General features: G+C 40.6%; 2 protein-coding genes and 1 non-coding gene across 6 annotated transcripts in view; all 3 read left to right on the top strand.

The window, feature by feature from the left end:
• The window catches only part of NOL8 (nucleolar protein 8), a 79644-nt gene extending 36624 nt beyond the window's left edge, over positions 1–43020 (top strand). Inside the window, exon 17 of the mRNA XM_073352343.1 lies at positions 42931–43020. Within this exon, the coding sequence (XP_073208444.1) occupies positions 42931–42933 (3 nt within the window). The 3' untranslated portion in view covers positions 42934–43020. The remainder of the gene's footprint in view (positions 1–42930) is intronic.
• Positions 43021–63949: 20929 nt separating this feature from the next.
• IARS1 (isoleucyl-tRNA synthetase 1) lies at positions 63950–262257 on the top strand. 4 transcript variants are annotated; one of them, XM_073352336.1, is made up of 36 exons: positions 63950–64247; positions 84333–84427; positions 89606–89708; positions 94977–95103; positions 95814–95970; positions 97873–97992; positions 99396–99478; positions 108988–109105; positions 112639–112786; positions 115696–115783; positions 117503–117563; positions 120183–120278; positions 126401–126523; positions 127993–128084; positions 147011–147109; positions 170012–170138; positions 175333–175406; positions 176175–176369; positions 184289–184375; positions 185161–185244; positions 193959–194106; positions 201701–201821; positions 206149–206240; positions 206643–206720; positions 207211–207332; positions 210940–211042; positions 211251–211334; positions 219666–219840; positions 220805–220917; positions 221416–221511; positions 223446–223622; positions 231439–231550; positions 239692–239817; positions 245759–245902; positions 247448–247600; positions 261661–262257. In XM_073352336.1, the coding sequence occupies exons 4-36, from the start codon at positions 94985–94987 to the stop codon at positions 261741–261743; spliced, it is 3798 nt and encodes a 1265-aa protein (XP_073208437.1). In that variant the 5' UTR covers positions 63950–64247; positions 84333–84427; positions 89606–89708; positions 94977–94984; the 3' UTR covers positions 261744–262257. The 4 variants fall into 4 exon arrangements, with proteins under 4 accessions (XP_073208437.1, XP_073208436.1, XP_073208438.1 ...); XM_073352335.1 differs by lacking the exon at positions 63950–64247 and adding an exon at positions 81284–81364; XM_073352337.1 differs by lacking the exons at positions 63950–64247; positions 84333–84427 and adding an exon at positions 86846–86946.
• Positions 89766–89900, top strand: LOC140915440 (small nucleolar RNA SNORA84). Its single transcript, XR_012160177.1, has one exon. It is a non-coding gene; the product is annotated as a small nucleolar RNA SNORA84 (small nucleolar RNA).
• Positions 262258–288358: the final 26101 nt, after the last annotated feature.

The following is a 288358-nucleotide window of genomic DNA, read 5'->3' as shown; positions in this document are numbered from 1 at the left end:
TTCTACTAGTACCATAAAACTAAGTTACACTTCAGCGCTTTATAGAAGACAAGCAAATTGGGAAATAAGATATTTTGTACCAAAATCTTTGATGCTATCAAATTTAGCTGTATTACTTTCATACTCTTTTTCTGAACATAGGCCTCTCAAACTGAAAGGTGACATCCCTGAGTGTCATATTTCTGTCTGTAGTGACAGTTAGGAGAGTTACAGTAAATCAGCATTCCTCCTGCATAGACTCTGAGCAATTTCTTGCACTCAAAACAAAAGCCTTGGTAACTCTGTTATAGCCACTTAAGACCCTGTTGTCTTTGCTTTTTCAACTGACTGCAGGGTGAACCACCTCCTGTGGTATGGCAGGGATGGGTACAAAGGTGCAAGGGGAGATAATCCAAGGCATAAAAATGGAAGTTAGGCACCTAACTTATTGACATCCAATAGGAATAAGATATCTAACTGCCATTTCTGCCTTTTCACTAATCAGCTTTTATTCTCAGTATTCATGCACTTAAAAGCAATGTTTCAAAATTAATTTCACAATTTAAAACTGCTGCACTGTGTCTTGGAAGAAACAGGCTTCTCTCTTCCCACACATCTGTCATATTCATAGCTTTGGCTGCACAGCATCTACCATGTGCTAAACTCTAGTAAAACTTTCCACTAATCACAGGGGGCTAAATCCTGCATCAGACAGTGACATTTTAAGTGAGAGTTTTACCTGTGTAAGGACTTCAAAATTGGGCCCATTGTTATCAAAGTAAATATTTGTGACCTAATACAACTTAGATTTACCAGGGAAAATCATTTACGTAAAGAACAAAACTTTTTTTGGGGTGGGGGCTAAAATAACAAGATGGAGGAACTATCGGACTGTGGGGAGGCCGCTGTGGCACCAGCACTGAAGGCAGGGAACTTGTTTCTTTTCCTCTACTCTCCATGACCTCTCCCAGGCCCTGAAATGCCCAGCTAGTGTGGACTGACAGAACGGAGGAGGCGAGCAAGTGCAGCTGGCTGCCTCAGGGTCTGGCAGGCATGTGAGAAGGACAGAGTGGGGGAATAGAGACAAGGCCTCAAGGAAGTGCAGGGTGAAAGGCTGAGGAAAATAAAATGGGAGGGAGACAGGGACTCAAAAGAGAAATGGAAGAAGAGACAGAATGGAGGTAGGGAGGGGGGCAGAGGAAGAGGGCTCCCCTTGAGTCCAAGCCCCATTTTGTTCTTGTGCAGTCTCATGGGTCATTCCAGGGTCAATTAGAATCAGGCTTTCCACATCTGGATAACCTACATTCACAAAAAGCATGCTCATCCACTTGAGACATTCCCTATACTTTTGAATTATGTTTATGGTTGTCGATATAGCCAATATTTTCTCTAGCATACATGAAGGTAGGGGCGTAAGCTCACTAGCTTTGAATAACGTGGGGCTTGATGGTAAAGATTCTGAGTCATTGCTCTGAATTATCAGGGCTGGCCTTACCATGAGGCAAACTGAAGCGGCTACCTCAAGTGCCAGACTGTGGGGGGGCACCATTAGGACCCAGAGTGTAGAAAATTGTATCTGCTGCTGGTGCGTATGTATTCTCTCTGCTCTAGATGCACAGAGATGGTGGAGTGCTGTGCTGGAGGAAGGAGGGCACAAGAAACATAACAGGCAGGCAGGAGAAAAGGTGAGAAGAAATAACAGAAAGCAGCAGGAGCTGCAGGGAGAGAGAGAAGGAGGAGCCTCTTATGTACCTCTCTAGCACCCCCAGGAGCTTGGACTGATTAACACCAGGTCCTCAGGGAGCTTCCTGTTTCCTGCTGCTTCCCTGAACCCACTTGAGGAGAACAGGCAGTCAGCTGAAGTAGTAGGAGCCAGTTAGGCCCTTAAGACGCTGATATCTTCCCTCACTCAGGCCCTGCTACCAGCCTGCTTATTTGTCCCCTTCGATTGAGCGTTGAGAGCCATTATAGCTGGCACAGAACAGCAGTCATGAGTGAAAGGAAAATGCCCCTCTGGGGCAGCATTCAGAAAAAGAAAGAAAGCTTGTCTGTCTAAGCAGGAAGGAGCTCTCCCGAGATACATAGACACAAATGTTCACAGTGAGCCTTCCGGCCCCAGTGAGGATGAGAGTGGTGAGGAGATGCCTGATCTTCCAGTTAGTCAGAGTGCAGGTGAACTGGCAGTTCACCATCTCATATCTCCATCTCAAATGGATGTAACCATGCACATTCCTGGAGAAGAGTGTGGTGGAGGCTCAAGAAACAGCTGCTGCTGAGTTTAGTTCCTTAAGTCTAGATGATCCAGGACTGTGGATCCCCTTGAGCAGTAACCTGAGGGACTTCCTTGTACTCCATGGGCCACAGCAAGTAAAAACTTCATGTTCCCCAAAGACAATGAAAATAGAAGTTTCCATCCAACACATTACTGGCGTGAAATCCCCAATGGTGACAAAGGGGAGAGGCCATGGCTTATGTACTTAAAAACCCAGAATGCTGCATACTGTTTTTGTTGCAAACTCTTCCAGTCTAATGTTCCAGCCGCATTGGGTTCTACAGGAACAAAGGATTGGAAAACTCAGGCATGCCACAAGAAGGTAGCAAATCACCAAAGAACATTCCATAGGTGGAAAGAGCTTGAGATGAGACTAAAGTTAAAGGCCACCATAGATGATCAGCATCAAGAGAAGATTGCATCAGTGTCTCTTTATTGGCAAAATATTCTGAAAAGGCTCATTGCCATTGAGAGAATGCTTGCTACCCAAAACCTAGCACTGCGTGGCACTTCAGATCAGCTGTATGTGCCAAACAATGGAAACTTCCTTAAAATTGTGGAGCTGATGGCTGAGTTTGATGCTGTACTCCAGGAGCATCTAAGAAGAGTCACCACCCAAGAAATGTGTACACACACCACTACCTTGGAAAAACCATTCAAAATGAGATCATACAGTTACTGGCAACAAAAGTCAAACAGAAGATTGTGGCAGATCTGAAGTCAGCAAGATATTACTCTGTTATTCTGGACTGCAAACCTGACATCGGCCATATGGAACAAATGACTTTAATGGTGCGTTTTGTAACAACAACAGAACCTCGTGAAAATGTCCCTGAAATAGTGACTGTCAGAGAGCATTTTCTAGAATTTATTGACACTGATGATACTACAGGAGCTGGTATCACAAATGTGCTTCTTAAAAAGCTGGAAAATACGGGAATTGCAATAGCTGACCTCAAAGGTCAGGGCTACGATAATGGTGCCAACATGAGAGGAAAGAACAGAGGAGTGCAGACACGGATCCAAGAGTTAAATCCTCGAGCTTTTTTTGTCCCAGGCAGTTCTCGTTCGTTGAACTTGGTGATCAGTGATGCAGCATCAGCTTCTAGTGAGGCTGCTGAATTTTTTAATATAATTCAAAACATCTATGTATTTTTCTCTGCATCAACTCATCGATGGCAAATTTTGAAGAAACATCTGGGAACATCCTCTCTGATACTGAAACCACGGAGTGCCACACGGTGGGAAAGTCAAGTGGAGGCGATAAAGCCTGTCAAACACCAAATTGGGAAGATAGATGATGCCATAGTTGCCATTATGGAGGATAATGCTATGACAGAAGCTGTTCGTGGGAGAACAGTGGCAGAGGGAAATGGAATCACCAGAAACATACATAACTTCAAATTTCTGTGTGGCTTAGTGTTGTGGCATGACATACTGTTTGAAATAAATGTGGTAAGCAAGAGACTCAAAGGTGTTGGCCTTGATATATCTGGAGCAATGGAACAACTGGACAAAGCAAAGTCGTACCTACAGTCTTACCGGTCAGATGATGGATTTCAAAACGTTCTGAAGTGTGCACAGAAGTTGGCAGAGGAACTTGACACTGAAGCTATTTTCCCACCCATTCAAGAATACAAGAGTCACCGAAGAAGAAGACGACATTTTGATTACAAGGCACGGGATAATCCCATAAGAGACCCCAAACAACAATTCAAAGTTGAATTCTTTAACCAGGTGCTAGATTGTGCAATATAGTCAGTTGAAGATTTCATGCAGCTCAAGGAACACAGCAGTATATTTGGGATGTTGTATGATATTTCAAAACTCCTCACTATACCTGAAGAAGACCTACACCAGCAATGCAGGGCACTAGAGACAGTGTTGACACATGATGACATGCGCGATATTGATGCGAGTGATTTAGGTGATGAACTGAAAGCCCTTTCAAGATACATTTCAACAGGATCAACTCCAAAGGCTGCTCTGGAATATATGTGCACAAATAAGATGACCATTCTTTCTCCAAATGTTTTTGTTGCTCTGTGCATACTTCTAACACTTCCTGTAACAGTTGCCACTGGAGAACGCAGCTTCTGCAAGCTGAAGTTAAAAATACATCTATGCTCCACAATGACACAGGAGAGGCTGGTCGGGCCTTGCAACCATCTCAGTAGAGCATGAGCTGGCCCAGACTGTGGACCTTCAGGAAGCAGTTCAAATCTTTACAACCAAGAAGGCACTGAAAGCACCACTTTGATTATTCAAACAGATAAAAATGCCAGTCTTTACTATGCACACAAGAAAAGTTACATTTGCTGTTCAGGCGTTTGAAAGTTAAGTGTTACTTAAAAATTTTTGAACAAGGCATTTTAAGTTGTTAGTTCTCCTTTACTGGGGTAGGCAGCAGAGCACTACCATGAGAGAAGTAGAACAGGAAAAAGGCAGAATTGAGACCTTTCAAAGTTTTGGCCCAAGTGAGGGGGCATTGGGGCGTCATTTGAGCTCCCTGCCTCAGGTTCCAAAATGTGGGCCAGCCCTGTGAATTACGTTAGTGCCTTCTCCCCAAAAGAGGTTGGCTGAATGGGCAGACCCTTCTTTTCTAATGTTTGTGTAGAGCATGTGTGTGCTTATGGCTAGTCAGATTAAAAACCAGGAGTTGGGCTCCCCCCCTTTGTTGGCAATAAAATCCAGTACTAGGACATCACTGGACTATAAAGTTACTGTACTTTGGGTAAGAATTTATCTAGTAATAATTATATATAAAGGTGTGTGGGAGGGCAGTGACTATGGTCCTTCAAACATTTACTATGACACATAGTGCCATCTAGGACAGGTGAGCCCACTGACTTCAATAGAACTACTCACAATAGTGAGCATTTCAATCCAGAGTATGTGTTTTTATGGTCATGCCCTTATCTTAATACATGTCCGGGCCCTTAAGAACTTTTACTTGAAGGCTGCAATCCAGCAAACAGATCAGGACAGAGGTTACCTGCAAAGAACCCCATTGATGTCAGTGGGGCTGTTTGTAAGTGCAAGCATCTGTACCGTGTGCATGCTGGATAACTGTTGAAGTTAGAAGAGAAATTCTTGGAAGGAGTGAGGGTTAATAGGTTATATGAGAGAGGATTTCATTTTCCGTCAGAGTGTCATATCTACCGGTTTCTGTTGGTTTACAGGAAAGAATGTAAAATCCAGTGGCACTTTGTGAAGAAAGGAGCAGCACTCTCATCCTTTTCCCTGTAAATACAGACGTTTATATACAAATCTACACAAAAGTGATTGCTGAGCACAAAATGGCTGCCTTCTCTGATAACACTGCCCTATCTGAATCTAACATCCAACTCATTAAGTTGTTTAGGTGTTTGAGATACTTCAGGCGTGAAGTGTGCTGTACAGAACCACAAACTACTAAAATCTGGTAACAGGAAAAAAGCCTGACCTAGCAAGTGTTAATGACACATTGGATGTAGGATTTGGCTTATTTTAAAATGAAGAAAAGGGCACAATCCACCATCTTTAAACCATATTTTGTATTTTTCACAAGATAGTTTGTCATACTTGAGCATTACAGACATGGGCCACAGATGTTCAGAGGCTTTATTTGGACACTTTCTCCTTTTTTATAATACTTCTCCCCCTCCTCTTTTCTTTTGATCATGTACTTCCTTTTGCATTATTTTGTAAGTCAAATGTATACTATACTACATGTGTGCATCACATGTCTGATATGGGAACTTCAGATGTTTCATTAGAAACCCCTCTTCTTTGTCAGTATTACAATATCAGTCTTTTGTCTTTCTCCTCCTGCAAAGCTGGAAGCATTTTACGTGGTGGGAAGGAGTTGGTGGGGTGATGTACCAATGTCTCACTCATGATGGCACCACTGAGCAGTTTTCAGCATAGGAACTGTGATGCAGAAGGAAAACATATGTCAAGAAAGCAGCAACCAGACTGGAAAAGCAGGAGGGGGGTGGGAGGTGGCCACCAAACTGCTAGAAATAGTGAGCCTAGTGTGATGCAGTATGCCATCAGCATTTCCAAAGCCATAAATTCCAGCTCCTAAAGCCAATTGTTTTTATTGATTTCTCAATTTTTGCCAGTCCCTACAGGGATCAGACTGGAAATATGGAGGCATTAGCATGAAAAGATTCATCTATGAGTGTTTCAGAGCTGCTATGCATAAGCATCTCTGTGCCTGGAGCTATCTAACACCATCTTAAGGATTTAACATGTTTTCAAGCAGCCTGTTTGATTTTCACTTTTAAATTGGCTTTATTGCATCTGAGCTCTGTGCACAAAGACAAATATGCAATAGGCTAAATTTACAAGATTTCTATATTATTCCCTAAACCTGTCTAGTGACTATGTCAGGCAGTTATTGATAATAAAACTACCAAAACATTAAAATAAAATCCTCCCATTATTCAGTCCACGTGATTTGTTATACAGTCCCTAGGTTTTTAATTGCTGTAGTGGAAGATGGGGAAAGGAGAAAACAAAAAAGGGTAGGAGGTAGCATCTGACAGCTGAAGGGGGAGAGTCCAATTCTTGCTTGGACATAGCTTCTAGCTCCGTGTTATATAATAGTAATCTGAATCCCCCACCTCCCATATTCCCACCACCCCCGTCCCTCACACACCTTCCAAAGGATTTATAAATTAAGTGTCATTGGAAATCAGTTGAAGAGCATACCATCTTAGGAACTGCCTCATTATCTGTATACAGAAGCTGCCAATAATATTCTCCTTTGGAAAGAAAGAACTTTTTAAAAAAAAACTTGGTATTTCAGTACTGCAAATTTATCAACATGCAGTTAAATAACTAGCAAATTATAAAAAATTTTATAAAACTGACACTAGTAAATAAATTATCCTCAGCAAAAATCCTCAGTGTGGTACAGTGCCTTGTATTAAAAAGGAAGATGACAGCTGTAGTTTTGTCATCCTAGAAAGGCTGTTGTTTTACTCTGTGCTAAGAGAGCCTTCTGGAAGTGAGAAAAGTGCGATTAGTCATTGTAAATTTTATCATAAATTGTCATTAGGGGCCTATAGCCGTTCACTATGAAATTGGGTATCTTCACACTCCAACACATCCAGTGTGATGCAATTTACTGATAAGTTCCACCAGGAGACTTCAGCTTTGTCTTTTCTGCGAAAAAAGGTGTTTTTTAATAGGTTAACTAGCATGTTAAAATCTTAACATAGACCAAGGCAGTTCACGTTTTAAATGTGTTAGCTGGTCAGTATAAACCCTGTGCTCATCGTTGGATTTCACCTCAAACAGTTCGTATGTTAGACCTACAACTGCCCCATCCACTCTAGAATTTTAACACATGAGCTAGCCTCTCTTTCTAGTATAGAAATGGTCTTTATGGGCAGTAGAAACACTGAGAGGATGGCAATGTAAAGGAGAGAATGTGGGGAATCTAGTTATCTCTTAAAAGAGACGAGAAGAGAAAAAAATGCATTTGTAGAATTACCCAAAATCTGTTACAGAATTTCTCAAGGGGCTGAACTTAGGTAAGTGGAATGAGTGAGGAAGAGGCCAATTTCTGTTCAAAGGCTGCAGTCACACAAGGGCAGCTATGTTTCATGTTGTTTTCACACAAGTTTTAAAATTTGCTTCCACACAAAACGCTGGCACAGAGACAAAACTGCAGCTCCCAGATTTTCCTACCTCATTTGTAACAGCACCAACTAATTAAACACAAACTGCACTTTGGAGCAAAACAGAATTGATTTGTTGCTTCCCACTGCCAGAATAAAAGTTTGGCTAGAAGTGAGGCTGCTTAAGGGGCTTGTATTTGTTTCCCGAACTTCCTTCCCTTCTCACTGGTGGCCGATGTGTCACTAACTCCCGTCCTTTTTCCATTGGGTTCTGCATTTGCAGATCATGGCCTGGCTTTGTGACAATTCAAGCACTTCCTCTTCCCCACACCCCCTGATCACCCAATCAGGCGTACAGAACTAGCATTTCTCAGCTGCCTTAGAAACCAGTTTTACACATGCAGTGCCCCTGTTTATCTTCAGGACATTGTACTTAAGCAACTCCTCATGCTTGCACCGTAGTTCAGTGAAGGAAGCCAATAGTGTTAAATCTCAGTGTTAAATCAGCTTAAATAATAATGGTGCTAGAGTGAATGCAGAATGGCTTTAAAATTAATAGGGTTGGCAAGTTTTTGAGCATAGCGTGCTAGTGGATAGGTAATACCAAATAATTTATTTGTAAGGACAGGAGCCAAGTGATTTCCACTCCTACCAGCAATTACTTCAATTATTTCTGTTTCCTGGCATGGAATGTTTAGTACCTTCCAGCCATGGCATGTATCTTCTCCTCCTCTATATATATTTGTGGTTTGCATTGTCTGTTACTAGTTATTTTACGACCCAGTATAGCTGAGGCTGCAGCTGCTAAACGTTTTGTGTGTAGCTTCCTACTAGCCCTCCCACCCCCAAAATTCCTCTAGTGAATCACCACTTTGACAAGTTTTGGAATATCTCTGTTCTATAGAAATTCATTTCCCCCCTGGCCACAGTCAGACTGTTTATAACAGTTGTGAGTAGTGGGATAACAAATCAGTATCAATCTCACATGCTGTAGTTTAGCAGAGGATTGGTTGCATTTTATCATTATTATTTCCATTAATGCTGCATGATTTTTAAAGTGCCCTGCTCAATTGCATACATTTTTTACATCTTTTTATTTTTGCTGGAGTCATATTCTTTAGCAAAACGTTTTAAGGTTTGGATAAATAATCTTCCCTCTGGTCTCAAAAGGCTTCCGGCTTCTGCAGGATTTTATCTGTGGACATCAACAGGTCTGACTATCTTTCTATCTTGCAATTAGCAGGCCTTCCTAGTGGTTAGGAAGGTAACAGTGCAGCTGTAGACTCTTCTGATCTGCTGAACCCTAATAGGGTTGCCAGGTGTCCAGTTTTTGACCAGAACACAAGGTTGAAAAGGGACACTGACGGCACCAGTCAGCAACGCAGTGGGGCTAAGGCAGGCTCCCTGCCTGCTGTGGCTCTTCACGGCTCTCGGAAGCAGCAGCATGTCCCCCCTCTGGCAGCCAGAGGTCTCTACACACTGTCCCCGCCCCAAGCACTGGCTCTGCAATTCCCATTGGCCAAGGGCTGTGGCCAGTAAGGGCTGTGGGGGCTGTGCCTGCAGATGGGGCAGCGCGCAGAGCCGCCTGGCCATGACTCCATGTCGGAGCCGGAGGGGGGACATGCTGTGCTTCCGGGAGCCGCCTGAGGTAAGTGCTGTCTGCACCCCTGATGCCCTCCCACGCCCCAACCCCCTGTCCCAGCCCTGATCTCCCTCCCTCCTGCCCTTGGTTCCAGCCTGGAGCACCCTCCTACACCTCAAACCCCGCATCCCCAACCACCCTAGAGTCTGCAACCAGGACCAGCTCTAGGCACCAGCAAAGCAAGATGTGCTTGGGGTGGCACAATTCCAGGGGCGGCATTCCGGCCATCTTTTTTTTTTTTTTTTTGCTTGGGCATTTGCGCCCTCGGAGTTTGGGGCAGCAAAAAACCTAGAGCTAGCCCTGTCTGCAGCCCCAGCCAGAGCCCTCACCCACGCATGCCAGCCTCCATTCAGACTGGAAATACGGAGGCACTAGCATGAAAAGATTCAGCCCCCTCCCGCACGCTGAAATCCCTCATTTCTGACCCCACCCTGGAGCCTGCACCCCCAGCCCAGAGCCCATACCCCCTCCCACATCCCAACCCCTGTCGCAGCCCAGAGCCCACTCCCATACTCCGAACCCCTCAGCTCCACCCTCCAGCGTGGGAATATTGAAGTTGCTTTCCACCATTATAGCCTCTCTAGGATACATCTTCCACAGATGTTTCTCCCCTCATCTGGTCCAGTATCTGTAAAGTACCATCACAGTGACAACTATATTACTATGAAAGAAGCAAGATGAAGCCACTCCTAGACAAATAGCTTAGGGAGAAATATGTATTGTCAGAGGGGCTGGAACAAGACTATGGAGAGAGGGTTTTTGTTTTTAGTAGTAAAGAAAATCCTTTCATACCACTGAGGGCTTGTTAAGGTTCTAGAAGAGGGAATAAGATAGACTCATAGACCTTAAGGCCAGAAGGAACCATTATGATCATCTAGTCTGACTTCCTGCACATTGCAGGCCACAGAACCTCACCGCTTTGATTAAACCACTGCTTTAATCAACCCGTAACCTCTGGCTGAGTTACTGAAGTCCTCAAATCATGATTTAAAGACTTCAAGTTCCTGACAATCCACTCTACTCTAGTTTAAATCTGTGCGTGATCTGTTCTCCATGCTGCAGAGAAAGGCGAAAAACCCCCAGTATCTCTGCGAATCTGACCTGAGGGAAAATTCCTTCCTGACCCCAAATATGGCAGTCAGTTGGACCCTGAGCAAGATGTTGAGAAAGAGTGAAGAAGTTGGTTGTAGGGAAGGTAGAAAGGAAACCAGAGGTTTGAATTCCATAGTTTGAGGAGGATTATCTGAATGTTCTGTAGTGTTCACAGCACTAGCATTTGTGCCATGTTACTGAGAAGAACCTAGTGTAAAGTCTGAGTCTCCCATATGATGTTTTATGTTAACATGAATTGTAAACTGTAGCTTTTCCCCCTTCTTTCACACAGATGGTACTCTTAAACTTTTTTTATCACATCAAAGTAACAAAGAAGAAAGTAGAAAAAGATACAAAGAGGCATGTTTTCAATGCAGTTGTTAATGCAGGTTGAAGGGGTAGGGAAATATTAGGGTAAAGCATTTAGCAGACTGAATGATAGCTGGTTCTGCCAGTACTGAACATGCTGTAGTGCATTGTGAGCATATCAATCCTAAGGTTAATGTTTAATTGCATAACCTATTTATTTTACTTGCAAGTTGTACCAGAATATATAAACCCTCTCCCAGTCAAAGACCTACAGGCTAGGAACAGGTAGCTTTACCATTTGTTTTAGGAATATGGTATTATTTTATCATATTCAAGGCGATTTCAACAGGGATAAGGCCCTTAAAGACTGCAAGCAGCTGAATGAAGATCATTTACAAAAACCATTTTAAAGGCAAAAACAAGTTTCAAAGTCCTTCAAGAAATGTATTTAAACAGCTGATCTTTATATGGTTCCTATTACCCAAACATTTGACCTGTTGATTCAACAATATATACAGGGATGACTTCACCCCCATTACAAATGCCATCTTTGGGGTGAAAGGGAACAGGTGTTAACCCATACGTATCGCTTTAGCCAGGAAGTAAAAGTTTTTTTTCTAGCTGAAGCTCCACGATTTAGTTGGTTTTGTTTGTTTTTTTTTCCATGTAGGCAGAGTTTAATCAATAGGAATTTGGCCAGGATACCTACTCCTGTGGAAGATGTCATGAGATTCTGTCAGGACCTCCATTTTACACCTCATTGTTAGAATATCATCTTCAGTAACACAGTATCCTCTAACAGTATGCCAAGGTAGTGGTTAAGAATTTGGCTGAAATAGGCCATTGTTTGAACTTACACTCTTCGAACTTGGATGCAGCAAGCCATGTCTTGTACCTTTGCAGAGGGAGGCTTCACTTTATTTGGATTTGGCCCTTACAAAGGAAAGATATTTTTATTTATTTTTCGGTTTACACTCTGCTTAGGCATTCCGAGTCCTTTCCTGCTCCAACATTAACTTAAACTTTCATTTCTGCAAAATTTCCTTCCTAGCACAGGTCTCTGGGTGATTTTTCAGCTCATCTAACCTGAAAACTGGCTATAGCTAGGTTTTTGTGTGGCTCAGATTATATTTTTCCATTAAGGATTTATGCTTACACTTGATCAAAATACTTGTAAATGGAGAAAGCACTAAAAATAGATAGATACACATATTTTTTCAGGGACTAACCTACACAGGTCCCTCTGGATAAACAAGGTAACACTATAGGCTTTTCTCCTCCATCTTTAATCTTTGTTACAGACACAATTAATGTCTTAGCATTCGAACTTGACTATAAAAATGACAACTGAACAACTCTGGGCCAGATTATTTCTTCACTTATACCTGATTTACAGGAGTTTAAGAGGAGAGTCAGAACTGTGTTTTTCCATAAGTCAGTTATATAGAGAAAATAGAAAAGGAGTACCCTTTTCTTTTTGCGAATACAGACTAACACGGCTGAAACCTGTCATAGAGAAAATATTTACAAAAGCTTTTAAGAGTAGACCCCAGGAACTGTGCCTAGTAGTCTGATTTTGGTGAACTTTGGAGGGGGAAAATCCAGCCACTTTGCTTTACCATTTGTTTTTATGATGGCCTTTTCATTGGCATTTCTGTATTATTGCTTTGGTAACAATGTACTCAGCCTTTTGCAAGATGTGAAAGACAACATGTTTTTTATAACATTAACAGGTACAAAATTCTTTGAGAGCAAGTGTGACCCTATTAAGTCAATTGGGTTTTGCCACCTACTTCATCTGGTTCACAGTTTGACCCTTTACACCCTGTAACTTCCCCATTACTCTCTAGCAAAAAACCACGGTCATACAATGCCTTTACCAATGACCTAAATGTTGGGGCGTGAGAGCTCTCTGGCATGTCTCACAAGCAATTTAATTAGGGGCTGGTATTCACATGAAAAAATTTCAGCTCCATTCATGGTGTTCTTTCCATAGGCAGGCCCTGGTGTGATAGATTGCAGTGTACATGGAGGGAGTTGAAGGTTATTTGCGAAGAAAATAACACTTTACATTTGTTCATATCACTAGAAAAATTACTTACTCATACCTCCACCAGCACATCCGAAAGCTTGCAGGAATGTACATAAAACTCAGATACAAAACAAATACAATTTGAAGAAACTTATGACGGGTCTGAACTAACTTGAAAGTGTCAACAACAGTGCAGACAACATGAGGTTTGTGGGAAAATTGCTTCCTTCTGTGCAATGACACATCAGGGAGTACTGACCATCTCATTCCACAATTATAGCTTTATTCTGCCCACAGAACCACATGGATTCCACTGGTTTCAAAGGGAGTCTCATGTACATGTAAGGGGACAATTTGGCCCATCTAAAACACTATAGTATTGTACAATAATGGCCCCTGACATTGTAGCTTAAAATGGGGTTATTGAAGATTCAGTTTGGCAGTCCTTATCCAATTATAATTCCCAAGTAGAGTAAACTCAGTGAGGAATTTTACCTAAGTAAGGACTGCAGAATTTGTACTAGTAGTAACATTATTGAATGGAGAGTTTAAGTGCTTTGTTTGCACATGCAGTTTCTTATTTTGTTGTTGTTTTTTTCCAGGTGCAGTACATGCATACTGGGTGCATCTTTCGTATACTTGCTTTGTGTCGTGGGCCCTGGTGACTAAGCTATTTACTGGCAGGCAGGTTACTACTCTTTTTAAATTAAGGGCTGTGTAGAGAGTCTTTCCTTTGATTGCAACTGGATTGGGCCCTCAGTGCTGGAGATCTTGGTTCAATCCCCACTCATGACTGATATCTGTATACATGCAATCATACACTGATATCTGTACACATGCAATTTGTAATATGTACATTATGTTCCCACCTTTGAAAATTGACTCCCTAATGCTATTATGTTTGAAGTGCGGTGATTGATCATATTTATCCAGACATCCTTATTCATTTATTCCCTGGTTTCCATGTAGTTTGTGTCATATTGCACAGGTTTAGTCACATGAACGTTTTCCTCATGTCAGATCAAAATACACCAGTGACTCTTATAACCCTTCTGAAGGTTCATAGAAACAACAGCCTCAGACATCTGTATTTCTCTTGGTATACATTTAGGCCTCTTACTGGATCTCTCTGTTGTTTGTCCAACATTCAGACAATCTGAGTCTTACTTGATTAGGAGCAGAAGAGGAAGTGTATTAGGTTTTCCATTTCATAGCAACAGGCAATGTGTCCCCTCCCCCACGTCCCCTCCCATCCTCAGCCAAGGCGTGTCCTTGACTTTCAGCAAATAGACTAACACAGAATAGGGGAAGCAGCAGCAATATCAGGCACTCAGGTAACAATTGTACCAGTGCCAGTTTTACTGTGTGTGTGTCATATGAAACAGGGAGAGTTGATTTTGTAAAAGAGTTGCTGAAGTGCATTTGCTAAGCTACTTGCTTGTGTTTTGTCTGCTTGCTAATTTCAATTCAGAATGCTTTAAAATAGTCTTTTCTTGGCCCTGTCTTCTTTCCTTCCCTCTTCCAGTGATCAAGCAGCTTCAAAAGAATTTTATCTGATAATACATCAGCAGGTATTTGAAATGTATTCTTCTGTTGCTTTGGAAACAAGAACTAAAGCAAGATAACTTTGAATGGTTTGACATAAAAGGTCCATACTTCAAGGGTTTTGCTTATACGTAAATAGAGCTTGAATTAATATATTAATGTGTTTTCAGGCAAATCTGTTAGATAAAAACATTTTTAAAAATCAAGGAAGGAAATTAGTCATTGGGTAGTTCAAATCAACTAGAGTTTGCCACACTGCTGCTTTGTATAACAGAAAGGAAATACGCATATTAGTCAGCTAGAATGTGTGTGATTATTAGGTACTGCACGGAGCCTAAGTTTGTCTGTGTAGCAACAGCTTTTCCAACCAATCAGCATAGACAAATTAAAGTTGAAAGCGTTTGTCTCACTTCCTTTTCCCCTTATAATCTGCCTATTTTTGTCCCCTCCTCCATTTCAACCTCAAAGAAATTCATTGTGGTTAGAGTGTGTTTTTTATGCGATTGAATTTAAGCACCATATAGAAAGCTCAGTCAACAATTCAAGCCAAATTTGTTTAGTCTTTCAATTGTGACCTATGATGTCTGCAAGGTGTAAGACTGTGTGTGACTTACCCCTCCTGCCGTAAATTCCTATGCCTTCTAAGCGGCAGAGGTCAGCAAACTAATGTGCCTAGAATTTTCATGCATGCATGTTTGTCAGAGGAGGTAGTGGACAAAGGTTTTGCTGGCCCTCATTGCAGCTTCCCACTCTTCCTGATTTAACAAGGTTACGGTTAGGGGAGAGACAGCCTGACTCCTCTATTGAAACCCTATTGAATGAGGAGATGTGGGCATTTATGTGCCACAAGAACAAACTCATGCCTCACACCATATGACAGTGGAGCATGAGCAGTGAACATAACACTAGCTTTAGTGGGGTGCCCCAACCACAGGGGCTCCTGAGTCCGGAGGGTTAATTCAGTTGGCCCTCACAATTATCCTTGCATTGGAAGGAAGTGAGGCAACCTAGGAAGTGAGTAATGCAAGTTATAAATGTTTGTATTAGGAAAGTTGCCTGTTCTTAGTACCACCTGCCTTGTACTCAGGGATCACAGACAGTCATATGTGCTCGAGAATGGCGACTGCGGGAGTCTTGAGTCCCTTCACCCAACCACATTAGGTCTCTGACAGAGATAAAGTGACCCTTAGCTTCTAAAAAAATGATGTTTTCAGTTGCTCTCAAAAATTAACCACATACACCCACCCGTTCACTCCATCCCCACCCTAACTGTCAGAATCAGTTGACAGAGCAGGGGGAGCTAAGCAGCAGGTAGCAACTTTGTTGATTCTTTGTTTCAGTAACAAAGTCCAGCCTTGAGTAATAGCAGTTGACTTTTCAGAGAAGATCTCCATGTTATCTCTTGAAACAGACAGGTTATTAAACAGACACCCTCCCCCCCGTGTGCTGCCGTGTAACATGACCTGCTGTTTTTGGCAAGGGTTTCAGTTCAAGTTTATGAGATCTCTTGCCCCACATACCCATTTGCTTTTGTTTTAAAAAAGTGATCTGTCCCAGAGATTAAAATGGCAGCCTCCTGCTCAGCCAGCCCGGCTTCAAAGAGGGTGAGAATATCTTGTTTTTGAGAAGTGAACATTCCCCTTCTCTAAAGAGCATGTTAACTGAAGGTTATGAGCAAAGTTTCTGGTGTTCAATTTTCCTTAATTTTCTGTTCAAATATGCTGTAGTAAGTCCTTGTGTTTAATTTCCCTCAGTAATATGGGATGTTATATCACTCTTTCAAAATTTCATAGAATGAGTAGACTTTTTTTTAAATGAGCAAATGAAATTAATCTTTTGTTTCTATCATTGTGGTAAAGGACAGGCAAGTAGAATTTTTTACCTGGGCTGGCATTTTTTACCTGGGCTGGCATTTTTAGACACATTATTTCAAGCAAGGAAATAGGCTGGCTTGCATTAGTGACCTGTAATTCAGCATGAGTTTTGTTGAGAATACCGTCTTGCATTTCCTTCATGCCATAGAGTTCTCAATAATCAGCAAGGGTGCTCGGTGAAGATGAACAGATATAACCACATGTGATGTTACTGACATGCATGAAGCCACACAGTACTAATGAAAAAGGAAAACAGCCATTTTATATCCACAATGAACATTACATCCACAGATGTTATAAACCAGACAAAATGCTATTAGTCCAAATGAACAATAATGTGATCTGAGTATCAGAGGCTGCAACATAACATAATATGCCAGGTTTTACTGTTACTTTAAGCGAGGTGCACTCTCTAAAAACAATTATTACTCTAGCATCCAGACTTTATATCATGGGGTCTGTAATATTTTGCTGGCATTTGACTGATGGGCTCATCAGTGACTGAAGATTACAAACTGCAGTAGCTAACTGCACAATGAAGAAAAGATCACTGTCCACTGAATCATCATATCTCCTGCCCTGGCTGAAGTGTGTCTGTGTTTTTCCAAAGGAAAGCCAGTTCTGCCAAGTGACTCTTAAAGGAAAGTTGTTTTTATCATTTTATTGTTTTGATTATTGTAGGTAACTGATGTTAGATTTTGAAAACTAGCACTAAAACCCTACCTGAGTAGTCTAGATGATCCAGCAATAACATTTATTCTCTTGTATAGGGACCAGTCTCCTCCTCCCTGCGCCAACAACACTTTGGTGAAAACATACACAGTCCTGGGATGTGTAAAGCTTTTGCTGCACTAGAGTTAACCCTTCTGGATGATCGCAATCAGCTCCCTCTGTAGAAAATTGTAGTATTATGGTGGTCAGACAGAAACAGTCGTTGCTGCGAGAGAAACATGTGGGTACAGAGATCTAGAAATTCACCTTGAAAACAGATCAGAGTCTAATATCCATGAGACCTGGGGATCTGGAATATCTGCCTGCTCTCACATACCCTCTGGGCAAGTGTCTCCCACTTCTCTATACTGGGGTTCCCATTCACCCATTTACCTTTCTCCATTAGAAACCTAGAACCATTCTTTGAAGGGGGGAAATTTTTGTCCCTCCAGATATAAGCCTCTCTTCTTGTCTCTTGGGGGCTCTAGTTCCTGATTCTCCAGGAAGCCCTATCTTTTTGAGGGGGCCTCGGGGTCTCCCCACCACCTCTATCCCCAATATGCATGTTAGCCACACTGCTGTTCCAAAAATCCTTGTCCCCTGCTGATGGGCATCTTACTTCTGCACAAGGAATTGAGGTTTCCAGCCAAAAAGGGGCCATTTCCCCCCCCCAGTTCCTTTATAAAAAATCAGACAATTTATCCACCTTGTGCCTCATTGATGGTCAGCCAACAAAACTGTTGCAGTTGCGTTTTAACTGGCTAGAAGATATACTGTTGTGTTTGATCTCCAGACTCCACTAGGTTCCTCCCTAGGCAGCCATGTCAGACACACAGAAGCACCCTGAAGCGGAATGTTTGTGACGGGTTCGGTCACAGAGACCCCCTTGGGACTGTCACCTGACATTCTGGAATTACCTCTGAGCCCGTTTTCCCTGCCAACTTGGGACTCTAGAACCCTGCCTTGTTGAGCCAGACACACTAGCCTGCTGCAACACAGACCCAGGTCTGGTCCACACCCCCAAAGCTGCAGACTTTAACCAAAAACTGCTCAGCAGGTTTCCTATATCCAGCACCCAGCTCTCAATGGGATCCAAACCCCAAATAAATCCATTTTACTCTGTATAAAGCTTATACAGGGTAAACTCATAAATTGTCAACCCTCTATGACACTGATAGAGAGATATGCACAGCTGTTTGCTCCCCCAGGTATCAATCACTTACTCTGGGTTAATTAAATAAACAAAAGTGATTTTATTAAGTATAAAAAGTAGGATTTAAGTGATTTAAAGGAATAACAGACAGAACAAAGTACGTTACCAAGCAAAATAAATCAAAACACACAAGTCTAAGCCTAATACATTAAGAAACTGAATACAGGTAAATCTCACCCTCAGAGATGTTCCAATAAGCTTCTTTCACAGACTAGACTCCTTTCCCTTGGTACATTCCTTGTTAGTTCCAGCAGGCATCTTAGGTGAAAAGCAGGGGTTTTCTCATGACTGGGACCCCCGTGGTTCTGTTCCATCCCCTTTTATAGGTTTGGCACAAGGTGGGAATCTTTTTTCTCTCTCTGGGTCCCCATCCCTCCTTCTAAATGGAAACGCACTTAGATTTAAGATGGATTCCAGTATCATGTGACATGGTCACATGTCCTGTGAGACCCCAGCCTTCATTCTTCCAAAGCTTGCCCTACCCGGGAAGGTTTGCAAGTAAACAGAGCCATTCACAACCAATTGTCCTAGTTAATGGGAGCCATCAAGATTCTAAGCCACCATTAATGGCCCACACTTTGCATAATTACAATAGGATTTCAGAGTAATACTTCATATTTCTAGCACAGTCGATCGTAAGCTTTGTAATGATACCTTACAAGAGACCTTTTGCAGGAAGCATATTCCAGTTACATTATATTCACACTTATAAACATATTTTCATAAAACATATGGAGTGCAACGTCACAGTGCTAGTAGACCAAGTTTTGGAAAACAGGAAGAGACCAGTCACAGTCGTGACACTGGGCCAGTTCTCCGACATCCTTCTGTGACCCTCCCTGTCCTGGAGAGCCGTGACAGGAGAAAGGAAGAACAGCAGCAGGAGGAGCCACACATGGATTGGCAACAATAATGCCCTCAGACAAATAAGGAGGGCTAATTGCCAACATTTAACTGACTGGATATGAGCAGCAAGAACAGAAATGTCAGTAGCAACAGACACTAATCAGGAGAGGTCTCAGAGTAGGGAGCGTCAAAGAGAACTCTTGGGCACTAGTAGGGACTACCATCTTGACCTAAAACTGGAGCAAGTAGCAGTGAAGTTGGAGCTTGAAAAGTAATGATATATTTTGATGGTATGACTGGAGCAGCTGGAACCTCATCATGAGAATATAAATTAGTAATCTCTACATCAACTAAACAAACAGTAAGGGAGAGTGGAGGCTGGTAAATTGAAGCTTTATACATTGGTTCTCACATATACTTTGGTAGATTAATCTTTTAACCCATTTGTCATTGCTCTTAATTCCCCTTCCCTGGTTTATATTTCAGAGAGATCTTTTTAAAAACCTCCCTTTCACTTTCCCCTCACTTAGTTTTTAGCTCTCCCGCCTCTTGTCTTTGTGCCAAGCACTGCCCTGAACTGGCACTACAGATATCCCCTCTATTGTTTCATTGACAGAAGGGCGGTGCTTGGATCAGCTGCAGAAAGAAGGCGGTGGTTTCAGGTCAACCCAATGGAAATATCTTCATTGTGTTTGTTAATGTCAGCCTCAGGTGGTAGTACATAATGCTGCTCCATACCATTGGTTTAGAGGAAAATAGGAGAATCCATAAGAAGCTGTTATCTCACTACCCCCTCTGAGACAAGACTTTCTGTTCTAACATACCAATATGAGTGCATCATGCACCCAGTTTCATTCAACCTCATTCCAATAATCTTCATTAACAATAATTTGGACTTCCATTGAACTATAGTAGAGTAGGTGTGTGGCAATTATGCAAAAAGGGTCATATTTTTGGAGTTTAATGTATCCACCATTCACACACCCACATCATATATAGTTTGAAAGCTATGTATGTTTGGATGAGGAATGATATGGAGCTATCAAGTGGTGACATAAACCTGTAGGCAAAATGAAATAATGGTACCCCAAAGAAGAAAATGTCAGTTTTTTTCCCTGTTCCAGAAAGACTGCAACATGACTATGATTACAGTTTTTATTAAGTTAATTTCAACACCTCAATGTGGTGTTTACTAGTCAAAGCTACCAAACAACAATGAATTAAAAGATTTTTATTAGTTTTGAATGGGGCAAGTTTTTCCCCCCAGAAATTATGCAGTTGTTTAGTGTGGGGCAAAAATGGCAAATATCAACATTTTGCAATATACGAATATGAAATGTTTTCATATTACATATTCTTATTGTCAAAGTATCTCGCATGTGATTATAATAGTTTTCTATATTTTCAATTTAAATTTGCTGACCAGATCAGTCTCATACTGCACAAGTAGCAGTAGAGTGTGTACCTACAGCATATGCTGCATTGTGGATAGATGTAAATGTACGTGAAATCTAATGCTTCTCCATTTGTAAGCTTTTTTACATACAATGTAGCATCTAGTCTGCCTGGTAGAAGGTTTTAATTTGTAATTGCCTATGCATGTAGTACTAGCCTTTAAAATATTCTAGAAAGTAGTTTAATTCAGTGACACTTATGCACAGGTTAGCATTAGTGTTAGAGATGACAGTACACAGCTTCATATTATGAATAGGCAAAAGCTATGACAGAAAGAAGTGTCCGAACAAGAAACAGTGAAGACAAAGTATACAAACAAGTCATTGCTTCTGCACTGAAGAGGGATGAAGAGCATGTTACAGCTCTTTCCAACCATGTCATCAACAGGATGACAAATCCATTTGACCATGAGTCACATCCAGGAGTGCTTATGAACATATCTGCTGCACTGCATGTAGCATCAGATATACAAGAGTCTCTGCTGACAACAGCAGATGATGGTGATGAACAAATGGAGAGGTTTGTCAGAAGGGCACTTTATTTGTTGACATGGCCAAGAAAGCAAAATTTAAATCTGGCAAGGCAGGGACAATCTCAGCAACTATCAGTCCAGAAATTGTTTTCCGCAGACCACTGTCCTTAGCAAGATTCAGAGGTGATGTTTCAGTGGCAATTGTTCTTATTCACCTAGATAGGACCTGTAAATATGTACCTCTTCCATGCTGATGGAACAATGGAAAGAACAGACAAAGCTGAATTAGGGCATCAGCTGAAAGCTCAAGCTGAAAAAATCCATGAGCTAAGAGCACACAACAAAGAAAGCACAGTAAACATCAAAGATGCCATGGCTGTCTGTGAAGATATAAGGATACCATTCCTTTGAAGTCAGAGACTGGCAGCTACCTGGCTGGCTGATCAGCCCTGCCCCCTGCACCTGGGAAAAGACCTACAGCTTAACTGGTTGATCCTCATAAAAGGAGGAGCAAGAAATGGAAGGGGTGGGGGCTGCATTACCTACCAGAAGCTGGAGCAACTGCTTGGAGGAATTGCTCCAAGAAACAAATGGATAGAAGAGAGACTGTGAGAAGCCCTATTATCACAAAAAGAAAAGGAGAACTTGTGGCACCTTAGAGACTAACCAATTTATTTGAGCATAAGCTTTCGTGAGCTACAGCTCACTTCATCGGATGCTTATGCTCAAATAAATTGGTTAGTCTCTAAGGTGCCACAAGTACTCCTTTTCTTTTTGCAAATACAGACTAACATGGATGCTACTCTGAAACCTATTATCACAAAAGTTCTGAGGTAAGAGCCAGGAACTTGTGGGTTGATGAACTTATCGGTGTCAGGTTCAGACTTGTGGAAGTTTTGATCTTATTTTGATAAGGAGACTTGAAATAAAAGAAAAAGAAACAGCTAACCCTGCTGGAACTACCTTTCCTGGACACTGTGAGAAGGTTCCAGGCAGAATTTCCCCAGGGTGCTGGCTCAGCAAGAGCAAGTCTGGGTTCAACCAGAAGAGGGTGCTATAAGACAGGCACCATTCCTTTACACTGTCATACAAATGATGGCTGGAGACAAATTCCACACATTCCATGAATTGGCTGCTGAGCACTTGAGGGAGGCCCTAAAAGGATTTGACAAAGCTAATTCTGTAATCAAAGTCTTTGACAGATATGATAACAGTAACTCTGTGAAAACTGCAGAAAAACAGAGCCAGAGAGGATCTAAGGTTGGATGCAAGAAAATGTTTCTAAAAATAGCATCCAGAAAGCAGTCATTTATAAAATTTCTCTGAGAATGTATGGTTCAAAATGCACCTCAATGTGTAGGTGCACACCCAATACAAACACTTCTCCTTGCTGGAGACTTTTCCAGTGTTGAAGTAGTAAAGTTGATCACAAGTAGAGGTGTTGAAGAAGACCAAGACTTGTACAATACTCAAGAGAAAGTGGGTACAAAGAAGCTTCTGCATGCACTATGTGCAAATACGATTTTTGGGTCTGTTGGTGTCAAAGGAACCATAGTAATTAGGTCACCTGATACAGATGTTTTGGTCCTTGCTGTTCACTGCTTTCCAAAAATGGAATGCATAGATAATGTGGATTGAAACAGGCACCATTACCAGCCCAACTGAAAAGGGTCGCTTCATACTTGTGTGTGCAATTTGTGATGCACTTACTCCTGACCTCCGCGATATACTTCCCGCTGTACATGCATTGACAAGATGTGACTCTGTGTCATCCCTATTTGGTATTGGAGAAAAAAAATCTGCTTTTAATGTTGTCAAAACAAAGACAGTTTACTGCTTCAGAGATTTTGCCAAATTGGGAGAGAGTGACAGACAAGCTGCAATTTCTGCAGCAAGAAAGTTGGGAGCTGTATTGTATGACCAGAGCAAGAAAGAAAAGGAGACCCACAGAGACTTGAATTCCTTGTGCCTCAATCAAAAAATGACAAGTCACTGGCCAAACTCCCACCATGTGAGGATAGTTTTGAAGAGCATGTGAAAAGAGCGTCCTGGCAAACAAAGGTTTGGATGTCTTTGCATATTGTCTTTGTAAACCATTGGATCACCATTGCAACATGGATGCAAAAATGTGGATGCTGAACTACTTCCTGTATTGTTCAAGGCTCTAATGGCATCTCAGCTTCTACAAAACCGTAAATGTCCATGTACCAATAGGGGGTCACAGCACAATCAACTGTCTGCAGTCAGAACAATCTTCCCTGTGCAGAATTGTGCACATGCCAAGACAATGAAGACTGTGGCAACCCATGCACTCTTGATAGAGATCATGGTGATGAACAAGATGATGATAGTGATGTTGACTAGAAATGTCACCAGCCTTATTACATTTCAGTGATACCTGTACAAATGTATTATTAGATTTTGTTATACACTTTAGATTGTTGTGATGCTTTGAGGTCACAAAGAAACCAAATTTTATGTCTTAAAATAACACATAGAGTCATTAAACTAACAGAAACAAATGTAAATATTTCAAGTGATCATTTTAACGTGTTCATGGTGTGGTTATTTATCCCCATCTCTATGGTAATGGCACCACTTGACAGCTCCATATCATACCTCATCTTAAAGTAGAAAGAATAAGCTTTCATATGTGTGTGTTTAGAGAGAGTACATTAAGTCAACTGCATCGGTGGTTTCTGCCACTCACCTAGCATATTGCTTATTAAAGTTTTTTTTAAATACTTCCTCCCTGCCCAATATTGCCAAACCCAAGCAGCCAGAAACCATTACCAGGCCATAATAAATAATTGATTTTAAAATGTGGGGTCCTTAGATTAATAAATTGGATTTTTCCTTCTGGAATTCAAGCTTTTCTCTGAAACTAGGAGGGTTAGACTTTTTAATGTTTTTAATGGAAAGCTGAGATTCTCATATAGTCACATGATTCTCAGAGCTGGGACTTTAAAGAAACCACCTCATCTAGAGTTGGCAACACTGCACTGGGTGCTCAGCACTTTGGAAAATTGGGCCACTTGTTTAGGTACCTAAATATGTCCTTGGGGAAGCCTTCCTTTCCCTTTCTTGGAGACTACTCCTATGCATTTATGTTTGTGGTTTCCTGTTTCACAGTTTATGGAGATCACTCAGTGGTGGTTAATCTGGTGTCTGGTGTCACTGCATTCTGCCTTTTCCTGACAGTGCAGCAGAGAGACAGCTGCAGAAAGACAAACTGAGAGTTAGCTTCTGCACACAACTGAGCCCTCTTTTACATCCACAACAGTCACAGACTCTGAAAAGATGTCAGGTACAGTTATGGGGAGCGCTGAGCTATCTTATCTAAAAACAGCCACAGATAATTTAGGTGGCTAACTTTAGTTAAAGAAACATGTTGTTAAAAATAGTTTTCTAAAGTTCCAGAAGTGCAGATAGCAGGGATAAGCAGCCACACAGATCAGGATATTATCCATCAGTTACAAACATTTTATAAAATCAGCGTGACACTTAAAGAAATTCAATTACCTGGATTATATACCCAATGTGTTAGGTGACTGAAGGGACATGGCCTTTGTCCTTGTGTAGGGTGATTAGATGTCCCATTTTTAAAGGGACAGTCCCATATTTAAGCCCTCCTGCAGGTGTCCCAACCTTCTTAAAAATGGGCAAATTGTCCCATATTTACTGTCTTCTCCTATCAGTACTGTCAGGTCCTGCTGCTGGCTGGATCCCTGCTCACCAGCCGCCTGCCCACCAGTGGTGAATGTGGAGGATCCAGTGGCCAACAACGGGAGTGGGGATGTAAGGCTGGTGGCGGGGCGAAGATGCAGCACGTGGGGCCGGCCGCTCCCGCTGCTGGTCTGTCGGCACAGCCCCCGCTGCTTGCCGGCTCTTGACCAGCAGGGCCCCACCCCCGTCCCATTTCCGGCTGGCACTAGCTGCGAGCTGCGGTGGTTGGATAAGTGTGGGCAGGTGCCAGTCGGCAGCCGGTTACATGTCACCTCTGCTGCCCACCCATTGTCCTTTATGTGCTTCCCCTCTCACTGTCTTCTCCCTACTTTGCCCCTTCGCCTCCACTCCCCATCCCTGCTGTTCCTCCATATCCCCACCAGTGGGGCACGTCCTTCTCCCAGCGCTGTGCAGAGAACCAGCCCCTGGTCGGAGCGCTGTGCTCACCAATAGCCTGGCTGGCAGACTCCTTCCTTCCCCAAGTGCCTCTAGCTGGGCTGGTCCAAGACCCCCTGGGAAAGTCCAAGACCTGGGAAAGTCCAAGACCCCCTGGCCCAGGGCACTGGCCAGGAGGAGCCAAGCCCTGCATGTAGATTCATAGATACTAAGGTCAAAAGGGACCATTATGATCATCTAGTCTGACCTCCTGCACAACACAGGCCACAGAATCTCACCCACCCACTCCTGCGAAAAACCTCTCACCTATGTCTGAGCTATTGAAGTCCTCACATCGTGGTTTAAAGACTTCAAGGAGCAGAGAATCCTCCAGCAAGTGACCCATGCCCCATGCTACAGAGGAAGGCGAAAAAGCCCCAGGGCCTCTTCCAATCTGCCCTGGAGGAAAATACCTTCCTGACCCCAAATATGGCGATCAGCTAAACCCTGAGTATATGGGCAAGATTCACCAGCCAGATACCCAGGAAAGAATTTTCTGTAGTAACTCAGATCCCAGCCCATCTAACATCCCATCACAGGCCATTGGGCCTATTTACCATGAATATTTAAAGATCAATTAATTACCAAAATCATGTTATCCGATCATACCATCTCCTGGAGCCCTGCACAGTGCTGGCATGGGGAAGCCTCTCCTTCCCTCATCTAAGGTCTGGAGTGGTTGGGGGGGTGGGGGGAAGGGAAGCGATTTCCAGCCTGTTCACATCCCGAACCTACATGCTCTACCGCAGGCCCCTTGGCAGGGGTTTTGCACCCTCTTACCGCTCCCTCCGCCCTGCCGGCCCTGGGTCCTGCCCCCAGGGAGCACAGGGCTGCTCCATCCCTAGTCACCCTCCTCTGCTGAGCCTCCTCTCTGGCCAGGTTCGCTGAAGCCCCTGCAGTCAGGTTCCCCAGGCCCTGGTGCACAATCCATCCTTAGGGCTTAACCCCTTCCTGCCTGGGCTGTAGCCAGGGGACAGGAGGCTGGGTTATGTCGGTGGCCAGCAGCAGCCTGAAGGTGTTAGCTGCCTTTTGACATTGTGTGGGCCGGAAGGGACAAGCTGCTTCCAGTCACTCAGGAGCAGTGCGGGCGGGAGGGGACAGAAAGATGAATTCTGAAAAGACACAGGCCAGGTCATCCCTTCCCCCTGCCCCTCCTCCCCTGCAGCTGGAAGCAGCTCCCGTCCTTTCCCTCCTGCACTGTGCTGAAAGGCTGCTGCTGGCCACATTCTGGTGTGGCAGAAATCTGGGGATTGGGGGCATGTGACCCTGTGTGCCCCCACACATGTTGCCTCAGGAAGACATGGTACCAGATAACAGGAGAGGTGGGTCTGTCCTGGGGGCCCAGCCAGGCATGGAGGGCAGAGAGTGCCAGGCAGGGTGGGTCGGTCAGTCACCCCCGCTATGTGAGACAGGTGAACAGGAGTGTGTGTGTGTCACCCCTCCCCATCTGGGGTGGTAGGGTTGTGTGTGTTACCCCTCTCTGTGTGAACCCTAAAGCCTTAAAGAAAAGGTAAATAAAAAGAATCCAACTATACAGTATTTCTTTTTTCATGGGCTCTGTCAACTCGATGTTAATTTGAACTTTTGTATGATTGATTGCCGTTGAACTCGCTTGAATACAAGTAATTTTACGAGGTGTCCCGTATTCGGCATAGGGAAATATGGTCACCCTATCCTTGTGTCTTTCACATGTACTCTTGTGTGTTTATATAGGGTGGCCACCTACACTTGCTTGTCTGGGTTTAGTCCCTTGGGCTCACCTGTCCACTGCTGCACAGTGCCTGGGCATACAATACAAAGTTTTCCCCTCGAGTCTGCCTTTAAAGGATTTTACAACTGGTGATGCAGCATCTTTTTTACCACACAAATCTGATCCCGTAACAGATATCCAGTATGTATGGGCTTATTTCAGTGGGTTCATTTACCCTGTATTTCATACAGGGGTATTTATAATCATGTTGATTTGTTTATGACTCCAGAAGTAACAGGACATAACACATTATGTGTCTTAAAAATGCCCTGCCTTAGCTGGCTTGCATATGGGCTATGAATACAGACAAGTAGCGAACTGCAGTAATTGCAAGGGAGGAAAGCGTGACAGACAGAGCCGCTATTGAGCAGAGTGTTTCTGTTCAGGGAATACCTCAACAGGGCTATTTTATGTGTGACATTTAATTTTATCAGAGAACTTTGCAGGTGTAGTCTGAAACAGCAAATATGTTAATGCTCTCCAAATCTAGCCTTCAGCTGAACTTTGAATTGAATAATAAATTAAAACCCTGATCCTGCAGCCCTTATTTAAGAAAGGTCTTAAAAGGTATAAATGAGGCATAATTTGACCCACTTTCTCTAACTGAAAGCAACTCTTCATTTTCTTTTTTTTTCCATTTAAACCCCACCAGTTTATTTTAGATTCACTTTACGTTATTTGTTAGCCACAATAACCATAAATCATGCTGTCGCATGTCCTCTCCGTGTGTGTGTATGTGGTTTGTAAGGTCTGTCAGAAATAGGCAAACTAATTCCCAAAGATGTTCTTTTCTACTCCTTTGATCCAGACCACAACTGTGGATCGAGCATTCCATCATATTCTGCCATTCCATTGGGGATGTACCAAATATCCAAGTCCATACTGTGTGTGTTTATGTTATACATCACATATGTAGTGTCAAGCCAAAAGGAAGCACTTTGTGAAACATGCTGTGGTAGCAAAACATAAGAAAGGGAAACCTGTATTCTTGTCATTGGTTTTTTTTAATTGTGAGGGGATAATTGTTAGGAAATAATTCTATTACTTGGATTTGACACTGATGTGATTAACACCAAATACCAGCACTTGTTGTGTTAGCAGATTAAAACTGTTGGATATAGTAAAAAAAGTTGTGATCATCAAGTTTATCTTTGAAAGTGTGCCATTTCTGAAAGAAGGTTACATTGTTGTCTAGGCAATGACCAATAACTAGGAGAGAGAGGGTAGAAGAGTCAGAGGACATGTTCATGTATACTAACAGACATTGCTCTATAAATCTTGGTTATAAAAATGTAAAAATTAAAGCCTGTTAGCTCACACAGATCAACATCTGTACATGGTTATGATCTTATCTGGGAAGCTATATTAGAAAATATACTTTAAAAACCTCTCATTTTAGACTGATGCTTTGTTTTAACTTTATTTTAAAGGCCAATTTCCACTTTTTTGAGGTAGAATAAGAATTAGAATTGTCCTAATTCTCTTTAAGCCCTATCGTCTATGAGAAAAAAAGTTTCTGATCAGCTGGGAATACTGATTTCCTGCAGGGCTATGAAAGTATTTAAAGGGGGTTATACCCTCCAAAGACAGTAATTTAAACACCCAGATACCTGTGTATTGCAGTTCAGTCTGAATTCTTCAGTGAAGAATATGAAATCTTAAAGCTTTCACACTACTGTGTCATCAGCTGAAACATGCACCAAGAATTCACCTAAGGCTCTTCTAAGGATTTTGCAAAATAACTACTCTGTTTAGCTCTAGATAAGTCTCTCTGGGCAAAATAAATTCCTTCAGTCATCTGCAAACTTGCTGAAAACCACGCCTCATATACCAATGTATACCATTTGTCAAAATGTCTTCTGTGCTGTTGAAAGCTTCATCTTTTGGATAAGAGAGGAAATCAAACAACTGTCCATATGTGGTCATTAAAGATCCCATGGCACTTTTTCTAGGACTTAAAGAGATGTTACACTAGTGTCCAGGACAAATTGTTAGCCACTTCTTCTGACCTAATTTTCCTTTGCATTTTGAATTGGCTATGATTTTCCTCTTCGCTTTCTGTCCTGCATTTTTTATGTAGTGTTGCTGCGTAATGTTGAACAGTTTCAGTGTTTCCTGTTGCACAGGTAACTGTATTTTAGAGATTGCTGAAATCTCTTGGTAGTGTATACCACTGTCTTAAAGTATAGTTGTATGACAAAAATAAATCTCTTCCATTCTGGTATTCTTGAATCTTGATGGCATCAAACAGCTTTAAACAGTAGTAGCTAATATGGTTCTGATACCAGTGTATACAAGGTGTCTCTCAGGAAGCAGTTTCAGGCATGTGTGTGTCAGACCCATTTTGTTTTGGCTGTTTTGTTTAGGGATACGCAATGTTCCTTACCCTTATTAAACTCTGTCTACACAAGATATTTTTCTGAAAAGCTTTCCACCAGTGGTATCAGCAGGAGCCACTAGCATTTTATTTTCTCCACAGTGTTGTATAGGGTGGCTTTGAGTAGGGTTAGGCCACATGGCTAAAACACCAGGGGCTGTGCAAACACTAGCACTACCCAGAGGCAACATATGGTAGCTGCCCTAATGTGAGCCAAGGTGGGAGGCAACTTTTTTAGAAAGAAGGCTAGCGTGCAGACAGCCTAACTTGATGACTAATTGCAACCTTGTTTGCTGTTCCTAAAATGTTACTTACTCTGTCCTGTCTCCTTTGTGGTGTTCCTCTTGTTCAGAAAGAAAAAGGATGAGAACCCCTACTGTAGATGGTGGTTACTGTAGAGCAATATTCTAAAACTCTGCTTTGTTTCATGTTTTAAGCTCACAATGGAAACATCATTATTAGGTAACTAGTGGGAGAAAGTGAAAAGCGAGTCACATGTGATTAATTAAAGAGAGAATATGGAAAGAGCTTATGCAAACCACAAAAATGTAAGAATGTATCTCATGTTCTAAGCCTATGTTCTTACTCCAGTTATGCGTGGACAAACTTGATTTGCGTAATTCCAAACCTACTGGAATAGTGTGGGTTGGAAATTTGACTGTCTCTCTAGTGTTACTGACTTTTGTTCTCAGTAGGAGACACTCTGAGAAAGAGGGGAGAGGAAGCAAAATAAAATATACTAATTGAGTAATCTGTGTATTTATTCCATATAGCATATACATGGCACCCATTGTGCGAACCTAGCTCTTGGGAAGGGTCTTGTCCGTAATACATAGTACAAACTTCTCGTTTGGTATGAAACCCCTTTTAATTTAAATGGATTCTCCATTTAAAAACAGAGATGCTTAAAGCAGAGGGAAAAAAAGATTATGAACTCAAATTAGTTTTTTGCAAACTCTCTAACTCTCTCCCCCTACAAATATATTTTGAGGGCCTCACACACCTTTTAGCTCCATGAGGCTCAGCCATCCCCAATCCCAGTATTTAAACCAATACCAAATTGCAACAACAAAAAAGGAGACGCTTCTATGTCTATTTCCATATTGATTGATTTATTTTTGCAATTATTTAATTTTCCTTTGCTTTTCTTAAGTAAAACAAGCTACTTTATAGGTACTGTAAACAATGATAATTCCATAAAGAATCAACCCTTCTATTCTGGACCACAGTGGTTTCTAGAGCTGATCAGATGGATTGTAGCTTTACTTCTACACTTTGGGGCCTTTTTGACACTACAAAATTGACCTAAGTTAGGTTGACATACAGTCACTGCAGTAATTACAGTACTGCAGTGGTTCATGTCCACACAACGCCCTCTCTGTTGGCAGTGCATATCCTCATCAAGAGCACTTCCACCAACTTAACTGTGTGGGGCACTGACAGCTGGAGCTCCTTCCCTTTCCCACCAGGGCTGGGGCTCCAGCTGTGTGCCCTGAGCAGGGCTGACAGCCAAAAGGTGATGTAAGTAATGCAGCATCTACACAGACCATTCCGTTGCCCTAACTACATCAACCTAAGCATTATGCCTCTAGCAGTTATTAGGTCAGTGTCGTGGGTGTCTTACATCAGTGGGAGCAAAGTTGTAGTGTAGACACTTACAGAGTTAAGTTGATGTATGCTGCCTTAGGGCAACCTAACTCTGTAGTGTAGACCAAGAGTGGATGTAAACAGTCAAAAAGTGGGGCCTTATAACATCAACAGACATACAAATTTAAATCTTTCATCTACAGTAGTGATTTAAATGAAAAAGGTTTCAGGACTTTTGGAAAAGGCTTAGTCTTACAAAAGGTGTTGTTTACTATATAAGGGAAAGGACAGCTCGTTACTTTCTGTCACACAGGATGGAATTTATTTCATTAAAAAATAACCTTGTATTTCTAGTTAAAGTTTAACTCTGAAAAATGGCAATGCTTGAGTACAATGGGAATACTCAAAGGCATAAGATTCGTTAGGTGTGTGTTTGTAGAATAGGGGCCATACTGATTTCTTACATTACAATAAATTTATTAGACGTGAGTCTGGGGTTACCAGTATCTTATGTTCAGCTGAGGTATATTTTGTAATGGTTACAATACTGTTTTACTCTAGCTACATCCTTACAGATATGTTCGGGTTTTTTAAATTTTTAAAGTATGCAACCCCTTATTTAGAAACTTAAAATACATGTGTTCAACATGTTTAAAATGCTGACTCTAACTCATCACAAACCTTTAGCTTATCGTTCCCAATCACTATGAGAGGAATCTGCTTTTTCTTCTCTTCCAAAGAGTGGGAGGAATAAATGAGAACAACCACTGAGCTGCACTATTGGTAATTTTATAACACAAGGGAAGATTTAGGGCTTAATCCTGCTCTCACTGAAGTTAATGGAAGCAAAAACAGGCTCTTATTCTGTGTACTGGCTGCATGTACAGTACATGAATGTATTGGGTAAAATAGTGATATTGAGGCCTTAAGTGATTACCTGCATTAGAGTTTGGACCGTGGAGGTAGCTCTGCAACAGAAATGACTCCCAGAGCAATTAGGACAGTTTAGTCTTATTTTACTTCCTCATATTTCAGCAATACAAACACACTGTGCAAAAACAAGACAGAACAAAGCTGGATAGAGAAATACATGTGGGGATATATTTGTATAAATTTCAGGGTATGCAACATTTTGAAACAGGTGCCTCAAAAGTGCAGCAGTGCATTTTAAAAAAGCCATGTCAAGTCCGGGAAAACAACCAACCACATTCAAAATGTAAACATTTAATACCTGTCAGGGCTGGTCTGAAGCTCTAGAGAGAGAAATCTGTGGCCCACACCCTTTTGGGAAACAGATTAAACAGAGCTCTGTAGAAATGTAATAAGATTGAATAGAGATTACTGAACCTACTGAATTGACAGTCATATCCTTTCTACAGTTTTTTGAAATTCCAATGGAATTTGGTAAGGATTAAACCAGTAAGGCTTTGTAAAATAACATTGCATAGAGATTACTTTACCAACAGAGTTTAATAGAAAATAACTTTATGTAGTTTTTCAAAACCATCCTATAGAATTCCGTAACAGTGATTGACATTTTTTCTATATTTTTGAACTGCCCATAGAAATGAATAAAAAATTCTCTCAGTTCTATACAACTTTTCCATTACTTAAGGCAGTTCAGCATTTCAATTTTCATTTCATTCTCAGAAAGGGCATCAGGATGTAAGGAGATTATGTAAAAGACAGTTCTTTGCCATATCCCTTGGTAGCAGTTGACAGTAAGATACAAAGGAGAAGGCTTGTGCTTTTGGGGAGCTGTAGGGTAGACTTCATTGCCTGAGGACTTTTAAGTTGTACAACTTTCCTTGTACCTTTCTCTTTAGTGAGCATGCACCTCTAAGACACAGAAAGCCACCATAGTGATCAACCATAAGCAAAATTATCCAACTCTTTGATGGAAATGGATCAAGAGTATTTGTGTGTCTCCTTGCCCTATTTAGAATTTAAAAAAAAAAAAACCCTTCAAAAGCCTGATTGAAGCTTAATGCTAAGTTTCCAGAAAGCCAAAGAAACATTTAAAATCCTTACTTCTGGGTTGGGAGATAACATCAAAATCAGCTATAAAGTTGAGTAAGGCAGTTTGCTGATTTTTGTTTATGGTCGGCTTATAAGCCTTTGGAAGTATGAATATTAAAACTCAGAGGCTGATGTACACTAGTGTTATTGGTCTCACTAGCACGTACACCATACCATCACACACACTAGTATGTCTGTTTGTTTTACGACACCCACTATGTCCTGGATCATAACAAGGCAGTCTGATTTAGTGGTCAGAGCCTGGGTCACAGTCAGAAGTCACACCAAAGGTCAAAGCCACACCAAGGGTCAAGCCAGAGTCAGTCTCCACTTCTGCCCTCCATCCCGGCAGCAGCTTTTCCCCATTTGCTTCGGATATTATTCAGGACACAGCAGGCAGCTTCAGCCATTGGGATTTTTTCACTGAGACCCAGTTTTGTGAGTAAACAACATCAGCATCTCCTCAGACTAACAAAAGTGCTTTCTGCACCTGCTGAGCCAGTAGTTGAATCTTTCCTTGGTGCTGTCAAGCTGGCCAGTGTATGGCTTCATGAGCCAGGGGCGCAAGGGATAGGCTGAGTCCCTCAGGATCTCTACTGGCATTTCAACATTCCAATGGTAGTCTGCTGATTGGGAAAGAAAGTCCCTGCTTGTAGCTTTCTGAACAATCCTGTGTTCTTAAAGTGGTGAGCATCATGCACCTTCCTTGACCAGACAATACTGATGTTGCTGAAGCATCCCTGGTGATCCACCACTACTTGCATAACGATAGAAAAGTAGCCTTTTCTGTTGATGTACTCTGTGGAAGGGTGGTCTGGTGCCAAAATAGGGATATGTATGCCATCTATTGCTCCACTGCAGTTTGGCTGCAAATCCGAACCATTATGCTGCAGATCCATCCACTATGTCCTGCCCATTGCTGAGAGACACAGTCCTGGGTAGCAGGAGACGATTAATGTCCCTGCACACTTGCATGACAGGGGCCCCCAGAATGGATTTTCCAACTCCAAAATGATTTCCCACTGACCAGTGGCAATCTGGCATTGCAAGTTTCCACAGTGCGATTGCCACTTGCTTCTCCATTGTCAGTGTATTTCTCATTTTGATGTCTCTGCGTTGGAGGACTGGGGCAAGCTGAGCACACGGATTCAGGCATGTGACCTTGCACATCCAAAAGTTCTGCAGCCATGGCTCATCATCCCAAATCTGCATTACGAGGCAATCCCACCAGTCAGTGCTCATTTCTCGGGCCCAGAAGCAGCATTCTGCCATCTGCAGCAGCTCCATGAATGCCACCAACATCCTTGAACTGGTTCTCGCTATGTTCCACAGCCCTTCAAGAAATTGTCATGTTCCCCACTGATTTGGTTCTTCTCATGGCTCTGCAACTAATGGAGGATCATGCATCCTCTGCTTGCAGCGCTTATGACAATAGTGCAGAGCTGTGCAGGTCCATGCTTCTGTCAGAGATGGCAATGAAGAGGGTTACATGGGTTCATGGGATTTCTAAAAAAAGCGCAAAAATTATGGGATAGAGATGACATTATGGGATGGAGATAGTTTCGGGATGGAAAGTTGACCCCTTGCTCCCAGTCCCTGCTGCATGACTCAAATTTCTGTCTCCCCATGCATTGCCAAAACATTCCAAAGACAGCGCACTCGATGGTGGTAGGTTGCACATGGAGATACCTACCTATGGTGCACCACCCTGTGCATGAACATAAGCACTACTGCTGAGTACAGGCAGCACTGATGCAAGATGCCAAGTGTGCATGCGCACAAGTGATAGACTAACTGTGGCAGCTTTATGCTGACATAACCAGTGATGAGCTGCCAAAATCTTAACAATGGGTTCCCTCCTCACCCCACGAGGGAGCCATTGCCCACCCCCGCCCCCCGGGACTCCTGCCCCATCCAACCCCCCCGTGTTCCTTGATGCCCCCCCCGGATCCCTGCCCCATCCAACCCCCTCCCCTGTCCCCTGACTGCCAGAACCAGGCAAGAGGGTCTCGTGGGCCACCGTAGTGGGTGCCCACCCCGTTCTGCCCCTGCCGGGGGGCGAGATAGGGGGTCCCAGAGGTGCTTACCTGGGGCAGCTCCCAGGAAGCATCCAGCAGGTCCCTCTGGCTCCTAGGGGCGGTGGAGCGTAGCTGGGGGGGAGCAGGATGAGCGGCCACTCCCCCACTGATCACATCAAAAGTGGCACCTTAAGCACCAACTCCCTGGGTGCTCCGGGGCTGGAGCACCCACTGGGAAAATTTGGTGGGTGCAGAGCACCCACCACCAGCTCCCCACTCGGTGCCTGGCCCCAGATTACCTTACCTCCGCTCCGCCTCCTCCGCTGAACACGCTACCCCACTCTGCTTCTCCGACCCCCACTCCGACTTCCTGTGAATCAGCTGTTCGGCGGTAAGCCTGGGAGGGCTGAGAAGCAGGCCGTGGCTTCCCGCTCAGGCTGAGCGTGGCGGAAGTGAGCTGGGGCGGGGAGTGATTCCCCTGCACTCCCCCCCGGGTTACCTGCTGCGGCGCGGGCAGCCCTCCTCGCACCCCGGCTCACCTCTGCCTCCCTGGGCCTGAGCGGGAAGCCGCAGCCTGCTTCTTAGCCTACCCCAGCTTCCCGCACAAACAGCTGATTCGTGGGAAGCCTGGGGTGGGGGGCGGAGAAGCAGAGCGGGACGGTGCCTTCAGGGGAGGAGGTGGAGGCGGAGGTGAGCTGGGGCCGGGGGTGGGGCAGGGAGCTGCTGGTGGGTGCTCTGCACCCACCAAATTTTCCCCTTGGGTGCTCCAGGGCTGGAGCATCCATGGAGTCGGTGCTTAAGGTGCCACTTTTGGCCGGTTAAATTTAGAAGCCCTTTTAGAACCAGTTGTCCCTCGCGGAACAACCAGTTCTAAAAGGGCTTCTAAATTTAACAACCAGTTCTAGCAAACCGGTGCAAACCGGCTCCAGCTCACCACTGGACATAACTTGTGTTGACCAAAGTTTGTAGCATATACATGGCCTTCATGGTTTCAGTTTATATCCTAGTAGATAGGGGAAGAAGGATGTTGTAGTGCTGACTAATATTGTCTCATTGGTGTTTGTGCTGAACTTCTCTGCCTTTTTCTTGGTCCACCTGTGATCTGCTGTCTTATTCTTAGATTGTAAACTCTTTGGAGCAGGAAGGACCATCTTTTGTTCTGAATTTGTACAGCACCTAGCACAATTGGGTCTGTGACTGGGGCTTCTACATAATTCAAACAAATAATAGTGGATAGAACATTAGACTGGTACTCAGATCAGGGTTCAAATCCTGGGTCAGCCATATGCTTCCTGTATTCCTTTAGACAAGTCATTTAAAATACCCAGTGTCTCAATTCTCCATCTCTTAAAATTAGGATAATACTTATCTTCATTACCAAGGTGTTCTGAGCATAAACATTAACAGTTGTGAGATGTGAGGATGATGAGGGCCATAGATCCATTTAGATAGATAGGGGTCCACATCCCAAAAGTCACCCCCATAATGGATAACTAACTACCTAGCTGCAGCAGAGGACAGAGTGGTCTGGAGACTGGGCTTCCCTCTCAACCCAACAGTCAAGATCGAGAGAGAAGTACTGAATAAACATTCACTACCATTGCCTATACTGTATCTAGTCCATCAGAATCAGAACTCCAATATCTAAAACTGTTAATCTTAGACCAGCATCAAATTTACAAAATAATAAATGGACGTTTATTATGAGTCCAGGAAGTTTGTATGGCTGTAAAACAGGAAGGTTATATGGTGAGCTAGAGGGCATGCTGCAAAGCCTGTCTTTTTGGACAGACATTTGGAAAGAACAGAAGCATATGGGTTGTGAAGAAGGTTGTGGGGACTTCAGGGATGGGGATCTTAGATATGCTTTCTTCAGATGGGCTCAGTTTTGTGGGATTTGGTGTTTTTCTAGAGTTTCTTTAATGGTTATTTCTATGTCATGATTTGTATTTTTAATATTTATCAGGATGCATAGATCCTGGGATAAGAATCTTCTTGCATATAAAAATAGATGGATGAATAAATAACATAAATATTAGCAGGAAGAATGTATTTCCAAAGCCAAGATTTGGGCAGATTTTGGCCTGATATTTAAGAAGTTGTTGATGATTGTGTTTAGTTTTTGTTAGTTACACTTGCGTTTCCCTGAGGAACTGGACATTGGACTGAAGGAGACAAGTTTCAGGCGTACACCAGGGATGAGGAGGAGATGGGCACCCAGATGTAAACAGCTCAGAGGAATGGATCTACTCAATGCAGCATGCTTGAAACTCTGTAGCATTTGTTAAAAAAAAAAGCTTTTAGAATAATGTATTTGCACTATTCTGCGCTTCTTCACTAATGCATTAGGAGCTCAAAAAAAAGGAAATTGTCAGAACAAATGGAAATGGCACTGGGGAGGATATGTTATCTATACCTGCTTGAGAACCAAGATTTATATTAGATTAAGACTCAAAGGGAAGAAGTGAGAAGTGCAAGATACAAGTCTGCACCTTGTCTTAAGGACTAACGGTAGGTCTTTGCCATGAAGACAGAACAAGGAGAATCTGAATTATTCTCATTGAAACTGCAGGTTATATAGTGTGTGTGGAGGGGAGAGATTACTTAACCGTAATGAAGGTTATACTGTCAGCATTTTGCTTCTGAATCCTGTGTATTCAGATGAAAATGGAAGACCCATTTTTTTGATAAAGTGTGTTAATGTACAATTTGCTCTGTCTACAGTAGGGTTTTAAAACATGCTAGTTAAAATGCATTAGCTAATATATAAAATACACCATGTAGCCTACTGTTGACAGGTGTTCACTTTTGGACAGTACTCACAAGAGCACTTTATAATTCCAGAAACAGACAGAAAGGAAAGCTAGTATAAATATATAACATAATCGACTTAATTGTCAGTCACTTAAACAGGACACTTGGTTACTTGGGATGTGCGCTGGAGAACGGGTTTAAATACTGCTATCATGTAAGGTTATTTGGTTAATTGGAATGGGTTTTTTCCTAATTACCCTCTTAGCTAGCACATCTGCAACGCTGTGCATCCATAATGTACTGCTAATTTAAGTTTACTAATATTTGGCTTCCCTGCTGATACATCTACCTATCTGATCAACTTGACTCAGTCTGGGTAAGGTTGAAGACCTTGGGGTACTTGCCTCCCCCGTCTGTTGTGATGATTTCAGAGAGTCTATTTAGGAGCTGGAGGGGGATAGAAGAAATGAATGGCCTCATTCTATCTCAGTGACACCCAAACATATGCCCTCAGCATTAAAGACATGATGATGCTGAGCCATTGATGCATCATATAGCTACAGTATATTGGATTAGAAACAAAGCAAGGTCACAGACTTGTTTTGTAAGCAATTGCAGAATTGTAACTGCTTGCTTAAACTTGTCAACAAGGTACTGTTCAAATGTTGCTTCTCTTCCATAAAAGGCAAACAGGAGATGCTAGCCTCTCTCAGCTTCAATTAATACAGATATTTTAGTATAAACAAAACCTTAATATAAATAACAAGTGACCATGTTTTATTTCTTATTGATCCTATATTGGGTTCCAATAATGGGGACAATTTCTTAGCTAGATTTTCTCCATCTGCAGATATGTGCCAAGAAAAACAGATTGAACTGTATGTCCCTATTAAATTTGATATTACTGCTGGGTGATTGCTGACAAATTCACAGCTGGAATCTTGGCATGCCATGGATTAGAAAAGTCCTTCGTTTAAATGTGTGTGTTCTAATGAAAATTTACAATATTTTAGCCAAAGGGCTTAATTTGATATAAACAGGATCTTTGATGTAGTGATGCCGCACTTATTACTGGGTACAAACAGTAACAATATTTTCTATTTAGCACTGACTTCCAGTGCAGTCTAGCAATATCATGCTGTGACTATGATTATTAGTAGCAGGCCGATAAAGTTCCTTGCTTTGTTACAATGAATGAAAAACAGTCCAGGTACAGATCTCCTTCCCTCACTGCCCCACCGAAAAAAGCCAAAGGATGGGGACAAGAGGGACAGAAAAATTAAATTAAACAATGCAAAGCTCCCTGGCCCACATTTCCATAGCAGCAGGTGGAGTTTTTTTGAGACAGGGTGTGGACTCCCAACGGCTGGATCCTATGTGTGGCAGCTGAGGATTCTGCCTCCCTGTGCTGCTGCAGCACACTTCCTTCGGTTGTTTTACTTTATTAAAAACGGGGGGTTCTCATATTACCTATTTGAGAGGGACTCTTTGTAAAATACCAAGCTACTGTGTACAGTAGAAATACTTCCTCTTTAATATCCATGTGATAGTAACTCTGCATATAAAAAAGTCCTCATACTGTATTTTCCTAAATCCCCAAAGAGGGTAAGGATCTGATAAGCCACTCTCTTGGTTCCTCAAACATTAATTCTACTCTGTTTTTCCCTTCACTTTCCCCATCATCAAGGCTTCACCCATCAAAACATTATGAATTATTATACTCTGCCAAGTCAGATGTTGTTCTTTAAAGACAAAGTACAAAGACAAAATACAACAGGAATTGGTCCAATGAAAGATATGACCTCACCTACCTTGTCTCTCTAATATCCTGGGCTAAAACAACATTGTATAGTCAGTAATAACTAATTTAACCCATTTTCATCAGTCTACTGAATATTTTTAGACTGCAAATCTGTGATCCAGTATACACTAACTCTATAGATAATGACCATAGCTAGTTATTCAAATGCCTTCTAGCTGACTGTCAAGACGTATTTAGAATTTTAAGGGTCCTAGAAAATTCTATGGCCAAATTCCAAATGTCACCAATTAAGACCAGGATTGGGTCCTGTCTGTAGTTCATAGAACTACCAGCTTGGGCATTCTGGCTAACCCCTGCTCCCATCCCATAGGCAAAGTTTCCATGATTGGTCTGTTGTCCTGTGGGGCAAAAAGTAACATTAGGACTTGTTATCATGTATTTTTAAACATCCTGAAACTGGCCTTGCAACCTGTAGGCTGGACCAAACAAAACAGGGTAGTACGACAAACTTTGGAAAGGGTAGGAATTCTAAATGATGGGTCAGCAAGGTATCCAAGGATACTTACTGTATTAATCTGCTTTCTTTAACTTGTTTATATTCACACAAGTTAATTTCTAAAGTCCTGTCCCAGCATGCAGTGGGCCCAATATACAACTTGAGATCAACAGTTTAGGAAGGGCCTCTTCTTGGGTTATGTCTTGATTAGAAACATGGATGGAATCTTCCCAGAGCTTTCCTGTTACATATTTTAAATAATGTTGGCATATGCAGCAGCCTAAAGAGTTCATTGTTACTGTCACATCTACCCACCTCATGAAAAGGTCCCACATTGTCTAAAGTAATGGATTTTTTAAATATGGAAATTGTAGACTCCATTACTTCTCTACTACACATCTACAACATTAGTAGTGGGATATGGAGGTGTGCCTGTAATTGAGACCTGGTTGGTAATAACTGAAAGTTGTAGGCTTTTTGACCTAGGTAAATAAGATGGTTGTCTCTGTCTAGTTTCTATTGGAGCAGTGTCCACAACTCAAACACATTGTTGCATTTGGCACCCTTTTTAGCAGTCTCAACAGAAGCCAAGTACTCATTTGTTTTAGAGAATAAAAAGGGTCATCGCCCTGCTAACCCCATACAGGTGATCCCTTTAATTCATAGTTGATACATGTGCTGGGACACTGCGGCGAAGCTTATACGACCACTACCTGTGATGGGGATAACTAAGGGCTTTTATTCCTTAGTTGCTGTTAGTCTGGTATCTTTCATCAGCTCTGAAAGAAAAAGGGAAAAAGTTATTTGATTTAATACTTTTCTTTGTTATTATCAAATGTCATAATAGCAACAACAACAAAAAAAAGCCTTTGCTGAGCTGTTATTTTTTCTTTTTAAGGCCATGTCTACACTACCAGGTAAATTGGCACTGCTGTGATCGATGCAGCGATGTTGATTTAGCGAGTCTGGTGAAGACATACTAAGTTGATGGGAGAGTGCTCTCCCGTCGATGTCTGTACTCCACCTTCCCAAGAGACGGAAGCTATGTCAAGGGGAGAGTGTACGTAACTGAACTAGCGTAACTTGGATCGACTTACAGCACTAGTGTAGCCTAGCTCTACGTCTTGTGCTCTAATAAACTTCTCTGTTTCAGATGGTGGTTATAGGTCCGGCTCTCGGCACCAGCAAAGCAAGCATGTGCTTGGGGCTGCACATATCCAGGGGTGGCGTTCTGGCCATCCTTTTTTGGGGGGCAGTTGCGCTTTCGGAGCTGTGCCACTTAGACAGGGTGAGGGCGCTGCGCCCCCGGCTGCAGCAGGAAGGGGAAGCCCCAGCCCCGGGGTGCTGAGCTGCCAGGGCCCAGCCACTACCTGGGGAGGAGAGGGCGAGTCCTGCCAGGAGCCGGGGCTGCGCCGCCTCATCTGCACACTGGCTGCTACGCTGCCTTGTGCCACCCCTTATATTGCGGCTTCTCTGCATGGCCAGGCGGGGGAGGGGGGAAAGCCCCTGCAGGTGCTGGGAGAAGGTGACATCACTCCCTCCCCTTCCAGCGCTGCCTGCGAGCCCCAGTCCCACCTGAACTTGGGGTGGCAAATTTTTTGCTTGGGGTGGCAAAAAACCTAGAGCCGGCCCTGGTGGTTATGCTGCTGTTTTAGCTCATTGTTAACATATTAGGTTTCACGAATCCTCCCACTTAGCTGACCAAACACGGGAAAATGTCTGCGTCACCAAAGGATCCATGGCTGCCAATAGATAGAGCAATAATTAGGCAAATAGTAGTGTCCAAATGGTCCCAGCAGAAAAATGTGGCATTGTTTGTGATGAGCCATGCCTGTTACATTATCATAAAGGCTAGGCAAATGAGGAAGGATTTCAGTGGGGTGCCAACTTGGGGCTGAAGCAGAGACCATAGAAAGGTTTTTAATTGTCCAGCCTCTTTATCATCGAGTCATGGCAGCAACCTGAGTATCAGCTTAAAAGCCTTCCTTGATCAGATGAGCCATTCACATAGAAATAGGTAGAAGAGGTAGACAAATTCAGTTCAGAGCTAATTATAGAGGCACTGCGATGTTTGTATGGAACAATTTACAATAGTCTGTTATGCCAAACCGATAACCAAATACAAAGTGGTACAGAAGCTAAGCTATTTTTAAAAGCTCTCAGTTGACTTCAACAGTTCATTAGTTCAAATAATAATACAAGTTTTATAGACTGCATTATCCATACTTTCTGTGTGAATGTTTATAATATGATGGCACAGAGGAAAACTCACCCAGAGATATCTCATATCAGTTTTTAAAAATGCTTAATATGCTATAAACCTGCTTTCAGATTAAACCTAAAATGGGTAGAAACACCAAATTTTTCAGGCTATACCATAGAGAGGTATAAATGTAGATCCCTAAGAAAGTGCTCAGTTTTGATTTTTCATGTTGTCTGAACAATTCTATTTTACAGGAACTAGACCTGAGCCTAAGTGGCATTAGTCCCTTTTTCTCCTACCTCTTCAAAACCCATTTTCCTGATGGTTGAGGTTCTCTGGCTATGGGATGTGTGAGTGAGTAGGGATAGCACCGTAAAAGAGTTTGTCTCTGCGGCATCATCACTTGGCAAACCTACAGTGGTCCCATTAGTAGTGATTCCTGTTGGTTCCTGCTCTGTGATTCAAACCCCAGAGGAGAGATGGGATGGGAGGGCCTGAAGAGACTGCTGCACCTAGGCATATTCATGGTTGGAGGGTCTGGTCCCTGCTCTCCATGGAGGCAAACTCAAGCCATCATGACTATATGATACCTTGGGAGCTTGGAGCTTTTCCAGTAACATTAGCCTTCCTGTAGTATTTCCATGGGGTATTTCTGGCTCTGAGTTTGTAATGGAATGGCAACCAGTATGTAGTAGTTTTACACTAGGGACAGCTGTACAATATATACCTGATTCTCCTTTCTCATACAGTGATGTAAATCAGGAGGAATTACACTGAAGACAGTGGAGTCACATCAATGTGAAAATACTCATACTCAAAGAATCTAGCAGTGAGTGAACATTTTGTGGTAGAGTAAGAACTGTAAGTATAAGACCTGATTTTAAAGTGTTTCATGCCTGCTTAATTGCCACTTACTCACAGTTGCTATTATAATAGTAAACTAATTTAAAACTTCAGCAGCTATTGCTAATGGGGAAAAACCGTACATAAGTGGAAAGTACCCCTTATGGCAAATAGAGATGTGAAAGTGTTACGTGGATACCTCTGCCTTTCCATGGAAAAAGGCACAATCTGCCTTTAGAGGATATGGATTATTCCGATGTAAAGCTGAAACCTTTTCCTCCTTAACAGTGTGACACAGTTGTGTCAAACCCCCCCTTTTTTCTCACCATCTTATTTTTGGCATTCGGTGAGATTCTGTTGGTCAGTAGCAGGAACAGTCAGGAGACTGGATGGTTCAAGTGGAATATATTGAGCCTTTTGCCTTGAGTTTTAAGTGTAGGTCAAGTTCTTCAGCAGCATATAGTGAATTGAATTGATTGGTCTTAGACCAGCTCCTTGAAGACAGATGCTCACATCCCAAAACACCATTACAATTGGCAGTGTCAGCAGAGAGAGCATAATAGACTAACTAGGCATAGAGGTAGAATTACCCTCTCACCCATAGAGATACAAACCTTTCAGGCCAGGCTGGAGGCACATTGGCAAGGCAATGCTTCAGAAGCTTACAATGCTGCTTCCTGTCCTGATCAGATAACAGCCAAAAGCGGAGCTTGGTTTCAAGAGCTGTCCACGTTTGGGTAGTGAGAATTTGAGTGAGATGGAGGATACCATGCTCTCAAGAAATATGTTAACTTTTTTTAATGCATTCTTCCTGTGACAATGTTGGTGATCAGGGTGGAAACTAGTCTCTTCCATTCCTCTCTGTCTTTTGCTGCTGCTTCCATCTGCACTTTGATGTTGAGAATGACTCTTCTGCCCTCCCTGCTAAGAGTCCTTCATGAGTTTTCTCTTGGGTGCCCTTGTTTCCTCACATCAGTTGATTTCCATGTAGGAGTCTGTGTGTTGGCATTTGGAAAATAGGTCCCAAATATGTTTAGTGCTTCTTTCTGATTCAGGTGGAAACAAGCTGTTGGTTGGTGATTTCTCAGATCTCTTTGTTGGTAATGAGAGTTTTTCCAACCAATGTCCAGAATCTTTAATAGACACTGTTGTGTTAATTTAGATGGAATAAAGGTGTTAACGTGACCCTGTCACTGATCATCATTACTACTGTGCTTAATACTATGGCAAACACATTGTTAAAAATCCTTTTAACCTTTTACAAAAGAAAGAGGAATAAAAGGAAAACAGTTAAAGCATTTGAAATGTAAAATATTAAGTACGGTTTTCATTTTAACAACATTTCTTGTTCCCTTTCCCTTTAGTCAGAGAGAGTCTGTGGAAGGAAAGTTCCCCTTGTCTGATGGTCTTTTAGATGGCAATAATTGTCCTTTTGGGAAAAAGAAAAGTAGTTAGTTGAAATGGGCTGGAGCTGTTGTTGCTGCTGCTGTTAAAGTTTCTTCCTGTTTCCTAGAAGAAAAAACAAGACAAACAAGATACAAAAGGGGAAGGCAAACAATAAAAAATGAAGCTTCTGTCTCTAGTGTTGACTCACGTGTAACCTCACTGCTGGAAATACACAGCATAGCACATGGTCCTATCAGCCACTCTGAGACCTGGCAAACTTGTAACCAGTATCAGGCTGCTTAGGGCATTGAATTTAGCTGCCTTTATAGCAACCGGCTTACAGCAATATAGTAAAATATACAGTCTTTGCAGGCTAAGCCAGGCTCTTATTAGAAAAAGGAAAGAAAGAGAGAAATAGGAACAAGAAGAAATAAGGTAGGGAAGGAAAAAGACACATTGCCAGGAAGCTCTGGTGGAGCCTTCCCAAAAGTGCAGGGGCCAGGGCCAGAAGTCGGAGCAGGTCGGAAGCCGCAGACCCTCCACCTGCCTGGGGTGGGGGCGACAGCAGCCCTTGGCCTGTCTCCCTGCCCTGTGGGTCCCCACCCAGGACAGGTGGAGGGTTTGCAGCTCCCCACAGCTTCCCAAGTGGCTCTTACCCCAACCCGGCTCCAGCCGGGAGACGGGGCCTCAGAGCTGCAGCCCGGCCATGGTAAGAGCTGCAGAGCCTCCACCTGCCCTGGGCGGGGACACGAGCCAGGGGCTGCTCTCAGTCCTCCCACCCCGGGCAGGTGGAGGGTCCACAGTGTGGCACCCCCCATTGCCTGGGCTCCCCAGCCTGGCTCCAGCTGCCAGCCTGGCTGCAGGGGTGGGGCTGGGGCTGGGGACTCGCGAGGAGGGGCAGGGGTGGGGGAGCCCATTGCCCACGGTAGAAACAGGCAAGTCTACTTTCAAAAAGTGGGAGAGCCATGGCAACCCTATCTCACAACCCAGCTGATGTTCAGGATTTAGCTGAAGCCAGGGGAAGAGGTGGTGTTTCTGGGTCTCTTTCGCTCTCTCTCTGCTCCAGTCTGGTCAGGACATCTCTCAGGATCCAGGACAAAGACGGCACAATAGTGTCACACTGGATCATGGGGTCCCCGGAAATGGTGGGGTGACAGCCATGATGGTGAAGCTCACGCCTTCCCTTTTTCTTGTCTTTCAGCCAGCTAGGGTTGTGGTAGCCAACTTTTCTCCCAAAAGTCATTTTTAAGGACCCCAAAAAGAAGTGATGGGCATAATAGCCCATCCTCTTATTATTTTGTCCATTATTTAGGCCTAATTTCCAGCACACCAGTTTGGGTTAATTAATTACTGGTTCCACACTTCTATGGTTTACCAGGCATGAGTTTTACACAGTTCTTAAGTTATATTAGTGGGCTTTTTTGTTTAAACTAATCTAGTCTTTTTGTTTTCCTTATGCACCTTTTCCCATTAACGCTTACTGGTATAGTTTATTGTGACACTTTATAAACTTCCTTACAGTTAAGCTTACAATTCAGGTATACTTGTAGGCCCAATTATTACAACAGCATTTATTTTCAAGGGCATCTAACTTTTCTTAACACTGTTTTGGTAGATATCCAGCTCTCACAGCTGTATGCTAGCAGTGAGGTTATGTTTGCATAGAAAATTCTCAGCTTTTTTTCTGATGCTATTTTTCTTTGATTTCCATAAATTATTAAGTTAAGTAAATGCTGTGGATGCCTTCCCATCCTTGATGTCACTTCCTTCTTGAGGTCTCTGTTTGTCAATGTAGTGCTGGCCAGGTACATGAACTGTGCTATTTTCTTGATATTTTTGCCTGCTAATGTGATGTTACAGCTTGATTTCTTAGTTTTAGGGATATTTATTTTAATATAAGTTATACAGTGATTTTTTTTTAATGGCCAAAAAGATCAGGAGGGGGATGGAAGCAAAGCTCAGATATTTTGGAATTAAAAGTTATCCATGGTGACATTAGTGGTAAGCTAATGAGGCCAGGTCAACACTACAAAATGTTGTTGACCTAACTTACGTTAGCATACAGCAACTGCAGTTACAAAATTGCTTGTGAGTGCGCATTCTTGGCGATGCTCATCCTCACCAGGAGTGCTTGTATCAATTGTTTTGTGGGGCATTGTGGGATGGCTCCTGAAAGCTACTGACACTGCATCAGCCTAATTATATCAACTGTGACTCTGCACTGCTAGGGGAGGTAGTGTTACTAAATCAGCATAGAGAGGCATTTACGACAATGGGAGCCAAATTTAAGTGAAGACACTTCCACAGCTAGATTGACAAAAGACAGCTTACTACCTAACTTGTAGTGTAGACTATGCCTCTGTTTGTGAACCAAAGTAACATGATGTAGGAGGTTCTGAAGAACTGTATTAGTCAGCACCAAGAGAAGATACTACTTCAAAATATCTTACGAAAAAAATCTTCCTCACCATGTGAAGTCCTGTAAGTGGAGTATGGAGGTTAATTGGTTTTGACCAAGATCACATACATGGAGGAACCGGGAATACAATTCACATCTCCTGACTCCCTGTCCTGTTCCTTAATTATATGGCTCTTCTTGAGGCATATGGCTCGAGATTTAATAGTGCACTGTTCCATATGCATAACATGACTTTTAAATCCAGAACTGTGATGGGGCACCTGCTCCACACTGGGATCTCCCAGGGGTTAATAGAGCCCTAGGGAGGCTGTGCAGAGGCAACCAATCACAGAAGGGCTTATAGGAGCAGCCAGGTTCGGGCAGGCCCATGTAGGTACAGATGCCATACAGAGCAGCTTCAGTCATTCCCTGGAGCTTGAGGAGGGAGGTGGAAGGGCTGCCTTGCAGGCTGAAGGCAGCAAGCACCCTGGACAGAGCAGTGCTGCAGGCAGAGACCCGGGGAGCTAAAGGCAGCTCCTGGTGGGCTGCAGGGATCTGCAGGCTGAGGCCCTGAGGCAAGGGCAAAGAGGGTGCTGGGGCTGTGGGGAAGTGGTCCAGGGAAACCTACTGAAGAGTCAGAGGGGGTGCCTCAGGCAGCCGCCATCTGGACCTGGAGTAGTGGGCGGGCCCGGGTTCCCCCGCCGCCTGCCCCCATTCGCCACTGAGGAAGTGCTGGACTAAGGGACTGCAACATTCCCCCGGAAGGGGGGAGCACAGAGCTTGGCACAGACAGAGGGCTATGTCATTGAAGAGGACACTGAGGTTCTGAGAGTGACATGGGTCCCTGGAGCAGAAGTGATGGTGGCGAGACAGAAGAGAGTGCATTGACATACAGAACTAATCCCCAGGATAGCCAGCAGGAGGCGCCGCAGTGGTGAGTCGAATCCCATCACAAGGACATTAGCTGAAGGTTGTGTGTGTTCAAAAAAGTAATTTTAAATACTAAAGAATATAACAACTAAGGTAACTATGTTTTTGGTATGTTAGGAGATTTACCATGTGGTAACTTGGGCCCCCAGCTCAGCTTTTATAGCATATATGGGCCCATAGTTGCAATCAGAGTTTGTTCATTGTGGTTTTCACTGGCAACAAAGTCAGGATTTCTACAAGTAAAGTTTATCCTTTTAAAAACAGTGTTTTTAAACATCCCAAATAACTAATAGAAAACGTAATAACTTAAAAATGTAACCCTATCTGAGGTAGCTGAAGTTCTGCTGGCTCATTGTGGCAGGAATGGCTTATTAATTCCACCCTTGATATAAAAGAGATGATAGTGGTTCTTGAGGAAGAGGGAACTAGGGAGCTAGGAGTGGAGAGGAACTTTGTCTGGGTCTATTTTTCAAAGAATACATTTCACAGGTTTTCTGGATTGTAAAAAGGAAGAAAGAGAACCCCTTAGTTAGCCATCACTTAGGGGACAAGGTGAACAGCACACACTGATTATGTGAAAGGTGAATCCTCCTACCTGAAGGGCTGGAGTTGCTGATAGCTTGATGTAAGTGGGAAACTATTTTAGGCAAAGAAATAGCTTGCTAGAATTAAGTGTTATGCACTAGAAAACACATTATTTTTGCTTTGTAACCATACCTGTCTCTTTTTCTCCTTCTTACTGTCACTTTAATTTATGTTCTTTATGAATAAAGTTATGGTTAGTTTTACTATAAACCATCTATGTGTATTAAGGTAAATAGTGTGTCCTGGGCTGGGCTAACAGGCTAGTTTGTGTGTGCTGTATCTTTGTGGACAGTGGACTTAATTTCTGTGACAGTCGAGTCAAAGGGAGAGGACACTACAGAGAGGTGTATCTCGGAAACTTGGGAACTGGCGTTCACTGAATATTATCTGCAAGGCAAGGTTTAGCCTGGCAGAATCTCAAGGAGTTTGCTGGTGAGCTGAACAGACTAGTGTGGCGGCGAGTTGACATACAGTCTAAGCTCCAGCAAAGCTCTCTCTTGCTGACACAAAGGGGTAACACACTGGCTTACAGTTCTGGGCGTGCCGAGAGCGTGTCAAAGAGGCTTGGGTCAGTCTATTTTTAAAAGTTTAATCTTACAAGAAGAGATCAATTCCGAGATCAGATTGATGTGTATTATATCCCATTACCTACTGTGATTGTGCACAAATGTATAGTGGCTAGTTTTCATCAGATAAACAAGAATGATGATGTGGTTCCATATGTATCTGAGATATGAACACTGTAGCTAGCCCACCTTTGCAAGGACCTTTAACACATATAGCTAGTCCACTTTGCCAGCACTTTAAGAGGCCTTATTCCCACCCCCATCCCCAACCTCCCAGCATACAAGTAACTCCCAATGAATTCAGTAGAAATTACTTGTTTCCTGCTGGAGGAGAATTCTGGCCTCAGGTATTGACAAAATATTACTAATAGTAAAAGTGTATAAGTGGTGACATTTTTTCTTTTTCTATTTATCCCACTACTTCCGTGACAAAGTAGCTTCAGACTCTCAGTATATTGCAAACATCTACATCAGAAAACAGTTTGGTTCAAAGTTCTGTTCTCTGTGCACATATGCAGTAGGTCCTGCACAGTCGTGCAGCCCTAAAAATAGATAAATGCTCATGCCAAATTGTGTGTCAGACTCTATCTTTCTCTGTTACAGATGATGGAAGTGTTGTGTTATGCATTTAAAGTATGCCCAGCAGAGGTTACATTTGGGCGTATGAAGCCATGGCCTGGCTTATCTTTGCCTATTTAGTATTTGAAAGCAAAGCACAGCTATCATTGAAATATCAAAATTATTGAAGCTGAACCTTCCTTACCTCTAAAATTGATTACACAAATATCTATGCTGTAGTCCCAGTAGCAATTAAAGATTTAATTGTGCTATTCAATATAAATTAATTTAACACAAATTAGCTCATTTAACAAGAGACTTTTTATCATAAATAAAAATGAGCGGGTTTGAGCAGCCATTTTTAAATTAATATGTGTCAGAGGAACTTTGCATTTTGCTGTACCAGATCATATAATTGGCTCAGCTAGTCTGGTATTATGATGCCAAAAATAGCCAGTACCGGTTACTACATCCACCTTTCCTTTGTCACTCCACCCTTATACAATGCAGCAAGTCAGCTGTGAAATGTTGTATGTGGGATAGAGTGATTAATGATTAGTGATTAATTCCTGATTACTGTAGTTATTTTACTTTGTGAGGAATAAATCAAGAAAAAATAATTAGTGTAAGCATCAGTTTATTCTCAGAAGGAAACATTTTCCTTCCCATATCTGTTTCTAAGTCTCCACCTGGAGCTATCAGCTTCCTAACACTCCCAGTTATTCTCACTGCACTGAGATGTGGCAAAGAGCTGAATGGCAAGGCCAATCCAGAATGGAAGTGGTACAGACAACTGCTGTGCAAACCTCTAAGAGGTGGGCTAGCTAAGAGACAAGCGTTTTATAGTTTATTTAATAAATACTCCTCCACCAACATTCCTCTGCCAAAAAACAAAACAAAAAAACAGTGCAGGTTTTTGGGAAATACAGACGAAGGAAAGCCCCAGGCATAAAGGGACAAAGTCAGTCCTGACATGTGCAGATACAGCTCCTATTGACTTCAGTGGGAGTTGCCTTTGTGCCAAGGCTGAATTTGGTCCAAAGTGTTGGTGTATGGAGATGGAAGCACTAGTGCAGGCCTGCTTTGTTCAGGGTTAGACTATGGAGTAGTGGTTAAGCCTGTTCTTGGTTTACACTAATGTTTCTATCTGAGTTTTTTGCATGGACTAAACCAGCTGTGGGAGAACTGGAAACAATTCTCAATGTGACAGTGTTACCAACTCTTGCTATTTCATTTCAAGACTAGTGATTTTGAGGTGTGTTTTACCTGTCACACGAAAATGCAATGAAAAGCTACAAACTCATTAATTTTCCCTTATTCAAAATGGCCACCATGTCTATTTACTGCCAATTGGGCTGAAGCCAGCAAGATGGCTGCTATTTCCTTATGTTCAACAGCAGTCTTACCATTTCCAGTTGTTTTCAGTGAGACCAAAGCCATGCCCGCAGGCCAGATGGCTGCCACTGTGTGGTTGCAGGGCTAGACAAGACACTATTAGGACACAGACTATGAGGAGCAGTGGAGACACTGAAGGTGGTTGCGGAAACTGAGGCTATGTCTACACTAGCACTTTTGTCTGTATAACTTATGTCACTCATGCATGAGAAAAAACCATCCCTCTGAGCGACATAAGTTACACAGACAGAAGTGCCAGTTTGGACAGCACGAAATCCATAGTTACTGCCGCTCATTGGAGGTGGGTTAATTATGGCATAGAGCAGCTACATGAGTGACCTTAAAGTGGCACAGCTGCATCGGTACAGTTGTGTCACTGTAAGCTTGCTGGTGTAGACATGGTCTAAGAGGGGAAGCAGGAGGTTGATATAAAGGTTGCAGGGGAATGGGAGGGCAAGGAGATGTGCAGGGCAGGAGGAGACTAAGGAGAATGGTAGGGTTGTCAACTTTCTAATCACACAAAACCAAACACCCTAGCCCCGCCCCTTCCCTGAGGCCCCACCTCCTACCCCACACCTTCCCTGAGGCCCTGACCCCACTCACTATATTCCCCCTCCCTTGGTGGCTCACTCCCCCCTATCCTCACTCACTTTCACCGGGCTGGGGCAGGGGGTTTCAGTGTGGGAAGGAGTGAGGGGGTAAGGGCTCTAACCTGGGGTGAGGGCTCCGGGGTAGGGCCAGAAATGAGGGGTTCAGTGTGCGGGAGGGGGCTCTGGGCTGGGGCAGGGGATTGGGGTGTGGGATGGAGTACAGGCTCTGGGCAAGGGTTGGGGGCTCTGGGGTGGGGCTGGGGATGAGGGGTTTGGGGTGTAGGAGGGAGCTCCAGGTGTGGGGTGGGGCCGAGGGATTCGGAATGTGGGAGGGGGCTGCAGGTTGAGGCAGGGGGCTGGGGTGTGGGAGGGGGTGATGGCTCTGGGCTGGGGGTGACAGCTCTGGGGGGGCTGGGGATAAGGGGTTTGGGGTGTAGGAGGGGGCTCCGGGTTTGGAGGGGAGGCTCAGGGTTGGGGCAGGGGGTTGGGGCTCAGGATTGGGGAATGGGTTTACCACGGGCACTCAGAGTCAGCGGCGCAGTGGGGCCCTGTGCTGTGCCCTGGAAGCAACCAACAGGTCCAGCTCCTAGGCGTGGGGGGCGAGGAGGCTCCATGCGCTGCTCTCATCTGCAGGCACTGCCCCCCAGCTCCCATTGGCCGCAGTTCCCAGCCAATGGAAGTATGGAGCCAGTGCTTGGGGCGGGGACAGCGCACGGAGCCCCGTGGCTCTCTGCCTGCCCTGGCCCTGTGCTGTGTCCTGGAAGCAACCAGCGGGTTCGGCTCCTAGGCGCAGAGGGCGAGGAGGCTCCATGCGCTGCTCTCATCTGCAGGCACTGCCCCCCAGCTCCCATTGGCCGCAGTTCCCAGCCAATGGAAGTACGGAGCCAGTGCTTGGGGCAGAGGCAGCGCACGGAGCCCCGTGGCCCACCCACCTAGGAGCCGGACATGTTGGCCACTTCTGGGGTGCAGCACGGTGCCAGGACAGATACGGACTAGCCTGCCTTAGCCCTGCAGCACCGCTGACCAGACTTTTAATGGCCCACTTGGTGGTGCTGACCGGAACTGCCAGGGTCCGTTTTCGACCAGCTGTTCCGGTCAAAAACCAGACATCTGACAACCCTAGAGAATGGAGTAACATGAGAAGCTGGAAGAAGAGTGAAGTGGTGCAGAAGGAGACTAAGGGGGTCCAAAGGATAATGATGGAGTGGGAGATGAAGAGGGATAGAATGGCAGTGACCCCAACCTGAAGGTGGTAGAGAGAAAGGGGAATCCCTTGCAAGTGCCATTGGGAAGGACACATTTTGCATGTGTATTTGAGGCTGGATTTTGACCCTTAGAAGCTCATGCAGACAGCCACTGGGCTTTAGGCTCCTAAGTGCCTAAATCACTTTTGGAAATTAAATTCAGACTCCTACTCAGTTAGGTGTTACACCATCGAGTGCAGCAACACCTAAATACTCCTACAAATGTGGGACTTAGGGCAGGTGTTTTTCCCTCTTAAGCTTCAAAAACCTGATGGTAAATAAGAAAACTCAGACATTTATTATTTTTGAAAAATCTCATGATTTTTGAATGCGTAGAGCTGGCAATAGTGCATGCATCCCTAAGGAGAAGCAACATTTGCTCCCTTGCCTGGCAGAGTGGCATGCACACCATTGCCTAGCTGCACTGACCACTGGCAAGGTGGGGTAGGTTGAGTAGTTCTCACCTCCTCCTTGACCCTTTTGGAGTGCCTTGCCTCCAAGGTGTTCTTAGCAGGGAATAATCTCTAGACTCAAGAAAACATTCATTGCTCCTTCCATGCCTGTGTAAGGGCCAGCTGAAACTCTGCCTTGTCTGTGTGATTTAGGAATATACAGCACATGCCTGATATTAAAAGAGCATTCCAGAGGACATGCTTCCATGCTGATGATGGGTTCTGCTTGATAATGATCCAAAGCAGTGAGGACTGACGCATGTTCATTTTCATCATCTGAGTCAGATGCCACGAGCAGAAGGTTGATTTTATTTTTTGGTGATGCGGGTATTGTAGTTTCCACATTGGAGTGTTGCTCTTTTAAGACTTCTTCACATGGAAGCATGTCCTCTGGAGTAGTGGCCGAAGCATGAAGGGGCATACGAATGTTTAGTACATCTGGCATGTAAATATCTTGCAATGCCAGCTACAAAAGTGCCATGTGAACGCCTATTCTCACTTTCAGGTGACATTGTAAATAAGAAGCATGCAGCAGTATCTCCCATAAGTGTAAACAAACTTGTTTGTCTTAGCAATTGGCAGAATAAGAAGTAGGACTGAGTGGACTTGTAGGCTCTAAAGTTTTTTCACTGTTTTGTTTTTGAGTGCAGTTATGTAATCAAACAAAAATTTGCATTTGTAAGTTACACTTTCATGATAAAGAGATTGTACTTCAGTACTTGTATGAGATGAACTGAAAAATACTATTTCTTTTGTTTATAATTTTTACGGTGCATATATTTGTAATAAAAATAATAATATAAAGTGAGCACTGTGCACTTTGTGTTCTGTGTTGTCACTGAAATCAACATTGAAAATGTAGAAAAACATTCAAAAATATTTAATAAATTTAAATTCGTATTCTATTGTTATAAGTTAATTTTGAGTTAATCACGTGAGTTAACTGTGATTAATTGACAGCCTAGTAATAACTAATGAGATATTGATGTCCTAACAATTCCCATTGGAATAATAGTGCTGTTCAAATTAAGTGGTTTTTTAACAAATGTTATAGGTGTATATCACCTTAATTTTTTGGCAGGAGGAGTAGAAGGAATTTAACTTAGTTCATATAAATTAAAAACAGGGTCTGGTTGATATGAATGCGGCAGCAAGATACATTTTTTCATAAAGTTGAATTTTAATAGTACTGTAGATATAAAGGAAGTCCTTTTTAATATAAACTACATTGTAACATATTGTATGTTTCTATAAAATTTTAAATTTGAATTCTTTTTTGGATCAATCTTTAGGCTATTGATTTGTTCAGAAAATTCTGAAATTCATATATTTTTGTGGTACTTGCATTTTTAAAATTACTTCTTTGAGCTAAATATTTATTACATTTCTTGCACAATATGAGATTGTGCTGATGTTGTTACCTTAATTTGGGTGGTAAGTGTTGAACTTTTTTGCTGAGATGATTTGAGTGATTACAAGTAATATTATTTCTGTATTTATAATGGATTGAATATAGTGGTAGTAGTAATGTATTCTTTTGTCCCTCTCCTTTTCTTCTTGCAATTTGAATTAATGCTTAAGGAAGCTGAAGCTCTGCTCACTTTTTGATATTACCATGTCCATTCTCCCTGCCTAGACTGAGCAGGTCTCCAACCATCCCTGTATAGTGACCAGCAAGGGGAGTGAATTGTGCAAGCCACAATTGAGCCCTTAATGTTGTTTTAGCATAATATTGTCGATGTAGGGCTCAGTCTTTGCTCCCATTTTGCCATTGAATACAACGGGTGCATAAGCTTCATATTAGGCATATAGATATTTTACAATGAACTCCCAATTATAGTCTTTACAAAATTCCACATTCTTGTGATATTTTTAATTGGCATTCAAGATGGTGAAGCCCATAGCGTCTTCTGTTCAAAAACAAAATCATGTTTAGGAGCTCTATAATAAAGCTCATGTGTGCTTGGAACCTGAATATTTAAAAAAAATTAGTAATGCAGCAGCATTGAAAAATAGGAATGGGGAAGTGAGTCTGGATATTTAAACAACTTGGCATCTTTAATGTCTTTCTCACGAATTAACAAATTTGATTTTCTGATCATACAGAAAATCCCCCAAACTATTATTTTTCAAAGCTGTTAAAACATGTATTCATTTAGTTTAAGTGGTACTTTAACAATGCGTGTACTTGTGCTTGTATAACACTCATTGTGTGAGTCACAAGAGGAACACTTTCACAACAGGTAATATGTACCATTCTCCCCCATCCATAACGTTAGGACTAAAAATGTCATTTTAATCTTATGGAAAACTTCGTCAAATACTAAAATAATCAAACCAGTTATCAAGAGGAAGAATATCAGAGCAAAATGTATGTCCTAGTAAACTACAGTGATTAAAGACTGAAACAAGCTGAGACTTGTCTATTCAGACTCAAAAGTGCCTGTACGCCTGCTACAGCTTATAAAACTTGTCAGTAGTTTTGTGATTTACCTCAACATTTTGCCTCTAAATTTGTGTATAAGAGGAAGAAAATTGGGAAGGGGTGTAATGTGCAACCTCACTCCTGGAAAAATTGGGAACGGGCATAATGTGGTCAAGAAGTTTGTGAATGTGCGTGGGATTGCTGGCTAGTAGTCAGATTAGTGATTTTATGAGGTAAAAAGAACAGGAGGACTTGTGGCACCTTAGAGACTAACAAATTTATTAGAGCATAAGTTTTCGTGGGCTACAGCGCACTTCATTCTATGCATCTGATGAAGTGGGCTCTTGCCCACGAAAGCTTATGCTCTAATAAATTTGTTAGCCTCTAAGGTGCCACAAGTACTCCTGTTCTTTTTTGTGGATACAGACTAACATGGCTGCTACTCTGAAACCTATCTTTATGAGGTAAGAACTTCTGGTTTCTATTCCCAGTTTTGCCAGTGACTCAGTGTGTGACTTGCTGAATTTCAGCCAGTAAAGTACTTTCAAACCTTAAGATTAAGGTTATTTGTGGTAGCACCCACTACATGCTGGGGGAAATCCAACAGAAGCACATGGTTTGGACAGAGACATCCCTTAGGCCTGGTCTACACTAGGGGTGGGGGGGAATCGATCTAAGTTATGCAACTTCAGCTACGTGAACAACGTATCTGAAGTTGATGTACTTAGATCTACTCACCATGGTGTCTTCACTGCAGTGAGTCGACTGCTGACACTCCCCCGTCAACTCCGCCTGTGCCTCTCGCCCTGGTGGAGTACCTGAGTCAACGGGAGAGTGCTCGGGAGTCGATTTATCACGTCTAGACTAGACGCGATCCAGCGATAAATCAACCCCTGCTGGATTGATCGCTGCCTGCCGATCCAGCGGGTAGTATAGACATACCCCTAGAGGAGGATCTATTAATGGGGAGTCTCTGTGTCAGAGATTCTTGTCAACTGCTGGAAATGGCCCACCTTGATTATCACCTCAAAAAGTCCCCCCGCCCCCACTCTCCTGCTGGTAATAACTCACCTTACCTGATCACTCTCATTACAGTGTGTATGGTAACAGCCATTGTTTCATGTTCTTTGTGTATATAAATCTCCCCACTGTATTTTCCACTGAATGCATCCGATGAAGTGAGCTGTAGCTCACGAAAGCTTATGCTCCAATAAATTTGTTGGTCTTTAAGGTGCCACAAGTACTCCTTTTCTTTTTGCGGATACAGACTAACACGGCTGCTACTCTGAAATCTGTGTTTTAGTAAAGAGGAAAGGATAGAAGTTGATAAAGTACATGTAGGAACTGAAGAGTAACAGCCAAATGAAAAAGACCCCCACTCAATTATATCACATGAAGGCAGACAGCTAAAAAGTGACAAATTTTATAAGTGCTTGTATACAAATGCTAGAAGTCTAAATACTAAGATGGGTAAATTTGAGTGCCTGTAAATGAAGATATTGATATAATAGGCATCACAGAAACTTGGTGGAACAATTATAATCAATGGGACACAGTAATACCAGGCTACCAAATATATAAGAATGACAGAGTAGATCGTGCTGGTGGGAGAGTGGCACTCTATATGAAAGAAAGCATAAAGTCAAATAAAGTACAAATTGTAAATGAATCTAACAGTAACACAGAATCTCAATGGACAGAAATTCCATGCTTAAATAATAAGAATATAGTAGTAGGAATATACTACCAACCACCTGACCAAGATGGTGATGGTGACTGAAATGCTCTGGGGAATTAAAGAGGCAAAAAAATAGAAAACTTGATAGTAAAGGGGATTACAACTATCCCCATATTGACTGGATACGTCACCTCAGAATGGGATGTAGAGATAAAGTTTCTAGACATCGTAATTAACTGTTTCTTGGAGAGGCTAGTCCTGGAATCCACAAGGAGACAATTCTTGTTTTAGTCTTAAGTGGAGCACAGAATTTGGTCCAAGAAGTGACTATAGCTGAACCGCTTGTTAATAGCGACCATAATATGATTAAATTTAACATACTTGTCTAGGGATTTGAGGGGCGTGTGGGAAATACCGAAGAAGCCCACCACAGTAAGAATTTAATTTCAGAAAGGGGAAGTACCCAGAAATGAGGAAGCTAGTTAAACAGAAATTTAAAAGGAACAGTCACAAGAGTAAAATGCCTGCAAGCTTCATGGGAACTTTTTAAAAACACCATAATAAAAGCTCAGATTAAATGTGTACCCCAAATTTAAAAGAACAGTAAGAGGACCAAAAAAATGCCACAATGGCTAACCAAGAAAGTAGAGGAAGCAGTTAGAGACGAAAAGGCATCCTTTAGAAATTGGAAATGAAATCCTATTGAGGAAAAGAAAGGAGCATAAACTTTGGCAAGTCAATTATAAAAAGTATAATTAGGCAGGCTAAAAAAAGAATTTGAAGAGCAACTAGCAAAAGACTCAAACTAGCAGCAATTTTTTTTTTTAAGTACATCAGAAGCAGAAAGCCTGCCAAACAATCACTGGGACCACTGGACAATCAAGGTTCCAAAGGAACACTCAAGGAAGACAAGGCCTTTGTGGAGAAGCTAAATGAATTATTTGGAGCAGCAGGTTTAAAGCAATTATAAGGAAGTACTTCTTCACAAAAAGCACGGTCAACCTGTGGAACTTGTTGCCAGAGAATGCTGTGAAGAACAAAACTATAACTGGATTCAATAAAGAATTAGCTAAGTTCATGAAGGATAGGTCCATTAATGACTATTAGGCAAAATGGTCAGGAATGCAACCCCATACCCTGGTGTTCCTAGGCCTCTGACTGCCAGAAGCTGGGAATGGATGATGGGGGATAGATGTCTTTATGATTGCCGTGTTCTGTTCATTCCCTTTGAAGCAGGGATGGTGTCCCTCACCTCTGTTTTGCCAGAAGCTGGGAATGGGTGACAGAGGATGGACCACTAGATGATTACCTGTTCTGCTCATTCCTTCTGAAGCACCTGGCACTGGCCACTGTTGGAAGACAGGGTAGGATATTGGGGTGACCCAATATGGTCATTTTTATGTTTCTTATGTAGGTACTTTCTAAACACACCAGAAGTATGGTCGCTGCTTTCAGCAACTAAAGACAGACCAGAAAAGAGGTTTAAAGGAAAGCAGGCAATTTATATACAAATCAGCTCAATTCAGTGTAAGTGGATAGGTTTAGAGGCCATTCTAAGGAGTGCACTGAGGATGTAACTTGCATGGGGAGCTGCCTGAAAGAAGGCATGGAGGTGATTGTGTAAGAAACTGAGAAGGCTATGTGCAAAGATGATATCTAATTTAAAGCATTGTTATTAGTTTTGTTATTTAGCTGTTTATTTTTACTCCTGATGTTTGGAATCAGCGATTAAGAGATAACAAGAACAGTGACAGAGGTGAGAAGGTGAAAAGTAAGCTCCCTCTTAAGATTTGAAATTTCAAATTAGAACTGGAATTGATCCTACATGGCATGTTCCATTGATTAGTGATGGGAACACAGAGAGCCTCTTTTATTAATGTGAATCCACCTCTGTAATTCTGGCAGGCAATATGTGGCCTGTAATTATTTCTTTACACTGTTCTAGTAATTTGCATTCCAATTATACTTTGTTTTCAATAGATAAAAACTGCAATATCAAACATAAATATAATTTATATTGATTGTTTTGTCACCCTATAAAACAATAATAGAGCAAACCTTCATGTAAATATTACTAGTCAGCTTTCATCATACCATTTAAATGTCAAGCCGGAAAAACCATACATCAAACATTCATTTAAACATGTTGCTGCAGTTCTGGATTAGCCAATAAAATATAAACTTTCTGAAGATCAAATCTGTTCATGCCACTAATTTATTTTAGTGTAAATTTCAGCTTGATTTGTCTACACTAGAGATTTGCATTGGTGCAACTACAGTGGTGACTGACCACTCATGTTTGAAGGGGGCAAATGTCCACTGTAGACAAGGTCTTATTGCAAACCTCCCATTATCAGTTAGACCTGTGCTTTGGATCAAGAGGTTGACTGTATATGGCCCTTAACTTACAGCAACAACCCATGCCTCATTTAAAAAAAAAAATTAAGTAATTTTGGCCCTCCTGAATTAGATAGTTCTGCTTTGGGGAAGGCAAACACACAGATCCCATTGCCATAAATTATACTTTACAGTGCTACAGCTGATGTGTTAAGATTCTGAAAGAATTTACTTAGTTTTATTTTAGCTGGTAAATATGATGATAAAAATTAGCCCCAAACTGTTTCCAAGGACAGGAAGGTGCCATTCACAAACAGACAAACCCTGAGCTTCAAATGTCTCCCAGTGAATCTATGAACAAATACAGACAGTGATAGATTTAGTATGTATGTACTAATGTGTTGAATGACTATATTCATAATACTGGAACAAACATAAAGGACACAGACATCGTCTTCAATATGTATTGTTTTAAGTTTTCCAAATGCTTTTTTCATATAATTCAGTATTCAGTGGGAGTTTTCCCTAAGTTTAGAGGTATGGGATCAAAGCAAAAAAAAAAAAAAAAAAAAAAGAAGTATATTTTTGTGGTTTTTAAGGATAAGGCTGTACACAACACCCCCCTATAAAGCCATTCCTGGAAAACTGAAATAACTTTGCTCATTTGCTAGGTGTCTACATTTTTGAAGTGTGCAGAGACCCTTAAAGTATCTTGATAGGCATTTCTATCACCGTAATCTCTAGGAGAGTAGGACTAAAAGCCTGCTATCAAGCACTTAAGGCAGGCATGATAATGCTTTAATTATATAGAATACAAAAAATTACACTATAGTGCTAAAGTTATTCAGTAGCTTATGCCCAATGTGCCACTTTGCTATGATTGCCCTCCTTAAAACGAAGGGGATAATAAAAAGCTTCAGAATCAAAGGCTACACTGTTTACCTTCGCTGCTGTGTTTCTATTGAACATTCTTGCGTGTGCACTGAGCCTTGCATTGAGCTGTGCAATGCCACGGAAGAGCTCAGGAAAAGCTTTTCAAACCTCATGGAGTTTTGATCTCCAGTAACATGTAGAATTGTTTAATCTCATTTTTCTCCTTTCCCCCCACCAAAAATTGGTAGATGCCTCTGTCTTCCATGTTATTATTGTAGAAGGCCAGCTCTGCTTCTTGTTTTGGTTTCTTGTTTTCTTAACTTACAACTGCACTGTTAATTAAACATTTTATCCTTAGGGAGCCAGAAAACAAGATGAGGGTTGGTGTGTGGGTAACAGTTTTCCTTTTTGTGTTTAGATGTAAAAAGGGTCTAGATAAGCAATATTTATTAATCATAAAAATCAGTGCTATTTCAGTTTAGAGTCCCTGTTTGCTGCTGGTGCTTATTATATTTTTAATAGCTGCAAATGGACTGGGGTATGACCAGTCCTCTGACACGTGGGCTTGTCTTTTCTCTGTCATATTAAAATATGTCTCACATCTGATCCCATGTGTGAGAATGGGGAAAAGGGGATGTGTAGACATTCATTCCTCCCTACTATTCATGGCTGGAGTTTGAGAGTGCAAAGATATCTATTGCTTTATTTTCCCCGCCCCCATGTTACCATCAGTCATGCTCACCCTGACTCATGATATAAATACGATCAATAATGTTTCTGGTCTGGTTCTGTGGTTCACTCTCACAGCAAAATGCCTGTTGACCATTTCACATTCAGTATGATTAAGGCTACAAGTCTGTCATGGAGGTCACGGATTCTGTGATTTTTTGTGACCTCCGCAACTTCAGGGCTTTGGCTGTCAGCGGGTGGCAGGGTGAGCCCTGGGCGGCAAAGGATTACCACATGGCCTGTATTTGACCGGCCTGGCCATTTTTTAAATGGTTTTGCCAGTTGCTAGAAAAATAATTTAATCTGCCGGGGGGTGTGTGTGTGTGGTTTATGTGGCTCTAAAGATTTGCATTATTATCACAATACACTGGGATATCTAATGTTAAAGGTTTCTGTGTCCAGCTAAAGATGGGCAGTGTTCCCACCTCTGCAGTTTAAGTAAGAAAATGATGTTATCAGTCTTATCTCTGTGTTCTTTCTCTAATTACTATAAGTAGCTGTCGAAGCTTGCTGTTGGGGTTGTGTCAGGCTTGCTTTGTGTGTGGGGGTGCATGCCTTTTTTTTCCATTTCAAAGGTGGTAAACCTAGGTCGGTGTGGCTCTCGCTGTCAGCCCCTCCCCCGGGCAGCAGGATGAGCCCTGAGCAGTGGGGATCTGGCTGTCAGCTCCCTCCACCCAGGTGGCAAGGTTTGGTCTGTCAGTCTGTCCTAGGCAGCAGGCCTTGGTCTGTCATAGAATCATAGAATATCAGGGTTGGAAGGGACCTCAGGAGGTCACCTAGTCCAACCCTCTGCTCAAAGTAGGACCAATCCCCAACCAATCCCCAACTGTCATCTCCCCCTGGGCGGCGGGGCTCTGCCTGTCAGCTCCTCCCACCCAAGAGGGGGAGCTCTGGCTGTCAGTCTTCCCCCGGGTGACGGGGCTCAGGTTGTCAGTCCGTCCTGGGTGGTGAGGCTCTCGCTGTCAGTATGCCCTCAGTGGCTGGTTGCCAACTGTCTAATCGCACAAACCCAAACACCCTTGCCTTGCCCCGCCCCTTCTCCAAGGCAATGCCCATGCCCCGCTGCTTCTCAGAGGCCCCACTCCACGGTCACTCGAGCCCCCCTCCCTCCGTCTCGCTCTCCCCCACCCTCACTCACTTTAACCGGGCTGGGGCAGGGGGTTGAGGTGTGGGAGGGGGTGGGGGCTCTGGGCTGGGGGGTGTGACTGAGGGGTTTGCAGTGTGGGAGGGAGCTCCAGGTTGGGCCTGGGATAAGGGTGCAGAAGGGCGGTGCGGGCTCTGGGAGTTTGGGTGTGGGAGGGGACTCCAGGCTGAGCCTGGGACAGGGAGTGGGGTGTGGAAGAGTGTGAGGGGTGCAGGCTGCAGGAGGGAGTTTTGGTGCAGGAGGGGGTTTAGGGTGTAGCTCCAGCCAGGTAGGGTTTACCTTGGGCAGCTCCCGGAAACGAAAGCATGTCTGACAGCGGCTCCAAGTCTCAGGGGCGGCCAAGTGCCTACAGGCACTGCTCCCGCAGCTCCCACAGGCCATGGTTCCCTGTTCCCAGCCACTGAGAGCTGCGGAGTGGGTGCTCTGGCTCGGGGCAGCTCATGCAGACCCCCTGGCTATGCCTCTGCTGACGGGCCACAGGGACATGCTAGCCGCTTCTGTGTCGAGCCAGGGCAGGTAGGGAGCCTGCCTTAGCCCTGTTGCGCTGCCGGACTTTTAGCAGCCTAAATTTTCCCGGATTCGCTTCAGTAGCCTCAGGGAGATCGAGCCCAGTTCTGGGAGACCCCCGGCCAAACCAGGACGACGCCTCTGGCAATGCTACGGGCGGTGGGGCTTGGGTTGCTAGTCTGCCCTGGGCAGCTGTGCTCTGGCTATCAACTTCCCCCCTGTAGGCAGTGGGGCTCAGGCTGTCAGTCCGACCTGGGCAGCGAGGCTCAGGCTGTGAGCTTCCCCTGTACTGCCCCTGACTTTTACTAAAAATAACTGTGACAAAATCTTAGCCTTAAGTATGATGAATGCGATTACTGTAACCATGCTCATATTCCCGTGTACTCTGCAACCTCCATAGGCTCCCCCTTGGTGGTTACCAGGCATGGTCCCCCCGCGCTGTGGCCCGCCCCTTGCACTGAGCGGAGGCGCTGATTCCGTTACTGTCCCATCCCACTTCTAGCTCTTCGCTGAAGCAAGCCAAGGAGTGTGTCTTGTGCCACTGCTGCCAACGGGAGCAGAAACAAACCGCTGCTGCGGTGGCTTTTCCTCCTTTGCGCCAAACCGCGCGCTCCTCCTCCCCGTTCTTCCTTCCGCAAGGCGCACACTCCGCACACCTACGCAGGAGACCCCCCCACACCGACGCTCTTAGTACCGGACACATTTTCCCAGAGAGCACACACTTCGCACAGTAGATTTGTTTTAATTTACAAAAGTTCCTTTTATTTAAGATCCAGAGCGTGTGGTTGTTTTTTTTTTTTAATATAAAATGACGTGGCCCCGCTTGACAACAACGCAAAAGGGTGGCGGTAAAATAAATAAAGCGCTTCAACAAACAAGGCCTAGTATGTAATCCCATGTCCCTTCCCCCCCTCCCCCGGGGGGGGCAAAATGCCCCGCCACCTCCTCCCCCCGTCCCCGGGGAGGTTCAAATGCCAACAGATGAACTTAACGTTTGGAAAACCATTTTACCCATGAGAATCCACATACCCAGCTCGACCGGATCCAGCTGTGACCCGGAGATACGATCGCCCGCATAACCCAGCCAAGTATAAAAGGCAACGGGAGGAAGGGGTGGGTGGTGGGAAGGGGGTAATTGTATCAAATAAATAGATGCCCCCCCAATTCAAGCAATTCTGCTACAGAACTCATGGAAGTCCTTCTCCATGAATATCTCGCTCTCGATCACATCGTCCTCGGAAGGGAAGTACTGCAAGCTCTCCTCCTGGTGCACGTCCGCCAAGCCGCCACCGAAAAACCGCAACTGCTGCTGCGAAGAGGGCTCCGAGTCAGTGGCGGCCGAGGAAGCGGGCGGAGACCAGGAGGAGGAGCGAGGATCCTCGGCAAAGTCCATCAGCGCCCCCCGGGAGTTCTCTAGCACCCCCAGGTAAGAGTCCATGTCCAGCGGGTCCATCTCACTGTCCGACCCGCCGCTCTCGGTGCCCACCGAGTCCGACCGCAGGTGCATGAGTTGGTACTTCTCCCGCATCAGGAACTGGTTGGTGTTGCGGGGGGCCCGCATGCCCGGGGCTCGCTTGCCCATCATGTTGACGGGGCGCAGAGAGAGCAGCACCCTGGGGCGGGTGGGCCGATAGCACCGCTGGGAGACCCTGCAGTGCTGCTGCTGGTAATGGGCGTGCGTCCTACTGCCCAAAAGCTTCCTGGAGAAGGCGGGGGTCCTTCCACGCCAGCTGTGGTGCCAGCGACCCCTGCTGCAGCCCCTCCGGGGCGCTCCCTCCTTCTGCTGCTGCTGGTAGGCTTCCGGCACCTCTTCCTCCTTCCCAGCCCTGGCAGGCTCCCAGGGGGCAGCCCTGGCTCCTGTGCCACACGTGATCAGCTCTTCTCTTCTCAACATAGTAACCCTCTCACATACTCTTTGCAGCCCTGGACAGCTGCCAACAACCCCCAAAGAAGCAAATTCAATGTCGTCCGTCTTCTTCTTAGCGTTTCCCCCCCTTCTGGGTTGGCTTGTTCGTTGCTGGTTGGTAAAGCACTGCGGTTTCCCCCCAGCCAAAGGGGCTTTCCTGCTGCCTCTACCTTTTCACAATCCGCTCTGTTTTTTTCTTGACCAGAGCCCTTTGACAGTGCATAGCCTGGCTGAGCTGCTGCAGGCTGTGGGGCAGCTTGACCAGTTTTAGGCTGCTGCCTAGAAGAGTTTATCTCGCCTTCTTCTGTAGCAGATTGTTACTCCGGTGCAAACCGCTACAGAATAACAACTGCCTAGGACTGTGGGTGTGTTTGACAAAAGGAGAAGGGGAGAGAAGCAGGGAGGTCGCGTCGGACGCTCTTTGCCGTTTACTGTCTAGTTGCACAGCCCCGAGAAAACAAACACACACCACCCTCCGCGTTTTGCTTGCTCTTTTTTAGTGTTTCTCCAGTTCACACCCCCTTATGTACAGGACATGGAGCAGTCCAAAAGCAGCCAGTGTGGAGGGGGTGTGTGCATCAACGAATAATTTTTCCTTCCAAACCCTTGCATCGACGTGCAAAACCGACATGCTGCATGTCAGGCAAGGAGGAATGCGTCTGCATGGGGTGTCGGTGGTGTTTTCTGCTTCTCCCCCTACATTTGTTGCATTTACACAATAGTGGTTTGGCCCAACTCCAGGCGAGTTATTCTGTGTGATTTCCATGCACAACCCTCGCCTACGCCCGGATTTTTTTGCGCAGCTCCACCCCGAGCTTGCCTTGGTTGCATCGAATACGTAAAGAGCTTAACGGCCGGTGGAAGCACAAAACAAGCGCTTGAGTGGCGTGTTGCTCAGAGGAACAGACGGGGTGGTGCCTAGGCAAGTGAATGCCTGCGAACTGGCAGGAGAGACAGCTAGCAGGGGAACCCTGGGTCTAGCTGCACACTGCAGCTGTGTTTGCAAAAGGTTGATATGCTGGAGGGACAGTGTGTGAAAACTCTTTTCAGCCTTCCCCACCCCTTGTAACTCCTTGCATGTGCGGTCTGGGTGGTACACCAGCAATAATTGGAGATAGGGGAAGCGGCCATCCTGCCACTGAAAGTTGAGGAAAGAGGGGTGGGGTGGGTGATTGATCGTGGGCATTTTAGCTGTGGGTTCTTGTTTGTTTTTATTGGTGGGCGTCCAAGACGCCCGCCCCTCCCCCAACATCAGCTGTTTGGACTCTGGGAGATCCCGCCACATTGCTCACTGGAGCTATTCGTCCTCTTGCCACCGAAACCATTGTAACAAATCCTGTGCGTTTTACATCTCAGAAAAAGGCAAAGGATTTTTAAAAATATCCCGAGGGCAAGTCTGTCTAACACTCTTTAGCGGGCTCGGCCCGAAGTTCGGCTTAAAAGCTGCAGAGAAATGATCAGGAAGACCCTTCCTCATTTCGAAAGGTCCGGGATAAAATTGCGTATTTTAGTGTAAAAAAAGAACACGAACACAAGATTGATCTCGTTCACGAAACAGCAGTAGCAAGGGGAGTATGCTAGGAGTGAAGGGAGGAGTTGCAGGGGCCTGCGGCAGCACTGTCCATACACATTCAATTTCTATTTGACTACAAGGGGGCGGAGTGGAGGACTGGGAAGGATCCGTTCGCAAGGGACGTGCTAGACTTGTTCTACAGCCCTTGTTTACAGCCATCATGTTTAGCCAGCCCCCTTCTCTCCCCGCTGGCAGACAGACACCCTGACCCTCCCCCTTCTCATCGGCTTTTGGGGTGGGGGTGGGGGGTTTGGGAGGAGGAGGAGGATTTAAGGGCTGTGCAAATAAACTGTCATCTCAAGAACTCTGCTAGTGTTCAAATAGTTAACTGTTTGTATCGTGTTCCTTAATGCAATTTAGTAACCCCGTGTATTAATTAAAATACTTACAGATTATGCCAGATGGATCTGCCAATAGCTGGAGTGAGCAAAATGTTCCCATTAGCTTTGTTTACACCTTTTGGCCACCTCTTTAATTGGTTTTTCACCTAGATATTACTGGTCTGGTTTTTAGGGAGTGCTGAGCAACTATTTAAGTCAGGAGGAGCAGTGGATGTTTAACATTTGAAAATCAGGTAACTTAATTTAGTAGCTTAAATATGCATTTAGCTGCTTAATTTTAGGCACATAAATTTGAAAGCCTTGGGCTTTGTATTTATGAGTAGATTTTTGCCTTTATTTAGACAACTTCAAACAAACTGTTGAACAACCATGTGATTGTTGGAGCATTTTGAACTTTAGTACCAGAGTGTGGCGTAAGGGCTGTTTAAACAGTTAGCATTTAACTTTGTCTTCTTACACATGACAGTGACTTCTCTACTGTCCCCAGTCTTGAAGATACATTATTTACCACAAAAATAACTACTATGTACTCAGTCAAAATAATTTTCATTACCGTGTGGGCATGAGTAAGGACAGCAAGATTGGGGTGCTTATATATGTTTACTGTAGCTGTGGTGAGGGGAAAGAGGAGAATAAACTATACAAGACTGAGCCCTGGTCTACACTACGAGTTTAGGTCAGATTTAGCAGCATGAGATTGGTTTAGCCCTGTATCCGTCCACACTAAGAAGCCATTTTTTCTGACTTTAAGGGCTCTTAAAACCGGTTTCTGTACTCCTCCCCGATGAGTGGATTAGCGCTGAAATCGACCTTGCTGGGTCCAATTTGGGGTAGTGTGGACACAATTCGATAGTATTGGTCTCCGGGAGCTATCCCAGAGTGCTCCATTGTGACCGCTCTGGACAGCACTCTCAGCTCAGATGCACTGGCCAGGTAGACAGGAAAAGCTCCACAAACTTTTGAATTTCATTTCCTGTTTGACCAGCGTGGCGAGATGATCAGCAGAGGTGACCATGCAGTCCCAGAATCGCAACAGAGCTCCAACATGAACCGAACGGGAGGTACTGGATCTGATTGCTGTATAGGGAGATGAATCTGTGCTATCAGAACTCCGTTCAAAAAGACGAAATGCCAAAATATTTGAAAAAATCTCCACAGGCATGAAAGGACAGAGGCTATAACAGGGATCCACAGCAGTGCCACGTGAAACTTAAGGCAAGCCTACCAAAGAACCAGAGAGGCAAATGGCCACTCCGGGTCAGAGCCCTAGACATGCCGCTTCTATGATAAGCTGGATGCCATTCTAGGGGGTGCCCCTACAACTACCCCAACCCTGTGCATGGATTCCGTCCATGGACTCTCATGCAACAGGGATGTGGATTTTGGGGATGAGGAAGATGAGGAGGAGGAGGAGATTGAAGCACAGCAAGCAAGTGGAGAAACCGTTTTCCCCAACAGCCAGGAACTGTTTTTCACCCTGGATCTAGTATCCTCCCAACCCACTGAAGGCAGGCTCCCGGACCGAGAAGACGGAGAAGGGACCTCTGGTGAGTGTACCTTTGTAAATATAATACATGGTTTAAAAGTAAGCATGTTTAATGATTAATTTGCCGTGATGACTTGGGATGCATTCGCGGCCAGTACAGCTACTGGAAAAGTCTGTTAATGTGTATGGGGATGGAGTGGAAATCCTCCAGGGACATCTCAGTGAGGCTCTTCTGGATGTGCTCCCAAAGCCTTTGCAAAAGGTTTCTGGGGAGGGCAGCCTTATTCCATCCTCCGTGGTAGGACATTTTAACCAGACAGGCCAGCAGCACGTAGTCAGGAATCATTGCATAACAAAGCATGGCAGTTTATGGTCCTGGTGTTTGCTGGCATTCAAGCAACATCCGTTCTTTATCTCTCTGTATTATCCTCAGGAGAGTGATATCATTCATGGTCACCTGGTTGAAATAGGGGAACTTTATTAAGGGGACATTCAGAGGTGGCCATTCCTTCTGGGCTGTTTGCCTGTGGCTGAACAGAAATCACCCCAGCTGTTAGCCACACAATGGGGGGAGGGGTGAAGCGATCATCCCAGAGAATTGGGTGTGTGTGGGGGGGTTAGTTGGGTTTGTGCTGCATGTTAACCCGAAAACCACAGCCCCTCCTTTTAAATGGCCAACCCATTTTAAAGGGCCAACCCAATGGGTGCTTTGTATGTGAAATGAGGGCGCTGCTGTTTGAAACCATTCCCACATGTTAGGAAGGTTAAAGAAGCCAAAAGACTGTGGCTTATCATGGCTGCCTGCAAGCCGAATTCTGTTGCACGCCAGCCCTGCATGTGTGATCTCTCACACCATACTGGCAGGCCCTTGATATAAGAGGCAAAATGCGACCTTGTAAAGAAAGCACACATGCTATGTAATGTTAACAGCTTGGTTCACTTGAGTCTACCCATTGTCCTCTAAAATGTCTCTTTTTTTAAGACTAATCTCTCTTTTTTCCCTCCCGCAGCTGCAAATGTTTCATCGCTCCATGTATCATCTCCGTCCCAGAGGCTATCAAAGATTAGAAGCCGAAAAAAACGCACTTGTGATTAAATGTTCTCTGAACTCTTGCAGTCCTCCCACGCTGAAAGAGCCCAGCACAATGCGTGGAGGGAGACAATGTCAGAGTCCAGGAAAGCACAAAATGAACGTGAGGAGAGGAGGGAGGTGCAAGAGGAGAGGAGGCAGGATGCAGTGCTGAGGCTACTGGAGGCTCAAACTGATATGCTCCGGTGTATGGTTGAGGTGCAGGAAAGGCAGCAGGAGCACAGACCGCTGCTGCAGCCCCTGTCTAACCAACCACCCTCCTCCCCAAGTTCCATAGCCTCCTCACCTAGATGCCCAAGAATGCGGTGGGGGGGCCTCAAGGCACCCAACCACTCCACCCCAGAGGACTGCCCAAGCAACAGAAAGCTGGCATTCAATAAGTTTTGAAGTACAGTATGGCCTTGTCCTTCCATCCTCCCCTCCTCCCCCACCCCTCCTGGGCTACCTTGGGAGTCATCCCCCCATTTCTGTGACGAATTAATAAAGAATGAATGAATTTGAAACAATGACTTTATTGCCTCTGCAAGCGGTAATAAAAGGGGGGCTTACAAGGGAGTAGAGTGAACCAAGGGGGCGAGTTTTCATCAAGGAGAAACAAACCGAACTTTCACACCATAGCCTGGCCAGTCATGAAGCTGGTTTTCAAAGCTTCTCTGATGCGCAGCGCACCCTGCTGTGCTCTTCTAACCACCCTGGTGTCTGGCTGCGCCGAATCAGTGGCCAGGTGATTTGCCTCAGCCTCCCACCCTGCCATAAACGTCTCCCCCTTACTCTCACAGAGATTGTGGAGCACACAGCAAGCAGTAATAACAGTGGGAATATTGGTTTCGCTGAGGTCTAAGCGATCAGTAAACTCTGCCAGCGCGCCATTAAACGTCCAAATGCACATTCTACCACCATTCTGCACTTGCTCAGCCTGTAGTTGAACAGCTCCTGACGACTACCCAGGCTGCCTGTGTACGGCTTCATGAGCCATGGCATTAAGGGGTAGGCTGGGTCCCCAAGGATAACTATAGCCATTTCAACATCCCCAACAGTTATTTTCTGGTCTGGAAAGTAAGTCCCTTGCTTTAGCCGTTCCCACAGACCAGAGTTCCTGAAGATGCGAGTGTCATGTACCTTTCCCAGCCATCCCACGTTGATGTTGGTGAAACGTGCCTTGTGATCCACCAGTGCTTGCGGCACCATTGAAAAATACCCCTTTTGGTTTATGTACTGGTTGCCTTGGTGGTCCGGTCCCAAGATAAGGATATGCATTCTGTCTATCGCCCCACCACAGTTAAGGAATCCCATTGCAGCAAAGCCATCTGGTATGACCTGCACATTTCGCAGAGTCACTACCCTTGATAGCAGCAAGTCAGTGATCACGTTGGCTACTTGCACCACAGTAGATTTGCGCACTCCAAATTGATTCCCGACTGACCGGTAGCTGTCTGGCGTTGCAAGCTTCCAGGGGGCTATCACGATTCGCTTGTGAACTGTGAGGGCTCCTCTCCTCTCGGTATTCTGGCAATTCAGGGCAGGGGAAAGCGAGTCACAAGTTCCACGAAAGTGCCCTTACACATGTGAAAGTTTTGCAGCCATTGGGAATCATCCCAGACCTGCAACACTATGCGGTCCCACCAGTCTGTGCTTATTTCCTGGGTCCAGAATAGGCATTCCATGGCATGAGCCTGCCCCATTGCCACCAGGATGGCCAAATTGCCAGGGCCCGTACTTTGAGAGAAGTCTGTGTCCATGTCCTCATCCTCATCGCTCTCCTCACTGTGCTGCCGTCACCTACTCGCCTGCTTTTGCAGATTCTGGTTCTGCATATACTGCTGGATAATGCGCCTGGTGTTTAGAGCAGTCACAACTGCTGCAGTGATCTGAGCGGGCTCCATGCTTGCCGTGGTGTGGCGTGAGCAGAAGAGCAGAATGGCAGCGGAAGCGGCAGGTGGATGACGATGCTGACAGCAATATGGCGCCCACACAAAAAAAGGCACAAAACAATTGTAGACCGTTGCTTTCATGAAGGGAGGAGCAAGGGGTAGGCTGGCAGCAGACAGTGCACTACGACTGCTAGCTGTTGTCATCTCCTGGGTGCTCACCAGCAGACAGTGCAGTACGACTGCTAGCTATGATCGTCTCCTGGGTGCTCGCGGTGCTGCTGGCTGGGAGAGCAGCCTGAGGCAGAATGGCCCCCTCAAGGATTGAACTCACAACCCTGGGTTTAGCAGGCCAATGCTTAAATCAATGAGCTATCCCTCTGCCAATATTCCAGGCAGGACTGAATCTCCATTAGACAAAACTTAAAAGAAGAGACTGACCTGAGTCACTCCCATTTATGTCCAGGCGCCCCTGACAGACCTTACCGAGATCTGCTAGGAGCACCCATGTCTGCTCAGGCACCCCGAGCGACCTCACTGAGGCTGGCCAAGAGCACCCATGAGACGATGAGGATGGATACCAATCATACTGCACAATCTGCTGCCATAAGGCAATGAGTTGCTGCTGTGTAGCAATGCAGTCCCACGTCTGCCAGCTCCCAGGAGACATATGGTGACGGTGAGCTGAGCGGGCTCCATGCTTGCCTTGGTATGGCATCTGCATGGGTAACCCAGGAAAAAAGGTGCGAAACGATTGTCTGACATTGATTTCACGGAGGGAGGAAGGGAGGGGGCTGACGACATGTACCCAGAGCCACCCGCGACAATGTTTTTTGCCCCATCAGGCATTGGGATCTCAACCCAGAATTCCAATGGGCGGCGGAGACTGCGGGAACTGTGGGCTAGCTACCCACAGTGCAACGCTCCAGAAGTTAACGCTAGCCTCGGTACTGTGGACGCACTCCGCTGACTTAATGGTCTTAAGTGGGGACACACACAATTGACTTTATAAAATCGCTTTCTAAAAAATCGACTTCTATAAATTCGACCTAATTTCATAGTGTAGACATAGAAGAGGGGGAGAAAGATAAAAAAGATAGAGAATGAACAAAGGCAAGCCAAAGGTAGTTGTGGGAGGAGAAATGGAGTTGAGCAACAGGAGTAAAAGGTGAGGGCAGAATTGACCAGACACATGCTATATTCAATCAAAGTGGAAAAATATAATTTATTAATATTGCTTAAATACGTATTATTTTAACTAGTAATTTGTTTTAAAATTCCTTTAGAACAGGAACTAATACAGAGTTTACTTTAACATAACTGCTTAAATTTGTTTGTCAACTGTGAGTTAAAGAAACTAGGACTGTCGATTAATCGCAGTTAACTCACTAAATTAACTCAAAAATTAATCATGATTAAAAAAATTAATCGTGATTAATCGCACTGTTAAACAATAGAACACCAATTGAAATGTATTACATCTTTTTGGATGTTTTTCTACATTTTCAAAAATATTGATTTTTATTGCAACACAGAACACAAAGTGTACAGTGCTCATTTTATATTATTTTTTATTACAAATATTTGCACTGTAAAAATGATCAAGAAAAGAAATAGTATTTTTCAATTCATCTCATACAACTACTGTAATGCAATCTCTTTATCATGAAAGTGTAACTTACAAATGTAGATTTTTTTTGTCACATAACTGTGCTCAAAAGAAAACAATGCAAAACTTTAGAACCTATAAGTCCACTCAGTCCTACTTCTTGTTCAGTCAATCCCTAAGACAAACAAGTTTGTTTACATTTAAAGGAGATACTGCTGCCTTCTTATTTACAATGCCATCTAAAAATGAGAACAGGAATTTGCATGGCACTTTTCTAGCCAGCACTGCAAGGTATTTACATGCCAGATATGCTAAACATTTGTATGCCCCTTCATGCTTTGGCCACCATTCCAGATGACATGCTTCTGTGCTGATGGTGCTTGTTAAAAAAAAAATGCTTTAATTAAATTTGTGACTGATCTCCTTGGGGGGGAACTGTATGTCTCCTGTTCAGTTTTACCCGCATTCTGCCATATATTTTATGTTATAGCAGTCTCCGATGATGACCCAGCACAAGTTCATTTTAAAAACACTTTCAAGGCAGATTTGAAAAAAACGCAAAAAAGGTACCATTGATTTCTAAAAATAGCTTCAGCACTCAACCTAAGGTTTAAGAATCTGAAGTGCCATCTAAAAGCTGACAAGGATGAGGTATGGAGCATGCTTTCAGAAGTCTTAAAAGAGCAATACTTAGATGTGGAAACTACAGAACCCAAACCACCAAAACAGAAAATCAATCTTGTGCTGGTGGCATCTGACTCAGATGATGAAAATGAACATGCGTCGGTCCGCTCTGCTTTGGATTGTTATCGAGAAGAACCCGTCATCAGAATGGACGAATGTCCTCTGGCATGGTGGTTGAAGCACGGAGGGACATATGAATTTTTAGCACATCAGGCACATAAACATCTTGTGACGCCGGCTACAACAGTGCCATGCGCACACCTGTTTTCACTTTCAGGTGACTTTGTAAACAAGAAGTTGGCAGTATTGTCTCCTGCAAATTGTAACCAAACGTGTTTGTCAAAGTGATTGGATGAAGTAGGACCGAGTGAACTTGTAGGTTCTAAAGTTTTGTTTTATTTTTGAATGCAGTTTTTTTGGGTATATAATTCTTCATTTGTAAGTTCAGCTTTCACGATAAAGAGATTGCACTACAGTATTTGTATTAGGTGAATTGAAAAATGCTATTTCTTTTGTTTTTTTTCAGTGCAAATATTTGTAATAAAAATAAATTTAAAGTGAGCACGGTACACTTTGTATTCTGTGTTGTAATTGAAATGAATATATTTGAAAATGTAGAAAACATCAAAAAATATTTAAAGAAATTGTATGCTATTATTGTTTAACTGCACAATTAATTTTTGTAATCACTTGACAGCCCTAAAAGAAACCAATTTCTAAAGGCATACACCATTTAGAAGAGAAAACTAACCTAAGTAAAAGTCGTATTTGGTCATATTTATCTAAAGATGCAACTTCTGTAATTACACACTTAGGACAGTGAAGAATGTTATGGTAACATTTAGGCTTTATTGATTGATTTCTAAAAGTGCACTTATTACGTGTATGACTGGTCACATATATGTGTCTTAAAAAATAAAATTAGCCCATGGATAGCATTTGAGGAGGGACTAAATCCAGATTACCTTTCCTAAGTGAACAGTCCCACTAAAGTCAATGAACCTATTTGCATGAGCAAAGGAAGAATGATTTTGCCCAATGTCTTTAAAGCATTGTACAGATGTTAGCTAACTAGTTATTTCAACAAGTTCAATAAGTATTGTAAGTGTATATTACTCTAATTTTCCTCAGATGAGGAAGCTGATGTACAGAGATAAAGTGCTTTCCTGAGGCCAAACACAATTCACTTTGAGGGTGAGGATAACTAAAAAGTTTGTGACTCAATCAAGTACTCATGCATTCCTCCAAATTGTCCTGCTTCTAAGTTGGTTGACAAACATAAAATATAACAGATAAAATAGATTTAACTTCAGATTTCAAATTCAAGGCAGAACAGACCCACTATCACTGCCTCAGGCAAAAACTTGCCTGAACTGATGGGCTTTGCACTAGGCCCTGTAGGTCGAACAACTCAGGCCTTGTTAGATAAATAGGGAAAACAAATTTCAGAGAGAAAGGGCCATTGATGAAAACTTCCTATTCCTAGTCTCAAATCTAGGGAACAAAAGTGAAAAAGAGAATGTAAAAATGGTGGTGGTAGTTGAAAACAGCTTGATTTCACATTTAAGTGCACATAGGTATGCACAACCATTAACAGCCTTACAAAGCATTATGTAAAAAAGAAAAGGAGTACTTGTGACACCTTAGAGAGTAACAAATTTATTTGAGCATAAGCTTTCGTGAGCTACAGCTCACTTCCAATAAATTTGTTAGTCTCTAAGGTGCCACAAGTACTCCTTTTCTTTTTACTGTAAAGAGAGTGATCACTTAAGGTGAGCTATTACCAGCAGGAGAGCAGGGGGGATGTTACCATACACACTGTAAGGCAAGTGATCAGGTAAGGTGAGCTATTAGCAGCAGGAGAGATAAAAAACAAAAAAAAAACCCAAAACCTTTTGTAGTGATAATCAAGGTGGGCCATTTCCAGCAGTTGTCAAGAATGGGGGGGGGGGGGAGAGAATAAACATGGGGAAATAGTTTTACTTTTGTAGTGACACATCCACTCCCAGTCTTTATTCAAGCCTAATTTAATGGTGTCCAGTTTGCAAATTAATTCCAATTCAGCAGTCTCTTGCTGGAGTCTGTTTTTGAAGTTTTTTTGTTGAAGAATTGCCGCTTTTAGGTCTGTAATTGAGTGACCAAAGAGATTGAAGTGTTCTCTGACTGGTTTTTGAATGTTATAATTCTTGACGTCTGATTTGTGTCCATTTATTCTTTTACATAGAGACTGTCCAGTACAGACTCCAACGAGAGACTGCTGAATTGGAATTAATTTGCAAACTGGATACAATTAACTTAGGCTTGAATAGAGACTGGGAGTGGATGTGTCATTACACAAAGTAAAATTATTTCCCCATGTTTATTCCCCCTCGCCCCTCCACCCCATTCCTCACAGGTTCTTGTCAACTGCTGGAAATGGCCCACCTTGATTATCACTACAAAATGTTTTTTTTTGTTTCGTTTTTTTTTCTCTCCTGCTGGTAATAGCTCACCTTACCTGATCACTCTCGTTACAGTGTGTATGGTAACACCCATTGTTTCATGTTCTCTGTGTATATAAAATCTCCCCACTGTATTTTCTCCTGCATGCATCCGATGAAGCGAGCTGTAGCTCACGAAAGCTTATGCTCAAATAAATTTGTTAGTTTCTAAGGTGCCACAAGTACTCCTTTTCTTTTTGCGGATACAGATTAACACAGCTGGTACTCTGAAACAAAGCATTATGTAGTCACTCCCTCATCAATGTGGAGATATAGTGCTTCCTAGTGGTTTTTAAAACATTAGCAATGTGCCCTGCTGCAAATGAGTTTTGAGTATATGTTTCTATTTTATAGGTAATAAATGTGTAAATAAAGGGCACTGTCAAGGTTCCTCCCCCACTCTGAACTCTAGGGTACAGATGTGGGGTCCTGCATGAAAAACCTCCTAAGCTTATCTTTACCAGCTTAGGTCAAAACTTCCCCAAGGTACAAAATATTCCACCCGTTGTCCTTGGATTGGCCGCTACCACCACCAAACTAATACTGGTTACTGGGGAAGAGCTGTTTGGACGCGTCCTTCCCCCCAAAATACTTCCCAAAACCTTGCACCCCACTTCCTGGACAAGGTTTGGTAAAAAGCCTCACCAATTTGCCTAGGTGACTACAGACCCAGACCCTTGGATCTTAAGAACAATGAACAATCCTCCCAACACTTGCACCCCCCCTTTCCTGGGAAATGTTGGATAAAAAGCCTCACCAATTTGCATAGGTGACCACAGACCCAAACCCTTGGATCTGAGAACAATGAAAAAGCATTCAGTTTTCTTACAAGACGATTTTTAATAAAAATAGAAGTAAATAGAAATAAAGAAATCCCCCCTGTAAAATCAGGATGGTAGATATCTTACAGGGTAATTAGATTCAAAACATAGAGAACCCCTCTAGGCAAAACCTTAAGTTACAAAAAAGATACACAGACAGAAATAGTTATTCTATTCAGCACAATTCTTTTCTCAGCCATTTAAAGAAATCATAATCTAACACATATCTAGCTAGATTACTTACTAAACTTACTAAACTTACTAAACTTACTAAAAGTTCTAAGACTCCATTCCTGGTCTATCCCCGGTAAAGACCAGCATATAGATAGACACAGACCCTTTGTTTCTCTCCCTCCTCCCAGCTTTTGAAAGTATCTTGTCTCCTCATTGGTCATTTTGGTCAGGTGCCAGCGAGGTTACCTTTAGCTTCTTAACCCTTTACAGGTGAGAGGAGCTTTCCCCTGGCCAGGAGGGATTTCAAAGGGGTTTACCCTTCCCTTTATATTTATGACAGGCACTTTCCACTTTTTTTTCTCTTTAGTGCAACATTTTCACATACTTCACAATCAGTGGATGATGCCAATATTATAACATTGGTTGGTGGGTGGAGAGCAGTGGTGAATATTTGGACAGAGAAATTACAATTCTCAACAGTATTAAAAACAAAAAACTCTAGTTAGATAGATGGAGCCTGAGGTAGGGTGGGAACTGGAATACAGTGAGAGAGAAGTTAGTGGTAAGAACATAAGAATGGCCATACTGAGTCAGACCAAAGGTCCATCCAGCCCAGTATCTTGTCTACCGACAGTGGCCAATTCCAGGTGCCCCAGAGGGAGTGAACCCAACAGGTAATGATCTAGTGATCTCTCTCCTGCCATCCATCTCCACCCTCTGACAAACAGAGGCTAGGGACACCATTCCTTGCCCATCCTGGCTAATAGCCATTAATGGACTTAACCTCCATGAATTTATCCAGTTCTCTTTTAAACCCTGTTATAGTCCTAGCCTTCACAACCTCCTCAGGCTAGGCATTCCATAGGTTGACTGTGTGGTGAGTGAAGAACTTCCTTTTATTTGTTTTAAATCTGCTACCCATTAATTTCATTTGGTGGCCCCTAGTTCTTATATTATGGGAACAAGTAAATAACTTTTCCTTATTCACTTTCTCCACATCACTCATGATTTTATATACCTCTATCATATCCCCCCTTAGTCTCCTCTTTTTCAAGCTGAAAAGTCCTAGTCTCTTTAATCTCTCCTCACATGGGACCCGTTCCAAACCCCTAATCATTTTAGTTGCCCTTTTCTGAACCTTTTCTAATGCCAGTATATCTTTTTTGAGATGAGGGGACCACATCGGTATGCAATATTCAAGATGTGGGCGTACCAGGGATTTATATAAGGACAATAAGATATTCGCCATCCTATTCTCTATCCCTTTTTTAATGATTCCTAACATCCCATTTGCTTTTTTGACTGCCGCTGCACACTGCGTGGACGTCTTCAGAAAACTATCGATGATGACTCCAAGATCTTTCTCCTGATTAGTTGTAGCTAAATTAGCCCCCATCATATTGTATGTATAGTTGGGGTTATTTTTTCTAGTGTGCATTACTTTACATTTATCCACATTAAATTTCATTTGACATTTTGTTGCCCAATCACTTAGTTTTGTGAGATCTTTTTGAAGTTCTTCACAGTCTGCTTTGGTCTTAACTATCTTGAGCAGGTTAGTATCATCTGCAGGCTTTGCCACCTCACTGTTTACCCTTTTCTCCAGATCATTTAACCTGGAAGGGAGCTGGAAGTAGCTGAAGCATAGTCACTGAGGGACATGTCAAGTGGATTTGGCAGGGAAGACTGTCAGGAACAGAGTTTAGGGAGGGAAGGGTAGAGTGGGTGCAGCCTAGGAGAAATGGGCTAGGGAACTGGTAGAGAGACCACCAGGCCAAGAAGGAGCAGCCCATAAAGAGATGGAATATAGGGCTGTGTTAAGGAATGTAACGTGGCATGAACTTGGAAGGATGGCCAGGAATAATAGAGAAGAAGGGTTGCTGTGGTTGTACCACCACCAGCAGCAGTGCGGAAGTAAGGGTAGCAGTACCGCAACCCCCTCTATAGTAACTATGTGATCCCCCCACCAACTCCTTTTTGTGTCAGGACCCCTACAATTATAATACCATGAAATTTCAGATTTAAATAGCTGAAATCATGAAATTTACTATTTTTAAAACCCTATGACCTTGAAATTGACCAAAATGGACTGTGAATTTGGTAGGGCCCTATTTATTATATATAGTGGAGCAGTAATTTCTTACATAGTCATTGACTCCAACAATGAAAAATGCTGAAGTAATCCCAATACAGCACAGAACTAATTGCACAGGTAGCTAGCAGCAATTTACTTCCAATTACATGAAACATTTTAATAATTAGCCTCATCAATATTATAAAGCTAATGAAATCCAATGTAGTATTTCAAATGTTAGTGTCTGTATTGCTTTGTTGTGAGCTGTGAGGACAAGATTGTGGATCTTACAACAAAATCACCACGAGGTCATAATAACCACTTTTACCCTTACATTACTTGGTTATTTTTTACAAATTCTAACAATTGCAATTTGCTTACCTCACAGTTACTAGCCTAACTACATTTCTGACCCCTCCTGGTCTATTTGAGCATACCTTCTCAGGCCTCAGGCTTTCACTTCTATCTTGGGTGGAGTTACATGACTTTCCCACTATCAGAGTGGGCAGTGGGTTGAAGTTCCCTAGTATAAACTGGTTTCAGAGTAACAGCTGTGTTAGTCTGTATTTGCAAAAAGAAAATGAGTACTTGTGGCACCTTAGAGACTAACCAATTTATTTGAGCATAAGCTTTCGTGAGCTACAGCTCACTTAATCGGATAAACTGTGATTACTTCAGCAGACGTGATTTGGAAAAGACCACGTAGCTTTGTTCCTTCCAAGAACAATCACAGAGGTATATACAATGACCACACAGGTTTCAGCCTCTTTAAAGCAAAGTATTAAAATTTTTAGAACAAAGCATTTCTGAGAAAACATTTTTAAAATAATAACAGACTATAGTCATATCTACTTTTCCCTAAGACTTAATATTTCCTGGAACTAGGAAGGCCCAACTTCTTTAGAGAGACTGACTACCTAGTTTGTCTATATCAGCTTGTCTCCCTAGATAGCTTCTGACAAGCGACCCCCTAGCTCGCCAGAGAACGGCTTTTTAACTGTTCTTTTGATCTCCAGGTCCTAGCTTTTGCAATTTGTCAGAGACAGGATCCTTGAAAGTAACAGCTTGCCACATTATCTTTCTTTGGTAAGTGCTCATTTAGATCTGTTGTGTTGCTTTCCTATTTGTTCCTCCCATGGACCCCTATTAAGTTAGATAAATTCAATCAAACAGGCAATTCTAATAACCCACCATACATTAAGGATACCTCACCAACCAGTACACTGTCAGTGTGAATAAAATTATTGAACCTCATTATTTTTAGATTATTCCTACCACTCTTCCATCACAATTCACCATTGAAAAACTGTTCATGCTTCACCCATTTGCCAATTATTTGGTGGCTTTGAGGAGTACTGATCTCCATTCACCTAGTATCAATACTGAGAAAAAATAAAATTAAGAGGCACTCTTGTAGGCAATCTTAAGAAACCCCCAAAGTCACAAGTGATTTGCTTGCAGGCAGGGAAGTTACGGAAACTTCCACTCTAAATTGGCATTCAGAGACTCAACATCCAGTTTCCCAAATAAGGCTTGTATTTTATTGTATTCTGTGTCTCTGTGGCTTGTATGACCATTTGCTAAATAGCAAGCCTAAGAAACTGGTTCTTGCACACACTCGTTGTGCTCTAGGCAGGCCAATTCAGTGTATGTGTAGGAGTAATTTAAAAACACAAACAAAAAAAAACCAGGACGGAGAGAGCAAAATTTGGATGAAAAGAACAGCAACGAGCAAAACAACAAAGAGAGACGGGGAAGGGGGGAGAGAGAAGGGAAGCAGAGACGGATGGAACTAAACCAGTTGAAATTATATTGTATACATCGGGTGCCTCTTATGCCGGCTTAGCTTTCGGGGGTACACACGGTATGTGTGCGGGGGGGGGGCTATCCCCCCTGCAGAGCAGAGCCCTCAATTGAATTAGATCTGTCGTCTAAAATGGATTCCGTGTCTGAAGCTAGGAGCGCACGGTTTGCAGATGCAGAGAGCCCCAGCGTGCAAATGCTCTAACTCAGCACCGCTACGCCGAGCCCCCACGCAGCATGTAAGGGCTGAGGCTGTCAACACGCCACAGACTCGGGTGCAGCACCGAGCACCAGCCTATTTCCCCCTGTCACGCGTGCGGTCTCCCAAGAAACGCCCCTGCAAAACCCAGGCGTGGGTCACGTCACGGCACGTCACGGCACGTCACGTCACTTCTGCACGCACTCATTCCCCTCGCCCTACCTCTTCAGTCTTCCTACCATCACATCCCCCATGATTTACAGTTACCAAGAGACCCGCTTGACCAATCAGAGGCTGCCTTGTTGCGGCCTGTGTATGGAGCGCGGTGATTGGATACAGCAGGCAGGCGTGTTCCTTTGCTTCCTGTCATGCTTTCTTTTGGTTGCATCATTCCCAGCCGGCTGGTGGCTTGGGTCGTGGAGGGCGAGGCGACTGGTGAGTGCAGGGAGCCGGGCTGTCTGGCGGGTTACCCGGAGGTGGGGTGGTGCTGTGCAGGGGGGGCTCAGCTGACTATCCACTCGCAGGGATTTGGTGCAGTGACCCCCCCCCCCCGTGGTACCAGCTGTTGGGGTGGGGACTAAGCATGAGGGGGTTGTGCCTGGGAGGTGAGGGGAGCGCTGCGCCTTAGTAGTGACTGCAGGGAGGGGTGCGTGCGTGGGAGGGGGCATGTGCCAGCTCTTGATGGGGTTAATGGGTTGCCTGGGCCGCAGGCAGGACCTTGGAGGGGAGACTGTGAGTGCCTGGTTCTTAGGGGTTCTTGGTTTGTGGCAGTAACGGAAGGAAGATTGGGGAGGGGTGTGTCTGTGTCCAATTCTTGAGGGGTAGATGGTTAAGTACAAAGCAGACTGTGAAGAGTTACAGAAGACTCTCACAAACCTGGGTGACAGGGCAACAAAATGGCAGCTGAAATTCAGTGATGATAAATGCAAAGTAATGCACATTGGAAAACATAATCCTAAGTATATATGCTAAATGGTGGGGTTTAAATTAACTGTTACCACTCAACAGAGAAATCATGGAGTTATCCTGGATAGTTTTCTGAAAACATATGCTTAATATGCAGCAGCAATCAAAAAAAGCTTACAAAATGTTAGGAGCCATTAGGAAAAGGATAGATAATAAGACAGAAAATATCATAATGCTATTATATAAATCCATGGTACACCCATCCATCACCTTGAATACTGCATGCAGTTCTTGTCACCCCATCTCAAACAAGATATATTGGAAATGGAAAAGATACAAAAAAGGCAACACAAATGATTAAGGGTATAGAACAGCTTCTGTATGAGAAGAGACCAAAAAGACTGGAACTATTCAGCTTGGAAAAGAGATGCCTAAGGGGGAGTATGATAGAAATCTAAAAAATCGTGAATGGTATGGAGAAAGGGAATAAGGAAATGTTATTTACTCTTTCACATAACCCAAGAACCTGGGGTCATCCAATGAAATTAATAGACAGTGGGTTTAAAACAAAGAAGGGGAAGTACTTCACACAGTCAACTTGAGGAACTTGTTGCCAGGGGGTGAGGTGAAGGCCAGAACTATAACTGGGTTTAAAAAAGAATTAGAGACTTTCATGGAGGATAGGTCCATTAATGGCTATTAGCCAAAATGTCCAGAATACAAGTCCACACCCAGGGTGTTCCTAAACCTCTTACTGGCATGTGCTGGGACTGGATGACAGGGGTTGGCTCACTTGATTTCCCTTTTCTGTTCATTCCCCTTTGAAACAGCTGGCAATGGTTACTGTCAGAAGACTGGATATGGACCCAGTATGGCAGTTATGTTCTTAACCTTTAACCCTGAGAGTAAAGGGAAACTGCTAATAATGAATACAGTAGAACAAATATTGCATTGTAAAGAAACATGCATTGTTAATAACTTTTAAGTTATTAAAACTAATATTTTAAAAGTCTGATTTTGTCCTTATTATAATTGCTACTTGCTTTACATGTTTCTCTTAGCTTGGAAATTGAAAATCAATGAAGCCAGTTTCATGTTTTTTATGATCAGTTTCTTTTTGAGGTTCCCAAAACTGCAATGTTCAAGTGGCAAACAGTGCACGGATGGTAAAGATGTCTGTTTAATATATGGGAATTTTAAACTGTCAATGCCTTTTTAGTTTTAGAAATATGAGATCATAACATGCCTCATGTTCCATTAAACTTCCATGGATTTGATATTGATTCTTGACTTGCTGGTATTTTTAAAGATCTGTAGAATGTAGTTACCTGTTTCCTTATCACCAAGTAAGCAACAAGTCAAGGAATTAACCAAAGGATGCTAGATAAAGAAACTAACATTTCTTGCAAAGTACAGTACTTTGTAAGCATTCTACTTGTACTGGCACATTAAGGGAAATATATTCTTAAGGAAGGCTGACATTTGTCTGGTTTAACTGTAATAGATTTGACTCCTTTCCCCTGGGGAAAAGTTACCCAGATGCCCCCTTTGAGCTGGAATAAGCATCTTTACGAATGGCCATACTGGGTTAGACCAAAGGTCCATCTAGCCCAGTATCCTGTCTTCCAACAGTGGCCAATGCCAGGTGCCCCAGAGGGAATGAACAGAACAGGTAATCATCAAGTGATCCATCCTTTGTTGCCCATTCCCAGCTTCTGGCAAAGAGAGGCTAGGGATGCCATCCCTGGCCATCCAGGCTAATAGCCATTGATGGACCTATCCTCTATGAATTTATCTAGTTCTTTTTTTAACCCTGTTATAGTCTTGGCCTTCAGAAGATCATCTGACAAGGAGTTCCACAGGTTGACTGTGTGTTGTGTGAAAAAATACATACTTTTTGTCTGTTTTAAACTTGCTGCCTAGTAATTTCGTTTGGTGACATTTAGTTCTTGTGTTATGAGAAGGAGTAAATAACACTTCCTTATTTACTTTCTCAACACTAGTCATGATTTTATAGACCTCCATCATATCCCCCCTTAGTTGTCTCTTTTCCAAGCGGAACAGTCCCAGTCTTATTAATCTCTCCTCATATGACGGATGCTCCATACCCCTAATCATTTTTGTTTTGCCCTTTTCTGAACCTTTTCCAATTTCAATATATCTTTTTTGAGATGGGGCGACCACGTCTGCACACAGTATTCAAGATGTGGGCATACCAAGGATTTATATAGAGGCAATATGATATTTTCTGTCTTCTTATCCATCCCTTTCTTATGATTCTGAACATTCTATTCCCTTTTTTGACCACCACTGCACATTGAGTGGATGTTTTCAGAGACCTATCCACAATGACTGAAATATTTTAAATCCACCATGCTAAATTATTTGAATTGTATTAATTTATGGTATAATTAAATTATTGATTTAATATATTTTAAATAGAATTTTAGTAAGCTCCTGATTTTAATGCGTATGTAATTGTATTTCCCTCTTCTAGGTAAAAAGACTGCTATTTGTCCATGTTAGCTGTAGCACCATCAGTACAGATTGAAGAACACCAGTCCCGCTGAATGTTGTCTCCTTTTAAAAAAAGTATGTTAAAAATTTATTCCCTAGTAGTATGTTGTTTACATTTAATTTACTATTCAGTAATAGCACTAAATTGTGAATTAAAGAAGACATAAGAGAGACAGCAAAATCATAGTAGTAGTACAAATGTATGCATATATATGGCAAAATCTTATTTCTTTCTTAAAATAATTAATGCATAGCTTAGTGTTTCATTCTGTGTGGAAATGTTGTCTTACCAAAAGTAGATATAGAGCGATTTCCACAGTACAATACTCTCACATCACTAGCAAAAACAATAATTTCTGCCTGCAAAGTTATGTCAATAAACTCAGAAAGTAATCGTGTCATGGTTTTTGTTGCTTTGTGTATATCTTTTTGGTTGCTTGGGTTTTCTGTCCTGAGCCTTTTTATCATATTGATGCTTGACTTGTAGTGGAGATTGATGGCATTTTAACTATATCTCTTTTTACTTTTATGATTTTAGCAGCATCAGTAGTGGGTGGCAGGTTTAGTTTTTCACTTATGGTGCAAGGCTTCCTCTTGGTATCAATTTTGAAAGATTTAGTGTACACTGCTTTTAAAACATTTTTGGAGACAGAAGTAACCTTTTGAAAAGAACTTCTCATTTAGGAGAAGTTAAACTTTAAAAAATTCAGCTTGCTTGGTTTCATGCTTTCGTGCCAGCAGAATGATAGATATTAAAAAACAAAAACAAAAAGTGTTTTAACCAGTAAATGTACAGTCAAAATCAATACAGCTTTTATCATCACTTCTGGTTAAGGCCCTTGTTACAGACCCCTGGGGTACAACCTGGACCTGTGGGACTGCTGTGCCCCCTTAACTCTCCAATCTGGGCTGGGCTGTCTCTTAAAATGCTATACTAGTGACAAGCAGCAAACCCCTCCAGGTGCTGTGATCACTCAGCCAACAACATGCGGAGACACACCAGCCAAATTGCATGAATGCTCTCTAAGCCACTCATGAACTGTAAACAAGGAGAGACCAGCAAACTTCCTCCCCCTCCCCGTGCCGACCCAGCCTCGCCCCTCAGAAATGTACCATCTCACACTGCTCAAGACCTCTTGAACAATACAAGCTCATTAATTAGTTCGCGTTGTCATCAAAGGATAGTGGACATTGCCCAGCCTTTGTAATCTGAGCAGATCCCCCAAGCACTTAGGACAAACTCACTGTTTACAGTTAAACATCAAAATAAGTTTATTAACTACAGAAAGATAGATTTTAAGTGATTTATAAGTGATAGGCATAGAGGTCGGGGTTGGTTATATAAGAAATAAAAGGTTAAAATTACAGTCTAAGTCCTAAACTTTATCAGACTAAGCAAGATTTGAATCAAGCAGTTTTCCTCACCCTACTGGATGTTGCAGGCTGCTTACAGTTCTTAGTAAACAGGCTGAATTCCCTTTTCAGCCTGGGACCAATCTCCCCAGTTCTTTTTCTTCCCAAAGTTCTTGTTTCCTTCAGAGTAGGTGGGAGAGGAGAGCAGTCAAGTGGTGATGGCATTGCCCCTTCATTTTAAACTCTCTTTGAGGGGCTGGAAAGATCCTTCCTGGTCACGGGGGCTAGGCAGTCCCTATTGTGTTCTCTCAGGGGTCTTTGGGAGGGGCCCACTGGGAGAGTAGATTGTCCTTAATGGGCCATCAACACATAGCAAGCTAGTCCTGATGTAAATCTGTGTTGGGGTTGTTAGTTGCTCTTTTGTTGCCACTAAAAGGCTAGCTGTGGATATCTCCTGGACTCTCAGCATATTGCAGTAACAAGCATGTAGCAAAACCTACTATCCTCTGAAGTTATGAATGTTAAACAGATCATGACTTCTCGAATAATACCTCACAAGGCATACTTTACACAAAACATATCATAATTAGGGCTGTCACGCGTAATTAAAAAATTAATTGCTATTAATCGCACTGTTAATAATAGAATACCATTTATTTAAATATTTTTAGATTTTTTTACATTTTCAAATATATTAATTTCAATTACAACACAGAATACAAAGTTTACAGTGCTCACTTTATTCTTTTGATTACTAGTATTTGCACTGTAAAAAACAAAAGAAATAGTATATTTCAATTCACCTAATACAAGTACTGTAGTGCAATCTCTTTATCACAAAAGTTGAACTTACAAATGTAGAATTATGTACAAAAATAACTGCATTCAAAAATAAAACAGTGTAAAACTTTAGAACCTACAAGTTCACTTGGTCCTACTTCAGCCAATCACTCAGACAAACAAGTTTGGTTACAATTTGCAGGAGACAATGCTTCCCACATTTTGTTTACAGTGTCACCTGAAAGTGAGAACAGGCGTTTGCAGGGCACTGTCGTAGCCAGCAATGCAAAATATTTATGTGCCAGATGTGCTAAAGATTCATATGTCCCTTCATGCTTCAGCCACAATTCCAGAAGACGTGTGTCCATGCTGATGACGGGTTCTGTTCAATAATGATCCAAAGCAGAGTGGACCGACACATGTTCGTTTTCATCGTCTGAGTCAGATGCCACCAGGAGAAGGTTGATTTTCTTTTTTGGTGGTTTGGGTTCTATCCACATCATAGTGTTGCTCTTTTAAGACTTTTAAAAGCATGCTCCACACCTTGTCCCTCTTTGGAAGGCACTTCAGATTCTCAAACCTTGGGTCGAGTGCTGTAGCTATCCTTAGAAATCTCACATTGGTACCTTCTTCGTGTTCTGTCAAATCTGCTGTGAAAGTGTTCTTAAAACGAACATGTGCTGGGTCATCAAAGGAAACTGCTATAACATGAAATACATGGCAGAATGCGGGTAAAACAGAATGGGAGAAATACAATTCTCCCCCAAGGAGTTCAGTCACAAATTTAATGAACACATTATTTTTTTAACAAGCATCATGAGCATGGAAGCATGTCCTCTGGAATGGTGGCTGAAGCATAAGGGATATAAGAATGATTAGCATGTCTGGCACGTAAATACCTTGCAATGCCGGCTACAAAAGTGCCATGCGAACGCCTGTTCTCATTTACAGGTGACACTGCTGCCTTCTTATTTAAAATATCTCCTGTAAATGTAAACAAACTTGTTTGTCTTAGGGATTGACTGAACAAGAAGTAGGACTGAGCGGACTTGTAGTCGCTAAAGTTTTACATTGTTTTGTTTTTGAGGGCAGTTATGTAACAACAACAAAAAAATCTACATTTCTAAGTTACATTTTCATGATAAAGAGATTGCACTACAGTACTTGTATGAGTTGAATTGAAAAATACTATTTCTTTTGTTTATCATTTTTACAGTGCAAATATTTGTAATAAAAAATTATATAAAGTGAGCAGTGTACACTTTGTATTCTGTGTTGTGACAGAAATCAATATTTTTGAAAATGTAGAAGAACATCCAAAAATATGTAATACATTTTAATTGGTATTCTATTGTTAAACAATACGATTAATTCTGATTAATTTTTTAATCGCAGTTACTTTTTTTTGAGTTAATCATGTGAGTTAACTGTGATTAATTGACAGCCCCAATCATAATCATATAATGGTGAATATGTGGGTACAGGGTGTCCTTTTGAGGTACAGTGTATCAGTATTTGGGGTTCAAATAGTTTCCATCAGCTTGTATCTCCCTCTTGTGTCACGGGAATGATGTTTTTTCAACAGACTGCTACATGATTTTAGTAAGGCTTTTGACACAGTCCCACATGACGATTCTCATAAGCAAACTAGGTCTGGATGAAATGACTGTAAGGTGGTTGCATAACTGGATGGAAGACCGTACTCGGAGTAGTCATCAGTGGTTTGGTGTCAAATTGTGGGAGGGTGTTGCCTAGTGGGGTCTTGGAGGACTATGTCCTGGGTATAGTACTATTCTATATTTTCATTAATTATTTGAATAATGGAGTGGAGAGTGTGCTTCTAAAATTTGGGGATGAGGCCAAACTGGGAGGCATTGCAAGTACTTTGAAGGACTGGATTAGAATTCAAAACAACCTTGACAAATCAGAGAAGTGGTCTGAAATCCACAAGACGAAATTCAATCAAGACAAGTGCCAAGTATTGTGATTAGAAAGGAAAAATGAAAGGGGAATGGAGAATAGCTGAAAATGATCTGGAGGATATAGTGTATCACAAATTGAATATGAGTCAACAATGTGATGCAGTTGTGAAAAAGGCAAATCTCATTATTGTGTATATTAACTTGAGTGTTGTAAGACATGAGAGGTAATTGTCCTGGTCGGCACTGGAGAGGACTCAGCTGGAGTACTGTGTCGAATTCTGGGTGTCACAATTCAGAAATACTGTGGACAAATTGGAGCGAGTCCAGAGGAAAGTGACAAAAATGATTAAAAGTTTTAGAAAAACTGACCTATTTAAGGAAAGGTTTAAAAAAAAAAAAAGTGGGTATGTTTAGTTTTGAGAAAAGAAGACAGAGGGGTGACCTGATAAGTCAAATTTGTTAAGAGCTGTTACAAAGCGGAATACAGTAATCCAGTTGTCTTTCACGTCTACTAAAGACAGGACAGGAAATAATTAGCTTAACCTTCAGAAAGGTAGTTTTAGATTTAGACATTAGGAAGAACTGTAAAGGTAGCTATTTTCTAGAATAAGTTTCCAAGGGTTGTGGTGGCATCCCCCGTCATTGGAGATTTGTAAGAACATGTTGGACAAATGCTCATCGGGGTGGTCTAATTTTATTTGTTCTGTCTCAGATCAGGGTGCTACTTTGATGACCTCCTGAGGTTCCTTCCAGCCTTAGATTTCTGTGATTCGGTATTTAATTCTTATACCTTGAGCTCCCATGGTGATGTGAGTGCAGTGTCTTGGAGGCTATGAACAGTGCAACCCAGTCAGGATGGGTACTGCAACCTGCTTCTGGGTCATGACACAAAGACCAGAAGTAGTAGAGTCAGAATATTGCATTGTTGTTTTTGTATTATGAATGGTCTGTCTTTAAGGCACTAATTTGTCCTTTATCCCCCGCTGTATCAAAGTACTAGATTTAACATAATAAATTCTGTGCTCTAGTCTTGTGTCCAGTTGTAGTTTATCTACTAATGTAGCAGCTTGATATAATTTTTGTGGTAGCAGTTTTTATTGGCTTAACGTCTGTTAGTATTGTTTATGCCACAGCTTCAGGTAACTAAGCATAGTTTTGTAGTATTAAAAGTCAAGTTTTTCTAAATTCTGTCCTGCAGATTGAGAAAACTGACCTGTAATGAGGAGTTACTACATCCCTGATCTTGCCCATTAAATGGTTTTTCGACGCAGTTCTGAAAAATTAGACTTCCATCAATTCAGGTAAAATTCCTTTGTACTGTTAAAAATAGAAAGTCTTTGCTATGCATGTGAATGTGTGCCCTGTGGTTACTGGAAACTGTTGTGTTGGTACAGTGCTCCAGTTAGTAGAAATGGGCCAAAAGTAATACTGTGGTTTATGCATGGAGTCTGTGATATCATAGCAGCCTCCATAGCCCGGTTACAGTTACATTTTATTAGTATCTTATGAACAGAAAAGAACTTTTAAAATATTTACTATAGTGAGTCATGAGGAATTGATGACTTCATTCAGAGAAGATCACCATGGTAAATACTGAGTAAACTTATGGTTTAGTATGTTTGTATTTGCTGCCAATCAGAGGAAACCATTGTGTTTGATAGAGTGTGTGTAGTGGTTAAGGCAGAAGGCTTTGCATTTGGGAAATATTGGTTTTATTTTCACTTCGGCCACTAAATGGCTGTGTGACCTTGGGGCTGTGAACAAAACATAGATGATCCCTTCCTCCAATAGTGACATGGAGCTAATTAATGTTTGTAAAGCACTCCAACATCCTAGGGTGGAAATTGCTGCAGAAGTGTGAAGTATTGTTATTTATATTAATTAAGTCTTAACATCTAGGCCAGGGGTTCTCACCAGGGCCGTCCCTACCCATACGCAAAGTACGCAGCTGTGTAGGACACCAGGAAATTTGGGGCACCAAATTTGTCAGTGCCCTGTGCAGCTGCGTGCTGCTCCAGCCCCTGCCCCACCTCTACCACATGGCCCCCGCCCCTGCTTCGCCCCAACCCCGCCCCCACTCCACCCCTTCTGCAAAGCCCCCGCCCCACTCCACCGCTTCCTGCTCCGCCCCAGCCCTGCCCCTACTCCCCGCCGCCGGTGAGTGCAGGCCCAGCCCTGCTGCAGTCCTCAGGGAAGTACAGCGACCTGGCCCCAGCTGCACCGCCGGTGAGAGCTGGGGGGAGGTTCCTCTTCCCTCCCCCCCGCCCCCACAGAGCCTTGGGGGGGGAGGGGGGCTGCGTAGGGCCCCAGAATAGCTAGGGACGGCCCTGGTTCTCACCACAATTTTTTTTGGTGCCCTCAGAGTGCGGCCACCAACTCTTGCTGGTAGCTGCTCAGACAATTTTTCATAAAATACTTAATTTACTTTAGAAAAAACAAATTTGCACATGTATATGTTCAAATCATAGTAATTTATGTAGGGGGTTTTTCAGACTCAATAATAAAAATAATGTACAGTTGTCTCTTTTCTTTACTGAACCTAAACAGAATAGAAACACAAATAAGGTGCTCTGCATGTTCTTGTCTTTTCTTATTGTTTCTCTCCCTTTTTTTGGCTGCATTTTTTTTAGACTTGCTAGCTACTGTGAAAAGTGATATTTGTATGTTTGTTAATATAATTTTTTCACAGCAGCAGACTTGTTAGCTAGCTAGGAGGCAGTAAAAAGTGATATTAACAAATATACAAATACCATTTTTCGTAGCAGACTTACTCAGCCCTGGCAAGCTGGGGAACAAATTAAACCTTGGATGGGGAGCTGGGTGGGGAGGCAGCAGTGGACATGAGAGGGGTGTTGAGCCTAGGGATAGAGTCCTGTGGCCAAGGGATGGAGGCCACCGCTGAGTCCTCAAAGCCCTGAGCCCAAAGCCTCGCGGTCAGAGCCCGTGGCAAGAGCACGCAGCCTGAGCCTGCTGCCCACCACACCAGGGCTGAAGCCAGAAGCCTGAGCCCCACCGCCCTGGGAAGATGGGCAACTCACACCAGCTGTCTGCTCCTCCGGTTGTTTTCAAAGGGGGGCAAGGCCCAACCCCTTCTGGCAGCCCCAGGGGAGGGGCCGCTGCTTTGCTCCTCACTTCCCCAAATCACCACCCAAGAGGCTGTGGCCGCAAGAAAAGCCCCTGGTGGCCGAATGCAGCCACAGTGGCCACATTTGAGAAATGCTGGTGTAGGGTTATTGCTCGCCTTGTTAGAATACACAAAAGCATTGTCTTGTTCAAGACTCCTTATAATCATCAGCTAGTGGTTTCCTTGATGAGCTATGTACCAGAAGATGACTTTGTGCTATAGCAATAACCAGGGCTAAATAGTGGCATTAAGCCATGTACTGGAGATGGCGCAGAGTCATGCTGTCCCAGGAGACATTTTTCTCTAAGGAGGTACTTCCTGGAGTGCACAGCTACTGCGCCAAGGTTCTGTGGATCTGTCTGTCGCTTGTCAACTGGCTCTACTGGCTGACCTTGTTGAGGGAGTGGACCTGCCTCCTTCATATATCCTTTGCACAGAAAAACACTTTCATCATCTCCAGTTCTGTGGAATCTTTGCACTCTGAGCACAAGGACTCCCTTTATGTGCCATTGGGTACTTTGCTTCCCTCCAACATTTGCACAGGGGTCAGACACAGTCTGGCCCAAACTTGTGAAAGATATGTGGCATATCCCCTCCTAAAAGGGCTATATATTTCTGAGGAAATATGAGGAAAATTGAGGAAAATGAGCCATCCTTACTGTTACGAATGTAGTACAAATCAGGGATTGAAAAATTCACCTGCCGCCTCACTTAGGTGAGCGGTTCTTGGATGTGTTTTGAGAATGATGGGTGTGTGACGGGTTCGATCACAGAGATCCCATTGGGACTGCCACTTGATGTGCTGAGAGTACCTCTGAGCCCATTTTCCCTGCCAGCTAGAGACTTCAGTACCCTGTCTTGTTGAGCCAGACACACTAGCCTGCTGCAAACACTGACCCAAGTCTGAACCACGTCCCCCAAAGCTGCAGACCTAACTGAAAACAGCTTAGAAAGTGCTCCTGTCTCTAGCACCCAGACACTTTGTTCCCAATGAGATCCAAACCCCAAATAAATCTGTTTTACTCTGTATAAAGCTTATACAGGATAAACTCATAAATTGTCCGCCCTCTATAATCCTGATAGAGCAATATGCACAGCTGTTTGCAGAATGAAACAAAGCAAGCAAGTTTAGGCCTAATATATTAAGAAACTGATTACAGATGAAATCTCAGCCCCAGAGATGTTCCAATAAGCTTCTTTCACAGGCTAGACTCTTTCCTAGTCTGGGACCAATCCTTTTCAGACCAACTTTGTAGTCTGTGGCCTGCGTCCAGCAATCGCTCACAATCCCGTAGTTACTGTCCTTGGTTCCAGTGTCTTTCAGGCATTTCTTTGGGGTGGAGAGGCCATCTCTTGAGCCAGCTGAAGACAAAATGGAGGGGTTTCCAGGGCCTTTTATATTCTCTTTTGAGGGCAGAAACCCCTTTGTTCTCCTGTGCAAAGTCACAGCAACAAGGTGGAGTTTGTAGCCACCTGGGCAAGTCACATGTCCGTGAATAATTCAACTTTTTACAGGCCGACACCACTGTTTACATGTTAGTTTGAACGTTCCCAGGAAAGCACAGATGTGGATTGGCATCTCCCAAAGTCCATTGTCAGTTAAGTGTTTCTTGATCGGGCATTTAGAATAGTCCTTTCTCAAGAAGCCGACCAAATGCTTCACTGAGGCTACTTAGAATCAAACACATTGAGATACAAGTACGTAGCCAATATTCATAACTTCAAATACAAAAATGATACACACATACAGACAACATAACCAGCAAATTATAACCTTTCCATAGACAGCTCACTTGACCTCCTCTGTACAAGACCTGGGGCAACCATAGGACCATCATCCATAGGCAACAATGATCTTTACGGTCACAGTTCATGTCAATAATGTCACAGGTGGACAGGCTAAGCTGTCATTTTCTGCAGCATTTAAACTTTCACATTTTAAAAATGAAGCTTCTGGATTTTATGGCTCTGTGTAAAAAAACACAAACAAACAAAAAACCTTTTGATCATGAATAGATGCTGTCTTCCTGAGTAGTGCTTCTGATGCTTCTCAGTGTACTTGACAAGACTGAATACAATTAACAAAGCTCTGTCTTTTCGGTTCTGTGATTCACAAACCTGTGGGCAGCAGTGAAACGGAAGACTCTGACTGTTTCATTTTTGCTGTGGTTTGGGAAACCCAGAGCAGTAGCAGCAGATATTGGAATAGAGACAGATTAAAGCTTCTTCCCTTTTTCACCGATCTCCACAGCCACTTAAGCAGACAGGATTTGTCCTGAATATCACTGTGTCATTGGTACCAGCATGTTCCATCAGCACGGGTTCCACCCCAGCACTCACTACAAATTTATGTAGATGTTTTGTGAAATCTGTGTTCAAACCTGAGTATCTCAGTCACATACTCATGTATTTCTAATGGTCAAATCTTCTAGCACTATTGCATCTCCATGTGCTGGAGAAATCTTGTTTGTGAATGAGAAATGATTGTCCTTGTAGTGAGTCATTGACTCAGCCAGAATTAGAGTACAGCTTTGGGCTCTGACTTTTACACTGGGCTGTTTTTTAGCTCTTCAGGGAATTGCCAGGAATAAGCAAGAATGGGCTGTTGGCTGAAAACTTTGGCTTGATTTTTTACTGAGAGCAGAGAACTTTGCTTCTGAAAAGTAGGTGAACAGGTTGATTAGAAATTGTCAGAGCCATTCACCAACTCCCAAAGTGCATAGTGGAGGTTTTACCACCAAATAATGGGGAGCAACAGGAGAAAAGTAATAAACAAGGGCAGAAAAATGTTACTGAACAGCTCTGGTTGCAAAGTCAGATAGAAATTGTTGCTCTCCACTTTTCTTCTTTCTTATCACTGATCTAATTCCCTGTCTCCTTGTCCAGACCCTTCCATCCTCATCCTTCACTACACATCTATTGTACTTCCTTTTACATTACCATGTTAGTTTAAATGCTGATTTGGGATCCAGCTCAGATCTCTATATTTAAAGTGTTAAATTTGAGCTGCTTTTTAATACCTGGGAGAACCACAACCTGACTAGAGGGGGGAAAGCACAATTTCTTAAGTTTTTCATGGAAGTGCTCCTTCAAATCTGGAAGAAAATTTGAAAGGGCATTTAGTTTTAAGTAACCAAGGAAACCCAGTGGAAAACCAACAATGAACGTAATCAAGAGTAAATGGAGAACCACTTCCTCATACTATTGTATCACCATGAAATATGAAAATACGTCATAGTGTATTTAGAACAGACTGCTACCTTAGTTATGATTTTGAAACAAGCTGCTAAGCTGTGATCAAGAATCTTACTGTGATATGGTGGAATATACTATGAGATTCTTTTCTAATGGCATAGTGTACTGTATTGAGAAGCTATTTATCCTTGCTTGTTCTGTCTTGAAAATCAAAACTCATTTTCTACATGATATTGTTTGATCCTTATAGGGGAAAGAATGGTTCAGCAAGTTGCAGAAAACATAAATTTTCCTCAGGAGGAAGAGAAGATACTGAATCTCTGGAACACACTTGATTGTTTTCAGGAATGCCTGAAACAGTCAAAAAACAGACCAAGGTAAAAAGTGGCATAAAAGATACAACTGGTATGCATGAAAATAAAGTGCTTATTTACCTGTAGCTCTTCTCCCTTCTGCTTGTCCACTCATACTACAGCTGCTGCCTCCTTTAGAACTCTATCTAAGCCAGCACCACTTTCCATGTTATTACCTTTTCTTTTTTTTCCTCCTGAAGGAGGACACACACACACACACACACACACACACACACACACACACACACACACACACACACACACACACACACACACACACACACACACACACACACACACACTTTTAGCTCCAGTGCTGGTATTGTAGAACCTCAGAGATATGAACTGACCAGTCAACCACATACCTCATTTGGAACCGGAAGTACACAATCAGGCAGCAGCAGAGAAAAAAAAATACAGTACTGTTAATTTGTTTTTTGTAATTTACATTTCAGAGAAAGCAGCATTTTTCTTCTGTATAGTAAAGTTTCAAAACTGTATTAAGTCAATGTTCAGTTGTAAACTTTTGAAAGAGCAACCATAATGTTTTGTTCAGTTACAAACATTTCAGAGTTGCAAACAACCTCCATTCCCAAGGTGTTCATAACTATGCGGTTCTACTATACAACTTGTGGAGCCATATAAGTAGGAGCAGCACAAGCACAGAAGAATGGTCTTCCTGTTTTGTGAGGGCTGATTTTGAACTAATACTTACTTTGCCTGTTGTTTCACAGGTTTACTTTTTATGATGGCCCTCCATTTGCAACTGGGCTTCCCCACTATGGCCACATTCTTGCAGGAACCATTAAAGATGTAGTAACCAGATTTGCTCACCAGAGTGGCTTTTATGTAGACAGAAGATTTGGATGGGATTGTCATGGTTTACCCGTGGTACGTGCAATAAGTGATCCTGCAGATATTTTTGATACCTTGATCTTTGCATATGGTTACCTGTGCATCTGAATAATTTGTTACTTCCTCTTCCCTGCCCTCCTCTGTTACTCCCCCCGCCCTCCGAATTCCTCTAAAACAGCGGTCCCCAAACTTTTGAGGGTCTTGCAGCCCTCCCCCACCCCGCCTCTCTGGAGCTGGGCCTGGGAGCGGGGCCATGGCTGCGGGGTGGGGAAATGTGGATAGGGATAAGGGGGTTGCAGCTGGGGGAGGGCCTGGGGCTGGGAGCTAGGCCACAGCCAGGAGCAGGGGTGGGAGCAGAGCTGCAGCTGGGTTGTGGTGAGGGCCAGCAGCCAAGCCTACAGCCAGGTGCGGCTCCACTCCCAGCCTTTTCCCCAGCCTCATCCCAGGGCGAGGAGCAGAGCCATTTGGCCGAGGCTGGACATGGGGCCAGGTGCACGCTGCGCTGGGAGCCAGGGATGTGGCTGGGACTGGGACCGGAGCAGAGGAGGGGGTGGTGAGGGGTTGGATGGCGCTCCCTCCCTGCCCCCATAGGGGCTGGTCTGGGCCCTACCATCCTCCCCACACGGTCCTCCATGCCACCTTGGACAGGTTGAATCACAGAAACCCCCTTGGGGCTGCCAACTGATGTGCCAAGACTACTACTGCCCCTGCTTTCGGACTCCGGAACCCTGCCTGGCTGTGCCAGACATGCTTGCCGGCCACAAACACAGACCCAGGTCTGAACCATGTCCCACAAACTGCAAGCTTAACTGAAAGCAGCTTAAGAGACGTTCCTGTCTTTAAACACTCAGATGCCCAACTCCCAATGGGGTCCAAACCCCAAATAAATCCATTTTACCCCGTATAAGCTTTAAGCTTATGTATAAACTTCTATGGATAAACTCATAAATTGTTCGCCCTCTATAACACTGAGAGAGAGATATGCACAGCTGTATTAATACTGGGGAGGGAGGGAGGAGAAACAGCTGTGCATATCTCTCTGTCAGTGTTATAGAGGGCAAACAATTTATTAGTTTACCCTGTATAAGCTTTATACAAGGTAAAATGGATTTATTTGGGGTTTGGACCCCATTGGGAACTGAGTGTCTGGGAGCTAGAGACGAGCACTTTCTAAGCTGTTTTCAGTTAAGTCTGCAGCTTTGGGGGACGTGGTTCAGACCTGGGTCGATGTTTGCAGCAGGCTAACGTGTCTGGCTCAACAAGACAGGGTACTGAAGTCCATAGCTGGCAGCGAAAGCAGGGGCAGAAGAAGTCTTGGCACACCAGTTGGCAGCCCCAAGGGGGTTTCTGTGATCCAACTTGTCACACCACCCCTTTGGGTTCTATCATCTCCTTTGTACATGGAGTACCTTTACATGGTATGTATTTTTTGTTTGGCCCCTGCATCCCAAATTTGATCCTGGGAAATGGAATGAGTAATGCCTGGTAATAACTTTAGTGGACTAGCATGTCATTTAGAAATTTGGAATGTTCCAAAGCAAATGATTCAATAAACTGTAAATTTTGCTGTGCAAAGTACAAGTAGCTATGCAAACCTATTGTTAGTAGTTGCCATGCAAAGGATGACTGTTTATTGATTTACTTTGTTTATGACAGCCCTTATTTCTGAAGGATAGACTCATCTATTACTGGTTTTATTGTGTATGTGAGTGCAGGTAATGGTTGTGGGAGGAGAAAACCCTGTACCTGCAAAATAGGAGCTCAAATGTACATGCTTTTTTGCATGACAAACTTGCACATTCAGATTTGAATCTGGGGCTTTGGATGTATTTGTATAGCCATAGGGCCGGGACAAAAATTTAATGAACTGGAAAATCCTGAAGGTTTCGCACTGCAATATATATTGACTTTTTTTCCCCCTCCCCTCCTCCTCTCCAGGAGTATGAAATTGACAAAACACTAGGAATCAAAGGGCCAGAGGATGTGGCCAAAATGGGTATTGCAGAATATAACAATCAGTGCAGGGGGATTGTGATGAGATACTCTACAGAATGGAGGGTAAGTAGAATGGTAGTATTAACTCTGCCTGTGTGTCTAAAATTGTGTGCAATTCTTATGGAATTCAGTAGGACATGGTGGAACTACTTTTGCTGCACCTGAGGAAAAACAGAGCAGAGCTAACAGTGTTGACTGATGACCACAGCAGTCCCGACACTGCCTTCTGTATGTCACAGTACTGAGATAAAGTACTTAAGCTGCCAGAGTCCCTACTCCCCAGGCGGTGGGTCCTGGCATCTGCATTTCAGAACAAGTCAAAGAATTGAGGCAAGGGGTTGTGAAATTGCATGGCATTGTCTTGATGACGCACTGTTAAATCGCAATGTCCGGATGTCACTGTGTGGTGACATCAGAGGGAATTCAGAGAGAGCAAAATCTCAAATTGAGATCCACTGTTTCAATGTGAATAAAAGTTAAATCTGAAAAGGACTAAGATTTTAACTTCAATAAAACATTGACCAAGAACATTGGGCGTACATCACAAATTTTGGTCAGTTTGTACCCACAAAACTTGTCAGCATTTTTTGTGCATGTGGCTTGCTTGTGATGGTGAATCTTTGTAGATGTGCATCTACTTGATTGCAGGAATAAATGTAGTTTGACTCTTACTGTACCAACATATATCAATATCAGGAAAGGTCTAGCCTGTTTTTGGTCATGTTGCAAAGATGGCACATCGCACAGTTACCCACCCAACGAAAGGATATCGCTTATCGAAGTGAAGCATAATGTTCATGTAACTTACTCATTAATTGACTTATGTGCTCTATGTGAGTAGATGTGAAGCAAAGACTTGTCAGAGTCCTTGTGACTTCAGCAATGTGGCTTCCTAGTATAGAGAGGCCAGAGAAGGCAGCTGGTCCTGAAATAATTTTGTACAGTGTTTACACAATGGCTTTTCCAGCTCTGATTTAGATAAATGTTCAGAGCTCTCAGACTAAGTAACCCTGTAGAAATGGAGAGAACTGTGAAACTCTGTTCTTCTCCCCATTTTGACTATCGCCATAGCAAACATGTGGTTATGATCAAGAACATAACTAGTGCAGCCAAAGCCAAGTTTCTGTTGAATCATTTGGCTGTATGCTGAGCAAAGATCTGCCTCACCAGCTACAATACTCTCTCAACCTCTAAGTTTAGTTGCAGTGAGTAGATGCTTCTGTATTGCATGGCTTTGGATTTAAGGAAAGGCCTGTATCCATGACCTTTTCTTGGCATACTCCATGCTAGATAAAATGCTCTACCCTGAACCATTGTCAGGCTTGACTGTTTTGTGGGCTTGGTTCACTGATAGGGGTAGAACATGCTGCTTTTTCAACAAGCTATTACAAAGAGATAAATCTGGGAAATGTACCATGATCTTTGTTTTAAGCTGCCTTTCAAGCTGTATGTTCATATTTTAACAGATTAGCATTACCAGACTAGGACGCTGGATTGACTTTGACAAGGACTATAAAACTCTATATCCTGAGTTCATGGAGACTGTCTGGTAAGTAGTTTTAGCATGTTGTTGATGCCATTAGAAATTATCTCTTTAAAATGCTCTGGTTATTATAACTGTACAGTGAGATGTGATTTTTCCCTTCCCCCCTCTCCCCCAAGGAACATGTTTCCTACATTTCTCAAGAGGTTTACTTTTACACTACTGAATCAGGAGTATGGAAAATGGGTCAGTTTAAGCATCTCACCTATTATTTCTCTTGGAGCTTATTTCCAGGTACAATGTGAAAATGTGTTAGGCAAGAGACTTAATGATCTGCCTGCTCTTTGTTGACTTGAATAGAGTTTTCGAAAGAAAAGTATAAAGTGGACATTAATAGAAGAAGTGGTCATTGCTAGTCTGGCCCTGAAGTCTCATACCTGATCTACTCCATTCAAACTTAAAAAAACAGGAGTACTTGTGGCATCTTAGAGACGAACAAATTTATTAGAGCATAAGTACTCCTGGTTTTTTTGCAGATACAGACTAACACGGCTGCTACTCTGAAACCATTCAAACTTTGTAGGTCTGCAGAATGGCCTTGAAGATTTTCTGTTGTCTCTTTAACAAGCAAGGGTATCTAGCCCAGAAAAAAATTTCCTTGATGTTTCCAAGAGGACAAACAATTCAAACTCTAGATAGCTGTAGCCGAAACCCTTTTGTTAGGTTGAATTCAGATGCTGGGAATCTAGTGCTTTTTCAGTTTTTTCTTTGTGGCTCTGGCGTTTGTCAGCTTCTTGTGACTTCCCTAGAAAATCACTAGGATGGCTCATCAGCCCTCTGGTGGAATGCCAAGGGTATTTACTAGATTTCCAAAGGAGAGAAAAAAGATATTACTTCACTTGCTTTGTGTCTCTAAGGAGCGAGATCCTGCATGGCTGACGATTCCCAAATTCAGCTAACACTGTGGACAACATCATAATGGTCTTCAGGTGTTAAACTCACAAGTAGAATTATAGCTAAATTTAGTTCAGTGTTAAATTTATGTCTGAGGCTCATTATGAATGATGTAGTTTTTTAGTTGATGTGAACTCCCCCTGTCCTTCAGGTCTTAAATTTCTCATGGGTTGTTTTTATAGAATTTTTCTGTTCTCTCGTAATGTTTTCTCTTGCATGAAAAAGTAAACATATTTAGTGTCAAATTAAATGGGTAAAATGAATTGCAGATTACTAATTTCTGCTATGACTTTAAGACTGAACCACAGCTAATCCTCTTGAGGTGCTCTGACCTGTCCATGGGAGGAAAATATGACTCCTATGCTCGACAGGACGAGATGCCAGTATATTAATAATGGTAATGCACTGTCTCACTGTCCATAGTCCTTCAGTTAAAATACACAAAGGATTTCTTAATTTTTCTACCTATTTCAGTGACACTTCTCTTCCAGCTGTTCCCAAGACACAAGATGCTGGAGACTGATCAAACAGCATTTCTAACAGTTACCCATGGTGTGATTAATTGATTGGCGATCTCTTGATTCGAGGATGATCTCTACCATGGATTTACATATGGGTCCTGAGATGACTCAGGAGTCTGATCCTGGAACCACAGATCTGCCTGCAGTAGGTACAGACATTTTGTGGCTGGCCAGTGACCTGTTGAGAGAAAGTTATTTCTTTTTCCTTCCTCCTCTCTCTCTTTTCAGCTTTGAGGGCAAGGCGCTTCTCCTCGAAGCGGGCCACTGGAGGATATGGAGCCATTGGGATAGGTTGGTGGCTTGCACTTCCCAGCTTGTGATGTCCAAATCAGTTTTCTTAAAATATGCTTTTAGTGTGTCTTTGTAGCGTTTCCTGTGACCACCACGGGATCTCTGACCATGGGTGAGCTGAGAGTAAAGGACTTGTTTTGGGAGGTGAGAGTCTGGCATCTGCACACAATGTCCAGCCCAGCGAAGTTGGTGCATGAGGATCATTGCTTCAATGCTGGTGACATTGGCTTCAGCGAGAATGCTGGTGTTAATGCAGTGTTCTTGCCACTTGACGTGAAGGATCTTCTGGAGGCATTGTTGGTGATACCTTTCCAGACTCTTGAGATGCTGTTGATAGGTCACCCGGGTTTCGCATCCATAGAGGAGTGTTGGAATAACAGTTGTCTTATAGACCTGGATCTTGGTGTCCTGCTGCAGGTCATGGTCTGTGAAAACGCGTTGGAGCAATTTCCCAAAGGAAGCAGTTTCGCACTGGATCCTGTGCTGGATCTCACTGTCAATTTTTGCATTTTGAGAAAGTTGGCTACTGAGGTAGCAAAAGTGCTCAACTGTCTCCAAAATCTATCTGTCTGATGGTGATTTGTGGTGGGTCATGTACAAGGCCTGCAGCAGGTTGATAGAGCACTTCAGTCTTCTCAATATTGAGTGAGAGTCCTCTCCTTTGGTAAGCTTGTGCAAGAAAATCCAGTATGGACTGAAGGTCATTCTCAGTGTGTGTGAGGATGACACAATCATCAGCATACTGAAAGTCAGTAATGGACGCCCTGAAGACTTTGAGCGGCAATGTCGAAGATGAAAGAGTCGCCCATCCATTCTATATTGAATGTCAACTGCACTGGGGAGATGATCTTTAACGAGGACCAAAATGACTGCTAAATAGATGGAAAACAGTGTTCGGGCAACAATGCATCCTTGCTTAACCCCAGTTTTGATGATGAAAGGTTCCATCTCAAGGGCATTACAGAGAACTGTGACAGTCATATGATCATGGAGAAGCCTTAGGACATTGATAAATTTTGGAGGACAGCCAAATCTGGCCAGCACCTTTTACAGGGCTTCACCAAGATTTTTCCTGGATTTGGTGGGCAACGAAGATGATGTCAGTTGTCCCGCGGGATGATCTAAAACCGCACTGAGATTCTGGCAATATTTCCTTAGCAAGGGGAAGTAATCGGTTTAAGAGGATACAGGCAAGAATTTTCCCAGCTGTAGATGGAAAGGCAATGCCTTGATAGTTTCCACACCCCGACTTATCTCCTTTCTTAAAGATTTTAACAATGTTAGCGTTTCTGAAGTCTTTTGGAATCTTCTCATTATACCAGATATGAAGAAGAAGTTTGGAGCTTCCCTATCAGTTCTTCACCTCCAAACTTGGAGTCTTTAGCTGTTATGCCATCTGGCCTTGCTGCCTTGTACTTAGTTTGCATAATGACTCGTGTTACTTCTTCAGGGGAGGGAGGGTCTGTAGGAGATTCTCTTTCATGTTGTTGAGGTATAGATTTGATAGTGGCATCAGAGACAGTTGACTCGTGGTTCAGGAGTAGCTCAGAATGCTCCTTCCATCTGGCTTTGATGGCTTCGTTGTCATTAAAATACATTGACCCGTCTTGGCTTGGAGTGGTGTGGGTCCATGGGAGCATGGGCCGTAAATGGCCCTTATTGCCTGAAAGATACTCCTCATGTCATGTTTATCAGCATAAAGCTCAGTCTCCTTGGCATTTTCTTGCCACCATTTATTTTTGATGCCACAGATTTTCCTTTGGGCTTCAGCCTTGAATTGCTTGTATGACTCTCTTCTGCTGGTGTGATATGTCATTTTGCCACATGCAGTGAGCTTTTCTTTTCTGGTCAAGCAGGCACTGAATCTCAGCATTGTTCTCATCAAACCACTCTTGGTTATGGCGGGTGACGTAACCAATGGACTCAGCACATGCTGAGAGAATGGCAGTCTTTAATCCCTTCTAGAGATTTTTATTATTATCATCAGCTGTAGTCATAGGGGCACATTTCCTCTGAGCTACATTAAATAGAAGCATAGATCCTGTTTTCTGCAAAATTAGTCTTTAGGGATGCAAGCCTTCTTTTAAAAAAAACCCCAAAAAACTAACTCCCCCAAAAACAAAAAAACCCAAACATTCTCCCCCCTCCCCAAAAGAACCCAAAACATTTAAGATTGAATATCCTTTAGAAGGAAATTGGGGTGAGTCCCCAAACTGATTTTCATTTGCAAACCAGGCAGGATTTTGTGTCCAGATCTGCATGAGTGGAAGGCTAGTGTGTCAACCATTGCACCAGCTAATGTCCCAGTACATACCATCTTTATATAAAGGCCCTTAATGAAAATATCTGTTCTGTGCTTGACAAAGTTTTGTGTTTGTATTGGCATTTCATGCTTGGTGGTTGTGGTGGCGGCGGCAGATGACTATTTTTTAAAGGTGAAACAGGCATTTCCAGTTGGGTGACTTTTACCCTTGAACAGAACTTCATCTTTTTTAATATTAAAGACTGAAACACTTTGGCAGAATCTTTAAAGGAGTCCTAGGTGTTACTGTTCAGTAGTATTACTTAAATATTAGTTTTGTGCTCTAAAAGAGAGTTCTGTGAGGGTTTCTGATGAGAAGGTACAGTCAGACCTCCAAGTCTTAAAAATCCTTTTATTCATACTTGTGTGGAATTTTTAGGTTTGTTTCTCTCAGTGCAGGGTTGATTCAGGAGGTAACTGTATTTATAGCCCAAAATAGTGTTGAGAGCACACCATCTCGAGTTATTGAAACAAGTGCTGGCATACAGCATACTTTATCTTCTGACCCAAAAAGAGCTGCATTGAGTCAAAGTGAAAACAATTGGTATCCCCATGCATTTTACTGACCTGAGACTGGCCTGCAGGAAGTGTCTCAAAGACATATACATGCCAATGAAAGACCGTAAGGATTTTTAACACAACTATTGGTGTACCTTTCCAGATGGTCCTGTGGTCAGTTGAGTCCTGGATCTTAAACAGAAATTTCTCTGGTCAATGGGTAAAGGTCTGAAATAAAGTTGAGTTAAGGAAATAGTACTCCGCTCATAGCTGAAATATTTAATGTCATGCTGAGAAGCAATAACAGAAAAAATAACTTAATTGTTTCACTTTTTATAACAATCAAATATCTAAATGCTTGCTAGGAAGACGTAATGTGCCATTTTCTATTCTCCACTGGTTTATAAGACTGGAGGCAGTATGAAAATTAGAAATAGAGAAATACCCCAATATACTTTTTTGACACCACCCTATTTATCAGTAAGGATTTCAAGTGTGTTTGTGGCTCTTATATTACAGTCTTTTTTGGATTCCAACATGTCCTGATCTCTTCTTAAATACCAGAAGGAGGATATATTTTGGGGCCTGTTGACCTTGAATGTTTCTCAGTGTTTATGTGGATCGGCGCTTGTTTCAAATAGTTTAATAGCACCATCTAGTGTCTAATTCTGAAAGCTTCAGTACTGAATATGGCTGAATTTAAAAACATAGTGTATGGCCTTGTCTACATGAGCACTTAGTTTGTGGTAAGCTGGGCTGTAAATCTAGCTTGCTCCACACTAAATGTCTGTGTGGACCCTGATGCTGCACTCTAAAAGACTTTAAAAAAAAAAAAAAGTCTAGTCATCTTAAGTTGTTTTTTCTATGGCTAATGACAGTACTGGACTCCTTGTCTAAGCCTTATTTTTTAACTCTGTTTAATAGGTAAGTTCTCATTGCCTTAAAAAACAACTACAAAAAATACCCCGCGTGGCTACAATGTTGGCTTGTGATAATTTTGAGAGTCTTGTTTCCTGAACTACCTTGAATAGTGGAAGGGATTGCTTTCCCTTTCATGGAAGCAAAGAATTCTAGATGGTTTCAGATCTCTGACTTCTGATCAAGAATAGGCAAGATGCTAAACTTGCAACCAGACAGATCCCCAAAGCAATGGGCTTGAGAATAACTCCACAAGGACCTTGTAGATATTAGACTCCCTGTCAGAGTGGTCCACGGAGCTACTTCCCTGTCATGTGGGTTGAAAGTGTGTATGCTAGACAACTTCTTTGCATCTGGGAGGTATGTTGAAGAATGTACTGCATGGTAGGTCAGCTAGCTGGTTGTATGAGAATTGGGGAAATCTTTTCTTTCGGGATAACAGGCTTCAGGCTTCTCTGAAGCAAAGATTTGTGACAGTTTTCTTGGTACCCAGATTAAGGTTAAATGTGATCCCAACTGCCGAAAACTACGATGAGGGTTGTGCTTTGTGATGTGTTGTGTGGGTGGATTGTTGTTTTGTGTGGGGGGTTTTTTTAGTTTGTTTTTTATTTGTGAATATAGTGCTTATCAGAGTATGGGGCTCAGGGCCAGATCCCAAGAGATGCTCAGCACCTGCAAATTGCACCGTTTGGTAGGAGTTCAATGTGCCTTTGAGAATTAGGTCGTCAGTTTGCAGATGCTTAAGATGGCAATTAAAAATGTGCGTTCACCTGTCTAATATTTGTTTATAGAGTGAAATTCTTGGAATAGTAAGAGTGGTGAATAATTCTAACATGAGACAGTAGATATGTTCAAACTCATTAGGGTTAAGGACACTAGACATCACGGGGAACTTGTTTAAATACTTGCTTTTGGTTGAGTTTGGAAAGGCATGTTATGTTTCTATTGATGAATCCCTTTTTAGGATTAAGTTTGTTCTTCCTGTATAGCCCCCATTAACATAGGTTGGGAGAAATTGAGAGACAAATTTGCTCAGGCCTTGCATTTAATTTATAAATACCTATTGAACTACTGCTAAACAGACTGAGTGCAACTAAATTTGAGCACCTCAAGTTTGAGGGGAAAAGTTAGCAGAAAGGAGTATATCAAGGGAATACATTTTTCTGTTAAAAACATTTTTTTTTTATTTTCCTTTGCACACAGAAGTAACCTGTGGTAAGAGAAGTTTCTGCACGCTTCCCTGTAGTATTGCTGACCTTCCAGAAAGGGCTGCTGTTTCTCTATGCCAGGATCACAAGCCTAATGCCTCTTTCAGACTAGTCATCAAATATATTTTGCTTACTTTAGGCACATAAAGATGAATTAAAGGACTGTCCACTTGCAAGTAGTAACTGACTTTTATTTTTTTTAGATGTAAGCAAAACTGCTGATGCTTAGTGTGCTGCTTTGGGGAAGGGAATGCTGCTAGCAGCAAAAGTTATGTCCTGTCTACTTTGTCATCTCCTAGTAACTGATACTTTATTGATAGAAAGACAGTTATGTATAGCTCAGAGATGACAAATATATTTTGTCATGGTGGTAACACAAGCAGTTACATCAAACAACAATCTGTTTTTATGACCCAATAATGCAGTCTGCTCTGAGTACAAATGACTATATCCTTTGACAACTGGAAATTTAAAAACAAACAAATTTTTAGTGTGAGATGTAGTAACCTCTCTTCAGAGATCTCTGAATGGTAATGCATTTTGAAAGCTAAATACTGTCTACCTGGCAGTGGAAAAAATTGAAGCTCCTAAATTGCAAGAGGAGGATGTTCATTTGTATTTGAATTTTGTAGCTCCATCTAGTGGTCCCCCTTCTCTGATTTTTGTTAAGGTTACACATACATCTAAGCAGTCATTAAATGATCATAGATGTGGCACTGAACTGTTTTTCTCTGTGGGTTTGGTAGGCTATGTCCCTTTACGAAAAAAAAAAAGTAAATTGGAGCTCTTTTGTGTATCTAAAAATATATATAAAATATTTTAATCAACACTTTTCAGAAGGCAAATGCAAGAATATTGAAGAATAAATCCAAAATCAGTGACTTGTCACAACTAAGTCATTTAATATAGCCTAAGTTGATAAAACATTAAATGAAAATTTATACTTTTGCTCAACTGCAACAGAGCTTCCCTAATTAGGATACTGAAATACCTGTGTTTGAAAGTGCACTTCAATAAAATTTATCTCTCTACACTTTGGATATATTATTGCTTGAATGGTTGGTGGCTTTAAATTAATCCTAGCAATGATGCTCTTTTCATAAACTTAGCAGGTATATCTCCTCTCCTCTCTCAGGAGTAATGATCAAAAAGTAATGCATAGAAAAAACTATAAAAGTAGCCATTGTCAAAGCGGTCAACTATTTGGCTTCCTCACATTCAGAGCACCTTTATTCCAGACCAGAATTATATGTACTTGGGCAGGGGAAAGAATGTGTCCCAGAATGTGGACTTGAATAGTTCTTTGAATTTGGGTGAGGGTGGGGGGAATATATACCTAGGGATCAGATTCTGTGAGGGTAAATAGTACTACTCTTCAGCTCCTTCTAGAAAATGAGCCCTACCAGTTTGAGAAGGCACTCTCAATGGATTGTGCAGAAGTTCATGATAAGATCCTGCAAGGTTTGCTGGACTCCTTGGTTTTGGCTCCCTTTGGTTCTGGCTGGATGCCTCTCTGGGTTTCTGAGACTTGTCCTCTTTGGTGGTGCTTGGATGCTGCACTTTGCTCCCTGGAGTGTATTAAAGTGCTCACTAAACTTCCTGGTCTCCTACTGTTGGGTCATGGATGCCACTCTCAGTAGATTGTGCAGATCCTCATAATATGGTCTATAGTTTCTCCTATCTGCAGTGTAATAGTTGACATTTCTGATTATTACATTATCATTAGGCTTCAGTGTCAATAGGTCAGTTCATATCTCTCAGTGCTGGTGATTCAGGCTGCAGACTGATAACACTGTAGCTGTTGGAATTGTTTTCCCATGTTGAATGGTTATCTTAAACATAAGACCAAGAGATCTTTGTTTAAATGAATGCATAGATTCTGAAGCACAAAATAAGGGTGTACAGAAAAAAGGACCAATTGCCAAAACAGCATGACCCAGCGCAATTTGGTCTCATAAACATACTATTTAACGAGACCGCTCTGTGTTTGCTTGCAAGATGTTCATCTGGAAGGAAACACTGAAAATGTTAACAGTGCTTTGAAAACGTAGCTTGGGTGATTCAAGAGTTTTTAAAGTCAGTAGCAATTGCTGAATAGTCTGATCATCCAACTACAAAATAACTAGACTCCCCAGGACCACAGGGCCAGATTCCGGTGTGACAATTTTGAGCCCTTGGAGAACTGTGTCACTGAACATGCAAGCCTCTTGAATGAGACTTTACAAATAAAGGTGTACAATGTAGACGGTGAAGATCTTTGCCTATTTTTTGAAGAGACATCATTCACCTGGGTTGCAAAAAAATCCACTATTTTCTCCCCTCCCAATGATGCACGGTGCCATACATATAGCTGGTGAAGCAAGGGTCTTTTGGGATGGAAAGTGTTATACAATGGTTCATTAATGTAAATCATGGAATCACAAAATTTCTTGTTCTCTAAACAAACGTAGTTGCCTAGATGTGGCCTCTTGAGGAAAGCATCTCGTGTTAATCACTGAAATTTAAGTTTTATGGTCCCCAAGCAGGAAGTTGGGGAAAGATTGAACTGTTAGTGATTTATATCCCATCTGAACATTGCCATGTGTTGTGTGATTTGTGCAAGGAAGGCAGAGCTGGCAGGATGACCTAAAGCTGAATCTAACTGAAAGAATATTCACAACAAAAATGTCATAGTGGCATTAAGTATTTATATTGTTTCAAGATACAACTTGTATATGTATGTGCAGATGCTTTAAGTTCTGGTGTTTCAAGTAGTAAATATTGTCTATAGTTTGAAAATTATATGAACTTTTCAGAATATCTTCTCTACTGGATCATAATCCTACACTACAGCTGCTTTTAGTTTGAATCTTAAGCTATTATATGTTCCTTATTTACTTGTAGGTGGGTTTTCAAACAGCTGTATGACAAAGGACTGGTTTACAGAGGCGTTAAGGTTATGCCTTTCTCGACAGCATGTAACACTCCCCTTTCGAATTTTGAGTCTCACCAGAACTACAAGGTATGTCAGTGTCTATATGTGTGTATAATAATCTGACCCCTGAAATTGCTCTGTCATATTGGAGTGTCTGTCTGTTTTGGATTGGAAAGTTTAAATACTTCATTTGCATGGAATGTAGGCTTATCGACATACTCCAAACTGATAGAATAGTGCTAGTAAAGAGCTGGCCTAGTCATGTATATGTCCTGCTGTGATTTTTCTGACAGTTGCTTTGGTCATTATTTGTTTCCCCTTTCACCATTCTCACAGTCTTTGATCTGGGAAATTGCTCCACTTCTACCTCACACGTTTCTGATACCTCACTGTTGGGTTTCTACAGTGAATATTTTACACTGCACCTTTCCTGCTCACCCCAGCAGAGGATGCCCTGTATATTGATTCTTATCTTCTGGGGTGACCTAGCTGGCAGTTCAGCAGACTCACCTGTAACTTACCAAAGTTAGCAGATGAGTTGTGGGAGGAGAATTAAATTCTGTGATCTTATATCCAGTGTTGCAGCTTAAATACCACTTGTTGCTCCTCTGCCTTCTCTTGTGCCATTAGTAAAGCTATTCCTTAGCACTCATTTCAAGAAACGAAGGAAGGAAATGGAATCATGAACTTCTGCAATGAAGCATGATATTATTAGTATAGTATAAAAACCGATTTTAGTGTGTAACAGAAACCATAAGTGTGCTTAGAGGAGGCCGCCATGTAGCAAACTTTCACAACTGAAAAATAAATAAATAAAATCCCAGTCATTTTGTGTCTGTGTAAAGAAAAGTATATTGTTAAGGGAACTGAGATAACTCAAATCGAGAAATACTAAGCAATTATTTTATTTGTAAATATAACAAGATTCAGCTTTCAAAATGCCAGGATGTTGTTGAGTTGCTTGGCATGTTTAGTACTTTGTGAAACATTCGAACAAGCTGGTTAGAAACATCCCGGTCTTTGTATAACAATTGGTAGGGACTAAATTTTATTTATAGCATGGTCTTCCCTAGGTGTTGCTCATAATCCAAGCATTACATAACTGTCTGAGTCTGACTGTTGCCTGCCCCACCTGCTTATAGAAAGAATTCCTTCTGGAACAGCCCTTAGCTTTGACGTAAATAGCTGCCCATTCCATAGTGGAAGTATCTATTCTGAGCTGTGTTGCTGGAGAGGAGTCAGGGATGCTTTCAGTGCACAAATGGCAATGTGACATAATCTGTTTGAGTGTTTCTGGTTTATGCATATGATGTTAATTTGTTAGATGTTGTAAAAATGCCCAAAGAAAGCTTTTTAATGCAGTTTGGAACTTTTCACTTTGGAAAACATTGCATGTTTTATTAAATTTTAATGATTTCATAGCACACAAACTAAAGAGAGACTGTACAGTATAGTACACCAAAGGATCAGCTTTCTTGCCATGGAAGTTGTATCCCTTTATTGGTGGAATGAAGGAGCCATTATTTAGGAGGGAAAACGAAGAATAAATTGTTCATTTGAAACTCCAGGGGGATTTTAGGCAGGCAGAAGAATATTGCCCATGTACCTTTTTGTCAGGGACTTTACAGATAACACACCTTCTCTTGCAAACAAAAGAGGTCGTGTCTTCAGGTTTTCATATTTCATTTACCAGGTGCACCTCTAATGTTACAGTACCATGTTGCAGTGGGGGTCATTGTTTCACCAACAATTCAGAAATAAAAGTGCTGTCTACCTACCTGAACAACTTCAGATATCCATCTAGGTTTCACCTGAAGGTTTTCTATTAGAGCAGTGACCTTTCCAACCCTGTTTAGTTTGCTATTTATTTAGATCAGAGCATTAATTGAAGACTTGTGCTTACTAAATATTCAATGTATATGTAGTATTTTGTTTGCAAAATTGTGCAAGCATTAAGTTTATTCACATAACACCGCTGTGAAGTAGGTAGGAAAGATAAATGGACGCAGTTTGAGGTTTATAAAGAGAATCAAACTCCACATTAAGAATCTATCATGGAGCCTGATAATGCTTTTACTTTTAGTTACAAAATAGCAAACTTGTTCTTTAGTTCTATAACAAAAATATTACTATTTCTGCAGGCTGCCATTCGGTAACGAGCTCTACAGAGCTATGGTAGATCTGTATTGCCACTTAGATTTGAGCCATAAAACTGCTGTTGCTTCAAAAGATTTGGGGTTTGAGTAACACTTGCTCTTCAAATTTGCCTGTTGGAAATAATTCCTTACGCAGTTATGTAAAATGCGAATCCTGTAAGACTCTGGGCTCTTCATCAGGGCTTAACTTCATTTAAGATCTTCCACAATCCAATAGTATTGATAATACAGAAACTATTACTTGTGCAAGTGCTTCACTCTCTCCAGTGGTGCAAAGAGATTTTAATTCTCACCGGTATGCATAGGCAAATCATGGGAGGGACACAAAGGGGGGCATGAGCTAAAGGGGGGGTGCACGTGACCTCCCCATGTGACCCCTCTCTGCCTTGCTCCCCATCCCAACCCATGTTACTTGGGGGTGGGGCTCTGTCCTCCCGCTGCACTGGATACTGATTTTGGAACCACATGGCTCTCCCAGGAACCCCAACGGCCAAAGGAGCAGAACATGGGGCTGCCTGGTGACCCCACACCAGCAGCTCCGGGCTGTACCGCCCCCAGCCCTTCCATGCAGCTGCGTCTCCGTTCTGGGGTCTGTACAGCCTCGCTGGAGAGCAGGGCTGGGAGGGGAGCTGAGGGTGGGTATTGATATAGCAGAGGAGCTCCTGGCGTGGGGCACTGGCTACTGAGAGTGGCAGCCCCACGTTCTGCTGCGGTTCCCGGGAGAGCCCTGCTGTTCTGAAAATGTCTTTCTGGTACGGTGTATCTGACTGTACCTGCTTACTTGCACCACTGACTCTCTCCCAGTGTAACACTGATATTATTAATACAAAAGGATTCCTTTGACATGATTGAAGGCAGGACTCTTGGAGGCTGACTGGTAGAAAACCATCTGTCAATTGTGCATTATGTTTTAAACATCCACGTACTCATATGTATGAGGACATATAGTTTATGTGCCTTGGTTAACAATAGTTGCCTGCTAAGAGAAAACTTTCTCAAGTAAGAGCTTGTCCTCCCAACTGCTGGTCTCCTGGGACAAACTAGGTGAGTGTTGTACTCCAGGTTTCAGCAGCTGAAAAATTATTAAACTATGAAGGAAACCTTTAACCAGTTCCGATCTTGGATTATCTTTGTATAATCTTAGGTAGGGATTATCAAAGGCATCTGAGGGAGTCAGGCACCCAGCTCTCAGCCTTTAGAAATAAACTCTGACTACGCTGAGGCAGTTGTGTCCCTCGTGATTTGGGCAAGTAGCCTACACGGGGGAGGTGGAGAGATGTGCTTAAGTTGGTCCTCATCTGCATTCACTCTTACTGCCTTTCTTTGACAAGCTAGGTTGCAGGGCACTAAAGGAACCAGGTAATTGAGTGACAACAGCTGTCACTGCTTTTCCTTGGAAAGTGTTTTCTCGCCGACTCACAAGAAACCTTTCATATCCCTCTCCCTATCACTGTTTCATTTAAGGATGTTCAAGATCCTTCGGTGATTGTGAGCTTCCCATTGGATGAAGATGAAAATGTCTCTCTTGTTGCTTGGACAACTACCCCCTGGACCCTGCCTAGTAACTTGGCCCTCTGTGTTAACCCAGAATTGCAATATGTGAAAGTAAAAGGCAAGTGCTAACCTGATATGAAATACAATGAAAATGTAGTTCCATTGAACTCATGCATGTGTATGGCAGTCTCTGTGATATACAATTCTGTTTGACTTTCAACATGTAGCATTTCACTGGAATTGACTGTATGCTGTTCTGAAGGATGAGTCCAATTTACTGTGTTGCTAAAATCTCCATTCATCTTGTACTCTTTGATTGTATCGTAGCTATATTACATGAGTACTAAAGGACTAGCAGTTACATAATAAATGCTCATACTACGCTACTACATAGTGAGCAAAAACAGGTATGCAATATGGGTGTTTAGTTATTTCACCAGTTAATCCCCCATCACTCCCCAAAGAGTCTCTCACCAAGCAATCCTAACTCTTCCCTTGTCAATTTCTCTGCTTTGCCCCACTTCCCAACCACTTCAGACCAAACTGGCTCGTTGCCTTTGGTGAGGAGAATCAGAATGTATTAGGCTAGCTCAAGTCAGTGTGTAAGGTAGCCTGTTCCTCAAGGGCCCCTGATACATTGGGAAATGCACTGCAGCATGTTCCTATGGTTAAAAATGGAATTCATGTATAACAGGTGGGTAGGATGTATGAAAAAAAATAGATTTGCTTTACTTGCTACTTCTCCCACCGTCTTTCAGAGGTTTACAGCTCCAGCTTCTCAGCAGCCAGGGGAATGTTATCTTCATCCTTTGTTCCTTGTATCATTTTCAGAAAGGAATATTTTTCCTTAGTGTTGTGCAATATCTATACAAGAAACGCAGTTCCTCCTAATGATTCCCTGTTCTAATAAGTTTCTTCTAATGTATATTTTAATATTTATTGTAGTTAGACTGTGTAATACACTAAGATCATGTTGGTTGATTTGGGCATAAGCAGTCATTTTTGCATTCAATTTTTCAGATTTTCCAAAACTGCTGACCTTTTCTAAATTTGTAGCATACATAACCAAATACAGTGATTCAGATTACCTCTGGCATTTTCTTAACACAGATGAAATGGCACAGTTAGAGTTTTCACTTTAACATAGACTTTAAAATTTAATTTATGCATGCCTAAGGTAGTGGCACATGTAAAACACTGGGAGACAAATCAACCATTTCCCAAGACAGGCTTTTGGATAAATTCAGTTTTGTTCCTTAAGTCTTCATTCCTGACCACTCCTTCAAGTATTAAGACATACAATCATCTTGAAACCTATGAAGCTCAAAAAGAGTTAACAGTAGTTTCAGGCATAACACCTAACTTCTACCAATTATTTTGCAATCGCATTTCCCTATTGTCTAAATTTTTTTCTCACTTGTTGCTTACTGACTATACTGGAGAAATAGTGACACTGACTATGCATAATGTGCTGTCAAATGCACTAAGTATGCTAGAAAAAAGATCCTCCCACTCCCCCCCGTGAAAGTCTTTTAAACAGCTGTATGTACAACATTAACTTAACCCAAAGATCACATTGTCCTCACAGGATGTATGGGATTTAACTCATTCTTCAGGAACATCTAGTTCAGGAAATATTGGTTCATCATTATAACGAGAAACCAAGCGAACTTGTCCTCGATTAGAATAGTCTTTCACGGAATATTAAAAACAAACAAACAGCTGTTTGGAACTTAAATTCCTAAAATGAACGAGCACTAGGAAAACATTTGGCTTTCAGATGCACTTTTTTCCTCAGACTGTTCTTACAACATATCTAGCTGAACTTGGCCACAGCCTCTGCCATAATGGCAAAACATTGGTTGATCTTCAAGAGTAGGTGCTTGCTGCTAGTTTCTTCCCAGGACTTCTAGGATTTCCAAAGGCCTCTTCAAATTAATAAATTAACCTAGGTGGAGGCAACATGGCCTCCTGGGTATGGCAGGTCCTGGACTGGGAGTCAGACCTGTTTTCTATTCCTGGCTCTGCTACTGATCTTTTGTTTGACTGTGGAAAAATCACCTTTGTGTTTGTATCCCCATCTGTGAAATAGGAATAAGGATACTTATGTTCCTTTATAAAATATTGTGGTATCTGGGGATGAAAAGTGCTAGATAAGAAATTAATATTATTTTATGGGGAAAAAAAATCTCATTGCCTCCTGCATGGCAGCGTCATGGCTGATTTTGGTGTTTGGTAATAATTAAACCAGTACAAAGTATTAGACCTCTGCTAATTTGGGGAAAATCAGAAGTTGATTGTCAAACTATAACTACACCTTTAAAGGTAGCTGGGGTGAGGAGGAATAGTGATCTGCCTTAGTAGTGAAAATATTCCAAGTTGATATAAGGGTATGGGAGTTAGTGGTAGGGAGGAATTACCCTATTCTTGATAAAGGTTCAACTTTGATTATTTAAAGCTTCCTATTTACCTTCCCTTTTTTTAAATCCAAGAAAAAAGGAGCTAAGAGTAATTTCATGATGTTATAGTAAATCTCAGAAACACAGCAAAATGGGATAGAGTGTGATTGTTATGTAAAGCGCTGATCTACTAATTCTTGCAGCTCTTGTTTAATTTATTATAGTTTAGCCCAGTGTTTTTCCCTCTGTTTTATCTGCCTGGGCTACACCTATTTGGTTGCCTTCCTTTGCCAGAAAGAACAGTGGGCAAACTATCTGTTAAGGCAGCCATGGTATTTTAATTCAATTCAGCAGGTCAGGTCCTGAAAGCATCACCTCTACAATTCAGGGAGTCTGTGCACATGCTGATGTCAAGAGTGTGTTGCCTAAATTTTAGCTCTTTGCGATGCATTTATATCAAACGGGTATAAATGTATCTTTCGGGAAAAATAGAAAATTTGAGTCTAGTAAGCAGAATTATTCTGGGTAGTTTTAGACCTGATGTCTTATTGCTCTTGTGTGAAATGGAAGCTTTTGTAATGGTACAAAAGTAGAGTATTCATTTGTTGTTGTTGTTTTTTCCTTTTAGATAGTGCCACAGGGAAGATTTATATTTTGATGGAAGCCAGGCTGGTAGCACTGTACAAATCTGAAAGTGATTATGTGATACTTGACAGGCAAGTACATGAATTATTGCACACTTTTAAACTTCCATTTTTTATAAATAAGTAATGAACTACTGCAAGAAGTTAGATAACTGCAGAATCCAAGACTGCTTTCTTAGGAGAAAGAAAAGGAGTACTTGTGGCACCTTAGAGACTAATCAGTTTATTTGAGCATAAGCTTTCATGAGCTACAGCTCACGAAAGCTTATGCTCAAATAAACTGGTTAGTCTCTAAGGTGCCACAAGTACTCCTTTTCTTTTTGTGAATATAGACTAACACGGCTGTTACTCTGAAACCTTTCTTAGAAGATAGGTTTAACGCATGAATGTCTTTTTATGTACATCCTGCTACAGCCTGTCAAGGGATTTGACATCTGTAACTGCAAATTAGGCTTGGATGGAAGTTTTTGTCAGAGTAGCAACTGCATCTGGGTTTACTGTAGCTAAGGAAAAGGTTATAAACACAATATATTTGGAAGCCAGAGTAGGAAAAAAATTGTCTTCAGCAACCCAGTATCCTTCCCATATGGTAGTCTACCTCTTCCGCTTGTAAAGCTAGTATCAGCATGCATTTCTAAGGACTTATTTGTTTTATTCATCCCAATACAGTTTAGAATAGAAAATAAAACTTCCTAATTCAAAAAGCTGCTGTAAACAGATTTACCTTTTTAGCACTCTTCAGCAGAAAACATAATTTTTATAAAAGGCATACAGTATGACAAAAACATTTATGCTCCCTCTCTTCCCGCCCATCCTTACCTTTCCTTTTGCAGTGATATCCTATCCACTCTTGGGTATCTTCCAAGAACTGGAAACTTCCTGCACCTAGATAAAGCCAGTTATTTTATCCCTTTTTACAAAACAATTACATTTTTTATAACATGAACATCTTTTTGAGAATGAAAATACATTTAAAACCGAAGTGGAGCATACATAATTTGTTTTCCTGCAGTTCCCTAGAAAAAGCTTAAGCAAGTTATGCATCTGCCTCTTATATATTGGCTCTTTAGTATTTATAGATATTTTTTAATCGTGGAAGCTTTATTAGTTTCCCAGATTTTCCTCCCTGTGTGTTACACTGCTCTTCACCTGTATAGTTCACACCTTCATGTTTTCTGTTCCATGTTCCAGCATGTTAAAATTGTTTTTTTTGTCTCAGAACTAATCATCTCTTTGAAGCTTGGGACATGAATTGTTTCAGTCCTTTTTTAGAGCTCTAAGTTCTCATCCCCTTCTGGTGTTTTCAGGAGACTACACGTCTGAGCTTGGAGTTCTAGACTTAGTAATTTGGGGCCAATGTTTACTTAGTTTTATTCGTTATTGTAAATACCAGTAGACACTCTGCTTATACTACAGAGCTCCACTATAACCAGTTTATTTTTTTATTTCCTGATGGTCCTATCATAACTTCTTATGAAGTGGGTTACTGATTTATGCTTTGCTCCTGCATTAATTTATAAATGTGTACTTTATTGTGGGGATAATGAATTTATACTAGTGGCAAATCATTAACAAATATCTCCGCTTTCATTCAGTATTAAAGTTGACAAATAAAGGTAGAAGTAGGAAGCAAACTATTTGGAAATCAAGTGCTTTTCCTCATATCAGATTTCAGTATGAAAAATATTTAAAAAGAGAGAAAAATAGTACTTCTAGATTTAGTCTTTATAAGGTAACTAGTGCAATTTACAGTGTATTAATGTGTGTACATATAAATCTTTTTCTACATAGGTTTCCTGGCATTAATCTTAAAGGCAAGAAATATAAACCACTATTTGAATATTTTATTAAGGTAAGATAAGTCAGTCTTGTGTTTAGCCACAGAACCAAATGACAATGTTAAAACCAAGAGACTGCAATTTTAAATAGTTGTACATTTTGATCAATATTTCCCACTGATATGATGGCAAAATGAATATTGTGCTTTAAGAATTTGCTTTCATTTATTTTAAGACCCATAATTTGGCTGGATTTAGTGATAATACTGGCTATATGTTAAAATAAAATCCCAACTGTCAAGGGATTTTTGTGGGGAAAATAGGTAAAATAACAAGCAAGTTAAATCTCAGGCCTGTATTTCCACAAACAAACTCATTGTCCCTTATTACATTAACATGGCTATACTCTCATCTCATGCTTTGCAACAGAGAGAACTGTCACTTTGCCAGAAAGTTGGCTGCTTCTGTTTTTGCCTTCCTTTCTTATGTCCTTTATGCTTATACTTCATATAAGTACACACCCTGGAGGTGATGAAGGTTGAGAGCAGGGATGACTTAGGTTTTCAGAGGACTCTTTATTGAACAGTCAGTATTCCCCAGTGTCTATGACCTAGCTCTGCTCCGTTGCAGTCAGCATCCTCATTCTCTGCCTTCTAAAACCATAACTTCAGTATTCAGAAGTGGAATTATGATGACATTGAACTTGGAGGTTCTTTGTGCTTTTTCATGTGGAGTATTAAGACCCCATATTGCTGTAACTGTTTGCATTTTTGCCTTTCCAGTCTTTATGGATGTCTTGTTATGCTGCACTTAAAGCAGGAGTACATATTTTACTGTACTAAGAACATAGCTTAATACACATCATGGGCCTATAGAAATGAGTTATGGAAAATAGAATCGGTATATAAGCATTTTGATAGAACTTGACTGAATGATGCAAATAGTTAAAGTACTGAACTGCTGATACATAATTACTTTACATAAAAGAATAGTTGGTGTATGCAGTCAATTCCTGAAGTCAGCAGAGGTAAAAGGAGTTCATCAACACAATAGAGAGCAGACCTATTTTTGGAAGAAGGTGGGAATCACAGTTGTAGCTATTAACTGGACTGCAGGGTATAAAGATAGGCTCTATACTAACTTGTTGGAAGGTTGTATGGTAGCCTCTCTGCATCTCAATACAGTAAAAGCTGTATTATCTGGCCCTGTATTAATTGGAAAGCTCTATAAACCGGCATTTCTAATCTTCATAGAAAATCCGGTTGGTGCAGGGCCAGCAGACTCCCTACCTGGCTCCACGTGGCTCCCTGGAAGCAGCAACATGTCCCTGCTGCTCCTAGTCAGAGGAATGGCCATGAGGGGTTCAGAGTGTGGGAGGGGGGATCGGGTTATGGCATGCGAGGGGTTTCAGGCTGCCGCATCCGGGGGGCGCACACCTTGGGTGGCTCCCTGCAAGCAGTGACCTGTCCCTGCTTTTCCTAGCCGGAGGCATGGCTAGGTGGGTCTGCGCGCTGCCTCTGCCCACAGGCGCCACCCCGCATCTCCCATTAGCTGCAGTTCCTGGCCAAAGGGAGCTGCGGAGCCAGCGCGTGGGGCAGGAGTAGCGTGCAGAGCTGCCTAGCTGCTTCTCCACCTAGTAGCAGCAGGGACAGGTCACTGCTTGCGGGGAGCCTGAGATGAGCACCCCCTGGATCTGGCACCCTTGCCCCAAACCCCCTCCCACACCCTGCACTCCCTCCCATGCCCCAACACCCAGCCCTGCACCCAAACTCCTTCCCTCTTAGTTAACCGGAATTTTTCAGTTACTGGCACCCCCCATTTCCCCAACATGCCAGATAAAAAAGCTTTTACTGTATTCCTTATTAGTTGATATGTGTACTCCAGCTTTTTTCAGAATTGCTTCCTTACTCTCAAAAATCTCTCTTCAGATCAAGATAAAACTTAATATTGTGACAAATCATTGCTTCAATTGTGATCACGAGGATAGTTCATTTTAAGTTACTTTTAAATTATGTGAGGGATATGAAAATAGCTCATTACTCTTAATTATCAGAATGCTGAACAGATAGCAGATAATTGGTTCCATTATCCTTCACGATTTTCTTCCACCATTAAAGTTAAAACTTAATGTTAAATGTCATCCCAAACTTTTACCTTCATGCTTTCCTTAGTGCTTATCAACCTGTCAGCTGACTTAAAATATTTAGTGGCAACCCCCCCTATTTTTATGGTAATAAGAAACAATGGAGATGCAGAAGCTTCTTTGTTTATAAATAATTATATGTATGTGTGTATATATAGGTCTATAAATGGCTGGAGACTTTTTTTATTATGTATCTTGTTTATAGGATCCTATTAATTTGTAGTCTCTTAAGCATGAGATTGGATCAGTGCAAGCATATGGATTAGTCAACTTTATGATGTTAACAGAAGTCTTAGATTTAGTCTTACGCTCTTCGTGCTCTGTAAAAAGAATGGATTGGCTTTGCATTTTAGCTGAGATAAGAGATTAGAAATGTCAGATAATTAATTATACCTATGCATAAAGCAAACTAAAATATAGTTCTGGTTATTGTAGCTTTTTGACTTAAAGGTTGACCTGTTAAATGTACATTTTCCAATCCTTTTGAAAAATGCTACTTTCCTGTATGTCTGAAAAAGAATATAATACTTCAATATTTTGTGTGTTGCAGTGTAAAAACAATGGTGCTTTTACTGTGGTCACAGACAACTATGTGAAGGAGGAAGAAGGTACAGGAGTTGTACATCAGGCTCCTTACTTCGGTGCTGTAAGTAAAAACTAACTTTTATTATATGTTTGACTTGGAGCACGTTCCCATGGCCTCCAAGGGCCCTTACAGATGCACAATACTGACTCTCTGCAGGCCAATAAGGGTAATCAGTTGCTTTTAAAGCATTGCATGCATTCTGGTGAACGCTCAAACTTCTCTTTGTAGATGCAATTGCCCTTTACTTGCACACCATTGGGGAGATAGTTTAGATGTCCATTCCTGTTATCTTTACTATTCATAAAACGTCCATGCCTGTAGCATCTGAGTGCTCTAGCTCCTTCTCTTCCCTGAAGATCGAGAAACGCCAGCTTCATGACAAAGAAGAATTGAGTATTCTACTGCTAAGTAGGGACCAGCTGTTCTAATTCATAAACTGGACAAATATTAGGACTGTTGTTCAGCACGGTATGCCTTTCAACATGATCATTTGTTAATTTATCTGCGTTGAGCACAAAAAAGTACTTAACCTGCTTCTGTGTCTTCTCTGTCCCTTTGGGCTAAAAGGATTTTTTGCACAATGGCCTTTTTTTTTTTTTTTTTTTTTTTTTTAAGGATGTTTTATTTCCTTTTTCCTTTCCCCAATTTGCTTGAGATATTGAAGTCTAGAAAAGTCGGACAGATTCTCTTAAGAGTTAATCAGTTGGCCTTTGTAAACCCAGGAATTAACATACTAGATCAGACCTGTGGTCCGCTTAATCCGCTATCCTGTCTCAGTGGCAAGCAACAGATGCCTCCAAGGAAGATGTGAGATATTTCCTAACCTCTGGTAGTTAGAAATTGGTTTAATTCCTGAAGCATTAAATAAATTGTATGTTGGTATACTGCCACTCAGGATGTTCTTGTTATCCATCTAAATGCCCAATCCTTTTTTTAATCTTGTTTTTTTTTGGCCTCAGTGACAACCTATTTAGTTGTCTCCTTTTGAAGAATGTGTATATTCCTATGCTTTATTTCCTGTTGTCAAGATGAAAATTCTTGTCCACATATTACTCAGGAAAACCTCCTACTTTTTACTTTTAATTACATGAGTAGAATAAACTGGTTAGAGAGGCACAGAAGGTTCACAATTTCCTTAAGTTGACAATTGCCTCACCATATCTACAAATAAAAGCAGACTCCGGATCAAGTGTTAACTGAAAAGTGATGAACCCACACAGGGAGTGTTAGTGTAAAAAAAGAAGTTTGAAAATTTCACAGAACTTGATACAGTTGTTAGTACACAAGGACTAAGCAGTAAAATGTAAATTAACTTAGAGAAAAAGCTGTCTGCTATGAAATAATTAGCAGTCTGTTAAAATCAAAGTTTTTAAGAGATACTATCAGTTTAATGCATAGCAAATAGTGCATATGTTGTGATATGGCTCTAACTCCACAAGCCAAATTTTCTGTTACTTGCCTATAGAGTAGACAACTTCATGATATAGCAAATTGATTTCTGAATACGTGGATATTTTGTCTTCAGAAGGAATTTATGTAGCACATTGTTAAATAACACATTTGATTTGAATGTTGAAACCTTTTCTTCTTGGACATCTCTGCATTTCACCTCATCCCCTCCAGTTAGTTCAAAAAAGCACTAGCTCCTAAAGGAGGCTGTTAGGATCAGGGCTCCAATAAACTAAGTGCTGTTCAAACACATAGGAGAAATATGATCCTTCTCCTGAAAAAGCTTTCAGTTTAATTAAAGAGAAAAACAGGTAGAGGAGAGAGACCGCCTAAAAAGCCATGTGACCTTGGTTCTGATGAGCACGTTTTGTAGTTCAGTTTCCTCTCTATCACTTCATTTACTTTTTTTGTATTAGGAACTGAAGTGAATGACACTGACGTCGGGGCAGGAAGAAGGGGTATATTAGTAGCAACAAGGGAGGGGGAAGAGAGGAAAGTGGGAGCGTGGGGGGAAAAGAGGAGAATCCCACCTTCCATGAAATATTTAAACATCTTAACCACTCACTGCTTGTTCTGTTACCTAGTGTACTGTCTCTGAATAAAGAGAAGTCTCTTGAGGCAAGGATGCGTAATGAAGTAAAATGTGGCTTCAGTATGATTATAGTGGTCACAGTAATCCATTGGGGTTCCCCGCACAGATTCGGATCCTGCTGACTATGCCACTGTAATGGGTTCTGTCACAGAAACCCCCTTGGGACTGTCACCTGATGTGCCGAGACTACCTCTGAGCCCGTTTTCTCTGACCGTTTGGGCCTCCAGAACCCTGTCTTGTTGAGCCAGATACGCTAATCTGCTGCAACACAGTCCTAGGGTCTGACCCACGCCCCCAAAGCTGCAGACTTAACTGAAAATGGCTTAACAAGTGCTCATGTCTCTAGCACCCAGACACCCAGCTCCCAATGGGATCCAAACCCCAAAAGACTCCATTTTACTCTGTATAAAGCTTATACGGGGTAAACTGATAAATTGTCCACCCTCTATAACACTGATAGAGAGATATGGTCAGCTGTTTGCTCCCCCAGGTATTACTTACTTACTCTGGGTTAATTAATAAGCAAAAGTGAATTTATTAGATATAAAAAGTAGGATTTAAGTGGTTCCAAGTAATAGACAGAACAAAGTAAGTTACCAAGCAAAATAAAACAAGACACGCAAGTCTAAGCCTAATACATTAAGAACTGATTGCAGATGAAATCTCACCCCCACAGATGTTCCAATAAGCTTCTTTCACAGACTGGACTCCTTCCTAGTCTGGGTCCAGCAATCACTCACACCTTGGTAGTTACTGTCTTTTGTTCCAGATTCTTCCAGGCATCTCTTGGGGGTGGAGAGGCCATCTCTTGAGCCAGCTGAAGGCAAAATGGAGAGGCTTCCTGGGCCTTTTATATTCTCTTTCTTATGTCCGGAAATCCCTTTGTTCTCCTGTGCAAAATCACAGCAACAAGATGGAGATTGTAACCACCTGGGCAAGTCACATGTCCATGAATGATTCAGCTTTTTGCAGGCCGCCACTATTGTTTACATGTTAGTTTGAATGTTCCCAGGAAAGCTCAAATGTGGATTGGCATCTACCAAAATCCATTGTCAGTTAAGTGTTTCTTGATTGGGAACTTACTCAGAATAGTCCTTTCTCAAGAAGCCGACCAAATGCTTCACTGATGCTACTTAGATATAATTAAACACATTGAGAACAAGTACATAGCCAATATTCATAACTTCAAATACAAAAATGGTACACGCATATAGACAGGTTTCAGAGTAACAGCCGTGTTAGTCTGCATTCACAAAAAGAAAAGGAGTACTTGTGGCACCTTATAGACTAACCAATTTATTTGAGCATAAGCTTTCGTGATTTACAGCTCACTTCATCGGATGCATACTGTGGACTTAGTTTCCACAGTATGCATCCGATGAAGTGAGCTGTAGCTCACGAAAGCTTATGCTCAAATAAATTGGTTAGTCTCTAAGGTGCCACAAGTACTCCTTTTCTTTTTACATATAGACAGCATAATCATAATTAGCAAATTAAAACCTTTCCATAGACACCTTACTTGACCTCCTTTGTACAAGATTAGGTGCAACTGTAGGACCTTGGTTGCAACAATGATCTATACAGTCGCAGTTCATGTCAATAATGTCACAGGATTCTTAACCAAAATTTAAAGGGTAAAAAAAGATGCAGTTAGTTCTAGAGTACTTCTTAGTCTAAGACCAGTTTGCAAACTGTTTTCCCCCCAACTTGAGTTAATATGTCACCAACTAGCTCACAATTATCCAGCTCATGAAATTAAATATCACAATTCAAAAAGAACATAGATCAGAAAACAAGACCAGCCTGCATGAATCTTGCATTAAGTTTCTGATCTTTGTTTATCTGAAAGTACATGCTACTAAAATTAAGCAGCCTAGACAGTTCTTCGTCTACAGTCACATACATGTTTTTGAGTTTTTATTTTTCTGCTAGCTATATAGCAGATCTTCTGCATTGTATAACCAGGGTTTACCCCCATCCAGCTGTTTATTACGTAGGTGTTAATACCGGCCCCATACCTGGTTCCATGCTTTGAATGGCAGATGCTACAATGCTGCTAACTGCCTTGCCACTGAATGATATGGGCTTGTTATTGAGATGATATAGAATCATGGTTGTTGCATCACAACCTTTATTTTAGTTGAATTTTAGCTTTTAGTCCTAAGTTTTCCATAACATTTTTCAGTAATTTTCTTTGTAATTTTTTTCAAAGAAGGAAACTAAACTTTTTCAATATAGATTTCTTTTCTAACTTCTTCTGTTTCATTTTGCTTTTTTAATCTTTCTGTATGTCTGTGTCCCCAGTGTGGACATAAAGATATCCGTCATGGACATACATGGTCACTGCCTTACTTGTTTTCTTATGGAGCTTGCTGTCATTGCCACTCTGATATCTGTGCCTGAATTCAGGCACACTCACCCAAGTAAGTTTTCAGTCTGGAAAGCTTCCAGTCTAAGCTGTTCAGAGTCAAGGCACCCAGCAGTTGAAAACTGGAGTAATTAGGTGTTATATAATTTGTGGGCTGCACTGATGATGCAAATACCACAGTGTCACCTCTTGGCCCAGATCCTATAATGCTGAGGGGTCATAGTCATATATAGGACAGATGTCAGTATGCTAGGCTTTGATGTGCTCTGCACTGGCTCTTTCTCCAAAGCCTTTTACAGCTCATGATGTTAGCCCTATTGTGGTAACTCCAGTTCTTGCTTTGTTTTTTCATCTGGGTTACACTAACACCACAATCTGCCTGCTACATGTAATGATAATGGAAGACTAACCAAGGAATTGGTCAAATAACCAAATGAGCTAAATGACACAGATGAGGCCAGATAGATACTGTACACGTAGTAGGCTGTGGAGGAGAAAGTCAGTCTTGTCTTCAGAGCCAAATGATTGCTGCAACCTGAGGGTGTTTTTTTACATGTAAAGCTTTAGTCCTTGTAACAGTTGATTTCGTGCTCATTGTGAGTGAGCTTCACCATTTCATCCTGTACCATAACGCTTGATTGTAGCGTGACTTCCCTGACCAATATGGACAAGGATATAATAGCTGTGCTAGCCAAACAAATAGAAGCTGTTCTGTACCATGATTTGATAATAAGGGCTTTGTCTGTGCTACAAAACAGAATTGCTGCTGACAAAGATTGCATCTAAGGAAGGTCTTAGCAGCAAGTGTAAAGAAGGGCTGACCATGTTCAGCACCAGTTCAGCTGCAACCATATCTAATGAACTTTGTCAATAGTGGTTTCTCAAACCCAAAGTCCATGCCTACTTTGGTCAGAGAAAATGCAATAACCTTCAACTGTCAAAAGGGGACCTCACATATAGCACGGTTCTGACCTTTGCATGTACAAAGCCTTGCTTTTCAAGAAAATAAAACGATGCTATGGTTTCTTCCCGTTTCCTCCTGAAGGTGATGTCAGAGTTTTAATTGCTAACTTTTTTTTCTGTGCTACTGTGCCTTTTGTGTCAAAAATGTACTTTCCAACTCCATTAGGAAGGCAACACTTATGTTTTAATTTGGTTACAGTTTCAGGTTTGGCTGCTGTTTGGGATGAGTACTCTAACTGTCCTGTCCACCTCCCCTCCCGCCCCCACTTAAAGCATGAGAGTATTTGATGTGTTTGGTGCTTAGTTTTATGTATTAAAAGGCTTGAGAACTGAAGCCTTGGGGGAAATCATATCAGTTAAATGTGGAGAGCATGGACCTAGGAGTGGACATCTCTTAAAACTACGTGCCTTCTGAGAAACAGAATTACAGGCATGTGCTTTAAGGAGATACCACAACTTCAGTGTACCCTCTTAATTCATACAATAGCATGAAATGTATTCCCCCAGCCCTTTACTTTCAAATGATGGGCAGAGGCTGTAAAATAGAACAAACTTGTTCCCTTCACTAGGAAACTGGCACAACCCTAAGTGGTAGGGAACAAGTGTGCCCTACATCATTCTTTTCATCTTGATGGATGAAGTATATTGCTTAAAAATGCTTTCAAAAGTGTTTTTTGGGATTATTTGACTGTTAGTTTGTTTTTCGTCTAATTATGAAGTAGCTTTATATTCAATTTTTAATCCCTTTTCCTAGGTCTTGACTTTTGAAAGCTACATTTAGGAATAACATATTTTGTACTTCTCTTTTAGGATGACTACAGAGTCTGCATGGATTTTAATATTATTCAGAAAGATTCTGTTCCAGTTTGTCCTGTTGATGCTTCAGGCTGCTTCACAGCAGAAGTGATGGATTTTGCTGGACAATATGTGAAGGTTGGTGGACTTGGGGGAATAGTAAAGTGGTTTGTTTTTTTTTTTAGTTTGATCTAGCATTTACATGTGGTAGAAACTCATTTTTCTCTCCCTGGTGGTTTTGTCTTCAGTATGTTTTTGACGGCCATATTACAAAGACTTGTATTAAAAAAGGTTATCCGTCTCCAGTTGGGACTACAACAGAGAAATAAATTTGTTCGTCTCTAAGGTGCCACAAGTACTCCTTTTCTTTTTGCGAATACAGACTAGCACAGCTGCTCCTCTGAAACAGAGAAATATGGATATCTTGTGTGCTGTCAGTACACAAAATGTTCATTATGATGTTAGGCAAATAAGTAACTTGATATGTTAACAATGATGTAAGTCTTAGAAAAAGGAAAGGAGAGTGTACTCTAATGCCTGCTCTATATGCCTGTCATGGGAAGAATCAAGTTTTGTTTTGTTTTTTAAATAAGGATCTCCCACTCATAATATCGATAGCTAAACACATTAAAAAAAAAAAAAAAAGGGAAAATGGTATGAAAACTGTAAAGTTTAAACCCGTGATGCACATACAGGATGATGCAAACAAATTGAAATATTTTCCAGTTGCCATCTAATATGTATAAGGCAGTAAGATAAATAGGAAATATGGAGCTTCTCATGTTTAGGATACTGGTACTGTAAGCCAGAGTTCAATGCTTTTAAAAATGTTTTCATGATATTGAATTGTCTTTTCACTGTGGGAGCACTGTTCTATCAAACTTCCTAGCACATTTTTTTTTTAATCAAAGGAGTATTTTGTAGCAATTAACTAATCCAGCAGGCTTTCTTTGAATATCAGTTGCTGCTCCGATTTTGGGCCTGAATTAAATACAACTGTTCAATCTAATAATAAAGGTTCAGTTGGTGAGGTGTTATAAAAGATAAAATGTCTTCTATTGGTTTCTAGGCCTTCACATCTAAATTTAGAATCATTCCACATCAGTTTCACACTATAAAGCAGTACAAATTTCGTGAAGAGGTTCAAAGATCAGGTTTGAAGCAATTGCATCGATACATGCCAAAAGACTTAATGTTATGGTATCAAAACAGCATGGCTGAAAACATAACGGAATTTGTGCGTCTGGCTGGTGTTGGGTATGCTTAAATATTTGTGATTTGTAAAGAAAGTTGAAACGTACACACACAAAAATAAGGTGAAGTTAGAATTGCAGGTATGCATCCCAGTTTGAGGAGCATGTTCTCTTCCAAGAATATTAGAGTAGTTGTTATGGTACCTCCCCAGTAGATGCACATAATTAAGAATTTACAAATTCTGCAGCCATAACATTGTTGTTTCACATCATCGCATGTAAATATTGATCTTTCTTTCTTTCTCTTTCTCTTTTTCTTTCTTTCTCTCTTTCAATTGAGGACCCAACCATGAATTAACTATTACAGGGAATTTTCAACGTTCTGCTCAGAAAACTTTTTTTTTTTCTTTTTAGGATGCAGATAAGAACATCATCAAAGCTCTGAAAGAACAAGGTAGACTGGTTCACACCAGTACTTTCAAGCACAATTATCCTTTCTGCTGGAGGTAAGAAGAGAAATAAATTTGACTTTCAGATTAATAGAGAAATGCGAGGGTTATAACTAGTAATTTCTTAAGTGTGGTTGTTTTTCTTGGTGGTTTTTTTTTTATTTTTTTTTCTGGCAAGGATAGTGAAAGTACAAGAAATAAAGTACTGCTGAATTGCAATTAACTTGTGGCACTGAATTAAATTTGAAAATGTAATTTAGTTCTAGAAGTGATTTTTTTTTTATTTTATTTTTTTATTTTTGCATTTAAAACACGCGGTCATTAATTCCAAAATTGAGAGTAGATACCTGATCTCCTTCCAAATGACAGCAAACCTTGGAAGGGAAGTAAGTGTCCAGTTCTCTGCTCCAAATTTGGGTGGGCACATACGTGAAATGTGTTCATTCATAGCTTTACTGAATCTGCAAAACTTCTGCCCAACTTCTGTCTGAAAATGCTACCAGTCAGAAGTGGTACTTTTGGCAAAATTATGCTGGAAAACTTGCTCAATGTGAGCTTGCAGTATGTCTTGTACTAGACTAATCTGCTGGTTTCTCACTTTAAAGGGCTTCACTGTTTGTTAAATAAACAAAAAAAAAATCTAACAAATCAAAGGGATTTCTGCCTTGGAAATATAAATGTTGACTGGATGACATTCTTAGTGGAGGCTCTTTGAACGTTTTCTTGACAGGTATATTTTCAAAGTGGCTTAAACTCTATTTTTATGTTTAACCTTTCAGTGTGTTGGATTAAACAGTTTTTTCCATCTCTACTATAATTACTATCTTCATCTCATTTAAATTTAAATTAAATTAAACCGATTTCCTCAGGTTTTTAGAATCCCATGAGACTCTTGTTACTTAGTATTTCAAACTGAGCCATTGTACTCCTACTAGATACTGTTGATAAAAAAGAAATAAAGCTGATCAGTCAATCCACATAAATGTTCGCATATTGTATGAATTGATTTTATTGCAGTAGATGCTCATTAGTAGTGACGTATCGGAGTCCTTTTGCTATGTTGCTCCTAAGTGGCTGTTCCTGTTATGGGAAGTGTTGTCTGACCAGCCTGCTTTTTCTGATACGTAAAACAGTACAGTACACCAAAGGCAGCACACCCCATTGATGCTCAGCACCCCTTCCCTTATAGAGCCGGCTGCAAAAGCCTTCACCACACCCCTCAAATCGAGCCAAAGCTTCAAGTCCCCTCCTCACCATAAGAAAGGTCCCCCTGACCTCTGCCCCCCAGGTGCTCTGGTTGGGGGTGTGGCTGCGGTCCCTTGATGGCAGGCATGTCACATTCCACTCAGCCCTGGGACTGCCACAGCACGAGGTCAGCCCGCTGGGCCTGGTTCTCCTGCAGCAGGTGGGAGAGTGCCCCCTCCAGCTGGGGAGAGATTGGGGGGGCAGAGAAAGGAGACAGAACCCGTTACCCCAGTCAGAGCAGGGGTTCAGTCCCAGAGAATCCAAGCCCTGCCCCTGGGACAGTGGGGTGAGTGGGGCGACACTGAGACAAGTTTGGTCCAAGATGGCTCCTGCTAATGATGGCTCATGAGGTGGTGGAAGGCATGGGGTGGGCTGTGGTATATGAAGTGTTAAGGGTGTTTTGGAAGGGATGGGATAGTTGGGGTGAATGGGTCAGGGGATTCCCCAGTCAGCAAAATGACTGAGTGAGCCTGGCTGCAGAGTACAGGCTGAGGATGCTCCCACTGGCAGCTTCATGCTCCACCCTGGTGAGGGAGGGCTGGCTGGCTGGGGAGGGCACTGTGCACAGCCTGCAATGGAGGGGCATGATGGCTCCTAGCATGGACAGCGGAGACAGAGGGGAGAAGGGGACAGGTCAGTGGCCTGGGGAAGGGAGTCGTCCGACCTCCTACTGAAAAACAGCACAACCGCACCCTGCTGCCAGCAGCCGAGATACTCCCCACTCTAAATAGCAACTCCCCCAGAGTCTCCCCCCACCACTTGCAAGCCAGATGCTGAGGAAGGGAGGAAGAAACCTTCCAGCTGCGCCTCTGCTGCTTCCTCAACCCCATCTCTCCCCTCCCCCGAAAAATCACTCTTCTAGACCCTCTCCCCAAACTCCCCCCTTCACATGCTCTCCCCACAAGCTCAGTCAGGCAGGGCAAGTGGACTGTGCTGTGTGCCTTGGAGCTGCACTCAGGGCCAGGGTTGGGAGAGCGGTGGGAAGATGCAGTTTGGGGAGGCCATGCCCCTATATGCCCCACACTCCCCCAAACTCTGCCCCTGGTGTGATGTCACAAATGTTGGTTGTATGTGGCTGCTATGTTGTTGTTACTGAGTGGACAATTCTCGGTAGGGAAAATGTTCCCAGGGGAAATGTTGCTCATAAGTGGCGATTGCTCTTACAAGGTGTTGCTGCAGACAAGCATCTACTGTACTCTGTCATCTCTTGCCGGAATTCAGCTGGCTTAAAGGTATTGGTGGTTACATCATTTACCAAAAACTGCAAATAATGTGATTTTAAGATTTACATTGGCCCCCCAAAATGCACATTTTGATCAATGTTAACAGTAGTGTACAGCATAAATTTGTCACTTAAAAGCTGAGATACTCGGCAGTTGTTCAAACCAATTGAAGCTCAAGTTGCCTGTAAGTTTTACTCACCTTTTGAAAGTGTGGATGTGATAACCAGACTTTTCTGTACAGTTAAGGACCTTTAGATAAGCGTCGTTAATCTAATATATTGAACTGCAGAGCCATCTGCAATTCTAACTGAGTTGCATTTGTGTGTTTGTATATAATATATATTGCACAATGCAACACATAGTTTACATCCTTTATTCCAGTTTATTCGTATTTTAAAAAGAGGTGTTGGTGGAGGGATGTCGTGGAAGGAAGCATGAGTTAGAAGCTTTGGAGGCTGCTAAAATTAAGACTTCGATATCACTGCTTAGGTTTGTGCTAAATTTGGAGTGAGTAAAAGCAACAAAAAAAGATAAATCCACTTGAAAATTAACTTTTTCACTTATAGAATTAAATATGTGAGACCAGTCATGTTTTCCTTTTACGATGAGGCTGTATACTGGTAATCACACAAAGGTGAACTGTGGACAAGTTTTCATATTCACATAAAGAAAAGGAGTACTTGTGGCACCTTAGAGACTAACCAATTTATTAGAGCATAAGCTTTCGTGAGCTACAGCTCACTTCATCAGATGCATATTGTGGAAACTGCAGCAGACTTTATATATACAGAGAGAATATGAACCAATACCTCCTCCCACCCCACTGTCCTGCTGGTAATAGCTTATCTAAAGTGATCATCAGGTGGGCCATTTCCAGCACAAATCCAGGTTTTCTCACCCTCCACCCCCCCACACAAATTCACTCTCCTGCTGGTGATAGCCCATCCAAAGTGACAACTCTTTACACAATGTGCATGACAATCAAGTTGGGCTATTTCCTGCACAAATCCAGGTTTTCTCACATCCCCCCCACCCCCATACACACACAAACTCACTCTCTTGCTGGTAATAGCTCATCCAAACTGACCACTCTTCAAGTTTAAATCCAAGTTAAACCAGAACATCTGGGGGGGGGGGGGGGGGGGTAGGAAAAAACAAGAGGAAACAACCTTCCCCCCCCCCAGATGTTCTGGTTTAACTTGGATTTAAACTTGAAGAGTGGTCAGTTTGGATGAGCTATTACCAGCAGGAGAGTGAGTTTGTGTGTGTATGTTTCTGTGTTCAGCAGCCACCCAGCAGGCTATCAACTGCCGGGCAGTTTAGCTGTCCTTCCCCACACTGTCATGTGCTGCTCCTGCCTTCTGCCTTGGAGCTGCTCGCAAGAGCCTCCTGCTTGCTATGCAGGGTGTGGAGGGAAGAGTGGTGCTAATGTCAGGGTGTCCCCCTCGCCCTGCTCCTGCCCCCTTCCCCCCCCCCCCGCTCCTTTACTCTATCTCCACAGAGCAAGAGAGGGACACTAGGATGGAGGGAGCTTGCTGGCAGCAGCTGTTGTCTCAACTTGCTGATCTACTTAAAAAGGCAGTGTACTTAGAATGAGGTCAGAGTACTTAAAGGGGCAATGCATATCTCTCTCACACACACACGGTGTGTGGCTGTGTCTCTCTGCCATGCTGTCTCCCCTCCCTACATTCGTGCTGCCTTACAGAGGTGAAGCTACATTAACAACAATGTGTTAACCCTTGAGGGCTCAGCCGAGTGCTAGTTATCATTTAGCAGTAAGGCATTCCCTGCTAAATATCCCACCCTCTGACTCCACCACCTCAACCAAGCTTCATAATCATCATTGCTGTGTACAGTATTAAATTGTTTGTTTAAAACTTATACTGTGTATGCATGTGTGTATATATAGTCTTTTGTCTGGAAAAAAAATTGTGCCCCCCCCCCATTTACATTCATTCTTATGGGGAAATTGAATTTGCTTCACATCGTTTCGCTTAAAGTAGCATTTTTCAGGAACATAACTGCAACGTTAAGCGAGGAGTTACTGTATTGGGTTTCCTCTGCATTTTTGCGCACTTAATTAAATATTTGGTATGGAAGAGAAATAAACTGAAGGAGAATAAATTACATTAATTGGTGTTAAATGTTGCCTTCAGAGGCTATCTTGATGTGAGATCCAATGAATGCTTTTTTTCAGTTTGCTAAATCTGTTTGTTTTGTTTTTTCTTCTGTCTCCCCACATGAAGACAATAAAGATAGGCAATGTTGTCAGTTTTATTCACTGTGATGATTAATAAAGTAATGTTAGTGGCTGTGATTCTTCAACCTCTAGAATTGTTTTTTGTAGATTAATCATAGTTGGTCTTGAGTTAAAGAATTTTTCTACCACAGTGGCTTTCATCTGATGACCTGTGGGCATCTTGGTGGTCATATAGTGCTGGCTATCTTCCTAATTTCAAATTGTTAAATCGCATTAGAAGTAGCTAAAAATATTTTTCCATGTAATAAATTCTTATAACTGCTACAGGAAAATTATGCAGTTGTGAATGGGAAAATAGTAGACAGCTATCACAGATGGGAGGGGTGCAATTAGACAATTGCAGGCCATACTTGGGAAGTCTTGAGAATGTTGATGCTGTGATCACTGAGTGAAGGCTTGCTTTTAAAGGTGTCTGAAATCTGCGTTTTTTGGGGGTTTTTTTAAGATTTGTTACGTTAGGCAATAATTGCTGCTTACTGTTAGAGCCTTCCAACTTTGTATAGCTAAAGTAGTGGTGCTCAACCTATTTACCGTTGTGGGCCACATCCAATACTACCTGTATGGCCCTGAGGATGTCACATGGGCTGCAGCTCTGTCCTGACTGGGCTGCAGGTTGAGAACCACTGAGCTAAAGGGACATCTTTGTGGTTTGCCACTGAGTTGTAAATTGTCCAGAAGAATATGAATCTTGAGCTACCAGTTATAGTGCTAATCAGCTAGTGAAAGCAAATTAGTTGCAAGCCTCTAGCTGGCAATAAGCAAACTCCGTGGATCATAAGGGCAGAATAGAAGTCTAGGCAAGGGGCTCATCCCATCACATGGCTTCTTCCACCCCAGCTTTGTCTGCTTCCTCCCACCCAATGCCAGAAAAGCTCCTGACCCAGTCAAAACAATGATCAGCTTCAGGGTTGGGGAGAGAGTGCTTCACTGGGCTCCTAAAATGGGAGGGAGAAGCACTTCCACCGGAAGGCCCAGCTCCCACATCTCATTAGCTCACTCTGTGGTGACTCAGACAGCCTTCCATTCGGATCTTCTCATGACCTGAATCTCTCAATCCTTTGTGACTGTAAAAAAAAAAAAAAAAAAAAGAGAGAGAGAAAAATCTGAGAACCACTGCTCTATTGTAATCCACCATGCAGACCTCTAAGATGTGCTGACAGTTAGTTCTTTGCCCAGCTCAGCCTAATATAAAGCAAGTTTTAATGCATCCAAAGTCTGTTGACAACTATGGCCATCTGTTTTCTTTCCAAAGACTACATATTTGAATGTGTGGGAGTGAGAAATAAAATATATGGGGAAAACTGCGTTATATGAAGTTTACACTCAGGATTGTTTGTGTTCAACCTCTTGAGAGAGTCAGACATCTAACTCACTGTTGAGTTAGATTTGATCTGCTCTTATAATATCGAGAAAACTCTAGACCAGGGGTTTTCAACCTTTTTCTTTCTGAGCCCCACCCTGAACATGCTATTAAAAACTCTGTGGCCCAACTGTGCCACAACTATTTTTTCTGCTTATAAAAGCCAGGGCTGGCATTAGGGGGTAGCTAGCAGGATTATTCTTCAGGAGGTCCGTGAAGCTAAATTGCTCAGGCTTTGGTTTCAGCCCCAGGTGGCAGGCCTCAGGATCCTGGGCTTCAGTCTCATGAGGTGGGGCTTTGGCTTTCTGCCCTGGGGCCCAGCAAGTCTAATGCTGGCCCTGCTTGGTGGACCCCCTGAAACCTGCTTGTGGCCCCAGAGGCTCTTGGACCCCCGACTGAGAGCCACTGCCCTAGACCAGCTGAAATGTATCCGTTATGTGAAATGTTGGCAGCCCAAAAATGCAGCCAAGTGCATGAAAACCAGTACATGAAAATGACTCATCATTTTCATTGTTTATCTGAGTAATGCATAAAGTAAATAAAGACTTTAAACAATAAAGAACAAAGTTAGATTTTTAACAATGTAGTTCAGTAATCTGGTAAGAATATTTGGTTTCAAACTGTTTTTAATCCAAGTCTCTTTAAGAAGAAACACATTTTTAATACTGTTTCACTTCTAAAAAAGCTTTGAAATTAGAGTGACCAAACAGCAAGTGTGAAAAATCAGGACAGGGGGTGAGGGGTAATAGGAGCCTATATAAGAAAAAGACCCAAAAATCTGGACTGTCCCTATAAAATCGGGACATCTGGTCACCCTATTTAAAATTGTACTAATCCTACTCAAAAGATTTTGGCAGCAGCATTGATATAAGGACCTAGATAAATCTAGATACATAAAAAAGTACAGACTTCTTTTAATGCCACTAGATGGAATCCTTAAGCAATGAGCATTTCTTTTGCTCTGTATCAAGGATCACCTTTAATTCTCCTTGAACAACATCATTATCTTATCTAGGTTGAGATTACCCTGGGAGAGGGGGAAAATGACCTTCATGTATTGTTTCCATGATGAAGTTGGCAAATCACTGTGTCTGAGAGAATTTATACTATAGCTAATGCAATCTTATTTTTCTGATGTAGCAAACTTTACAATGCTGGACGTTAAGCCAAACCAATATTAGAGGGGTGCCTTACACAAGACAGAAATGCTACTATTGCAGTCTGTATTTGCTTTCCTACTGATGATAGTAAGTTACAAGCAATACTGGGAGGCAGACACTGGGTTGGAAGGAAGTAATAGATTTCAGTCACTTACAAACTTCATTTCAGTGCCAGCAGAAGCAAAAACCATAGTTGGGATGTGCTTTAAGTAGAGGAATAAATTCTTGAATTGTTGGGTTTTTTTCCTTCAGTTTCGTAGTAGGTTTGTTTTGAGCAATATAGGATAATTTAGCTGAGGCTGAGCTGCTTTACTGAAGGCATGTTATCCGGATTTTTCTGTTAAGTTACTTAACTATTCTTCATCCTTCTCCCTGAAAGTGGGCAGTTCTGAATTCCCTAACAGATCAAGCAAAGGTGAATAAAAATTGATATTTAAAAAAAAACAAAAAAACTTGACAAGTTTTTATTTAAATCAGGTACTTTGATTTAATTTTTTATTTAAATTAAATACAGTTTTACTTTAAAAAATAAACCTGTTTGAAATGATGACCACCTATGCTAAGGCCTAAATTTACTCTAATCTAATTTAAATTAAATTAAAAATATTAAGCAGGGTGGATTTGATTTAAATCTATTTGATTTAAATCACTAGTCTGAAAGACTTGATTTAATCATGGATTTCTGCATAAATGGGCATTCTTGTTGGTTGTTATAACCTTAGTACATATTCTTCTACATCTATCTGTTGAGTTGTGGTTTCATTTTTAGAAGGTACACATTTTTAAAGTGATTTATTTTGAAAACTTTTCAGATTAGTTTTACAGCTATATCAGAAAATGAATGATTGTTTGGTGATTTCATTTACCAAAGGTAATTGAAGCAGATAGTTCACCTCCCAATGACTTCATAAATATCTCCAATTCAACAGGTTAATCGTTAATATTTGGAGGATTTTCTTGCCACAGTGTATTAGGAGGAGAACATCACCAGACAGACATTTAAATTGTTTTATTTAACTAAAACAACAACAAAGTTATGTATTCTGGATTTTTTTCTTCAACAGCAAACAAGCATATGAATTTTTGAATGTAGTTAAACATTCAAGTTTTTTAAAATCAGGTTTGTTAAAATTGGTTTTAACTAAAACAGTTAAATGAAATTAAAAAAAACAAAAATCAAATAGACTATGTCAGCCAGGCCAACATGAGAAACTTAAAATATTGGCTTCTGCAGCTAACTCAGTCATCTTCACCTTCATTTTCCTGTTTGTTCATCATCTGGAAAAGAAAAACCAGTTTTTCTGCTTTTTCAGTTCCCAAATGATTTCTCAATTTGGAATGAATTTGTCCAAAGGAAGAAAATATTCTTTCTACGCTGTCAGAAGAAGATACTGCTGTTAAAAGTGAGATTATCACTTCAACAGTCTCTGAATCCAAGTGCTTAAGTGACTTCCACCAGTTCACTGGTGTGACTTTCTTTAAAATGTCATCAGCAAACCTATATTTCTTGAATGGTTCACCCGTAGCTCTGAAGTTTATTATAGTTGGCATTATGGAGGGATGATTGCTGGGTCCATGTCATAACGAACTCCTCTTCTTCAGCAGTTAAGGTTTGACCCTGGCACCGAGTATTGAGAATATCTGCAAGAAAATGAGCTGGAGATGGTGCTTGTCCCATTCGTTTTTTTTTAATGCTTATAATTTAACTCTGTCATTGCATATTTCTTTCTTTAAGATCTCACTCAGTTCCTTCCAAATTTCAACAGTGTCAGCAATAAAACAGCTATTTCTCTGCATTTTGTTTAAGGCTACAGAAATAGGCTTCAGGGTACTTGTCATGTGTTCAACATTTCTCTTAAGCCCAATGTTGAGAACTTTGGCTGTGAGAGTGCCATCTATATTTGCATGATTTTGTTCACAAACTGTTATCAGATTAGGCCAGTTCTTGATATAGTGCTCAAAACGGTCCACACCTAAGTTCCATCCCACATCTTGTGGGAGAGTTAGCTTGGTTCCTCCCACTGTTTTCAGAGCAGCTGCTGCAAAGTGGTTGTTACGGAAGTATTTTGCAATTTCAGCAACGTTAGCCTTTATTTCTGGAACACTGAAGTCTTTGGCTAGGAGGTGCATCAAATGAGCACTGCAACTGTATGTTATTAGCTTAGGACTCTCTTCTAAATAATTTCTTCTCATCTTGGATATATTTGCAGCATTGTCTGTGACCAAGCTGCGTATGAGACATCTGAATTTTTTTTCACAGTTTGTTATAGCTTTTACTGCTACTTCTTGTAAGTATTCTGCTGTGTGGGCATTTCCTGATGTGTTAATCGTTTCTGTAAGGAAGACATTCTCTTCTTCTGTTATCACACAAGCACATACAACAGGATCATTGTGGACATTGCTCCACCATCAAGACTCAGGTTAACAATTTCACCCTCTAGACCTTTTGCACACTGCACAATTTCTCTTTCATACACCTTTATCCAGCAATTTGCCTGCGACATCTGCTCTGTTGGGTGGACTGTATGCTGGTCTTAATTACTGAACCATGTTAATGAAGTGTGCGTTCTCAATCATACGGAAAGGAGAGTTTTTTGCATAAATGAACCGGGCAATTTTTTTAATCTGCTGGTTCTTATCACAAACTTATCTATGGTTGTTTCTGGATGATGGAGATTTTTTCTTTTCTTTTTGCCACAGGTGATATACTGTGGCTATGTGACATGCATGATGTGACTGAAATGCTATCATTGGCAGATAATTCTGAAACTATAGAAAATGATTGTGATCTTGAAGGTGGATAGTCTTCAGAATCCTGTATGTTGAGGATGGATTCTCCTAAACAAAATAAGTCAATGCAGTTATTTAATTATTATTACCATACCACTCATTTAGTATTACTCATTGCATTCACTGAGACTCAGTTCTACCTTAAAGGTGAAATTGTAAAAGGAAGATCTGCCTATTTCAGCTATTTATTTTTTATCACAACTGCATCTAAAATGATAGTACCATAGAGTAACAATTATATTTTTTGCTCAAACATGAGAATTCAAGAATAGTGCAGAAGGAAGACAGGCAGTCCTTAAGAAAGACGTATGAAATAAAAAAGTTTACCAACTTGAAGATCCTGCATGTTCAGACATGTTCCTTTCATCATCTTCAAAGCAGCTTCCTCCTGAGAAGGAACACTTCTCAAGATGTTGTTTCATTCGGACAGTCAGGCGTTGCATTTCTTTGTTGCACTGTTAGCATTTTGCACGCGTGCCTGCCTTACTCACAGGTAGAGGAACTTCATTAAAATATTCCCAAAGTGGGTCTCTCTTACAGCCTGCTGCCATTATAGGTTTTCCCTTCTAATGAGAGAATGGTATGGTAGATCTCAAATCAATGAAGGCTACACTCAGAAAGACCTCAAGACTTCTGGAATATGCTGCTCAAACAGTTTCACTTTTGTTTCTACTGCCTGTCTCTCCCTTCTCACATTTATCTCCAGACATCTTCTCCCTGTCCAGATCTATGCTGCCCCCAACAATCTTCTATTCATTGAACTTTTTAAAACTTTGCACTTTTAGAGAGGTAAAGGATTGACTCTGTGTACACAAATTTGCAGAGGGAGAATAGTGTTGAGGTCTGTTATTTCTCACCTGTATGTATTTATTTATTTAAAAAACATTTTTTGCTGTTAACAAGCATGTTATCTCTGGAAACACAAATCCACAGTTTGAGAACTGTAAAACTAAGCATCTCTTGTGGTATCTTCTAGACTGAGTCGCATTGGGTAGATAGCAAGATTAACCTAAATCTATACAGAAGCCCCCGTAAGATTTGGGTCCCTAATCCATGAACTATTGGAACTCATTTACAAAACTTTTCTTAAACTTTACATGAATATATTGTCCCCTGCTATAGAATTAGAATTTATAATCCCTATTCCATGATGAGATATCTTTGAGCTATAATGTATCTTAATTAAAACTATCTTTAGATAGGTTTTTTCCTCAAAAAGCTTTTTATGAAAAAAATCCGATTTAAATAAAAAAAAATCAGATTTTAAAAAAAAATTGATTTTTATCCACCCTGATATTAAGCAGTACATGCCTGCTGCTGACATTTTGAAGAAAGTCAAACCACTGAACCAGAGTTAGCTGAAGTGCTAAACCAGCTTTTGATAGCAGTTGCCTCTTCTGTAGGTGCAGAGAGAATATTTTCTTCTTTTCAGTTTATTCAGCTAGTTCAGTTCACTAACCTAGTTTATTCAAAATTGAGAAACCAAATAGGAAGTCAAAAAAGCAACGAAAATGGCTTCCCTCTTCTAATTTATAAATAAAACCTAGCTGTGAGAGGAGATAAGATCTACTCGTTCTAAAAACCTGAAGCACATGGGAGCGAGAAACAATGAGTTAAATTCACTAAATCGATTTTTTAAAAAATAAATCAGTTAATTTAAAATGCAAAACATGTTTTAATAAACATTCTAATAAACTTTTATTATGTAACCAGTACATTTAAGATTTTTCAATTCGTTAAAAGTATTTTAAAATGTTATTTTTGTGAATTTTTAATTGAATTTGAATTTCTGAATAGGACTTGTAAATTATAAATAAAAATTATATAGCAAATAAACATATTCACCATTTTATAATATAATAAATGTAAAAATTAAGACTTTGAATAAATTAGCTATATACTTACTTAAGTAAATGTATATAGCTGTTGTGTATCTTCCTGGTTAGCAGAAAGAAATTCCAAAATTAGTCTAAAAGCTATATTTAGTTGCAAATCAACATGTTCTAATGTTATCAGCTAATTTGGATCAAGCTTTCTTTAGGAATATAGCTAAAAAGTACAAATACAAAACACAAACTCAATTATTTAAATCAAGTTTTTCTGCTTGCTGATGTCAAGAGTTGTTCTTCCTTTAGTACATGATCAGAATTAAGGTCCTTTGTATGTTGCCATCCTATTGCTATGATACACATTCAGATAAGTCTTAAAAGTAAATCGCAAACAATAGGGAAAAATGGTGACCGCTTGGAAAGCGTGTAGAAAACGGAGCCTTGCAAAGTTCCTTTAACTGACGTTCGTGAGAAGTATGACCCCACATGAACTTGATATTCTAATATCAATAGTGCTCAACTCGATAAAAGTGTCAGTAACAGGCAATCTAAGAACTGTGAAAGATAAGAGGTAGAAGAAAATGTGACGTCTGAAGTCTGTATGTCAATTATTCCAGCCTTTCCATGCATGTCTATAGCAGCAACATCAAGAACCTATAGCTGTTGGTTGTATATTTTGTCATCAGCCACAGTGAAAGCGAAGGTAGAAAGCTTAAAGGATGATAGGTTAGAAGTCAATTTCTTAATTTAAATTATTTCAGGTTTATTAAAATGACAAGAAAATGGGAAGAGTGACAGGTGGGTGAGGTAATATCTTTTATTGGACCAATTTTTGTTGGTGAGAGAGATGAGCTTTTGAGTTCACATAGAGCTCTTCTTTAGGTCTGGGAAATATACGCAGGTTTTGTCTGTATTACCTCGCTTTTAGCGACATGGGTGTGCCGGCATAGCTGTGCTGCTAAAAGGCGCACAGTGTAGCAGCAGCTTTGTTGGCAGGAGAGCACTCCTGCTGTTAACACCAGCGCTTTTCGTTGATAAAACTTTTATAGCTCGGGGTATGAGGTTTTTGTTTTTTTTTAAACACCCCTGAATGATCAAAGTTTTGCCAACAAAGTTCCAGTGTAGACAAAGCCTTGGTGTAACCTCTAAATACAAGGTGGAGCAGATAGTTTAGCATAGTAGATAATGCATTTGAAGGGACCATTCAAGGAGCAGTGGCCAGTTAATACTGATCCAGATATCAGGAGTGGGGGCAAGGAGGGGGATTAGTGGGTTACAGATTGTTGTAATAAACCATAAATCCAGTCCGTGATTTTTTTGCATCTAGCGAAGTTATGGGTTTAAAGTTATGAGCTCCCAGGTTCGTCTTTTGAATGTATTGTGAAGGTTTCCTTTGTGGATAAGGCCTGAGCGGTCAGATATAGAGTGATTGCTTTGTGAAAAGTTTTCTCCCACAGGTGATAATGGCTACAACAACATTGCATAAAAGAAAATGGAAAAGTAGTAAGGATATCCAGAATTAAATATAGGCAGCCAAGTTAAAAGTATTGTAGCCATGTTGGTTCCAGGATATTGGAGAGACAAATATCAGATCTGAAGAAGAGCTCTGTGTAGCTCGAAATCTTGTCTCTAACACCAACAGAAGTTGGTCCAATAAAAGATATTCCCTTACTCACATTGTCTCAGCCAAATTAAAATGTGGTCCGAAAACATGCATTAAAACAGTGGTTCTCAACTAGGGGTACATGTACCCTAAGGGTTACATAAAGGTCTTCCAAGGGGTACATTAACTCATCTAGATATTTGCCCAGTTTTACAACAGGCTACATAAACAGCACTAGTGAAGTCAGTCCAAACTAAAATTTCATACAGACTGACTTGTTTATACTCTCTATATACTATACACTGAAATGTAAATACAATTTTTATAATCCAATGGATTTATTTTATAATTACATGGTAAAAAGAAGAAAAAAAGTAATTTTTCAGTAATAGTGGTTGTGACACTTTTGTGTTTGTCTGATTTTGTAAGCAAGTAGTTTTTGAGTGAGGTGAATCTTGGGGGGTACACATGACAAATCAGACTCCTGAAAGGGGTACAGTAGTTCAGAAAGGTTGAGAGCCACTGCATTAGAAAATTACTGGAAATATGTATTGGACACACAGCAATCTGTTGTTGATGCAGAGAGGCAGTCTTTCCAGTCTTCTTCTCTTTATGTACAAAAAGATCTCATGAATTTGAGAGGATGCTCATTCCAGTATACAGCTAAGTGATGTTTAGCTTCTATTTCTCTACTGTGCTGAAATAGAGGAATTTTAAAGAGAGTACATTTCATAAGTGTCCAGAAAGCATGTTACCTTTATCGCTTCTACAAAAGAACTACTGGTGCTGAACATCAACGGTAATCTACAGTTATTGCTCCTTTAGATTTTTCTTAAAATGTTTATATAGCTTAGATATGTTTTGACATTTGATACATGGCTGTGTCAGGCATTAGCATGTGTAGAGAAACTTTTCAACAAAGCAGAATAGCAAATATTTTAAATGACTGAAATAAAGTTGATTTTTTACCTTTGAATTAATTTTGCTTTAATAATAATAGCTTCAGGATGGTACCTTGTTACTTCTGAATCACCCTAGGGTTTTGCTTGAGCTGTTTTACTGTGCGATCTTTTTTTTTCTTTACACATTAACTCTTTGTTATTAGCTCTACATTGCTGTAAGATATTCAGTTGATGTTTCACTTCGTAGAAACTTCAAGGATTCCATGTGGAAAAGGTATTTCCTCTAATGTTAACTATTATCAGACAGAAAGGAGTAATCCCAGCTGATATTGATTTGGGTGTACAGCTGTTGGTGGGGGTTAGTAGAGAGGAAAGTAAAGGCCTTATTCTTTTCAGTATAAGATTATACAGTATTATGTAGAATATCTCGCTCTACAATTGGAATGCTAGAATAAGATTTCATCCCCATTAAATCCCCATTAGTGCCAGATTTGGTGCTTGATCATACCCTTGCCCCTGTTTGAAACCAGGGGCCTGCTACTGAAATACCCCTTAGCGGCCTGAAGGTTCAGAAGAGTGTTTTTTTTCTTTTCAGGAGTGCTACTGCTGCCACACGGGTTGTCCTGGTGAGGGGAGGGTTCCCCTTGCAGATGTGATATAGGTGAGGGCAGGGGTCAAACCGATGTGGTGAAGTTTTCTAAGGTAACATAAATGTGCCTATACTTCCCCTTCCCTCCAATAAAGAGAATACTGCAAGAATATTACCGCTCCAGGCTCTTGCTCTTCCCCATAAAGTAAAAGTCATAGATATTGTAACTCTTAATTGCACAATTAAGTTTATAACCTGGGATTAAAGGGAAATAGAAGCCAAGATACAGTACTGGAGAAGAAAAGTGATGTGACTTCGGTTATCAGGCTGCATGAAACATACTCCCACTTCTCAGCTTTAACAAGCTTTGCTGGTGGATTTTCCTTTCCTTTCTTCTGTCACTCAGGAAGGCTCACCACTAGGCACAGTATTCTCACAACAATTGAGCTATCTCTTAATTTTCATCAGTATTCTGTAAACTTCAGGCTAATCCTTGATGTGAAGTAGTTCATTGGATATAGGCAAGATGTTGAGAGTTTTAAGAGTGGGTTGTTGACAGTAATGGCTGCATTTGGGAAATAGTAGCAGGTCATTCTTCAGGATATTTGCTTACAAATGTCTGTCAAACATGCACTCCAAGTACTGAAGCAGACTGGATAGGAACCTTGCTCATTTGTGCAGACAGCAGTGTTTTAAAGAAGATAATGTTGTGCTTAGACTCTAGCCTAAACCTGCTCTGTAACCTTGGGCATGTCACTTTCCCTTTAGGCCTCAGTTTCCCCATCTAAGACTGGGATAGTGGTAGACCATTGTAAAGTATTTGGGGATCTACTGATGAAGTGCTTTATATAAGAGTTTAGTATAAGTGATCATTATTGCCACCAACACTTACGATACCAAAATGGCCCTTTTGCAAGGTTTCACTGGTTATTTTTGCTTCAGCGGCAAAGAGTCTCTTGGCTGTTTCAGCTACGAAGACAATTGACCAGGTTGTTGTAGGTGGTCAGCTTCAGTATAAACACCCTCATGATGTGAAAGCACCAACCTTTGGAGGGCAAATACACTGATGACATTCTTGTTGGTTCAAACTGGTGAATCACTGCAGCTGATGGTCATCTGGCTGGATAAGAAGCAAAACATATTGATCTGGTTACTAATTCAGGTAAAACTAAGTCCTTGGCCATCACCATCAAAAAGTCTCCAGCTCCAGATTACATCTGCTCAGTATTAATCTGCCTGGAAACAGCATCGAGCAGGTGGCAGCAATAAGCTTTTAGAGCTGACTGAAAACTATAATTCTTCATGCAAAAATTCCATTCATAGTTTTTGTTTTTTTTACTTTATTTTTAATTCGACAAAATTTTTTTGCTTGTGAGATCCCAAGTCTATGAAAGGTGTGTGTGTGTGTGTGTGTGACTGGTACCCATTTTAAATACTGTCTAATTGGCACCCCTTCGTAGAGAGCCTTTTGTTTAGTTTCACTAGTGAAGATCCAGAGTTATAATTGACTACAATGTACATACAATCCTACAACTGGTTTGTGTCCTATTTATGGTTAGTATTGTATACAGTAGAAGAAAATAAATACTGAGGGATTGGTTTGTAGTTACATGCAAACATATGCTGCTGTTTGCATCTTGGTGGGATGCCTTGAAGGAGTAACAAGTGAATGGGTAGAATTAATATGACCTATTCTGTACCTGTATCCTGGTTTAACCCATGTCAAAAAAGTGAGGAAAAAATACCCAGTGACTGCTAAGTGAAATATCTGTTTGTTTATGTTTCATATGAAGAGGACAGAGACTGGTGTGTGGAAGAGACTGTCCAGTGGGAATCTTTCCTTTATACTACTTCTGGTCTTTTTTTGGGCCTGGTTCTGCTTTCTATTAGGTCAAACGGCATAAATGGATACACTTTAATTTACAAGGGTGTAGGAGAATCAAAACCTATATTGAAATCTTATCTTTACTCTTTCACTTATGGAATATTTTTTTCATTTAATAAAAATGAGATTTTTAAATACAGCAGTGAAGAAAATCTACTGATTTACATGCAGGCACTTCCAGGAATTACTGGAAAGAAAAGGTTGTATACATCCACAGGTGTCTTAATTTAGATAGCAAGCTTCTACAGGACTCTCCGTCAATCAGCTAAGCAGCATTTGTGGTGTTTGTAATGTAAAATTGCACTAAGATAGTTAAAACACGTTACTTGTTTAATATCACTTTTCCATGTGTATAATTCCTATGCTTGTCAGAGATGTTGAATGCCCATAAATGGGAGAGGGGGATGATCCCTAAAACAGTTTCTATTAAAATGTGGTCCATGCTATGGACAAACATTAAAGAGCCCCATTTTTAAGAAAATCCCCACTAAATAAAGATAGTGGTAAAGAGCAAGTGAAGAACCATACATCAAACATAGACAACATTCAGAAAATGTTTTGCTCCTTTTACTGTGTGAGGGTCTCCTACTAGGGAGGTGTTTATATATTGAACTTGTATTGCTTTAGGCCAAGGTTTTCTAAAGTGCCCTGGTGATTTTTGGATGCCTCAATTTTTCTGTTCTACTCATTAAAAGGGTCTGACTTTTTTATGACTGCTGAGCACCCATTCTCTGAAATTCAGGTTCTTTAGAACTAGCACTAGTCTCTTCAGAAAATCTTGGCTCTAACTTTCAGTTCCAGAATCTTTGAATAAGTGTTCTTCTGTAAAAATCAGAAATCTTTAGCTCAGGCATGATTGAACCCCTTGTGTTCATTAAAACTGCAAATGAACTAAAATATGATCCTGTACAACCAAACCTGAGTTTTTGTTTGTGAAACGGAGACATTTTAAACAATTTTTTTTTTATAAAGTTGGGGTCTGAGTTAATAGTGTGAACTATGTAAAAACAGAGATTAGAAGAGTAGGAATAGGGAGGTATTTTAGTCTCTGAATATATGGCATTGTTGACACCAATATACATATTGGAATATTGAGCACAGTTCTGGTGTTCACATTTTAAAGTTAAAAATTACAGAGGATGTGCAGAAGAGAGCTAGAAAAATGATTCAAGGGCTGGAGAGAGTAAATGCCCTACAGTGAGAAATTTAACATAATGAGATGAAGCGCTTTGTCAAAAAGAAGCATGAGAAATTACTTGATTATGGTGTGGAAGTTCCTTCCCTGGCAAAAGATACTAGGTATTAAAATCTACTGGAGAAAGACATAACAAGAACCAGTAGTTGGAAGCTGAAGTCAGACAAATTCAGACTGGAAATAAGGCATAAATTTTTGAAAGTAAAGGTGATCAACCATTGGAACCAACTACTAAAAAGTGGTGGATTGTCCGTTTTGAAGTCTTCAAGACTGGATACCTTTCTGAAAGATATCCTTCACTCAGACACAATTATTGGGTTCAGTACAGGGGTAAAGGGGTGAAATTTAATGGCTTGTGATATACAGAACATGAGACTGGCCTTAAACTTTATGAATCTGAGAACTAATTTTTAAAATTTTATTTACTAATTGTTTGTAGTATTTTAAACTGCTAATTGAAACATGCCTAAATGAACTTCTTTGTGTAATAACGTTTCAGGTTGATTTAATATGTGGTGGGAAGTGCTACAACATAAACTCAGTTGGAAGGCTTAAGAATTTGACTTGTTTTACATTAAAATCAGCATTGATCTACATCAGTCAGATGCAAAATAAGGTGTAAGAATATAAAATTAACCCCCCACAAATACAGTTTCTCTTATTTTCAGAATCGAAAATAACTAAATTTGCTACATTTTGTTGTGGGTTTTGAAAATATGGAGCTGTTACAAAAATAAATTAAGTATAATAATTCCTAACAAGTGTGTGTGTTGTGTGCAAAAATTGATCTGTCAGTACATTAACTAAATATTAACTATTGAAGTATTTGGTTGTGGAGAGAGGATGTTGGCATATAACAATATATTGTTTGCTAGGTAAGAAGATATCCAAAATATTTAAAATATATATATGTGAACCTGTTTGTGCACTCTTTTCTTACAGGTCAGATACCCCTCTAATTTACAAAGCTGTACCAAGCTGGTTTGTAAGAGTAGAGCACATGGTGGAGAAGCTGTTGGAGAACAATGGTCAATGCTACTGGTACTGTATCTTGCATATATTTATTATTTCATTTCTGCTTATTAATACACTGTGTTAATTACTGGCTTGTTTCCATTCTACCCTTCTGGAGCTAAGTTAGTGAAATGGTGATAGTGACCAAATCTCCAGGAGTAACTAACGACCTCCAATAATAATAAAGGCTTCAAATTGGGACATAAGATTGAGGCAGTGTTCCTGGCACTAATAAATAGGGACAGAATCAAACTCCACATAAATACACGTAGTCTCACAGCTGTCTGAAATACCCATATGTCTTTACCCACATATACATTTCCAGAGGAAAAACTAGTTTTAGATCAGTAATTTGGGATAAAATATGTTATAGGGATACTGCAGTTATCCCCAAACTAAGGAAATCCAGAGCAAATGTTAAGCTTAAAAGAAATCTGAACGTGTTTAAGGTGTGGAAATGCACCATTGAGGCATAACCTCATCTTTGTCCTTTAGAGACACTATGCAATAACATATGATTATGATTAAATTATTATGTTTATGGTTCCAAATCAGATTACATTGGTTTTTGGACAGTTGCTTGCATGTTGTCCTTACATTGCAGAGTTACAGTTGTTTGTCCTAACTGTGCAGTTCAAAAATTTTAACAAGAAAAAAAAGTGACAACTCTGTAATCATATATATAACACACTGAATTAATGATAGGACTGGAGGGGACCTCGAGAGGTCATCTAGTCCAGTCCCTGCACTCATGGCAGGACTAAGTATTATCTAGACCATCCCTGACAGGTGTTTGTCTAGCCTGCTCTTAAAAATCTCCAGTAATGGAGATTCCCTAACCTTCCTAGGCCATTTATTCCAGTGTTTAACCACCCTGACAGTTAGGAAGTTTTTCCTAATGTCCAACCTAAACCTCCCTTGCTACAATTTAAGCCAATTGTTTCTTGTCCTATCCTCAAAGGTTAAGAAGAACAATTCTTCTCCCTCTTCCTTGTAACAACCTTTTATGTACTTGAAAACTGTAATCATGTCCCCTCTGTCTTCTCTTTTCCGGATCAAACAAACCCAGTTTTTTCAATCTTCCCTCATAGGTTATGTTTTCTAGACCTTAAAACATTTTTGTTGCTCTTCTCTGGACTCTCTCAAATTTATCCACATCTTTCCTGAAATGTGGCGCCCAGAACTGGACACAATACTCCAGTTGAGGCCTAATCAGCGTGGAGTAGAGCGGAAAAATTACTTCTCGTGTCTTTCTTACAACACTCTTACTAATACATCCCAGAATGATGTTTACTTTTCTTGCAACAATGCTACACTGTTGACTCATATTTAGCTTGTGGTCCACTATGACCCCCAGATCCCTTTCCACAGTATTCCTTCTTAGGCAATCATTTCCCATTTTGTATGTGTGCAACTGATTGTTCCTTCCTAAATGGAGTACTTTGCATTTGTCCTTATTGAGTTTCATCCTATTTACTTCAGACCATTTCTCCAGTTTGTCCAGATCATTTTGAATTATAATCCTATCCTCCAAAGCATTTGCAACCCCTTCCAGCTTGGTATTGTCCGCAAACTTTATAAGTGTACTCTCTGTCATTATCTAAATCACTGATGAAGACATTCAACAGAACCAGACCCAGAACTGATTCCTGTGGGACCCCACTCGTTATGCCCTTCCAGCATGACTGTGAACCACTGATAACTACTCTCTGGGAATAGTTTTCCAAACAGTTTTGCACCCACCTTATAGTAGTTACACATAGGTTGCATTTATGAGAAGGTCACACGAGACTGTATCAAAAGCTTTACTAAAGTCAAGATATACCACATCTACTGCTTCCCCCACATCCGCAAGGCTTGTTACCCTGTCAAAGGAAGCTATCAGTTTGGTTTGACATGATTTGTTCTTGACAAATCCATGCTGACTGTTACTTATCACCTTATTATTTTCTAGGTGTTTGCAAATTTTTAACTTGTTCTTTTTCCTATTTTACCCTCTGATCCTACCTCATTTTCACTGGCATTCACTATGTTAGACATCCCACCCATTACCACCAACCTTCTTGGTGAAAACCGAAACAAAAAAGTCATTAAGCACCTCTGCCATTCTACATTTTCTCTTATTATTTCCCCTCCCTCATTGAGTAATGGGCCTACCCTGTCCTTCGTCTTCCTCTTGCTTCTAATGTATTTGTAGAATGTTTTCTTGTTACCCTTTGTCTCTAGATAGTTTGATCTCGTTTTGTGCTTTGGCCTTTCTAATTTTGTCCCTACATACTTATGTTATTTGTTTATGTTCATCCTTTGTAATTTGACTTAGTTTCCACTTCTTATGGGACTCTTCTTTCAGTGTCAGATCATTGAGGATCTCCTGGTCAAGCCAGGGTGGTCTCTTGCCATACTTCCTATCTTTCCAGTGCAGTAGGATAGTTTGCTCTTGTGCCCTTAATAATGTCTCTTTGAAAAACTGCCTACTGTCTACAATTGTTTTTTCCCTTAGATTTGTTTCCCATGGGACCTTACCTACCAACTCCCTGAGTTTGCTAAAGTCTGTCTTCTTGAAATCCATTGTCTTTATTTTGCTGTTCTCCCTCCTACCACTCATTACCCTATACACCTCTACCCTGATATAACACGACCCGGTATAACACGGGTTCGCATACATGCAGTAAAGCTCTGACAGTAAAGCTCAGAGTAGTGTGTTAAGGGTGCCGGGCCGGGGCCGAGGGGTTGGATAAGGGGCAGAGGGTCTCGGGGGTGGTCAGGGGCTCCTCCTGCCCCCCCCACCTCACCCCCCAGGATCTGGGAGGCAGGAGCTGTGTGGAGGAAGCACTTGTGGGGCCCCGCAGTCCCAGAGTGGCCCGAGGGATTAGCGGGAGGCCAGGAGGAGACGGCTCTGCTTCTCTGGCCCAAGCCGTGTCGCCTGGGGGAAGGGATCCCCCCCGCACTCGCCAGCAGTGCAGCAGCCCGTCTCCAGCCTGCTCCACTCTGCCAGCTCCCAGCCGCAGTGCTCCACTTCCTGCCACAGGTGAGTGCAGGACCTTTCCCCAACCCTGTCCCCCAGTGACACGGCTGGGGCCAGGGCAAGGAAAGCGGAATGGGCTGGAGCCGCGTCTCTCCACTTCCCGCCGCCAGTGAGTGCGGAGGGTGTCCTTTCCACAACTTCCCCACACTCACCGGCGGCGGGAAGCAGAGCACTGCGGCTGGGAGGTGGCGCAGTTGAGTGGGCTGGGGCTGCGTTGGTCTGCTTCCTGCCGCTGCCTGTGAGTGCCTGTCAGGGATTGGGGTGTGTGGATAGGGGTCGGAGCAGTCGGGGGACAGGGAGCCGGGGGGTGGGGTAGGGGGTAGGGTCCTGGCGGTGATTAGGGATGGGGGGGGTCTCTGGAGGGGGCCATCAGGGAACAAAGGGGGCCAAAGCAAGTGGTCTCCCCTATAAAGCTGTGAGTTTGTTTGTTTTTTTTGGTCTCCCCAGGACCGGGTTATATCTGGGTAGAGGTGTATTTTCATGATCACTTTCACCCAAGCTGCTTTCCACTTTCAAATTCTCAACCAGTTCTTCCCTATTTGTCAAAATAAAATCTAGAACAGCCTCTCTCCAGTAACTTTCTCCACCTTTTTGAAATAAAAAATTGTTTCCAATACATTCCAAGAACTTGTTGGATAATCTGTGCCCTGCTGTGTTATTTTCCCAACAGATGCCTGGGTAGTTGAAGTCTCCCCATCACCACCAAGTCCTGTGCATTGGATGATTTCGTTAGTTCTATATAAAAAGCCTCATCCACCACTTCCTCCTGGTTAGCCGGTCTGTAATAGACCTCTACCATGACATCACCTTTGTTTTTTACCCCTTTTATCCTTACCGAGAGACTTTCAACAAGTCTGTCTCCTATTTCCATCTCAGCCTCAGTCCAAGTGTATACATTTTTAATATAGAAGGCAACAGCCCCTTCCTTTTTCCTCTGCCTGTATTTCCTGAGCAAGCTGTACCCTTCTATACAAATATTCCAGTCATGCATATTATCCCACCAAGTCAGACTGTGATGCCAACTATGTCATAGTTGTGTTTATTTACTAGCATTTTGAGTTCTTCCTGTTTATTCCCCATACTTCTTGCATTACTATACAGACATCTAAGATACTGATTTGATTTCTCTCCCCCTCCCCCCCCGCCCCAGTTCTGTCTTGTCTCTCCTTTATCCCTGCTATAACAGCCCATGTTCCCCCCCAAATTCTGACCCTTCTCCCAGGTGTCCATGTTTTTGACTTACCTGATTTCTCATTGCTCATTGCCAGGGCAGCATATCGGTTTTCCATCACCATCGTGGGTGGGGTGGGAGTAGGGATGGAGTACTGCCCGTTGCTGGAAGTAACCAGCAGCCAGAGTGCTCCCTATGATAGAGCCATATCCTTCTACCCCCAGTGGTGTGACAGCGGTCCTCTGTAGCGGGATAGCTTCCTCAGCCTTGGAAGTCTCCATATGAATACTGGCAATGAATTCCGCGTGGGCACGGATGCTCCTCAGCCTAGCCACCTCTTCCTGTAGCTCTCCAACCTGCTTCCTGAAAGATTCCACCAGCAGGCACCTTTCACACTGGATGGTCCCCCCCGCAGCCCGGCTTTCTGTGAGTGGGAAATGCAGGCCACAGTCTCTGCAAGTCCACACCAGGATTTGGGTAGAGGCATCCATGGTTAGGTTGTTTGGATACAGGCAGAGGTGGAAGAGACAGGAGCAGTTTTGGCACTGGTGATGTGGCCCTTCCTAACCATAGCGATTATATTATGACTCCCTCCCACAAACTCCCTCCTAACTCCCCTGTTTGTGGTCCCCTTGGTTGCTTAGTCTCTGGCTTTTAAGGCCTTCTCTCTTAGGTCAGCCCTACCCCCTCGTTGATCACAAGGCTGATTGAGGCTGATCAAAGATGATCAAGGATAATCCAGGGAACAAAGGCTCAAACAGTCCGCAGACACACAATCCCAACTGACCCAGTATCTGAAATAACTAAAATAGCCTGAAAGAGAGAGGAAAAAAATGAATGCCTTATGTGAAAAAAAAATTAAATATCTGTGTACCATAAGTAACTAAGGCTTTACTGAAGAGGCAAAAGGAGTGAATTATTGGAGATGGCAGCCATTTTGAGATGCTAAGGCTTTGTGACTCAGCTGTGTGCTGACAGCACTCAGGTCTGTCATTCTGCACACTGACACAGCATTTATTGTTCCAAAGATTGTCCTAGTGCCTTCCTTCCTTCCTTCCTTCTCCCACCCCAATATGAGTCCATGATAAGAAGCTTGACAGGAAAAGGGAAAAGAGGATGAAAATGTACCCTCACAAATGAGGGGAAGGGGGGGAAGAGGAGCAGAATAGAGAACCTTTTGGTTCTACAGTGCTACTTCACTGGTTGTCCAATGTTTAAATACCCTGATGATAAGACAGCTCAGAAAGTGAAGGCTTTAGTGCAGTATACTCTGGGACTCTCAAACTGTAGTCCAGTTTGAGGAGTGACTTGAATTAATTTCTGCCATCCCTGTGCTCCTTTTTAGCAGGTGGATAGCAATTAAGATCTCCCTAAATAGCTCTTATGAAACTTGGCTTGCATGGAAGATTTTTTTTAAAGTGATATGCCTGCTGTGAATATTAATTGACATGAGAGAAATTAAGTAGCTTCTTGTTGTAGATTATCCAGAAAGCTTCAGAGGTGGCTCATTAAGTGTCCAGTAAGCAAATGAACAGCTTGGATTTATAAGGCGGTTTTATACTTAATATTGCTTTCAGTTTTCAGTAGCAGAGCATACTGCTGTTCTGCTTTTGGGGAAAGTAATGGAAGGAGGAGGTAAAAGTGTTTTGCCCTCTGTTTGAATTAGCTTTTACAAGAAGTTTTTACTGTTTTGATGACTGAGAATGAGTATACATGTTGATTTGCCTGATGTCAATTTGAAAACTACAGTTATTTATTCATTAATAAGGAAAAGGAGTGTTTCAATAGTAAAAACAATATCTGTTTAATGGACTTTTAATCTTAGTATGGAGAGGGCATTTAGGGGTAGAACTTGAAGGTATATCCACCAAGGGCGACATTCATCCTGATCCAGGGGATCTCCACTTGAATTCTACTTAATCATCATGTTGAGGATTTAAGTGATGTCTACAGCCTTATGTACATCATTTGCACTGGAGATAAACTTGACCCCAAATGTAGACAGCTGTCGTCGAAAAGATAGGCTTATGCTAATAGTATAAGATACTGATGAAAAGTATGACAGTAATTTAAAAAAAAATTTATGCTTCCCCATCTAGTGACTTTGTTAATGGACAATATTCGTAACTCTTAATAATTACAAGAAAGTAGTTTGTCTTGGGAAAAATTGCCTGTTCAGACGACACACGTGCCGTAAGTTAACTGAACGCCTTATTTTTTTTTTTTAAAGGCATCCTGTAAAAGCAATGATGTTTTACGGGTTGGCATAATCTCTTCTTTGTGGCTTCACTGACACAGGGAAGCTTGTATTTTTATAAATGTCTTGTAAAATTATGCTGATTTCTCTAGCATGTGATTGCATAAAAAAATTATTTAAAAGCATCCAGGATATAGTATTTAACAAAAAATCCGTATGTAGCAAAAACTACATGAGTTTTAGACTCTCTCAAAAAAGGCTGCTCACGGAAAACTTTTCCCTTCTGTGTACCATAAGTCTCACTTACGTGAACCACAGCCTTGGGGCTTGATTTCAGAGTTGCTGTGGTAATTTCCCGCTGACTTCAGTTGTAGGTACTCAGGATGTCTCAAAACCAGGTGCTTTGTGTTGGAGTGATTTGGCCATTTTGATACGGTCTTGGGAGTAGGACCTAACTTTTTAAATTCTGATTTGGGTTCTTTGGGCTTCAGCATCTCCTAAAAATAGGAAAACTGGAAATGGTTGCCTTTTGGGCTGTATTAACCTTTGCAAAATGAGTTTTATGGCTGTCTTGCTTTTATAATTAAAACAAATGACTGTTAAGAATATTGTCCCTTAAGAATATTCTCTCTCTTCTTATAGATGTTGCTTTTGACAAAGCAGATTAAATTTTAAACATAGTTTGACAAACTTTATAACCTAATTGAATTCCTAATTAGTTTTTTAATGAATTAACTTACCACTAATACATTTTTGAACAGGCATGGCTTTAAAGCTAGCAACTGTCTTCATTTTTAAAAATGAGCTAGTAATATCTTAAAAGAATGCACGAGCAAATGGAACAGTAATACTTCAAAGTTAAGTAGGAGCTCAGAGCTTTACAAAAAAGCTTTTCTATCTTCTATGACTGAAGTTGGTTGTCTACCCATTTTATAGCCAGGGAGGTGGAAGTACAGACATTGTGTGACTTGCCAAATGTCTTGAAGCAAGTGTGGTAAAACTGGTAAACAAAACTCAAGAGCCCTGATCCCCAGTGCCAATAAGCCAAGGTCCCTTACCTAAGGCTCTGCTGCATGAACATTTCCCCTATGTTTCCTATACAAGGTTAGAATTGCTGGAATTACACTTCATTTTGTAACCTTGGACAAATCACTTCATCTTGTTGCTTCAGTTTCCCCATCTATAAAAGAGGGATAATACTTCCCTACCTTACACTGGAGTTGGAAGTCTGTGTAATTTATATTTGAGTTGATGAGGACTGTAGAAAAATGTGGAAATAAAAAGAAGAGATATGTAGAGTCAGCTGTTGCATGTAAATTTCAGTTTTAAAAAGGTCTCCCTTTTCTCACCCTCTCTCACCTACTTGTACTACTGCAATTAAGTTTGGCCAAAGGGTACGCATGTGACTAGTTATCAAAAACTCTACCTCCAGGCAGGACCCACCAACTTCCAGATCAGGCATTCTTTGTATCTAAAGTAAAAGCCCCATCACGGGGGCAATGAAGAATGATGAAAGGGGAGAAAGACAGATGCAAAAGACAATAAATGACTTCATTTTATTTTTAAAACCATCCTAGCCTGTTACATTTCCCACCTTCAGGAGGCTTGATTGCACAAAGCATTACATCGGGGTCGGCAACCTTCGGCACACGGCCCATCAGGGTAATCCACTGGTGGGCTGCAAGACATTTTGTTTATGTTGACAGTCTGCAGGCATGGCCCCCCCATAGCTCCCAGTGGCCGCAGTTTGCCATTCCTGGCCAATGGGAGAGGCGGCCAGCACGTCCTTGCAGCCCCCTGCAGGTCCCATTGACTGGGAATGGCGAACTGCGGCCCTTGGGAGCTGCGAGGGGCCATGCGTGCGGATGGTCAACGTAAACAAAATATCTCGCAGCCCGCCAGCAGATCATCCTGATGAGCCATATGCTGAAGGTTGCCGACCCCTGCATTAGTTAATGGGAAACTCTGAGAGAAGACTCATCAGCCAGTTCTTACCTTTTCTCCATCTTGTTCCCAACTAGAAGCAAGGTCCCAAGGTCATATTTTTTTCTCTTTAAAAACAATCCTATCAGCTATTAAATCTAGTGCAAAAATCTATATTGATAATTTTGCAGCATTAAAAGCAGAAAGTCAGAAAATGTTAAGATTCTAATAATAATTACTTTTCATGCTTATAATGCATACCTGATATTTTTTATAATTAGTGATTAAGTTGTGTATATAAACCAGATCACTAGCTGGTACAAATGTAGTATGGGCTCACTTGCACGAGCTGAGGATCTGGCCTCCTGAATGTGATGGTATGTTACTATAGCTAAATAATGATTTTGCACTTTTTTACTTGTGAATTTTGCAAATTCGTTTGTTGCAAATTTTAACTTTCGGTGTCAATTTGATGTTTAATACTTGAAAAGATAGCAGTTTGTTTTTATGGATGAGAAAGCTAACCCTGGGGATTTAACTTGTTTTAGCCCATTGATTTAACTTGAAGGATTTTACTACACCTTTTTCGACTTCCAGCAATAAAATTAATTCTGTAAGTCCCTTTTTTTGCTGTCTATCAGTGAAGCTTTAGTTAAGAATAACAAATGGATATTTTTTTCCCCATGTAAGCTGTTTAATTTTAAATGTGAAAGTTATATTTCTTTTATTTGGCATAAGTAGGGACTTTTTTTAACCAAACACCTGTAACTTCCTACTTTTTAAAATATGATAATAGAATTGTCATTTTTTGTCTGTGATCCAATATATTTAGTTTCCTTCAAGGCATCCACAGTTGCCTAAGCATATAGCAAAGTCCAACACTAGATGGTAGCATTTACTGGGGAGAACGCAAACTTCATTCTGTCGTCTAGACTGGGATGCAAAAGAAAACAACTGCCAAAGTAACTCAATGTTTGTGTTTATTTTAGGACAATGTAAGCGAGAGGGCATTATCACTGGTAAAAATCAGATTTAGTGTAGATTAGAGTAATTTAAGGTCTTTTCTAGCAGTCCTGACACCTGGATTCTGATACAATAAATGTGCTATTCCTGCTCAAGGACTCTAGAGCAGAGACTACCAATTGTGACAATCTGTGGCGAATGTTCTTCCTCCCCAATGAAGTGGCCACAAAAAAACACCGTCACTTGCCAGTTAAGGGATTAGTTGAAATAAGGACTCCAGATTTGGAAGACTAATTGACTCACCTACTTTTAACAACAAGTCGCTAGAGAATTTACTAAATTATCAGTAAATACATTATGTTGAATGTCTGTCCTTTTATATGTCTGTAAAAATATTAATGTATATGTGTTGAATCAGGCTAATTTGTACTCCAGTGTAATGTACTTTTGCATGCAAAGGTCAAAACATTTTAAAGAAAATGGTGTGGAAAGAATAGCAGTAGAAGGAGGGCTTTATTTCAGTAAGTGAAAGGTTGCACTTGAAAATGCAAATTTTTCAGCATCATTGGCCAGATTAGGATATTAAGAGTAAGTAGCATAGTGTCTGCGTCGTGTAAAGTAAAAATCGTTGAGAGCTTGTGTGAAGGATCCTTCCCCACTCTGAACTCTAGGGTACAGATATGGGGACCTGCACGAAAACCTCCTAAGCTTACTTTTACCAGCTTAGGTTAAAACTTTCCCAAGGTACAAACTATTTTACCTTTTGCCCTTGGACTTCCGCTGCCACCACCAAACGTCTAACCAGGTTTATTTTTGGGAAAGAGCCATTTAGAAACGTCTTTCCCCCCAAAATCCTCACCAAAACCTTGCACCCCCCTTCCTGGGGAAGGTTTGATAAAAATCCTCACCAATTTGCATAGGTGACCACAGACCCAAACCCTTGGATCTTAAGAACAATAAAAGAAACATTCAGTTTCTTAGAAGAAGAATTTTAATAGAAGAAAAAGTAAAAAGAATCACCTCTGTAAAATCAGGATGGTAAATACCTTTCAGGGTAATTAGATTCAAAACATAGAGAATCCCTCTAGGCAAAACCTTAAGTTACAAAAAGACACAAAGACAGGAATATCCATTCCATTCAGCACAGCTTATTTTCTCAGCCATTTAAACAAACAGAATCTAACGCATATCTAGCTAGATTACTTACTAAGTTCTAAGACTCCATTCCTGTTCTGTCCCCAGCAAAAGCATCACACAGACAGACCCAGACCCTTTGTTTCTCCCTCCCCGCAGCTTTGAAAGTATCTTGTCTCCTCATTGGTCATTGGTCAGGTGCCAGCGAGGTTATCCTAGCTCCTTAACCCTTTACAGGCAAAAGGGTTTTTCCTCTGGCCAGGACGGATTTTAAAGGTGTTTACCCTTCCCCTTATATTTATGACAGCTTGCTTGTATGTGTACTTTGTATAAAAAGAGTGGGTTCTCAACCTTTTTCTTTCTGAGGCCCCCCCAATGTGTTATAAAAACTCCATGGCTCACCTGTTGCACCACATTTGGTTTTCGGCATATAAAAGCCAGGGCCGGCATTGTGGGGTAGAAAGCAGGGCAATTGCCTGGGGCCCCACACCACAGAGGGCCCCACAAAGCTAAGTTGCTCAGGCTTCAACTTCAGCCCCAGGTGGCAGAGCTCAGAGCTCCAGGCTTTAGGTCTGCACAGTGGGGCTTTGGCTTCCTGCCCTGGGCTCCAGTGAGTCTAACACTGGCCCTGCTTAGTGGAGCCCCTGAAACCTGCTCGTGGCCCCCACAGGGGGCCCCAGACCCCTTTTTGAGAACAGCTGCTCTAAAATGTTTGTTGCTATGAGAAACAGGGTAGGATAGCAAAGGAAAATATTACCATACAAAAAAGACTGAAAATACTAATAATTTCAAAAATTAGTAGGGCACATATGGAAAGAATACAGTTTCCTTTTACTGAGGAGACCCTAACTCTTTGTGTAGGGTAGATGGCATGTGGACTATTGTAATAAACTTCCATGAGTTGGAAGGGAGAGATTCTTTTCTTGAAAATTCTGCATGTCTTTGCAAACTGTTGATTTTTTTTCATCTCTATTAATCCCCTCGTTACATGTTAAATTAGGTCTATGACATAGTATTGGAGCTAATTAAAGTGTCAGAATGGCATGAGAATTCACTTTACTTTTCTCCTTGAATTAAAACAATTAAAAATTAATTTGAGGCACATTGAGAGTTGCTTATTGTAGGATAAATTAACACAAAGGAGATTTTAGATTCTAGGGTTTTTGAGGTCTAGATGCCTGTTTAAAAAGGCAGTAATTGTAAATGTTATACTAAGTTGAGACTACTTTTTCAACCAAAATGTGTTTAGATTTTCAGGAAACCTTGGTGTTTGAAATTGAGGGACTAGTGCTATTTATTAGATTCTACTTCCCCCTCCATTAATACAGCTTACTTGTGATGTGCAGCAACCACACTGGTTTCTGGTTTTAGGATTTGCTTGGAGAGAGAATTCCCATTATGCCAAAGGGCAGATTAGTTTTGGGCCCCAGATAAGATTAAACAAATTAACATTTGAGACCTAAAATAGGATTTGAGCTTGTAGAAGAGGAAGAAAACTAGTGCAGTAGCTTACTCCTCCATCATACTATCTTTCTTATTCTAGTCAAGGAAATTCCCTTTTTTCCCTGTAACTCTTAAAATAGTGTATGGTTAAATGTTTGGCTTTTGCACTAAATTTCAGGATGTTAAAAATGTGTGTCTTAAAATAGCTCATAGCCCAAGAAGCTTCTTTTAATCATTAGAAATTTATCAAGTGAAACTTGACTAACTATAGCTAAGTTACTGTGGCTTTCAGAAGAATGTAGTGAATAAAAATAGTTGATGGATGAAAAAGAATGAGTATATATTAAATATTTAATGTACTTAAAGCTATATAATCAGACACATAATTTCAGCGAACAGTTAAAGTTGTTTTGGTGGTAAAGTAAGTGACATTTCTGCTATAGCAGTATTTGACAGTACTATTTACTTGAATATTTACACTGTTGTCTTCAGCAAGACATGGAAATAATAGTGATGAGACAGTAGTCCTATATCTTGTGCTGGGAGGAAGAAATGGAGAAAGGTGTGGCAACTCATTTAGTGCTATAGTGCACGTATGAGCTCTGGAGTAGAATGAGTTTAAATCAATATTTAGAATTATAGTATGAGCACTGTGGAAACACTTCAAAGTAGGCTTGTGAAAAAAGAACAGCTGTCTTAGTCTTTCCTGTCAATCATTTTTATTTAATCATTATGTACTCCTTTATATTTTTTACCCCTGCCCATCAATTTTGAAAATAAAAAACATGTTCTATTAGAAAGTACCAGAACTAATTCTAACCAGTATTAGTTTCCAGAATGTTTCTGAATGGAGGTGGAAATTCTGAGCAGATTAACAACAATGAGTTAATTATTTCTATGTTAATATATAATTCAGGGCTGGAGCCACTCTCTGCTCTTCTTCTCATCCTACACCTAAGGTCACACAGGCGTAGACACCTCAGATCTTAGACACACTGCAGTATTTACACTTGGAGGACAGGGAAAACAATTTTCCTGTAGAACTTTGGCTGACAAAGATCCTGTTTGAAGGACTTTATATCCCATTGGATCTCATAGCTTGCTTTTTGCCAGCGTAAATTTTGGCATTAGATTCTTAACTTGGGAAGAGGATGGGTCAGACAAAGAAAAATGATTGATAGTTCACAATGGAAGATTGAGGGATAGTAAATCTGGTTTCCATAGAACCTTTTTGCAAAAGCTTGAATTAAAATTTCACTGAAGAAAAGCCCACTTATGTCATTTATAAGGGTTTACATCACTCTGGCAATGTTGGGGCCTTAAAACTTTTACAGGTTTTTATGCTCCTGGGGGAATTGACTGAGAATGGGAACAGTTAACTAACAACAGAATAATTAACAATGTTACTATGCAGACAAGTTGCTACATTTTTGCCTTAGAGAATGAGATCAGTTAACCATCAACAGACACAATAACAAAATGTGGTGGGTTTTTTTGTTTTTTTTTACAAAAGCTATTTTCTTTAACTTAAAAACAAACAAGTTTCAGTAACATGATACTAATATTGAATTAAGTGTTTTTTTCAATACTCAAGAAGTTCAATTTTACTAGGCAGGCAGGCTGCTACATTTCTGCTTCGGGGAAAGAGCCTTCTTCCTGCATAACGAAAAGACCTACGCTCCTCCATGCCCCTCAAGCCGCAGTATCAAGAGAGAGGGACAGTGTCTCTCACGCTTGTTGGCTATCTCCTCCCCCTGATAGTGATCAACATCTTGCCTGCAGGCATGCATGCCCAGTGCCCCCCCTGCAGTGATTTGCATCTCTGAAGCTGCTCCAGACAGCTGGGACAGACATGCTGCTGGGGAAGAGACGTGTGTCCCCCTGCAGGTTTCTCTTGCGTTTTTCTGCGCAGGAGGCACAGAAATATGTGGGCCCGCATGAGCGCAGAATTCTGTCAGGACTAGCAGTAGAAGGAGTTGGGGTTTTGGGGGGGATTGAAGAGCAGAGATGAGGTCTCCAGGAAGGGAGTGGGTATCTTGGACAGATAGTCTTGATCTTTCTTCAGGAACTACAGGAAGAACATTAAGAAAAGGAGGACTTGTGGCACCTTAGAGACTAACCAATTTATTAGAGCATAAGCTTTCGTGAGCTACAGTTCACTTCATCGGATGCATATCGTGGAAACTGCAGCAGACTTTATATATACACAGAGAATATGAACCAATACCTCCTCCCACCGAAGAGCATGATGTGTGGCCAACAGGTTGGGAAGCAAGCTTTGGAAAATTAACTCAAGGATTGTTGCTGTTCCCTGCAACACAATAAGCAAATATTTGTATAGATATTATTTGGAATAGTTAGTGTTCAGTTCATGCATTCTTGTAAAAGTTCTAAATAGAAGGTGCTCTTGATATTTCCTGATGTGCAGAAAAGTCACATATGTCAGACTGGAAAATCAGTAGCTATTTCTGTTGAAACAAAATAAAGGGACAGAGTACCATGTGGCAGAACAATTAGCTGATTGGTAAGACTGTTAGGCTTTGGCATTTGACCAGTCCAAAAATAATTAGTCGATTGATCAGTCACATATTGTCCTTGTTAAAAATGGTTAAACATTTTAAAGCACTAAATTTATTAGAACAGTAACAAAAAATGGGGGTTCACTTGATGGAATAACAGGCAGCAGGTTTAATGCAAACAAGGAAATACTTTTTCACACAATGTACAATTAACTTGTGGACACTCATGGCCATGGAATGTTGTGGTGGCCAAAAGTATGACTGGGTTCAAAAAAGGACTAGTTAAGTTCATGGAGCCTAGGTCCATCAATGGCTATTAACCAAGACAGTCAGGTCTGTAACCCCATGCTCAGGGTACCCCTAAACCTCTGCCAGAATCCAGGAAGGGCAGACATGGGTTGGTCTCTCCAGAATTGCCCTATTCTGTACATTCCCCCTGAAGCTCTGGTACTGGCCATTGTAAGAGACAGGATACTGGGCTAGATGGACCATTGATCCGACCCAGTATAGCAGTTCTTATGTTCTGATTATACCAATTGATGACCCTCATGTTATAAATCCAACAGAGCAGCATACCGTTGCTGTTAGTGAGCCCCATCTGTAGAAGATGACATGATCTCTAGTGTTGCACTAAAAGCTAGCATCAGGCTCAGACAATTTCTCAAGAAAAAGGAAGCATGGCTTTATAGCTCAAGGGGAGAGAGAATTCAAATGTTTAAACTTTCCCAGTTATTGTACACATTAAGGGAAATAAATTACTTTTTTTACACATTTTGAGGAGGCAAAGAGAAAACTTTTAAGCATTTTAATGTCACTAGGGGATTGTCCCAGCCTCTGGCTATGTTAAATAGGACTAATAATTTAAGGTAATCACAGTGTCTAAGAACTTCTTAAAAAAAGGAAATTAGTTTCTGTAAGAGCTGTGTAAAGAGAAGTTTTCCACACTGGTAGAATGATGGTCACATGCTAATGTTTGTAATACAGTTTCCACTTGTGATTGGAGATATGGTCTCTGAAGGTCAGTATGAAGAGTGTTACAGTAATAAGTTTCAACTCTAAAAGAATCCGTGAAGCCTGAATATTCTTAATTTCGGTGCAAGAAAGCTTAACCGTTGGATTTCTTTAAGCTATTTCAGCCATAATTACTTGACATTGGTAGTTACAGAGCTTATATTCTTAGCACAAACAAAAAAGGATAGTGTAGTGGAAGATAACTTTTGAAGGTAAAAAGGTCAGAAAACAGGGATAGCTCAGCGGTTTGAGCATTGGCCTGCTAAAACCCAGGGTTGTGAGTTCAATCCTTGAAGGGGCCATTTAGGGATGTGGAGCAAAAATTGGGGATTGGTCCTGCTTTGAGCAGGGGATTGGACTAGATGACCTCCTGAGGTCCCTTCCAACCCTGATATTCTATGATTAGCAAAAAGTTACATCATTTAGTTATCTGTCTCAAGTATTTTTGTTGTCTGATGCTTCCTTAGTTGGCTGAAGAAGCTTTCAGGCCTAGTAGTAATCGCATCCATTAAGATTTCGAATGCACCTGTATAAGCATAAATGAAACTGTTTAAAGAGCCAGTACCTTCAGCAGGCTGCAGGAGAGGTTTTAAGTGCTGGTGGTGTAAGATCTGGCTTGTGGACCAGACTGCCTATACGCCAAGAAATCCTGGATGAATTTTGGGGTGGGAAGGGAAAGTGACTGGAAGAGGCAAGCAATAAATGACTTAGCCTGTTTTTCCGCTCAGTATGTCGAAGGTGAAGAGAAAACCACTAGGTCTTTTTCTCAGGTAATGATCAAAGAGATTCAGCATCATATATATTTAAGGCCAGATTGGACTCTTGTGATCTTGGAGTTTGACCTCCTACGTAACATACGAAATAGAACCTCACCCAGTAATTTCTGTATCAAGTCCGTTACTTCTGTTAGAACTATAGAATGTCTTTTAGAAAAACATCCAGTCTTGATGCTGATACTTCAAGTGATGTAGAATCCATCACATCACCAGAACAATTGTGCCAATTGTTAATTCCCTTCACTGTTTAAATAACATAATTTTTTTTAGTCTAGGTTTGGATCTCTATATTTTTGATCTGTTAGGGAAAAAGGGTTTCCCTCCCATCTAGGGTTTGGAGGGTAACCTTCCCTGGACTTCTGTATTAGCCAAAGAAACAGAGTCAGGGCTCTTAGATAAAATGAGGCACTTTAATGCTATCAAGTACGACAGCTGAAGGGCTCACCAATTCCTACACAGAGGAATATGGCAAAGCCCAGAACAAAGAACAAGGTAGAGCTTTTATAGCTTGGTTCAACATACTTTGTGATATCTCTTCCAGTTCAAACCGGTCAACCCCTGTTGGTCTGAGTCCTGAGGTATGAACATGGAGGCCCATCTGTATAAGGAATTCTTTCCCCAAACGGGGAGTACAGGTTACACATAGTTCAAATTCTTTCTACCCATAAACATAGGGAAAGGACAGATAAGCATAGACAGAAGCCTAGCTTTACATGATTATGGGGTTGTTTTCTGGTTCTTTTCTTTATCAGATCATATTATGCCTTTTTCTGCTAGATCAAAGAGCAGTCTGTTATCTGAAACCTCTTTCCAGTGTAGGTACTTGGAGAGGATGATGGTTACTTTTTAACTTTCTGTCGGATAAACTAAATAAAATTTCTTAGAGTCTCTCTCTATAATGCATGTTTTCCAGATCTGGTATTGTTTTTGAAGCTCTTTTCTGAACCCATCCACTTTTTCAATGTCCTGCTTGAAGTGTGGACACAGAACTGGATACAGTAGTCCAGTAATGCTTTCACCAATATCACAGAGAGAGGAAATATCACCTCCCTATTCCTTCTTATGGATATTCCTTTTCTTATACATTCAAGGAGTGCATTAGTCCTCTTAGCTACAGCATTGCCTTGGGACCTCATGTTCAATTAGTTGTCTACAGTGACCTCTTAGTTCTTTCAGTGTGACCACATCTGAGGAGAAATTCGCCCTTCTTTTGTGATCTATGTCCTTTGTTTTTAGACCTTGCATTTGATTGTGTTAAAATGCTGGTTGTTCAAATGAGCCCACCTTACCAAGAAATCAAAGGGTGATTTGTATCCATCACTCTTTACCACCCCACCAATTTCTTTGTTATTGTCCACTAATTATCTTGGTTCTTTTTGTTTTTTTTTTGGTTAGTGAAAAACATACTGAATAGTATTGTCAATAACTGACCCTTGTGAGACCCCACTAGAAACACCTACACTGGATGACCATTACCTATTTACAATTACTCTGAGATCTCTGTCAGGTGTTTTTAATGTATTTAATATGGGCTCCATTGGAGGATTTTTTGGGGGACAGGGGAGGTGGGATAATTCAGATTTTATGGGAGTGTCAGGGCTAAGTCAGATACCTAACACAAATGTATTATTTCAACAGTTACCTTTATTAACCAGACGATTGATCTCATCAAAAAACGCCATCAAGTTTGTGTGTTTGACAAGACCTATCTTCCATAAAACCATGTTGATTGGCATGAATTATGCTACTGTCCTTTAATTCTTTATGGCTTGCCCATTAAGTTCTCGCACCTGTGGTTCTTCAGTTTGGGAATCTGTGATCAGTGGCAGCCTTCTTAAAACAAGAATTGTTGTGTTAATAGTGGGAACAAAGTATTAGAGACTCTCAGCAGGTCCCTATGTCTGTCTGGTTCCCCTGAACAGCTACTGCCCTTTTCTCTTTAAACCCTGCTATAGTTCTTTTGTTCTGGTCAAAACCAGTTCAGCAGGCTTAGTAGGAGGTCTAGCCAGAATCCTTAGGGCCAGTAGTTCTGGCTCTGTATGTTAACAGCTGAGGTGTGGCTTAGCTTGAGTTCTGTTCCTTCTTACCTGTTTTTCAAGACAGACCCTTGCTGAGAGAAACCAATATAATCATATAGAAAATACCCCAGTAACAAGGTCAATATACAGTACCATAAGTTATCACAAGATGGCTCCCAATCAGTCAACCTGATACACATTTAAAGAATTCCTTCTTTTTGTCCTTAACCCTGCTGGCCATAGTTTTTTTTAATTGATACCTTGAGCTTCCCTTATCAATTGTCAGAATTTACTAACTGTTGATTTATAGTAGTTACGATCTGTTTCTTCATTTTTCCATTTGTTAATTAATAAATTTTTTTATTGCTGCTTTCACCTCACCATTTAACCGAGATGGCTTCTTAACCAGTGAAGCCTTCTTTAGTGTTTGTGGAATTATTTTTTTGGAATCTAACAAAGCATATTTAGACAGACACACCCTCAGATATTATGGTGATGAGTATTATAGAAAATCCTAACATGGTTGCTTGAAGGATGCCTCTGGAAGAGTTTCTGCTTGAATCACTGGCTGGATAGGCAGGTGAGAATTAGGAAATTCACACTACTGCTGGATTGCATACATCTGCATTACATCTGGCTATCAGATATTGGACTATATTTGTTTCACCAAACTGATCAATGTTCATACTCTTTGGCAAATTACTCGTTTTGAATTGAGTCGAATTTCATTAAATATTTGAGACTCATAAGTATTGAACTTGAATTTCATTAGTTTTATTTTAATGTTTTGCTTTTCTTGAATTAGTAGACTTCAGAGTTACCATTTTTCCATACTATTTTGCAGACTTGCCTGCAAGTACTTTTGAGTCACGGCTACTTCAAATCTTAGAAAAAAACAATCAATAAAATATTCCTGTGGATAAGTCAGGATCTCTTTACCCTCTTTCAGTTTTTAATAGTTGGGTGCGGTTTGGGGAGTGGAGTTAGGGGAATATCAACATCGGTGCTATGAGGGATGTAGGTAAAGTCAGTGAAGAAAAAATATTTCAAAAGCACTTAAGTCCCATTGACTCTTCACAATTTAAGACTTAAACTCTATGGTCACATGGGTGCTTTTGACATTTTAAATCTTTGAATGTCTTTTTGAAAGTCAAAAATAATTCTGGATATTTTTCCCTTAAATTTTGTATACTCTTACTTGTGTATCTGTGACATTTGGCTTAAACAAATATATTACCAGCTCAGTAATGTTTATAAGCCTATGGCTGTACAGGGTCTGAAAATGTAGTAGTGCCTCGATGTTCAGTGAAACTTCAAAAAAAAAAATGCATTGACTTCATAAGGAATATGCATAATGAATTTTAAGTTCCCAGGGCTGCTTCCTACAACCCACCACTTCTTTTATGTGCTGTGACTTTTAAAATGTTTCTTTAGGCATGAAAGTAATATGCTGTTGACCTCAAAAGTTACCACTTTTTCTATTACATTGTATAGGCACTGAATTGAATTAAACAGTTACGTTTTAAAATGCTCTTCAGCTGTAACTATGTGTTTGTAAGGCTGTAAAGCCCCAAATGAGTTATGCAAGTGAATCCCATAATTCTCAAAAAAGTTCTCTCTAGGCCTGAAATGTTGTCTTTATATTGAGCTTTAGCATGCAACTCTTTTTTTTATTTTTTATTGGTGCTTCTATCAGTAAAAAATAATTCTTTAAAAAAAAGTTTTTTTAACTAAAGAACTGGAAAATGCACAAGTTCTTCTTTGAGTGATAGCATATGCCCATTTCCAGTGTAGGTGCACACACACATACATCAGAATGGATGTATGCAACACAGCTCAAAGAACCTGTACAAGAAGGTAACTATCTGAGGTTTGGGTTTGTTTTTTTTAACAAATACAGCAGGCTGTGGCCTGTGACTATGTAGAGAATGTGAATAATCAATTGTTAACCAAACTATCAGATTAATTAGTCTTGACATAGTATAATCCTCAACATTGTCTTTGATCTCCAAGATATTTCATACGCTCAGGTCTCGTAGTTAAACATCTCTTAAAGCCCATTAAGCTAGAAATGAAGTCTTCAGAGAGTGCTGCCATTGACTACATTTTTTTTTTTTTTTTTTTAATTTGAGACCCATGAGCAGTTTTACTAAGAGTAAAGCAAGAGCCATCACCTTGTGGGAGAGTTAGTGGATCTGGAACTTTGTTTATTCTCAAGGTTCCATGCTCTGGAATAGTCTCTAACTCATGCAGTGTTGATAGAAGTGATATCCATGGAGCAAAGGCTGGTGATAGGTGCTAAACAGCTGCCCACAGTGGTGAGCTGGAGCTGGTTCGCACCAGTTCACTGGAACCGGCTGTTAAATTTAGAAGACCTTTTAGAACCTGTTGCCCTCACGGGACAACAGGTTCTAAAAGGGCTTCTAAATTTAACAACCAGCCAAAAGTGGCAGCTTAGGCGCTGACTCTGTGGGTGCTCCAGGGCTGGAGCACCCATGGGGAAAATTTGGTGGGTGTAGAGCACCCACCAGCAGCTCCCCGCCCCGCACCCAGCCCCAGCTCACCTCCACTCCACCTCTGCCCCTGAATGTGCTGCACTGCTCCTCTTCTCTGCGGAGCAGAGGAGAGGTAATCTGGGGCCGGGCACTGGGTGAGGAGCTGCCGGTGGGTGCTCTGCACCCACCAAATTTTCCCAGTGGGTGCTCTAGCCCCGGAGCACCCAGGGAGTCGGCACCTAAGGTGCCACTTTTGATGTGATCAGTGGGGGAGTGGCCGCTTCCCCTGCTCCCCCCCCCACAGCTACTCTCCACCGCCCCTAGGAGCCAGAGGGACCTGCCAGATGCTTCCTGGTAGCTGCCCCAGGTAAGCACTGGTGGGACTCCCCACCTCGCCCACCAGCAGGTCCCTCTGGCTCTTAGGGGCAGGGCGGGGTGGGCCTCCACTACAGTGGCCCACGAGACCCTCCTGCCTGGTTCTGGGGGCAGTCGGGGGACAGGGGAGGGGGGTGGAGGGGGCAGGGGTCCCGGGAGGGGGGGTGTCAAGAAACGCAGGGGGTTGGATGGGGCAGGAGTCCCGGGGGCAGGGGCAGGGCAAGAGTCCCAGGGGGCGGGGGTGTGCCACAACCCCCTCGTGGGGTGAGGAGGGAACCAGTTGTTAAGATTTTGGCAGCTCATCACTGGCTGCCCACAGTACCAATTTAGCCCAGTACAACTGAACCTTTAACTGTTGTCTTACAAGCCCCTTAGAAGATTTTCATCCATTAGCCCAAAATGGGGGGGGTGGCTGGAAGCCTGCAGTATCAGAATTGTTGTTGGTTTTTTTTTCAGAACTGTTTTTGTAAGATAGTGATAATGTGAATTTTTCTAATTCTTTATCTCAACTTTTAGTAGAAATTTTCTAAAGAAAGGTATTCCAGTGAAGTGTGAACATCATTGTCATAAATATAAAGGGAAGGGTAAACCCCTTTGAAATCCCTACTGGCCAGAGGAAAGCTCCTCTCACCTGTAAAGGGTTAAGAAGCTAAAGATAACCTCGCTGGCACCTGACCAAAATGACCAATGAGGAGACCAGATACTTTCAAAAGCTGGGAGGAGGGAGAGAACAAAGGGTCTGTGTGTCTGTCTATATGCTGGTTTCTGCTGGGGATAGACCAGGAATGGAGTCTTAGAACTTTTAGTAAGTAATCTAGCTAGGTATGTGTTAGATTATGATTTCTTTAAATGGCTGAGAAAAGAATTGTGCTGAATAGAATAACTATTTCTGTCTGTGTATCTTTTTTGTAACTTAAGGTTTTGCCTAGAGGGGTTCTCTATGTTTTTGAATCTAATTACCCTGTAAGATATCTACCATCCTGATTTTATAGGGGGGATTTCTTTATTTCTATTTACTTCTATTTTTTATTAAAAGTCTTCTTGTAAGAAAACTGAATGCTTTTTCATTGCCCTCAGATCCAAGGGTTTGGGTCTGTGGTCACCTATGCAAATTGGTGAGGCTTTTTATCCAACATTTCCCAGGAAAGGGGGGGTGCAAGTGTTGGGAGGATTGTTCATTGTTCTGAAGATCCAAGGGTCTGGGTCTGTAGTCACCTAGGCAAATTGGTGAGGCTTTTTACCAAACCTTGTCCAGGAAGTGGGGTGCAAGGTTTTGGGAAGTATTTGGGGGGAAAGACGCGTCCAAACAGCTCTTCCCCAGTAACCAGTATTAGTTTGGTGGTGGTAGCGGCCAATCCAAGGACAAAGGGTGGAATATTTTGTACCTTGGAGAAGTTTTGACCTAAGCTGGTAAAGATAAGCTTAGGAGAGGTTTTTCATGCAGGTCCCCACATCTGTACCCTAGAGTTCAGAGTGGGGGAGGAATCTTGACAATCATTATTACCTTTTGTATGGGTATAATATACATCCATGGGCACATTGTAGATATTTGTCTAATCTAACACAGATGTTGATTGAATTACTTTGAAAATGAACAATAAAACATAACATTCTTGCACTTGTATAGCATATTTGAGGATCTGTAGGAGTCAGAAGAAACAACACTATTATTTTTTTCTCCAAAGGTCATACAAGTAATAAATGCAATTCCTAGCAAATGGTCAACACAGTAACCTGAAACTACACCAATTATTGCAAATTTCAAAAAGTAAATCACTTTTCTTGTGATCTGGAGGTATGAATGTAATGTCTGCCTATCAGATGACTTAAAGGTTTAGTTTGCAGATAATAATTTAATTGCTGTTAACTTTCGTAACAGGGTTCCTGACTTTGTGAGAGAGAAACGTTTTGGAAACTGGCTGAAAGATGCACGCGACTGGGCTATTTCCAGGAACCGATACTGGGGAACACCTATCCCTTTGTGGGTCAGCAATGATTTTGAAGAGGTATGTAAGAAAACAAAAATCTCCAGTTATTGATAAAAGAAATCCTGCTATGTTACAAAGTTGGTTTGCTTAGTTTCCTAGAGCACAGAACTGTCTTAGTGCTTTGCAGTTTGAAGTGCTCTGCTAATAGTTCTTAAAACTGCCATGCAGGCAGAGGACAAAAAGTAGTGCTTTTTTTCTTCATCTCTCTAAGGTAAAATTTCAGGTGTATTTTTCTTGTTTGTTTTTTATCTTTTAAATTAAGCTCTACCCTGGAAGAATCTACAGCGTCAGGAGAACTAGTGAAATTATAACATCATAAGATAAAACTGAGAAGAGAAGGATTTTTTTTAGTCACTATTTTTCAGCTTTTGATTTTAATTTTTAACAGCCAGGAAAAAGTCTGTGTATAACTGGTAGTTACAAACCGCCTAAGATTTTCTCTTGCAAGTTAAGCCTACATTCGTAGAAAAGCTAACATATAAATATATGGTAATGGACTGGGTGAGTTGTAAGGTGTCTCAGCATTAGTAGCATGAAGTAAATGTACAAAACTATATACTGGGGTAATTGGCAGTGCCCAAGTTCCTGGTCTCATAAAACACGCAGATGTTCAATTTCTTTAAAGGTAAAATACTCGTACCTTAGGGATCAGCTTGGTTAGTCAATTCTGATAATGCAAGTAGGTGGAAAAAGAAAACAGGTGAAGTTGTCAGGATGCCCATATAAGCCTGAATGGTGGTGATAGCGTTCTGAAGCTTCTTTTCCTTTCTACCCCCCTTGCTAATAAGGAGGTAACACATATTATCACTCTGGACTGAAGCAGGATAACTGTGAAAATATATGTAGGTAAAAAGTAACTTTTATGCCTCATACCCTTTCCCTGTTCTTACGTTTAAAAACATTTCTACTGCCCAACAGAGCAAGATCAAATTATTTTTGCCTTGACCTACGGTTTACTTTTATAAACAAAAAGGTATGTTTTCCATAAAAATAGACACAAATATTGCTGTATTGTCCATATATGTTGGCAGTCTCTGCTGTCTTACTGTACTATAAAAACTTACATTTGAGAAGCTACCGTTTATATTAATCCGTTTTGCTTTCCTGCTTAGAGATGCTTCAGGCTTCTGTTATGATGTCTTCCTGATTTTGATATGATCTTCCTAGGGCCACTGATGAGGCAGGTCTCCTCAAATGAGGAGAGGTTTTATACAACAGGGAGGTGGTGGAGACTCTTAGGCTAAGTGAATCCTGGCCTGCATCTAACAGCTGTGTATTATCCTTCCCTTGCAGTATTATGTCCTGCATGACCCTTGGAAAAACTAGGACACATTCTCAAACTGTGATCCCTGGACTATTCATTGTGGTCCATGAAGAGCTGATTGGTTGCTTTATGCTAACAGTTTTTCCCTGCAGCAGATGCTATACTGCATTGAGATGGCTAAAAATAAAACAAACACTTTCTTATATTACTCTTCCTTGGAAGCAATCGCTATAATTCTCTGAGTGCCCACCTGTGGATTAAAATCCACTTCTATGACTGACATTTTTGTACCTAATGGGTACAGAATGGCCAAGTCAAAATGAAAATACTCTATACTGACTGGTAAGGGTTTTAGTCATATGAAAAAAATTCAGTACTGTACTATGCTAAAATATTTGAAGTTTGGTCCTGCAGCTGAAAAAGACTGGACAAAAGACTACACTATCCATGTTTGCTTCTGGTAATGCTCCTTACAATCTCTGTCCCTCTTTTACTGATGAAATCTTTACAATTCCTTTTCTAATTTGGAAGATTGAGCTTCGTGTCCATGCAGTTTAGTGCAAATAGCCTCCAGGGGTCAGACATTGGGAAGAAATGGTCGAATGCATACAGACATCTCTCATTTCTCCTGAGACTGCATGTACCCACTGGCTAGAAAGCAAGTGTTGAGGTTTGGTAATCTGGTATGGCCACTGGGCCACAGTAAAATTCAAACTGAGTTGTACCTATGTTCACTCATATTTTATATGAAAGGGGAAGTTGTTTCAAAATTAATATAAAAGATAGGTTAACATTGGAACACTCAGAACTCTTGAACTTTACCTTGGTCCAGTAGCCATACCAGATTACTGAACCTCAACAATGTGCCCTTCAAAAAGGAACACTCCATGCATGCAATTCTATTTTTTCCTGTTAAAATCAGAAAAAAAAATGTGATTTATTTTTTAATATATAGAAAGGTGACTAATTGCTAGTAAAGTAAAATATACTACAAATCAATATCTAGTCTTGTTTTGGCATATTATAAAGTAGTAGAAGCACATAGTGGAAGGTGAGCTTTGAAACGTGTGTTTTTATTACTCTGTGAAAATCATTGTTTTGAGAGTTTAAACCTATAAGTTTCTGAAGAAAGGACTAAGCAGAAAATCCCATTTCAACTAGATGTAAAATCTTCTAACACAGCACGACCAAGTTTATAAAGCAGGAAGATGATAAAATGTTCAATTAAACTGTAAACCAGTTTTCTAGAAGTTGCTGAATATTTCGTGAAGATGTGGTTCAGATGCTTTAGTGTGGCTTGGAGCACCCCACACTCAACTGAGGCATTTGACCAACTAGTTTTATTGCCAGTAGTCTTGTATAACAGCACTAACCACAGGAAATCCTTGGTTATGCTGTTTTAAGTCTGTGAGGAAATCTTTTCTATGTCCTGCACCCAGTCTGTTTTGTTTCCGTTTGTCAAGCTGCTGTTAGGCTGCCACCTCTAGATCATCTTGTCAAGCATTCTTCATATAAATCATTCCCTGTAAGTTTCTTTTAAAGCTCCTAGGTGGTTTGCTTGGTACTGATATGCAGGAATCTTCTGTTCTCTCTTCTCATAACACAAAGACAAGGGGAAATTCAATTAAAGGGGAAAATCAAAATGGGTAAGTTTCACATGTGTAATTAAACTGTGGAGCTCATGGTTTCAACAACTTCTTGTGGCAAAGACATAAGCAATATTCAGAAAGGACTGGACATTTATATGGATATCAAAAATATCCAGATTTACAATTTATAACAAACATTTCTTCTTTGAGTGCTTGCTCATGTACATTCCAATATAGGTGTGTGTGCAAAAGGGATATCACATTTCATTCTTCAGGGTTAAGCCAGTCTGTAACTATCAGATACCATGATGAGACCTAGTGTGGGGCAGACTATCCCCCATCTGCCTGTTTGAAGGGTACTTGCTCCTTTCTCTGAAGCATCTGCTACTGGCTACAGTCAGAGACAGGTTACTGGATTAGATGAACCTCAGGTCTGATCCAAACTGGGTACTCCTATGTTCCTATGATGATGTTGAATTGTAGGTATAGATTGCAAGACTGGGCAGTGTGTGTCCTGCCAGTCTGATTCCTAAATGCTGGAAAACTGACCCACCATTAAATATAATTACCAGTCTGGGTTCTGCACCTTTGTCTATTCTGTGAATCTGTTCTAGCTGCAGCAATTCCATGGAAGGTTCTCCTGGAGGTTTGGTTGTGCAGATGTAAGTTTTCTGCTGGATGCAGGATGTTTTAAGGACACACATTTTTCTTCCTTGATAGATTACTCTGATTTTTGCTTTAAATAAGATACGTCTCTCAACTTTTTCCAGGACCCAAAAATCCCAATTGAGCCAGATGCTAAATTATGCCCTCACGGTAGTCCTAGTAATTTAATATAGTCAAACTCTTTCATGAACATGGATTGACAGGTCCTGGGATGGAAACAATGGTTGGTAACTAAGAGCCATTTTAAGATGGATGAGACTGTGTACTAAAGGAGGCTTGAAAGCCTATGAAAATCCCCCTGCCTTGACAGTCAGAAGTCCTTTTGCGGGGGTGGGAGAGAGATTGCCTCTTACCTGGGTCAACTCTAAGCTGGTCAAGACACTTTTTGTGTTGCTTCCTTTTTATCTGCCTACACCTTGAACAAATATGATGTGGATTGTCCATTTTCTGCTGAAGCAAACATTGGTAGAAGGATTGAGGCAGCTCCAGTCCATGGATAGGTATTTTTAAAAGCCCCTTTGCTGCTTTTTTATATGGAGTCAAAATGCTACTTGTGCATTAAAATACCAGTCTCTAAAAGCACTAATAAGTAGGGAGCATTTTATCTCAAACACATTGTTTAAAAGTCTGATAAAATGCTAATTGTTGCTAATCTGAAATGCCTAAATCCCATTTTTCTTAGACTTGTGAAAGGGATGTTGTCAGCTCTCAGGCAGGGACAGAGAATGACCCTATAGCCTGGTATTTAAAGCACTCACCTAGGATGTTGGAGACCCAAGTTTGTGTTCCTGCTCCAGTGACTATTTAAGCATTAATACACAGGGGAACAGCTTCAATATGAGATACTGAGAGAGACCTGCTCCGGAATATCCCATAACCCAGTGATTAGTATATTCTCCTGCAGTGTAGGAAATATAAATTCAAATTTCTGCTCCACATCGGGCAGAGGGGGGAATTGAACTTGGGTCTCCCACAGCCCAGATGAGTGAATCACTGAGCTAAAAGGTGATCACTTATGCATTTTTAACTCTACTTTTATGTAGTAAATATCAGGGGGTTGTGGAAAGTTTGGCTTTGAAGGGGTCACCACCCCAAAAAAGTTGGGAAATTCTGATTTAGAACATGAGTGTCACTTCTGGATCTGAGCCAGTTCTCATCTAACCATTTTGCTAATGTTTCTAGTTTAAATGGTTAATGACATTATGCAGCAGTTCACATTTGTCAGTGAAGACTATTTTGACTCCTTGGAAAGCAGCATTTTCTAGTGGTCAGAGCAGGAGACTAAGCATATCTGGGTTCTGTGCCAAATTTTACCGCTGTTTAACTCTGTGATTAGGCAAATTATTAAACCTCTCTGGCCTCTTTTTCTAAATATAAAGTGAGATAATCCACTTTTAAAGTGATTCAAGATCTTTGGATGGAAGGTTCAGTTGAAGTGTCAAGTATTGTTGTGTTTTATATAAATATATATTGGGTTTTAGATTAAAATAATTTTTTCCCTTACACATAGTGAAAACAACCATAAAATGTTGCAGGATTTCTGTATAAAAGGGTAAATTTAACTTATAGTTTGTAGTTAAATACTTCAGCTCTGTATTGTACTTGAAAGTGATCCATAATACTGTGCAATTATGTAATATCTCTTAAAATATCCATTGAATTGATTCTAAAGTATTTTACTATCTTTTAACAGGTGGTTTGCATTGGGTCAGTGGCAGAGCTGGAAGAGCTGTCAGGAGTGAAAATCACTGATCTCCACAGAGAAAGGTCAGTCACTGAGAACATGTACTTCTGTTGTTAATTAGCAACTGTGAGGCACACAGAAATGTTAGTTATTATTGTCTTAAACCTGAAAAACCATTTAGGTTTTAGGAGAGTATGGAGGAAACTAGAATGGCTTTACATATACTGTATTAAGTATATATACATTTCTTTCTTGGAAATTCATAGGCAGCAGGTTTAAAACAAACATAAGGAAGTGCTTCTTCACATTAACGCACGGTCAACTGTTGTAACTTATAGCCAGGGGTTGTGATGAAGGCCAAAAGAATAACTGGGTTCAAAAAAGCTAAATTCAAAAAAGATAAATTCATGGAGCTTAGGTCCATCAATGGCTATTAGCCAAGATGTTCAGGGATGCAATCCCATGCTCTGGCTGTCCCTAAACCTTTGACTGCTGGAATCTGGGACTGGATGATGGGATGGATAAGTCGATAAATTGTCTTGTTCTGTTTATTCCCTCTGAAGCATCTGGCACTGGCTGTTGTCAGAAGACAGGATACTGGGCTAGATGGACCATAGGTTTGGCCTAGTATAGTCATTGTGATGTTCTTATGGAACTTCAATTTGAGATTGATACTAAATGTACAAAGCAATTTTAAATTGTAAAAATTTTTATATGAAATCTTGGCCTGTTGGAAATCTCAGTGAAACTGGGTTTTTTTTGTTCCCTATCGAATGAGTAAGCAGAATATGGATATTATACCAAAGTTCTTAATATTTGGATTAGCATTTGTCCATCTTTTTCTCTTACAGTATTGATCATCTAACCATCCCTTCACGCTGTGGAAAGGGAATGTTGCACCGTGTTTCTGAAGTCTTTGATTGTTGGTTTGAAAGTGGGAGCATGCCTTACGCACAAGTCCATTATCCATTTGAGAACAGAAAAGAATTTGAAGATGCCTTTCCTGCTGACTTCATTGCTGAAGGCATTGACCAAACCAGAGGATGGTAATATACTCTGTTCCAGATTTGAGAGAGAGAGTGCACTTAACATATGAACCATTCCTGAGTGATGTGCAAACTATAAGCATACAGCTTTCACTAAAATGCAGTTACGTATGTGGTGGGAGGGAAGTAGTCAGCAAATACCAGGACAATCTCTTATTCTTTCTGAAACTTGCCATTGGATAGTCTCATTGAGAAATTTGCCACAAAGTAAACTGCTTGAAATTCAGTTTATTTACCATAAAGGGAGGAAAGACTGAGTTGACTGACCTGAGACAAAAACTGTTCTGGGGATGGTAGGTATTTCATACCTGATGAGTAAGCCAGTAAACCCCATGGTCTAGATGCAACTTAACTTTTCTGTGTTAGTTTAATGGGAAAGGGCCAAAAGTGTAACTAAGTCAACCCTTGTGTGACTAGTAGGAGACACTCCTTTTCAAAACTATAAACTTCTAGACTTAAGTTTACTTCCATAACGTTGTGAACTGCTCCATTGACGGATATTTCCTTGGCTAAACAAACCTTTCCTGATGTAAACCTAAATCTTTCTCTAATCTCAGGTTTGTCCCTGGTAATTCCTTATATATAATATTTAGTTTTTGGTCTTTTTGGCCCATTTAGGAATGTCTGTTATAATCATGTGTCCTTGAAGTCTTAATTTTGAGGTTGACTATGCTTAGTTTAACAAACCTTTCTTAACTAGACTTTCCTTTCATTGTCCCAAATTAGTGTAGTTCACTGTGTTGAAGTGGTACTTGCACAGTAAACAGATCTGTTAAGTTTCTAAGGGTATGTCTACACTACCCGCCGGATCAGTGGGCAGCGATCGATCCAGCAGGGATCAATTTATAGAGTCTAGTCTAGATGCGATAAATTGTCCCCTGAGCACTCTCCTGTCAACTTCTGTACTCCACCACCATGAGAGGTGCAGGCAGAGTCAGCGGGGGAGCAGCAGCAGTCTACTCACTGTAGTGAAGACATCGCGCTGAGTAGGTCTAAATATGTCTACTTCAGCTACATTATTCAAGTAGCTGAAGTTGCGTAACTTACATCGATCCCTCCTCCCCATCCCCCTCACCCCCAGTGTAGACCAGGGCTAAGTCAGACAGGACTAAGTGAGCTAAATTCAGTATTGTTTTGTATATAACAGACTTGTTTATTCAATTCCAGTCATTTGTATTTTTGCAAATCTCTGAGATTAGAGAAAATGATTTAGGTTTAGTTTCCGAAAGGTAGTGGGTTTGAACAGGTATCATTGAGGGCATGATATGAATACAGAAAAGTTGCATAGGTATAAATGAAGACCTAATTTAACCTTGCAATAATTTCTGGTTGTGATGTGTGAGATGGAAAGAACCAAACTTGATTCCCAAATTCCAGGTTGCGCTTTGAAGGCTGGCAATTAAAAATATATATATTTTATTTGCCAGTTGAGCACACTTAACACAAAATCACGGAGACCAGAACCTTCACATAATTTTGGTTCCTTTGCAGAGTAGAACTGTACTTTGAACTCTGTTCAAAGCAGTGGATAATATTTTAGATGGATCCTCACCAAAACTTTATACACAGTCAACACTCTTTCATCATTACTACCCCATATTTGCTTTTCTGGGAGCAGTCTCATATTATATGTAAAATTCTATTAATTATTTATTTCAATTCTGAAGTATTCTTCCTCATTAGTCCTTTCTAATTTTGTTCCATTAACCCTAAAATTACTTTACTACTTTGTTCCTTACTACATTAAATTCCATTTGCCACCTGCTAGCCCACCTGTTTAGATCTTACTTCAGTTTGTACTTCCTGTGATTATATATTGATTTATTATTCACTGTACAGTATCAGAATGATTATTAATAAAGAATATTTATTAGAGTGAATCTCAACATTGAAGAGCATCAACATCTTGTTACTTTGAGACACAACTTCCTATAGGTCATGATTATTCTTGACACACTGTTCCTTAAGTATTTTTCTAGACATTGTTACTAAGCCCTGAGCCCAGATTCCCTAATTTAATTTATTAGTTTTTATGCAATACCTTATTTGGTAAAAGTCCTAGAAATAGATTTTATATGGATATGGAATATATGTTTATTTTAAAACAAATATTTCTGTATTAAGTATCAGTTCAAGAAGGGGACCTGGGCATCATTGTAGAGAGCTCAGTGGAAATTGCTGTTCAACACGCAGCTGTGATCAAAAAAAGCTAACGTGTTAACACTTCTAGGGAATGAGATGCAGAATGGAGAATATTCTAGTGCTTTTATATAAATCATTGGTGTGGCCTCACCTGTCATATTATATGCAGTACTAGTCACCCCATCTCAAAAAAGATATTGCAAACCTAAATATGATTCTGAGAAGAGAAATGAGAATGATCAAAGGCCTGGAAAAACTGTCATAAAGAGAGATGGAAAAAGCCTGGGATTGTTTACTTCAGAAAGGAGAACATAAGAACAGCCATACTGGGTCAGACCAAAGGTCCATCAGGCCCAGTATCCTGTCCTCTGACAGTGGCCAATGGCAGGTGCCCCAAAGGGAATGAACAGACAGGTTATCATCAAGTGATCCATGCCCTGTCACCCAATCCCAGTTTCTGGCAAACAGAGACTAGGGACACCATTCCTGCCCATCCTGGCTAATAGCCATTGATAGACCTATCTTTCATGAATCTGTCTAGCTTCCTTTTGAACCCGATTATACAATTGGCCTTCAAAACACCCTCTGGCAAGGAGTTCCAGAAGTTGACAGTGCGTTTTATGAAAAAATATTTTCTTGTGTTTGTTTTAAACCTGCTACCTATTAAATTCATTTGGTGTCCCCTGTTCTTGTATTATGAGAAGGAGTAAATAACACTTCCTTATTTACTCTCTCTATACCACTCATGATTTTATAGACCTCTGTCATATCCCCCCTTAGTCGCCTCTTTTCCAAGCTGAAAAGTCCCAGTCTTATTAATCTCTCCTCATACAGAAGCCGTTCCATACCCCTAATAATTATTTTTGCCCTTTTCTGAACCTTTTCCAATTCCAATATATCTTTTTTTTGAGATGGGGCGACCACATCTGCACGCAGTATTCAAGGTGTGGGAGTATCATGGATTTATATAGAGGCAATATGATATTTTCTGTCTTATTATCTATCCCTTTCTTGATGATTCCCGACATCCTTTTTGCTTTTTTGACTGCTGCTGCACATTGAGTGGATGATTTCAGAGAACTATCCACAATGACTCCAAGATCTTTCTTGAGTGATAACAGCTAATTTAGACCCCATCATTTTATATGTATAGTTAGGATTATGTTTTCCAATGTGCATTACTTGGCATTTATCACCATTAAATTTCATCTGCCATTTTGTTGCCCAGTCACCCAGTTTTGTGAGATCCTTTTGAGATCTTCACAGTCTGCCTGGGACTTAACATTCTTGAGTCGTTCTGTATCATCTGCAAATTTTGCCACCTCACAGTTTACCCCTTTTTCCAGATCGTTTATGAATATGTTAAATAGGACTGGGCCCAGTACAGATCCCTGGGGGACAACACTGTTTACCTCTCTCCATTCTGAAAACTGACCATTTGTTCCTACCTTTATTTCCTATCTTTTAACCAGTTACCAATCCATGAGAGAACCTTCCCTCTTATCCCATGACTGCTTATTTTGCTTAAGAGCCTTTGGTGAGGGACCTTGTCAAAGGCTTTCTGAAAATCTAAATACACTATATCCACTGGATCTCCTTTGTCCGCATGCTTGTTGACTTCCTCAAATTATTCTAGTAGATTGGTGAGGCATGATTTCCCTTTACAAAAACCATGTTGACTATTTCCCAACAAATTATGTTCATCTGTGAGTCTGACAATTTTGTTCTTTATTATAGTTTCAACCAATTTGCCCAGTACTGAAGTGAGGCTTACTGGCCTGTAGTTGCCAGGGTCACCTCTGGAGCCCTTTTTAAAAATTGGCATCACATTAGCTATCCTCCAGTCGTTTGGAGGGAACATGATAGAAGTATATAAAACAATGAATATAGAGAAGTTAGATTGGGAGGTTCTGTACCATACCTCATAATACAAGAACAAGGGGACAGTCAATGAAATTTAAAAGTGCAGAAATTAAAAACTGACAAAAGGAAATACTTTTTCACACAGTGTGTAACTTAGCTGTGGAGTTTATGCGGTGGTCTGTCTCCAGACTGAGTCTGTCTTTGTCAATCTCAAAAGAGAGGCCACTTGTAATACCAGTTGTGATTTGATTTTTGTGATATGGACATAGATCCATTGGGTATTGGCGTGAGCCTACCAATTCAATTTATATTCTGTAGGTTACATAACAGCTGCCAGATGGTGGAGATTTTCAAACTGTATAGTCCTGGGTAGTCTTTGCCCTACCTGTAGGTTGTCATACCAGAATTAATTGCTTAACCAAGCCTTTACATTCTGACAGAGGTTTGTCAGTGTTGGGTTGGGGTAATGTGGGTCTTTACCCCAATCCCACAAAACTTGTGCATGTTTATACAGAACGTTTTACCAGCATCGGCTGTCTGTTGGCTGTTATAAAAGGCATGTTTTTAATTGGTTTATAGATGTGCGTGTCAAAAGCATCTTACTGTACTTGGTGGTTTTAAGTTTTACATTTGTAACTCCTCACTTAAAGTCGTCCTGGTTAACGTTGTTTCGTTGTTACAAGGCTGATCAATTAGAGAACATGCTTGTTTAAAGTTGTGCATTGCTCCCTTATAACATTGTTTGGCAGCCGCCTGCTTTGTCCACTGCTTGCAGGAAGAGCAGCCCATTGGAGCTAGCTGGTGGGGGCTTGGAACCAGGGTGGGACCAGCAGCCCCCCCATCAGCTCCCCGCTCCCATAAGTTCCCTGTGCAGGAGCCACCCAGCAGGCTATCAATTGCCTGCAGTTCAGCTGTCCCTCCTCCCACTGCCATGTGCTGCTCCTGCCCTGTGCTGTGGAGCTGTTCTGCGAGCCTCCTGCTTGCTGCAGGGGGGGAGGGGAAGAGGGAGGCTAATGTCAGGGTGTCCCCCTCCCCCTTGCTTCTGCACCCCACTTACCCCATCTCTATAGAGCAGGGGGACACATGACAGGGCTCAGGACCGAGGGAGCTTCCTGGCACCAGCTGTGGTCTTAGCTTGCAGATTAACTTAACAAGGCAGTGTACTTAGGAGTGGGTCAGCATACTTAAAGGGGAAATGCGCATCTCTCTCTCTCTCACGCACACACACACACCATGTGTGTCTCTGTCTGCCATGCTGTCTTCCCTCCCTCCATTCCTGCTGCCTTGTAGAGTGTGAGGCTACATTAACAATGAGTTAACCCCTTGAGTGCTCAGCCAGTTGCAAGTTCATCATTTAGCACTAAGGCATTCCCTGGGAAATATCCCACCCTCTGACTTCACCACCTCAACCAAGCTTCACAATCATCATTGTATTTTACTAAAAAATATAGTCTTTTGTCTGGGGGGGGGGGGGAACTTTCCTGGAACCTAATCCCCCCTATTTACATTAATTCCTAGGGGGAAATTGATTTGCTTAACATTGTTTTGCTTAAAGTCACATTTTTCAGGAACATAACTGCACTGTTAAGTGAGGAGTTACTGTACAGTCTATAAAGCCAATCAAACCACAGAATGATCATGAATAGGAATATGTAGATGATATTTTGCAATGACTATTGTGGTTGTCATTAAATTCATAACATTTACTACTGCAATTAATTATATACTTCTATACAAGCACTATATTCCCAACAGTACACACCAGGTATGTTTCAATTATTTCCAAATATACTGTCCAGTATGATTGTGGTTATACTTCTGTTCATCTTTTTAAGAAACCGAACTATCTAACTTAATGTCCCAGGAGAAATTTCTTCAGTCACTAAAAAATTTCTGCATGTGCCACCTCAAAGTACGTAACCCTCATGTACCAGTCTCCTATTAAAAAAACAAAAAAACACTGAAGCCCCTTCTAAACAAAGTCAGTTTTCACTTTTAAAATAGAAATGCCTTACAGTGTTGTCATCATTACATGACAAGTGCTGTTGTTGGTATCAGTTTGTTGTTTGTTTTGCATGTGTGTTGTATGTATATTTACATGCAATAACCCATGACAGTTTGTCAGTTGGGTACTCATACTAGCTGAGGGAAGAATCAGCTAGTATGCAGTCTCTTTAGTTTTGGTTTGTCTTGATCATATGGGCAAAAGCTCAGGATTGAGGGGTTTTTTTCTTTTGAAGACTAAAGATGGAGGGGGAAGAGTGGGATGTAAGCAGGAGAGTAAAGGATTATGGACAAGGAGTAAAGACTGGGAAAGTAACTTAAAATGGGAAAGATTTTCATTCTACTTTTGTGTATGTGTGAATGTTTGATAAAGGTTTGTAAGTTACATTGTAATTTGGTTGGTTAGGAGTTTTACAGCCCAGAGGGGTGTGTGCCCTGAGATGATGATGTGAGTTGAAAGCCTCTCTAGGGAATAACAATCACAGCTTTCATCTAAGCCACTTTATAAATGCAATAATGCACCCAAGTAACCTTTACCAAGTCTTGGATACTCAAGAGCCACAGATGTGTTCAATTCGATGCAGCTTTTTGAGAGCCAACCACTTCAGAGGATACAAATGAACCCTTCTTTTGGCAGAGAATTTCTTCTCTAAATCTTATGCTAATAAACAGTTTTGAAAGATAACCTTCTGTGCTTTGGTCTAAGGCAATTAGTTTTCATAAAATAATCTTTAATTTAAAGGTTGTGTTAGCGTTAGCTCTATAGATTGCTGATGTATTTGATATTCTTCCTTAGCTGACAAGGCTGTGCCCCACCCTCAAGTTATTTAAAAAAAAAAAAAAAAAAGAGTTGCACAAGCCCAGGCCTCTGACAAGAATCCTATTTGTAAATGTGAAATAATTCAGTTCCTTCACATCTCCACTTACTATAACACTTTTTAGCATCTCAGAACTAGTGATACATGTAGGCTTCTGTTATGATGTAGGTGCCTGTACGGAAGCAAATCTTAGTTTCTCAAGAATCCAGAAAGCTAATATATATGTTCTAGGAAATATAGCAAAAGAGAGACGACACTGGGAGTTGCATAGTATTTGAAAGCCCAGATTATTCTTTTGTTGTGCCACCACATTTGAGGTCTTACATTACTGCTGCCATCCTTCATAGTGAGGAGGACTGGATGAGACTCGCTTGAGAGCTAACTAACTCCCTAACCTATATAGAGAAGGGTTTTTTTAATTATGTGAAGCTGTCTCCCTTTAGTGCTCACTTACGCTTAGTCTATAGCAGCCTCCTGGCCCCTGCACCTGCTGGCTTGGAGAGTACAACCATAACTGGAAATTAAATTTGTGTTCCATAAAAGAGGGTCAGTCTGGCCCACCATTCATTCCTGGGCTTAATTTACTGTTAGGCATTGTAACACATTGGTGTTTAAACTCGCACTGTTTAGATGTACACAATAAGGCACCATGGAGGCTAATTTAAGGATGGAGTTTCATTGTTAATTTATTATGTAAGACCCTTTAATGTACGTTTTTGTTTGGGTTTTTTTGTAGATTTTAAAAATCTATTACTTAAAGGGGAAATTCTCCATCTTCCTGTTTCCCAACCTTGCTAATTATTCCCAAAATGTTTCACTGTCATTTATTAGTATTCTAGTACTTGCGTGTAATATTTGGAGAAATAATAGTATATACTGCACAGCAAGAAAACAGTTGTACAATAAGTTTATTTTAATGAATCTTTTCCAGTTATATGTCCACTAAGATGTTTTTTAATTCTAATGTGCTAGAGTGAATAAATCCAGCTTAATTGAAATTTGATATGTAATTGACAGCATCGTGCTTTTAGCATAACGTGCCTAGAATATGGTTTGAACTGTCTGATAACAAACTTACCACTTTTGTTTCAGGTTTTATACTCTCCTGGTGCTATCCACAGCTCTTTTTGGGAAGCCGCCTTTCAAGAATGTAATTGTAAATGGGCTGATTCTTGCTAGGTTAGTATATTGGTTTTCTTTAGTGAACAGCTTTTTATTGTCACCTAGTTGTAATAGGTTCAGACATGTTACTCTAAATCACAGGTGAGATGTTTTGGTAGCCTAGGAGTACATAGTGGTTATAGTTAGGTCAGTTTTGGCTACCAACGAGAGAGAAACTTGTCACAAAGTAGCAACGTTGCAGAAGAATTTAACTGACCACCAGAGAGGGACATTTGTGTCTCCTATCCAGGAATTATGGCTGGTTCTTCACAGAAATATTTGCCCTTACTTATCAGCCACAAATCTAATTAAAACTGGATGGAATTGAGGAAAGAAGTGAAATGCCATTGTGCAGAAGGAAGGATACCCTGTTTAAAAGAGATGTTGATTTGGAGGTTTATATATTTTTTATAACAGTAAATATATTTTCCAGTGCCACAACTTGTCACATCTTCAGGATGATGTTACTGATCCAAAGCAAATGTTTTGTTTTTATCCTCTTGCACCTTATTATACACCTTAATATCTCCAAGGAAGATGGAATCTTCTAATTGAGTCTGTAACTTAGGAGCCTATTGCTTCCAGATTTTCTCAGTACTCTGGAATTGTTCATCATGCTGAAGTAGTGTGCTGAGTGCATGACAGTGGCTTGGGTAACTGTAAACATATTGTGACAATCAGATTTGAGTTTTAATCAATTATTTGGAAAGGAAGCTGGATGTAAAGGGATACTTGGTTAGCAACTCTTGTGTTGTCAAAATCCTAGGAACTCATTCCCCAAACTTGGCATTTGTTTTTTTTAGTGATGGCCAGAAAATGAGCAAACGCAAGAAGAACTATCCTGATCCAGTGAACATTGTAAATGGTTATGGAGCTGATGCGTTAAGGTAGGAGCTGGCAATTCTGTCTATATTTTTCTGTAATGTAGATACCTAATACTTCAAATTCCTGTGAATGGTTATATCAGACATGTATACCAGAAAGCGTGTAATGGGTTTTGACAGATAGCAATAGGAAGGAACTTAAGTTTAGAGTATTTCAGAACTCTGTGGCAAGGAAATAGTAGGGGGAAGGGATGACCCAGGGTATTGGTAATGGGTTATGGAGCCTTGAACTTCTAAATCGTTGGTTCTGATCCTAACAAGGCTGATAATGACTGAAGCTAATTGCTATCTGATGGCTTTTTTGTTAGGAAATGAATTGTGTCCAATTCCTATTATATAATATGTGAATTTAAGCTGACGCTAATTGGTATCATTGTTGGCTCTATGAGCATACAGGCCAAGTATTTGAATGGTCATGAAAACTATGATCAACTTCTCAGAGCTAGTTACTCTAGAATAGGGTATCTGCACATACGCTGCATGGTGGAGGGAAGCTTGTGCAGTCGCTACCTGTGCTATATACTACTGTCGTGGGGCGGCTGCCCCACTCCTGGAGAACAGGGGTTAAAAGCAGCCAAGATTGGCTGCTTCCCCAATCAGCCTCAGCTGTAGCCAGCTCAATTAGGGCCCAGTTGGCCCTGATAAGAGGGCTGGGGGGCCGGGAGCTGGAGGAGTCTCACTCTAGTCCTGGAGTGGGAAGGGCTAGCTGCCTGGGAGCAAGGTACCGGAGGCAGAGCAGTGCTGGGGAAAAGGGCAAAGGGAGCTAGGGAGCTCCAGCCTGCAAAACCGCAAGGCCTACAAAGGCCTACAAAGGTACTGGGGCTACAGAGCTACAGCCTGGAAATAGGCAGAGGCAGCTGGGCCTAACCCCTTGCCAATGATGAGTGGCCATTACAGACTGCAGTTTGCTCCAGTGAGCAGGGGCTAGATGATGACTGGCAGTAGCCACTGAGGCAAGGTGAGGACAGAGGGTTGGGGGTTCCACTGGGAGGGGAGACCCAGTGTGTGGGGGTACTGCAGTGGGCAGAACCCTAGGGTAAGGGGCACCGGGGTCTGGGAGGGACACGGGGGCCCCAAGGAAGGTGAGACACTAGCCTGCAGAGGGTGCTCCGGGCTGGACAAGAGCTAATTCTCAAGATGACCAGCAGGAATCGGCACACCAGTGAGTCTCACCTTGCTACAACTACCTATGGAGAAAAGATTTAGTCTACATTGCTGTTTAATACAGCATCTTTATAAGCACTATGTTCAGTTAAAATTGGAGACAAAAGTGAAGAGGCAGATCTGAATATATTCATGTACAAAAAGCAACTTACTGATTAGACTATCTAGGTCTTTGGGCAGTTTAAGTTGTTTCATTAAAATAACATACATGCTCAAGTATAAGAGGCAGTTAATTTGGCTGGGGGCAATAAAATCTCTTCACAACCTAAAGGTGGAATATGGACATTGAATATCTGAATTAATATCTTATTTATGGTTGTAAAGAGCCATTTGAATGTTGCTATATTCAAGTTTTTATACTATGTCACCAGGCATCATGATTGCATGCTGAGACTATGGCAGTACAAATAATAAATGTGTGTGTCTATTGAAAACTTTTCATTGGCCATAGCTGAAACTTGCTTTAAAATTAACATTTATTTTAAGAAGACTAGACTCATGTTTGATCAACAAGATCAAACTCTTTTATAATAGTCGAACCATGGTCAGCAGAATATGAAGAAGCAGAGAACTGGTAGATGAAGCAGCATGACTGCAGAGATTCCCAGTTTTTATAGAGGGTTTTAAACTCAATGTTCAGTTGTTTTTTTCCCTAATTTTTTCTGCCTACAAACAAAAACCAAAATGCTAAAAGGTACAATTCCATTATTTCCCCATTTTTGTTCAATAAAAGGCTAATTCATTTTTCTGCCTGACATACATTCTCTAATGTCATATTTATTTATACACACGCCCACACACAGAGTACAAAGCAGTACAGACTTGGTTCAGTTAAGGAAAGTGCTCTGTGATTCAGTTGTTTGTGCTCATCCACTGAAGCACTTCTTGGATACTATTTAGAATAAGCTACTTTAGACTTGTCATTTTGGCACTGCTTCTATGTAGAGTTACTTTAGCTTCTGTGAAGGAAGTTCTCTCCTCCACCTCAGTAGAATCTTTACGAACGGTAGCTTCAAATTAGTCTCAGCACAGCAGTATGTTAGTAAATACAGCATCCCCAGCAGTTACACACACAAGTGCTTAAATGTGTAATAGGATGAGAACTCCAGATGGAAGGAATAGCTAGGTAGCACAGAGCACACTGGTCTCTGACTTTTAGAGTCTTTAATTCCAGTGTTCTTTGAATCATATGTGAAACCATTCAGTGTCTAAGAGCTTGTCTACACAGTGCAGCAATGCACATCAGAAGAGGTGTAAAGTTGTAGAGCACCTTAAAATGTTGAGCTCTAACTGCCCTGTGTTGATCTAGCTGATGCAGTCTTAAATGTATGTGTTAATGTTGTATTGTTTTCAAACAGGACTATATTCATGGACACTAGGAACTTTTTAGAGCACATCAGTAGAGTCAACACAAAACTGTTAGAGTTCAACACTTCAGAGCCCTCTACAATTTTACACCCCTTCTGGTGTGTACTGTTGCACTGTGTAGACAAGTCCTAAATGTTAAAGCTGCTATCACACTTGGGCAGTCTTGACAAACTTGACTCAGACGGGCTGTAAGCCAAAGATAAAGTTGTGCAGTGAGGGGGAAAAAGTATCAGCCGGAACCCCAGACTGTCAGCGGGCTGAGCGGGGTGGCGGACAGAACCCCAGACCGGCAGCGGCTCACCCACAGCCGGGGTCCTGGCCGCCGGCCCCGCTCAGCCTGCTGCTGGCTGGGGGTTCCATTCACCCAGGCAGGCAGCGGGCTGAGTGAGGCCGGCAGACCAGACCTCGGCTGGCAGCAGCGTGCCAGTAAAAATTGGCTCACCACCTTGCCGCAGGTTGCCGACCCCTGGTCTAAGGGCTTGTCTACACCATACAGCTTTTAGCGACAAGGCTGTGTCGACACAGCCTTGTCGCTAAAAGTCAGCGTGTGTAAATGCTCTTTTTGGGTACTTAGTCAGCACTTTTGCCGACAAAAGAATTCCAGCCCCGCGAGCGGCGTTAGCTTTGTCAGCAGGAGAGTACTTCTGCCGATGAAGCCATGTTCACACTGCCACTTGCATTGGCAAAACTTTTGTCTTGTGTGTGTGTGTGTGTGGGGGGGGGGCTTTTTAAAGTACCTATGAAAGACAAAAGTTTTTGTCGACAACTTCTCAGTGTAGACAAGCCATTACAAGAATGAATGATTCATAAAAGTATGCAAGTTATGTCCCTTTCTTTGGATTTGTTCCAGAGTAATCAATTTCTTCCTTCATTACCTTGAAAGTAATATTTCACTATTGTTAGTATAATCAAGTGACCTAAGCACCCATCTGCCAACACAGGCAAACAAGTAGACTCAGACACTGCCGCTGAGTGTCTGCAATTCTGTCACACTTCATTTTTTATCAGAGGGCAATAGCTTCTACAGCTGAGCTTTTGATTGCTTCACTGAGGCCTTATCCCTCAAAGTTCAGACTGGTATCCTAGCAATACAACTCTGAGAAAAAGTGCTATTTGCATTTGGCAACTAATTTTCATGGCATGAGGTGCCATAAGGATAAATTGTGTGTTTGGGAAAGAATGTAGCAGTGTTATTGTTAATTTCAGAGGTCGTCCAAGACGTACATCTTTATCTCCTTATAGAAGACAGTCCAGTGTGCAACAAAACCAAACCCCTATACTTTATATCACTTACCTAGACAATGTTTAACCTCAAATATCATCTGCTGTCTAAATATATCTTCTCTCACTCATGAGATAGGAAGGATCTGCAAGAAGATTACATGTATTTTCTTCTCTAGATACCAGAAGCTTTTGATGATCCGCAGTGTGTTTTTTGAGACAGTTTCATTCATTCCAATCACTGTAAACAATTGGTTTTATGCTTCTTCTATACATAAGGAGTCAGGCCAGTGTTCACCATGATGCCTTGCTAGTACACCAGGGTGCCGGGTTTTCAAAGACCTAGGGTGTAGGTTTGGATGGTTTTTTTCCTAGGGGAATTGAAGAAAAGTTGATAACTGTCTTTTTATATCTTGGGTTGGAGTCTGAGAGCTCTACATGACCAAATGTTCAATGTAGAGACAATACAGGTGCAAAATGATCAAAAATGCTAAGTCCTGTAAAAATAGGTAAAGCCAAAGCACGGAGAGTTTTGTATAGCTGTAATATGGACCATAAATAAAATATCAAGGTTGTAAAAGTTAAGTCGGCTGCTTCATTTCATTCCTTCTGTTTTAGCCCTAAGGCAAAGCTTTTTCCCCCTCCTTGCACACACAACTGACGTAAAAACACCTGTACACAACATTAAATACCAAATGCATCTGAAGCAAGTCAAATAATTTTCTGCTTCAGTAAACACAGGCCACATTATGATTTTGAGGTTAAGATGTTATTGCAAGCCAAGCAGGCTCAGTATAAACTGCTTTAAATAGGCGTTTGACCATAAGCAAGTGTCCTTAAAATGACTGAAAATAAAATAAACTCTTGTTTTGTGCTTGTTTCTTTTCTTTACATTCAGAAGCATTTTATTCTGACTAGCATTAAAAACAAATTTCATTTGAAGATGCATTTAGTCCAAAACAGTCCATGCTTCTGCTACTATAAATAATTTACTTACAGTATCTTCAATGTACTGTAATTACACAGCTGCCAGTACACAAGGACACCAGATAAAACCAAGAGACGTGCATGTTTTCTGAAGCCTGCAGACAGTAGTGTTTGTTACTTTCCTAAGTTACTTACAGGCCATTTGCTGTGGTGGTAACCTTGGAACACAGTGGGTAAAGATTTAAAATGACATTTATGTAAAATAAATTTGGAAAATTTAGAGACGACAGTATTATTGGTTTGCCGTGTCTGTGTTATACATTATTGCCAGCCCTGAAAGTTCAAAAATCACCAGTCAGACCCCTATAAATCATGTGAGACTGGCTCACAAATTATGAGATGAAAAAATTATGTAGTGTTTTTGGTCTGTTTGAAGATCTTTGTATCCCCTCCCCACCTCCAGTGTATGTGAGACAAGTAGTGTTGTAAACTCTGCCAGATTTGTTGAGTAAGGTGGCCTGGATCTTTCAGTTTATCCCACATTCTAATGAATTAATTTTTGTGTCCTTCCCCCACTCCCACTCTCATACAAATTCTGCCAGGCCTGGGTGGGCAGCTGCAGGGGGTCCTCTTCTCTCCCTTCGCAGTGCTGGTCCCTGTAGGTACTCTCTGTGGGTGTGCATGTGCTCCATGCCCCTCGGGCTGGAAACTTTTCAGTAGCAGTGTCTGTTGGTCCATGCCTGCTCCCTTTGCCGCCTTGTGCTCCCAACCAAAGGTATAAGGAGCAGCATGGACCAACCACCTTGCTCCAGTTCCTTCTCTAATGTGAATAGAAGAAGGTCTGAGCTACTCTTCCCCAGGAGGCAGGAAAGTGGGTGACTTGGCTAAAGTTTGAGGGGACTGGAGCTTCTTGTATCATTTTGAGACTGGTTCCAGATCCAGCCAAAATCCTGTCACTTGAGAATGAATTGCAAGAGTTGGAGACAGCATGTACAAAGGCTTGTACAAAGATATTTGCTTTACCAATAAATAAATAAAAATTGGAGGCCAAATTGCTGTTTCATTTACATATTTATTTAGTAATTAGACATAATATTGAACTATTTTACTTTGCCACATATTGGGGTTATCTAAATTCAAAAGAAAGTTTCTTCTATTTTTAAACATATATATTGAAATCCAGCTTTTAGAGTTGAATGTTAAATTCAAAGTAGTACCCATTCCTGTACTGCTGACATTCATGCTTTACCATCTGTTTGCCCTAACAGCTGTATTGTATGTATTATGTTGATGTGAGAAGGTCTTTCAAGAAGAATTCATGGTCCAGTATTTTTGAATGTATTCTGTCAGCCCAAGTTAGGGTTTTCAAGTGCCCTAAAGGAAATCTCTGTATAGATTCATTAGTTTAGAAAATTGTGTTCTAAAAAGTTTATAAAACATGACAAATTGAATTCTGAAATAAATCTGTTACTGAAAATGTTGAAATCTTAAAAAGAAAATATTTTTGGCAAGTTGAATGAAGTACTAAGTACATCTTTATTTTAAATAATTGTACAGGTTAAGTTAGCTGAGTGAGACACTAGTTCTGACCTACAGTAGTCTCTGTTATACATAAGCTAGTAGAAACCAAGCTGTCTTTGTAGTTTAAAATATTAGCTTAGGGCAGTGCAGATGTAAGATTTTAAAAGATAAACTTTTTGCAAACTGAAGTGGATACATATTATGATACACTTAAAAAAAGTAAGTGAATATTATTCTCAATATTACCTCCAAAAAAAATTTGTGTGAACCACTCTTCTCCTCTTTGCAGCAGATTTACAGGCTACAGACTTTAAATCTTATTCTAAATTAATTCAGATTTCACTGCTTTCTTGTAGAAGAATAGCAGAGACATTATGCATTATTCTAGGTACCAGTGTTTTTATTTGGTACTTTAAAAAAAAAATGTTTTCACACTGAGCGTCTGGTGGAAGAAGTTGACTTGTTTTCTTCAGTAGGGACACCTTAAGTTCTGTATTGTTGGCTCTAGTGGGGTAACTGGTTAAGAGGAATAGTGGCTCAATTTGACTTCATGTGGCTATGCAAATGGGTACTACAAAAACAAGCATCCACTATCCTGTCCTGAAGATGAGATAAGGGGGGAATAAGGCAGGAAGGGAAAATCCCTTGTCTAAGCCAATGTTAAACACTCCTATTTGCTCTTCATGCAGTATGGGAAAATCTGAGCTGGCAGCTCTTAAAGTTGTCTATTCTGACCGGCAGAGCTGAGCAAATAGTGGGAAGATATTTTCCCATCAGTTATATTCTCCTTAATGACATTGCATCTCTTGAGCCATACTATAGGAGTTAAAACATTGAGGAGTCCTTGTGGCACCTTAGAGACTAACAAATTTATTTGGGCATAAGTTTTCATGGGCTAAAACCCACTTCATCGGATGCATGGAGTGGAAAACATAGTAGAGAGGTATAAATACACAGCATATGAAAATATGGGAGTTGCCTTTCCATTTGTTATGTATTTATACCTCTCTACTGTATTTTCCACTCTATGCATCCGATGAAGTGGGTTTTAGCCCACGAAAGCTTATGCCCAAATAAATTTGCTAGTCTCTAAGGTGCTACAAGGACTTCTCGTTGTTTTTGCTGATACAGACTAACATGGCTACCACTCTGAAATTGTAGGAGTTGTGAGCCTGCTCATGTGGGCCCTGAATCTTTTTGTGCAGTACTGGCATTTAGCAGGCATGTGCAGAACATCCCTCAAGACCAATATTCTGTTCAATTAGGTTGTAAATACCTGGTTTCCACCATGTCTCCATTCCTTTCTAACCACCAGAAAGCGCGGTCATGGTACCTTACTCCCTCTCCTTCTGTGTGGGAAAGTTAGTTTTTTGTATCAAACCTTTTAATTTAGTTATAGGATTAGTACAGGGCAAGTTATTTAAAATCCCCCCCCCCCCCGCCACCTTTGTTATCTGATTAAGATATACCAGGGGCCTTGTTATTGTGGTGGAGGCAGAAAAAAAGGCAGGGATCAGTTTCCCTTCCAAAACATCAGTTGGATATTTGTGTGGTTAATGGTTTTCAGTGCTTTTGGGAAGGGCGCTCCTCCAGGAGATATGCTGTTTGTGAAGTCATCTCTCCCAAGATCCAGAAAGGAGATTGGGGCAGTAGGGTTGTCTTTCTAATTATGGGAGACCTGTTGGTTCAGGAGAAACTGATCTGAGACAGTGTTTCCTGGACCAAGTAGATCAAATTTGAAACCTTCCTTGGCACTGAACTTGGGATCCTTTGGGTCCCATGCTGTTAGAGGAAGCCCTAAAAATGAACAGTCCATCTAAGTAGTATCCATTGCTAAAGGACGTAAAACTTTCAGATTGTGCCAGAGAAGAGCCTTGTCTTAACATGGATTCTTGAAACCTAGACAAGTCAAGAGACACTTTCTGAAGGATCCAGCAATTGACTCTGGTCTCAAGGCAGCCAGCCTTCTTGGTTCCAGGTGCACAGGCAGGAGAGATTCTGAAAAAGGAGAGGTCTTCCTTCCTGCTGAGCTTATTGGATCACTCCTCAGCATCAGGACAGCTTTTGAATAAGTCACAACAGCAAGAGCACTTCTCCCTTATGGACTTTGAGGAGAGGATATATTAGTATTCTGATCCATATTTGGTTCGTAACCCTGACTATTTTCTTTCTGAGTTCCAGCATGTCAATGCTGGTAGTATTCTAGCTGGAACAAGACTATGACTGGGGTACAAACCTTCATATCTTCAACATGCTGTACCTACTTACGATTTTGTCTTTTTATAGATTTTTTTTTTCCTGTGAATCCATCCCCTTTAGTGTTTTTCTATCACTGTGGCACAATGTTTGGAATTTGCTATGGTTTGTAAAGTTTGATGAGTATTTGCAGGTGAGCTTTTAGAGTATGTAATTTTTTTAGTTAAAATGACAAGCTTTCTAATATGAGTAATAGAGACCATAGGGGAAATGCCATTAAACTTCTTCCTAGTTGATCCTATTGCACTGTTTCTCTGCAGGCTGTACCTCATCAATTCTCCTGTGGTAAGAGCAGAAAACTTGCGGTTTAAGGAGGAAGGAGTAAGAGATGTGCTGAAGGATGTATTTCTGCCCTGGTACAATGCGTATCGCTTTCTCATTCAAAATATTGTGATCCTACAACATAAGGTATGAAGTTTTGAGACACTGAAAAGGCAAAGGCTAGTTTGTACACCTGGCACTATTTCTTGGTGGATTTTATGTTATGTTAATAACATACCCTCTTGCCACAAAGCTAACCTCACCTCCTTAGTCTCCTTTTGTTCTCAGTACCTTCTCTTGCTGAGCTCCTTAAGCCTGGAGTATAGTTCTCTGATCCTGACCACCATGCTTCCATCCTGTGCTCCAGGAGCATGATCCAAAGTCCACTGAAGTCTATACGAGTCATTTACATTGACTTCAACTTTTTTTGATCAGGCCTCAAATGCTACAAATGCTAATCTTCCCTTCTAAGCCGTAATAAGTGCATATATGTGTACATCAAGGAAAACAGAAGGTACAGGGGAAGGATAAGGATAAAAAATGAGGTTAACTCTCAAGTTGCATGCATCAGCAGCCACAGTTAACTTACTGTTGTAGCTCTTTAGTCCTATTCGTCTCACTCCTCGAGGCTTGGCTACATCCCTGTTATAAATTACATTGTAAAGATCATTTTTAGTTGTCTGTAAAACACTCTGTAGGTTTATGATGTTATAGACATAACAGGAAGTGGAAATTTACCGACACCTGTAGTATGTTAGCTTTCTTGCTCTTACAAATATAATTCCTTTTCAAGGTATAAACATTTCTTACAGTACAAAGGTGCTTTTACTTGTTGGTTTTGAAATGAACTTTATGCTATAGCAAGGTTATAGTGTTGGAACTGGAATAGAAAAATTGAGCTGTGGAGTAAACCTTGTGCAGTACATGCTCGTTTTAAGCCTGGCTTCAAATCAGATCAGTGCTGCTAGCGTCACATTTCAACGAGAAGTAAGTTCACCAACCAAACACTAACTACCGAGGACACCAGAGTTAACACTTGCGAAAAAAGTTCCATTAGGACTGTTGGTCCTTTCAGAGCAGATTTCTTTTTTTCCTTCGGCTAACTTTTCTTCTGTTTCTTGCCTTGTAAGGAACTGGCTCAAGCTACACCAAAACCAGAACTTTGTTTTAAAATAAAATTGGCTTATCCTAGCATTCTGTTAAATTTAGTTTTGAACATTCTTGTTCAAAAATATTTTTGGAGCGTTGTATTTTCATGTGAGAGATGGGAGCAGCTCTGTGTTGTGAACTGGAACTTCATCTAAAAGCGAAAGTTAGTTCCCACTGATTTAGTTGTTCTTTATTTCTGTAAATCTAACACACCTGTACACCAGATTATCCTCGTGCTTCTGTTGGACTCTGGGATCAGGAGTTGGTTTGGTGTCAGACTTATTTTGAAGAATTTGAACAATGTTGGAAATAGCACCATAGAGCTTCAATGTGTTCAAATCATCGTTTCATTTCCCTGTCTTGAGAGTTCATATCATGTGGCACACATCCATTTCTTTAAACTCATAATCTGCTCCAGGGGATGCAGCCATTACCCAGTCTTGCACCCTTGTTCTCGTACCTAGCCTGTAAATCTGTCACGAATTGCATAATCTGTTTTCTAGTTTAAAGGTAGCAACTGCCACAAATCCATCCTCGTCTTCTTGCAAGCCTGGGCCTGTTTTGCTTCATAGCTCATGTCATAAATATAAAGGGAAGGGTAAACCCCTTTGAAATCCCTCCTGGCCAGGGGAAAACTCCTCTCACCTGTACAGGGTTAAGAAGCTAAAGGTAACCTCGCTGGCACCTGACCAAAATGACCAATGAGGAGACAAGATACTTTCAAAAGCTGGGAGGAGGGAGAGAAACAAAGGGTCTCTGTCTATATGCTGTTTCTGCCGGGGATAGACCAGGAATGGAGTCTTAGAACTTTTAGTAAGTAATCTAGCTAGGTATGCGTTAGATTATGATTTCTTTAAATGGCTGAGAAAAGAATTGTGCTGAATAGAATAACTATTTCTGTCTGTGTATCTTTTTTGTAACTTAAGGTTTTTCCTAGAGGGGTTCTCTGTGTTTTGAATCTAATTACCCTGTAAGGTATCTACCATCCTGATTTTACAGAGGTGATTTCTTTACTTCTATTTCTATTAAAAGTCTTCTTTATAGAAAACTGAATGCTTTTTCATTGTTCTCAGATCCAAGGGTTTGGGTCTGTGGTCACCTATGCAAATTGGTGAGGCTTTTTATCCAACATTTCCCAGGAAAGGGGGGGTGCAAGTGTTGGGAGGATTGTTCATTGTTCTGAAGATCCAAGGGTCTGGGTCTGTAGTCACCCAGGCAAATTGGTGAGGCTTTTTACCAAACCTTGTCCAGGAAGTGGGGTGCAAGGTTTTGGGAAGTATTTTGGGGGGAAAGACGTTTCCAAACAGCTCTTCCCCAGTAACCAGTATTTGTTTGGTGGTGGTAGCGGCCAATCCAAGGACAAAGGGTGGAATATTTTGTACCTTGGAGAAGTTTTGACCTAAGCTGGTAAAGATAAGCTTAGGAGGTTTTTCATGCAGGTCCCCACATCCGTACCCTAGCGTTCAGAGTGGAGAAGGAACCTTGACAGCTCACAACTAGGTGATAGGAAGGGAGGGTTTGAAGCTTTGACTCTCTCATCTTGCTGACCTTTGACTTCAGTTAGAAGTGATAATTTCTCAGAGCTTCAAAAGCACTCTTGATAGCATACGTACCAAAAACATCAATGAAGTCCCTAATAAATAATAAAAAGAAATTACAGTGAGTAATTAGGTTTAGGATTAGACTACTGTAAGAATTCTCATACTGGGTCAGACCAAAGGTCAATCTAGCCCAGTGTACAGTAAATCAGTAATACTGAATAAAGAGCCACCTAAGATAGCTGCACTCGCTGTAGATTTGCATAAAAATGTTGGTAGTCAAGAATACTTGATACTAGATATTCATGTACATAAAAGGTTGTTACAAGGAGGAGAGAGAAAAATTGTTCTCCTGAATCTCCAAGGATAGGACAAGAAGCAATGGGTTTAGATTGCAATAAGGACAATTTAGGTTATACATTAGGAACAAATTCCTAACTGTCTGGGTGGTTAAACGCTGGAATAAATAGCCTACGGAGGTTGTGGAATCTCTGTCAATGGAGATTTTTTTTTTTAAGAGCAGGTTAGACAAAGACCTATCAGGGATGGTCTAGATAATACTTAGTCCTGCCATAAGTGTGGGGGACTGGACTAAATAACCTCTCGAGATCCCTTCCAGTCCTATGATTCTATGAATCACCTTAGCAATAGCAAGAGGACAGCATCATATATAACCAATATTGCATCTTTGTAAAATAGTTACTATCTGCAATAGGTCTTTGAATGTAACCTGTAAATGTCAAGAGCTAATGAAAGACACTGGAGTAAGTGATATGTGTGTTGAACACTTCCCATTAATCCACAAAAAAGATCAAAATATCTTTCCTCAGCAACACTATTATTTTGTCAGATGTTGAAATTTTTATGCTTGTGGAGAGTGGGATCCTTTGAAAGCAATTTCTTCCTTTCAACAAAGTCATCCTATAACAGGTTACCACTTATTAGTGCAGACATTTCAAATAGGCTGGAAACTAAGCAAAAACTAAGTGAAAAGTTCAGACCTTGTAGTACTCTTGAAATTATGGTAGCCATTTAATCACTTAAATGGGGGGAGGGATAGCTCAGTGGTTTGAGCATTGGCCTGCTAAACCCAGGGTTGTGAGTTCAATCCTTGAGAGGGCCATTTAGGGATCTGGGGCAAAAATTGGGGATTGGTCCTGCTTTGAGCAGGGGGTTGGACTAGATGATCTTCTGAGGTCCCTTCCAATCCTGATATTCTATGATTCACTTTGGAAGGCTGCCATTTAAAGTGATAATGGCAACAGACTTCAATAAATAGTTGTGCAAATTGTTTTGTCTTTTTAGTAATAATCTTTTCAAGGAAAGTTTGGTAACTACCTTATAATTAACGAGCCTTTTCTGAGGATCCTCACAGCCTTCATAAGAAATTTCTCATGTTACCTAAAAAATTCCATTTTTTTTCACCTGTGACCATGGAATTAGCTGAAATGAGCTTTGCAGCCAGCCATTTTCTGCTGTCATCCCGTTAGATTTTGCAAGATCAACAGAGTTGGGGATAGGAGACGTATGTGGAAAACCTGGATCCTTCAGCAAATAATTTTTTGATTCAGCAAATGTAAATTTTCTTTATGAATCAGTAATGAAACAATGTGTCAGCATAGAATTAGAAGATAATATGCTGCCAAAGATGTTATTTTTTGGGTGAGACCTGATACAGAGGCTCTGGCTGTTTGTTAATTTCATTATACTTCCTGTAAGAGAGAAATAGCTAATTCTAGTGTCCTGGCTGAAATCTGGGAATTACATTCTGCCTCCTAAAATTGCCATTGCAGTTACAGTTGGGTAAACTATTGTTTGCTTCCCCACCCTGAGTTGTTGTGTAATCTTGTTGTGCACCATTTAGCAGCTGCCATTTTGCACCACAGGGGTGGTTGAATGAATAGTGGACAAAGAGATTTATATACAGTTTCACTTGTCGGGGCAATCAGTGGAAGCCCAGTTCAAAGATGAGCTCCTCAACTGAGGGTATGCCTACACTACAATTAGATACCCACGGCTGGCCTGCACCAATTGACTCAGGCTTGTGGGGCTCGGACGAAGGGGCTGTTTAATTGTAGCATAGATGTTTGGACTCAGGATGGAGCCTGGGCTCTGGGGTCCCAAGCCCGAACTTTTACACTGCAATTAATCAGCCCCTTAGCCTGTGTCAGCTGGGACAGGCCAGCCATGGGTTTTTAATTTCATTGTAGAGAGGGCTATGGCCAGATGTGGTGTACTGACTTAAATTCTAATGGCTTCTGCTTTCCAGCCTTTAACAGCCTTGATATGATATAGGTTGAGACTATGGCCACACAATATTGCTTTAAATTTGCAAGAGAGAAAAGGTGGGTGAGGTAATATCTTTTATTGAACCAGCCTCTGTTAGTGAGAGACAAGCCTTTGTGCTTACACAGAACTCTTCTTCACGTCTGAGAAATGTATTCAGCTGTGACATTCTGAATACAAGGTTGAACAGATTTAGTGTAAGTAGTTAACACATATTTCAAGGGATAGTGGCCCATTAAAACCATAGCAGTCATAGGGGGAAAAAGGAGGGGAGGAAAAGCTGGGAGTAAGTGGGTTACAGATAGTTGTAATAAGCCATACATCCAGTGACTCTATTCAGTTCATGGTTTTTAGTGTCTAGCAAAATTATGAAATTAAGCTCCCAGGCTTGTCTTGTGAAGTATAGTGCAGGTTTTCTTTGAGGATGAGGACTGAGAGGTCAGACATAAAGTGAAAAGTGTTCACCCACAGGTGAAATGGTGTTTTTGTCTTATTTTTCTGTGAGAGTTCATTCGAGAGCATAGTGATTGTCTGGTTTCACCTGCATAGTTATTATTGGGGCATTTAGTGTACCTTGTCCAGTGCACCACGTGTAGTGATAAGCATGTGTAGGATCCCAGGATCTTGAAAGGTGTGTTGATCATCAGCAGTGGAGAGATGCCTGCAGGTTTTGCATCTGTTTTTCTGCCAGGGTCTGGTGTTGCTTTGAGTTGGTGCGTCTTGGTCTGTGGGGAGCTTGCTTTTGGTGATGAGGCTGAGGGGGTTGTTTAAAGGCCAGAAGAGAGCGTTCAGGAAAGATTTCTTTCAGGGTGTGCTTCCTATCAAGTATGGGTTTAATTGTTTGATGATCTCCAGTATGGGTTTTGGTGTGGGATGGTAGGTAACAGCTTATAGTGGTGGGGTTTTTATTTCTGTATTGAAGTAGGTTCTTTTGGACTATTTGTGAGGCCCGTTCCATGATGCAATCTGCTTCGCTGGTGAAGTGTCCTTGCTTTTAAGCATGTTAAGGTGTACATCCCGGACTTTCTCCGCAGAGTATATTCTATAGTATCTGAGTGCCTGGCTGTAGGTGAGATTTTGTGGTGTGTTTGGGGTGATAACTGGATCTGTGAAGGTAGGTATGTTGATCCGTGCGTTTCCTGTAGATAGTTGTTTTAAGTTTGCAAAGCAGTTTCGGATCTTTTTGGATGGAAGATGCTGTACATGAGGTACTATTTTGTTACTATACCATTTCAAGAAACCTTGTGACAAAGGCAAACCTCCTATATAGAAGAAAGGTATTTCAGTGGCATTTGGAAAGAAAAGTTCTTATGATTAGGAAGCCTACTATAATTACTTTCAACAAAGAACAGAAGACTTCCTATTTCAAAACATATTTTCTAAACAAGATGCACTTGTTTAAAGGTCACATAACAACACGTCTTACCATGTCTCCTGGTAATTCTATGGTTGGATAGATATGTCTGCAAATTAGTGCAACACATTCTTGTCTATTTTTTCCTTGTCTTCAGACCTAGCCCCTCTCAAACTGTGATTTTTTTAAATTTATTTATTTAATTTATTTATTTTATTAGATTTTTCAAGAATAAAAATCCTCACTACAGGGATAGCAGGCCTTTGGGAAAACCTGTAGGGAGTGGTATAGGAGATTCAGTAGGGATCTCCACTGATCACTGTTTAAAAGCTGCTTAGTTAGAAGTCAATGTGGTATTCTCCCTCCCTCCCTCTCTGGAAGAGCAAAGTGAATGGATAGATTACCAATTTAGCACATATACTTCTAGCCTTTTCCCACCTTCTCTTTTGCAGTGTATACTACATTACAGTCCAACGTTCAGGGGCAGTGAACAGTGCTGCCTCTCATGAAATGCTAAATATGTACAGTAATGACATGATGCCTGCCTAAAATTCCTCCAGCAGTTCCAGTTGAGTTTGCTATTTTTTCCACCTACTTGTAACAATTCTTTTGCGGTGCCATGTGCTATTGAACAATTGCTGCATTTGAAAATTATAGTTATTTATATACATGTCCTATGTTTGTCTATCTATCTAATGTTCACTTACCTATATTTTCTCACACACACACACCTCAGAGTCAGTAAAGTTCTTTAAATGCTTTGGAATCCAGATGGATGAAAGGGACATAAAATCAGTATCATTAGCCTGTGTTCATAAATTGTGATGAGACTACATACAAAAGGTGTAAAACGTGGGATTATTGAATTTCCTTGTGTACTGTACTACTATTTCTGTGTGTTAATAAATACAGAAAACTGGTCCCTTTTGTAGTTTACATTGTTGTGTAATGAAACAGGATCAGTGCAAATCAGTTTATCTTGGCTTTTTCTGTTAATGTGTCTCAAGAACAAATATCTGTATCTGACAGCGAATACTCTTACTAACCAATGTAATGGAGAGCGTGGATAGGAGGCTCTTGTCAATGAATAACAAATGGGCTTTTAAGAGGAAGGGTGCTCCAGTCATTAGGGCACTTGTTCAGGACATGGGAGACTTGGATTCAGTGCCCTGCTTCACCACAGACTGTGATCTTGGGCAAGATGCTTAGTCTCTGGGTCTCCGTTCCCCATCTGTAAAATGGGGTTAAAATGGCCGTGACCTAACTCACAGGGGTGTTTTGAGATAAACACATTAAAAGATTGTGAAACACTTTGAGATCTACTGATGATGAGAGAGGTATTATTTTATAGGATTTAATGTGTTCAAGAGTTGACATGCTCTACTACTATTCATTTTTCCAATGATGTTTATAGGAAGATGTAAAGGAATTCCTGTACAATGAGAACACGATGAAGGAGAGCAACAACATCATGGATAAATGGATTCTTTCCTTCACCCAGTCACTCATTCAGTTCTTCAAGGCTGAAATGGCAGGTATGTGTATCTTTTGCTTTTTGTTTCAGTTCAGAAAAAGACTTCATTTGAATAATTGTCACTGACTGGTGACTAGGGATGGGCTTGCACAAAGGATGCATTTATCCAGGGATTTTCAGATTTCAGATCAGACTGCATGAAAGAAAGGGGCAAAAAAATCTTAAAACAGTAACACAGGGAAAGGGGCAGCTATAGAATATTAATTTAATTGATGTACATACCATTCTTGCTGTTATAAGAACTTAGTTCTGGCGACACAGTGGCCTTCAGCCTAGAGTAACTTCTCCCACAATGAAGTCTGTAAGATGACCATGGTTTTTGAAGTACTCACATTCATTTCACAGTGCTGTTGTCCTCACCCGTCATAACTCTGGGCTCAGTAATATAGGCTTATTGAGTTTACTTGGTGCGATAGAACCGTTCAGAGAATTAGGGCAATTAGCAAACCCTATTGCTTGTAACCTTTAAGCTGGACCTCAGGAAACTATTCTTGTTGCTTAATCCTTGTAGTTGCTCTTTTAAAATCTAGCAGTAGCATAAGTTCCCAGGTGTATTTTCTTCCTTCTGTTTTTTAATAAAATTTACCTTTTTTTAAGAACAGAATTGGATTTTTGTGTCCTAAGAGGTTTGTGCACACGTTGTTTAATTAGCTGGTGGCAACAGCTGATTTCCTTTGTTTGCTTTCTCGGCTCTTCCCTGTAGGCAGGGTGAAAGGGTTTGAGGGTACCCCACAGGAAGGAATTCCCAAGTGCGCCTTCCTGAGCTCTCAAAGGGGTTCTGCACTTGGGTGGTGGCAGCATCTACCAATCCAAGGTCAGAGAAAAGCTGTAACCTTGGGAGTTTAATACAAGCCTGGAGTGGCCAGTATTAATTTTTAGAATCCTTGCTGGCCCCCACCTTCTGCACTTGAAGTGCCAGAGCAGGGAATTAGCCCTGACAGATCCTTTGAAACATACTCATTTGACTGTTTCTTTGTATCATTATTTAATTTAGTCTCCTGTACTCTTAACACATTGCTTTGGTGGAAGTGTCCCTTCCACAATTTCCCTGTTAAAGGCTTTCAACACACTATTTCCTTAATCCTCCTACAGGGAGTGCCTGTGGTTCTCTCCTTCATTGACCTGTCTAACAGGGAGCACTTTACAGTGCCTTTCCACGCTTTGACCAGTTAACAACCTAGAAGGAGGGCCAGTGACCAGTGGACTCCACACAATACCCTTGATCTTCCATCAGTGTCACAGTCCAGAGGAGTTTGGGGGATAATCAAGGTTACCTCGTCTGAGCCTTTCAACCTACTAATGGGTTGAATTGTTTATTCGCTCCCTCTACCATTTACACAGAGACCTCATAAGTGGGTGCATTTAATATGTAGTAGTATGCATTTAATAGCTAGCTGAAACATTTTTGGTTGAAGCATAGTTAATAGAGTCTGTTACAAATGTACAATCAATGCATACTTAATTGTTTTACTGTTTAGTTGGACTTACTGGGCATACAACTGCCCTGTAGTTCATGCTCCATTATTTTAATTTACTGTAGCTAGCAAGCAAGCAGTGAGTCAGTGGCTAAAAATAGGTTGGTTTTTAAAATCTGAAATGTGAATTTGCTGGTATTCAGATATAGCCTGGCAAGCCACAACAGTACGGCACTGCTGTTGACAAGAACATAAATGTCATGGACCAGCACTGATGCTTGTGTCTGATGACTTAAAAAAACTACAAAGCAAATAATAAAAAGAATTTACCCATCAAAGAGCACAATTTCAAATGCTGCTTCCATAGCTCAGCTCCTAATGCCTAATCCCTATATTGTAGAAAGTAATATTTCATTGGGTTCTCTCTGTTTCTCCTACAAAAGCACCCAGAGAATTGCTGAAGACTTTTCCAATCTGGTATAAGTAGATATTACAGAAAATAAGTAATTAGCATGAGCTTATTTGAAATACAGTAGAGAGAGAATTGGTTTTGTATTTATTTACTGGATTTTTTGAATTGTGTCACAATCTAAGCTCTTTCTTTAAGCATAGATTTTTTTTTCCTTTCTATCTCTGCTCATTAGAGGTGTAGAACTGGAAAAATGGACATGAATGGCCACTACTTGGGGAAAAAAAAAAACAACCAGCACCAAACAAACCTTAAGTTGTTAGTTCTGTGGGGGAAGTTTAAACAGGTCCTCTTTGCTAGAGCTGGCTTCCACTTATTAACATTAAATTGTAGCCACCAAAATAAAATGTTAGCAGGTAGACCTTAGCATCATTTATTTCTCCTATTAAGTCATAAGGTTTTAAAACTGGCAATCTTGGGTCAAATTTTCATATTCTTTTTCATTTGAGTACTTAGTACTTCAGTGAATAAAATATTAAATATCTAGACTGTGACAGTTGATAAAGTCATTTAAGGATGAAAGAAAAATTGAATTGGAAGTTGGAAATTTAGTAAGTAATTCTTCATGGTTTTAGTGAAGTGAAATTCCCTATCTAGAAACAGTGATTTTTACCATAGTGCATTTGGTGCTTGAATAGTGCCTGTGTGCAATATACAAGAGGATAAATTACAAATCAGCGTTTCTCACGGTGGTTAAGCTTAAGAGATTGACTGAGTGCAGTGGTGTCCAAACTTCTCCTGCCCCCCACCCCCTTATGGAATCTGTTGTGTCTCCCCTCCATTACTGCACAGTCAAGGCTTTCTCAGCAGAGGAGTTGGGCTGAAAGTAGAGCTGGGGACAGAACTGGGGATGGGGAAGGAGTTGGGGCTAGAGGCAGAGCTGGCCTTGGGGTGGAGAGAGAATGAGGGTAGAGCTGAGCTGGGGGTGGAGTGGGGCTGGAGCTGGGCTGGGGGCAGAGCACGGGGCAGAGTGGAGCTGGGGTCGGAGCAGGGCTGGGCGGCGCTCCCTCCCTGCCCCCTGTGGGGGCTGGCCTTGGCTCTGCTGTGCACCCCTCCACTCCCTGAATGTTTCTCTGTACCCCCTAGGGGAGTATGTCCCACAGTTTGGGAACCACTGACTTAGTGTCTTTCTTTTTTTCCCTTCTGTCAGCTCAAAGTATAATATCATGGCACAGGTTATAACTGGAGATTCTAGACTACTAAAGGTGAATGAAACGTAGTTTCAAAACAAACAAATATCTCACTGTAAAATACACAAGTATGTTAGCAAGCTTTTCTTGTTGTGCATCATAGTTACTTTTCAAGCAGCGTTAGTAATGGGATCTCTATCAGAACATAAAACCCCATAAATAGTTTCTTTGTTTTACTTGACACATAACTCCAGAAAATTTCCTTTTTAGGTTGAAATATCTAGTGCTCTGTCTTTTACAAGATTTTTTTAGCTTGCAAAATGCAGTTGTAAAAAGTGTGCTGTGGAACTCTCAAAGGAAAGGTGTATAATTCAATAGCTGTTTGATTAATAAAATAAATGGCAGAAGCAAAAGACCATGGTATTAATAGCAGCTCCTTATTTTTAACCAAGCTGCCTGCAAGTTAGTAACTTTTGTTTATAAGGACTAGTTTATCTAATCTTTCTAGAAAACAATTTTTTGTAAACTAAAAATGTTTGAGCATTTAAAGTCATGTTTCCCTCTGGTTGGACTTTGAAGTTTGTGAGAACCTCTTATTTGTGTTAGCAGTTCTTCATGCATTTGAATTACACAGAACATAAGAAAATGGCTATGCCTAGCTTTTTATTCTGTTAATATTATTCATGAGATAAAATAAAATCTATTTGCATGAATGACTTTACAGCCTTTCGTCTGCTCTATTATTTAGAAGAACTGTGCAAGAAACTGTCGTGGGGAAAAAAAGTTAAATACAAAAAACATTGCAATAGAAATTAAAATGGTTCCTGAATTGGGTAATTGCATCTCCATTCATGTTTCTCCCACAATTTTTGGTGAATTTAAGTATTCAGCAGTTTCTTTTAGCAATATGTTCAAATTTAGGAATTGCCAAGCCATAATAGATCAGTGGTCCATCTTGTCCACTATCCTCTTTCAATTTGCTTCAGATTAAGGCATAAAATGGCCATAATGCACCTCTGTGCAGTACCAGACTATAGCAATTTATTTCTGACCTTCAGCTGATGACATGCTTATGCCCTGAAGCGTGAGAATTGATTATGTTCGTAATTTTAATTTTATGATATAGTTTAAGTGCAGATTCTAGTAATACTAGTGTGTCTAATCAATTTTTTTAATCTTATGAAGGTATTTCCTTCTGTAAAGTCATGAGTGTTAAGTTGTCAAGGCTTTATATTACTGTGTGATTCTTTAAGGGAAGAATTTTGATGCAGAAGGCAAGTGTTTTGTACAGTAAGAAATTATTTTTCCTCTTAGCCTACAGACTATACACTGTAGTCCCTCGACTAGTTAAGTTTGTTGATGTACTGACCAACTGGTACATCAGAATGAATCGCAGAAGGTTAAAGGTAGGTGCTATTTCTGTTGCTAACTTTTTACTGTAGATAGACCCAATGTAGTTTAAATAGATTAATTAAACTAATAAAATCCTTATAGTACCTTTGTGTGTTATATAAAACTGTGTAGCTTTCAGCTGAATAGCTGAAATTGCAAATAAATATGATTTTCCCTTTTTACTCCATTTATGTTCTTGCCCCTTGTTTCTTCATAGGGCAAGTAAAAATACACTGTAGCCCATAATTTTTGTTTTGTTGGATAGGATTGAACTGTAATTGTGGATCTTGGAAAGCTAGCATTTATTGGGTGAAGGAGTAAAATCATGTATTACAGTGTGAGAATGTAGTTCATAATTTAAAAAGTGTAGATGGTTTTTCTAATCCTTTTCCTTTCTCCATGGATACTCTGAATAGGGTGAAAATGGGAATGAGGACTGCATTATGGCCTTGGAAACCTTGTTCAGTGTTCTGTATGCAATGTGCAGACTCATGGTAAGGTTTTACACTCAACTCTAATTATTTAACGTATTCAACTTGATTCCCCAGCAAGCCTGGGTGCATGCTTCTAATTGTTACAGTTGCCCCTAGAAGTAACAGACCAGAAAACTAGTAAAGACCAGACCTGAAAATGGGGGAAACTGCTACTGCATTTTATCATTGTATTGTATAGTATTGTGTTTTCTCTGGGTTAAACTCAAACGGAAGGTGAAAAGGTGGCATCAATTTAATTTGTTCATCATGGCCTATTCCTTGAATTAGTGTTATATTTTGTAGTGTTAAAACGCAAAGTAAATATTCCATTTTTGCAGCGCTGTCTGCTGGACAGTATAATCCTGTAACATAAGGATTCCTGATTAATAGGAAAAAAGGAACACACAAAAAAATGTTGTGTTTTGATGATAATGAAGGTAATTGGTTGAAAATATAGAGGATACAATTCAGTAAGAGAATGCATTCATGAATAATATATAAAATATTGCAGGCACCTTATACTCCCTTTATCACTGAAATGATGTATCAGAATCTGAAGACCCTTATTGATCCGGCCTCAGTTCAGGAGAAGAACAGTGATAGCATTCACTATCTCATGCTTCCTCAAGTGAGGTAAGAAACAACCTCTGTTGGTGACAGTGGGCAGGGTTCTCTTTCCTGTAGTTACAGAGAGAAGTTCTTCATACCTTATTCACATATTTAAACAAAGCAAAAATACCAGTCTTTGGCATTTACAAGCATACAAGGAACACATTTTTTGATACAAAGGATTCCTTTTGCACCCAGAAAATGATCTTGTAGTTGTGCTTATTGTTTTAAACACTTCTGTTTTCCTTAGGCGGGCAAAATATGTAACTGAAGTGTTTATGAAACTATTTTACTCCTGTACACCAATTTTCTTTAGGGAAGTGTTTCCCTTTAGTCTTTAACACACTTGCCATTGCTGAGGTGTGTTAACCTGACAGGACTGGCTGGGGCAGTATTGATAAGGTGCTGTGGCAGTATTGGGAGGAAAGGTGCAGAGTTAGCACTCTTTCTAGATCCAATCTCTCTCCTTCAGCAAAAAGGCTGGCTACCGACTTGGATTTCTCTGCATGCTGAGAAGCAGTAGGGGTCTACAGCTTGCTGGGGCTAAAGAAGAGTGGTCACAGAGCTATAATGTTCCCCATTTCTCATCAGCATGCAGTATCTTTTTCAAGATGGATGCTTAATTGGAGGCTGCAATGCCTGCCTTCTCCAAAAGACTCCCAAAGGATCGTAAAACTCTGTGCCAGAGCCTTTTCATGGCTGAATATGTCTGGCCATATTTGACATCAGAGTTTAAAACTTACCTAGGTTTTTCTTTTCATGCATATTGTGCCTTTTGGTGTCTCTGACCAAGCAAGAGAGCTACTAGTTGTGTTCCTTCTGATGGCCATACAGTATACACTAATTGTGGAAAGTATTGTTACAAGAAATCTACTGAGATTCATTTAGCAATGCTGCTGGTTTTATGTATTCTAGAAGTGTACTCTTCTATGACACAGAATGTGAAACTGATACGTTGTTATTAGGAATGCCCTTGAATTGGTGGTGTATATGGATTAATAGAAGGAAATTCAGTTATTCATGGCAACTTAATTTGTGTAACGTATTGGGTCGCATGTGCATTCCTGTTCCCATCTACTAATCAAATCAAAGATAGATGTTATTTTAAAACTAAATTACACTTGAGGTTTTATAGTGGCTAAAAATCTGGCAGTCATTTTTCTTCGTTGGTGCCTTTTTTGTCTTAGTGTTATGTTTAAATTAAGTTTTGATTGTGATAGTTAATCTGTAATGAGCTAGCTTTTCCAAGGACAGTAGCACAGATCGCAACAGAGACATCTTTTTTTTGTAGCAGTTGTAGGCTATGGTGCTGTGTGGCATGTACTTTCACAGCAGCATGATAGGTTTATACAAAAAAAGCTATATGGCAAACATTATGGTTGTCAGATTAAATTGACTGTGTCATTTTCAGGGTTGGACATAAATTTGTATTTTTTAAAACTTTTAAAACTGTATATGCGTAAGAGAATGAATTGTTTCTATGACACTTAAGCAATGTATTGATACATACAACTAATGGTAATAGCCGTGAGTTCTTGGGAGTCCACAGAAATGTGATTTCATTTTCCCTTTAAGTGCTATTCAGATTAGTGATTTAGGGAAATTCTGACAACCTTCAAGACAGCCACCAAGATGCAAGAGGTTAATCCAACCCTCTTGTCCTGCCTTGACTCCCAGAATTCTCAGCTCCAGCTGTGGCTCTTATTTCCTGTTCTTCGTTTAATTGCACAGTCTCCTGATTGCTTGTTGCAGATTTTTATATACCCTGGAAATCCAATAAGTTAATACTTTTTACAAAAACAGTTGAATATGAGTTGCTGTAATAGATCTGTACTTCAATTACAGTCAAATAAACAATAGATCTGTAAACTTTCACCCTGAAATATTAGGATTTTTTTAGCAATGATTTATGTTTCAGGCCCTTTGTTTTCAGTTTTTACTGATTTTTTTTTTTTTTTAACCAAAAAGTTTCTGGGTTTTATACTATTTGGTTTTTAACTTTTTTTTTTCTACCTGAATTTTGGATCACGCAATAAATGAAAATACTGATGACGAGAAGAAAATCCAGGACATTACATTAAGTAGATACATTTATTTTAATAATAAATTTAGTCTAATTGTAAATGTGAGGCTGTTCAAGTAAGGCAGAGTAGTGGAACGAACAAATACACACGCATGTGCACATATGTATGTACTGTTGACGTGCAGTTCATGAAATAAACCACAGCATTAAACTGCTTTTACTTTTAGTACTCTTACTTTTCTCTATTTGTTGCTTTTTTCTGTCCTCCCTTCTCCCGATATTTACCCAGAAAACTGCTCAGTTAGTTTTTTTGCACCAATTGTCACCTATTTTACGTTGATAAATTCCTGGGAAATTTTCAAATAAAGTAATAACTGAGAATGAAGGACCTTACTTATGCTGTATGCTAACTAGATTCTTCTCTGTCCAAAGTAACAGGTAAAATCAGAAACATTGTTTTTGTGGTACTTCATTGAGTTTTATAATAAACCACAAATCTATGAAAAATATTCTCACAATGCAGTTTCACAATAATGCTTTAAAATCTAAGAGGAAAGTAATATTTCTTACTATGAACATTTATGAAAAACAAGGAAACTTTACATTGCAATAATGTACAAATTTTTTTTTTTAAGTCCTTCCCTGGGAAATTGACTTGAAGAAGCACAGAAACTTAAAAATAGCCAATAACATTAATCCAAATATTCCTGGTATCACAGATTAGGGCATAAGTCTTAAATCTTGCTCCATGGAGTCTTCTCCCTTCTGGTAAACCTTCCAGACCACTCTGTTTTACACCAAGAATGTTTCCAGTTAAAGTGATATAATTAGCAACTTCACATCCACATTATACTTTTCCTTCGTTCACAGCTTTTCTGACACAAATAAATACCAAAATAGTAATGACTCTGTGCTTTGCTTGAAAATGTATGTAGTTTTGAAGGAGCTGCCTGAATTACAGATACATTCAAACAATCAACAAAGAACAAGAACTGGCATCACTTATAGAACTGGTGATTGCTTTTACATTTGAAACAAGCTTTGACTCTGTGCTTAACCTGAAAAACAAGCTGTCTGGAAACAGAGGTGGGGGCGGGGGGGAGCATGTTATCAAGCCACAGAGAAAAGCAAAAGATTTGAAATACATAAGCTTTCTGGAAAATACAGGTCTGAATTCTGGGAATATGCACATGGCCCATCATTCTTTTATAACCCACACTTTCAAGATAAAAAATTATGGAGATCCCACCAATTCACTGTGTGTGGGTATTTCAATAGCAATGTAACTAATTCATTTGTTATGTATTTTTGGATATTCCATTATATCATAAATATAAATTCTGCTCTTCATTGGATACTTGTAAAATGAATAGTGTACATAATTATTTCATATCAGTCAGTCATGTGAAAGGTATTAATGACAGCTAATAAAAATAATTCTTAAAAAATAAAAGAAACCCACACACAAAATTGCTTCTTAGCATTACCAGTGTATGGATATGACCAAATCTGTTGTGGGAAATTTTTGACAGATGTGACGATGGGTTAAAGGCCCACTTAAATAAATCTAAAGAGATGTAAACATTAAATTGTTTCTTCCTAATCTAGGGATGATCTGATTGACAAAAAAATTGAAAATGCCATTTCCTGGATGCAATCTGTTATTGAGCTTGGCCGGGTAATCCGAGACAGAAAAACCATTCCAGTAAAGGTTAGAAGCTCTTAATATCTCTTACATCAATATTCCATGAACATATAGCAGCTCTGTAACTTTCGGAGAAGTGGGGAGTAAGTGACTAAATCTGTGCTAGCAAACAGAATTAAACAGAAAGGAATTTAGTTTAAAATGACCAAAATAATACTTTCTGTAGCCCTTTATTTCCTCTCTCATACTGAACCTCTATTGATTTTTGTTTCAGTATCCACTAAAAGAAGTAGTGGTTATCCATCAGGACCTAGAGGCTCTGGAAAACATCCGGTCTCTGGAGAAGTATATACTTGAGGTAAGAACATAATCAACAGAGGATATTATTGGAGCTTTACTGTGCAAGTCAGTTTCAAAGGAGCACTTCTATATCATTTCTATTGGCTAGGTTAATACCTCATTTAACTGAATTTCAGTAAGTTACATATACTGCTCTTTTGGGCCACATTCCATATTTGGTCAATATGCAAATGTGAGCTATATAAATGGGAGGTGTAGGCAAAGGGTGGATTATGACCCTAAATCTACAGACTACATTTATGAGAAACGCTTCATCTCTGGAAGTGTCTAACCACACAGCATTACTTTGGTAATATACAAGTCATTCAGAGAACTTTAGAAATACACTTTTCCATGACCATTGTGGGGCAGAAATGTAGTTTGAATGAAAATGAGGCATGCTAAATCACCCAGAATTGCCAAAGTATATTATAGTGAAATCTTGGAGGTGAAATTGTAGGGGTAATCATTATTAATAAATAAATAATTCAAGGATATTAAAATGCAATGACTAGAGTATATGCTGAAGGGTTAAGGAAGTATGCAGATCCATAGCTTAGTTAGATGGAAAGTTCTGTGAAAAGTAAGAGCAGAAAACAATTGAGTATGTTCCAAAAGTTCTCAAAGCTTAACCTGTTTTTCCAAAGTTTATAGAAAATAAAATGTCAAATAGGTAAGATTTTATGGTCTATATAATTTCTGGCAATTATCTTGAGCATCCCCTGTGATATGCCTTTAAAGTACTCTCTCTTTAATGCGGGTCCATTAGAGAAAATGCACTCTGCCCTACTTTAATACTTTACAAGGATAAAAACCCTGCCATTCAAAATAAATTAACCTTTTTGGTATTTGACATATTTGAGTTGACTTTCAAATTGTCTGGGCATCCTGTTTTCAGGCAATCATCTAAAAATTAGTAGTTTCAAGATGTTCTTGAAGCTTTTAATCTCTGTACCAAATTCAAGAAATTGGGGTGGGGAAACAAACTTATTTCTTTTTATCTTTAAATGCTGGTTGTGGAGCTGTTGTTCATTGTCTCTTGAATTCAATTAAATGCTATTACAAACAGCTCATTTTAAAGTGTATATTCTTTCACTTCACTTCAAAGATGATGACCTGCAGTAGAAAAATCAAGTGTGTGGGTAGAAGGGGAGGAAGGTAACATTTGGTAAGGAAGACTGTTTTTCAGGCGGAGTGGTGTATTTGAGCTGTTTTACAGAGTTTAAGAGAGAGACTATTTTTTTTGGAATTGAGGTTTAGGGGTACTTTGAACTCTTACCGAGGTAGATAACATGAGTATAAAGGATGACTTGGAGAGTGCCAGGTGTTTGTCACAGTTCTAAAGTTCCTCCTCTGCCTTGGGGGGTCCTGCGATTATTGGCGGATTTGCTCGCCTCAGAGGTTCACGGCAGCCCTCAGTTTGGCCACTTTTGTGGCACAAATCTGTCATTCACTCAGTTAGCCTCATCATTGGCCAGCATGGGGAAAAGGAAGAAGAACAATCCCTGCAGTCTCGGCTGATCCACCTAGTGGATCGGGGAACAGGCCAGAGACCTTCCCCTCTGGTGGAACCCACAATCCAGTCAACTCCTCTGGTATCAAGTAGGGAGTTGAGGGGATGGAAGGATGGGGGGAACCTGGGCCTGCCCTCTACTCCGGGTTCCAGCCCAGGGCCCTGTGGATTGCAGCTGTCTACAGTGGCTCCTGTAACAGCTGCATGACAGCTACAACTCCCTGGGCTACTTCCGCATGGCCTCTTCCCAACACTTTCTTTATTCTCACCACAGGATCTTCCTCCTGATGTCTGATAATGCTTGTACTTCTCAGTCTTCCAATAGTACAGCTTCTTGCGCCTCTTGCTCCCAGCTCCTTGCACGCACACCACAAACTGAAGTGAGCTCCTTTTTAAAACCCATGTGCCCTGATTAGCCTGCCTTAATTGATTCTAGCAGCTTCTTGATTGGCTGCAGGTGTTCTAATCAGCCTGTCTGCCTTAATTGTTTCCAGAAAGTTCCTGATTGTTCTGGAACCTTCCCTGTTACCTTACCCAGGGAAAAGGGACCTACTTAACCTGGGGCTAATATTTTAAGAAGCACATGCACCAATTAATGAGATTTTTATTTTTTTTTTAAAAAACACACTAAAAAATCAATCACTCTCCTGTAGCCATCTGGCCTGACCCTGTCACAGAATTAATTAAGCAATATACAGTTGAATTGTTTAGTTTGATGATTTAGGTGGATTGTCATGTGAAGTCTATAGGAAAATACGTGCAATGGTGAAAATCTGCTGATTAGTGTTATAAAATAAATATCCAAATTAAAGCACAAAAATTGCACAGGGTCTTCACTGAGCATGTGATGAAATCCTCCATAGGGAACTGTAATTGCACATAAACATTGAATGTACTGTAGTAGTTCTTTCATCCAGTCATCCTTTGCATGAACTTGATTGTTTTGTTGTAATATAACTTCATTTTGTGCATCATCTTGGTAATATGCACTAAAGAAACACAGATTAAAAATGTACTTGAAAAAATCTTTGTTTTTATCAAATAACAAGGGAGATAGTTCCAGATGGGAAAAGATTTTAAGAACTAATTCAATTTTTCTTTGCTGTTTAGTACTTGTTTCTCTTAGATTAGGCAATATAAATGGACTAATCAATTTCACTTTCAGGTTCATAGCCACTAGCAGAATTCTGCCAAGTTGCTCTACAAGCACCGCTCTCATTAGAATTTTTTTAGTTATAAAATAGAAAATAAAATTATAGAAACACTTCTACCAGTGCTTGGTTTGGTACACTCTAGGCCAATTTTGACTGGTCTCTTTAAATATGAAAATATAAATTCTTCCGCTTAGCATTGCACAGTCTGGTTAGGTGTACTGAGAGTGTTTAACTTTTTCTAGCGCCATCAGGCACTGGCTGATACCAAGCTGGATGCCAGAGGACTGGTAAAATATCTTAACTAGGAATCTTCTATTTCCTTCACAGCCGTACAAAGACAGCCTCCCATTCTGGCTCTTGGAGAGGCAGTATATGTTGAATAGCCACCCCATCTTTGATAATATCTTCTCTCCAATACTTGGCAGTTGGAGGTTGTGTGGTCCAGTGGTATGAGCACTGGGCTGGGAACCAGCAACTCCTGACTTCTAATGCTGGTTTTGTTAGCACTGACCCTCTTGTCTTCAGCAAGTCATTTAGCCTTTCTGCCTCAGTTTCTTCATCTGTAAAACTAGGAGTAATACTCAAGCCACAAGGGAGTTATGAGGGTTGTGGTAAAGCGCTAAAAGTATTGGTTTATTTAGATGTGTATAATGTAGTATTAACTTTCATTGGTTTTCAGGAACAGAGACAGATGTGTAAAGGTAAGGCTGGGTTAACCTCTCAGATTAAACATCGGAAAGTTTGTAATAAATGGTTTTAAGGAGGAATGATTAAAGTTCCACACCCATGACAAAAATAAGGGACATCTTTTTCTCTCACAAACATCAGGCAACAAACTCAATACAATATTTCTTAGTGTATTAATTTGCCCCTATGTTAGAGTTGTGCTGTGTAAATCTTAGTCTTTCAGGTTGATACCAAAACCCAATATTCGTTTTGCTACTTACTGAAAGTTTTCAAGTTAGTTACTGGGAAGGAGAGCACAGAGCTAGAGATATCCAGGAACTCAGCCAGTTATGATATGCTCTGTTTTGATTATACTTCTCAGCTTTGCTGTTCATCAAACTTGATTATGTAATCAGAGTATTTATTACTTTTATTTTTTATTTGTTAGCATTAATGCCAGAAATGATTTTTGGTAATTTTGATAAAGTGGGATTTCTCTTGTGGTTTACCTCTGTGATGTCACTTATAGTGTAAGCTTTTAGTACAACTCCTGACAAAAGAAATTGAGAAGTGCAGGAGATGTCAATTTTTGTAAAACCTCATTTACCAGAACAATTTTCTGCAGAGAGCTCTATTTTAAATTGACTTGCTTTGTGAACTGCAATCTTTGATTCTTTATTATGAAAATAAAGCAATTATTTTAAACAAATGAAACTTAAGACTAATGGTAGAGCTGTCTAGGCTAGGAAATAGATGCCTTGCCAAAAATGGTTTAAGTGCTAGTGCAGAAAGGACCAAGATCAAGCTCACAAGAGAAACAAGTCTTAAGAAAGCTTTTAGTAACAGTGCCAAAAATAGGTTTGTCTTGTCAGCACTAGCAATTAAGCCATTTCCAGCACTGGTTTGTGGGACCTATTGCAAATCCCTTTCAGTGAAGAATCAGTGTCCTAACAAGGTTTTACACGGTTTTGAAATCCATCAGATAGCCCTACATAGTGTATGAGCAGAGATGTTAAGTTCTATGTATCAAAGTTATTTATAGCTTTATACCCCAAAAAAGAAATGTGCAACTCTTAACCCTACATATTAAAATGGAACATAATCTATTCCATATGGGTCATGTCCAGCATCTCCCATGGTTCCATATTAATTGTAATGCCCCAGCATAATGCATGATGGAGCATTAGATTGGCAGAGGAGTTGGCTAGCTAAAATTGAGATGGATATTACGGTCTTATTTTTTTTTTCTTCCAATGCAATATGCTGAATACTCATCTTACTTTAGTTATTGGGAGAATTCAGTCCACATTTAATCAGTACGCAACTTACTACAAGTATCGTAGAAGTGTAGGTTTGGAAGGGACTTCAAAGTCCTCAAGTCCAACCTCCTGCCCTGGGGTAGGACCAAGTAAACTTAAATATCCCTGACAGGTGTTTGTCCAACCTGTTCTTAAAAACCTCAATGATGGGGATTCCACAAATTCCCTTGAAAGCCTATTTCAGAACTTAACTACCCTTACAGTTAGAAAGATTTTCCTAATATCTAATCTAAATCTCCCTTCCTAAAGATTAAGCCCATTACTCTTTGTTCTACCTCCAATCGACAACAACGGCTTTTAGCCAGGATGGATGGGGATGGTGTGCCTAGCCTCTGTTTGCCAGAAGCTGGGAATGGACGAAGGGATGGATCACTTGATGATTACCTGTTCTGTTCATTTCCTCTGAAGTACCTGGCATTGGCCACTGTCAGATGACAGGATAGATGGACTTTTGGTCTGACCCAGTATGGCCATTCTTATGTCGTCCTCGAGTTCTCAAATATAATTGCTAACCGTTCTGAGATTGCTTCAGCTAGTTCCTTAAGTACCCTAGAATGAATTTCATCAGGCTTTAGAGTTGTGAGCAAGTTTGTCACAGAGGTAATGTAATTGGTGTTAGATAGGATGTCAGTTGTATTATGTGAGGAAATCCTAGTGGTTAATTCCTGATGCAGAATTTATCAGATTAAATATGCTTAACAAAACATAAATTACATAAATAGTTATCACAATAAAAAAAACCAAATTCAGTTTCTATAGGTGCGTTTACAGCTTTTGCCACATGGAGGAAGAAGTAAAGTGCTTTATAAATACTCTAGCAGCAGATACCCACCCTTTAAAAAAATATGTTCATGTTCTGCTAGCTCTAGCTATAATTCTGTTATTGTAAGATGTCTGCAGAGCTACCACCTGAAATGACAGCACATAGTCGCTAATCCATAAATTTAAAGGGCAAGACTGAAAATAAAGTCCATTATGGATGGATACTATCCAATAAAGATTTCATGTCTGCAAAGTCCGTAGCCATTTTCTTCTGTGTCAGATCATGCTGCTGAAATCTATTGTTTCATACAGACTGATGCTTCGCTTCAAGAACCTTCTGATTTCATTTCATGACATTTTTGTGGTGTATGAAAACTGCAGATTCTGCCCCATCCGTGAAAAATAAGGTTTTAAAACAGCAACTTCTATTTTTAAAAGTTGGCTTTTCAGGAGATAATTTAACTTTTTAAATGTCACAAAGGATTAAACATTTAGGAGGACAAGAATTATATTACATAACTTACCTTGAGTCAGTTTATGAAACAAATACATTCTTGAAATTATTATTATTATTATTTATTGTTGCATTGATTAAAAACATAAATGAAGGTCATGATTAATCCAGGATGAAAGGACCTATTCCATGCTCACTATTGGATTCTGGAGAGAAATGCTGGGTCTAAGCGTTCACAACAAAGATAATGTGAATAAAATCACTTAAATACATAGTGATCTCCTAGTATCTCAAAGGATGGTGCCAAATTAGAGTGCTGAGAGAATTTTTAATGAAATGCAATGGGAAAGTTTAATTGCATTCATGATATACTATTTTCCTGGTAAATTAAATATTTCAGTTAACTTAATATTTATTCATTTATTTATTTTGGTGTAAGTTACTTAAATTTACTTTTAACTAATACATTTTTGAAAACTAGAGCTTTTACTTTGTGTACTGTAGATTGTTAAAATATTGAGATGCAGGTATTTAAAATACTTGTAGTACAGATACACATTGTAACATGTTACACAGTGTATAGGTATCTTTTTGTGTAGCTGTTCAGATATAAATACAAATTCATGCACACAGTATAATGCCTTAATTTTATATTGAGAAAATTAAGGATGTCCTAGTGGCAAAGTCAAATAAACCAACTGTTTTTTCTAATCAAAACAATATGTTAAGACTAATACACAATTAAACCTATACTATCCTGCTACTTGATTGCACAAGTAACTCTGCTTAAATAATTCTACTAGTATTATCACTAACACTATATACAGAAAACTAGTTTTTATTCTGATTATTCTTGAACATTGTTTGGCAAGTATGTCTAGTTTTCATATTCACCTTGTTAAAACTCAGGCCAGAGATGTTCTATAAACTTGAGCTGTCTTATTTGTTATGTCTGTCGTTTGTCACTTTCCATATGGATTTGTGTCTAACAGCACAGAGTTAAAACTTAATTACCTCTGAAACATTTAATTCCAGTTCAGTTTTCTTTCCTAAGCAAGTTTGTTAAATGGGACAGTGTGTTAAGTGAGTGTTCTTCTGAGCTGTTCTCTTCAACAGGACTTTCTCAGAGATGAGTCCGTGGTGTGGATAGAATATTTAGCCATCATAACCCCAATCTAACTATATCAGCTGTTGGTCCTTTCATACTGACATGAGTGGTGTTTTCATCTAGTTTCCACAACTTATACAAAATAGATTGCTTATTAAATGCATTAGGTGATTCTATCGCAACTTGCGTGAACTCTGCTAACCTGTCAGGTACTAAAAGCAAAACGTGTAGGTTATTCAACAAGCTCAAATATCGGTGGTCTTGGTAAGTGCATAGAATTTTACAACCAACAATGTCAGTAAAAGAGTTAATGGGCAGAAGTTGCAAAGCATTGTTACAAACAAAAAGATAGAGCAAGATTCTGCCTTAAGCTCCAATTTTAGATATGAAATTGTGTGTCTTGAGTGTGACATTCTTCTTTAATTTTACAAAGTAGACAGAATAAACACAGGCTTTCTATAAGACTCAGAGCACTTTTAGTGTAGTTTAAATCTAGATACAGTGCTTTCCTCTTTAGAAGGAAATTCCTCAAACCTACAGAAATTACAAGTGGTGCATGTTGTGATCTCTGCTTTTCAATAGAGTTGAATGTAGAGTACAAAAGTCTACAATGGTTCTTGAAAATCTGCATCACTTCAGGCCAATATATGTAACAAGGGTAAAAGTTCTGAGGCAACTTTTAATTTAATTAAATAATGAGGAAAGCATCTGTAGTTCTACATCATCAGAATTTACTGGCAGCATTCCAGAACCCAAGGCCATTAATTTAACTTGTTCAAAATGCATCCACATACAATGAGAATGTAGGAAAACCAGAAAAGGAAAGAGGCAAAATGAGATTACTCATACTTAGGCTGATGTTTGGTCCACTGAAGAACTAAAACTTGTAGTAGTCTGTTGGCTACAAATATACTGAAGCCAACTTCTTAACACAATCCTGAATATGTTATGCATCCTTTTGAGCCAATGCCTGGCAATATAACTTATTGGACACACAAAGATCCTTCAGTCACATCTTTTCATGTAGTAGAAAAGCATCAGAGAAGGCAAGTCTGATTTGAGGTTAGAGCTGCACAGAATCTTTAGACTGCAGTGAAATCTTTACCCAATAGGCCAAATGGACTGCAACTGTAATACAAGAATGGGGTCTGCACCTAAAGAATAATCTACATGTCATTGTTTTGCTTATACATTGTCACACTGATACAGCAGTTTAATCCTTTTATTTATAAGGACATCTAGATAGAAAACTCTTCACGTGCGTGCTATAATCTCCCACCCACCCTTTTTCCCTATTTTTCTAAGTATAGTTTTAATTTTGTCATAGTTGTTATTTTGCTTATATGTTTATTTTCTTTTTGCAAATTTATGCAGGAACTTAACGTACGTCAGGTGACATTGTCTACTGATAAAGATAAGTACGGAATCCGTCTAAGAGCAGAACCGGATCATATGGTGCTCGGGAAGCGTCTGAAAGGTGCCTTTAAAGCTGTTATGACTGCCATCAAGGAGCTGAAGAGTGAGCAGCTGGAAGAATTCCAAACGTCAGGTGCATAGTAGGACTCTATGCATTGATCAGCAGTTGATGGTCATGATGTGGACCTTGGAAAGAAGAGCCAAAGGATTTCAGGCCTCTCAGACTCAAGCCATTGCTTTTAGTTTAAATTTATAATAATCAGTTTCACACATTTTTTGTAAAAAAATAAACACAAATACATAGTTAGATCAAAATGCAAGAGATTTTTAAGGCCCAACCCCCAGCTAACATTCCAGGCAAACTAGGGAACTTTCCAAGTGAATAAAGGGAAGCTGTGAATTGATACCTTGAACCTACTTGTCTAGAGTAGAAACAAATGGCTTTATGTGCTTAATTTACACATTGCTTGTATGTACTGTAGTGAAAAGTATTATGTAGAACAGAGGAAACTGATAGATTCTTGTATGGAGCACAAGAACTGGATTGTTCCATGACTCTTAAATTCATATATGAAGTAAACATCTAGCTGAAACTTTTTTTAAATATTTGTTTAATAGTTTCAGGTGGGTGAGATTTTTCCAAACATCTTTACTCTGTCTTGTATGTTTAACTTTTATTCTGCTGTAATAATAGACCGCTATTGATTCCAAATGGTCTGCACCGGTGGTGGTGCTTGAGCTTAAATTCTGCTGCTTGTAATGACTTTACTTGGGAAAGTCTAAACTTGGAGTAGTTTTAGTGTTCCTGACAATTGCTTAGCAATGTTGGACAGCAGTGCTTGACTTCAAATAACATAGCTCAGGATTCCTATCAATTTTGTTGCTTATAATCAGAAGTACCTGTATTAACGTCTTCTGGATACTGTCTTCTTGTTGAAAGCAATGTCACAATTGATGTATTTCTTGTATTTGAAGTTAGATATTAATATATACTTAGTTCAAGAGTTAACTGCAGGATGCTCACTGACATGACTAAGAGAGAAAGGCTTTGTTCTGTAATAAGCTAGTGTAAATAATTGTCTTATTAATTATTATAGGTACCATTGTTGTGGAAGGGCATGAATTACATGAGGAGGATCTCCGTCTCATGTACACCTTTGACCAGGTCATGGGAGGATCTGCCCAGTATGAGGCACATTCTGATGCTCAGGTATTGTAGTAATTATTTCTCTGCTTTAAGCAAAGTGTTTCCCTAGAAAGTAAGCATTTAAATATTTAAATGAAGTAATTGTCGCACAGTGAGTGATTGCACTAGCCTTTCACTTCAGGATACTTAGTTTCAAATCATATTTAGTACACAACTAGAAATGAGCGCTATTGTCTTAACCTAGTTCTTACTGAACATTCATCTATGTCAGGGGAAATGCCAGTACTTAGGATAGTATAATGGGTAGCTCACTCTCCTCCAGCAGTATGAACTGTTCATTTGTAACAGGAGTAACAGCAGTAAAGGCTGCTCTTTGTCACTAAAGAAACTGTGACTTTGAATCCATATGTGGAGCTGATCTGTTGAATATGAACACACCTTATTAAGTCTGTCTCCTCACCATAACCACCCTTAAGTGAACAGCTTTATAAAAATGTAACAGTGCATGTTAATGCAATAACTGGTGTATTTTATTAATGGTTCTGCTGTACATTCTTTCAGGTTTTAGTTCTCCTAGATGTCACCCCAGATCAGTCAATGGTTGACGAAGGAGTTGCTCGCGAAGTGATTAATCGCATCCAAAAACTTCGCAAGAAGGTTAGTAAGTGATGGAATGGGATATCATTTTGAAAAATCAGTTTTATTTAATATACCAAAGGTGTTAAAGTTTCCAAATTGATTTAAAGTGCAGCCCCATGTACTTTAATCTTGCATGGTTAGCTGTAGAAATGTTTGCAGCCTACTGGTCAAGACATAAGTGGTAATAAGCTTTGTTGATCACTCCTTCTTGGTCTCATAGCAGCTAGCAGTCTAACCAGGCCCCATATTGCTTGCATGTCTACATCATTTATAGTGGAGACACATCTTCTAGAAGTGGAGCTTATGCCAAATCTTCTGATTTCTTTCCCCAGCCCACTAGCATCAATTAAGTCTTATCTGGGTTGAGCCTCAGCCAGCTAACCTGCATCCATGCCCCAGTTTCTACCAGACAGTGAGTTTAAGGTCTGTGCCCCAGTTTGTGTGAATTAGACTGCATCAGCTGGGTCAGTGACAGAGAGATGAGCAGGCTGCGATCATCATACTTCAAGACACCACAACTTGTATGTCTTCATTCACACAAGCAAATGTGTATTTTACCAAAATGTGTGAGGGAATGTCTGGCAACATTGTGTTGACAGAAATATTTTGCCTATTTATTTCTCTCTTTCTAGTTGCATGAAACAAGGTTTTTGGCCTAGTTTCCCAAACCACAGCCCTGTCTACGTTAAGGCAATTTGAACCAGTATAACTATGTTAATACAGTTAGCCTGGTGCCATGCCCCTAAGGTATATGCACTGGTTCTGCGCTCAGTGGAAACTCCACCTTGCACCAGTGTACATTAGGCATATGCATCAGTGTGACTACCCCTGGGTTCAGATTTTCTTAATGTGGATGGTACTGTATAGTACTGTATAGCCCGTGCAAGAAAATATTATGGCTACAAAATCCACAAGTGAAAACTAATGACTCCACAGCCATTGTGGCCAGATAGTACACGTCTGCCCTGACTCCCATTTGGAGTCTTGCTGGAGTGAGATTTTGTTGTTCATGGGATAGGTTCTGGGGAATCAAACTGTCTGATATGTTTAGAGTTAATTCTTTAGAGAGCATCTGTGAAGATTGACACACTGATGTCAATGATAGTATGTAATACAAATAGGAAAGAATACAGGCAAGAAAATTTACCCTTTAACAGAAGCTATTGCAAAAGTTACGTTTACTATCAGAATGATTTAGGGTCATAAATTCATCCCATCTGGTCACTAAACCCCATATGTTTTTTGATCTCTATTCATTAATAACTGTCATTGCTAAAAAACATCCTACAACTTGCATTGCTTCATTCCTGTTCCTTTTGTTGAAGTCTGATTGTTTTTCCTAATGAATTATTTAGAAACATCCTAAGCTTTCAAAATACATATTGCAGTACAATGTAGCAAGAGTGGTACTGTTTAGAGGCTTGGGGAGTTTGAGTCCCTACCCCAATAAATTGTAACTCATAATTCATATGAGGTCCTGGTCTGAAACACTGATGTGCATCTAGCACTATGTGTGCAGGTTAATGTCATATGTTTTCAGATATCTGTATGTAAATTTCAGTGCTTGATTGTAACAGCTGCAGAACCACTCAGAGAGTTTAACTTGTTAAAAGCTTTGGTCTGAGACCAACATGTTGTTTTAATTCTATCTGAATTATTTAGCATCATGAAGAAATGAATATTTATAAACTAGTTAGTTTGATTCAGAAACGTACAGTGTTTATTTGTATTCATTCAGTTGACTGGAAAAATACTTTCTGCTTCTGTCAAAAGGTACAGCCTTGTTTTCAGTTTTCAGGAAAAACTTTTAATTCCATATTAACAGAAAATTGACTGATATTTTTCTAAAATACTTTTTAAAAAAAGTTTTAACTTGCATGTTTCTTACAGAATTTTGTATATGTACAGATAAACTTGCTGTCATTGAACTGTAATTCTGGATTTTCTTTCAGCGCAATCTAGTTCCTACGGATGAGATTACTGTATATTACAGATCACATCCTGAAGGTGACTACCTGGATTCTGTTATTAAGGAGCATACAGATTTCATTTTTGCAACAATAAAGGCTGCCCTGAAGCCATACCCTGTGCCTACTTCAAGGGAAGTGCTTATTCAAGAGAAAACCCAAGTAAGAATGCTACATTGAACTACATGCTTGAAAGGATTTTTCGTTCAGATTAAACTGAATGATACATTGGACTACAGATGATGGCCTAAATGTTGACATTACATGTTCGTTTTATCAGATGGCTGTAACCTTTTCAGACCTGCAGATTGCCATAGCTAGCATTTTAAGTACAAAATGTCACGGGGCTCTGCTTGGGTGTTCGGTATCTTAGAAAATCAGGCCACTTAGGGTATATCTACACTGCAGTAAAACATGTGTGGGCTGGCTATGTTAGCTGACTTGGGCTGTGGGGCTGTAAAATTGCAGTGCAGATGTTCGGGCTCAGGCTCCAGAGCTATGAATAAAAACTGGGTAGTAATGATTTCTTCAGGCCTTATAGAGGATCTTATGCAACAGTATTCTACTTTAACTGAAGTTACCCAAACAGTTCAGTTTAAACAAAACACTGGATTAGTTTTGATTTAAAAAAAAAAAAAAAGTTTATTCAACTACAGAGAGAGAGTTTAAGGGAGTACAAGTATAAGACATTAAAGTCAGAAATGATTGCAAGAGAAATAAAAGAAAAAACGCTTTCTGGAAGTTAAAATTTAACAAGCTAGACTTTGTTCAAGGAAAAATCCTTATGACAGGTTCCCAGCAGCACTGTGTGACCAAAATCTCAGACAGGAACTCCCCCAAAGTTAAAGGGTTGGTTCCTTTGTCGTCTTAAATGAGAGAGCAAGCTTGGGGTGTTTTTACCCCTGGCTTTTATAGTCCAGTCACCCTTTGAAATGCATTTTCCTGAGATTTACCTATGAAGTTCCTTCCTGCTGTGAGGACAGAGATATGGAGTCTCATGAAAGAGGTTCCATGTTGTTGCTTACTAAAATGCAGATCGATCTGTTCCTGGCCCCCTTTGTTGCCAAAGAATGGCCACTTGAAAAGTGATTGCTAATCAACTTTGACACCTGATAGAGGCATCAGCTTGTCTTTGAGAAACCAGTTACCGCTTCTCCAGACTTGTCTGGTAAACACATATGGTCATAATTTCAGCTTATGCTCATAACTCTTAATGCACATTTTGTACATACATTACACAAAAATATTGATGAGCTATGTGTTAGTTTTTAAATGATACCTCACAAAGTGTATTTTGGACAAAAAATATTATAATAGAGTGTGAATACAGGGGTGCTTTTGTTCACAAATACACTTTTAAAGGGCTGTATTTTGCCCTTGCATGTATGATAAAGACGATATTGCATTAAAATCAAGTCTAATTTTTATTAAGATCTTCTATAAGGCTTGAAGAAACCATTTTAACCCAGTTTTTAATGATAGTTTTGGAGTTTAGCCTTGCATGATAATACAGAGCAGGCATTTGGAATCTTTTGCTAGGTGGCTTACACTTTTCAGCATCAAAATCGAGCTGCTTCCTTTGCTTCAGTAGATATTTGGCCTACTTGGACCACACCTTGTCTTGAGCATGCCTTTATCTCCCTATTCTGCTCAGAATGTGCTTGTATGTCACATTAAACAAGAGTGACAAGCCCACATGACGGAAGAGTCTAGGCATAAAATAACTTACTGATTTGATCTGCAGAATGATGTATGCCCTGGGAATATCTGAAAACAAAGAGGTAGATATTCGTGAGTCATTTCTGACCCTGTACTGATACAGAAGGACATATTTGTTTTTCTTATGAATGAACTTGTAATGTCAGAAGAGTTTTTCAAGCAAAGGCTTCTCTTGTCTTTGTTCAACACTGTTAGTCATCTCTTGACAAAGGCATTGGGAAATATTTGACTGAAAATTAGAGAACATGCTGATATAAGAGTTGGTGAGAACACAGTAAAAGCCTGAGAACTGGCAAGTAGTTTGTCATATTCCAGGTAGATATTTGCTAGTTTGTGATGAATATGGAGCTAGATGCTCCTTGACTGGACTTTTGACCTTAGAAAGTTGATGCCAAATCTGAGAGCAAACGCCGGGGAATGTAGGACAGCTGGAAAAAGTGAATTTAGTCTGAATGAAATTATATTCTTAGTAGACTATGCGCAAATGGTGTGTGAAAATGGAATAAATGAGGCACATTTATTCTAAAATGCTTTCCATGAGATCTGATTTTCAAGGCCTCATGGAAAGTCCATCTATTTGCTCAGGCTTTTGCCGGAGGGTATAATTGTGGGGCACATTTGTGTTTGCATAACTGTGATGTTGAGTACTGTATTTAGCTTAATACTGGTCAACTTATTTTGTTTTTAGACTTCTGTGAATGTGCAAATATGAAAAACCAGAGAAACTTACCTACCCATCTAAAGAGGAAAAGATGTATCATAGAATAGCTAAGGATGAGCACAAGAGTAATTTTTAATTTTCTCCATCTGTGTGATGTTGAGAGCTGATCCTGGCAGAAAGTGCTGGTTTCTTTGTAGATGTGCTGTGTTGAACATGTTCTGCAGATAGCAGAAAGAACAGTCAGCTATTTTTGAAATTAGAAGCTAGTTATTTACAGAGCACATGTGAGATGGTTATGTTGGGTAGGGCTCGTCATGTGAAGATGATGAAAAGAGATCAGACTACAAATATTAAAGAATTTTAGCAGAGATAAAATTTTCTGTGGGGAAAAATTGAGTAACTATTGTAAATGGTGAATGGGCCAATGGAAGCACACAACAAAATCTTGATCTTCGTTAAACTGAGTTTTGATAGCTGTTGTTGACTTAAAATCTACAGGCATGGTAGGTCACTCATAAACATTGGCTAAGAATTGATGCAAGTTTCGGATTGATACACTTGAAAAAGCTATTTCATAGTAAACATTTAAAAAAATGCAAACATTTTAATAAAAGGAAATATCAGAGAGGTAAACAGACAATCTTTAACAAATGAAGCACTGTGAAGTTAATCTGTGTTTGGTTTCCTTAGATGTATGGCTGTTCTACATATTTAAGTTGTTAATCTGTGTTTGGTTACCATTTAAATTAGGGCTGTAAAGTGATTTAAAAAATTAATTTCGCAATCTTTTTAAGCGCGTGATCAATCTTTTTAAGCACATGATTAAACAACAATAGAATACCATTTATTTAAATATTTTTGGTTTTCTACATTTTCAAATATATTGATTTCAATTACAATGCAGAATACAAAGTACACAGTGCTCACTTTATATTTATTACAAATATTTTCACTGTAAAAAACAAAAGAAATAGTATTTTTCAATTCACCTAATACAAATACTGTAGTGCAATCTCTTTATCATGAAAGTTGAACTTACAAATGTAGAATTATGTACAAAAAACCCTGGTATTGAAAAATAAAACGATGTAAAACTTTAGAGCCTACAAGTCCACTCAGTCCTACTTCTTGTTCAGACAAACAAGTTTGTTTACCTTTGCAGAAGATAATACTGCCTGCTTCTTGTTTACAATGTCACCTGAAAGTGAGAACAGGCTTTTGCATGGCACTTTTCTAGCTGGTGTTGCAAGATATTTACATGCCAGATGTACTAAAGATTCACATGTCCCTTGATGCTTCAACCACCTTTCCGGAGGACATGTGTCCATGCTGATGATGGGTTCTGCTCGATAACAATCCAAAGCAGTGTGGACCAACGCATGTTCATTTTCATTATCTGAGTCCGATGCCACCATCAGGGGGTTGGGTTTTTTTATTTTATTTTTTTGGTGGTTCAGGTTCTGCAGTTTCTGCATCAGAGTGTTGCTCTTTTAAGTCTTCTGAAAGCATGCTCCAAACCTCATCCCTCTCAGATTTAGGAAGGCACTTCACGCCTGTTCTCACTTTCAGGTGACGTAATTAAGAATGGGCAGCATTATCTCCCACAAATGTAAACAAACTTGTTTCTCTTAGCGACTGGCTGAACAAGAAGTAGGACTTTTAACATAGTACTGTACCATATTAGCTTTTTTTTTTTTTTTTAAATCTGCTGCTGCCTGATTGCATACTTCTGGTTCCAAGTTTGCTGTGTGGTTGACCAATCAGTTCATAACTCTGGTGTTCGTAACTCTTAAGTGCTACTGTGTTTGCATTTTGCTCTAGATGTTGGTCATCTTAACTGTCAAATATCAATAACTACTTTAAAAAAAAAAGTTGAAACCCTTTCATTGTAGAATGTGACCTTAAGGTGCATGGTGGTTATGGATGCATGTTTTGTTTTGATTTCACATTTTAAAATTTACTGTATATTAGAAAATGTTATGTCAAAGTCTTCACGATTTTTTGGGGGTACAACTCGTAATTTTTGAAAATGAACTAAAAAAACATGAGACTTTTTTTAAAGTACTAAATGTTGGCTTCTTTTTATGTTGGTTTTTCAGTTTTTGAGCCTTTAGGATTTATGTTTTCGAGGCCTTCTCATTGACCACAAGGGCTAGAAACTTGAAGGTGGTTTTTCTGTTTTTTTTGTTTTGTTTTGTTTTAAAATGAATGTTGAGATTTGTGCATACTCAAATGAGGCTCAGACCTCCAGCTTTTAAGAGAAACACCATGTAACATAAGACTGGTGATAGTATCAAGCGAATTGGCAACAATGGGCCACAAGCAGTTGCTGTATTTTACATTGAGCAGAAAAATTCCGCTTCTAACTAAATATAATGACTTTCTTCACACGAGGAGCAGGCCCACTGACATAGTTCTGTGTATGGAATTCTCACTATAGTCTCTGGAATATTTTAACAGGGTGGGGTGGAGAAGTATCTTAATTTCACTTAATTTTTTTTGAAAACCATGCTGCTCAACACTGAAAATTAAATAATCTCATGTAAATTCCAATGAAAGCTAATTGCAAAGGGAATTCAGGAATTGGTAACACTCCAGTGCTTTCTCCTTAGTTTAGATTTTGAACTCCAATCACAATAATGATTTTATTTAGAGAAAAAAATATATGGCTCTGACTCCAATCTAGTCCCCATTAACGTTTGTGAAGTTTCCTGCTTCTAGAGTACATGGTGGTAAGGAGAGGTTGAAGACCTTTTATAAATTAGAGACATTGTTAGCTGTGTCCTGAACAAAAAATGTACCTTGGCATTTGTTGTGTGTTAAAGCTTTTACTGTAGATATGCACAACTGTGAAAGATGAAAATACCTTCCTTTGCACAAGTTACTGCTCTGTGTGTGTGTGTGTGTGTGTGTGTGTGTGTGGAAATTCTGTTACACAAACTGCTACCTACCACAACCTGTATTCAGCAATATTTTCAAATAATGTAGTTTTGTGCACAAAATATAACCCCTAATATATACCTATAGATATTTTTGTGCATACAGCAGTTAAATGAATAAATGCAGAGGTGTTAGCAAATCGGGTCCAATATGAATTTGAAACTATTTTATACATAAAAAGAAAAGGAGTACTTGTGGCACCTTAGAGACTAACAAATTTATTTGAGCATAAACTTTCGTGAGCTACAGCTCACTTCATCGGATGCATTCAATGAAGTGAGCTGTAGCTCACGAAAGCTTATGCTCAAATAAATTTGTTAGTCTCTAAGGTGCCATAAGTCCTCCTTTTCTTTTTGCGAATACAGACTAACACGACTGCTACTCCAAAACCTGTTTTATACATAGACTTTCTTCTGTGTTTGTGGAACTCACTAAGTGCTTTTCATGTCAACATTGATATACGATAAGATTATATAACTTTTTAAAACGCTTAAAGTGGAAAAGATCTAGAGAACATGGTGCATATAGATTCCCCAAAGCACCTTGCAGATGAATTGAAAGCTAGCAGGTTCTTTTTTACCAAATGTATGAACAGTTGAGTGCAATTTGTTAAGCCAACAGTTTTGTATGAATTTGAATTTGTATGCAGACTCAAGATGAAATCAAGTTTAAACTCTTTTTGCTGAAAGTATTTTGTTTGAACTAACCTCATCCCTTATCTGATGTTTGCAGTGATTGTCAGCTCTTTATGTAGGACCTCAATCTCATATCTCATAGCAAACTGACTTCCAAAAGGCTTGTTCTAAAAAATGGCAAAATGTAATACCCTTATTGTGGAAAATACTGTGGGAAGGACAAGTACATGATTTAGTGTATTGATTCTTTAATTGCTAATAGGAGAGAGCCGTCCTCAAGAGCTCTTTCTCCTGCTTTCATGACTGACAGCCTCTAGACTCATAATGGACAAGAAGCCTCCCAAATGAATTTTGTTCCCTTCCTTGGGCCTCTAATCATCTAACCCAAATGTTCCTCCTCAAAACACATCCTTATGCTTCTTATCAGAAAGGCAGTTAAGTTAGTTCTCATACCTCCTATATTAGAACCCAGCTCTTTGAAAAGAGAAGCTACCATGTAAATGGTAGTTCCATGTTTGTCTCTATTTACAGATTATATTTGTTTCCAAATAAAAGGATCTCTCCACAGCATCCTGCACCAGCATTAATTTGAACACAGTTTGTGTTAAGAATTGAAAATTCCACCCAGCATGGCCATGCTATAGATCGTAGACTGAGAACGGCATTGTTCACTATAACTTTCATGGAAGTTAATGTTTGAATGAGAGTACAAACTACATTTTGTTTTTCCAGCTCTGTCAGACTTCCTGTATGATGATGGGCAAGTCACTTAATTTCTCTATCCCTCAATTCCTCATCTGAAAAATGAAAATACTATTATTTCCATTTCTCACAGGGGTGATGCAAGAGTGAATTAATGTTTCTGGGTTAGTCAGATACCACTGTGAGTGCCATAGAGAAAAGTTGGCTTGTAACGAAAACCTTAACTCTTTTCGAATGTATGCATTAAAATACTGTTGACTTACATGATCCCATACTAGTTCTCAAATAATATCATGTACATTATCGCATGGTTATTTCTATACCTGCTATAGGATATCAGTTATATTTTTTCAGTTATTGTCATACATGTGTCTGAATAAATTTCAGACTGGGGGAGTAGGTCTGGGAATTATTAAAATAATGTGCTTCCAATAAGCATAAGGTTCTGTATACCCCAAAGAACACACACCTGTCATCTTTTTTTCACTGTCCACTTCTGCATATTTTTAATGTGGAAGAATCCTAAACTGAATAGGAATAAAGAAAAAACAAAGCTTCAAGCATGTGAAGAATCCATTACCAGGAAATGCTGACTTTTCTGCTGTCAGGAGGAGAATGCTCTGCATCATTGCTAGGCATTACTTAAATAGCATAGTCCATGATTAAAGTGCTTTTTCTTGCTTACAACTTGCTTTCTGACTAATTGCAAGGTGTTTCTGACTTTAAGGTGTTGGGGGAAGAAGCAGGACAACAAAACCAGCCCACAGTTCATGTGTCTTTCTCCATATTCCAGCGGTTTTAAGAAATTTTTCCATAGCACTTCACAACAAGGTGGAAAGTGGGGTTAAGTGTAGGCTTGTGGTTTGGACATGGGACAAAATTCAGGAGACAGAAGTTTTTCCTCAGCTCTGCCACTGTCTTGTTGTTTGACCTTGGGCAAGTCATTTATGATTTCATTTTCAAAGGTGTTCGAGCACTTGCGGTCCCCATTGACGTCAGTGGGATTTGTGGACCACAGCACTTCAGAAAATTAGGCCATTCTAGCTCCCTGTACTCCAGTTCCTCCCCCTTCCCCCCCTTCTTTATCTCATAGGTGTAATAAGGTTGAATTTATTCATACTCACAACGCTCTCTCAGATCCTGAGAGAGAGAACGCTATAGAATTTACCATTTTATTATGTTCTCATGTAATTATTTTTAATATGATCCATAGAAATGTCCTAATGTGCTTAATTTGAGGCATATGTTTTGTTTTGGTTTTATATCTTAATAGAGTACTATTGAAGTAAAAATAATACTCTTGGTTTGGTTTTGTTTTTAGCTGAAGGGGTCAGAACTAGAAATCACACTTGTCAGAGGAGGCTTACATCATCGTGTTGACCCAGCCTGTGCTTATGTCAATCTCAACATTTGTATTAATGGTAAAGAGCAAGGTAGGAGATTTTTGTTTTAATTAGACATATTTAATGTTTCAGAGCCATCACCACATAAGATGAATTAAGGAATAATCTGAAAGATAACTGAACAAAGAGGTTATGTGCACAAGGTGGTGCTGACTTCCTTTATGAGTTGTTGTAAATAGTATTTGATAAAGATTTATTGAGGAAATCTAACTATCACTGTTATAACTATGTCTTTCAATGAAAGATGATACTCAACTGGGTAAAAGAAAATAGTGTGTATAATGCTTTTTAATTTATTTATTTACCACTACATGCACATAAGGTTTTGCAAAAGAGACAGTGCCCTGCTGAAAGAGTTGACAACCTAAGTATCCAACCCAGAAATCATTCTACTACGGTGTGTAGCACATACTGCTCTGAATAGCCAAATGAACTATTCAGAAGTAAGCACTATGCTTGTTGATAAATATATTGCAGGATTGGATGCTAAATTAAAACAAGAATGGGGGTATAGCAGGTGGCCTGTGCCTGAAAGAGCCTGTGGAATCAGGGAGCAGCAAGCTTTTGCTTAAGGAGAAGCACAACCGGAAAGTGATGGAAACCAGCTGATCCAGTTGAGTGCAAATGGTTGGCTCTGAATAGATTCCCAGGGTGATTTCCCAAATCAGAAGAGACAGAGCCACATTCTCATAGCTCCATACTTACTGAGGCAGCTTCGGCTGTTTGACCTACTGCAAATGTCCATCCAACCACGGATCCAGCTCCTGGACTGTTTAGACCTGATCTCCCAACACCACAGCCAGGTTCTCCACCCAGACATGAAATTACTGTGACTGAGGGCATGACAGTTGGCTGGTACCATAGACAAGGACTGTTCCCTGCAGGTCCAGGAAATCCTGACAGACAGCAGAAAATATTTAACCAGAAAGACTTATTCATCTCCTTGTGAGTGGTTTTCAATATGGATAGCCCAACATGGTCTGAATCTGATTCAGATCTCAATACCATAGATATTTGACTACCTGTTGCACTTAAGAGGCTGGTATTTCACTTCTAAGGTCCAACTTGCAGCAATTTCAGCTTGACATCCTCTGGTACAGTCATGCTCTGTCTTTTCTCATCCAATAATAACAGAGTTCCTCAAAAGGTTGTTACGTATTTACCCACAGATCAGAGAACCTACTTCTGCCAGAGACTTCAACATAGTCAACCTGAGGTTCATAGAGCCTCCTTCTGAACCTCTTTCACAATGTTCCTTACATCACTGTGCTGACTCTGAAGATGGTCTTCCTTATGCTGGTCACTTGGGCAGGAGTGATTGAGCTTCAGATGCTTGTAACTGAACCCCCTGTACAACAAAGGGGTACTAAAATCTGACCTGAAATTCATTCCCAAAGTAGTTTCAGACTTCCATTTAAACTAGTCAATCAACCTATCATCTTCCTGAAACCATACTCTGCACCAGAAGAAAACAAGTTGCCTGCATTAGTTGTGTCCAGGACTTTACTTTGTGACATTAATAGGCGCAATCCATTCAGACTGTTGCAGTGTCTATGTCCAGCTATAGATGGGCATTCTGAAGGTCAGGTCATCTCATCACAGCAACTTTCAAAATGGATAATGTGATGTATCTCACTGTGTCACCTGTTGATTGGAGTTGTCTTTCACGCAGAACATCCAGGCTCCCTCCTGCTTCAGAAATATAATAATACAGTATCAGAAATCTGCAAAGTGTTGATGTGGAGTAACCCACTGGACCTTTGTCTAACATAGTGTCTTGGATTTAACTGATAGGTCAAACTCTCAGGAGAGCAGAACTACAATTCCTGTTTGATGCAGCTGGAACTCCTCATTCCCACTGTTTTGATGGGATACTGTTTGTGAGTCACCTACAGTGGGATCCACCCTGACACATACTCAAAAGGATGGTTACGTATGCTTAAGGCTGTGATTTAGTCACAGAGGTTGCAGAAGTCACGGAATGGGTGACTTCCAGCGGCCTCTGTGACTTCAGCCTGTGGTGGTTGGGAGCTGCAGGGTCTCCCGCTGCCTGCTGTGGCAGGGAGTTATGGGGTACCCCCGCCAACTCTGACGGCCCTTGGAGCTCCAAATCCTTGTGGGTGGCAGGGATACCCCGCAGCTCCCTGCCGCCGCCACTGGCAGGGGTATCCTGCAGCTCCCAGTGGGTGGCGGCATGGCAGAATGCAGATAAAACCATAAGAATGGCCATGCTGGTTCAGACCATCTAGCCCTGTATCCTGTCTTCTGGCAGTGGCCAATGCCAGGTGCTTCAGAGGGAATGAAAAGAATAGATAATCATCAAGTAATCCATCCACTGTCGCCCATTCCCAGCTCCTGGCAAAACCACAGAGCAGGAGACATACAATTGTCCATCAAGGAGTTCAGTCACAAATTTTAATTTTTTTTAACAAGCGTCATCAGCTGGAAGCATGTCCTCTGGAATAGTTGTTGAAGCATGAAGGGGCATATGAATGTTTAGCATATTTGGCATGAAAATACCTTGCAATGTCAGTGTGGTGGGTTGGATCCCACTCTTCCGGAGTGCCACCTGATGTGCTGGGGTCCCACTGAGCCTGCCTGTCCCACCAGCCTGGGTTCCGCTTACTCTGGGCTGTTGTGACAGGCTCTCAAGCTCCCTTCCAGCATATACACAGGTAGGGACACATCCAGCTGCAGAATCACACAGAGTCTGCACTCAGCTCTGTGTGGGAAGACTCAGCTCAGGAAATTGCCCAGCATGCTGGTGCATGCACTCCCTGGAGTATAAACCCAAAATTATATTGTTTTTTGCATTGTATAGCGATCATAGAATCATAGAATCTCAGGGTTGGAAGGGACCCCAGAAGGTCATCTAGTCCAACCCCCTGCTCGAAGCAGGACCAATTCCCAGTTAAATCATCCCAGCCAGGGCTTTGTCAAGCCTGACCTTAAAAACCTCTAAGGAAGGAGATTCTACCACCTCCCTAGGTAATGCATTCCAGTGTTTCACCACCCTCTTAGTGAAAAAGTTTTTCCTAATATCCAATCTAAACCTCCCCCACTGCAACTTGAGACCCATTGAGACCAACTTGAGATCTATACAGCGTAAGATCATGAAATTCACCTACTCCCTCAATGTGGAGGAAGATATGCACAACTTTTTGCGCCCCCCCCCCCCCAGTTATGAATTGCACAAACTGGGTTTAGAATAAACAAGAAAACAAGTTTATTTACTACAAAAGGTAAATTAAGTGATTATAAGGGATAGCAAAGAGGACAAAGCAGATTACTGAGCAAATAAAACAAAACACGCAAACTAGGCTTAATACATTAAAGAAATTTGGCTACAAATAGTAAGTTCTCACCCTAAATGTTGCAGGTTGCAGAGTTTCTTGAAGGTAAACTGAACTGCTTGCAGTTTAAATCTCCAGGGTTTCCTTTCTCACCTGGGCTCAGCCCCTGGCGCCCCTCATCTTAGTTCCTTTGTTTCTTCAGGTGTTTTCAGCAGTCTTTCTTCCTGGGCAGGGAGGCAGTGGAGAAGAGCCAAGATTAACTCACTCGCCAGCTTTAAATAGGATTTGCATATGGCGGGAATCCTTTGTTTCCCATCCTGTGGAAAAATATCAGCATTTTAAGACCTGCTATCCAGTACCAGATGACATGATCACATGACCCTGCAGTGTCAAAGCAGCATCCCAAGCAACTTCTCAGGAGGGAGGGAGATTAGTATCTTCAAAGTCCTATTGTCCTTCCTAATGGCCCATCCAGGCTGATTGCATATTGTATGGTGGGCGATCCCCAAGTACACACACAGTTGTAATTGTTACATAGTCAATATTTCTAACTTCAGATACAAAAAATGATACATGCATATAAACTGGATAATTACATTCAGTAAATCATGACCTTTCTAATGATCCTGCACCTGACCCATCTTGCATAAAACCTATCATAGTTATGCCATATTCATATAACAATATTTCTATGAAGAATATGGGGTGTAAGGTCAGAGCCAGTTACAAAAGTGCCATGCGAACACCTGTGCTCACTTTCAGGTGACATTGTAAATAAGAAGCGGGCAGGATTATCTCCCATAAATGTAAACAAACTTGTTTGTTTTAGTGAATGGCTGAACAAGAAGTAGGACTGAATGTACCTGCAGGAGCTGAAGTTTTACATTGTTTTGTTTTTGAGTGCAGTTATGAAAAAAATAATTGTACATTTGTAAATTGCACTTTCACAATACAGAGATTGCACTACAGTACTTATATGAGGTGAATTGAAAAATACTATTTTTGTTCTTTTTTACAGTGCAAATATTTGTGATAAAATAATATAAAGGGAGCACTGTACACTTTGTATTCCGTGTTGTAATTGAAATCAATATATTTTAAAATGTAGAAAAAATCTAAAATATTTGATAAATTTCAATTGGTATTCTGTTATTAACAATGTGATTAAAACTGCAATTAATCACAATTAATTTTTTTAACCAAGCTAATTTGTTTTGAGTTAATTGCTTGAGTTAATTGTGATTAATGGATAGCCCTGGAAATAATGCATTCATAACTATCTGGTCGAGTTCTAGTGCTCAGATTTTGTTTATTTCACGGATATCACACATAGCAGTGAAATATATGTTCCTTCAACCTACCAGAACCTAAGCTCTGGTATTCACTTGACTGATGCATGATAGGGAAGTACACTAATAAATCCAGTACAAGGTTAAACATTGTTTTTGAAGACTTCCATTCTTTAAAGTGTGTAAGATTTTTCTGTGTTCAAATATGATGTCAGTCTCCAAGGGACACAGGGATTCACCCTGAGAGGAGCAAACCCAAAATGCCAGCTGGGATATTGCAGCTCCCATAAGATACTGAAAATAATTGGTTTTGAGTATTGCACTGTTTTGTTTTTGAAATGATGGCAGTATTTTGAGCTGCTATGTTTATTATGAATATCAAAATGATAATAGCTTAAATTCTCTTTTTAAAGGTGCCTCTGAGAGGGTCTTTTGTGTTTTAATTGAACTTGAATGCTAAATTTGTGACAGGTTTCAGAGTAACAGCCGTGTTAGTCTGTATTCGCAAAAAGAAAAGGAGTACTTGTGGCACCTTAGAGACTAACCAATTTATTAGAGCATAAGCTTTCGTGAGCTACAGCTCACTTCATCAGATGCATATTGTGGAAACTGCAGCAGACTTTATATATACACAGAGAATATGAACCAATACCTCCTCCCACCCCACTGTCCTGCTGGTAATAGCTTATCTAAAGTGATCATCAGGTGGGCCATTTCAAGTGACAGCCTCCCAAGGCTTCTGCAGCTAAGAGGGTCCCTACGCCTTGTCCCTTATTCGTCTTTCCGCGGAATTGAGTGACCGATCCTGGCTTGGCACCGCTGGAATCGAGAGATGCAAGGAGGGTAAGAAGCACCCACACCTGATCTCCTATCTTTAGTGTACACATATTTTGAAATAGAGCTCTATACTTTGTTTTCTTTCTTTGGGATTGTGGCTTCAGTTTTGTAACTTGTTTGTGTGTGTAACATCTCTACATTTAAATAAGTAGGCACTAGCAATTTTGTAACCACATGATTAGAATCTAGCTTAATAAATTTTGGTAACCATTTATGCATAAGCCTGACTTGTTTTCTCTGGTTTACTGTAAAGCAGCCAACACAATTAAAGAACCTCAGCCGTTTGGGCTCTAAAGCCTGGCCATTAGGTGAGAGTACTAAGAGCCTAGCGTTGAGTTGTGCCGCCTCCACGGGGCAAACTCTTGGGGCACCTGTCAGTCAATCCTGGCTGCCCGCTGCGAAGGAGCTCTGAGCTCTAGCAGTTAAAGTCACGGGTGTGGAGAGGCTCTTAGTGCTGCCATTGGGGCACCTGTCAGTCAGTATTGACTGCCCGCTGCGAAGGAGCTCTGAGCTCTAGCAGTTAAAGTCACGGGTGGTTAGGACCTTGGGGCATCCGTCAGCCTAGCCCGGGCTGCCCGCCGCGAAGGGACAGTGCGTCCTAGCGGTTAAAGTCACGGATGGTATAAACGGGCATAGCTGGCACCTCACCAAACATCCTTGGCCGTCGGCTAACAGAAATTGGAGAGTGAATTTGTGTGGGGGGGTGGAGGGTGAGAAAACCTGGATTTGTGCTGGAAATGGCCCACCTGATGATCACTTTAGATAAGCTATTACCAGCAGGACAGTGGGGTGGGAGGAGGTATATTGGTTCATATTCTCTGTGTATATATAAAGTCTGCTGCAGTTTCCACGATATGCATCTGATGAAGTGAGCTGTAGCTCACGAAAGCTTATGCTCTAATAAATTGGTTAGTCTCTAAGGTGCCACAAGTACTCCTTTTCTTTTTGCTAAATTTGTGGTGGAACACCAATTTAACTGTATTCATGTTGACACTTCCTTAATAGAAATCTGTAGCATAAAATAGTGTCTGTCTACAGGGCAAAATACTGCATGTCTATAGAGCATCACTATTTTGGACTTTACCCAGTATGTGCTTAAGAGTGATGAAGCTGCCAGTTAATTGTAAACCACTCCTACATTTGGCACATGAGTTACTTTCACTTAATTTCAAATATACTGCACCGAGCCATCATGTAATATATACATAAATAATTGATTTGATTTCATTATAGTCTCTTAATTTAATTTGCATGTATGTACATCTCCCTGGTAGATTAATATGCAAACCAATCTCCTGCATGTGCTAGATTTTAATGAGTGTGTATTGCATTTAGGCCAGTCCTTGCCTACAGACAGCTCCCCAACCTGAAGCAAATACTCACCAGCAGCCACACACCACATAACAGAACCACTAACCCAGGAACCTATCCTTGCAACAAAGCCCGTTGCCAACTGTGTCCACATATCTATTCAGGGGACACCATCACAGGGCCTAATCACATCAGCCACACTATCAGAGGCTCATTCACCTGCACATCTACCAATGTGATATATGCCATCATGTGCCAGCAGTGCCCCTCTGGCATGTACATTGGTCAAACTGGACAGTCTCTAGGTAAAAGAATAAATGGACACAAATCAGAGGTCAAGAATTATAACATGCATAAACCAGTCGGAGAGCACTTCAGTCTCTCTGGTCACTCGATCTCAGACCTAAACGTCGCAATATTACAACAAAAAGACTTCAAAAACAGACTCCAACGAGAGACTGCTGAATTGGAATTAATTTGCAAACTGGATACAATTAACTTAGGCTTGAATAGAGACTTGGAGTGGATGGGTCATTACACAAAGTAAAACTATTTCTCCATGTTTGTTCCCCGCCCCCCCTCCCCCCCACTGCTCCTCGGACATTCCTGTTAACTGCTGGAAATGGCCCACCTTGATTATCACTACAAAAGGTTTTCTCCCCCCGCTCTCGTGCTGGTAATAGCTCATTTTAAGTGATCACTCTCCTTACAGTGTGTATGATAACACCCATTTTTTCATGTTCTGTGTGTATATAAATCTCCTCACTGTTTTTTCCACTGAATGCATCCAATGAAGTGAGCTGTAGCTCACGAAAGCTTATGCTCAAATAAATTGGTTAGTCTCCAAGGTGCCACTAGTACTCCTTTTCTTTCTGCGAATATACATTCAGTGTATATTTTTGAGTTGTATATTGATTTATCCAATACAATATAAAACATTTGCACACAGGATTTTGGTGTAGCAAAGGAGCAGATTATTTGTATTTACACTTTTCAAGAAATACCCAAATTGTCTACGTCACATACAAATAAGTATGTCTCTGTACTGTTATTTTGTTACGAAGATGGCATCACGCATAAATATTTGCTTCCTTTTAGATTTAAATTCATTTTTCTGTCAAAGTGTATAGGATTATTGCTGATTAAAGCTACTGAGAGATGCCCACACAAATTCTGCAGTGGAGATTAGATTTCTTTTTACTAAACCTATCCAGAAACAGGGTTTTTTTCTCTTATAATGGGCTTAATTTAAGAAAAGAGGAGACCCATAGTTCATATTCCTGGGATAAAGAAATGTGAGACACATTTTTTTGTTCACTATAATCAGTATTGATTTTACATAATATAGCAAACCAATTCTAAGTAGTTCATCATTGCAAAATACAAATTCATTTCTTAAATAAAATTCATTTTAATTCTTCATTTTTGTTTTTATTTTTAGATGGTGTGTTGCTGCTGGAAAATCCAAAAGGAGATAATAAATTAAACTATACCAAACTTGTGGATGTTGTGTCCTGCATTTTTGGCCTTAAAAATTCAAAGCTGTTAGTTTTCAATGGAAAATCAGGTAAGTGATGTTTGCGGATGAAAGCTGAGAAAGTGCATACAGTAGCGATTCAGTTGATTTTCAAAGAATGTCACTGGCAGCTTGTATCCTTTAATGTATCATTTTCTCAGATTGTCTATATGAAGTTTCTAAAAAAGAGCTCCTGGGAAGTATGCCCAGTATTCTAGGGCTGATTTTTACTAAGCATATGAGAACGTTTTTATAGATAGTTTACAGTTATAAACTATCTAAATGGTTTTAAAAGTTCTTGCTAAATGGTGTTCATCACTTTTGTTATGCGATCCATTTCCAATTTGTATTTCTTTTTCAGTTCTCATTAGGATGAAATTTCATCCATTTCAGAAAGCATTTTCATCAGTTTAGTACTGTACCATGAGTTGGCAAGCTGCCATAAAATATAGTTGCATGATTTTGCAAATACACTAATAGATGGCGTTAGAACTTAAATTGAGTACAAACTGATTTTCCTTTTTAGTCAAATTCTTTGCTGTTGCCATACTTTTGTATTTTACAGCAGAGCAGTTTGAAGATCTCCAGGCTTCTTCTGTTAGAGAACAGTTTATTTTGAAAACATTTTTATAGGATTGAATTTGTGCTCAGACTCTGTAAACAAATGAAAATGTAAAGTGCACTTTATGGGTTATGTACAGAGCACACATAATTTAGCAAGCATAACGGAGATAGAGTGGCTGATACAACAGAAACTAAACACTGAAATATGTTGCAATTCGTGACCATGAGATGTTGGCAAACAAGCTGGCTTTATTTTCTTGTCTTCGAGATCAAGATTCTGTTTTATGATAAGATTACATTTTGTATTCTGTTGTATTGGAATTAAGGGACAATTGATTGGCTGGTAGTGTAAAGACCCTAAGTAACCAAACCACTCAGTGAATAAATCAAAAAAGAGAAAAGAATTAGCTGCATCAAAGTAAAAACTTTGATTAGCAAGAATTGGAAATTTATTTTTATAGTATATTAGTGAGTTCTTTACAGACATGTCACTGTGAGTAGTATTGCTCTAGAGAGTTTTAAAAACTGAAGCATTTAAAGTTAATATGGATTCTGCAAATTACACAATTCAAGGTTCAACAGGATTGGATAAAGGAGACCTGAAGACAGTGTTTGCAAAATTGACAGAGGTCAATGGTTATGAAAAATTTGTTTTTTATCTTTAAAATTACTTAATCCTGAAGAATAGCTAATATTAAAGGGGGGGGGGGGGATGAATGTAATAATTTGATCACCGTGAATGGAAAGTATGAACAGTTGCCCTAAAATTCCTACAGGGCTATTAGGAGCAGAAGTTTGTGCCCATACATTACATCACTGGACCAGTAACTTGCCTTAGATCTGTGTCCCCACCATTTTTTTTTCTTACATTTTTGCTTTCCTGTTTCTCACTCCCTGAAAAAATATTTTTTCTCTTCATGTCTTTAGTAGAAGTCTTTTGGGGTACCCTTACTGAGTCTCTCTATCTGACACACTCCATTTGCCTTATTCAGCTTGTTAATAGCCAGGACACTTAAAGTGGTTGGTTGCACAGAACCAAGTGGAATATTTCTACCATATGAAAAGAGTACTCTGCTTTTCAGGATTGCTTAACAAGATCATTTAAAATAAAGTTGGCTGTGGAAGAAAACCTTTCCTTAAAATAATTTTCCAAATAGCAACAATGTATTGTATTTGGAATGAGGAGAACAAAATCAAAGTAGTCTGGTGTGAAGTTGTAGAGATAAGTAGTCGGTAGAACCATAGTAGCTGATTGGTTGGACAGAAGGGTGCAGCATTTTATTTGCTCCTAAGGGGAGGATTTATAAGCCCTTCCCCTTGTCCAAGGGTACCATTCTGCTCAGGGAAGATACCCTTTCCCCATCTCTCCACGGTATTAAGGAAGGGCTGGGTTTTGGGGCATTGCTCTGGGCATCGTGCTAACTGCCTTTTTGGAGGTAGGAAGGAATTTTTCCCGCACTGCCAGATTGGTCTGGATAGGGTGGGTTTTCTAGTCTTCCTCTCAGGGACTTGGTGGGTAGGTTACACTGTAAAATTCAATTTATTGCTACTTGACAGTAGTCCAGTTAAGGTGATTGTTCAGTGGCGGGTCTGGTATCTCCTAAAGAAGGTGGGGAGTGGGGTTGGAGCACCTTATGTCTGGTACAGCAAGGACACAGCCCTCTCTTCTCCAGATCCTTAACCCTTGTCTGAGGCGAGGGTGGTGGGGCCTCAGGACATTGCTGGGACCGAGTTAAGTGAGGGCTAACAGCAGCCTTCAACCAGATGGAATAGGTTACAAAGAAAGAATGACCTGAACTGGATAAGTTATTGCTGGATAATTCTCAGATGTGTTCCTTAATGAAGCTGTGGCCTATTTAAATCACATTCCTGATGTCTAGTCTGTCTTCCTCTGGCGTCCAGGACAAAGGATCTCAGCAGAAAATAAATAAAGCTGTAAACCATTTAAAATGAAAAGTATTTTTTTAAACAGTTAAGATTAAATGTACACATTGTGCAGTTGTGGATAAGCTAAATTTTTTCCCCTTGGGAGGTGGTTTGGCCTAGACTGAGAAGGACTAGGGTTTTGGGAAGTCCATCTTACTGCCATCCCAGTTGAGTGGCTGTGCTTTCCAACTACAAACCTCAGCTCCAGGCTGAACTGAAGGGTTTTTTAAAAGCTTTAATATTGATGTACAATGATGGTTTGTGATTTTTCACACTTTTTATATCAAGTATGTGAAAATATTGCTTTCCATCTACTCTGAAAGACTTTTTTTTTTTTAAGTAAATGGTGACAGTATTGCAGATGGAGAGTTGTCTTTGTGTTGACATGGCAACGGCCCTGTGATGCAAAATACTAGAGTAACTTGAAAGATAAATCACAATTCCTGTCACTCATGCTTGTCCACCTCCTACCTGGATTATTCCAGGGATCCAGTATTACTGTGAGCTCCTTGGACCATGTCTCTTACTTGTTCTGTAAAACACCTTGCACATTTAAGGTGCTGTATAATTAATACATAGTAATCATGGGTTTAGTGCATGGCAGTGCTCGGCACAGCTGCTCTAGCTTCATGCAGCTTAAAAATAACTGCTGCTACGTCTCTCTACTTTATAAATTCTTCTCACTAAGTATTGTGCATTAGTGACTTGATTTTTTTTTTCTGCTTTGTTTGAAAAGTAACTGTTAACCCTCTGGAGACAGCAGACACATACACATGTAAACACATCCCCTTCAGCATTCTGTTTGCTGGAAAATGCTAACATAAAATTTAAGTAGTACTTGTGGTACCTTAGAGACTAACCAATTTATTTGAGCATAAGCTTTCGTGAGCTACAGCTCTTTGTCGGATGCTGTAGCTCACGAAAGCTTATGCTCAAATAAATTGGTTAGTCTCTAAGGTGCCACAAGTACTCCTTTTCTTTTTGCGAATACAGACTAACACGGCTGTTACTCTGAAACCCGTAAAATTTAAGTTTAGCTTTAACCCGGCCCTTTATTCCTGAAAACTGTCGGCTTCATGAGAAAGCAGGGAATTTTGTGCATTTCTTTATTGCCTAAGGATCTTGTGGAATATTTTGTTTCCATAAATACTTGCTGTTGCATCAAATACTCCCCCTGGTCCTTGGAGTAAGATGTACCATACCATTAGTTTCACATTAAAATGAAATGAACAGACAGAAGCAATACACTTGTCAGAACATATTAACAGAGAGGACTATAGCTCCCCAAGTGATGAGGGTCATTGGTAAGCTTTGTCATTGTCTGATTCAGCATTTTGAAGGGAAAACTTAGCCATATCAGCTTTAGTGAAGTCCATTGACATAGTGTTCTAAATTATTTATCCCTCCTATGGTCTCATTTTACTACAACAAAGACGGTATCAGGATGTTTTAGTATCTTAAAATCTTTGGTTTTTCAGTTAGTGGCTTAGATGGAAAAATACTTTTTTGTTCCTAGTGTTATACCCACAAGCTTAGATATTTACTGTGAGTAGCTGAAAGCCCATGCTGTCTCATGGGTGTAATTTGTAAAGTTATATGTGGTATTTTTAAAGCCAAAAATAGCTGAGAACTTTAAATAATTGGATAGTAACAGGCCATGAATCCCAGTGATGATTGAACCTGGTGATGTTCTAAGCAAAAAGAGCTCACAACCGTGCTTGTTTTTTCAACCTGTTTTTTCTGAGCCCCTCCCCCCCCACCCCCCATGCAATAAAAATTCCATGGCCCACCTGTGCAACAACTGTTTATCACTAGATTTAAAAGCCAGGGCTGGTGTTAGGGGGTAGCAAGAGGAGCAACTGCCCAGGGCCCCATGCCATAGGGGGCTCTGTGAGGCTAGGTTGCTCAGGCTTCAGCTTCAGCCCCAAGGAGCAGGGCTTGGGATTCAGCTTTCTTCCCTGGGCCCCAGTGAGTCTAACGCTGGCCCTGCTCTCTGGTTTATTTTGGTGGCCCCCCAGGTGGCCCCAGACCCCTGGTTGAGAACTGCTGTTGTGGCTGTTTCCATCACTTCACACCGATTCAGCAGACATTCTGGGCTTCAGAGTGATGTTTAAGGTCATTGTTGTGTTCATGTATGGGTGGTTGTGTTGGATTTATGTCTCGGAGGTTTGTGTTGATTTATGTGAGCGGCTTTAGGGTGTATGGGTGTGACAGTTGGGCCAAGTAATCCACTGTTTGTGCACAACTTCGTCATACAACTCATGAAACTGTTGCATGCAACTTAGCTGTAGAGTGAGGGTGGTGACTGGTTGCGTTATCTCTGATATCATAATAGTTTAGGACTCTTGGCATGTCATAGATTCTTGTCTTACAGTAGCTGTACACTGCATGAGTGTAATTCGTTAAGTCAAAATGGCTGAGAACTAAAAAATTGGAGGGTAGCAGACCAGAAAACGCAGTGATAATTCAACCTGGTGATATTCTGCACAAAAAGAGTTCTCAGCCATGTTTGTAGCTGCTTCCATCACTTCACACTGACACAATAGACATTTTAGGCTTCAGAGTGACATTCCTGGACTCTTATTATATAGATACATCTATGGGCTTGTCTACATGGAAACAATGCTTGGCATGCTAGTGTACTGTTGAATCACAGCCTGACTTCGCTACACTGCGTCTCCATGTAGTCAAGTTCTGCTTGTTAAAAGCTTGAGTGACATGTGAGTCACCTCTCTCTGACAGCTGACAGCTCCATCACTCCAGGCCACTGCTTATCAAAAAGGGGGCATGAGAAAGTAAACATTTTAGTTGTTGCTCTTTGACTCTGTTTTGGGTATTACATGCAAACGCCAAGGGCTTCATACACAATCAAATCATTTTATTAGCCACTGCCTTTGCATTAATTGGCATCTGAAGCGTCAGAAAAATACCTTGAATAAATCATTGTCTAAAACATGTTCTATGATGCTTCAGCTAACAAAATTGAGATAGAAGCAAAGACTTCAAAGTTTTAATTTGATGGTTTGGAAATGGCTGATACAAAGGAATCATTGTTGGCTTACTATAAACAAGCAAGCTATTTATTGTATATATAGTTATGATTCTAGAAGTTGACCTACCGAGTAGGTGTGTTTCCTGGCTTTCCTGTATGAGGGCTGTACTTCTAAGTGACATCATCTTAACTTCCCAGCCTCTTATACAATCTTCGAAGTTTTTTGCACGATAGTGCTGTTGTGCATTCTGAGCCCATTATGCTTAACATATTAATTGCCATAGCAGATGAGATACTTTGTATCATAAAACAAAGTATCTCTAACTCACTGTACAAGTTCACTTATGTTTTTCAGAATGAAGAAATATATCTCTCTTGAGAAAGGAAATCTGAAAAGGAAAGCATTTCTGTAATGGAAACAGTAGCTAGAAATACTCTGTCAGTTAATCAGATGAGAGCTAGATGTTAATTAGCCTGTAATGGCCTGACTGGTCTCATTTTTCTTTTCAGAACTGTTGAGCAACACTGACTTACTGAGTCTCAGTGGAAAGACTCTTCATGTGACATCGGGGTCAGCCCCTGCTTTGATCAATACCCATGATACCCTCGTCTGCCAGTATATCAACTTACAGCTAGTGAATGCAAAACCACAAGGTACTGTATGTAGGATATTTCTCATTTCAGTTACTGGTTTTATCTGTTGTAATTTAAGTTTTCGTGAACACTATTCACTTGAGATCTATACATGTTTGGACTGGTAGTTGGTGTGTTCTACTTACGGTATCCCATATAAGAGAAACTTTCTAATGTACAAAGTGGAAGATGAGTTTTAGTTTTTCCTCACTTCTTTTGAAAAAGAGAGAAAGATGAGTTGAGAGAGGGGGATGATGGTCTTATTGGCATTTAAATATGAGTTTCAGAATAGTTTCTTCTATTTCTAACTATTCATTTGCATATGCAAAACTTGTTCTGAAAGGCTACAAGCCTAAAATTGACTTGAAAAGGCCAGCTTCTCTTGTAATGGGATTGTCACTGAGTGCATGATGCAGGAGTCAAAACCACTGCTTTTACGCAGATTTAAAAAATAGGGGAATTATATCATCATCAATCTAGAGATCAATACGCATGTGTAATTTGGTTTCTTCTTCTTTGATCCCATTGTATGCTCATTACTTTGCCTCCCCTCCATCATTACTTTGCCTCCAAAAGACTTATTTGCCTTTCCAGTGAAGGCTTTGTTTTAGGCCTGGATTCCGTGCAAATAACTGCCCTTATTCCTGCATGGATTCTTTTGAAGTCACTGGAAATCAGCATGGGCTGACGCTGGGCAGAAAATAGGACCATAATCAGCAATATATTTGGTGTTTTTCCTTGAGCATTTATGATCTGTACTTCTGTGAAAGATCACCTGTGTCTTACTGAAATATTTGTTTTCCATAACCCCTCTTCAGCTACTGTGGCCTGCCCATTGTAGGGGACCTAGTGATTTCCTTTCATTTGTTGATGTGCTCACAGAGTTCAGTGCTCATGGATCTATAGCTCAAAAAGACAACTTTCCAGTGATTAATCTGTGATAGATATTTGTTGTAATATTTTAGCTTAGACATAAGAACAGCCATACTGGGTCAGACCAAAGGTCCATCAAGCCCAGTATCCTGTCCTCTGACAGTGGCCAATGGCAGGTGACCCAAAGAGAGTGAACAGACAGGTTATCCTCAAGTAATCCATGCCCTGTCACCCAATCCCAGTTTCTGGCAAACAGAGGCTAGGGATACCATTCCTGCCCATCCTGGCTAATAGCCATTAATGGACCTATCTTCCATGAATCGATCTAGCTCCCTTTGAACCCGATTATATAATTGGCCTTCATAACACCCTCTGGCAAGGAGTTCCAGAGGTTGACGGTGTGTTGCGTGAAAAATGCTTTCTTGTGTTTGTTTCAAATCTGATACCTATTAATTTCATTTGGTGGCCCCTTGTTCTTTTATTATGAGAGGGAGTAAATAACACTTCCTTATTTACTTTCTCTATACCACTCATGATTTTATAGACCTGGGTAAGTGAATGCTATTAAGGAATGATGTTGAGGAAACAGGTGAATTGAAGGAATAAGTCCTATGGGTCAAGACAAATGCAAATGTGTAATATGAGGCAGTTTTCCCCGCTCAAATAGCAATAATGCACAATTTGTTTCCTTAGAGTGTCTGAAAGGAGTGGTGGGAACTCTTCTAATGGAAAACCCAGTTGGTCAGAATGGACTAACATATCAAGGTCTTCTCTATGAAACAGCAAAAGTGTTTGGACTCAGGAGCAGGAGGCTAAAATTGTTCCTAGATGAAGCACAAACACAGGGTAAGTTACTTAATGCCTGAGTGTACTGTAGATTTTTTTGCTTATGTACTTTGTTTCTCTTCAACAGCAGCGATATATCCTTTTAATTGGATTCCAGTGAATTAACTTAGTTGCCTACAGTCAAAATTTCTTTCTAATTATCTTGCCTGATAATTGATTGTCTTCTACTTAGTTTTTTAAATCCTTAGATTAGTACGTAAGTGTTTGCAATATCAGGGCCTTAGTGTGTTCATCAGACTTGCGTGCATTTGATCTGTGGTAAATCTGTTTAATCCAAAGTACATCATATACATACCAACAGAGAGTACTTTTAATGTAGTAAAATTTTGCATGAGTAGTGCAGTTACATGCATTGGCTGAAATGGCTAAGAATAGTTTTCTAGGAGCCTCTTCAGTTGAAATTGAAAGGTCAGTCAGTAATGAAAATGTTAGGTATGTACTGATGTCATGAGTAAATTTAAAAAGAAGTCTCTACTTAGAGGAAAAAAATAATTTAAATAGTAGCAGAATCTTTTTGGGAATCTGTTCTGCAGTAAACTGCACATTGTTATAGGAATGGCTTGATTTTTTTCTTTTGGCCAAAGGGAATGGAGGAAAGGAGTATAACTGTATGGATCAGAGCAGGCATTTCAGAATGTTGTATAGATCGGAATCCGAGCAAGTGACACACTTTTTTACCTGTTATTTTTCATTTTGAACAATTGATTCAGTATTACCCAGTTTAATTCCACCAGCCTATGCTTTCACAATCATGAAGCACGTCTACTGAGTTTATCTATGAATTGCTCACACTAATGTTCAAAGTAGTCCATTTGAGTCTGTATTCAGTGTTAATAAGTGCTAGTCTTCAAATTTTTTGAGTGCTTTCATTTTATTGAGGTAAGTGTTTGGTTGTATTTGTGCACTTCAGAATCTGTTGGGGGAGACCATAACCCCAGAACTGTCTACTTGATAGGTTCTCCTAGTCATTCCAAAATTATCGTCTGAGCCAAGACTCAGGTTTATATCCTAGGTCATACTAGGTGTTGTTTCATGTGAACCACAAATACTGGTTATCCAAAAGAACTTTTCTTCAGTGAGGTGGTTGTGAAATGTTGTAACTGTTCAATGCTAGTTTGAACTCCTGCTAAAGAGAATTTGCATGGTTGATGTTAGTTAATATAGAGGAATGAAAATTACCATCATTAAATCACTGCAGAAGACATAAGAACAGAATATACAGAAAGCACAGTTTTAATTTGTGTAAATGTGGCTGTATGTGAAATCTTGCTGACTAGAGAGAACGCTGTCACTTAGCAGCAGTTGATGTTACACTTTATTATTAAAACCACATCTGTCTTTGGATTCTGTCAATGTTATTGCAGGGCAGAAAGATCTCAGTGCAGTGAATGATCAGTGTAGCTGCTCGAATTATCACACAGAAAATACTCGCTTGAAATAGTAAAATAAATGAGAAAAACAGTGTGATGTACAGTTTCATAGATTCATAGATATTTAGGTCAGAAGAGACCATTATGATCATCTAGTCTGACCTCCTGCACAACGCAGGCACCATTCCTGCAAAAAACCTCACACCTATATCTGTGCTATTGAAGTCCTCAAATCGTAATTTAAAGTCTTCAAGGAGCAGAGAATCCTCCAGCAAGTGACCCGTGCTCCATGCTACAGAGAGAGGCGAAAAACCTCCAAGGCCTCTTCCAATCTGCCCTGGAGGAAAGTTCCTTCCTGACCCCAAATATGGCGATCAGCTAAACCCTGAGAATATGGGCAAGATTCATCAGCCAGATACTACAGAAAATTCTTTCCTGCGTAAGTCGGATCTCACCCCATCTAATAGCCCATCACAGGCCATTGGGCCTATTTACCATGAATATTTAATTACCAAAACCATGCTATCCCATCATACCATCTCCTCCATAAACTTATCGAGTTTAATCTTAAAGCCGAATAGATCTTTTGCCCCTACTGCTTCCCTTGGAAGGCTATTCCAAAACTTCACTCCTCTGATGGTTAAAAACCTTCGTCTAAGTTCTAGTCTAAATTTCCTAGTGGCCAGTTTATATCCATTTGTTCTTGTATCCACATTGGTACTGAGCTTAAATAATTCCTCTCCCTCTCCGGTATTTATCCCTCTGATATATTTATAGAGAGCAATCATATCTCCCCTCAACCTTCTTTTAGTCAGGCTAAACAAGCCAAGCTCCTTGAGTCTCCTTTCATAAGACAAGTTTTCCATTCCTCGGATCATCCTAGTAGCCCTTCTCTGTATCTGTTCCAGTTTGAATTCATCCTTCTTAAACATGGGAGACCAGAACTGCACATAGTGCATTCCAAGTGAGGTCTCACCAGTGCCTTGTATAATGGTACTAAAACCTCCTTATCCCTACTGGAAATACCTCGCCTGATGCATCCCAAGACCGCATTAGCTTTTTTCATAGCCATATCACAATGGCGGCTCATAGTCATCCTATAATCAACCAATACTCCAAGGTCCTTTTCCTCCTCCGTTACTTCTAATTGATGCGTCCCTAGCTTATAACTAAAATTCTTGTTATTAATTCCTAAATGCATGACCTTACACTTCTCACTATTAAATTTCATCCTATTACTATTACTCCAGTTTACAAGGTCATCCAGATCCTCCTGTAGCGTATCCCTGTCCTTCTCTAAATTGGCAATACCTCCCAGCTTTGTATCATCCGCAAACTTTATTAGCACACTCCCACTTTTTGTGCCAAGGTCAGTAATAAAAAGATTAAATAAGATTGGTCCCAAAACCGATCCTTGAGGAACTCCACTGGTAACCTCCCTCCAGCCTGACAGTTCACCTTTCAGTAGGACCCGTTGTAGTCTCCCCTTTAACCAATTCCATATCCACCTTTCAGTTTTCCTATTGATCCCCATCTTATCCAATTTAACTAATAATTCCCCATGTGGCACGGTATCAAATGCCTTACTGAAATCTAGGTAAATTAGATCCACTGCGTTTCCTTTGTCTAAAAAATCTGTTACTTTCTCAAAGAAGGAGATCGGGTTGGTTTGGCACGATCTACCTTTTGTAAAACCATATTGTATTTTGTCCCATTTACCATTGAATTCAATGTCCTTAACTACCTTCTCCTTCAAAATTTTTTCTAAGACCTTGCATACTACAGATGTCAAACTAACAGGCCTATAATTACCCGGATCACTTTTTTTCCCTTTCTTAAATATAGGAACTATGTTAGCAATTCTCCAATCATATGGTACAATCCCTGAGTTTACAGATTCATTAAAAATTCTTGCTAATGGGCTTGCAATTTCTTTTGCCAATTCCTTTAATATTCTTGGATGAAGATTATCTGGGCCCCCCGATTTAGTCCCATTAAGCTGTTTGAGTTTCGCTTCTACCTCAGATATGGTAATGTCTACCTCCGTATCCTCATTTCCATTTGTCATGCTACCATTATCCCTAAGATCCTCTTTAGTCTTATTAAAGACTGAGGGAAAGTATTTGTTTAGATATTGGGCTATGCCTAGATTATCCTTGACCTCCACTCCATCCTCAGTGTTTAGCGGTCCCATTTCTTCTTTCTTTGTTTTCTTCTTCTTTATATGGCTATAGAACCTTTTACTATTGGTTTTAATTCCCTTTGCAAGGTCCAACTCTACTTGACTTCTAGCCTGTCTCACTTTATCCCTACATGTTCTGACCTCAATAAGATAGATTTCCTTGCTGATCCCTCCCTTCTTCCACTCCCTATATGCTTTCTGCTTTTTCTTAATCACGTCTCTGAGAATGCTTACTCATCCAGCTTGGTCTACAACTGCTGCCTATGAATTTTTTCCCCTTTCTTGGGATGCAGGCTTCCGATAGCTTCTGCAGCTTTGATTTAAAATAATCCCAGGCCTCCTCTACCTTTAGATCCATAAATTCTTCAGTCCAATCCACTTCCCTAACTAATTTCCTTAATTTTTGAAAGTCAGCCCTTTTGAAATCAAAAACCCTAGCTGCAGATTTATTTTCATTAATCCTTTCGTTCAGTTTGAACTGAATTAGCTCATGATCACTTGAGCCAAGATTATCCCCTACAACCATTTCTTCTGAGGTCCTCACTACTCACCAAAACCAAATCTAAAATGGCATCCCCTCTAGTCGGTTCAGCAACTACTTGCTGAAGGAATCCATCAGCTATCGCATCTAGGAAAATCTGAGCCCTATTATTATTACTAGCACTCGTCCTCCAGTCTACATCTGGGAAGTTAAAGTCTCCCATGATCACGCAGTTCCCATTAGTATTTACTTCATTAAAAACATTAAAAAGGGTTCTATCCATATCCAGATTAGGTCCCAGCGGTCTATAGCACACCCCAAGCACTATCCCAGGGGAGGCTCTAATAGTTTTCTTCCCCAATTTAATTTTTGCCCAGACAGACTCGGTCATATCCATTTCATCGCTTCTTATTTCTTTACATTCTATCTCATCATATCAGTGCTACTCCACCACCTTTACCTTTATTTCGGTCTTTCCTAAACAGCACATACCCTTCAATACCTGTAGCCCAGTCATGACGACTATTCCACCATGTTTCTGTATCCCTAGAATATCTGGTTTCACTTCCTGCACCAGTAGCTCTAGTTCCTCCATTTTGTTACCTAGGCTCCTCGCATTGGTGTACAAACATCTTAATTTTTGCTGTTTGGCCTCACTCACTTTCTGTACCCTATTAGGCACGGTCATTTTACTACCAGTAGACCCTATTAGACTTGTATCTACACTGCCCTTCCTCCTACCCACGGCTGTATCCACTCTTACTTCATTTTCTTTCCTCTCAATGCTAAATTCTGGCGTGGAGATTACCTGGATATCTCCCAACCATCTCCCCCAAATTCCTAGTTTAAAGCTCTCTTAATCAGTTGTGCCAGCCTCCATCCTAGAAGTCTATTTCCTTCCCTACTCAGATGAAGTCCATCCCGAGAGAACTGTCCTCTGTCCAGGAATGCCTCCCAGTGGCCATACATCCCAAAGCCCTCCTTATAGCACCACTGCCTAAGCATTCCGTTGATAATCATAATCTTGTCACACCTTTGTTGCCCTTCTCTAGGAACAGGCAGAATCCCACTAAAGATCACCTGAGCCTCAATTTCCTTAAGCGTCTTCCCCAGCCTAGCATAGTCTCCCTTAATACTTTCCAGCGAGAATCTAGCCGTATCATTTGTTCCCACATGAAGGATAATTAGGGGATTCTTTCCTGCTCCCTTTAGAATCCTTTTCAACCTCAGGTCTACATCCCGTATCTTAGCACCTGGAAGACAGCACACCCTCCTATTCTCTGGATCAGCTCTGGTTACAGGCCTATCTATTATTCTTCAGTAAAGAGTCCCCAATCACATAGACCTGCCTTTTCCTAGTGATGGTGCTATCCCCTGTTCCCTCTGGCTGCAAGTTCTTTCCATTCCTATTCTCCCTTGTAATCCTCTTTAACCCATCCTGTATCCTCCTGGGGCTCATATTTGGTGTAATCTCCATTAACTCTTCCCCTTTTCCTATAGGGCTAGCTGCTCTTCTCTTCTTCCTTGCCCTTCCACCTTCAGTGACTACCTGCTGAGCCCCTTCTTCATTTTCCAACTCTGCAAACCTAGTCTTAGGCTCTGTTTCTCCTTCACTAGCCCGTCTTTTCCTCTGCCTGGTTCTTTTAGTCACATGCTTCCACTGACAACTTTCCTCACCTAGTCTCCCCTCAGAATTCCCTAGTCCTGCTTCCATCTGCAAGTCTGAGCTTTTCCCTTCAGATACCTCATGTCTTTGCTCCATAATCTGCTCAAACCCCTTCCTAAACTCTACCAGACTTTCCACCTGCATCTCCAAACCTCGGATCTTTTCCTCCATCAGCTCTATCAGACGGCACTTCATACAGACACAACTCTTACCAGGTGCCCCCTCCAGGATCATGTACGTACCACAGCTTCCACATCCAGTCATCTTCATTGTGTCTTCCCCTACATGGGTCACTCCCACTGCTGCCTCTGTATCTGTCATAGCCTTCCCACCTCAATCCTGTTAATCTGGGAAACACAAACCACACTAAAACACCACCACCCACAGCAAAAAACAAGCACCACAAGACAAACTCCCCTTGCAAACTCCCATTCAAACTCCCCTGTTTACAGCTCTGTTTGCTAGCTCCTGTGCAGCTGCAGCAGTTATCCGGTATTGGAGGGGAAAATATGAGGAATAACTTTTTTTTAGCTCTTACATTTTTAAGCATAATTCCTACACAAATGAAAATGGGTAGATTTACTCTTAAGGTTAAATAAAGTATAAATTGAGTTAAGGAAAGTCATACCATCCATCTGTGGATTAAACCATAATTTGTACATAACATGTAAATTTAAAATGTGCGGTTTCTGTAAATACTCTTCTTTAAAGGCTAAAAGCCCTGATTGGAATATTCTCTAAATCATACCTGAGCCCCAAGAAGCATAGTACTTTCAGTTGGTTAACAGGCTGATTTGTGTAGCTAACACAGTATGTGTGTAATGGTTACAATTCTATTGTCTCAATTCAAGTTCTCACTTTCCTTTTCCCTATTAATATGATGTAATATAGGAAGTGATTTGGCAACACTTTTTATAGTATAAATACACAAATTGAGTTATATTACTCTAATTCTTTTTTATGACATCATTACATTAAATTATCTGCCACAAAGAGCCAAGATCAATATCGAGCAAATGTTTTCAGAGAAAATAATTATTTTGGAGTAAATTATATTTTGGGGCTTCTGTAAATCATTTTGTACAACTAATGGCAATGCATATTTCTGCAATTTTACTTATTTTTTTAAATAATCTTTTTATCTATCTATCATTATAGCCACAGCTCCAGAAAATGTTTAAAGCTTTGAAATGGCAGACAGCAGCTCTGATATTTCATAGTATTGGAGAGTCTAATTTTTTTTATTAACTCTTTAGGGCTACTTCTAATACAAAATAATAATTTTACTCATTGGTAGATAGTTAAAGAACTTGATAAAATATCAGCTGGAATTGTAAAACTGCTGGTGCCAGGTGTTGGAATGTTTTTTATAGGCTGAACTGAGTTTTGAAAGGCTTGAAAAACTTTTTTTTTTTTAATATTTTTGTGTCAAACTGCATGCTCTCACTTCCTTTATCTCTTATAATTTTTTCTTTGTGGAACTCCTGGAAAACTCTCAGAAATAAATGTTATAATGGTAAGTTTTGCCTAAATAAGGCTGTCAGTTTACACTGCTGGGCAAAGTATCTGAGACCTTAGAATTTCAACAGAGCTAGGAAAAGATTACCATATACAGTTACATGTTAACAGTTACAGTAAATCCTAATTTAAATATGCTTGGTTTAGAACACAAGCCTTATCTAGTGTATTTTTATTTCATATTCCAAATTAAAACTATCTTACAATAATAAAGGAGAAGCTTTTTACGCTTTCTTAATGAGGTTATGCATATAGTTAGGTTACAGTGTATCTGATAATAAACCCATCTTAAGCTGGTATTATATAGTCAATGATGTTTAAAAATAATTTTTAAAAAACTTTGGGACCAGGTTCACAATTTGAGTAACTCAGCAGTGAATTTGGCTTTACTCTGCTTCCGAATAATTCTTTTAAATTATTTTGTTAATGAGAGAATCTTTTTTTTTTTTTTGGCGGGGAGGGGGTGTAAGGGAGCTATTGAGGGAAAGAAATGTTAATTGCTGAAATGAATTAATGCCCTGATCCTATATCTTTTGTAATTTGCTCTGAAAAGAGACTGTAAAAACAGCCTCATGAAGGTCCATGTTTTGTCTTGTTAATTCCATACAAAACTGGCTCAATTTACAAATAAAACACTTTTTAAATGACAGCCCTGCAGAGTCACCCTGGGCTCCGAGTGTTGAGCGTGGTTCTTTTCTTCCTGTGTGTCACCACTGGTAAAACAGAATCTGTATTAGCTGCTCTGGTACAACCCAATTTGAAGGCTAATTGTATTGACAAAAACCCCTCGAAGGTTAATAGTTACTCAGTGCAGGTGTGCGTCAAATTTGACCTGTGGCACCTGTATTACTGATGGTGATGCATGAGAAGGAAAGAATCCAGTTTGACTTTCAGATCCTGGGCAGTTATCTAAGAAAAAGTAAATTTCTTTTCAACTCCATTTGATGTAGACCAAGTGAAAGAGACAAACCGAAAACCCCACAATGCCACTTTCAGAATCACTTTTCAGAGTGGAACTTTGTTAACGTTACAGACTAAAATATATTTAAGTCTCCATTTGCACACATTACAAAGCCTCTGTACAGTTCTTTGCTTGGCTCTTGGGGGCAAGCAGAAGGCTAGAATTGTAAGAGTATTGAAGGACAGTATTGTGACACAGTGGCAGAGTTGTCTCCATCACAACACTGCACAATGCCTAGCTCCAGCCATTGTTGTTAATCCATTACTTATATGACCATTAAATGTACTCAAAGATTTTAAAATATTTCCTGTTCATTCACATGTTTTTACGTGGATTCTACTATGCCGTGTAACACTGTTGGCAGGACCCTGATATCCACTTGTCTGTTTCAGCATATGCATTTGTCATTACTACTACTTGGACAATCCTATGCGATGCAGTCACTGGTGTGTTTGTTATATAGACTATGTTTAAAGGCTGGAAAATGAGGACCCCAATAGGTAAAACTGAGCTGCTCTTCCACTGTGGTGGCATGCTATGGCCCACATGTAGGGGAGGGTTGGAGTTAGCAGTCACATTACCTGACCTAAGGATAGCTCTTTTAGATAGCAGAATGGTAGAAGATCTTGCCAGACGTTTCACGAACATTGCCAAGCCTGTCAAATATCTCTGCTACATCTATGAAACAGGATTGCTTTATGCTCCTGTAAATACTAACTGTAGTCTCTAAATAGATTTTAAGACTAATTTACATCCTTTTCCAGGCAGTTATTCTCCACAGGTGCATCACTTCTGTTGGTGACCTATTTCCTCCTATTGCTCTCTCATAACTAGCACTTCTTACCGTGGAATTTTGAAACATGTCCTCTATCTGCAGAACATCAGCCACCAAATAATCCTTAGAACTCCATGTACATTGTTTTGGAAAGCAGATTTAAATTACCAGTGTAGTCCAGTGTGGAATACATTATTATATTTAACAAGACAGTTACACTAATCTATTTTAGCACTTGTTACTATAATCACTGCCTTAAGTGTAAAACTCAGCTCTGATTTGGCTATGGAGTCATGGTCCGGGAGTACATAATAAGGCACTTAATTTCATTTGGTGCACTTAATTTTTCATGGAAACCACCAACCTAGTGCAAAAGTTTGGTGGTTTTCAGTCAGCTTTTGTAATGGGGACCATCCCTGCACTAATATTTTTTGACACCATTTTTAATTGGTCCTAAAAAACTTGCAAAATGTTAACTCTCCAGGCATGCCATCATGTAATGCCATGCTTCATGAAAACGGTGTGAGAGTACTGCTGCAGAAGATACATATGGGATGTACATATGTATTCAGTAATCTGAATCAGGTGGCTCAATATTATTTTTTCACATCAGAACTGTCTCAGATTCTTTTTCAAACAGGTAAAAATAGCCACTGAATAGTCAGATGGGTGTACCTGTGATACTGAGAGAAACTGATGTTCATCCAGGTAGCAGGACAGCGAATCTTGAACATGTATAAAATACAGAATATGAATAAAGCTGGTTTCATCACTGTAGTTTTGCACAGTTGTTGCATATAATTTATATTAAGTGTATATTATATTCTTAATCATTCAGAATATTAAATTGCTGCAGATTTTAATGTGGGCATTCCTTCTAATGTTCCAGAATTGAAAGCTGTTTAGCTCTGCTGTCTCCTGTGCTGAGGAGAATTGTTATTGTGCATTTGACTCTGGATGTGGCCTCACTTTACTGCTGTAATACATTCCCTATATGCTTCTGCAAGGGAGGCCCCCTGCCTGTGCAGAGTTCCACTGAATACATAAATATGCCCAATGGCCTGTGATGGGATGTTGGATGGGGTGGGATTGGAGTTACTACAGAGAATTCTTTCCTGGGTGTCTGGCTGGTGAGTCTTGCCCACATGCTCAGAGTTTAGCTGATCGCCATATTTGGGGTCGGGAAGGAATTTTCCTCCAGGGCAGATTGGCAGAAGCCCTGGGGGTTTTTCGCCTTCCTCTGCAGTGTGGGGCATGCATCGCTTGCTGGAGGATTCTCTGCACCTTGAAGTCTTTAAACCACAGTTTGAGGACTTCAGTAGCTCAGACGTAGGTTAGGGATTTGTTACAGGAGTGGGTGGGTGAGATTCTATGGCCTGCGTTGTGCGAGGTCAGACTAGACGATCATAATGTCCCTTCTGACCTTAAAGTCTATGATTCTATGAACTTTATAGAACTCCACAGAGTAACAACGGTCCTGCTGTAACGAAGCGGGCTCTAACGGGACACGACTGAAAGTATCAATTCAGGACAAAGTGCTTAGAGCAGGGCAGTCACAGCCCAAAGCTGGGTGTCCTTTATTATTAAGACACACCAAACCAGCCAAACAGAGAAGACTTCAGTTTTACTGCACTGGTTAACCAGAAGTCATACAAGCAATTCCCTCAGATACTCCAGTTCCCTTGTATCACCGCCAGCACTGCTCCTTGAGAGGACGAATGGTTATGAAAACCAATATGCCAGTAAAAGAAAAAAGGTTTCTCCCAATCCCAAAGACCAAGCCCCAGACCCAGGTCAATATACAAGTCAGATCTTACCCACAAATCATGCTGTTGCCAATCCTTTAGAATCTTAAATCTAAAGGTTTATTCATAAAAAGAAAGAAATATAGTTGAGAGCTAAAATTGGTTAAATGGAATCAATTACATACAGTAATGGCAAAGTTCTTGGTTCAGGCTTGTAGCAGTGATGGAATAAACTGAAGGTTCACATCAAGCCTCTGGAGTACATCCACAGCTTGGATGAGTCATTCAGTCCTTTGTTCAGAGCTTCAGTGTAGCAAAGTTCCTCCAGAGGTAAGAAGCAGGATTGTAGACAAGATGGAGGAGATGCAGCTGCCTTTTATAGTCTCTTGCGATGTGACCTGTGCTTCCTTTGTTCCAAAAACAAGCTACCCAGCACATGGCATGGAAAAACTTTAGCGTTCTGTCCATAGGCATGTCCTTGCATACCTTGCTGAGTTACGTGTATCTGCCTTCTTTCAATGGGTCAGTTGTATAGCTGATGGTCCCATAGGTGCCAACTCCATGGATAGACCAACGGGGAAAAATTGGTGTGTACTCTGCACCCACTGGCAGCCAAGCGCCCTGTCCCAGCTCACCTCCCCTCACCTCCGCCTCCTCCCCTGAGTGCACCGGGTCCACGCTTCTCCTCCCAGCGCTTGCTGGTGCAAAACAGCTGTTTCACGGTGTAACAAGCTGTGGGAGGGAGGGGGGAGGAGTGGGAATGCAGCATGCTCAGGGAAGGAGGTGGGGAAGAGGCACGGCTGAGGCGGGGATTTGGGGAGGGAGTCCAATGGGGCAGGGAGGGGGTGGAGTTGGGGCGGGGACTTTGAGGAAGTGGTTGGAATGGGGGTGGGGCGGGGTAGGGGTGGAGTCAGGGCAGGGATGAGGGGGGTTGAGCACCCACTGGTGCCAGAATTTGGTGCCTATGGATGGTCCTTAATGGGCCATCAAGCAGACTATGCAGTTCTGACCCCTGTGGCAAAGTTCCTCCTCTACCTTGGTGAGTCTTGTGCTTATTGGTGGATTTGCTCACCTTGGAGCTTCACAATGGCCCTCAGTTTGGCCGTTTTCATGAACCCACAGTCTAGGTCAACTCCTCCTGTGTCTGACCAGGAGTTGGGAGGTTTGGGAGGAACCCGGGCCCGCCCTCTACTCCGGGTTCCAGCACAGGGCCCTGTGGAATGCAGCTGTCTAGAGTGCCTCCTGGAACAGCTGTGCAACAGCTACAACTCCCTGGGCTACTTCCCCATGGCCACCTCCCAACACCTTCTTTATCCTCACCATTGGACCTTTCTCCTGGTGTCTGATGATGCTTGTACTCCTCAGTCCTCCAACAGTATGCATTATCACTCTCAGTTCCTAGTGCCCCTTGCTCCCAGCTCCTTACACACGCACCACAAACTGAAGTGAGCTCCTTTTTAAACCCAGGTGCCCTGATTAGCCTGTCTTAATTGATTCTAAGAGCTTCTTGATTGGCTGTAGGTGTTCTAATCAGTCTGTCTGTCTTAATTGTCTCCAGAAGGTTCCTGATTGTTCTGGAACCTTCCCTGTTACCTTACCCAGGGAAAAGGAACCTACTTAACCTGGGGCTAATATATCTGCCTTCTGTTACTCTCCTGTAGCCATCTGGCCCGACCCTGTCACTTCCCAAATTGTCTGGGGTGTCACCCAGAAGCATAGCACAAGTTTTTGAAATACAGACAGTATACAACCAATACTTATAACTTTATGTACAAAAATTATACATGCATACAGATAGCATAATCATAACCAGCAAATGATAACCTTGTCTTAGACACCTTATTTGACCTCCTTTATACAAGATTTGGTGCCACTACAGGACCTTGGTTGCAACAATGTTCTGTACAGTCCCAGTCTGTGTCAGTAACATCACACCTGCATGTTAGCAAATGCTTGATTTAGGACTGAAGCTTTAATTTGTAAATTGCCTTGATCCTTGGATAAAGGTGGTACAGAAGAAATTAATCCATCAGACTTCAATGAGACTTTGTTTTTGCTCTTAGTTTTGGGCACACTAATTCACATCTCAAGTGCAGAGAGTTAGATAAAATGACTTTTTCATTCTTTGTTCTGTGCTGCTTTTGTTTTCACTTCATCTTACAAAAGGAAATGGAAGACAGTTTACCAGTAGCATATGGCTTATTTAGGTATACTTCACCACATGTATTTATAACTGACTCTTCTATTATTTGTTAAACTCTTTGTATGTAGCATGTATTATTTAATGGAAGGAGACTAAAATAAACATTTAAATGTGCTCAGTGCAACTCACTTTCACTCTGACTACAGATTTTTTTTTTCCACCTAGTTTTCTCCCACCCCTGTTCTCTTTCTCTGAATGTTGTGTTCTTAGTAGCACTGAGCTCAGCTAAAGCTGCTTGGAGCAGGCAGCCATATGGAGGAATGAATGTAAACAATTGTCAGAGTATTTTGTCTATTGAAAACTTCCCAAATATCCTTGAACACTTTATGCTGCTCAAATAATTTTATTTGGAAGACATTTAGTGACCAGCTCTAGCAGGAGAGGTGATTTTCTATCAGGAATATTAGCCCAGTATGCTAACCACCTCTGTTTACATTAGTATCTATGGAGTTGGGAGTCAGGATTTCTTGTTCTTCAACTGAATGCCACAACCAGCACAGTTCAGAATCTTTAATGCTGCAAAAAGATAAGATGAAGAGAAAAGTATTCGTGTACCAAAGTCTGAGAGTCATGGTTGATGAGGTAATATCTTTTACTGGCCCAACTTCTGTTGGTAAAAGAGACAAGCTTTTGAGCTACACAGTTCTAGCACATAAGTAACGAGAGATAAGAAAATGGGGACTTTTGTGTCATTTAAGGTATCCTACAATTTCATCATGTTGTACTGTTAACTTTTTCATAATGGACTCCTGACTCCATATTGTTGCAATGTAACATGGTCTTCCCGTCGCCATCGTCATCATGATCCACGTAACACTATGAATACTTGAAACTGCTGAGGGCTTTGTCCCAGAACATATTTTGGGACGTTTGTGTCCTTCAATCTTAAACTGCATGTTAGCTTTGTTGAAACCATACTAGTACCTTGGAAATTTTGATGAGTGGCAAGCTTAATGTATGCTGATCTCTCCTTTGACTTCATTGCATTATCATTGACAGGATCTGATTTCAGCTGAGAATTTTCTGTCCAAGCATCATTTTGGCTGAGATAAAGAGAACTGGATTATTATTTCAGAATATGGAAATAAGAGTGTTGACAATGTTCTGTTGTATAGAGATTGCTAATTCTGTTCCATCTTTTCTCTTGCCTTTTGTTCAGAGATTACAAAGGACACCTCCATGAAGACCCTAAATACGAAGACTCTGTATGTTCATGTTATACCAACAACAGCTGAATGCTGATGATTCCGTTTTTATGAATAAGCCCATGTAGACTTTTTTCACAGAAGAGAGATCTGACTCTGATTCGTATGCTTTTTAATGAACATCCAAGTTGTGTACAGTATTTTCAACATCAGCAATTGTACACCGATGATGTTTTCTACCAGTGCATGTGTAATATGCTGCTTTCGGTTTCAAATACAATGTATTTTTGTTGTTATCATAAGCTACTATAAAGGCTATTCAGAGTAATGTCAGATCTTAAGCCTAGATATCTATGCAGTAATTTGCCTGAAAGAAATGGACTCTTACCTCAGTGATGCTGTTCTCTGCCTGTCCTTTATGCAGAGGCTATCTTTAATTTTCTAAGCCGTGTGTCCGGGGGTGTGTTACTATAGCTTTGAAACTAATGAGGAAAGAGTTACCCAGTTCTGTGCATTCACACTAGTTGGGTTTTAATGAAGTGTGATGTTGATGAAAATACTTCCTAATTTCCATACTTTGGAACAATAAATTTTCTTTATCTCCAAAACAATGTTTCCTGATTTGGTGGTAATTCACTTCCCTACATCCTTAAAAAAGATGGTACATTGGTTCCTTGGGGTTCAGCAAAATCTAAAGGAAACATGAAACTTGTACAGTTTGTCTAAGTGGATGTTATGGATGGTTAGGTTGTAAAATTTGCAAAACATTTTTGTTTTTAGTTTTGTTTACAGTATTCTGATGGATAACCCAAATGACTAAAACCCTTACTTCATGAACTTTCCTAGGGTCCAAAGAGGGAAGAGAACAAATAAATCAGACTCTCTGATCCTATGAAATTGACACTTTGATTTCATACAGGTTCCTTTTAGAGATGTGATATGGTATTGGAGTCTGTGCTCACTATGAAATACTGGCATAAAATTTACCATCACTGTTTTACCTCTCTTAGTTTTTGAAGAAAGCTAAGTAAATTGGAAACAGGAATGATGAAAAGACTCTCATAAGAATAACCAATACTTAGTTAAAATACCTCTCCTTTGCTCTACATCCTTATGCTCCATTTCTTTTTCATCTTCATGCTAAATGTAGATATAAAACTATATTGAATAGTGTTTTCCACAATATACTATATCAGTGGCAAATATAAACATCACTTTTATTATGCTTGCTTACTGTTCTTCAGTGGGATACACACAATTCACTAGAAGTGGAGCAAGTTTCTAGCATGTAGCTACATATGTGTATTTGCCTGTAGTGTGATGAAACCCTTTCTGAAAATCTGTATCTCCTGAAATACTGGGAATGCACAGTTCTAGAAGTATTGGACAGTGCCAAGTTATTTTCCCGTAAACCATGTTTATCTCTTGATTTAGTCACATGAAAATCAAATAAGCATTCATTTTATTGCCATCTTTCCTTGCACTTGAAGTAATGTGTTCAGGATTATACCTTCTGTGAAGATAAAACTGCTGATCTACAGCTAATGACTTTGCTTTGCACTTTTACAGAAAGTAAATAAAAGCAGAGTAAAAACTGAAATAAAAATCTTATTAATGAGATGAGAAATCCATTTTAATGAGGATATTGAAACATAGGACACAATTATCTGCATCTTAGAGTTGCTTGGCATTTAGTCACACAAATCCTATTTGTTCACGTCCTACACAGCTCTTAAAAAAAACAACTGGGATATGAATTGGAATCAGAATCTGAGTTACCAGTAGAAAAAAATCAAAATCTCTTTCAGAATCTTTACCCTTTCTCAAAGTATGCACAGTGCTGCTTCATGCCAAAAATGCAGTCCACCCTGCAGCAAAGGAATACCTTCTATGGGCTAAGTCTGATGATCTCCCAATTGTATCCAGGAAAATGTAGCCAAAATAGGCTTCCTAGTTAAGCAGCTGGTATATTCTGCAGATGAAAATAAAACAGCTGCTTTCCCCTTCTTTTTATACCAGTCTTCACTCCAAAGGCTATTTGCAAAAGTACAATACATATGTTGCATTGTTAAAAGTAATCCTTGTTGATACTCCAATAAAAAAAAAGAATATCTTTGGAGATAAATAGTTTGGGTACGTTATTTACTCTGTAGGGATGAAGGGGGAATGTTGAGATGTCTTTGTATTAACACAAGTCATCTGCATGTGTCTACTACATATTTTCACAAGAATGTTTACTGCAGAAAGCATGTACCCTGACTGACTGTCACAGCAGTGGCTGAAAGCTAAGTTAGTGATGACAGACCTCTCTCAACGTGCATCTCAATATGTGCTTCCACTGCAATCAAAGAAGAACTCTCATTGACTTCAATGGGAGAAAAGTCAGGCTAACGTTGAGCACTTCTAGAAAAATCTCACCCTCAATGCTTCCCCACTTCCACCTCCTTTCCTGTGAGGCACAGGAAAGCAATTTCTGCATTAGTGAGGACAAGTTGGGAGCGAGGTTCTGGAACATCACTTGATTTTTTTTCTCACATTAATAGTAATATTTGCACTTTGTGTTATCAAATTGCTGTACAAATATTACCTGATCATGTTCAGTGCTCCTGCATGACAAGTTAGGTGCTAAGCTACAGAGAGCGAGCAAGCAACTGCTTCGCTTTATGTCCCACAGCTTATCAGCGCCCAAACCAGGATTGGAACACAGAAATAAGACCCTGATGTTAGGCTACAAATCAAGAAGAGGCGCCTCCGTGAATCCTCAGAAGCAGGGTCTGACCAGAATGTGGTTAGAGAAGGTGGTGCAAGAAGGCAGAGAATCTGAGCGGTGCCAGGATTTGTGTATATTAATAGCATTTTCAGGTGGCACTAAAGTGGGAGGCATTGCAAATATGCTTGAGAACAGAGAAATGAAACAAATAGCCCTAAACAAATGAGAAATATAGACAAGAAGTAATAAAAATGAGACTTAACATGGAATAATGCAACCTATCATCTGGAAAAATCATCTAAAATCCAGATCTATGGGAGAGGGAAGAAGCAGGAAAGCAGTTACTCTGAGAGAAGTGCACAGTGTTATATGGAAGATGGTAATAGTTATCGTGTTTCCAGTAGCATCTCAATGTGCTGTACAGACATAAGAAAACATTGTTCCTGCCCTAAGAGTTGGTAGTCTAAAATTTGACAAAAAGAACAAGGCAATTTTGAACTGCTTATATAGAGGCAACACAATACAGCGTAGGTGTGACTGAGCCTGGAATTTAACTTTTTTTTTTTTTTGACACATGATTAACAGAAAGATTGACAAACAAGGCAATGCAGTGATGAGCAAAAAATTGATACCTTTTGATCTATTTTCATAAGGGATATTAAACCCTCATCCTTCAGGGTGTAATCAAATCAGTAACTGGGGTGAGGAAGAAATTTCCACTATGCCAGGTTATTACATAATTGCCTACTATGGAGTTTCTTGCTCCTTTCTCTAAAGAATTTGATGCTGGTCACTGTCAGAGACCGAACTGGAGCAGGTGGGCCATTGGTCTGATCCAATATAGAAATTACTGTGTATCTGGAAGTTCACAAATAGTACAAGGCAAATTGCGTACAACTAGATGAAATTTAAATAAGAAATATGGGTTGAATATTGGGAAAAACATCTTGACAGAGAGATATATAATGCGACAGAACAATTCCTCAATGAGAACTTTTAGAAATACCCCTCAATGGACTCTTTGACTTCTGTAAGCTTTGTTTTGGGCCCTAGAGACAATTAAAACTGAACAAGACAAATTACTACAGGAAGCTAAATCCTGCATTGGCAGGGAGATATGCTGGGGAGATGATTCCCTGTGTCTGGTTTAGTTGTGTTTAAAGTGAAAATTACTTTTCCCCCCTCCCAGCTTTTGGTTTGTCTTAACATAATGTTACCTGGTCTTATTTTCTCCATTTAGAATAATGCATTATGTATTCCCAAATATGTGTGTTTTGAAGTGAATGTTATCACCCTTCGAATGGCATGAGATGGTACTTGTAGTTTCTATCATTATGCTAATTGGGATCACTGCAAGTCTGAGAGTCTTGCTTCAAGTGGCACATGGCACAAGGGATCATCTTTCAAGCAAGTGCAAGACTGTTCTCCATGTCAAGGAGCATATTCAACTAACAATTTGAGTTTTGTCTTTAGATAAGTTGCCTGCATAACTCCTTCACTGCACTCTGCTCTTCTTCTCCAGATAAAGGTTGTGCTTAAATATAAAAGAAGGGCTGTGCAGCATGCACTGAAAAGAACCAAAGTTAAGGCTGCAATTTCCTCAAATAATTTGCTTCCATTGAGCTTTTTTGAAGTACTGATCTTCCAAAGAGAACTGTGTGTGGGCTTTGCATGGGTACAGGGCTCCTTTTTCAGGGTTATTTTTCCAGGATTAGTGTCTTAATTTGCACAGTGCCATAAATAGTATTCCCACCCTCTCCCCCCTTTTCTCTCTCTTCTTTCGCTTTCTTCATTGTATCCCCCATGTATTCTTCCCTTTCTCTCTGTTTATTCCCCACTTCCCCACTAGTCCTTTAAGACGCGCACCCATGTTCTCATATCTGTATCCTATCCTCCTCCGGAGCTGTGATTGGATGGAAGAGACATGGTGTCTCCAACTACAGCTGATTTTGTCACAAAGTCAGAAGTGTCCTTAAATGCTGTTGCCATGGGTCAGTCAGGATCAGTCATCATTCACAGGGGGACACACCCACCCGCCCACCCAGGGCAGGTAGTCAGTGCAAGAATCAGACAATGGATTAAGCCTGAGTTTTTTCACATGGCACTATTGAGCATGATTGCTAGGTCACCAGATTACTTTGGCCTCCCCTTTTTATGCATATTAGTGTTGTGTAATTAACAAATGAGGATTAGTATAGAAGTTCAACTTTTGGCTGCTGCAGTGTTAGCTCATCAAGTTCCCATATCTATAAAACTTACTGTAAGAAATCTTTGGGAACAAGCAATGACCCTTTGGGTTGAACTCTTTTTATTTCCCTTTCCATTTTTAGTCATCATTTCCCCCAGGGTACTATCTAATTATTTCTTCAGCGATCTTGTCTCATGAGCTTTCATGAGATGTGGAAAGTTTCCTACTTACTTTTTTTAAATTAGTTTTTCTTTCATTTTTGTGCCTCCTGTCTTGCTGTTTCATCTCGATTAAGCTAAAAATAGTTGCTTGACTTGATGTGATACTCTTTAGGATTTATGTACTTCAATTGACTTCCCTCTAAACTGTCTTTTGTTGTATAAATTAGGTCCAGGGCCATTTTGATGTAATGCTGCAGAAGCCTGTATCAAGTGCTGAGCATGTCCTTACTTTAAGAGTTTATATCTTCCAGTCCTGGCAACAATCCCCTGACCTTTCTCTCTCACTTTTTAACAGATGACAACAATACAGCATCCCATCTTTCTCATCTCATTGAAATATAAGTTCCTTTCAGCAATCTGCAAGAGCTGAATTCTGCTGAGCAAGTCCTTTATTGCTGGGGAGCTTTAGGCAGTGTAACAATGTAGATTTATCATTGCAACTGTGTCCAAAATCATGGCAATGTGGTTTCAACAAGTGAAAGGATGGACATTTATATTTTGAAATGTCAATAGTTTTCTTAAAAAGAAAAGGAGTACTTGTGGCACCTTAGAGACTAACCAATTTATTTGACCATGAGCTTTCGTGAGCTACAGCTCACTTCATCGGATGCTGTCGCTCACGAAAGCTCATGCTCAAATAAATTGGTTAGTCTCTAAGGTGCCACAAGTACTCCTTTTCTTTTTGCAAATACAGACTAACACGGCTGTTACTCTGAAACCTGTCAATATTTTTCTTCTATACAACTCCCTCTTCCCTGATCTGATGGCCACTGTGTACCCAATGGCTCGTGCTAGCTTCTCTTGCAGTCAGTGGGAGTTGGACTGGGCCATAAGAGTGGGTTGTATCCAAACAATTCCTACCGGAGAGGTGTCTACTCCACAAAATCCACCACAATTGGCACCCTTGTTAGCACACACAGCAGAGGGGCCAACAGCTGAATGACACCAGAGATCCTCTCCCTTAGAGTTGATCTCTCCAGGTGAGTACTAAGATATACTGGCAAGGCAATGTGGGGAAATATGGTTCTGCTGCTCCTGGTACTGCACCTGTTCTCCAGCTCAACAGAGAGGATTTCAGGGTCTAGCTCTGTCAATACAGATTCTTTCCCCCCAGATTGTAATTCAGACTGAAGTGGTGGATCTGTATAGTCATGTTACAAGGTGTTAATTTAGTTTTTCCATATGAATGTATAGTGCCGAAAACCTGTGTTTGTGCATTGTTGATGTGCACTCAATAAAATATTAAAGACAAAATCTTCATGGCAATTATTATCACGGCACTTCTTATGGTTAACTTCTTTTCAGTGAAGGTATAGATTCCTCTAGGCCTTTTTTAAGTTTTTCTTCCCATCAAAATTTTATCCACAATCATTTTTTTCATAGCAACTGAGTTTTGTTTGCCGATTGCATCAAATATGATCACAATAGCTACTTTGCTATTGTGAATCTTTCTAATTTCCTCTTTCCTTCATAATTCTTGAGAGCTGTCTAGAACGCCTTGTCACATTGGTTAAGCAGGAAGCAATTATTCTTTTTTTAGTAGTTATTGATATGATTTTGCATGGTATCAGCTCATGACATCAACAAAACAGCTAATGAAAAGCCTGTGCATTAGTGTAAACTAACTTGATACATGGTCCCCAAGGTTTTCCTTAAAAAAAAAAAAAGAAAAAAGAAAAAAAAGACGACAAAATGGAAGAAAAAAGGAAACTTCCATTCTGTAAACATATGGAAGCAGCTTACAGCATGAAGCTCTGTTTGTTGAGTTAATGTTACTGTTTTGCTGTGCTTTGAGTGGTGGTTGGCTGGGGTTGGGGCAGTGTGCATCTCCAGTTACCTAACTTTTTTCACAGTTAAAATGTTTATATAACCAATGTAATTATAACTTTTATGTAATTGCAGAAAAGTCTCTCCTATTTCTCTCCTAAGTCTGAATATTTAAGCTAATTTGCTGTCCCTGTCGGTAAAGAGTTCTAATGATAGGTCACTCAGCTCCTCAGAAGGTAGATTTAAAAAAAAAATTCTTGTAGGTGCACTTAATGCCCAAATAAAACCATCCATAAATACGTTTCTGTATTACATTTTAAGAGCTTCTTGGTTTGGAGGTCAGGGAATTCTGTGGAAATTACCCTCATTTTGCAATTTGTTCCCAATACTCTTCAGTGATTAAAACAATGACACACACATCTCTGATAAATTGCCAGGGTACCCAATGCTTATAAATTGCTGTATTTGATTGAATATGACAATTAGACATCTGTGCATAAGGTACTTCCATGGAATATCATCTTTAGTACATTTGAAGGACAAATCATTATCTTTACTTAGCAGAATTGGTAATTTGCAAAGGAAAAATAATCAGAACTCAAAATTATACCATATGTTGTGTGACTAATCATACATCCAAACGCCTTTATATTTTATCTTTTAAGCTCTTTTGGGCTATACTGATTACTAATTATATATGAAGTGAGCTCTGCCAATCAGTGTAACTTGAGGAAGGTCTAAGAATTAGTGGAGAAATCTAGTTTAGGATAATTGAGTCTGCAATCTATGCTTATGTGAGTATAGTAGAGTTTACGAATACCTCTGGAATGGAGGTTGTAACTCTGAAATGTTTGTAACTCTGAACAAAAAGTTATGGTGGTTCTTTCAAAAGTTTACAACTGAATATTGACTTAATACAGCTTTGAAACTTTATTATGAAGAAGAAAAATGGTGCTTTACTTTTTTTAGTAATTTATGCTCAACACTGTACTTTATTTGCTTTTTTTGGTTTTGGGTCTCTGCTGCTGCCTGATTGTGCACTTCTGGTTTCAAATGAGGTGTGTGGTTGACTGGTCAGTTCGTAACTCTGGTGTTGGTAACTCTGAGGTTCTACTGTATTCCATCAACTTTTATAATAGCATGAAATAGTCCAGCCAGACTTGCGGCTGATGAAATACAGCATATTATTCCTGTAACAGGAGCAATGGTCATCAAGCAAGGAAGGTCCTTGGCAAGAACTGAGAGAGGCAAAAAGTATCTTACTGTTTAAGGACAATGTGTCATCAGAATTAGTTGTGTGAAGACCTACTATCAAGTGATGCTTAAACCCGGGATTTGACGCTTTGTGAAGATTACTGTGGGGAGAAAATAAACTCGCTCTATCCATGTGTGATGATCTGAGACATTTAGTCTTTTCAGGTTCTTAGTGTGTTCATTGTGGTATCTCAGCACCTTTATTCCACTCTATTTGGTTTAGTTCAGGACTTAATTTTTAACCATATTTTCATGTGGGCCTAGACAAATACACTGGCAAAATCCCTGAGTTCTCTTGTCTGGGTATGCCAATCCTACATTCTCATGTACAAGATAGGTAGCTGTGTCCATTTTTACCAGCTTTTACACGTGCAAACTGGATGCCCCAGCAGATTTTCCTAGTCCTGTTTAGATCTATTCAAGAATTTGGCCCTTACTGGTCCCAACATATGGGTTAATAAAAAGTCAGATGTACCATCAGCTTGGCTGAAGCTATAGTACAGAAGGAATCAAAAAGTAGCTATATTAAAGATCTAGTAGAGAGGGTGTGCAAAAATTTACATAATATAGGCATCTCTGAAGCCAAGTGGTGGTAAGATCAGTTGTGTACATGTAATGGGCAATCAGTGGGATTTAAATTACAGTTTAAGGGAATAATCCAAGTCATTTTATGTTATACTGAGGCTATTGGAACTGGAAACAACACATTCCCAATCTTGATGCCCTAGAGCAACTGCCATGGGAAGTAGTTCATCTTGGGTTCCTTCCTACCACGTTCTTTGTGGCCTGTTCCTTGTTCAGCATCATCCTCTATTTCCTACCAGCCCAAAAACTATGTTAAATAGGTCATTTTTAGGGGCAGATGACCATGATGTTCCCCAAATCACGTTTCCCCCCCGCCCATTCAGGATGTGCCAAAAATGTTTTCCACAGTGTGCAACAAAACTCTTAGAGCCAGCCCTGCTATTAACCCCTCTCTCTGGTGTCTGCTATATCATTGTCAGTGACATAGAATTTATCTAAACTTTACAGTTGAAAATTAACAAGACAGATTGACTGGTAACTAGCCATAAACTAGTGGCTCTCAAACTATTGTACTGGTGACCCCTTTCACATAGCAAGCCTCTGACTGTGCCCTCCCCTTATAAATTGAAAACACTTGTTTATATATTTAACAACATTATAAATGCTGGAGGCAAAGCAGGGTTTGGGGTGGAGGCTGACAGCTCGCGACCCTCCATGTAATAATCTCATGACTCCCTGAGGGGTCCTGACCCCCCATTTGAGAACCCCACCACAGAAGTTAAGCATTAAGCAGAAATTGCTGGAAACCATTTTCAATACAGTTTAAGGGAAAAATAATTTGTCGTGATGTCATTTTCCTTAGTTACTGTATCACGTGATGCTGTTTTTACTGGCTACGTAATGTTTCAATCTTCTGTGTTTCTTATCTCAGGTAGCCAGTATTGCTCAGCATTGGAAGATAAAGTATCTTAACATGGTAGGAAGGGAGTCCTTTCTCACTGTTAGTTTTTCTTTCAGCTGTGTAAGGCTGAGGTCCAAATTGCAATGTTCCTGCTAGGCGTTAGATCTTTTCTCCTTCAGAGCTGAGTTTTCTGCTTCAGGTGTCAGGTGAATTTGCGGTTCTGATTTTATTTGTTTTGTTGAGTCTATTTCAGCCTACAAACATAAAAAGAATGTCTGTTAGAGACTCTAGGTGCCGTTAACAGCTAATCAATCAAATTAAGGAAAAAAATACCAATAGTCAACCAGCAACCTTTTTCCACACAAAAGAAACCTATACACAAAACAAAAAATTTCCCACCTCCTCTTCCACAAAGCTCTCCTGGTGACAAAATAAAACCACCAAGAACAAGGGGCGGTAGCTTTATCGAGGAGAGAGTGGCTCCAGCCAACGAAGCACTGTCCAGACCAGCACTTTGTCATTAAAGCTTTTGTCATTCAGGGGGCCAGGGGTTTCACATCCCTGAGCGAGAGAAGTTTTAGCGATGAAAGTTCAGTGTAGACATGGCCTGAGTGAGGTTAAGAGTTTGAGACAATCTTTCCTTTTTTTCCCACTCTCATTTTATTGAGTACTTTATTCACTCCCAAGATACTATTCTTTAAGCATAATGTATGGGTATGATAATACCTTGTTATTGTCTTAATGTTATAAATGACAGTTCATTAATGTTTTAAAAAATATTAAGGGCCTTTTTGAAAACTTGGCTGTTAGCCTGCAGTGTTACTTAACTTAACTCCACGTCTGATTGCTTTCAGCTTACTTTTATGATGTGTCTGAATTGCCAAGTGTGAGTTGCAAAATTAAACCATGGCTTTACTGATTTGTTACCTTACATTTGTGACATGAACAAAGGAGTTGCCAAGAAAAGAAACAAATTAAATCAGTGCTGTCTTATGGAGCTAAGAAATAGTCTGATTACTCCTCATGTTTGCATTTTTAAAAGTTTAATATGTCAGTTTATGGTTTAGCCTTATCTGGTTTCCCATTCAACTCAGTTGCAAAACTCCCACTAACCCAGACCTTAGAATGCATCTGCCCCCACTGGTGCTTTTCCACCCAAATTCAGTCATCAGTCTGTGACATCATAGTTATCTTCATAGCAACTGGTTGTGATGTCAGCATGAGACATAGACCTTGGCCTCAGACTAACCAGCAATTATTTTTTAAATAGTTTCCCTCATATTAAAAAGGGGAAGGAAGGAATATAGTATGATCAGAATGACATAGACCATATTTTCATGCAAATGTGCATATTTTTTGGGGGGGGAGACAAAGGAGTGGATAGGGATATAAGAGAAATACAAACTATGTTCATTCTTTACTGCACAATTGTCTTCTTAAATGAATGTTTTTCAGAAGGTGTTGGAGTGGCAAGAGGCCAAGGTACTTCATATGGGGTCATAAAATACCAAATAGATTATACGTACCTTTGTAATAGTCTTTGTAAAATATTGCCAATTTAGAACTATTTTTACAAGAAATAAAAATCACTTTGAAAAAATGTCTTATTCCTCTCAAAAGGGCCATTAAGATATTTTATAGTGGTGGCCAGCAGTAACTCTGTGGTTAGGGATCTGCCTGCATTTTCCTCTTACACATGATTTAATTAATGAAGAGAGAGACTTGAGCATTTTTACGAATTTCACAGGGAGCATAAAACAAGCACAATAATAAACCAGAGTAAACACGGTAACGTTTTAAAGGGGGGAACCACATAGATTCCAAATTTGGCCTCTAAAGGACACTGTTGAGCTACAAGGTTAACAAAACATTGTAGTCCACCTGCTGTTGTAAATATTTTATGATAGTGCTCTGGAATATGATCAGAGGCTTTTCCACGATTGCCATTTATGTCCCGTAGGTTAGAGAGACCAACACAGAGCAATGCAGCATCTATCCTTGAAATAATTTTTTTTTCATTTGTAAGAAGTGAGGGTTATGTTTAATTTTTTGAACTTATCTCAGGAGTGAAAGACCATCTCAGTCTTCATAGGTGCTGGAGCTAGGGGTGTTGCTGGCACCCTCTGGCTTGAAGTGGTTTCCATTTTTACAGGGTTTACAGATTGGTTCAATGGCTCTCCGCACCCACATGATAAAAATTGTTCCAGCATCCCTGTCAGTCTTGGTGATTTTAGCCTTATCAATGTTCCTTAGTGCCAGAATTTGGGCATGATTGGTAGAGAGAATAGACACTAAGAGGAAAGATGGTGCCAATGGAGCTAACAGGCGATACTGAGAACTGAAAAGTGGTTAAAGAACTTGTTAAAGGGGAGACTACAACGGTTCATACTGAAAGGTGAACTGTCAGGCTGGAGGAAGGTTACTAGTGGAGTTCCTCAGGCATCAGTCTTGAGACCAATCTGATTTAACATTTTTTTAATGACCTTGGCACAAAAAGTGGAAGTGTGCTAATATAATTTGTGGATGAGACAAAGTTGGGAGGTATTGCCAATATGGAAGAGGACCAGAATGTCCTACAAGAAGATCTGGATGACCTTGAAAACTGGAATAATAGAAATGGGATGAAATTTAATAATGCAAAGTGCAAGGTCATGGACTTAGGGACTAACAACAAGAATTTTTTGCTATAAGCTGAGGACATATCAGTTGAAAGTGACAGAGGAGGAGAAGGACCTGGATGTATTCGTTGATCACATGACTATGAGCCAGCAGCGTGATGCAGCCGTGAAAAAGGCTAATGCAAGGTATTTCCTGTAGAGATAGAGAAGTGTTAGTATCAAAGGTGTAGGTGTCTTGCCATCCAATAAAAATACAATCCGTAACCAGAACAACTATAACAAAACAACACACCAGCAACATAAAAGTTCCAGACAGCAAAAAATCACAACAAATGAGAAATCTATCACCCTGATTCCCAAATACATAAGCTAAACCGCAGCCAGTCCAGCCCTGTCAAAATGGTGGCTTTTTGCAATGTGCCCTGCAAGTCGATCACTGAGCTATTTTGGGTCAAAAAGGTTGGAGGAGAGTGAGTTTCCAAGTCAGAGTAGACTACATGGAGAATACCCTGCCAGCAACCGCTCTTTTACACCAAACCAGCATCTTTCCATATCACATGAAGAGTGATGGGGATGGGGGCAGTTTCTGAGGTCATGGGTCATTTAGGGCTTTATACGGCAAATCAAAAAAAGCAATGTTTTACATTCCCTGTAGAACCCAGTAGACAGCTGGTGCAAATCATGATGCATTGCTGTCATGTGCTCTTGATGAGATGCTCCATTTAGTGTAGAATGTGGCAGCTTGCTGGTTAACTTCAGCTTCCAGGTAGTTGTATCCCCATGGGAGAGTGCATTGCATTAGACCAGTCTAGAGGTGACAAAAGCATGGATCATGATAGCAAGGTCTGCATCCGGGAAAAACTCTTGCAACCTCTGGCTCAGGCAAAGGTGACCACACAGAGTTTTACAGTGACATAACAAGTGAGAATGAATACAAAGGAGAGGATTTGTTGGCCTTAGGTGGGAATCCAAAAATAAGATTAATATGATCTAAATGCTGGCCTAAAGAAAATTATTTTTATAATTTTATTACTCATCTTCTTGAGGCAGATGATGTGTCTTTAGCAGGGATTTGAAAAATGGTGGCTTGCGAATACGTTCGGAGACAGCCTGGGTGCTAGATAAGCTGTTTCCAGTGCATATTCTATTTTGTCTAATGAGTCAACAGTGAGTTTAAATGTTACTTGCCACATCTCATTTGCATTCCCCATTTTGAGATACACTCATGTAGTATCCTTTATCTTACCTATTCTTTTGATAAAGCTATTCATAACTAAGACATTAGTCTTTGTTTTTTCAGCATTTGATACTGCTGCAACCTTCTTCACAGAGGAGAAGGAACAAGTTTATAATTCACAGTCTTCATCTTCTTAATCTCTCCTTCCCCAACCTTCAGAGTTTGATGGGACAATTCATGTGAAGCTGAAATGTAGTAAAAGTTCACAGCACAGGCAAGAGTTACTTTAATAAAATGCAGCTTTATGCTTACATAGTATATGCCATCTGCTGATTTTACAACTCTTTAAAATATTTAATTTAATTGAGTCTTTTCACTTCTGTGAATCATTGTCTCCATTTTTTAAAATAAGTAAACGAAAGCACCTAGAAGTATATTGACTTGCTTAAAGGCACCGCGAGTCAATAGAGAACAGAACCCAGGAGTCCTAACTTCCAGTGCCCTGCTCAAAGTACAAGACAATACCCCCAATGTGAAGTCAAATTGTTTGACTGTGAAATGAAGAATACTCAATCACATCAAGATAAAGCTCCCACACCATCCTTAAATTGCCTACATTTTGCTGCATATATGCAAACACATATATAATCTAACCTCAATGCCTGGATTGGGATTTAAATGAGTGTTTTATAATATCTAGGCAAAGCAGTTTCAGTCAAGCAGAAAACTAGATGAAATACATTTAATGTGTCTGCTATTTGAAATTCTCTCCCCACAACCATGTTCATTGATGTTGACCATCATGTGTGCTGTAACCATCACATTGTGCTACCTAAATATGGCACATACAGTGGAGAAAGACAGTTCACGGAGGAGGCAAATACAGAGGTGGTGCCCAGGACAAGAATTGCCACCTGTCCAGCACTTAGCTTTCCAAGGCTCATATTCAAATCACAGTGCTCTTGTGTCTGATAATCCTTGTAAGAGGATAAATTAACATTTATATTGCCTTATTTAACTTGACCTTTAAACAGGAAACCCTTTTCCAAGTTGGATCTCTGTACAGCTCTCTCATCTTTGAATATGTTTGAACTATTTTTGTGCGCTCATAATAATTTGGTAAGATTCTCTTCCTTGCATTTGCAGTTCCCTCCAGTCTATTCCTCATGTTCATTACTACTTTGCTTGGAAGAGATGATCCTGAGTGCCCCACTGACTTCTAATTGCCTATTAATAATTTATCTTTTTAAAGTTGCCTCCCTTCTCAGTGCATTATACAACAATAAAATACAATAGTGTGATGCGGTCATTGTAGGAACGATTACTAATCTGACTTTAATGGGGTATTCATGATGTAAGGTACTACTCAGCATGAGTAAGGATGTCACAATCTGGTCCTATATGTTACAAAACTAGATGATCAAATAGACAGGAAAGAAAAGTAATAAATAAGGAGCCAGCAATGCTCATTCCAAACAAACCAGGGAGCAATGAAAAACTTTGAGATGTTTCTTTAAAGAGGGGAGAAACAGGGGGAATAAATTAAAGGAGATTCTGCATGGGCATCAGCATTTAGCCCCCCACAGCTCGAGGGCAGGACCTACATTAAGACAAGAGAAATGAGTAATGCTAGGCATTGAACTGGGGAATGGGGCTACAGCTGTAGGTTTCAGGAGATCTGGAGCTTAGGCACATGTTTCAAGGCTTTTTCTTTTTCCCCTTCCTACCTCTTTCACTCACAACCCTCCAAGATTTATTTACTAAACCATAAAATGTTTCAGGGCTATAATAGAATCATAGAATATCAGGGTTGGAAGGGACCCCTGAAGGTCATCTAGTCCAACCCCCTGCTCGAAGCAGGACCAATTCCCAGTTAAATCATCCCAGCCAGGGCTTTGTCAAGCCTGACCTTAAAAACCTCTAAGGAAGGAGATTCTACCACCTCCCTAGGTAATGCATTCCAGTGTTTCACCACCCTCTTAGTGAAAAAGTTTTTCCTAATATCCAATCTAAACCTCCCCCACTGCAACTTGAGACCATTACTCCTCGTTCTGTCATCTGCTACCATTGAGAACAGTCTAGAGCCATCCTCTTTGGAACTCCCTTTCAGGTAGTTGAAAGCAGCTATCAAATCCCCCCTCATTCTTCTCTTCTGCAGACTAAACAATCCCAGCTCCCTCAGCCTCTCCTCATAAGTCATGTGTTCTAGACCCCTAATCATTTTTGTTGCCCTTCGCTGGACTCTCTCCAATTTATCCACATCCTTCTTGTAGTGTGGGGCCCAAAACTGGACACAGTACTCCAGATGAGGCCTCACCAATGTCGAATAGAGGGGAACGATCACGTCCCTCGATCTGCTCGCTATGCCCCTAGTTATACATCCCAAAATGCCATTGGCCTTCTTGGCAACAAGGGCACACTGCTGACTCATATCCAGCTTCTCATCCACTGTCACCCCTAGGTCCTTTTCCGCAGAACTGCTGCCTAGCCATTCGGCCCCTAGTCTGTAGCGGTGCATTGGATTCTTCCTCCTAAATGCAGGACCCTGCACTTATCCTTATTGAACCTCATCATCTTAATATTAACTTAAGCTCTAAAAAATTTGGTATGAGGAAATGTGATCCTATGAAGTCCATATAGGTCACATTCAGTGTGATGTAAAACACATTTTATCTAAGGTTGCAGATTGAAGATCTAGCCTCTCAGCATCTGAAGACCAATTTTCCCCAATAAAAGAAGTGTTCCTTGCTTTTAACTATTTTAAAGTTGAGTCATTTCCTATAAATACACTGAGCATAATAAGGATACAGGCACGAAACAGTCTGTACCAGCATTTTAAAAAAAAGTTTTACATTGTTGTTTTTGTACACTTGACATACATGCCAGACTAATCTTAGAATGCCTTTTAAAGCTTAGCAAGGCCAGTGAGTGTTTTGTGCAGATCTTACATATAAGTTGTATTTAACATTTTTATTTAAGTTTTCTGTGTGCTCAAAAATATGCATAATTAATCTTTGCTGTTTTTATTGTAAGCATATGATAAATGGACAGAAAAAAATTATGAGAGCTTGGTGAAGGTTTGTCATGTCTGCCTGCTCCCGGGAAGCCAGTAAATCTGCGTACTCAGAAAGTTTGTCACAGTATAGCTTCATTTGTATTCAGATCTCAATAAGTTATATAATTAAAGAAATATTAATCTGTACTAAGTACATCTACTTGAAAACTCCCTTATAATTGTAGTACTTTGTAATGATTATGGTGTAACTTTAGCTTAGAATATCTGATTAATATATGCCACTGCAGCTCATTAAAAGTAAGTAATGTGTATATACAATCTTAGAGATGTTTCAAGGAATGGTTGATGTTTTGCTTGAGTCTTTTTGCTGTTACAAAATTGAGTGTCTTTTCCCTCATGGGTACAATGCTGTCCTGTACAATAAATCAACCTTTCCCCCCCAATATTGTATCCAGAAAGAATGCTGCACAGCTGGGGTTTGTTTTCTTGGGTCTTACATAACTGTACATACACTTAAATCCATCTCCTCTGTATGTCTGCAGCTTACAAGACCCCGGGGAAGCCTCTGCCACTGCATAGGATTCTCTTAGACTCTCATCTCAGACTTTAGATTGTTAATTCTGCCTTTAGTGCAGGAATTTCTGGACTTGTCCTTAATGAAGTTCACATAAAATTGTATCAAAGTATAGATTTTTTTTAAATAGGACTTTTTAATTGCTGCAGGCAAAAATGGTGAAATGTTTGCTGTATGTAGGGCATTTCAGAACACACACACACGCAGTAACAAAAAGCAGCAGTTGTTACTACACAAAACCCAACAACATTAGACAGTGATAGTCCACAGTACAGGGCACCATTGATAGTCCTTTGCCCATGTGTCTTCAGGCTGTCAATCCTGGGCAACTCCCATCCCACTCTAACCTACTTGGTTGCTTTCTATACGTTTGAAAGAAGAAGGAAACAACTCGTGTAACAACCCAGTATTATTGGATGTAGAAAAAATGGTTTAATGGGACCTCTACTTCTACAATCTCTAACTGGGAAGAGCAGGGCCCAAGACATACTATGGATCCAGATCTAATTTCCCCAAAGTGTGCATACATTATAAGGCCAGAGGGGTCCACTGTGATCATCTGCTCTGACCTCACATATCACAGAGGCCACAAGACTTCCTTGAATTAATTCTTGTTTGAATTAGAGCATATCTTTCAGAAAAAAATCTAATCTAGATTTTAAAATATCCAATGATGGAGAATCCACCACAAACCCTTGGTAGGTTGTTCGATGGTTAATTAAACTCACTGTTAAAAAAATTATGCCTTCTTTCTAGCTTGAATTTATCTAGCTTCAAAAACCAGGCAGTGAATCTATTTTCCATAAACCCATGTTTGGGTCGATTGATTAACTCCTGTTTGCCACTCCTATTCACCTGCTCAGAAGTTTGCCTACCAGCTGTTTTATATACTAGCCTTGCTACTCAGCTCCACCCTCCCATTAACAGGGAGGGATTAGATACTGAGGAGTGTATGAAGTCTCTGAATAGTTCAAACACTCTTCAAACACCAGATCTGATAAAAGACTCAAAGTGTCCAAGCCACATGGCTCACACCAAGACACAAACAGAGCTTCCCATATGGAAGGGCCCACAGCCTAGCTGTACAATCCTCATGGAAAACAGACGGACAGACGAAACACACCACTCATTAATCTCCTCTACCTCCAAGCACAGAGTCTGCAGCTATGTCTTCCTGTTTGCTGGGTCTGTTTGCCTGTTGAGATCCATGTTTTCTAAGCAGAATTAGGACAGTTAGTTGTCTAGTAAGTTGTTTAGTGGGTTTAAGAGTTAAGGTGAATTTGAATGGCTGTAATACCACACATTAGCAGTACTGTAAGCACTATAGATTTCCTAATATAAAACTGCACAGGGTCTTACCTTCTACTTTGCAGAACATCTGTTCCATTGGGAAGGTAGATGTTAGTGTTCTATCTGTAACTGTTTAGATGCAACAAAACAGTTTGTGAATGTGGAGAGAGGAAAAAGTCGCCACTGACCAACAGCTACAATGCTAAGACTAAAAGTGAAATATGATTTTTTTCATAGGATGTTCCCAAGAGCCTAAAATATGCAAGTAAATTCCATGTTCAAATAATAGTTTCTCACTTCCACTAATGACTTGGGATAACTGGTTTGTGCAAAATAAGAATCAACTTAAACCTTCCCCACACTTATATAGATCCTGGTCCCTTTACTGAGTTTTGAAAAAAGTTCACTTAACTTTTTTTGTTCTTTATTTTTAGGCAATATACTGAAACTCTGTGATAAAAGCTCACCAGAGGTATTTCTGATCCTTGAGATATTTCTGTTCCACCAGGAACTATTGGAAATAACATAATTATCCAATATGTCTCGAAAAGCTCAGATCAACTCCAGAAAAGCTTTTGGAAATGGAATTTCCAAACATTTTGATGGGTTCATACAGAAAAATTTGTTACAACCCATATAGGTCAAGAGATACTGTGATTAAGATGCTCTTTATTTTAGGTCAAATGTATGAGTCTAATTTTGTACCTAAAAGTGCCTGAACAGTGTAACCAATGTGTTGCTGACTTGCTAGTTGGGCACATGGCATAAGCAGCAAGGAAAGTTCAAGGTTTGTACTGTACAATTCTTCAGAGCACATTTGTTCTTATGTATATATTTTGGTTTTTCAAAATATTTGCATTCATGTCTGAAACACCATATGTCATAAATATAAAGGGAAGGGTAAACACCTTCAAAATCCCTCCTGGCCAGAGGAAAAACCCTTTCACCTGTAAAGGGTTAAGAAGCTAGGATAACCTCGCTGGCACCTGACCACAATGACCAATGAGGAGACAAGATACTTTCAAAGCTGGACGGTGGGAGAAACAAAGGGTCTGGGTCTGTCTGTGTCTGTGTGATGCTTTTGCTGGGGACAGAACAGGAATGGAGTCTTAGAACTTAGTAAGTAATCTAGCTAGATATGTGTTAGATTCTGTTTGTTTAAATGGCTGAGAAAATAAGCTGTGCTGAATGGAATGGATATTCCTGTCTTTGTGTCTTTTTGTAACTTAAGGTTTTGCCTGGAGGGATTCTCTATGTTTTGAATCTAATTACCCTGTAAGGTATTTACCGTCCTGATTTTACAGAGGTGATTCTTTTTACCTTTTCTTCTATTAAAATTCTTCTTTTAAGAAACTGATTGTTTTTTCACTGTTCTTAAGATCCAAGGGTTTGGGTCTGTGGTCACCTATGCAAATTGGTGAGGATTTTTATCAAGCCTTCCCCAGGAAGGAGAGTGTAAGGTTTTGGTGAGGATTTTGGGGGGAAAGACGTTTCCAAACGAACTCTTTCCCAATAATAAATACCGGATAGATGTTTGGTGGTGGCAGCGAAAGTCCAAGGGCAAAAGGTAAAATAGTTGGTACCTTGGGGAAGTTTTAACCTAAGCTGGTAAAAGTAAGCTTGAGAGGTTTTCATGCAGGTCCCCACATCTGTACCCTAGAGTTCAGAGTGGGGAAGGAACCTTGACACCATATGTTAAAGATCTATGATGGATTAGCCAAATGAATGCACCTAATGTAAAAGCACCAAGAGTCACATTTTTCAAGGTATTTAGGTGCCTAAGTGATCTTGGCTGTACTTTCAATACATTGGCAAGTCCCTTTATAAAAGTCTAAAAATTCCAATCCTGAATTTTTAAAGAAGTTAAGCATGCAATTGGATACACACATGCAAAGTCCATGATTGTACATATCTTTTGGATAATTGCATACACGAAGGGAATGGCTAAATATTGTTATTTGTACATCCAATTAGCCATGTGAAATACTGGTCATGTGGGGCCAAATTAGCCATGTGTTTTGTGCACATAACTCTACAACTAATTTAAAAATAAATCTGGCCCTTAACCTTTTTGTTTAATGATAATTAGCTGAGAAAGCAGGCTAATACCAAATCCTATACATAAGCAGGGAAATACTTCCATACCTGGAGATACACACAAAGGTTCAGGTAACAGGAATGTTTATAACCTTACCAACATCATCAGGACAATAGGAGGTTTTACATCTGGTTAGCTAAAAAGCCAGTTTTAGGGCTCAGTAAAAGAAACTGAGAGACTTTTTACAACATGTTGTAAGAAATTAGAGTACTATCTTAAACAGCAGCTTTTGGCCAAAGGTTGGAAAAGTGAGAAAACAAGAACCAATATTAATCTAAAAGAAAAGCAGTTTATTAGCAGCATTAACTTTCTTTTACAGTGACATGGATTTCTCTGAGTGGAACCTAATGGCTTTCAGATTAGTTACCTTGACAACCACTAGCCTGACATAAAGATTTTACCTGCAGACCACTTACCTTACATATATATACAAATAAATCTTGCTGTAAACCATATTTTTGGGCAACTTGGCCTTGCCTTTGTGATGTTTGATTTTGTTATGTGTGCCTTAGGCTAGCAGTACAAGTATAAAGGATAAGTGAGCATCCCAGCAAAACAGCATAAATGTTGCTGGCATTTTTCACTGTAAATAAGATATTTCAGAACTCTCTCATCCACAAAATAAGAGGGATCTTCTTAACCAAACAGCAGCAAGCTAAATCTGATATTTATATTATGACCATTGGGACCATTTCTGTGTCATGTGTTTGAACTTGCTAAATCCATCTTGACTTGTGACAGGACTTTTGTAGTATTGATAAATATTTTGCTTCAGGATTTTTTCTATAACGTTTGCACAGTAAATTTTTGCCAGAACCAGTGATGACAACTAGCACTTACATCAATTATTCCTTTTTTCCCCTGGGAAAATATTGTAGAAAGCAAAAGATTTATTTGTAAAAATAGTGGACTGTTCTGTTGAATCAAGCATGTCAATAATCACGGAAAATTCTTATCAATATTGACCTTTTGCTGTTGCCTTGTGTCTTACCTACTTAAAGTTAAACTTCTTGCCTGAATTTTGCCTTACATCTCAGATGTCTCCAACCTAGGTCCAAGGATTTAATCATTAACCAAATTCAAAATATAGCAATTCTTTGTCACTTTGACCATGTCTCCAAGAGTCTGAAACACAATCCACGCAGATTATTTTATCAGTACCTGACTCTGAATACAAACCATGTAGCTACAAGAAAAATAAGGAGGAGTCTTGTTAGAAGTCAATTTGTGATTATGTCCAGCTCCCCAAAATAAAATCTCAAGTAGCCTTATGCCTGAATTGTAAATTAGCTCCTACTGTAATGTAATATTCTATGGCACTCTGTCTTGGGTTCCTGAGATCTACAGTGCCTCCATTTTATTTAAACACAAATGCTCTTTGCTTCAACATTCAGCATCCATATCCACTTTTCTTCTACCTACTTTTTCCTTTGTCTTCCCTGCCGCTGAGCAGACTGAAAATACGGTGGGCTGATCCTATGACAAAACTCTTTGGCCAGAAATTGAAAGAATGTGCTCGCAACAAAATAGAATTGTGTGGCATCGACTTGTGTTCATGGAGGAACAGACAAGGACAAGCCAGACAAAGGTGACAACGGTGACTTTTTCCTTATAAGTAGACTTCTGCAAATGACGTGAATGTTTATAAAAAGATCCATCCATCCTTTCTAAAAATCCTCCTAAATTACTTGTCATGATGGCCTCTGTACAGAGTAATGCATAGCATTTTGTTTTTAAAATCAAAGGCCACTGCCTAATAAACCTGTCGAGGAACGCAAAAGAACTGTCAGAGAATTTTTGTAAAACTCTAAAACACCTCTTCTGTTATACTGAAATCAGTTGTTTATAATAATCTTTTAAAAGCTTGAAACCAGACTGTTTCCTTTCAAATTTTAGTATATTTTGCATATGAACTGTTTTATCCTGGTGTGATTGCTAATGAGTTTTAGAGTGCTTTTTAAAAAAATCAAATGTGCACCTCCTCCATCCCCCTTTATATCAACATCCATTTGGTAAACTAATTTAAGAGCAAAAAGCAAGACAAATTATGCATCTGCCAGTGTTGGCTGTAGCCCTTTAATAAAATAAGAATTCTCTGGGCTCTGAGCTATTTCATGCCTGTTTGCTGTATGTTTCAGGTGACAGCTTTTTAAGATTAGGTGTGTACTAGACATTTCCACCAAATACTAACTTCCAAAGGAACTCTCCTTTCACTTAGTTTCTGAACAAATGCTTTTCACTGCAAGTTCATCAACTTTGATGTCAGGTTTAACATATTGCTTAACTGTGAGAATGCTTTCCAGGCAGGTGTCAGATTTACTTTAGAAAGAAGTCAATCAGTAATTTTTAGTTGCTCTTCTCTGTAACCGGGGTCAGTCCAGAAAGGTCAGCAATTTGGGCACTGTTTAGATTGTGATGTCTGGGCTATAAAGTTGCTTTTCACACCAGATGGTGGTTAAGTCCATCTAACAGGCAAATTTAGGCCATTCCAAAGGCATTACAGCTAGGTACATATCATACTATACATTCTCTGCTGTGACCCTAGGTTCCAGCTTCATCTCTTTTCCTTTGGTGCAGAATCAGAGGTGATACAAAATGGAAAGGGAGACCAATGAAATATAGCAGCACAGTGCTGTATTCTAGTATGTTTAAGAATCTTGCAGTCAGACATCAATTCTCTCCAAATGAAAGTCAGATTTTTTTAAGCCAACTTCTCCCAATCTCTTTCTGTAATGCATACCATATTCAAACTTTATGTATGAGAAGATGCTTCCTCACGGGGAACGTTAACTGATTGTTTGGTATAAATCTTCATGGACAAACTTTGAGGATGTGTTACAGTCATCATCTTAAGTTATAACTGTTTTAGCTCTTAAAAATCTAGGCAGTATTAGGACTGGTCTGTTTTTGGATGGGAGACTTCCAAGGGAATGCGAGATTACTGGAGGAAATTGTGCTGGTAATTCAGTCGGTGGCATTCTTCTTTCTAGGTCAGTGACCTAGTTTGATATTAGGGGGCACTGTGCTGCTGGCAGCTAAGTGTTTCAGAAGAGATCTGAAACTGTAATACTGACCAATTCTGATAATTAAATATCTCACTTACTTATAAAAGGATGTGAGGCTGACCCTGTTAGCCTTGCCAGACTCCATTTTGGTTATAACTGCATTTTACCTACTTAATTCCCAGCCACGCTTTCAGTTGGATAAAATGTTCTGCCCTTCCTCTCTTACGTGGTTGCTCATTCTAGCAGCAGCTGCATTTTAAAAGGAGGAGAAATGACTGCTGTGTGTACACAGCGAGTAAGATGCATTGGGATCATTGGGGATGGAAGGTGTGTTGTACTATATAAATATAAGTAGTTATATTGTACACTTGTTTCAGGAATTTCAGAAGAGACCTCAAAATTTAAGAAATAGGGCTTGTAGCGGGGTGGTTACCCGCTCCTGCCCTGTGGGGCTTAAAAGCCAGCCCTGGGAGAGAGCCAGGGCTGAGGGCAAGAAAAGCTAGGCTGATTGGGGAAATGGTCGCAGCTGGGCCATGCCCCAATCAGGCTGCATCTGGGCCTATAAAGGGGCTGCTAGGCTGAAGCTTAGCCAGAGTCTTTCTCTGTGTTCAGAAACAGAAGGGCCTGGCTGCAGGGACCTGAGGGAATACCCAGATTAGAGCAGGGCTGAGGGGGAAAGGCCAGGGGAGCTCCACCCTGGAAACCCCCAGGCTGCGAGGCCTAGATTAGGGCCTATTAGGTACTGAGGTTGCAAGGGGGCAGCCCACGGCTAGACAGAGGCAGCAGGTCCAAACCTCTTCACCTCTGATGTGGGGCTGATACACTGCAGTCTGCCCTGGGGAGCGGGGCTAAGCGATGACTGGCAGTAGCCCAGACTGAGGTGAGGTGGGGGTAGTGGGTGGGCGTTCCCTGGGGAGGAGAGACCCTCAGGGATTGTTGGGGTTTACTGCCAGGGGACAGCACCCGAGTGGGAGGAGGCACCGGGTCTGGGAGGGATTGGGGCCGGTGGTAAGGCAGATCACCAGATGGCAGAGGGCACTCCAGAGGCTGATGAGCTAATTCCCAAGGACAACCAGCAGGAGGTGCCACCAGGTGAGTCCGGCTCTATTACAGGGCTATTCAATTCCAATGTTGTTGGTTAACAAATTGGTTGGTGCAGCAGCACATTGCATTGGCACCAGTTAGAGCCTCACTTTGTAAGTGTTCTTTAAATTAATCTTTTATTTTGTTTTGTGGAGATAAGTTGTAGATGGTGAAGATAGTGGAACATATCTGTCAGTGAAATGGAATGGGAGGGTGGGGACAATTGTGTGTTACAACCTTATGTCTCGATGAGTCAACCACAAGGAAGTGCTGTACTGGCAAGAGGGTTCTGTGGTTGTCGTACTCTCTGCTGCTTCCCATGCTGTGAACTAAGTAGATCGTCTTTGTGATGTTTCACTCCATATCTTTATGAAAATATGCTTATGATATGAATATGACATAACTGAGATGTTTTATGCAAGATGGGTCTTGTAAGGTACCATTGGAAAGGTTATGATTTACTGAATGTGATTATCCAATTTGTATACTTGTATCATTTCTGTATCTAAAGTTAGAAATATGGACTATGTAACCATTACAACGGGGTGTGTATCCGAAAACACCCACCAGACAACAGGCCCTCAAATTTGATGAGCCATCAGGCAGGAACAACAAAACCATGAAGATACTAATCTCTCTCCCTCCTGGGAGTTACCCACTGTTACTTCCCTGGACATGTCTATATTGGCAGAATTACAGCACTGGCAGTTACAGTGCCTCTCGGAGAGCGTTGAAGGGAAACCGCTGTTGTGTGTTCACACTATCAGCTGCCTGTGCAATAGTGTGTTCACACTTGCAGTGGTATTTGGAGCGGTGCACTCTGGGCAGCTATCCTACGGAGCATCTTTTTCTCTTCTGCTGCTAAGAGTTGTGGGAAGATGGGGGTTTTGGAGCATCCTGGGTCCTGTCCCAATGCCCTATGATGCATTGCTTCGCATCCCAGCAATCCCTGTGCTTCCATCTTTCAACAGTTTGTGTACTGCGTGCTCTGCCTCCTCAGTCTGCAGGAATGGATCCCGAACTGCTGACCAGCATGTTGCTCGCTCTGACCAACACACCATGAGTGACAGTGGAGTTGTTCCTTAAACTACAAAGGCAAGAGGAATGTGACATTGTTCTCGCCACACGTACTAGCTATGACACAAGATTGCTTCTGGCATTCACAGAGGTGCTGACCACAGTGGAACACTGCTTTTGGGCTCGGGAAACAAGCACTGAGTGGTGGGATCACATCATCATGCACGTCTGAGATGACGAGCAGTGGCTGCAGAACTTTCGGATGGGACTGTGTGATGAGCTCGCCCCAGACCTGACGCGCAAGGATACAAGAATGAGAGCTGCTCTGCCGTTGAAGAAATGCATGGCGATTGCACAGTGGAAGCTGGATACTTCAGCTTCTGATCAGTCGCTAACCAGTTCGGAGTGGGAAAGTTGACTGTTGGACTCATTGATGGAAGTGTGCAGGGCCATTAATCGCATCCTGCTCCGAAAGACTGTGACTCTGGGCAATGTGCATGACATTGTATATGGTTTTGCACAAATGGGCTTCCCTAATTGCGGAGAGGCGACAGATGGCATGCATATTCCAATTCTGGCACCAGACCACCTAGCCACTAGTACATTAATCGCAAAGGATATTTCTCAATGGTTCTCCAGGCGCTTGTGGATCACTGTGGGCATTTCAATTCCTGTTTTTCGGCCGTGGAGTGCATCATAACGTCATGCAGAAAGTCCTCCTTAGTTCTTCATGGCCGCTTTCTAATTCTGTGTAGCCGTTCTACTGCAGATAACAAAAAGGGAGGCTGGGCTCCCAAGGTCATCTCTGTGAAGTTTAAATGCAACATTTTACAGAAGCAGTATTGTTTGCAACACACACAACACTGATTCAGTGATTTTAAAACACAGCCAGTATTCACACACCTGTTACTAACTGGCTGACCCCAGGCAAGCACACATGAGCCACAAAACCCCCAAAATGGTGAGTAGCTGCAGGGTCAGGGTAAATCAGTGTTCCCAGACCCTGCTGTACACTGGGCATGTGGCTCGTGGGGAGAGCCAGCACTGTAGGGAGAGCCTGATAATCATTTCTGTCGCACATTTTCCACAGAATGTGATCATTATGGAAGATATCTCTCTGCTGAGGGTGAGCAGGGAATCAAGGGAGGGTCTTCTTCAAGACTGCGGCTTCTGCCCTGGGCCTTATGCAGCTTGCTTGTGTACAACAATGGTTACCCTCCTTCCCCCATGATGGTGCGGGACAGTTACTGTTAATGGGGCAAGAAACA

Source organism: Lepidochelys kempii, chromosome 7 (assembly GCF_965140265.1).
Source record: "Lepidochelys kempii isolate rLepKem1 chromosome 7, rLepKem1.hap2, whole genome shotgun sequence".
Classification (NCBI taxonomy): Eukaryota; Metazoa; Chordata; order Testudines; family Cheloniidae; genus Lepidochelys; species Lepidochelys kempii.
This window is presented reverse-complemented; position numbering and strand designations above follow the sequence as displayed.

Excerpts from the sequence above, each read along its gene's own strand:
- IARS1 (XM_073352336.1), top strand. The coding sequence starts at position 94,985 with ATGGTTCAGCAAGTTGCAGAAAACATAAATTTTCCTCAGGAGGAAGAG. Across the intron at positions 194,107-201,700 it reads TTGTGATCCTACAACATAAG|GAAGATGTAAAGGAATTCCT; the intron begins GTATGAAGTTTT and ends TGATGTTTATAG. Across the intron at positions 207,333-210,939 it reads CTCATGCTTCCTCAAGTGAG|GGATGATCTGATTGACAAAA; the intron begins GTAAGAAACAAC and ends TTCCTAATCTAG.